This window comes from Anomaloglossus baeobatrachus, chromosome 5 (assembly GCF_048569485.1).
Source record: "Anomaloglossus baeobatrachus isolate aAnoBae1 chromosome 5, aAnoBae1.hap1, whole genome shotgun sequence".
NCBI classification, from domain to species: Eukaryota; Metazoa; Chordata; class Amphibia; order Anura; family Aromobatidae; genus Anomaloglossus; species Anomaloglossus baeobatrachus.
Window position 1 is genome coordinate 370,343,676 of NC_134357.1, and position 288,358 is coordinate 370,632,033.

At 44.3% G+C, this 288,358-nt stretch overlaps 1 protein-coding gene across 2 annotated transcripts; it reads right to left on the reverse strand.

Annotated features, from left to right (window-relative positions):
* Positions 1-24,359: 24,359 nt before the first annotated feature.
* Positions 24,360-237,879, reverse strand: WNK4 (WNK lysine deficient protein kinase 4). 2 transcript variants are annotated; one of them, XM_075349983.1, is made up of 21 exons: positions 236,787-237,878; positions 102,922-103,094; positions 100,303-100,523; positions 99,755-99,912; positions 75,137-75,225; positions 73,956-74,175; positions 72,696-73,053; positions 71,794-71,933; positions 70,980-71,056; positions 70,639-70,780; positions 69,647-69,763; positions 65,720-65,890; positions 65,434-65,488; positions 65,152-65,307; positions 60,318-61,219; positions 40,056-40,113; positions 39,095-39,764; positions 38,015-38,217; positions 35,032-35,126; positions 31,615-31,674; positions 24,360-25,871 (listed from the first exon to the last, which is right to left on the reverse strand). In XM_075349983.1, the coding sequence occupies exons 1-21, from the start codon at positions 237,420-237,422 to the stop codon at positions 25,869-25,871; spliced, it is 4,704 nt and encodes a 1,567-aa protein (XP_075206098.1). In that variant the 5' UTR covers positions 237,423-237,878; the 3' UTR covers positions 24,360-25,868. The 2 variants fall into 2 exon arrangements, with proteins under 2 accessions (XP_075206098.1, XP_075206099.1); XM_075349984.1 differs by lacking the exon at positions 65,152-65,307 and having other exon boundaries at positions 236,787-237,879.
* Positions 237,880-288,358: the final 50,479 nt, after the last annotated feature.

Sequence of the window (288,358 nt, forward strand, 5' to 3'; positions counted from 1 at the left end):
TTTTTATTGTAATTTCTATAATTGTAATTGTATTCCAAGGCAATCTGCTAGTGATAGCTATATAAAACTAAAGTGTACGTGTTATGTTATGCAAAACCAGAGATGAAGAAGTCTTGCAGCCATCATTCCATATAGCCAGTTAAAATTGCTTTTTGTGCAAAGGAACTGTTCTGATTCTCCTGTTTTTGTTCAAATCAAGATTTATTGAAGAAAATGTAGTCAATACAAAACATTCAAAGACATTTTTTATGTGATTACATAAGACTATATTAAAGAAATCCAAGAAAAAGGAAACCGAGTGACATATCTTGTAGGTAAAACCATACATGGATCTCAATATATAAGTAAAAACAGTGATATTGATCTATTTTCAAATTAAAGCATTATCGAAGAGCTAGTAGGAATAGTGAAAAGAAGAAAAAGAATAGAATAGAAACCTTTAAAGGGAAGGTATCGTAAAAAAAAAAAAATAACGGAAAAAAAATGTAAAGTAATAATGGTTAAATGTTTTGTTTAAATATATATTTTTTTTAATTGTGCAAAATATAAAAAAAAAATTAAAAAGTTTGATATTTTCCACTGTTAAACACTAGGGTGAGCTGCTTCTGAAATCCTACTGAATTTCCACTGTATAAAAAGCTCAGATTACAGCCTGCCGTAAAGTGGGCGGAGTCTGCTCTCCTGTGTGTGATGGCAGGCCTCCCCCCTCCTTATCTGAGTGTTTACAACAGATAACAGAGAATGACATGTAGGGACACAATGCACAGCCATTTTCCTGGTGACCAGAAATGTCTAAAGTGTCACCAAGGACAGCAGGAGTATCACACAGGATAGGATTAGATACACGGCTCAGCAGACAGTATCACACAGGAGAGGATTAGATACACAGCTCAGTAGACAGTATCATACAGGAGAGGATTAGATACACGGCTCAGCAGACAGCATCACCCAGGACAGGATTAGATACACGGCTCAGCAGACAGTATCACACAGGATAGGATTAGATACACGGCTCAGCAGACAGTATCACACAGGAGAGGATTAGATACACAGCTCAGCAGACAGAATCACAAAGGATAGGATTAGATACACAGCTAAGCAGACAGTATCACACAGGAGAGGATTAGATACACAGCTCAGCAGACAGCATCACCCAGGACAGGATTAGATACACGGCTCAGCAGACAGTATCACACAGGATAGGATTAGATACATAGCTCAGCAGACAGTATCACACAGGAGAGGATTAGATACACAGCTCAGCAGACAGTATCACACAGGAGAGGATTAGATACACGGCTCAGCAGACAGCATCACCCAGGACAGAATTAGATACACGGCTCAGCAGACAGTATCACACAGGTTAGGATTAGATACACAGCTCAGCAGACAGTATCGCCCAGGAGAGGATTAGATACACAGCTCAGTAGACAGAATCACACAGGATAGGATTAGATACACAGCTCAGCAGACAGTATCACACAGGAGAGGATTAGATACACGGCTCAGCAGACAGTATCACACAGGAGAGGATTAGATACACGGCACAGCAGACAGCATAACCCATGACAGGATTAGATACACGGCTCAGCAGACAGTATCACACAGGATAGGATTAGATACACAGCTCAGCAGACAGAATCACAAAGGATAGGATTAGATACACAGCCCTGCAGACAGTATCACCGGTACACACACAGGTACTCACATGCAGTGGCGCGCGCGTGCACACACACACAATCACCCTTGATGGGGACCTTGTGCCACACACACACGCACACCTTTCACATCATTCCTCCCTGTGACCTCCGGTGGGCGCTCCAGGCAGCTGTGCTGCATGCCATCCTCCCCTGCGTCCGGCCGACATTTCACACATCCGATCGCATACACTCACACATCCGATCGCATACACTCACACATCCGATCGCATACACTCACACACACACACATGATATCGCACATACCTGTACAATCGCGCGCACACACACACACAGCAGCGGCGGGCAGAGCTGGGGGAGCTGCGGCAGCGGGCAGAGCGGGGACTTGGGAGAATGGAGGGAGGGGGGTGTCATTGGAGACGGTAACGGTGGCGGCAGTAGCTGGGGCAGAGCAGGGGCTGAGGAGAACGGAAGGATGGGATGTCATCGGAGACAGTAAGGAGGGGAGGGGAGGCGGCCCGTACTCACACATCCCGGCGATTGACAGGGGTAAAGTGGAGCAAACAGCACACGCTGTGAGCTCCACAATAATGGCGCTGAACTCCTCCCTCTTGTGTTCTGGACAGCCCAGGGGGCGCATCCACGTCACAGCAGACGCCCACTGTAACGTATGACAAGGGGTCGGAGCCCGACTATCAGAGTCTATGCACAGGGGCTGCCATAAAGGAAGGAGTTACTGTCGTTACACACAAGGCAAATCCAGCAGGGCAGCCCCCAGTGCCTCCAGTAAAATAAGAATTACATAAAAACTAAATAAGCTGCGATTTTCATTTTGTATTAGAAATAGTTGATTTCATAATCACTGTTTTTAATACAAAAATAAAAAAACGCGATACCTTCCCTTTAAGAAAGAGGAAAAAGAAAACAGAGCCCTGCATTAGAGGTTCAAGCCTCACTTCTCTCTGTCACCCCATACTAGACACGGTTTACTAACTTGCAATCCACAGTCCAAATTCCACAGATTCTCGGTACATAATCCAGGGGGTCCACACCTTCAGCACCCTTTCTGAAGTGTCTGTTGCCTGTCCTATAAGTTCTTCCTTCCTAAAAATCTCATTAAGTTCTGAAACCAGATCAGATTTAGAAGGTGTCACTACCTGTTTCCACCATCTGGGGATCAGCCTCCTGGCGGCTGCCAGAAAATACCTAAGGATACTCTTCTTGTATTTAGCAATGGAGAACTCACTTAGAGACAAAAGGACAAGCTCAGGGGTAGGCCGAATCCCCATTCCAGAAACTTTGTTAAATAGAACTAATATGTCTCTCCAGAATGCCCTAATAGAGGGGCATTGCCACCAGATATGTATGTACCAGCCTCTTTCTCTCAGACATCTCCAATAGGTGTCCGATGAACCAGGGAACATAGCTTTAATTGTCGTCGGGCATCTATACCACCGTATCAAGATCTTGTAGCTTCTCTCCTGCGTCAGAGCACACATGGAAGAGTGCTTAGTGAACAGTAGAATCTTAGCATGGTCACCCTCAGAAAGGTGTCTCCCCAGATCCTCCCATTTGGTGAAGCAAAGAAGTTGTGAACCTCTAGTAGTCACCGTGTCCAGAAACAGGTTGTACAGCAATCAGACCGGATGGGCAGGAGGGTACCTATCCAAGCAAAGCTGTTCAAAAGCAGTAGGAGGTCTAAAAATATTGTCGCTTGGGGTTAAAGACCTAATATAGCTTTTCACCTGCTCGTATAAAAACCAAGCCCCCGGAGGAACCAGTGCTTCTGGGAAAAGAGATGATAGAGATCTAACCTCTGAGTTGTCTATGTAGTCTTTGACCATGGGATGATCTTGTTTCTTCTTGTGCAATATGGATTGACCAGATGCACCTGCTGGAAACCCCGGGTTTCCGCAAAGTGGAGTGAGCAGACCAGGGATAGTGGTTAGCTTAATCGCCTCCAAATTTCTTCTGACCCACTTAGACAAATTCTGTACCAGAAATGATGGCTCTTGCACGGAATTAGGAATGCTTTCTGGCAACCAAATCTCAGCCAATGGGCCATTGTCTGTCTTGTTATACTCGATATTCACCCAACACTTATCTCCTCTGTTATGGAAGAGATCCAAAATACAGATTCCCAAGGCCGCAAAACTGTAGAGCCGGAAGTCAGGTAAACCTGCCCCTCCATTTAGTCTAGTTCTACGCAAAATCTGATAGGAGGTACGGGATATTTTGTTGGCCCAGACGAATTTATTTATCAGAGTCTTAAGTCTGGAAAAGAAGGAGGCCGGAAGGCAAATGGGAAGAGCCTGAAAAAAGTATAAAAGACGGGGCAAAAGGTCCATCTTGACCGCATTGATCCTGCCAAACCAGGAAAGGTTCAGATTGTTCCATTTTGATATATCCTGTTCAATAGAATGCATCGCCTTGTGGAAGTTCAGATGCGGAAGACTATCCAGGTCCTTAGATATTTTAATACCCAGATAGGTAAGAGATTCCGATGCCCATTTGTATGGTAATGAGCTATGGAGTTGCGACACCAATTGGGGCGGCATAGGTACATTAAGGATTTCAGATTTTTGTGAATTCACCTTGAAATTGCTGAGGCGACCAAAGCCAGAAAACTCCGATATCAGGTTTGGTATGGTGGTGACCGGGGACGTGATAGAAAAGAGCAGGTCATCTGCAAAAAGAGCCAACTTATGCTCCACACCCCTAACACAGTCCTCTGATAGACTGGTTAGATCTGATCACCTCAGCGAGGAACTCCATGGTCAACACATATAACAGTGGCGAGAGTGGACAACCCTGCCTCGTCCCATTACTAATGCAAAAAGGCCAAGACAAGGAACCATTTATTTTAACCTGCGCAGTTGGTGTGGCATATGCTGTGATTCTATTTAACATGTTCTCCCCTAGTCCAATACTTTTAAAGGGGTGGTTCACCCATTTTTTTTATTTTCTGTCGAAGTTCTACTTACAATTCTAGGTATTTTCTCCATTGGCTTGTATTTCCATTTCTGGCACTGAGCGGCGCTATGCTGCACGCTCAGTGCCTGTCACATGACCCCCTGGAGCTGTGGCCGCTGGCATCCTCTGATGTCCCGGCATTTCCGGGCTCTCAAACAAGACGGGTACGTCACAGGATGCCGGCGCCACTCAGATTGAGTGACAGGGCTGTGGGCGGTGACTACCGCACGTCACAGCTCAGCATCGAGGGGAGGATCCGGAGGACGTCAGTGTGGAGCCGGCGTCCTGCAGATGGTGAGACACGGGGCGCCAGTGTGCAGTGCAGGGGGGGGGTCTTCCGCTGAATCCCCCCCTGCACGTAAGTATGTGATCACACTGTCCACCCGCCCGCTCTGCTGCGATGTCAGGAGAGCGGCCGGTGTCGGGCAGTGTGATCATCTGCTCCTCCCAGCAGCAAGACACTGACAGGCATGTCACCGCTGTGCTCTGCCATCTGTCCTGCTGCATGGGACCAACTGTCTGCACTCTGTCACCTGCACCACAAGTCACAGAGTGGAGACAGTTGGTGACAGAGCACCTCTGCCCCCCCCTCTTCTTTCCCCACTCTCTTCTCCCCCCCTCTCTCTCTTCTCCCCCTCTCTCTCTTCTCCCCCCCCTCTCTCTTCTCCCCCCCCTCTCTCTTCTCCCCCCTCTCTCTCTTCTCCCCCCTCTCTCTCTCTTCTCCCCCCTCTCTCTCTTCTCCCCCCCTCGCTCTCTTCTCCCCCCTCGCTCTCTTCCCCCCCTCGCTCTCTTCTCCCCCCCTCGCTCTCTTCTCCCCCCCTCGCTCTCTTCCCCCCCCTCGCTCTCTTCTCCCCCCCTCGCTCTCTTATCCCCCCTCGCTCTCTTCTCCCCCCCTCGCTCTCTTCTCCCCCCGCTCTCTTCTCCCCCCCGCTCGCTCTCTTCTCCCCCCCCCGCTCGCTCTCTTCTCCCCCCCTCTCTCTCTCTCTCTCTCCCCCCTCTCTCTCTTCTCCCCCCTCTCTCTCGTCTCCCCCCCTCTCTCTTCTCCCCCCCTCTCTCTTCTCCCCCTCTCTACTCTCCCCCCCTCGCTCACTTCTCCCCCCCCTCGCTCTCTCTCCCCCCTCGCTCTCTTATCCCCCCCCTCGCTCTCTTATCCCCCCCCTCGCTCTCTTCTCCCCCCGCTCTCTTCTCCCCCCGCTCGCTCTCTTCTCCCCCCCTCTCTCTCTCTTCTCCCCCCTCTCTCTCTTCTCCCCCCTCTCTCTCGTCTCCCCCCCTCTCTCTCTTCTCCCCCCCCTCTCTCCTCTCCCCCCTCTCTCTTCTCCCCCCCCTCCCTCTCCCCCCCTCCCTCTCTCTCCCCCCTCCCTCTCTCTCCCCCCCTCCCTCTCTCTCCCCCCCTCCCTCTCTTCTCCCCCCCTCTCTCTTTTCTCCCCCCCCCCTCTCTCTCTTCTCCCCCCTCTCTTCTCCCCCCTCTCTCTCTTCTCCCCCTCTCTCTCTTCTCCCCCTCTCTCTCTTCTCCCCCCTCTCTCTTCTCCCCCCTCTCTCTTCTCCCCCCCTCTCTCTTCTCCCCCCCTCTCTCTTCTCCCCCCCTCTCTCTCTTCTCCCGCCTCTCTCTTCTCCCCCCCTCTCTCTCTTCTCCCCCCCTCTCTCTCTTCTCCCCCCCTCTCTCTCTTCTCTCCCCCCTCTCTCTCTTCTCCCCCCCCTCTCTCTCTTCTCCCCCCGCTCGCTCTCTTCTCCCCCCCCGCTCTCTTCTCCCCCCCCCCGCTCGCTCTCTTTTCCTCGCTCTCTCCTGGCATGGTCAGTACAGAAATCTCTCTATCGTGGAGGGGTGAGAGGGAGTAATAAACATGGAGTCCCTACTGTGTCTGTGTATTTATTTCTAATAAAGTATTTTTCTCTGTGTGATGTCTTTTTTTTTTTTTTAAATCCTTTGTTGGAGATTCTTAATGGCCAGGTTAAACTTGGCCTGACATTAAGAATCTCGGGCTTTATACCAGCTGGTAAAACATAGCTGGTATTAACCCCTTATTACCCAGCGTGCCACCTGCCACCAGGGCCACTGGAAGAGTTGGATACAGCGCCTGAAGATGGCGCTTCTATGAAAGCGCCATTTTCTGGGGCAGCTGTGGACTGCAATTCGCAGTGGGGGGCCCAGAAAGTTTGGGCACCCTGCACTGTGGATTCCAATCCCCAGCTGCCTAGTTGTACCTGGCTGGACTCAAAAATTTGGTGAAGCCCACATCATTTTTTTTTTTTTAATTATTTCATGAAATTCATGAAAAAAAAGGGCTTCTCTATATTTTTGGTTCCCAGCCGGGTACAACTAGGCAGCTGGGGGTTGGGGGCAGCCCGTAGCTGCCTGCTGTACCTGGCTAGCATACAAAAATATGGCGAAGCCCACGTCATTTTCTTAAAAACGTTTTCAGGGAAAAACCTTTATAAGAAAAAAAAATGCTTCCCTGCATTTCTATTGCCAGTGAAAGTAACACCAAGCAGCGGGGGCTAGCAGCCAGTAGCTGCTTTGGTTACCCTTAGCAATAGAAAATGCAGCGGGAGCCCACAAAAAATGTGATTTTTTTGTTTTTTTATTTTTAATGAATTTTTTTAAAAAAAAAATCGGCATGGGCTTCGCCCATCGAGCACCAGAGCATTTTACTGCTCAATTCATCCCAAGTAATCAGATGACTCCAGTGTCGGCCGATTACTTGTTCTGTGTCCCCCTGCATCCATCGCAGCATGTACGGGCTGTGAGGTCAGCGGAGTGGAGACAGTGACATGCTCTGCTCTGACACATAGTGTGCTGCATGTCACTATCTTTCTCCACTCTGGCACTTGTTGTGCAGGTGACCGGATGCTACATTTAACTGTCTCCACTATGGGACTTGTTGTGCAGGTGAGAGTGTATACAGTTGGAACAATGCAGCAGAAGTCACAGAGTGGGGCAGTTAGTGACATGTATCATCCGGTCACCTGCACAACAAGTCCCAGAGTGGATACAGTGACATGCAGCACACTATGTGTCAGAGCAGAACATGTCACCAACTTGCTCTGCTCTGTCACCTGCGGTGCTGCATGTCACGTTTTTGCCGCGATTTGGTGCCTTTTTTGCTGCGTTTTTGCTCACTGCGTTTTTAATCAGTATACAATGCCATTAAAGATTGTTGATGAAAAAAAAAAAAAGGTCTGATGTCATTTCCTTATTCAAAATGTTCATTGTATGCAGGAGAGCAGACAGCAGCTGCAGAACTACAAGGCTCAGCATCCTCCATTCACTAGTGTATGCAGGAGAGCAGACAGCAGCTGCAGAACTACAAGGCTCAGCATCCTCCATCCAGGACTGTATGCAGTTTTTTACCCAAAAAGAAAAAAAAAATGACATGGGCTTCGCCATATTTTTGTATGCTAGCCGGGTACAGCAGGCAGGTACGGGCTGCCCCCAAACCCCAGCTGCCTATTTGTACCCGGCTGGGAACCAAAAATATAGAGAAGCCCTTTTTTTTTAATTATTTCATGAATTTCATGAAATAATTAAAAAAAAAAATGACGTAAGCTTCGCCTAATTTTAGTGTCCAGCCGGGTACAACTAGGCAGCTGGGGATTGGAATCCACAGTGAAGGGTGCCCAAGCTTTCTGGGCACCCCCACTGCGAATTGCAGTCCGCAGCCACCCCAGAAAATGGCGCTTTCATAGAAGCGCCATCTTCTGGCGCTGTATCCAACTCTTCCAGCTGCCCTGATGCCGGGTGGCTCACTGGGTAATAATGGGGTTAGAGCTAGCTGTATATTATCAGCTAGCCCTAAGCCCGAAATTCATGGTGTCATGCCAATATTAGACATGGCCACCATGAATTTCTAGTAATGATAAAAAAAAAAACACAACACACAGAAAAATATTTTTATTAGAAATAAAACACAACACAATTAGTGACTCCATCTTTATTGAAATAAACCCCCCTCCGCAGTAATCCTGGGTTAGGGTCCCGCGCTGTCCAATCCGGATCCAATATCATCTGATCGGTTTTGCTGGAAGGCAAAGCGATCAGATGATGTATCAGGTTAAACTACGTGAATCACATCACACATCAGCTGATTGTATAAAAGCCGATTATACAATCAGCTGAAGCATCAGTGCTAAAAAAAAAATAAATAAATAAATACTCACGTCTGTGCTGATTACCGGTAGCTCCTGCAGCGGAGTCTGATCCTGGCCCATCACTGCAGGAGCTGCCGGTAATCAGCTGATGAAGTCCCCTGACGGCAGGATCAGCTGATAGCCGGCCGGGCACGAAAAAGCCGGCGACACCACGAGAATCGATCAGCTGATGCGTCAGGTGACTGCATCAGGTGATCCACGGCCAGGTCCTGCAAGCTTCGTACGTGCCCCGGGGAGACTGCACACAGCCAGAGCGGCGGTACCGAGACAGGGGCTGGAAGCAGGCATGGCACCCGGACCCTGCAGACAGGTGAGTATGACATACACACACACATACACACTCACACACACACTGTATATACACACACACACACACACTGTATATACACATACACTGTATATACGCACACACACTGTATACACACACACACACACACTGTATATACGCGCACACATACACATACACTGTATATACGCGCACACACACTTTCTTCCCCTGGCTGTGTAGAGCTGCTGCTGTCTCTGTATGATTGATCTCAGTGCATCCACTGGGAAGAGGCAGGGAGGAGGGTTTGGGTGGGAGCAGAGTGGGTGTATTAGACACAATGGGTGTGTTAGATAAGCCAGACACTGCCCTAGAGCCACAAAGAATTCTGGGGCTTGTAGGAACTGAACACAGGAAGTCAGAGGAGAGATTAACCCCATCAGAGCTGGAGCCAGCAATGACCGTGTGCTGCTAGTGCACAATAAAAGGTAATTTTGCTGAAAAAACATAATAGATGTGTTGAGGGGCACATATTAGCAAGATTTATCAGAAAAAAAAAAAATCAGTTTTGGTAACTGGACAACTTCTTTAAGTGCCAGGAGCATAAACTCCCAGTGCACCCTGTCGAAGGCCTTTTCCGCGTCTATCGACAGGGCGCACATAGGAATCCCCCTCCTCCGGGCCCAATCCATCAGAGAGACCGTCTTTATAATATTATCTCTCGCCTCTCTACCCAAGACGAAGCTCACCTGGTCGTTGTTGATCAGTGCTGGAAGGATGGGTTTCAACCTATTAGCTGTTAGTTTTGCATAGAACTTAATATCTGTGCTTAGGAGAGAAATCGTCCGATAGTTACTGCAGAGAAGAGGGTCTTTCCCAGGTTTATGGATTACAGTAATATGAGCTCTGAGAGCCTGTTGTGGGAACCTACCCCCGGAGGACACAAAATTACACATAGTAAGGAATAATGGGCTCAGCAGCTCCGATAATTCCTTATAATAGCCCGCAGTAAAACCATCTGGGCCAGGACTCTTTCCCTTTTTGGCCTCCTTTATAACTGCGGCCACCTCCTCCAAGGTAAATTCCCTTTCCAAGTCAGACCATACTTCTGCCGGCAGTGACAGAAGTCTGTAGTCGGAGGTAGTCCTCAATTTTCTTTTTTAGCATGTCTGTCGGCAGACTGATTCTCCTATTTTTGATTATTTAGCTACCACTAAATGTACAGTAAGCAGTAGTGATGGATGGACCCGCAAATACTCGGGATCAGCTGGTCGAACCGGGTGTAAAATAAAAAAAACCCTGGTTCTGGCCTAAATTGGTCCCGGATCTCTGGTCGAACACCGGTCACCATGTAAGTCTATGGGGACCAGAATCCGGTGCATTAAAATGGTGGTAGAAGGGATGGGGGATTGAAGCAGGCAAGTTATACTTAGAGTCTCCTGTGCGGCTGTAGCGCTACTTCCGGGGCTGCTCATTAACCTCATACATATGCACTGCTTCCCCTGCCCACCGGCAGTCCTGGCGTCCGTAATTGGTAGCAGTTAGAAAGTGCCTCCAGTCTGTGTGACATATTTTGTGTGTGTGTATATATATATATATATATATATATATATAAAAATATAATATGCCCTTACTGATCACACTTGGGCTAGGCTGCAGGACATCACATATATAATGTAAGGCCCTGCATATAATATATACTGTCCTGGAGCCAGGCACAGGGGCAGTCAGTGTGTGATGCGGTACACTGGCGCCTGCAGTCAGTGTGTGATGTGTATACTAGCGCCTGCAGTCAGTGTGATGCTGTATACTGGTGTTTGCAGTCACTCTCACTGTGAGTTATTGCTGTAGCTTGAACTTTCTCAGAGATCGGCTGACAATAACCGCCCGATCTGACGTGTGCGGAAGCTGAAGCTGGAGCAATAACTCACCACATCTCAGAGCCTCCACAGACACACAGTATCTGTACCTGACCTCCTGCCTGGCCCAGCTGACCTTTTCTCTTCTCTCAGTCTCCAACAAGTAAGCAGCCGTCAGGCCAGCAGATACACCCACAGCATTAGGAGTGGTTGTGTCTGAAGTACTAGGTAGGCCGGGTCGGTACTTGTACGCTTGTAAAGTACAGTGCCAGCAACAGACTACCTGAAACTGCTGCTGGGGGACTGGCCATGGGCCCAATTACATTATGCAGCAGGCGGCTGGCCCCAGTAGGAGAGCAGCTCAGGGGGCACTTGCTTCCCGGGCCAGCCCACCTGTCACGAACCACCGGGGGGGTCACTCAGAAATCCCCCGCGCTGGCTACCAGTACGTCACAATCGGGGGGTAACAAGTGGGGGTCACCCCTCCTTTATACCTCCCGACCGACAGACAGAGCACGTGACGCGCTCTCTAGCGCCCCTCTTATAGTCAGGCCAATTATGGAATTGCCCGACAATAAGCAAGGAGGCCGCTATACTACTTATGCCGATTATTGAAGGGTCCCCGGTGAGAGTAGGGTATATATTCCCCCGACCTCCGCGGGCGGAATATATAAAATCTCCCCGAATCTCACTGGCCTCCCCACAATAATCCTTGGCACAACTCGCTGCCACCAACCGCTTCACGGTAACTATTAGCCGAACACACAGACGTGGGATTCAAGATCGAGATAACAGAACAGCCCAAGATTAATTATATAATTTAATCAGCCTAAAGCACACTAGAAACTACAATATATACAATAGGGAATCTACATAATATACATATGTCAGAGTACAGTTACAGATAAAGCATGGTTTACAAACAGGCATACACAGTTCCAGCAGTTACCTTGTGCGTCTGGCCACAGGGGGGCGCTGTGGACCAGGTTTCCAGGAACTCCCTCACAGGTCTTTCCCAACCAGGCCCCCGAGCAAAAGAACCCTGGAAAATGGCCGAAGTAGGGTTATCAACCTGGGCAAATCCAGGTCCCCTCCTACCTTAGTGACCTCAGAGGGAGCACTGCTCCACCCCTGGCTGGAGTTATGGACAATATCCACAACAGGGGATATGGCCATAACTTGGCCTGGGAGCGTCGTAGGCAGACGCCAACGCTCTCATTGTGACAGTTATGAATTTAGCTACAGAACGAGGGGACTCACGACTTGTCTACTAGTTCCCCATTGGCTGATATCACGTTTGGTGTATTTCCCAATGTCCTACTTCCATAAAAAAGGTGTGCCAGCATCGTCCGCATGCGCAAACACCATTTTTATGGTTGCCATATTTATCGGAAATATGGCTTGCGAGATATGAACCATATTTTACTGGAGTCGTCCTGTCTGGATACTTCCATAGCCTTGCTAATTAGATAGCAGCCCCTACCACAGGGTCACGGCAGGGAGTCATCCTGTGTCCATTGTTCCCACATCATCTAATCTCCATATCACAGGAGATGGCCATGGGATGTGTTGCTAGGATGTGACACCTTCCAAGATGTTGGACATTGAGAACAAGAAGGGAGGGGGCACTGCCAGGGAGTGATGAGAGCGATTATGACTGGCAATCATAATTCCTCTTCATATCCCAGGATTTGCCTCACACCTCCCCCCTTTTGAGGGCGCTAGGGGGCAGCACACTCCGGTGTTCCCCCGTGCGCCCGTCCGCGACCTCTCCTTGTCGGGACAGCCCGTCTGCGTTACCGTGGTCCCGGCCCCTTTTGTGGCGAATGGTGAAGTTGTATTGCTGGAGCGCAAGGCTCCATCGCAGCAATCGCCCATTCGTCCCAGAGACGGTGTGCAACCAGCTGAGGGGATTGTGGTCCGTCTCCACGATGAAGTGGCGCCCGTATAGATAGGGTTGCAGACGCTGCAGGGCCCACACTATGGCCAGGCACTCCTTTTCCATCGTGGAATAGGCCACTTCCCTTGGTAACAGCTTCCTGCTCAGGTACAAGACTGGGTGCTCTTGGCTCGCAGAGTCCACCTGGCTGAGCACCGCACCGAGGCCGAAGTCACTGGCGTCGGTCTGTACTACAAACGGCCGCGTGAAGTCGGCTGCCTGTAGCACAGGCGGGCTGGACAGGGCGTCCTTTAGGGCCCGGAAGGCTGTCTCGCAGTCCATTGTCCAATCGACTGCAGAGGGCAGCTTCTTCTTGGTGAGGTCCGTCAAGGGCTTTGCCAGGCTACTATAGCATGGAACAAACCTCCTATAGTACCCAGCGGTCCCCAAGAAGGACATCACCTGCTTCTTGGTCCTGGGGGTGGGCCAGGACGCAATGGCCTCCACTTTCTCAGGCTCGGGCTTCAGTGTTCTCCCGCCTACCCGGTGACCGAGGTACTGGACCTCGCTCATGGCCAGCTGACACTTTCCCGGCTTGATGGTCAAACCTGCCTGGTGGATCCGCCTGAGCACCTGTGCTAGATGCTCTAGGTGATCTTCCCAGGTGGGACTGAAGACGGCAATGTCATCCAGGTACGCGGCCGCGTACCCTTCAAGTCCCTTGAGCAGGGTGTTGACCATCCGCTGGAAAGTGGCAGGGGCATTCCTCATCCCGAATGGCATCACCGTGGACTCGTACAGTCCAAATGGGGTAATAAAGGCAGAGCGTTCCCTGGCCTTGCAAGTCAGGGGGATCTGCCAATATCCCCGGCTCAGATCCATGATGGTCAGGTACTGAGCCCCGGCCAACTGATCGAGCAGGTCATCGATGCGTGGCATTGGGTACGCATCGGCGACCGTGACAGCATTGAGCCCCCTGTAGTCCACGCAGAACCGAGTGGTTCGGTCCTTCTTAGGGACGAGGACTACAGGCGAGGCCCAAGCGCTGTTGGATGCCTGGATCACCCCCAGCTTCAGCATCTCGTCAATCTCCTGGCGCATGTGTTGCTGCACCTCCAGGGAGACCCGATATGCTGAACGCCGGATCGGGGGATGATCCCCAGTGTCCACGTGATGGACAGCCAAGTTAGTCCTTCCGGGCTGGTTGGTAAACAACCCCCGGAAGGGGTGTAGGGTGGCCCACAGCTGGGACCGTTGGTCTTCCAAGAGCTGGTGGTCAACCTCCACATCCTCAATGGATCCGCCTGCCCTAACCTGGGCTAGCATATCCAAGAGGGTTTCCGCTTCTCCCTCCTCAGGCAGGTTGCACACGGGGAGCGCACACGCCTCCCGCTCATGATGTGCCTTCATCATGTTCACATGGAAGGGCTTCCGCCTTCCACGGGCAGGGTCCAGGGTGACCAGGTACGTCACAGGGTTGAGCTGCTGGTACACGAGGTATGGGCCTTCCCAGGCTGCCTGAAGCTTGTCCTGTGGTACGGGGACCAGTACCCACACCTTTTGACCCACTTGGTAGGTCCTCTCACAAGCGTTCTGGTCGTACCAACGCTTCTGATCGGCCTGGGCTTGAGCCATATTGTCGTGTACCAGTTGCGTCAAGGCCTGCATTTTGTCCCGAAAGCGCATGACATACTCGATAACCGACACTCCAGGGATGGCCAAATCCCCTTCCCAAGCCTCTTTCACCAGAGCCAGGGGGCCCCGCACACGTCGCCCGTACAGGAGCTCAAACGGTGAGAATCCCGTTGAGGCCTGTGGAACCTCCCGGTAAGCAAATAACAGGTGTGGGAGATACCGCTCCCAGTCACGCCCATGGGAGTCGACCAACATCTTAAGCATCTGCTTTAAGGTGCCATTAAACCGCTCGCACAGGCCATTAGTCTGTGGATGGTACGGGCTGGCCACCAGATGTCGCACCTGGACTTGCTTACAGAGGGCCTCCATCAGCTGGGACATGAATTGGGTCCCCCGGTCAGTGAGCATTTCCTGGGGAAAACCCACTCGGGAGAAAATCTCCAGCAAGGCGGTGGCCACCTTGTCAGCCCGAATGGACGACAAGGCCACTGCTTCTGGGTACCGGGTGGCATAGTCCACTACCGTTAGTATGAAGCGTTTCCCGGAGCTGCTGGGGATGGCCAGCGGGCCGACCAGATCCACAGCCACCCTCCTGAAAGGCTCATCGATGATGGGCAGAGATACCAGTGGGGCTTTGGGGAGTGGCCCCGCCTTCCCCACTCTCTGACAGGTTTCACACGAACGGCAGTAGGCAGCCACATCGGCCCCCATTTTTGGCCAGTAGAAATGCTGGTTTAACCTGGCCTTGGTCTTAGCGATCCCTAGGTGTCCGGCCATCGGAATCTCATGTGCGATCCGCAACAACTCCGTCCGGAACGGATAGGGTACCACCAACTGTCGGTCCCTGGGCCACGCCTCCGGTGAACCCTGCTGGACCGTGACCCGGTACAGCCGTCCTTGGTCCCAGACCACTCGCTCCGGGTCCGAGTCCGAGGGAGGCTGTGCCGCCTGCTCCTTAAGAGCTTTCAGGCTGTCGTCAGCTTCTAACGCTGCCTGAAACCCCTGACTAGATGTGGCCAGAATCGACGAGACTGTCACATCTTCAGTCAGTACCCCGGGACCTGTGTCCTGGCCTCCACCTGACTCGGCTGCCACTTGGTCAGAAGGGGAAGAGCTATCGGACCTCCGGGAGGCCCCTTGGCTTCCAGCACTCCCACTGCGGGTGACAGCGGCCACAGCCGCTGCGACCGTGGGTCGTGCCTGCTCCTCCTCCGTTCCTGACCAAGTCGCCGGTTCAGGCAGACCTACCTGGCTTCCTGACACCCCGGTTGTGGGGGAACCCTGCACCGAGATCTTACCTGGGAGCACTTCCGCTCCGGGACCGGCCCCAATCTCACCTGCCTGTTCCCCCCCTGCAGCAACAGAACCCCGCTGTGAAATCTCTGGGGACCCCACATTTGCTGTGGTAGCCCCCACCCCACACACTGGTTCTCCCCCTGCAGCACCCTGCTCTCTGCTTATCCCTGCAGAGGGCAGCAGATCCCAGCTCACTGGCTGATCACTTGTAGAGGCATGGTCACACCTTTCTCTGACCCCCTCCCCTGTCACAGCTGCAGCTGTGTGTGTGTCTATGGTGTCTATGCAAGCAGAAGTATCAGAGTTCACTCCCTCCTCCCTTACATCATTCATAGATAACACATTAACATTGTCCGGAGGCCTGTCAGTACTGGCTGAAGGTTCAGCCCTTGGGGGGGGCCCAAACTGGGAGGTTATCTGCCCCAAATCTGTCCCAAGTAGCACGTTTGCGGGGATCCGATCAGTTACCCCCACCTCTCTCACCCCTCGCCCTGCGCCCCAGTCCACATAAATGTCAGCAACAGGCAGCGCCGGGTCAATGCCTCCAATCCCGGAGACAGCGAGGGTTTTTCCAGGGATCAAGTCTTGGGGGGACACCATCTCAGGCCGCACCAGAGTCACCTCCGAGGCGCTGTCTCGCAGTCCTATGGTCACAGACCGGCCGACGGTGACAGGTTGGAAGCTGTCCAGGGACCTACCACCACCCCCACCCACACAATACACCTTGGGCGGCCCTTGGGACGGGGACGGAGCCGGGGCCTTGGGACGCTGAGGGCACATGGCCTTGAAGTGTCCAGGTAGGTTGCACTGGTGGCACCGTCTTGGTTCTGCCACGGGCCTGGAGAGGGGAGTTGAGGGGGTCACCCCCTGCAGTCTAGGGGCAGGTGGGGCAGTCGCAGAATTCATCTTACCCCCTCTCCAGGTGCTGCTGGTGGCTGCTCTCCTGGCCTCAGGAGCCCGATTGTTGGTGTAGTCATCGGCCAGGGCAGCTGTAGCCGTGGACCCCTTTGGCTTCTGGTCTCGGATGAACTGGCGGAGATCCTCAGGGCAGTTCCACAAGAGTTGCTCTGTGATGACCAAGTCTAGGATCTCTGGTCCGGTGGTAAGCTGCAGGCCTTGGGTCCAGTGGTCGGCAGCTCGGGCAAGTGCCCGCCGGTGGTCAGCCCAGGAGTCCTTTGGTCCCTTCTGCAGGGTCCGGAACTTCTTGCGGTAGGACTCCGGAGTGAGGTTGTACTGTTGGATCAGGGCCCGCTTGATGGTGTCGTAGCCCTGATCTGCCTCAGTAGGCAAGTCCCCAAGGATTTCCAGGGCCTTACCCCTTAAACGGGGGGTCAGGTATTTGGCCCACTGGTCCTTGTCCAGATGGTGCTGCAGGCAAGTCCGTTCAAAAGCAGTCAAGAAAGAGTCCAAGTCTCCATCCTTCTCCAGCACTGGGAAGTCCTCAACACGGACCTTTGGAAGTTTGGTGTTTTGAAGGTCACATGTGGCTGATGAGGGCCGGAGCTGAGCTAGCTGCAGCTGGTAGTCACGGTCTGCCTGTCGCTCTCGCTCTCGCTCTTCACGCGCTGCCTGCCGCTCCGCAGCCTCACGCGCTGCTTGCCGCTCCGCAGCCTCAGCATCACGCGCTGCCTGTCGCTCACGCTCGGCCATGAGTATCTCGTAGGTATCCCGGTCTCCAGCCATAAGCCTGGCCAAGGCAGCTTGAAGGAGGGCCTCTGCACCTCTCAGGCCGGAGGGATTGGCAAGTGATGATCTGCGGCACGCTGCAGAGCCAGGTGATTCACTGTCCATTTCAGAGCGGAGGACTGGCATCTGGCTCGTTGAGGACCCTTGGGCGAGCTCCTCCTCATTTTGTCCAGCAGTGCCAGGTTGTGCGATGTCCTCTGCAGAGCTGTTCTCTGGCGTCGGGCTCCTGGAGGACTCGTGGACAACCTCCTCATCGTCTCTGGCCTGAGCCATTCCTTTGGCTTTGCTCCTGGTGCTCTCAGCCATTCTTGCAGACTTTTGGTCACTGACACAGAACTGACACCTGATGCACCCACACACCTTACAGTATCTGCACTCTGACACTCTAGTGTTGAGCTGGTCTGAAGACCCCAGCAGGCACAGCTGCTGCAGGCAGTCTTTAGTGTCTGGGAGTATGGGTCTCACACTCACACACACTATTATCTCGATCCCACCGCTATGCCACCAATATGTCACGAACCACCGGGGGGGGTCACTCAGAAATCCCCCGCGCTGGCTACCAGTACGTCACAATCGGGGGGTAACAAGTGGGGGTCACCCCTCCTTTATACCTCCCGACCGACAGACAGAGCACGTGACGCGCTCTCTAGCGCCCCTCTTATAGTCAGGCCAATTATGGAATTGCCCGACAATAAGCAAGGAGGCCGCTATACTACTTATGCCGATTATTGAAGGGTCCCCGGTGAGAGTAGGGTATATATTCCCCCGACCTCCGCGGGCGGAATATATAAAATCTCCCCGAATCTCACTGGCCTCCCCACAATAATCCTTGGCACAACTCGCTGCCACCAACCGCTTCACGGTAACTATTAGCCGAACACACAGACGTGGGATTCAAGATCGAGATAACAGAACAGCCCAAGATTAATTATATAATTTAATCAGCCTAAAGCACACTAGAAACTACAATATATACAATAGGGAATCTACAGAATATACATATGTCAGAGTACAGTTACAGATAAAGCATGGTTTACAAACAGGCATACACAGTTCCAGCAGTTACTTTGTGCGTCTGGCCACAGGGGGGCGCTGTGGACCAGGTTTCCAGGAACTCCCTCACAGGTCTTTCCCAACCAGGCCCCCGAGCAAAAGAACCCTGGAAAATGGCCGAAGTAGGGTTATCAACCTGGGCAAATCCAGGTCCCCTCCTACCTTAGTGACCTCAGAGGGAGCACTGCTCCACCCCTGGCTGGAGTTATGGACAATATCCACAACAGGGGATATGGCCATAACTTGGCCTGGGAGCGTCGTAGGCAGACGCCAACGCTCTCATTGTGACAGTTATGAATTTAGCTACAGAACGAGGGGACTCACGACTTGTCTACTAGTTCCCCATTGGCTGATATCACGTTTGGTGTATTTCCCAATGTCCTACTTCCATAAAAAAGGTGTGCCAGCATCGTCCGCATGCGCAAACACCATTTTTATGGTTGCCATATTTATCGGAAATATGGCTTGCGAGATATGAACCATATTTTACTGGAGTCGTCCTGTCTGGATACTTCCATAGCCTTGCTAATTAGATAGCAGCCCCTACCACAGGGTCACGGCAGGGAGTCATCCTGTGTCCATTGTTCCCACATCATCTAATCTCCATATCACAGGAGATGGCCATGGGATGTGTTGCTAGGATGTGACACCTTCCAAGATGTTGGACATTGAGAACAAGAAGGGAGGGGGCACTGCCAGGGAGTGATGAGAGCGATTATGACTGGCAATCATAATTCCTCTTCATATCCCAGGATTTGCCTCACACAATGGTGATATATATGAACACAATGTTCTAAAACCTTTTGACCAAATCCAGTCCTGATTTAGTGTTGCTAGGTGCCACTTTTTTAGATATCTCCAGCTTAGAACAACTCTTAGGGCCACCTTAATATGCTCTTTCCCCCTGATAGGGATTCTGCGCTCTCAGTGCCCTAAAGGACTGATCTCATCTATGTACACCTACTTACTATCTATAGAGAATGAATCTCAGCCACTGGCAGTCAGGGGGAAATGGGAGCGGCTAGTCCCGAACATACAAGAGGAGGACTGGGAGGAAATTCTGGAGTCTCCAACTAAGGTCCCACCCTCAATAATAAAATGATTCAATTATATATTGTACATCAGGCATACTTAACCCCATTGAAACTGTTTAGAATGTGTCATCGGGTAGCACCGGATTCTACGTGGTGCCAAGGAGAGGACGCTGACTTCATCCATAAGAACTGGGGGTGCCCGAAGATTGTTTCATTCTGGAGAGTGGTCATCTCAGTCCTGTTCTCCCTAGCCCTTTTTCCCATACCCCTAGACCCACTACTCTGTTCGAAGTCATGGATGAAGGGACATGGTCACATCACCACAAGATTTTCTATGTGGTTCTCTGTGCACTACGGTGGATGGGCAGTCCGCCCCCCTACGGTGCGAGTGTGGATAGAGTTGGTGAACGCAATGCTTTCCTACGAGCGGACTGTTGCCACAGGGTAATGCATCTCCTGGAGGTGTGATACTCATCCTGGATTCTAAGGACTCCTGTGTTGGTAAAAGCCACTAACAACACACCAGCACCATCAGGTACACAACAACACACCAGCACCAGGCTGGGAGACTGCCTAGCAACAGATGATAGGGATGGGCACTCATTGGTTAAATGGGGGCATCCAATCTGTGGGGGGGAGACCCAGCAGGGGGAGGGAACAGTGGTGTGGTAGATGGGAGCTGGCATTAATTGAGTTAGTTAAGTCTGTGACAGGAAAGAGTCGAGTCTGAAGTGAGGTGTGAGAGGAACAAGAGGTTGAAGGGAGTTCTGTGGGACCCGCAGTCTGGACGATGTGAGGACTGGGTTCCGGCCTGGCCACCGGTGTCGGGTGGACCAAAAGAGCAGTCAGAGAGAAGCAGAGGACAAAAGAGCAGTGGGGGGCAGGAGAGGCCAGTTGGTCTGGTGGCGCGGCAGCCACAGAGCTGGCAGGGCCCGAAGCTGCTTGAGTACCTGTGTGAAGCCTGGGGCTGGTAACTGGAGCTCAGCCCAGGTTCTGTCTGTTAACCGCTGGTGAAGCTAAAGGTGCAGGAAGGGTTCATCTCACACGGTACCGGCACGGCAGTGTGTGAAGAAGGGATTCCGTGGAGTCCACCTTGGTAGAAGACAGTACTGGGCGGCTGTACCTTTTGCCGTGAGTAAAGTGTCATCAACCGCAGCACTTGTGTGGACTGAATCATTGCCGGCACACTGCACCGAAACACCAGCTCCAAACTCTACTAACACCATCATCACCTGCTGGGGAAAAGCCCTACTTGCGAAGGGCCTAAATCAGAGCTGCACATTCCATCAGCCCCAGCAGAACTCTGCAGCTGCGGCCCCCAAATCTGGCCGCATACCGCAAGTGGCGTAGTCACTATAATCCCCTTTTTATTTTCATTCCCCTCTTATTTTCTGACAGACCCCCAGGGTCCGGGACCGGGCACCGGCCACAACCACAACACGACTATCCCCCTGGGTGTCGCACATGCCCGGGACCGAGTACCCCAAGCTCTGGGGGCGGGTCACAATGCTTCCCTACGAGCGGAATGTGTACCTGAATAGAGGATGCCCCAACAAGTTCACTAAGGTATAAGAAATGTGGAACTCCTCCCCCTTGACATTGACTAATTAGGTGTGGTGATCTTTGTGTCCCCTAACTGAGCTAAGCATGGGGATGCTCGCGGATTGAGGTTGACTTAGAAAACTAGGGCTGGCACCCGTTGGCAGAAATGTTTAATCACTGTTTGTTTTTGTTCTTTTTGTAAGTTCTGTATACCACAGGTACAGCAGCTAAACGGTTATAGTCTCATTGTGTATTGTCCTGGAAGCTCCGAGATACACATTGAATGGGCTCATCAGATTGGTTTAATGGAAGCTTTTGTACACGCATACCATATGTCTTTGTGCTGGATCTGTAAATTTCTTTGTTGTTTAATAAACGTGTAAAAAAAATAATATCACTCTTAGCTGCATTTACTGTAGGGCAAGCTTCTGGAGTAGGGTTAGTGTATTAGAGGCCTGTATGCAGGGCCGCCATCAAGGCATAACAACCATGACTGGTGTAGCGGGGGGCCTGGCCGGGCCTGGGTTACTTCCTTAGATTTGTTAAGCCCCAGGCCGGGCCCCAGTCACTGCGGCAACAGAGGGGCCCAGCGGTGTCGCTTCGGCCAGTACAACACATGGCTAAGTTTGCAGGCGAAGCGCTTTAGAGGCATCGCATGCAAATTAGCCATGTGCTATAGGCAGGGTCAGTAGAGCAGTGCAGGGCGCTGGTGAGTCATCCCGCGGCCCAGCGTGCAGCAGTGTGATGAGGTCGCACATCAAGCTGACATGCATCGCTGCTCAGAGAGGACACTGTGTGACGTGGAAGCCGGAGAGGGTGAGTAAAATGGTTTTATTTTTCCTTTTTGCAGCACACAAATATGCCAGGAGGTGCCCAGAAAGGGGACATACTGTATATACCAGGAGAAGAACCACATAATCCTCACCCTGATTCTCCTTCCTCCCATCATGGCGAGTCTAAGGTGATTTGGACTCCGCTGAACTCTTTATCTTTCCATTTATGGCTTGTTCTGGCTACTCAACATACACGATTCAAGAGGCACATGAGGAGATGGTGTGCGGTGATACCCAAATATTTGAGCAACCACAGTCAGAAGAAGACGATGGTGGGACACAGAGGAGGATGATGATGAGACAGTTGCCAGCATGTCACATGAAATCTAGAAGTCATGAGGAGGAACAGAGTGCGGAAGTGGAAGACGAGGTGGTGTAGAATGAAGTCACTGACCCAACATGTCGAGGTGGCATGCAGAGAGAGGACAGCAACTGAGAGGGGAGGGATCCACAGCACCACAACAGTCAGCAAGAAGCTGAAAAAGAAGGCAGACAACTGTTCCCGAGTGGACGTGCTGCTGATGTCGCACAGGTCAAGATAGTTGGGTATGTGAAATTGTGCCCACTGCATGAGCACAACAGAAACGAATACCACATATGTCACACACTGGCCCATGGGCCAAATCTGTCTCGCAGGCCGATTTTATTTGGCCAACGATGCTTTCTGTATGGAGGGCTTTGTGGAGCCCATTATTCTGTATGGAGAGCTATGTACAGCCCATTTTTCTGTATGGAGGACTATGTGGAGCCCATTATTCTGTATAGATGACTATGTGGAGCACATTATTCTGTATGGAGAGCTATGTGGGGCACATTATTTTGTATGAAGGGCTATGTGGGGCCCATTATTCTGTATGGATGACTATGTGGGGCCCATTATTCTGTATGGAGGGCTATGTGGGGCCCATTATTCTGTATGGTGGACTATTTAGGGCACATTATTCTGTGTGGAGGACTGTGTAGGGCATATTATTCTATATAGAGGACTATGTGCGGCACATTATTCTGTATGGAGGACTATATAGGGCACATTATTTTGTATGGAGCGCTATGTGGGGCCCATTATTCTGTATGTAGGGCTATGTGGGGCACATTATTCTGTATGGAGGACTATGTGGGGTATATTATTCTATATGGAGGACTATATAGGGCACATTATTCTGTATGGAGGACTATGTAGGGCACATTATTCTGTGTGGAGGACTATGTGGGGCCCATTATTCTGTATTGAGGACTATGTAGGGTACATTATTCTGTGTGGAGGACTATGTAGGGCACATAATTCTGTATGGAGGACTATGTGGGGGGGGGGGTCCATTATTCTGTATGGAGGGCTATGTTGGGTCTACAATTAGGTTGGCCTGTGACTTCATCCAATTTGTTAATTTTGGCCCTCTGTGTATATGAGTTTGACATCCCTACCCAATACTATGTCATCTACTGTAGTCATATGTGACAGGGAAATATGGTGAGTGATTGGCCCAGCTACTAAGGTTATGTCCAGGCATTTTTTGGCAGAATTGTTAATGAGTTTGATGCAAATTAAAACCGGATTTTACAGTTCCAGCAAAAGCGATGAGATTTCATAAAGCCAATGCACTCGACTGTTTATTTTGTCTGACTGAAATGGGCAACTGCTGCGTTTTTGCAAGAACACTAAAGCTGTGCACAAAGTGCATTTTTATCGCGTTTTTGGATGTGTGTTTTAGTGCAGTTTTGGCACAAAGCATTAAGCAAATCCTTATGTCAGCAATGTCAATGAAAAACATGAAGTGTTGATTTTTTTTTTCCTTGCAGATTCGGTGCAGAAAAGAATTTGCAGCATGTCAATTCTTTCAGCACTTTTACCTGTGGTTTTCACCATTTGAAAGCAATAAAAAAACGCAGAAAAAAAGTGTCAAAAACGCACGTTTTTGCACTACATGTTTCTGCTGAGAGATGCAGAAATGGTGTAGAACTTTCTGCAACCAAATACCCAATGTGTGCACATAGCCTTAGTGTGAATATAGCCAAAGGGGTGGAGCAGGCAGTTTTTCACTTTAGTTAAACTTGGCTTAGAAATGTTATTATACAGGAAATAATGTTTCCTAAGTTTTGTCCATTAAAATCCATTTTATTGTTGGTTTTGTATTCTTGATAGTCCATTATAGGGGTGTAATACTCTGACAACATTGTTTTCATCAGCGTTAAGAGTCAGAGAAGTGTCCAGGCGTCTTTCCCATGCTGTTCCCTTTCCATTTCAGTGGTGTTTGCATCTATTTCAGTGATTTCCAAGCCCCCCCCTCAATCCTCCTAGGGGTCTGATGTAGAAATGCTCAAGTTTCCATTGACTTCCATTATGCTTGTTACTAGAAACGAGCACCCGAGAGTTAGAAATTGCTCCTTTCGAGTAACGTGCACCCGAGCATTTTAGTGCTCACCCATCACTATTTATTACTGAATGTCCAAAGAGAAAAATGTATGCTACATTTCTCTCGTAAAACCAAAAAGATATGTGACGTGTATTATGTTATTTTATTGGTGTTTGTGCCACGACTTGGATACAAAGAAACAAATAATGATAACAATGTTGAGCTTTATTACATTATACAGAAAAAACTCCTTTAATTTGGCATCAATAAGACATGATAGGTGCTGGTCATGAGATATTTTGGACTCGGATGGTTATAGAGAAGTAGAGAAATATCACGTCTACTATTAGGTCACCTACAGAAAGAACCCACTTAAAAAAAATCGTGAATAGCTGTTGGCCAACCACTCGTTCAGCCAACAGCTACTCCTCAAGCCCCCTATATATATACATTCACTTTGGCCAAGCTTGCATGTGTTTTAATGGAAGGAGGGGATGAAACTACTTCCAGACACCTCTTTCCTCTGAGGACAGGACAAATTAAGCAGATTCAGGAGACCCCCCCCAAAATCTACTGGTCGTCAATCTTTTTGGATACCTTTTGATTTTCCTCAACATAAGAAGTTCCCAAATGATTATCAGAGCTCAGCTTTCTATTTCTAGCTGTTCTACCCTGGAAATAGGGTCCACATTATCAGACTTTCTGGACTATTGGATGCCAGATCACTTTTTTTTTACTATACACTATATAAAATTATATATTTAACATCTATGTTTCAGCAGAACTTTACCCAGTATCATTTCACATTATATTATACAGCGCTGCCCTCTCGTAGTTAAACGTACCAAGGCCAGCAACCTATTTTCAAGAACATCTCCCACATTTGAGTTCTAAAAGTGACAGACATAGATAAAGGGCTCCTCCAAGACAGGACTTACCGAGATTAAAGCACTTTGCTTTCTTTGTACAATCTTTAGATCCTGTCAGAGGACCACAGTTTAATACAACGTCTCTTATTCACATTCCAAATGTAATATCTACAAGTCTCATTCACATTTTCCACATTCAACCATATCTAAATCTCATATTGTATTGCTATAGCTTTAGAGATAATGCACATTCATTGTTAATTGTGGCTTCAAGCTAAAAGAAACAAAAAAAAAAAAGCCAAATGGCAAAAAGTGTTGGCAGGTGACTTTCCAGATCACATTTCTGAAGAAGTCCAAAGTGCATGGTCATGGAACTCACATTCTAAGAATGGAGAACATCCAACCAAAGCCAACAACATGTCCTAACGCTGTTTCCAGTGGGTTCTCACATTTCAAACAGTTACTTTTATGAGGAACCTTGCTATGTTCTTTTGGAAAAACAGAACAATAAGATGAGACATTCATGAATATCAAATAAAAAAAAAATCTCAACAAGCAGTCACTGAGGCAGCCATAGTCCATGACACCCATATGTTGGGTGTTGACGACCATCAAGGCAAGGTGCAGATCCTTTCACTTCCCAGCTGTTTCTCACAATCCTCCACAGCAATCAATAGGTCTTGTTGGACAAGTCTCAACCATAACATGGCAGAAGACAGCAGCAAAGGTCTGCTTGAGGTAGTCTGTTTTTATCTCCTTGTCTTCAAGTGTGTAGATGATTTGAAGACTTTACTGGAAAAAAAAAGAAAAAGAAAGTAAGTTAAAGTAGGTTTACAAAATGATAAAGTTCTAGTTACGTGATAATCCCAATCCAATGGTGTTTAAGGATATTTTAGGAGTATTTTACTGGGAAAATGCTGTTTTAAAGGGAGCCTGTTATCACATATACAAGTGCAACTCAAAATATTAGAATATCCTCAAAAAATTAATTTATTTCAGTAATTCAATACAAAAAGGAAACACATATATAGAGTCATTACACTCAGAGTGATTTTACCTGTTTATTTCTGTTAATATTGAGGATTATGGCTTATAGCCAATGAAAAACCAAAAGTCATTATCTCAGAAAATTAGACTAAATACCACAAAACACCTGCAAAGGCTTCCTAAGCGGTTAAGTCTGGTTCAGTAGGCTATACAATCATGGGGAAGACTGCTGACTTAACAGACGTCCAGAAGGCAGTCACTGAGACACTCTACAAGGAGGGTAAGCCACATAAGCTCATTGCTAAAAAAGCTGGATGTTCACAGATTGCTGTATCCAACCATATTAATGGTAGGTTGAGTGGAAGAAAAAGTGTGGTAGAAAAAGGTGCACAAGCAACCGGGATTTATTGAGATGCACTTGTACATCTCTTATAGAGAACCTGACAGCTGATATATGCTGCCCAATCCACGGGTAGCATGTATCAGCCAATAGCTGCATGATTTCAGCCACATATATATAATTCTGAAATGCTGTGATGTTTGAGAGAAAAACATAGCTTAAATCCACTGAGAACTAAACCATACAAAAGACTAGTCATAAAGAAGGGTCCATGGTGACTTGTCCCCTCCCACTCCACTGGAGTGACAGGTCTCTCCCTACACGCATGTATAAAAAGAGACCTGTCAGTCACTTACAGCAGGAGGGTAAAAGTCACTGAGGACCCACCTATGTGACAAGTATCCAGTTCAGCTCAGTCCTCGGCAGCTGTTAAGTAATATATTTCTCTGAAATGCTGCAGCATATCAGAGTTAAACAGAGTAAAATTATGCAGTCAGTGTCTGATACATGCTGCCTGTGGATTTAGCAGCATATATCAGCTGTCAGGTGCCCTTTAAACCAACAACATAGCATTATAGAGGATGGCAATAGGTTTCTAAAGAAGATAATCTAAGTACCATCAAGGAAAGAATGCAGTTATAAAGTGGTGAGCACTACTTGTGAAACGTTTGGTGGGTGGTCCTGATTTCATCCAGACCCACATTCCTACAGGCTCAGATATGTCACCCGATGCATGTAGAGCAATGTACTGTCCGCAGCTCCACTCACTGTGCATGTGCTGGAGTGGTTTATATTATTACCTTTTATAATTGAACACATCAACAATACAGCGCTATGATTGACTATGTCTTGATGACAGGGCGTGTCGGAGTGGATGCTCTTGATTCATTAAGAGGTTTACCCCTCTTAATGAATCAGGCAAGGTACATGGTGGCATGCTCCACTATGTGCTCCGCCACAAATCTTACTCTACTTTATGCTGGAGTAAAATTTGTGATGTAGCAAACACCGCTGCTTGCCATGAAGTTTACTAGCGAGAGTTGACACACTCCATCACACATAAATATGATATATTTTACCTGTATCAAAATGGAGGCTACCAGAATGTACCGCATCTTTCTGGACCTAAAGACACTTCTGAAGAAACGCGCACAACTGGACAGCGACATAATTTTTTTTATCCAAATGCAAAAAGGAGAATCTGATCCCCAAAGGACTCTGGATTACAAACCCAATTCTACATACCTACAATACCCATTATGCACAAAACCTTTGTCACAGGACTTCTGAGAGACTAAGGAACCACCTTTTGCATGTCTTCTACAGCATCAAGAGTAAAATACAGAGGGAATTTGAAACACAAAGGAAGACACTTCCAGAAAGCACAGAGCAAAAAGTACAACAATACTATTACAGACTACGAACCCTTCTGATCCACAACAAGGAAAAGAAGCTACATAGACTGCGCCTCAATTCTGGACTTAATACAAACAGGTGGAGAACAAAGCCAAAACCTGCCAACTTGGACAACCACTCCATTCAAGACACAAAAGCATCTGTGTTATCAATCTCTCGGATTATAAACCCAACAAAGTGGAACTTGCTGTGCTTTCTAGGGGACTCTCATTTTGTCCTACTAAAGCTCTAGACAAAACTGAACTCTGCAGCAACATGGAAGATTACTTCAGGAGACTACGTCTCAGGGAATATTTTAACGATGCAGATGTTTCAGAATCCACCCAGACTGAAGGAAGACGGATCTTGACAACCAGGAAAAGGTCAGATTGGACACCTCCACCAGGACTCAACCCTCATTTGGATAACTATATAGACACTTTCAGACATTTGGTAAAATCCACTATCCTAGACACACACAGGAGGCAACCATCCAACATCAGTGCCCAGGAGAGAAGGGCCATAAAATCTTTGAAAACCAACAAAGAAATCATCATTAAATCTGCAGACAAGGGGGTTGCAATAGTCATGATGAACAAATCAGACTACATGAATGAAGCACACAGACAACTGAAGGACACACGCTACTATAAAAAAATGTATATAAACAAAGCAAGATCGGGTACTGCAGAGCAGATCTGCCGGGCAGTGGAGCCGTACTCACAGGTTTTATGGTTCAGCTGTTCCAGGAATGCACGTGCGCCTGTGTGGATAGTGCCTTGCAGAGTAGTGCTCAGCGAGCAGCATGAAAAGAATTCAGAGATCCAGCATATAGAAGAACGAGGCGGCAGCTCACTGTGTCAGTTACACGAAACTTTTTATTCTGCGGTCAGGACTTGACAAAGCGCTATACAGCGCGAAACAGGCTGTCGTCCGCTCCTCGCCCCTGCACTCCTCTCTCCCCCCTCACTGCTCCTGTATATGTCTGCAACCGCAGAATAAAAAGTTTCGTGTAACTGACAGAGTGAGCTGCCGCCTCCTTCTATATGCTGCTACTATAAAAAGTCTGACCCTACACAGGACTATTACAAGGAACTTAACAAGTTGGTCTCTTGTCTGCCTGACATATCCTCAACAGCTGATGAACTGATACCGGTAAGTCCAAGAATAGGCACATTCTACATGCTTCCCAAAATTCACAAATCTGGAAACCCAGGAAGACCCATCATTTCATGTGTGGGCACCCTCACTGAACAAGTCTCTGGATGGGTAGAGGGTATCCTTAAACCCTTGGTAAGGGATACAACCAGCTACATCCAGGACACTACTGACCTATTGAAAAAACTATCAGCAATAGGTCCTCTACCAGAGGGAACCATCCTTGCCACCATGGATGTGGAATCCTTGTACTCGAATATTCCACACCAGGATGGATTGAATGCCTGCAAAGTCTTCATGGAAAATACAGGAATTGATGCTGATTCTGTGGTAAAGCTTACAAAATTCATCCTCACCCATAATTACTTTGCATTTGACAATAACATATATCTACAGGAGACTGGGACTGAAATGGGAAGCAAAATGGCACCACAATATGCAAATATTTTCATGGCCAAGCTTGAGAGTGACTTTTTATCCTTTTGTCCTATCAGGCCTCTGGCCTACTACCATTACATTGACGATATTTTAATCATCTGGACAGAGTCTGAGGAACAGCTGAAGACCTTCCATGAACACTTTAATCAGTTTCATCCCACCATTAACCTAACACTCAACTACTCCTGCACTGAAATCAACTTCTTGGACACCATCATTAAACTGTGGAACAATGAAATAGACACATCCCTGTGCAAGAAGCCAATTGACCGTCCAACATACCTGAAATGGGACAGTTTTCATCCAAAACACATAAAAACTCTATTGTATACAGCCAGGCTATCAGGTACAATCGGATATGTTCTAACAGTACAGATAGAGACAATCAACTTGAGGGCCTCAGAAAGACCTTTTTGAATCAAGGCTACCACCCAAGAACAATTGAAAACCAGATTACAAGAGCCACCAGAATATCAAGAAACCATCTCCTACATTATAAAACTAAAGAAGAAAACAACCGGGTCCCTCTTGTAATCACCTACAATCCACATCTGGAGGTGTTAAGAGGAGCTACACGGAAACTACAACCATTACTGCAAAAAGATGCCCGGTTAAAATCTATTTTTCCAGACCCCCCACTTCTGTGTTTTAGACAGCCCCCAAATCTAAGAAGCATCATTGTCAGAAGCTCCCTGTCCTCTCCAACAACAGGAACACTTCCCTGCAACCAGAAAAAATGTAAGACCTGTCCATTTATACTGACAACGGGCAAAATAAAGATTCCCAGATCACATCAGGACTACAAGATCCCAGGTACCTTCAGCTGCACCACAACTAATGTGGTGTACTTAATTATATGTACCAAATGTCCAACTGGGGATCTGTATGTAGGGGAGACAGGACAACAGCTCAGGACAAGGATGAATTCTCACCGCCACACTATTAGAGAAAAAAGGATGGATCTACCTGTGGCCAAACATTTTTGTAACCCAGACCACAGCATCATGGACATGAAATTGCTGGTATTGAAAGGTAACTTCAAGTCCCAGAGAGACAGGAGAGTCTGGGAGTACAAACTTATGATGACCTTTGACCCATTCAGAGCAGGAATGAATGTGTCTCATGGATTCATGTCTTTTTACATCAATTAAGAGATGTGCTCCTCAGAGCATCTGGGGGCATCACAGCCCTGGACCAGACTCTAATCAGAGGACAATAAAACTTTCACAATGAACTGCAGCAATATTTTTGGCCACAACAGTTTGTCCTCTTGCCATAGTGATAGTTCTGCTTCACATAACTTGTTTTATTTACTGCCCCATTCTATGTCCTGTTGTGTATAAATATGTGACTCTTCAGATTTTGAGTTATATTGAGCCTGAAGAAGAGACCTGAGTAGTCTCGACAGTTTGCTATTATTACCATCTTTTCAGTTAGCCATTAAAAGGTATCAACCACTGAGGACTTCAGTTCTTTTAAACATTTTTTTATCTCTACTGGCTAACACGGTACAAAGATATATTTTACCTGTATCAAAAGGGTAGTTCTAGTAATATACTGATTAAGCAAGACCTACCTTAAAAGGAACTTGTCATCTCCAGGATAAAACCATGCCTGACTGCCTTACTGGAATCATGGCTACAGGGAGAAAATCAAGTTATATTCTCCCTGTAGCCACTCACTTCCAGTCATTGTGTACAAGGAGCAGATACAGTCAATAGTCAATATAGAATGAGCACACTGTAATGATTTATCAGCATACTGATTTACAGTCTTCCCTGCAGTGTATGTTTACAAAGCAGGCTGTCAATCAATGTAGTGGGAAGTAATTACAGTGCATTTACTGTATAGAGAGCAATGACTGTTACAGCTCCCTGCACTACCCCAATGAATGGAAGCAAGCAGCTGCAGGGAGAATATAACTGCATATTCTCCCTGTTTGCCGCAGCAGTCAGACCTGGTTTAAATACTTTTTACCTTCATACTACTATTATGCCTGTGAGTAATTAGCGTTTCTGGAGGTTACAGGTTCCCTTTAAATCATTGTGACTTGTTTGAAAGTTTAGGCTACTGCTGTGTACCATGGCTCCTTCAATTATGGAAATTGGTCAGATCGACTTCTAACATCACAGTGAAATTGGTTTTAGCAGCATTTCCCCTTATCTTTTCTTGACCAAACCTGATATTTAAACAGTTTAAATTTTACTATTAGATTACCTTTACTTTCCCTTTCTCGTCCTGATCACAAGTGTCACTGTGAATTCCCCCAGTAGTCACCTAAAAAAAAATAACGAAAATGGTACAATTATTATTTATGTAGATCAGGTTTAGAAATCAATATAAAAGAAACACAAGGCCAGGAAGAATCCTACTGCAGCTCTGCAAGGAAACGTTGGAACCTCAGAGGAAATACAGTATCTGTTCATTTGGAAAGAGAAATCAATATCTGCTTTAGGGGATCACACAGAACATTTTATGTAGCCCTTTACATGTTATTTATGTTCATTCCGTCACACTTATTATTATTATTTATTATTATTATCATTATTATTATTATTATTATTATAGTGCCATTTATTCCATGGCGCTTTACAAGTGCAAAGGGTATACCTAAAAAACTAGTACAACAGTCATGAACATTACAAAACAGACTGGTACAGGAGGAGAGAGGACTCTGCCCGTCAGGGCTCACAGTCTACAGTGAATGGGTGAGGGTTCAGTAGGTGCGGACAGAGCTTGTTGTGCTGTGATGTACTGGACTCAGGGTTATTATAGGTTGTAGGCTTGTTTGAAGAGGTGGGTCTTCAAATTACTTTTGAAGCTTTCCATGGTAGGTGAGAGTCTGATGTGTTGGGGTAGAGCGTTGTAGAGTATGGGGGAGGCACGGGAGAAATCTTGTATGCGATTGTGGAAAGAGGAGTTAAGAGAGGAGTAGAGAAGGAGATCTTGTGGGGATCTGAGGTTGCTTGCAGGTAGGTACCGGGAGACTAGGTCGTAGATGTAAGGAGGAGACAGGTTACGGATGGCTTTTTATGTGTATGTGTATGTGGGAACCCAGTGAAGGGATTGGCAGAGTGGTGAGGCTAGGGAATAGCGAGGGGAGAGGTGGATTAAGCAGGCCGCAGAAATTAGGATAGATTGAAGGGGTGCAAGAGTGTTGGAAGGGAAGCCACAGAGCACAGGTCATGCACTAATGTTTTTGCTGATTCTTGGTTAAAGAAATATGTACATGTACACAAGTTTGGGGGAAAGAAGGTTGCTCTTATTTGTTTTTTTACATTTTTGATCCTGTTCTACTACATACAGTTTTATTTATTTATGGAGAAATTTAAACACAGCCAGTTTTTCACTTTCAATTTTCCATCTCCACATTTACCGCTTAATTTTATCCTTTTAATTTTTGCCCTTTCATTTTTGTGTTCCTCTATTTCTTTCAAGAACAATAGCTTTTTTTTTACTTTTCAGTAGGCATAGCAATTTAAGGACTTTCTTTTTACAGGAACAGTTGTAAATTTGAATTATGCCATTCATTTTTCCATACAATGAACTGAAAAGCAGGGAAAAAAATGCTATTTCACGTTTGATCTGTTGAGTCTTGTTTTTCATGGCATTCATATGGTAAAATTGACCAGCCAACATGATTGTTCAGGTCAGTATGAAAATAGTGATGACAAACGTATACTGTATATACAGTATATATATTTTTATTATTATTTTTGTGGCTTAAAAAAAATCCAAAATTGTAGAAAAAAAAATTGTGTTTTGTTGCCTTTTTCTACGACTCAAAACGTTTTTTTAAATTTTTCTAGCAACGGAACTGTGTATAGACTTGTTTAGATTGAAAAAGAACAATTTTATGTTTTTTCCTCTCCTTTCAATGTGTACTATATGAGTTAATTGCTTATAATTTTTTTGAAATATCAAACTTTTTGTGGCCACAGAAATACCAAATATGGTTATTTTTATAATTTTTTTGTTACTTTTACAATGGAAAAAGAGAAGTAGAATTTTATTTAGATTTTTTTAAATAGATTTTAAAACATTTTACTTTATTTTTGGGGTTATACATTGAGTTGCTGCAGTCATCGTTCACTATAGAGTGAACATGCTGCCTATAATCACTTTCCAAACACATTGATTGACAGCCTGGTATGCAGTGTGAGTGCAGCAAGTGTGTGCAGAGCTGACCGCCAAACAATGTGCAGGGGAGTGATTACACCACTATCACTGTATGATGGAATGGTGAATGTAGCAGCTATCTACACCGTCCCAATGACTGGAAGCAAGCGGCTGCAGGGAGAATGTAACTCCATTTTCTGCCTGTAGCTGCTGATCCAGTAAGTCTGCCAATTAACAATATATCTACAGGTAAATACCGTTTTTCAAGGTTACAGGTGTAAGAATGGTGGTCTGTTGCTGTCACGTTCCTGCCCATGAAGACACCAATCAAATTGTGTAGTGTAATGTGAATAATATCTTGCGTCTTTGTAAGTATTGTGTCCCGTGGATTGTAATGTAATATGATGTGTTGCAATGTGTTCTCGTGTAATGTATAGTGTAGCCTGTGATATGTAGTGCTGATACTGTAGTGTGTTATGTAATGTACAGCAAGTTTATGTGTGGTTGTTAGGCTTTACAGTCAGTAACAGTTAAGTGATCCTTGAGTGTTGACCAAGACAGAGTGAGAACAATGTCGAGACTACAGACCGACCCTCCAAAGGAGGGGCCCAAGCAAATAGGAGCCATAGGACAGGACTCTACTGGCCAGGCCCATAACCATCAAGGTAATGGGTTAATACTAACTAGCATGTGAACAAAATTGTCTTTCCCTAGCAGATTCTTTGCAAGCATCTGAGAGCATAAGACACTGCTGGCATCAGTGGCTACCCCTTACCCCCTCCTCTACAAGGAGAAGAGATGTAGATACAAAAGCACTGGGAATGCAAGGCTCTACTCTTTCACTAGTAACAAATCCCTTGAACCTCTCCTCTACTAGGAGACTGGACATGGAACCGCTAGAAGGGAAAGATACCATTACAAGTTGGACTGACGCGTTAGGCTGAGTTGAGTTGGGACTCACAGGATCAGTAAGATCAGAAACGACTCAGTGGGAACTGGGAATGTGTCTGATATGCCTTGTACTGTTGAAACATGCCGGAAGATTTGTGCCCACCATCTGGAATATGAAGTTGTTGGTGAAACAAATTGTCGAGTAAAGTACCATTGTTTGAAACTAAATGGTGGTCTCCTTGTGGAAACAAGTTGTCATTTGGTCCTGGCCAGCCGATGTCAGCGGCAACATGTGGCCTACATGGGCAAACTATCCACACTACACAAGTCCACACACCCAGCCAGGACCAGTCCTTTTGTGTAGCGTGTTGGGGCATCTGGATTGAATTCCTCACTCCCGACCACCGTCCCACGACACCCTACACTGCTTCCCTTTTTAGGCAGCAATGACAAACAAATTTCATATAAAATGTAATAGAAATCTCAGAGCATTACTAAAAGGGTATGACTACTAGATCTATTATGTTTCTTTTATAGACACTTGATTAAAGCTGATTGCACGATCCAGCTAAAAGAGATGACGCAGATATTTTTCATCAGTTATAAAACAATGATGAAACTCACCATTCTCATTACATCCCCGGAAAATGTGATCCCTTTGCTTGGACGCTGATCCTGCGATCCCGTACTGCTTCCTCCAAGTGAATTCTTCCTAATTCCTGTTTATATGATATATAATAATAGCTATTATTTACTGGATAAAAAAAACTACAAAAGCGTTCAAACAAGTGGTAGTATATCGTTAAAGAGTAACCGTTGTTTACATTTTAATTTCATAAATCAATAGTAAACATAAAAATAAGCAACTTTGTAATATATGTTATTAGAAAAATCTGCTTCTTTCTCCTCCTCGTGTCTCGCTGTACTAAGGCTAGTAAGACGTAGTACAGCATATTCTCTACTAGGTGGCAGCAGAGTAGTGAAGGAGAGACAAAGAAATACTGTAACGGAAAGGCAGCTGAAGTACAGCAGAGTAACTTCAGCAGGCAGTTAACAGGTAAGCCACCAGGGGGCAATAGAGTAGTCAAACAGTCAGGGTCTAGCCAGGAAAGTCGAGTCACAGCAAAGGGACGATCAATTTCAAGTCAGAAAACAGAACAGAGTCGGAAGCCGGGAGATCAGGTATGCAGAGAGAAACACAAACTACAGACAGGAGAGGAAAGTCAGGGATTGGGACAGGCAGACGAACGGGGGAGGGTCAAAGTCAGGACACAGTAGCAGGGAGGCAGGACAGATCAAGAACACAATACAAGCTGCAAGGTAGAAATATCACTGGCACTGACCTATAGGTAGAAAGGCAATATATAGTGTCCTGGGATCCAGAACGAGTGAAGAGAAGTCAGCCCCTGACATGACAAGGCCAGAGCTGGGTGTAACCAGCAGCAGGGAAAAGCTGTCCTGGATCATGACACCTGGTCTGATCATTCATTCTCAGTTCATGGACAAAATGTATATTCAATCAAAACAGATTTCCCCATTACTGAGATAACAGTTGGTGCTTTCAACATTCTATGAAGAAAGGAGGAGCTAGGCACACATTCTGCTGCAAGTGCTTCTGAAACGACTGTTACAGTCCTCCATAGAATGTTACGAGCACCAACTGTCACCTATCTCAGTAATGGGAAAGTCTGCAGTCACTGAAGACAAACTGAACCCATGAATTGAGAATTTTGGGAACGAATGATCAGTGCAGGAGAAGTAAGAAGTAGATTTGTCTAATAAGATATATTACAAAGTGAAAATTCATGGGCACTTTTGATTTACGGAAAATAAATAAATAAAACGATTACTTTTTAGTTGATTGCATGTATCACAACCAAAAACATAATGTACTTTTTAATATTGTACCGTATTTTTCCGCTTTATAAGACGCACCTGATTATAAGACGCACCCCCAAATTTGGTGAAGGAATAGAGAATGTTTTAATAAATGGGGTACGTCTTATAATGCCAGTATCCATCTAACAAATCATATAGGGTATATGTCCCTCATAGCCCCCCATCTTAAAATTAGCCCGCTTAATCTGGATATGGCCACCTTATATTGAATATAGCACCCTTGTGCTGGCACACATCCCCCAGTGATGCCACATGTCCTCTATGGCTGGCACTTGTCCTCTCTGGCTGGCAAACGGCCCCTATGGCTAGCACACGGCCCCCTGTGGCTGGCGCACAGCCCCCAGTGATGCCACATGTCCCCTATGGCTGGCACACGTCACCTATGGCTGGCACACGGCCCCTATGGCTGGCACACGGCCCTTATGGCTGGCACACGGCCCCAGTGATGCCACATGTCCCCTATGGCTGGCACACGTCCCCTATGGCTGGCACATGGCCCCTATGGCTGGCACACGGCCCCTATGGCTGGCACATGGCCCCTGTGGCTGGCACACAGCCCCCAGTGATGCCACACGTCCCCTATGGCTGGCACACGTCCACTATGGCTGGCACATGTCCCCTATGGCTGGCACACGGCCCCTATGGCTGGCACATGGCCCCTGTGGCTGGCACACAGCCCCCTGTGGCTGGCACACAGCCCCCAGTGATGCCACATGTCCCCTATTGCTGGCACTTGTCCTCTATGGCTGGCACACGGCCCCTATGGCTGTCACATGGCCCCTATGGCTGGCACACGGCCCCCTGGGGCTGACACACGGCCCCCAGTGATGCCACATGTCCCCTATTGCTGGCACACGTCCTCTATGGCTGGCACATGGCCCCCTTTGGCTGGCACACAGCCCACTGTGGCTGGCACATGGCCCACTGTGGCTGGCACACAGCCCACTGTGGCTGGCACACATTACCCTGTGTTAGATATCGCCCCCATGCTGCTGCTTTTAGTAAAACAAACTCTTTCCTTACCTTCTCCAGCACTGTCCTGCCTCGTGTCTCCCTCAGTGGGGTTGAGCTCCTCCTGTCTCCTGCACTTCCTATTTCCTGGTTCTCAGTGCGGTCATGTGATCGGCATGGCAGAGAGATATCTCTGCGTGCCTGATCTCAGCACCAGGAGGGAGACCGGGGAGACATGCAGGAGGAGGTAAGGAAAGAGTTTTTTATTTTACTATGGGCAGCAGCATGGGGGCCATAGCTAATACAGGGGGGCATGTGCGATCAAAGGGAGCACAGGCAGATATAATATGCGCCGCTCCCCCAGCTCATCACCACGGTGTGGTTTCAGCACCACAGTGATGGACAGCGGCTGTGCATATTATATGAGCGGGAGCAGGAGATCTAACGCTGCCTACCACAGCTTTCACCTGCCTCTACCAGCCTCCCTCAGCCTCCAGCACCGCTCCAGAGCGGCCCCCACCTCCTCTGGACCCTGCAGTATATAATCCGTATATTCGGATTATAAGACGCACCCCCTACTTTCCCCCAAAATTTAGGGGAACAAAAGTGCGTCTTATAAAGCGAAAAATACGGTAATTTTGAGTAGGGAAAACTGTAATTTTTACATATATGTAGGACAGCCTCAAAAATAGCATACGCATTGTAAGTAAATGTATGGGCGTATTATTAAAAGGTATAAAAGAGACTATAAACTTACCAGTTGCTGGGAGGAGTTCTAATCTCTGCAAACTGTTTCTTCTTGATGGGTTGAAGCTCCCCTTGGAGAGGCGCCTTTGTCGGCTGGAGAGCATGGCTGCCGGAGAGACAATCCCTGGCGGAGGCACTTTTCCCATCCTATAATACAGCTCCTCAATCTCTTTCTTCTGCAGCGCTTGTAATAGTTGCACTTCGGACATGTGTCTACAAGACACAGATACAAGGATGTCAGATTTATGTATACTTTGTTTTCATGTTCATTATGAACCATAGATGATTTGTGCTAAGTACATGTACACCGTTTAGATATATTGCTAAGTAGTGAAATACAATGCAGCATACTTTATATCTCCTAATTCTGACCCAACATCTTATCCGTAACTGGCTCTGCCACCATATACCTCCACATTGCCATGAAAACCCAAGGCAAAGCCTCAAGTTGTAGACCAAAGAAAAGTCTTGGATGAACAAATAAATACCGTACTTAGAGAACCCATAGAAGACTCCAGTCCATACAATTCATCTCCCTAATCTTTATTGTGCTCCCCTAAGCCCTTGCATCACAATCAATAGGACAATTCAATGTTACTATTATTTCTGGATGCTACTAGGATTACTTTATATCACACCTGAAATATGGAAACCATACAATTTCTATACAAACTTTAATACATTACACTATTTATGAAGCTTGTTAAGTTTAGGAAAAATTTGGGCCCTGATTCATCAGTCTCATTTTGTAAGTGATTTTTCTTCTGTCTTGTGGTATTCGTTGCTATTCTTCAAAATGGAATTCGGAGATTGATGAATTTTGCACACAATCAATGATTCTCTTTTGTGTTATCTTTTAGAGCAAAAACTGCTTTAAAATGTAGCACGATAGTTTTCCAGAGTAAAATTAATTTCATGCCAATAGGCTTGTAGTTGTAGACCACCACATTCATGATTGCGATACAGGAACCCAGCCCTAACAGATAGTATTAGTATTTCTTATGGTAGCAGTAAGCACCATTGTCCGCATGGTCTATGTACAAGAGCACACAATGTGTCCACCTATGATTTGCTTTTCTATGAAACTTACTTCTGTCTTAGCTGCTGAAGCTCCTCAAAGATCTCTTCATCTTCACTCTCGGTGTCATCACTGCTGAGGTAGGTGATGCCTCTCGTGTAGTGAAGCCACACCTGAACTGTCGAGATCTGCTGAGGTGTCTTCTCTGTGTTCTCTTCCTCACTAGAAGACCTGGAGTCAGCATCCTTCCCATCACATACTATTACTTTAGTATTGTCCACAGCATTTTCTCCATTGGTAATACTGCCATGTTGAATAAGGCCTTCACTGACGGAGTTATCGTGGCAGCCATCTTGGTTAATAGTATTGTTGTTGAGGACAGAAGCACAGACCTCTACTTTAGCCACATCATTACTCACTGGGGTATAGCCTTCCTTGTCATCACAAGGATCCCCCAAATCCTGGCTGCAGGTGTCAGATTCTGAGCAGCTGAGTGGCTTGTCCCATGTAACAGTGTCCATGTTAACATTGGGAGTAAGGCTCTCAGGCTCAGAGAAGTTACCCTCTGTCTCTTCATCTGTGCTGAAGTCAGTATCGGAAGAAGCGGTCTCGTACAGCTCAGGTGTAGTGTCGGATGTCTGAGACACCTCAGGACTGCTGCTGAGGCTCCATGCCGAGTCATTATCAGTAGGCTCTTTCGTGGTCGTTACTTGAAATCTTCCAACAACTTTCGGCTTGGCCTCTGTGAATTGACCCAAAAAAAGATGATGTTCAACGATAGAAATCATTTTTTGGTACTGTAAATTGCTGGGATTTACTGGAATTGTTTACATGCCCATCCTCTAATATAGAAAAGGGTGGGATTCAAGGGTAATATCCCTGTAATAAAAGATACATAGCTGTAGTGCTGTAGAACTGTATGGAATGTTAAATATATGTGTGTGTATGACTATTTTTGTTGTGTCCTGTTACCCAACTGATGTATTGAAGATCTAATAATACAAAAGGTGAGATAGGAATAACTTCAATTTACCATTAGGGATGGCACTTGGTTGGAGAGTCAGTGAAGGAACCGGTGAAGGAGGTTGTACCTTAAAAAAAATAAATGGAATAAAATTAAATGTGGAAGTCTTCAGGTATATAATACATTTAAATAGATAAAAAACGTAATAGAAAAGATATATGAAATATATTCACATTTTTCCAAGTTCTTGTGTTTCTCAATCTGACCCGAAGATATCACGACATTCACGTGTCCTAATGACAACTCGACAAGTTAAAAGGATTGTCCGGTGAAAACAAATGATCACCTATTTACGGAATAGGTGAAAGTCTTGTTGAGCGGTGGAGACTGAACTGAGTGTCGTGCCCGGCTTTTATCAGAATGAATGGCGTGGTGGTTAGACGTCTGTCTTCCATTTTGTAATGGTGATAAAAGTTCCCCATTGGGGACACAAGTTCCATAATCTGCTAATCGGTGCATATCCCAGCAGTGCAACACCCAGCGATCAGAAAGTTATCCCCTATCCTTCGGGTAGGTGATAGCTTGTTGTCACTGGACAACCCTGTTAAAGAGGTTAGCCCATGAGCAATATTTCATTACCTATAGGACTGATGATAATAGCTGAGGACTGTACTCAGCTTAGTCCATTAGTCCCATGGCCAATGAATGTAATGGTATTGCTCCTTACTATTCAAATGGAGACATAAGACTCCTGTTCTCTCAGTTGGTGATGTCCAAGTGGTGGTACTCCCACCAGCTGTACTGGACCCACCCCTTCACATAAGACATTTATATTTGAATATACCCTAAACTAAAACCTGATTATAGAGGGTTCTGTTGCATAGGCCTGGTCTCCTGTCTAACGCATAGATAGTGCTCGCATGTGAGATTTCTACCCCTTAACCAAATCTCCAAATCCCATCCTGATAATAAATGAGGGTCCTGAACCGGAAACCTTTATCAATTAATTTAATGGGGGTTTTTTTAACTGCACAATTTCTAGTTTCAACAAAATAAACCCCATAGTTGTAACCCATAAAAACTGTTGTTTCCACCTTGGCCTACAGCTATAATGGTCATTAAAGAGAATCTGTCAGCAGGTTTTTGCTACCTCATCTGAGAACAGCATAATGTAGGCAAAGAGATCCTGAATGCAACAATATATCACTTAGATTACTGGATGCAGCCGTTCTGACACAATCAAAATTTCTAGATTTAACCATGTAGCAGAGCTGAGAGAGCTGTCCCCGCCCACACCAGGCTCTCTATAGAGATTGTACATGGACAGTGAGGGGGCGTGCCGGACTACCCTAAGCGTTACATTGTTGTCTGAGCGATGATAAGTCTTGCTGGTTAAACAAAAATAGCAACAGATCGGAACCTTGACAAGACAGGCAGCCATAAATTCTCTGTGTTAACCCTTGCAGCATGCTGTCTTCAGTTTACATAGCAAAAACCTACTGACAGATTCCCTTTAATGGTGTAATATAATGGTGTAAGCCCATTTCAAGAAGGTTCCATATTTTTACCCATGGAAGGAAGAGCCTCGATAACCCCACTAGAAATATTGAACACCTAACCTAACATGTCCAAAATAGAGGTATTGGAATTGCTGATCAAATTATTGTCGCCATCTATGGAGCTGGTGGCATATTGCTAAATACTGACTAATAGTAGTAACTGCAATATTAAAATATGATCAAGGAAATGCTGCAATATTAAAACGGATCTGCACTATAAATTCACTATCAAAATGACATACATGATTAAGCAGATCTCTTATACCTAATGACATACCTTATTAAATAGATATCTTATACCTGATGAGGCTGGTAAACTTACTTTGAAAATCCATGTCAGAATAGCTGTATGGGCCTAATATTAAAAAAGCATTTTATAAATCAAGCTAGAGCTTTAATAATTGGTTGGGAAACATTCAGATAGGAATATAGAGATTGGGAAACAGTTACATAGGAATATATAGTTGGGATACACTCACATAGGAACATACAGGCATTCAGACTTGGAATTTCAAAGTAAGCACACCAGCCTCATCTGAACTAAGAGATCTAATTAAAAATGTATGCCGTTTGTATTGTAAAATCTGGTGGCAAATCGACTTTAAATGATACTCTCTTATACCTGATGAGGCTGGTAAACTTACTTTGAATATCCATGTCAGAATGGCTGTATGGTTCTGGTATAAAAAAAAGCATTTTATAAATCCAGCTAGAGCTTTTAATAATTGGTTGGGAAACATTTAGATAAGAATATACAGTCATTCTGATGTGTAATTTCAAAGTAAGTACACCAGCCTCATCTGAACTGAGATCTAATTAATAATGTATGTCGTTTGTATTGTAAAATCTGGTGGCAGATCGACTTTAAATAAAAATTACATATTTTTGGTTGCACATAATGTAATAAATCAACACAATGTTCGGGTTTAGCACTGACACTTAGGCGGGCTTTGCACAGTACGACATCGACAGCGACGCCGGATGTGCGTCACTATCGATTTGACCCCACCAACATCGTAGCTGCGATGTCATAGTGCGCAAAGCTGGCCTTAGAAGCAATTCCACCTATGTTTCCTCTGTGAGGCCTTGAGCTATAGTAGTAATACAGAGACGGGATGATTAGATGACACCTCTTCTATCTAATCCTGTGTGATGACAGCTCTTCATATTTCCACCCGATACTGCTTTATACACTACTATAATAAGCATCCCAGGCGACCAGCATATTATGAGACAGTGTCATCATCGTCATTATCCCATGCACTTTGCCATCTTTCTGAAGACAGCCGGTACAGTATAGCTGATGACTGCATTACAGACCGTCATATCATATAGGTACCATAATTAATAAGGCGGGTGGCAAAGAGATATCAGAGGCTTGAAATAACATCAAATATTACAGAGGTACGTGACAACTTTAGTGGTTTTGCACTCCGGAACATCAAGCTAAGCCTCAATTCACACAGACACATAAGCATGATGATAACTGCAATGTAAGCGGCCAATATCCAACTTCTTCCTGACAACAATTCTGCATTTCATAAGAGCAGCACAGCAGCCCTGTGCAAGTAAGTGCTGCAAAGATTACAAGGAAAAAGCCATGCAATCGTCAGACTTATATTCTCCCAAGGAATTAAAAGGAACCTAATAGCAGGTTTTTGCTATGTAATCTTAGAGCAGCATGTGGTAGGGGTTGAGATTATGATTCCAGATAAGTGTCACTTACTGGGCTGCGTGTTGAAGTTTCAGGAAAATCAGTGTTTTATCAGCAGGAAATTATCACTACAGGACTAGGTGCCTCTGCTATGTGTAACCCCGCCTCCACCATTGGTTAGCTGCTTTATGTCAATGTACATTGCATAACCAATAATGTGGGCGGGGTTATACAGAGCTCAGCATTTCAGCGCACTGGTAGATCTGCAGCAGATAAAAAGTAATTGTATCAAAAGGGCAACAAATAATTCAGCAAGTGACACATCACTGGAATCAGGATTTCAACCTCTACATTATGCTGCTCTCAGATTACATAGCAAAAATCTGGTGACAGATTTGTTTAAGTGGTCTTATACATAGAGATAGCAGGGTAGCGGTAAAAAGGATAAAATGGTCATCTAAGCAAGGTGGACATATAAATAAGCACTGAGATTATGTAAATTGGTAATCCTTGGAATGTGCTACTATGGGCTTTGTCGCCTCCACCAAGTAAAGTGATCATTGCTTTTCCTGAATTTAATGTATTACTGTGGGATGCCACTTTAGGTAATAATTAGTGATGAACAAACACTACCATGCTCGGGTACACGGCTCTCATAAAGAGTAGTTGGTGCTCGGATGAGCGCAATTCGAGTATAATGGAGGTCAATGAGTATAATGGACCTGAGTATAATGGAGGTCAATGGGGAACTCAAGCATTTTTCCAGAAGATTTCCCTGAAATATGCTCAAATTCCCCATTAATGTGCATTATACTCAGGTACTTGAGTCATCCCCCCATCCGAGAATCCAACTGCTCGTTACGAGTACCGCTCATCACTAGTAATAATACCTGACATTTGCCTTTACTTGAGAAAATTCTGTCTGTTTCTGATATCCTCTTGTTTTTTTAGAAACTAAGAAACCTTTTATTCAAGTTTTAATTTTGGATAAAGTTTTTAATAAACTTTGTAAAATTTAAAAGTATTTCTGAAATTAGTTATTTTCTGTTCATTCATCATTTCACTAAAAAATTCCACATGAAGTATGTAGGGTATATTAACTATTTAAACAGGTATTCATTTAAGAGGTTTTCCACTACTAATGTGACACCTTTTATTTGTCCTAACTATTCCTTACTAACACTTTCCAAATATACTTGTGCTACCTATTTTGATCCGGTAAGCTGATCTCTTTGCAGAGCCTACATTCCCATACTGATGTTCTGGCTTTGATCTTTCCGATCATGAGACCAGAATTGGATAAATTGAGCAGAACACGTCAATGGTGGGGGCATGGCTGCTTCTCTGTGAGTGACAGCAGTCTGGTTCACGCATGCCGTGCTTTCATGTGACAAGAGCTGTGATGGTCCAATCATTAGATAGTATATCAGATCGCATGATCTGCACATTGCAGTGCTCGCCACATGAAAGCACGCATTGTAAATCAGGCTGAGAGGAGCGTGAAGTGTGATCTAAGCATACGTGCCCAGACTGCTGATATCACAGAGAGGTAGCCATGTCCCCACCAGTGATGTGCCCTGCTCAATTTATCCAATTCTGGTCTCCAGACCGAAGCATCAACATAGGAATATAGGAGATCAGCGTACAGAAACAGAGTAGGTAGCAGCAGTATATTAGTAAAGTGTCAGGTAAGAATAGTTAGGACAAATGAAAGTAGGTTACATTAGTAGTAGAGAACTTCTTTAAGTACATAAATATTAATAAATAATAGTTTCTTTATGTGCTGATTCTTGGAAAAATGGGTCAAAATACATTAATGTTGGACAAAAGACACTATGTGGTCAAAAGTAGGTGGACACCAGAATATCAAATCATGAGCACTATAAAGCTTTTCTATTTTAGAATCTTTCAATTATCATACCATTTTTCTAAACTTTTTGTATTGTATGTAGGGACATTTTTTTACTTAAAGCTCCACTCCACCATTTTTTTTAAGTACTGCAATGGTACCTCTAATCTAAGGACCGTAGCCATACACTTATTCACACCTACCGGCATCTTCACCTTTTATCGGTGTCTCTCCGGTCCTGTTGCACCATCTTGTGACTGCCGTAAGTCAGAAGTTACATCACAAGCTCTCAAAACAAGTCTAGGAGAGCCAGTACATAGATCTAATAGACTTGCAATGAAGAGTGACCTCTGGCACGTGCCAAGAAACACTGGAGCAGTTGGCAGGTCACAAATCGTTGGAGACCAACTGGGGTTGTGTTGATAGAAGATGAAGACACTGGCACGTAAGTTTAAGAATAGGATCAGAGAACTTAGATTAGAAGCACCACTCCAGCGTGATTAAAAACAAAACAAAACGCTGGAATGGTGCTTTAATCAGGAATAAATTTCCTTAACTGTTGTAACAAATTTGGAAACACACGTGACATTGTCCTAACTGGATCCAGGGGCAGTGTATTTGAAAGGGATGTTCTCAAGTTTGAAAGTTATTCCCTATCTGAAGGATAGGGAATAACTTTCTGATTGCTGGGGGTCAGACCACTGTTGCCCCTATTGATCCAGAGAACTAGGGTCCCACTGAATGGAGCAGGCATCTATCATATTCCCTGCCTTAGGAGCACCACAGATCAGTTGAGCGCAGTACTTGGCAATCTCCCATGCTCCAAATAAAAATGAATGGCGTGGTAGTGTGCATGATTGACTTTCACTCCATTCACCTGGAGCTTTTGCGATATCGGTTGGGGTTATGGTGATCGGGCCAGCAGCAATCAGAAGGTTATTCCCTATTCTGTGAATAGGGGATGATTTTTAAACTTGAGAACACCCCTTTAGGTCTGGCCCTTCAACTTGGGATATGTCCACAGTATATTGTGCATGTATTTTGAAGTAAAAAAATTGATTCAAATACTCTTTGAATATTTTTGGATCCATTTCGAAATCATGTAACAAAACTGCATGAGAACGTACCCTTAGATATCTGTCTGAATGCTCCTGTAGTTGATGCTTCCGAATTTCCCCTAACCCTACCCAAGTTCTCAGTGAGGAAAGGGGAAGATATGGTCACCTTTATCTTTTCTAGGAATAAAACAATACAACTTGCAGGGTCTTTCTTTCTCCAACATCTGCCATCGTAAAGACTCTGGATATTCACATGAGATGGTCATACAAAGTTCTTACTATTTGTATGGGCTCCTCAATATCACTCCATTTTCTCATTGTACATGACGTGATAGTGGCTGCTCGGCCATGGAGACCCAATCCATGATGTGATATAATGAGTGTCCTCTTCACGGTTGAACTGTTGGTGCTCTTGCAGCTTTTGTAGCTTGGACATTAAACTATATAACCTGGAAAGTTGGCATCCTAAGCACCAAGATGAAGGTCACGTCTGTGTTCAGTACAACCCATTCTGCTCCTAACATTTGTCTATGGAGACTGCACGGTTGCATATTAGATATCTGTCCATTGGCTTTGAGGTCAAAATGATATCCACTTACTTTTGGCCACATAATTTTTGCTAGAAATAAAATTAAAAAGTCCAATTTACACAGGACAGTAATGAGTCAAATGAGCAATTAGAAAGTTTAATCCTCACCATTGCCCAGCAAAAATATACAATGATGAAATGAGTTATATGTGGCCATAAACATTATCTGCAGCACATCTCCATGGAATGTGCTGCCGACGATAAAGTCACTATATGGGGACGATTGTATACATGCTGTCAATGGCTTTCATGGAAGAAAACAAGTCTATTTTCAATCGGTGCTTAATGGGCAAATTATCTGTCCGTGTATATGGGCCTAATGTAACAAATGCCCACCCCAGACCCCCATTAGCTCTATTCTGAATGCAAGACAAACATCACAATCAACTTTGTTCTAGATTTTATTCAGAAAATGATTTCTGTAAAAAGTAAAAACAATTGTAAGATGAGATTGTCCAATATGTGTCACAATGGCATTAAATTGAATGTAAATGCTAATAAGTAGCAAACTCCCATGTCACATATATGATGAGTGGGCGCCCACATCTATACAAAAGAACATCAGGAAGAACAAGCAGTACATTAAGATAACTGCCCACTAAGTCCTTTTATCTTCTCTGGGTCCCCCCAAGTACATTTTGGTCCTTGGCTTAGAAAGGGTTAAGCAGCTGCCAATTCCCAATTTTCCTTGTACCCTTCACTACTAGTGCCCACTTATCATTGAGCAACAAGGAGATGCTTATCAGACACACATAAATGGGCTATCCCTGCCCCTCAGAGCTTACAATCTAAAGCGTGACAACAGTTTAAGTTCAAGATCCAAACTGATCATATCTTAAGGAATAATATTAGCACTGATTTTTGTTGGTGCTGTAATATATTTAAAACCATATTAAAATGTAAGAAATATTTTTGACAACATGATATAGAAAGATATACCGTATATCAGGAAAAATCTGCATAGGAGGCCAAACCATGCAAGGCTCTGTTCACACTAGCACTTACATACTCAATGGTTATCATTTTCATCCATTGCCTTATTGATTTTAATGAGATTTTTCTCACAATAAATATCCTTTTTTGAATATTATGGCTATTATTGTGACCAGAATAATCTAATATTCTGTTCTTTTCACCATTAAAATCAATTTAGGAAAATAGTCGAAGAGTCTTTCTGTTAAGATGTGTTATGTAATCCATTCTGATCCATTAAAAACAGAAGCATGAGGCCAGTGTGAATACAGCCTAAACCTACAGGTCCAACGTGCAAACATGAACAAGGTGCATAACGCTCAGAAGGTAAGATGGGACCAGGTTGGCTCACACACTATAAGTGGACCTACTCAAGGGCCAATTTCCAAAGTGCTTTTTAACAACCATCCCTTGTACCCTGTAGAACAGAACCATATTGTGGGCTTTAAGCTGGCTATATGGAGAGAGAAGACAATGGGGAGTCCAGCTGCAGTTCACAAAACCCAAAGAAATGATCCCTCCAGACCTAGGACTTCCTCTAAAAGTCTATATAACCCAGTAGAGCAGCCCCTATGGTATGTAAACCTGTGAAAATGAAGCCAAGGGGGTTTATAATATATATAAAGTGCAGTTAGAGTACAACCAACTTGCATATTTTACTCCAACAGTTGTCCTACTATTTTAAGCTGCCATTGTATTGATGCCCTGGAATAGAGATATGCAGAACACAGACCTGTAGATTGATTATATGTGGTAATTACTCTATATTTTACTTCCACTTATGATTTGATATATATTGATTTATATATTTATACACTTATTCCAGCAAAGAACACAACTATTTCACCAGATCACAATGATTTATATTAAAGCATCTTTGGCCCATTAAATATATCTACTAAATGCGGACATGAATTCACAAAGTTCACTACATTTTGCTAGTAAAGCTACAGCTGTCTACTTAGGGCTATGACGTGACTCAGGCTCAGTTCCCCAGACTCAGTAGCATATTCTAGCCATAAAAAAGGAATATATATATATATATATATATATATATATATATATATATATTTATATATATATGTATCCTCATAGATCCATGTGACGTCATTAGGAAGGGAAAAAAACATCATATTCACCATGGATCAGGTAAAAGCAGAAGCAATGACACCAATGAGAACAGAAGATACTGTGTGGGTGGGATGTATTGTCCCACCCACACAGTATCTTCTTCAATCGCAATGAGATATTCCCTTTATACTGTATACAACATCCACTTGTATCAATCCAAATAAATATGAATGAAGGTATATTGCCTGTACAATAACATTTCTTAAAAGAAACCTGATAGCTTGATTGCCTTAACCAACCATGAATCAACAAAAAAGAACCAGAGCCGCACTACCGGATGACATACAACCAGCCACCGACAAAAAAAAGTCCTGCTGTTTATGCACTTCCACTTACGGTCGTGCTCACCCTCTGAAAGATCAGTAATCCAAAAGCTAATCGAGAAGAATGAGGAGGCACTTACCGATATTAAAACTTCTTACTTTATGGAAGACTCATAAAAAACAAGTAAAACTGGACAGCAGTTATGCGGGAAGTTGCAGAAGACATCTGGATGACTGCCGTTTCGCGCTTCCCAGCTCTTCTACTAGTCCTTAGGACCAATAAAGCGACAAGTTTTAATGTCGGTACGTGTCCGCTCATTCTTTCATCTGGAATGTCTTTTGGATTACTGATTGCCAACCATAAATCAGAGTCTATATGATTTTATTTTTGTCTTTTAGAGAGTTTTGACACACAAGGCCACGTGCACGTTGAGTATTTGGAGTTTTTTACCTCATTATATGTAGCCAAAAACAGGAGTGTAACAGTTAGAGGAAAAGTATAATAGAAACACGTCACCACTTCTGTATTTATCGCCCACTCCTGGTTTTGGCTTACAAATACTGAGGTAAAAAACTCACCAAATACTCAACGTGTGCACATGGTCTTAGGCTCTTACATTTTAGTTCCTGTGTCTGGTGTTTTGGACTCTCGATGCATATTTGTACTCACTAAAATAAGACCTACTTAAGGGGTTTTCTATTTGTAGACTTGTTATTTATTTGTATGTACATCTTGTTCATTTTAACACTGTTGTGTTTCTCAGCTGAACATTCTGTGCCGATTAATTTCTGAGTACATTTTATAGCCGTCAGAGCTGTTTTTCTCAAAGCCATAAATCCCTCCATGAATAATTATTCTACTTGATAGCATTAGGGTTGTGGTGTATAATAGTAGTGGTAGTGTTATAATTATCTGTAGACATCTCTACTACTTACTGCTTTACTGATGAGTTCATCATATATACTGTATGCAGCAAGCTCCCAATCGCCACCTAGAGGTGGATAAAGGCAGGAGGAATTTTATCTTTTAACTGTGTGGGCCTCATTTATCAAAACTGTTTAACAGGAGGATCGTTTTTATTGCCAATAATCAGAGGACAGCTTTAATTACTTAAACTACACTGGAAAAACTAAAGCTGAGGTCTGACTAGTTGCCATGGCTCACAAAGTCACTTTCAGTGTTAGACAGTTTTGAAAAACAAGGATATATTTCTTTTTTCGTAACTAAAAGGCTTTGCTGAAAAAAAAACTAGCTCTGATCACTAAAGACAAAGAAACAAAATGATGTTCAAATATGAGCATTGCTTAAAGGGTTTGTTCACTACTAGTAAAACCCCTTCTGATTCCACATTACCCCCAGGTAAAATAATAAAGCCTATACTCACCTCCTGTATCGGTGCCATTCCAGTGGTGACCAGGCTTGCTGTGCCAGGGCTCACGTGCGGTTGTGACATCATGCAAACCCCATGTCCTATCAGCATGGGTTTCTGTCTCCCCACCTTTGGATCAAACGAGCTATCAACAGGAAGTGAGCAGCAGCCAAAGCACTCACTTCCTGTTGATTAAATTTTTTGGTATGAAGGCAGGGATACAGAAACCAGTGTTGATTGGACACGGAGCTCATGTGATGTTACCACCCAGCGTGATCCCCGGCACCGCAAGCCCGTTCAACGCAGGCATGGTACCGGTATGGGAGGTGAGTATAGGCTTTATTATTTTACCTGGGAGAAACAAGTGGAATCAGAAAGGGTTGTCCTAGTGGACAAAACCTTTAAAGTCTAACCACCGTTTCAATTTCTATCTCATAAATCAATAGTACACATGAAAATAAGCAATTTTGTAATATATCTTATCAGACAAATTTGCTTCTTGTCTCTGCCAGAATTGATCAGTTATTATCAAAATTCTCAATTCTGGGGTAAAATCTGTATTCAGTGAAGCCTTTCCCTTTACTGAGATAGTAGATTGCATTTGTTACTGATGAGATTCTATAACGATCAGAGGAGGAGCTAGAGGCAGAGGGAGGAGCGAGAAGCAGACAGAGGAGCTAGAGGCATAGCTCCCCCCCCTCTTCTGTCTGCATAGAATCTCACTACCTAAAAAAAGACAAAATAATCTAGCACCAAAATTCCAGGACTCTATTCCAGGGAAAATAAAGAAGTACAACAAGCACTAACTGGCCACCTGGAACAAGTGGTGCTCAGCCTTGAATAGCCGATATAGCCAGGCTATGTACAAAAGAAATAGGTGGCAGTCACGTGTCCATAAAAGTCCTTTATTTCATTTGCTTAAAACCATGGATGCAGGAGTAACAGATGGTGCTGTGGACAACAGCATCCATGTGCGAAACGGCCATTGTCCAAAGCACCACCCATGTCTTCCTTCATCTATGGTGTAAAGTAAATGAAATAAAGGACTTTTATGAAACGTGAGCGCCACCTATTTCTTTGCAAATGGCCAAATATTCACTAACACCACTATCAAAATGGTTTTCTGGGTATTTAAAAGTAACAAAAATTAGTATTAAATAATATTATAATATTTGGTAACCTAATATAGTGTAATGCTTTTATTTTTTCTTGACTGGCTGTGGGCTGTACTGGTTTTCACTGATCAGATCTAACTGGAGTATGATGTCTAACAGGCAATGTGCATTGCAAGCATCATTCATACATTAGCTCAAATTCAAAATGAAGAAAATTGTCTCCGTAGTGCCACTTACACTGCTCACAAAAAGGGACATTTCAGGATGGTCCTAAAATGCCCTCTAACCTTTTCAGGTGATCTTAATGTGACGTTCTCTTAGCTTGAATGCACATTCAATGTCCAACTATTCAATGTTTCAGTACTTTTTGCACAACGTGCTGTTCACTACCAAGGAGCTTAATGGCAAAATTCATAACATGTTTGATCCATGAATTGCTCAATAAATTTCGGGTTTCAATTAGAATTGGTATTTAAACAGTCCTCCTCATCATGCTGTTCACGTTTTGACATCATAAGACCAAGATGACACCTGACAATCAACAGTGACTCGCCATTGTGAGGCTTCATGCAGGATGTTCACTGGTGGATGTGACCATTGAGCTTAGAGTCTCACAGAGTGTCATCCAGCAGGTGCAATAGAGATAGAAAGAGACTGGAAGAGTCACAGGCATAGAAGGGGACGTCCTTTGGCTACATCCTACACTGATAACCGCTTCATTGTGAATAATGCCCCTCGGAACTGGATGATGAATGCCACACAACTCCAGGCATATTTAAGAGAAGTGAGAGGCACCCAAGTGTCACATCAGACTATTCAAAGCCATTTACATCAGCGTGGTCTGCATGCAAGATGACCTACAAGGGTACCTGACCACACCACCAGTCACAGGTATCATAGTCTTGCTAGACGAGGGACCAGTGGGGCCTCAGTGCTGTTCATTCTATGAAATTCATGCTGAGCAGAAATGATGGCCACCAACTGTGTTGGGAGACGTCAAGGAGAGCTCTATGCATCAGCCACTGTTGAACCCTGATTAGCCTTCTGTGGTTGTGGTGCTAGAGTGCAATGTCTAGTCAATACAGAACTGCCCTACACTATGTGAATGGTACAGTGACAAGCCCCCACTACTTAAATAACATAATTAATCCAGTCACTGTGCACCTGCATGAACAATGCAGGTCTAGTTTAATCTTTATGGACTACAATGCTCCAGCTCAAGGAGGTCTCATCATAAGGAATGGATGCTGGAGACTGAGGTACCTCAAATGGAGTGACTTGCAGTTTCTACAGCCCTCAATCCCATAGAAAACCTATGGGATGAGCTCAGTTGCTGTGTAGAAGCTTGTAACTCCACACCCCAGAACTTCAATGATCTGAGGGCTGCCCTTCAAGAACAATGGGATGCCATGTCTCAGCAGCTAATAACTTTGCTTGTGAACAGCATGAGACGTTATTCTCAAGCTGTAATTGATGCTCAAGGACACATGACAAGTTATTGAGACATTGACTTTTTTTGGGGGGAGGCCCCAAATATTCCTATTTTTTTGCGCAGTGTATACTTACGTACCTTGTAAGTCAATGTCTATTCCATTAAGCAGAATTTAAATATAGCTAGACATATTGGCAAAACCAGACACCAGTTTGTATACAGCTGTTTTGGTATCTCTTAAAGACATCTCAACAAGCCAACACTGTTGACTTTAAGGTGTGTGCTCTGGAAATGATAGAGTTAAAGCATACCACACTCTGAATACAATAACTGTAATTGGGCTCACTGACCTAGTTATTAGGTTGTTATTAGCTATTTCTTTCCAGATCACTCAGCTCAGAGGGAACAAAGCCAGCTAACATATATTGAGAGGAGAAGTAATTCTGATACAGCTGTTCACAAATGGAACAACACCAGACAACCTATACTGAGAGGAGACAGAATTCTGATACATGTTTTCCCAGATGGAATGTCAGGCAACCTATACTGAGAAAAAATGGAATTCTGTTACAGCTGTTCACAGATGGAACAATGGCAGCGAACCTATACTGAGAGGAGACCGAATTTTGGTTCACCTGTTCACAGATGGAATAACGCCAGCCAACCTATACTGATAGGAGACTGAATTCTGATGCAGCTGTTCACAGATGAAACAATGCCAGCCAACCTATACTGATAGGAGACTGAATTCTGATACAGCTGCTCACAGATGGAACAAATCCAAGCCAATGTACACTGAGAGGAGAAAGAATTCTGATTCAGCTGTTCACATATGGAACAACGCCAGCCAACCTATACTGAGTGGGAATGGAAATCTTATACAGCTGTTCACAGATGGAACAACTCCAGCCAACTTATACTGAGAGGAGATGGAATTCTATACAGCCATTCACAGATATAATGCCAGCCAACCTATACTGAGAGGAGACGGAATTCTGATACAGCTGTTCACAGATGTAATGCCAGCCAACCTATACTGAGAGGAGACGGAATTCTGATACAGCTGTTCACAGATATAATGCCAGCCAACCTATACTGAGAGGAGACGGAATTCTGATATAGCTGTTCACAGATATAATGCCAGCCAACCTATACTGAGAGGAGACGGAATTCTGATATAGCTGTTCACAGATATAATGCCAGCCAACCTATACTGAGAGGAGACGGAATTCTGATATAGCTGTTCACAGATATAATGCCAGCCAAACTATACTGAGAGGAGACAGAATTCTGATACAGCTGTTCACAGATGGAACAACGCCAGCCAACCTATACTGAGAGGAGAGGGAATTCTATACAGCCGTTCACAGATATAATGCCAGCCAACCTATACTGAGAGGAGATGGAATTCTGATACAGCTGTTCACAGATGTAATGCCAGCCAACCTATACTGAGAGGAGACGGAATTCTGATATAGCTGTTCACAGATGGAACAACGCCAGCCAACCTATACTGAGAGGAGATGGAATACTATACAGCCGTTCACAGATATAATGCCAGCCAACCTATACTGAGAGGAGATGGAATTCTGATACAGCTGTTCACAGATGGAACAACGCCAGCCAAACTCTACTGAGAGGAGATGAAATTCTGAAACAGCTGTTCACAGATATAATGCCAGCCAACCTATACTGAGAGGAGACGGAATTCTGAAACAGCTGTTCACAGATGTAATGCCAGCCAACCTTTCATTAGAGGAGACGGAATTCTGATATAGCTGTTCACAGATGGAACAACGCCAGTCAACCTATACTGAGAGGAGAGGGAATTCTATACAGCCGTTCACAGATATAATGCCAGCCAACCTATACTGAGAGGAGACGGAATTCTGATACAGCTGTTCACAGATGGAATAACGCCAGCCAACCTATACTGAGAGGAGAGGGAATTCTATACAGCCTTTCACAGATGTAATGCCAGCCAACCTATACTGAGAGGAGACGGAATTCTGATACAGCTGTTCACAGATGGAACAACACCAGCCAACCTATACTGAGAGGAGACGGAATTCTGATACAGCTGTTCACAGATGGAACAATGCCAGCCAACCTCTACCGAGAGGCGATGGAATTCTGATACAGCTGTTCACAGATGTAATGCCAGCCAACCTATACTGAGAGGAGACGGAATTCTGATATAGCTGTTCACAGATGGGTTTAACTGTTATCCCTAAATATAAATATTTTTTTATGGCTTACAGGGTAAGTACTTGTTTTTAGCACTAAAAAGACCGTTTTCTTTTTCCTGGATCAGAGTTACGGTAATTTGCATTATCTTGAACTAATAATAATTGTTTTATACTACATAACTTTAAATTTAATTGCACAGAATAGCCATAGAGAATCTAGTTGATAATCCAACTAATTTAACGAGTCTCAGAAATAATTATTATTGGTTTGGTAAAACAAAGAAGTGAAATGTAAAACAGCCTTTTTACTTTTATTAACCCAGTATAATCTATGATTTAGGGGACTCACAGATGCCTCATACTGGGAGCTTTATTATTATGTACACTGTAACAAGGATTTGTACTGAAAGATTAAGAGGCCAGGCACCAAGCCAGAGTTCAGAGAGTAATCAAGGCAATGGCATTTCTTAAATCTCCCAACGTTAATGCATTTTAGAATCCTTAAATATGACCCCATAGTAACAATAAATTAAAATATTTGTACAAATTGTGTCCCATAAGACGTAAAGAATTAACGATTTATTAATCTGAATCCTAATCCTATATAGTAGACTGTATATTAATAGAGCACTGAACTAAAAAAAAAAAATAGCATATAGTCAGCTATTAATTAAATTATTATTAAAATTACTTTTTTGCTTCTCAAAAGCAGGGATGAAAATTTATGGATGCAAGTGTGTATCTATAAAAATACAAAAAATACATATGGATTTTTTTGTAATTAAAATATTATAGTTGAAAAATATTTTATATGATTAAATTATATTATGTAACATATAGTATTTAGTTACATTATTTTTATATATATTGATATATCTTTTTATATATAGATTCTGTACAGTAAGATATGTAACTAACGGGCAGTGTTGGCATTTAAAATATATTCTATGATAAAAGCTGTTTTATTTTATTAATATATAACTATAATGGTTCATTAAAAAAACTGAACTACTCACTTTTTATTACGGATTTTTTTATATATATTAAACTACAGTGAAAAAAATGGGAATTTATATAGAACATCCCATAAGCAGTTCCCTTTGTAATTAGGTTTCAAGTTTTGCATAAAAAAAGTATACTACGTTCATAGGGTCCTGTCAAAAAAGAACACCTTGCTGCGGCTGACGGGCTCTCATAAATTGGCTAATTTATGCACTACAGTCCTTCATTTTTAAAAGTCTATTCCATAGTCCAAATTTTATGTGTTTAATCTCACATAGATCTTGGCGCTTACAGAGGCTGCTGTATTCTTTTATTTGTATATTATGCAGTCATAGCAGCTTGTACCTGTTCACACCTGCTTTATTCTCTTTGGAGGTGCTGGTCAGTTTTGTGTTTTGTTTTTATAGTAAGCTCATAGATGCAGACACTTTCATTCTTTTGCTGAGACCTCACTACAATGTATTGCTATTGTGATCAATAAAGTTTTATAACACTTGTAATAAAAACATTGAGTTGATCTGTTACGTATCACCAAGTCAAAAGTGGACATTGTTTTTTGCTTTTATTTTATTCCTGTTGTTCCCTTAACTAATATGGTTTTTGTTATTTTCTTTTTATCCAAGATATGGTTCCAGAGTCTTTTTAGTTTCTATTAACTTTTATGGTCTTTGCTTATATTTTAATTATGCAGAGCCGCCTCGAGACACGCCCACAGAGAATCATATGAGCCCCGCCCTATTGGTAATAAACATAAAAATTAATGCTACATAAAAGGGATCGTATCCAGGAGTGGGCACAGAGAGAAGAGGGCCCCTGTTGAAAAACAATATGTGGGTCCTTTGCAGTCCAATAGCGCATCTTAGTGCACAATTGAACTTGCCTTGAAGGTGGTAGTTGTCCCCTTACCTCTTGGGCCCCTTTGCGGCTTCACAGATTGTACCGATGGCATGGTATGTCTGTAACTGATCATATCTCTGGAACCGAATGACCAATGTTTTTTTAAAAAAAGAACAAATTATTTAGAGGAGCCTCAAGAATTGCAAACACTTGTGACTTGACTTTGTGACAGGTCCTCTTTAACCCTTGTCTGGTACCATGAAAAAAAATCTCTAGTTGTACCAATCTGAATGGGGTCACATTGACCTCATAGTACCAGACAGGGATTATTTGGTAAGTCTTACAAACCCCTGGTACATTATACAACTAATTTTGTGGTATTATTTAATGGGGTTCTTCAGTTTTTATTTATTTGAACAGATGATTTAGACAGAACAGAAGTATACATAAATCGTGTCCAAAGAGCTGTTACTGGCCCATGCCCTAAGTGAAAGAGGGGGGTCTCAGGCCTTATAGCTGGTTGTCATTAGCTATGATCAGAAATTTTGCCTCTCAATAGGGTAAGATAGGAAAAGTCATTGCCATCTCATATTTTAATGGTATATTTTGGACCCTCACCAATTCTGAGAATGATGTGGTTGCTGCACTTATTCATCACTGTAGCCTCCTTACCGGTTTTCTTTCTCTTTGCGGCTGGCCCCATTTAATTCAACAGAGCTGTATCTTGCTGTTCCCCTGTTGACAGTCTCAGAGGTCAAAACCCACTGATTTTAAAGTAATCTTATATTTTAGTGTATTTAATAAGATATTACTACCCTTCTTATTTAATTTCTTAAGGACTGATTATGAGATGAACGAATGAACTAATTATCGAAGACTGAACCCTTTTCTGACAACTCTACTGTGCCTAATAATTTGAAACAGTGCATTTTGAGGGTTTTTTGAATTTTGAAGATTATACTCTTATCATTGGGAGGTTTCTCCAATAAAATTCGATGTATACTCTAATGGGTGATGACTTTTATTAGACTGACTGTCATTTGCACCGACCATTTAGGTCAGAGAAAAATATAATTTGCATAATAATTTGGAACATGGTGTAGATAGGCTGTCGACATTGTATGTTTATTTGTTACCTAGTATGCAAATCGCATTGTCTTGGCCATATTGTTTTTGGTTTAACAAGTTGCATGTCCATGTCTTATTCTTAAATAAAAATTAAGATATAAATAGCTTCTATAAATTGTACTAAAAAACGTCTGCAGCTGATAGAATAATATTCCCTCACAAAATCCATACTTTCACCATAACTTAGGCTAACAATCTTTGGAATGACAGGTCTTGCATGCGCAATGGCTAACTCTCTCTGACTTACTATATGAGGCTGTCAGATCGTAATAATAATAATAAAAAAAAAATCCTACAACATTGCATAAAGGCTACACCTATATTTTGTCTGTTGAGTCTCGATGGACTGGAACGCTTTAGAGAATTTCTCCTATCATCCTGACAAACTATGAACTAATTTCTCCCAATGATTTCAGCACTGGGAATACCATCTTGTCAAATAAAGTAAAGCATACATAATAATATAATAATATTATAAAAAAAGTAGAAGACACATAAAAAAACTTAGACAATTAAAAAAGCAGCAGCAAAGTTTCCTAAAAAAAAAAAGTAAATACCCTGTGAATTTATCTCTTCCTTTCCTTGGCATAAGGAATCAGTTATGGAAAGAGAAGATTAAGGAAAGTAAACAGCATTAAAAGCAAAATAATAATTGGGAGAGATGTTTTGTAGAGTATAAAGGTAGTTTTAAGAATTCCCTTATTATTATATAAGCAAATCTCTCCTAAGACAACGTTTTCTTGAAGGTATCTTGCCTGGGATCATACACATAGGTATCAGCGCCAGGAATTGGCACCTACGTTTATTGTGGCTATTAGCCTAAAACAGAATATTACACATAACACATAAAATAGAATTTGTGAAGATAAAGGTTTAGTCCCTGCTAGTTCCAAATGAAACCAATATCACTGATATATCTAAGGAGTTGGTACTTTATACACTTATAATGCAGTAATATCACTCACTGATATTCTGATACTAAATGATATAGTTAAATATAATTGATGACCCACCTAATGTAAGTGAGTCACATTAACAGTCGCCATCATATTAGATTTTGGCACAATTTTCAAAAATACCACTCATTCTGCAATATACTGTATATATGCTGAAAGATCCCTATATTTACACAGATAACCGTCAACCACACGGCTCTGTTTTGGTTAGACTCTAAAGCTGGTGTCACACATAACGACGACGACAACGACGTCGCTGCAACGTCACCATATTCTGTGACGTTGCAGCGACCTCAACAGCGACATCGCTGTGTGTGACACATAACAACGATCAGACCCCTGCTGCGAAATCGTTGCTCGCACCTGAATGCTCCAGGTCATTTTTTGATCGCTGCTATCCCGCTGCGCCATGCTGATAAGCTGATAATCCTTGTGTTTGACACAGCAGCAGCGACGCTACGCTACGTCTGAAACCACACAACGACCGTCGACGTCGCTATGATCGCTGCTCCGTCGCTGCTTTTTAGAACATGTTTGACAGCTTACTAACGATCATCTATGGTCGCTGCTACGTCACAGAATATGGTGACGTTGCAGCGACGTCGTTGTCGTCGTCGGTATGTGTGACACCAGCTTAAGCGTCTAAGAATTAGTGTAGACCTTTCATTTAAAGTGCATTTATTTTTGATTAAAGGGTTCACTCAGAATTTTTTAAATGGCCAGAAAGCAGGGGATATGTGCAAACAGAAAACTTCTTGTCACTCCATTGCCACAGTCAGTTTTAATTAGCTGCACTGCTATCACTATGTTTTGACCACCATCATATGACCACTGCAGCCAATCACTAGCGTAAACCTCGGTTTAGTAATGACAACCTGGTTCAGGCATTGGTTGCAGTGGCGGTATACAAGATGTCAAAGTATCATCCCAAATGCAAGTAGAAACACCGGCGTGGCAGTACTGGAGCAGAGAGTGATTTTCCCTTTACACTGTATTTTATGTTATCACATTCCCTGCTGTCGGGACATTTTTTAATTTTTTGTTTGGCCGTGATTAGCTCACAACAGTACTTACAGTAAACTCATGGTTGGAGCACCATAATCATCAGTTCTCTTTGGTTTATTTAGAGAATCTAGCAGGAATTTATCCCTTTAATAAAGCTGTTGAATGAACCACGTCCCAACAAGACAATTTACATCACCTCACACATTAAAAGCTAATGCTTACAGGTTTGTTCATGGTCTGTCCCACCACACATCCAGTAGCTTCTGAAACCTGATTTCCAGTAGGAGAAGAAGACACCTCGTTGAAGCCCCCTAACCCTGGCTGGAGCTCAGGCAAGTCTTTGACAATCCCAGGAGAAGGTGGCACTTCCTGCTGCTGGGTTGGTTGTTGTAGGTATCCTGGCATGCTTGTAGATGGCACTTGCTGAGGAAACATTCCACTGTGTGGCACATAATCTTGGGGTGCAAAGGGCTGTGAGAAATTGCCACCCACATTAGAAAAAGTTTGGCCTGGCATATTTTGAATATACATCCCACTGGTATGAGGGGAACCAGGGTATACATAAGGGCACTGACCACGAAAATCTTTGACTGGACTTTGAGGTTGAGAGTAACTTGAGGGATACATCAGAGGAGTGTGGAGATGTCCGGACATTGGCTGAGGAAAGGCAGGAGGCATCCCTTGAGGTTGTGTTGTAGCAGTTGATGCTACTGGTAACAAGGTTTGAGCCATACTCATAGCCAGAGATAAGACATTGGCTAAGGAAAACATAGGTGCTGTTGCAGACCACTGGGTGGCTGGTGGAACATTAGATGCTAAAGCATTAGTCATAGTCTGTGGCACAATACCACTATTCAGCATGTGTTGCAAGGCATTTCCATGATTGACAGAAGAATTCATCATGTTAGGAAATAAGGGATTTTGGGAGCTCATATGTTCTGCTGAAGATGAAGGCATCAAGTGTTGGGGTACAGTTGAAAAGTAGTTACCACTATGCATGGTGCTATAAGTTGCTGGTGGAAAAGTGTGGGAAGATGGCATGGAATAGCTGGTAGAGAAAGGTACAGCAGGACTGGATGTTGTTTCAAAAGAAGGCCAGGTTCTGCTAGCCGACATTGGAGAACCTGAAAAGTAAACAGACAGGCATTGTAAATACATTTTTAAGGAACTTGAATTGGCAAAGCTAATGTACACAGTAACTTCTGGAATCAACAGATATTAAAATAACATTTTGTGACTTTCCAGTTTCAACCAAAAGATCTTCAACCTAGGATATAAATTGTATAATTTCATGCATAATCCATGAATGGATAGGAAGTAATTGCCCCCATTGAACCAAGAATCTTCCTCTACAAGATCAGCAATTCCACTTCTCGCTGCTTCTGCCTTAAGGTAAAATATCAATTAACAGATACGTATATTTTGAAATGCATAAAAATGTAAGATTTGTGTAATCCAGATGTGAAAGATCTTGGAAGAATGAAATTGAGATTACAGTACATAACAATAACCCATTGTAGTAACAATTTTGGGAATGCCCTTTTCTGTCCTAGAATGACTGTGCCCAATTGCGTAAAGCAAGGTCCATTAAGACATGTTTGGATCAGTTTGATGTGAAAGAACATGACTGCCTGCACATAGTCCTGACCTCAACTCCGCCAAACACCTTTGACATAAAAAAGAACGGAGATTGTGAGCCCGGTCCTCTCACCCAAAATCAGTGTCTGACCTCACAAATGATCTTTTATATGAATGGGCAAAAATTCCCACAGTAACCCTCCAATATCTTGAAGAAAGCCTTCCCAGAAGAATGTAATCTCTTATAGATGCAAAGGGAGAATTAAATTCATATTTATGTCTATGAATTTGTAAAAGGATATAATAAAAGCTTCTATAGGTGTAACATGTAGATGTCTCAATACTTTAGCCTATAAGTCTATATAGTGTATTTGGCAACATAAGTAAAAAAAGGGAAAATATCTAATAAATGGTGCACCACAACTAAAGTATATACAGAAGAGACACACTGGTAGTTATAGGCCACCATACATATTAAGGAAAAGTACTGTGAACTCTCACAAGACTGAGGATGTTCAGTGACCATAATATGGTAAGTTTCAAAATAACATTCTATAGAAAATTTCAAAGGTAAAATGCAAAAACCATGAACTTTAGGAACGCTTAATTGTACACACTGGGACTGTGTCATGGTAACTGGGGATACAGAGCATAACTGGGGCATGTTTAAGGATATACTACTAGAATCCTGTAAAAAACGTATACCTTCTGATAATAAAATATCCAGAAATAACCACTAAGAAACCACTATGGATATATATGACAGTACAAAGTATAATAAGGCAAAAACAAAGAGCATTAAAAATCTTGAAGGCCGAGAATACACAAACAGCATTTCAGGAGTATAAAAATCTCAATAGGAAATGTAAAAAAGAAATCAAGCTAGCAAGATAGCTACTGAAACACAAATTGCCACCAACCTTAAAATAAACCCCCCAAAAATAAATAAATACATCAATGCCAAAAAGAAAAGATAAGAGATAATAACAGGATAATTATAGACGACAAAGAAAAAGCTGAGATTTTAAACAGGCACTTTTCATCCATGTTTACCAAAAAACTGACTGCTCCAGCTATCATTCAACAAGGCAAAAATCAAAGTTCCCCCCTCAATAAAACTAATTTAACAAACAAAGTAAAGAAGTACACCTGCGTTTGAGCAAATTAAACATTGACAAATCCCCCGGGGCCAGATGGCATTCATTCACGGATAATGAGGGAATTGAGCTCAGTAGTTGATAGACTGCTGTATCTGATCTTCTTAAACTCTTGTGACAGGGTTGGTTCCACAGGATTTGAGGATGGCTGATGTGGTGCTGGATATTTAAGAAAGGTAAGAAGGTATGTCCAGGCAACTACCATCTGGTAAGTCTGACATCAGTAGCATGCAAAGTTTTTGAGGGCATTTTAAGAGATGACATGCAAAAATATATTGCAGAAAATAATATAATAACTGATATCCAGCATGGATTCATGACCAACATATTGTGTTTCTCTGAAGAGGTAAGTGCAAATCTGAATATTAGTAATGCAGCTGATATGATTTATTTGGACTTTGAAATGGCACATAATACTGTACCAAATAAAAGCTTTATAATCAAGATCCAGAAGCAAGGAGAAGGGGAAACTATAGGCAGATGGGTAAGGAATTGGCTAAAAGATAGGAAACAAAGAGTTGTCATAAATGGTACATTCTCTAAATTGGATATAGTGAGCAGTGGGGTGCCGCAGGGACCGATTGTTTTTAATCTACTATTAATGATTTGTGGTTGTGATTGAGAGTAAAGTGTCAGTCTTTGCTGATGATACCAAACTATGAAGGATATTAAAACCTGACCTTGATAGTACAATATAACAAAATGATCTGGATAAGATGTCAGAATGGGCAGACACTTGGCAAATGAGATTTAATATCGATAAATGTACAGTAATGCACCTAAGATGGAGTAATCCTATTGCTGCATATACATTAAATAGAAGTAAACTCGGGACTACAGAACAGGAGAGGGACTTGGGGATTCTGGTTACAAGTAAGTTGAGCAGCAGCACTCAATGTCAAGCAGCAGCTGCAAAAGCAAACAAGATTCTAGGGTGTATGAAAAGAGAGATTAGATCCTGTGATCCCAATGTATTGTTACCCCTCTATAAATCAATTGTAAGGCCACATCTGGAATATGGGATCCAGTTTTGGGCTCTACATTTTAAAAAGGATATTCAGACGTTAGAGTCAGTTCAAAAGCAGGAAGCTAGATTATTGCAAGGAATGGAAGGCCTCCCATATGATGAGAGGTTGGAAAAGTTGGGCTTGTTTAGCTGAGAAAAAAAACGTCTAAAGCTGGTGTCACACACAGCGACAACGACAACGACGTCGCTGCTACGTCACCATTTTCTGTGACGTTGCAGCGACGTCCCATCGCTGTCGCTGTGTGTGACATCCAGCAACGACCTGGCCCCTGCTGTGAGGTCGCCGGTCGTTGCTGAATGTCCAGCTTCATTTTTTGGTCGTCACTCTCCCTCTGTGACACACACATCACTGTGTGTGACAGCGAGAGAGCGACGAAATGAAGCGAGCAGGAGCTGCACTGGCAGCTGCGATAAGCTGTAACCAGCGTAAACATCGGGTAACCAAGGGAAGACCTTTCCCTGGTTACCCGATATTTACCTTCGTTACCAGCCTCCGCTCTTGCTGCCAGTGCCGGCTCCTGCTCTGTGCACATGTGGCTGCAGTACGCATCGGGTAATTATCCCGATGTATACTGTAGCAAGGAGAGCAAGGAGCCAGCGCTAAGCAGTGCGCGCGGCTCCCTGCTCTCTGCACTGTGACATGTAGCTGCAGCACACATCGGGTTAATTAACCTGATGTGTACTGTAGCTAGGAGAGCAAGGAGCCAGCGCTAAGCGCGGCTCCCTGCTCTCTGCACATGTAGCACAGCGACGTTATGATCGCTTCTTCTGCTGTGTTTGACAGCTAAGCAGCGATCATAACAGCGACTTACAAGGTCGCTGTTACGTCACCGAAAATGGTGACGTAACAGCGACGTCGTTGTCGCTGTCGCTTTGTGTGAACCCAGCTTAAGAGGAGATCTCATTTATATGTATAAATACATGTGTGGTCAATATAAAGGACTGGCACATGACTTATTCCTTCCAAAGACCATACTAAGGACCAGGGAGCACTCATTACGAGTGGAAGAAAGACAATTCCGGCAGCTTAATCGGAAAGAGTTTTTTACAGTTATAGCAGTCAGACTGTGGAATGCCCTACCACAAGAGGTAATAATGGCAGATGCTATAACAGCTTTTTAAAAAGGGCTGGATGATTTCCTCAGTACACACAAAAGATCTAATAGGTGGAGGACGGTTAAATTTAATGGACCTAGGTCTTTTTTTAAGCCTATGTAACTATAACATTATTAAATTGTTGTACAAGGAGTAGATATAAGTGATTTCCATTATTTAACTGCAATTAAGGAATTACCTATGGTCATAGTAGGAGGAAGAGATTTCGTTCTAAGATCTGGTGCGCCCGTAAGAGGTCCAGCTGGACCAAACACATCATTGTCTAGAACAGGACTGCTCTGGTAGACCTGGCCAGGGGAACCAATTCCTTTGCTGGGACTTGTACATACTAAATCTAGAAAAAAAAGTAAAGCTTTATGTATTGGAGACATTATTTGTAATTCTTAAACTTAAATCTTGGTGACAGAAAATAAAGGAAGTCACTCATACCTGTAAGAATACTATTATTTCAGGTACTTACCACTGAGCGAAGAAGAAGAAAAGGATCGTGACAACTCTTGAAGTTGAAGATCAGCCTGTGGGAAAATATTGAGATGACATATTGGCAATTTTTTCCACATTTGTCACTTTCGGTCCTTGTATAACTAACGACCATCATACTCTTTACACCAGTTAATATATTGCTTTTGATTTCAGTTGAATCTATCTAATTGATTTTAGTTATTATGGTTATATCATCTTATAGGTTTGAGAAAATTAATTATTTTTAAAATGATTGATAACTAATTACATGGAGTCAACTATACCTGCAAATTAGGCAGAGAGGCAGTGCATGGACTAGTTGTAAGCTTATCAATGTCATCTTCTCGGTCTCCATTAGCCTCTTTTTTCAGAAGAGTTTCCACACGGTGGATGATGTCCTTAATCCTATTGGTGAAGCTCTCTCTTTCCGACTGCATAATAAACTCATTGTTTACCTGGAGAAGAATAAAAGAACACAAAGAAACTTAACTCTATGTTTTTACTTTAGCTCTTTGTACACTATAAACGTTTAAATGGATCTCTGCTGAAAAAGCAAAAGCTTATAACTGGTCTTAAATACACCTATTGTTGTATGTACAATATTAAACCTATTAGAGCAATAATTTAAAGTTGTTATCCAGGACTATTTTATTTTTTTAAGTACAGGCCTAAATATTAACAGGCAAGTAATTACTAACTATCAGCCTGTTCTATCCAGCGCCGACTCAGAGCAGTCACTGACCACTGATCACTGATCACTTCCCGCGATTCAGCTGCACTATGTCAACAGAGTAGCTCTTTCTCTTCCGGGCTGCTTTGTAGATGGAGTGTGACTGCTGATGTCATGCTGCTTGAGAGCATTCTCCCTGCAGGGAGCTGGCTGTCAATCCACATAATGTCGGCAGTCATGGGCCATCAACAGACCTGAGAGAAAGAGAAGCCGCTGATCTGTTGATGAGAATTCAGCAGAAGTCGTTGAATTATTGGCAGGAGTGGCCTGTGACCACTCTGTGCCGGCAAAGATCGGCGCCGGGAAGAACAAGCTGATAATTAGGAACTACTTGCCTGTTAGTTCTTAGGCGCATACACTTACAGCAACAGGAGGGCAGCACTTTTAATGTGCCTAGCCCAAAGGATTTAATGCACTGATGGGATACAGCAAAGCCCCCAATAAATATGGAGGCATCACAAGTGCAAAACACTAATGAAGCAACCACTCACAAACAACCAATACATGGAGGTGGTGATTGCTGGATGATAAAATTGCACATAAATGGCTTGTATAGGGCGCCAATCACACATGTAGGTGCACAGTGTCTGGCTAGAAGCCTATTAGTTACGCCCATACTATTAGACTAGGCGGGCTGCCCAGCACTATATAAGTTCACTACATAGGAACGAAGACCCCAGATTACAAGGCCTACTAAATTATATTCCTCTTTTTGTTGCTTTTTTCTTAGGCACAAAGTAAAAGAAATAGCTTTAGATAACCCCTTTAAGTTGTAAAACTTCTCTTATTTTTGTAAGTAGAGAACTTCTATCTATAGACAGCCATTTTACAGGGTTCAATACTATTGTAGTGCAAAATTGTCTTGTATTTCAACTTATCTGGCATTGTTGGCTTAAAGTGTGCCTCCAATTTTAAGCATCTTTACATAAATCATTGCACAAAAATAACAGTCTACCATAAATCCCAAAAATGCCTCTGTCTCCACCTATCTGAGTTCTCTGGTCTTAACCTCTTCCCCCTGCACTGATCACACAAACTAAAAGCACTGGTAAATCCATCTTCAGAAAGGCAGAAATGAACATGAATTATAAGCTTTACTAAAAGGGCCAGTTATAGTTACTGCCATAGAAGTCTATAGAGAGAAGAGGGCGAGAGATAGAGGCAGAGACACACGCAGAGATGGTACTGCTATCATGTATGTGAGAGAGTGTGGTAGGTGAGCCGGATCTTGGCCTCTCTCTTTTTGTGTAGTGTCTCAACAGTTTTGCAAAAAGTATCATACAGCAGTTTTAATTATTTCTGTAAATCAGCATCTGGAGTGTGATAGTAAAACATTGTCTAAACATTAGGGCTATACATAAGGGTGTCACTATTCAACCCATGTATTATTGTAAGAATGTGTTTAGAAAGTGTTGTCAGATTACTTCCAGTGTAGCTGCATAGCTGCAGTTTTGGAACATGCCATAGAGATCATTTAGGAGCAAAGGCTGACATTTACCCTAAGAGTGTAATCGAGACAAACAAGATATGCCGGTACTTGAAAACTATTTATTTCACTAGTGCGTACAAGCTGCCGAAATCTTCAGCTGCAAGATACTAACAACAAGCTTGGTCTTCTATGGCCATAGCTTAAAAAAATATTTTTATCCAGGGTTTGTATATTCAGGTAGCTCTTCTGCTACCATAAAACAAGGCAAGGCTGCATGATGACATCTAGGTCTGTTTTTCTTAAAGAGGCAATTCTGCTATTTCATTTGTGGGGTAAAATAAAGATGGACTGATTGTCAGAAGGAATTTTTTTAAATTTAAAATGTTTTTTAGAATTTTTTTTCAAAATTGGATTTTTGCCTTTCATGTTGATAAAGAAGCCAACCCTTCTGGGGTCTATGCTGCCTGCTTTTAAGAAAGGTTATACCGTAAATCTACAGAGAAGGCAATCCTTATTTATAAAGTTTCTAAATTCTCTATTAAGTTCACAGTACCTATTAGATTCAACAAGTGTTTATAGGCAATACATACAAAGCAGAGATCACAATGATTCATCACTATCTGGTTACTGAGATTTGCCGACCATTTATTAATCCTTAGGGTTCATGCGCACATTGCGTCATTGCATGCATTTACGCTGCGTATTGCACTGCAGCGTAAATACATGCGTCCTGCATCCCCTGCACAATCTATGAAGATTGTGCATGAGACGTGCGCACATTGCTTTTATGAATGCAGCGATTTGGGTGCTAAAATTTTGACCCAAATCTGTGCGTTCATAAAATGAGCATGTCAATTATTCCGTGCGCTTTGGATGCAGCTACCACTCTGTCTATGGTGGGGGCAGCAGCCATAGCGCATGCAATCGGCTTCTTTTGTACATAAAAACTGCATCCATTATGCAGTGTTTCTGCAGCGATTTGACGTGCACATGTGGTCAAATCGCTGCAGAATATTCAGCAGTTACATGCGCATGAGCCCTTACTTGGATGAAGAACCCTATTCGGAAAAACATTGAACTCTACGTGTCCAACTCAGTTATTGGTAAGAATATTAAGAATTATAGTTTATGCAGCTCCGTGGGGAGCAAGAAGTATCCTTTCATGTTATAAGTCTGTCTTTAAAATAAAGAATTAAAAAAAAAAAGAATATTAAGAATAAGGATACTAAGTACATTAAGTATATTATAGTATATATATATATATATATATATATATATATATATATATATATATATATATATATATATATATTATGTTAAGAATATTGGTACAAGTAGTGATTTAGAAAAAATATGTAAACTCCTGCACTATAATATTTTTTGTACTTGGCTATGTTCACATCCAGCATTTTGTTTTGGTTTTTTTTGCAGCTTTTTTATGCAAAATTAAAAACTGCTTTTTACAAGACCAGTAAAAGCTAGTGATTTCAGAAATCTCATGTACACAATTGCTTTTTTTCCCCCCTGATTGAATTGAAAAACTGCATCATTTTTTTAAATCTGCAGTACAGTATGTCAATTCTTTCAGTGTTTTTGTAGTCTTTTTATGACTCACAGAAAGTAGAGACAGTGAAAAAATGCAGCAAAAACCACAAGAAACGTTTTTGCAGCTTTTTTTCTGGTAATTTTGCAACATGTACTTTATACAAAGCACAAAAATAATCCACACCAAAAAATGGCAAAGATGCAGCAAAAAACACATGTCAAATCTTTCAGCTTTTTTGCAGTTTTTTTTTCACACGTAGAAAGTAATGAGATAGTCAAAAAATGCTGCAAGAAACACAACAAACATTTTGGTCAATTTTGCAACATTTACTGTAGACAAAGCACAACAATAATCAGTAACAAAAAATGTAAAAAAAAATGCAGCAAAATGTGCGCTTTGAATGCACCCTTTATACTGCCAAGAAAACGCTTCGGCTGCAGAAACAAAAAGGGTAAACTCTGCTTGAGAATATAGTCTTGGGGTTGACCACATGCTTTGTTACTTACCATAACTGCTGCAATGTCCTCTGGGTTATCCCCATCTAGGTCAAACTTGAAAGTGACCATTTTACCATTATAGGTCTGCAGCTGACACTCTACAACACGATCACTTTTATCGGAGATCTGCACAAAAAGAGAAGAAGAAATTGATTGCGAACAGGATAATATTGAATACTGATTCTGCTTAGTACACCACCATATTTTCTCCATCTGAGAAAAACTGGCTAATGGTGCTAATCTGATTCAGATCTGTGTTTGATCAGTGTTTGATCATTGTGGGATCCATTTTTCTCGTGTGTGGAGAAGAATAAAAAACAACTTTCTCCACCTTCTCTTTTTTTGTCAGTCCATGAAAATCATGCCACACTCAGATGTCATCCAAGTGTGCTCGATTTTTTTCTATGGACCCATGGACTTGAATGGCCAGATGCCATCCAATTTTTGGAGGCAAATCTTGCATGCTGTGAGTCTGATCAAAATATCGGACGTGCACTGCCTTATTGAATAACATTGGTCCGAGTGTGATCTGATTTTTGTGGGATAGCAGTCGGACTGAAAAATATGGTCATCTGCACATCAAGCATTCTTATTCATGCAACTTGAGTTTTCCAGTTTGGTATACTACACAATTGTAACTAAATGAGATAATCTTATATAGTAATAGCTTTCCTTAAATTATTTTTGCCATGAAAAAGGTGGATTAATAGAGATACTAGTGCCATTCTTATGCATTATATATCGATCTTCAACTATGGTTGACCACGCATCATGGTAAAAACTTGAGGCTACTGTATCTCGTAGGGAAAGTCAGATTGTTCTTAACAGCTATACCTTGTGAGGAGTCCTTTAGGCTTTAGGCGTAAAGCATTGAAATGAAATGCTTTCAAGGTTTTTCACTTCAAAAATACGGCTTGCACTAATTTTATAAATCCCTTGAAATACTTGTCTGTCTTACAAATACACAGTGAGCTTCAGTTAGCCTTTAGGTGAATGCTTACATTGATTATACGCAGTCTTGACCTTGCTTTACGTCGCAGTAGTTTAGCAGGTGTCCTCTTCACAGGGGACTTGACACTCCTTTCTACAGGAGAGAGGCCTTCACAGCCATCACTTTGCCCTGAGGCCACGTCGGATGCATAGCTGGAAAGATATTTTAACATGTTGTATGGTATGATATTAAGGAAGTGGAAGAGAGACATTTCTCATTACCAAAGATCATAGCAAGTTGGAAGATAGTTTAGGACACCCCATGCAAGCAAGAGAAAATCTTGACTGGTAAATTACTTTCGAGACAACCTCATATTCAAGTGAATTTTCTTTTTTTTTAATTTTTACTCACCTATCCACTGGAGAGGAAATATCACTAGGTAGTCCAAGAGGAGAAGTTAGGTCTGAATTAACACTTACAGCAATACTCTGAGAAAAGAAGACAGTGAAAGACTGACAATAAATATCATAATAAAATAATTTTCTAAAGGCAGACAACACAACATTTAGAAAAATATACAATATTTAAAGTATACATAATTAAAGTGAACCAATCACCAGGATTTTCCTATATAAGCTAAATCCAGTGCTATACTGGCACTATCAAGTTGATTTTATACATACCTTTAGTTGTCAGATTGGATGTATAGTTTCTGAAATACAGGCAAGTAAATTTACAGAAATGTACAGCTTTTTGATTGGTAGCAGCTGCCAAATAGCTAATATGTGGGTCGGGTTTTGCTATCTATTCCAACCCCTGTCTGCCTTCCTAGCCTCTGTAGATGCTAGACTGTATGGGCAGCATTTCTAACACGCCCCTATCATGTGACAGAAATGACTTATACCTGGAAGGAGCCCGTACAGTCTAGCATCTGCAGAGGCCAGACAGCAGACAGGGGTGGGAATAGATAGCAAAACCCCAACCACATATTAGCTATTCGTCAGCTGCTGTCAATCCAAAAGCTGTACATTTCTGTAACTTTACTTGCCTGTATTTCAAAAACTATACAGGAAATCTGACAACTAAAGGTATGTATAGAATCAGCATGATAGTGCCAGTATAGCACTGGCTTTAGTTTATATAGGAAAATCCTGGTGATAGGTTCGCTTTAAATATGTTTTATTACAAAAAAGCTTATAAATCCTAAAGTTATTCTATTACTTACCCCAGGAAAACATATTTCTGGCTGAGTGCCTGGTGGGCTATTAGGATCTTCTTGGGAGGCATCGCTTGCAGGTCTTTGGGACCCATCTGCAGTATCCATAAAGCCAGAAGAACTTAGGTACCCATCTGTCTCACAGTCCGCTGGAAAACAGATATAATTTTACATGAATACTTAGCTAATTAATCTTGAAAGCACAGGAGATGGGATTAAAGACTATACATTTCTCCCATGACACATTATATTTTCTACGTGTTAGAGATTACAACATTTTTGACGACCTCTGAATGTTTCATAAGATCTGCCTCCATAAGATGTCCATACATATTAGACTAACGGTCATGTGAATAGACGATTTAAACCGCAATCTCCAATGTATAATCTAGAAATCCTATAGACATTTTAATTTAGACTCCCAAACCCTTAAATTTTGGCATGAATAACTATACATCCAATTTGTATTGGGCATGCCAACTCTCCCCTGACAGTTGAACAGGGATGAGAAGGACCAGTGGGGTGTCAGATCAGACGAATTAAAGACAAAATGGATATGATTGCATCAGCAGAAGGATTTCTTACCAGATGGAAGGATCATTTCTAGATGTATGTTCCCTCAACCAAGGATCAACAACTATCTAATGTGAGTGACCACCTATACATATTTACCAACTTGACTCACTCTACTAAGACTCATTTCATTTGTAACTTCCATTTGGGATAAATGACAAATGTTGGCTTCTGTATCCAACTAGCTAATTACAATCTCCATCATTTAAACATTTTACACTAGTGAGCAATAACATTCTCCACTACAAGCGTACACTATCATACTATAATCAAATGCAAATACATGTCATTTACTTGAATAATATGCTCAGTATACGCTGCCAAAATATAGAGCTTACATGTAGCAGAAGAGTAACAAGAGTGTCTGAAGTTAAATGGATGATGCTGGTCTGCTTCTGGCTCCTCTGGTTCAGGCAAGAATGTACCACTGCTGATTGACTCAACAGAGTCTGAAGTTGTTGGTAAGGATGTAGGACCAGATGTCACATCGGAAGTAGTAATAGTTGTCGTGCTTTGAGGACCTCTCAGCTGCTCAAGAAGCTTGAGAATGCTTTGCTGCTTCTCCTCTTCTTTCTTCTTCAATTCCTCTTGGGCACGTCTCACCTTCTCTCGCTTCCGTTTTATGGCTAATACCCGGTCTCGGATAGCTTTAGCGACAGTTTTGTAGTCAGCTTCACAAACAAAGTTAAGTACCACCTGGGGAACACATGGAAATATGTCCACTATTAATTGATTCCAACCATCAAATTTTCCATTCATATTATTTTAGATTTTCTTAAATCATGTCACCTATATACAGATAATTTTAAAGAAAAGGTGTGTTAAGGAGCATTTACACCTAAGGTCGAATACTCGTTTAGCCAACAGTTATCTCCCCAAATCTACGATACACGTATTTATTTATTCCAGCTGTTCGTGTGTTTTTAATACATGAGATCAAAACGAACCGGTATTGAAATTCAAAAAGCCTGATTATTATTATTCCGCAACATCCATCTGTGGGGGAAATGTTGTGAGCCCCATACACATTAGATGATCAGCTTCTTTCATGTGTATGGTGGTCTTAAAGGTTTTGCCTGGGAAGAACATATTGATGACTTATCTATAGGATAGGCCATCAATATGAGATATGGAGGTCCAACACCTGTAACTTCAACTGATCAGCTGAAATGTGCTGGTAGTGACCAAATGTACACAATTGGTGTGACTGAAGACCACAGATCTGTACATCGTTCAGTGTCCACAGCCAAGTACTGCAGTTTATCTCCCGTTCACTTGAACTATATACCACTTAAATAATATATGTAACAGTTGGGATTTATCTTTAATAAGTTATGACATAATCAGAAAACATTCTTCCAAACAATAGGAAGTTTGAAGAGTTGACAGCTGCTAAGGGTGAGGCCTCTTAGCAACTGATAACTACAAAATACAAGTATAGTTTAGTACACAAAAGTTATACGACATTGGTGGATGATGTTCTTTGTCCCTACCGCCACTTAAAAAGTGACAAACTATTTATTTTGGAGGGGGATAGGTTTAAACATTCTATTCAATTTCTTTTACAACGTGAAAATGTAGGTTTATTAGATTCTTACCATCTCTTGAGCCACCTCTTCAGCTACATCCTTGTACAGGTCAAAGAGAAACTCAATAGCATTGTTATCTTTGTATTTGCCGTGCAGTTTTTTGGTGTCATCCATCCTCAGCCAAAGCTTTAAGGCTGGTTTAACTCCATCATCCTCCTCAGCCAGTTCAACATGGACTCCAGTGTCCTCCTGAAAGAAGGAGTGTTCAAGCAGGTCCTGGATGGTATATCTGTCAAGGTTGAAAGTCAGTTATTGATTACATCTTGTAAAATGACAATATAACTAAAAGCAGAAATTAGAAAACTCCACATTGCTTATTCTTCTGTTCTAGCTAACTAACTCACTCACTAACTAAATGACTAACTAATCGAGTCTATATCGTCAATAGATGGTGGAAGCCAACACAGCCATGATACATAGATAAGACATAGAAAGCAAAACTTTCCCTTTATGTTTTTGAAAACTTTAGCAGGCCATACACATACACTTGCTAGGCTTCTTACTTCCCCCAAACACATACAGTGTTGGCTAAGCCATGCATGTATGTGTTCTGAATTGGGTCTGAGGTATAAGTCGCTGTCAGACTCTTCCGGTGTTGGCTCACTTCCACCAAGAACAACAGAATTGGAAACAAAAGGAATAATCTTGGAACAAACCTTCCGATTTCATCAACCAACATAATTTAGTGGTTGTCCAAATTCTCTTCCGAGATGTTGCTGAAAAAAGAGTCAGGCATCTTGTATTTCACCACGTCTAACCCTTCTTTCTGTGACATCTTGGAGTAGAATTAGGGCAACCACCCTATTACGTTGGTAGACGAAATTAGCATGTTTGTCCAAGTTTAATCATGGCTACTTTTATCAGCCTAGCACATTTTTGTCACTAGTACTATCCAATTGTTCTCTAGTGTCCCACTTCATGTATGACAATATATAACATAACGTCTATATAAGAGACAAGTATATAGATTCCACTGACATCTGGGGTGGGTTAAGGTGATGCCACATCAGAGCTTTAAAGTGAGAATAAATGTAAATAAACTAATTCGTTGACGTTCACACCAAAGTTGAACCTTTGATTGCATAAGAACAACTCCCTAATTACCTCTCCACACCTCACCCCTAAGTCTGAGCACCTATTGTCCTCTGATCAGGTCAGTATAGTTACTCATGTTTTTGAGGAGAGTTTACCTTTCATTCTTGTTCATGCGTATACAGCCCTCGATGATCTCTTTAAGCTCCGGAACTTTAACTTTATAGAAACTGTCTGGCTTCATGCCCTGAAGACGATGAAAAGAAACATAATGTCAGGTCAGAAAGGTTTCGCCAAGCATACTTCTGTTTCGCCAAGCATACTTCTGTATGGAAAGGCTGAAATAGTAACATGCTGACGACCTGCAGACTGGGCACACAGAATGAGGGTGACCATAAAACAAGGCTGAATGCCAGGAGCTCAGGTTAAACAGAACTTGTTCTCTTCTATATATAACTAAGATTCCCAAAACACCATGTTCTAGGCACTTATAAAGTACTTGTGTATTTTTGTAGCTTAGTATTTTGTACCTATATGATGAAAATACTGTATAAGGTTAGCTAAACTTTTACATATTTTTTTAATGTTATAATCCCTGTTTATTAGTGTTAATCAGTGGTGGTCCTGTGACCCACACCGAATGCTCAAATCAAGAGGAAAAAAAATCTCAGCTTCTCATTGAGCAGAGGAGTTTACGGACCAGTAGACTTTCTATAGAGCTGCCACGCTACTTGTGGATAAACCAAGTGCTTTAAGCACTTGATTGGAGCAATCGGTGGGGATGTAAGGACCCAGGCCTTATCCAGTTAAAGAGGTTGTCCAGTACAGCCCCTTCTTAACAGCTAATATGCCCATCATGAAATAATAAAACAGTTACCTCCCTAACCAGCATAGTTCCTCCGATATCAGTGCTCTGTCTCCCGGCAGACACAGCCACTGATCAGCTGCAGACTTCAATTATAACATAATCTTGAAGGATGCAGCCAATCAATCAGTGGCTGCTGATTGACTGCATCCCAAGGTAAATTTATGTTTTTTATATATTTTGATGTGGATAACATGTTTAACAATACTTAACAGTGGCTATGCCATATTACAAACATTTTTAAACCCAACTAATAAAGCAAAATTAATGCACATGGGCAAATATGCTGTGACTTAAATGCAAAAGTAAATAACCTTAATTTTGCACCATGTTACTAATGTATATAGCTAGACATTTTGGTAACATTATGTGAGCCCACCATCCACTCGGGTCACTACATTGGACAGTGTACCTGTAGAATAGGGGACCTACATCTCCTTTTGTATAGGAAAGGCTTTTTTAAGGGGAGTCTGTAAGCTCAAAAAGACCATTAAAACCAACGACAGGTTTGGTAAGCAGTTAAGTTCACTTTCCCACCTATTTGTTTTCTATCTAACTGTGCCCTCAATTTCCTGATGTTACATGAGCCAGAGAAGGGCAGATATAAATGCAAAGCAAGTAGTGCACCAAGCACCTGGGCTTTGTTTGAACAGTCATCATTTTACTGGAAGAAATAATGCAGCATGCTGAGCTATTTCTTTGAAAGTAAAGGAATCTTCAATCGAGGCTCAGATATAGAGCTGAACAAAGTCTAAACATCCATTTACACTTACACACACAATCTGGTGATCTTAAAGAGGTTGTCTGGGACTTTAATGATGCCCTATCCTCAGGATAGTTATCAATCTCTGATCGGTGGGAGTGCCACACCCGGTACCTCCCTGATCAGCTGTACCAGATGCTCCCGGTAGCTGAAACTACTCAGTTGCGGAGCTGCACAGCTTCATCAAATGTACAGTGGCAGCAGTTGGGTACTGCACATCTGCCCCCTATTGATTAGATTAGGGAACGGATGTACACTAACCAGTCACAGCCACTATACAGCTGATGGAGCCGTGCTGTGCAGCTCCGCAACTGAGTAGTTTCAGCCAGCAGCAGCATCTGGTACAGCTGATCAGTGGGAATGCCGGCTTTTGCACTCCCTTCCATCAGTCATTGATGACCTATCATAAAGATAGGCTATCAGTGTTAAAGACCTGGATAACCCCTTTTATGGTTTCCATTGAGCGATCTGTCATAGATCATTCTGTGCACATAGGCCGCCATTGTCCTAGCCATTGCATGTCCTGTTTGTTTACATAGGACGATGTGCTGCCAAGAATGATGGTCTTATGTACGGCACAAAAGCTCAAATGAGCGTTTATTTCGTATGTCGGGTGATCGGCAACCTATTTACACAGAAAGATTATTGTAAAATGTTTATAATAATCTGTCCGTGTAAATAGACCTTAGGTCTCCTGTCATACAGGTGTACTACGCAGATTCTATCCATCTATGAGCACTGTATGCAGGAAGAACACTGCTACATTATAGAATAAACCTTTCAATTTACTAGGCCTGTTCTCTGTCTTTAGAGACCCTCATTGTGAGTGCAGACCACGGCTCTTAATCCTCTCCACAATCCCCCCCAGCATTTGCCGTAGGAGACTCACATGGGTCTGTGCTGTGTATCACATCGCTAAATGTATATTATCGGCACCGTAACCAAGACGACGCGCGGTAACTGTAGACGTACACAGGACCAATGGAGCTTAAAGCTGGTTTATTGTCCTAATTAATTTAGTGCTGATGTGTTAAACACACAGACAAGCTGCAGAAGCACACAGGGTTTTACATAATGTATAGCACTTATAACACAAACTGACAGGAGGAATCTTAAAGGGATTGTATTGTTAAAATAAATGTTAATCCCTGTAGCTCAATTATTTATCTTCAAGGGTTCTCAAGTAGAAGCTATTTATCTTAAACATTTCTAGAGGGTGTGAATGCGACGTCCAGTTTGTTCCATTTATGATCAGCTGCCTTGTCCTCTATAATGATTACATGCTTTCTCTCACATCTAGCACATGAAATATCAATTGGTATTTTCCCTTAAATAAAATATTGACAATTTGTAAGGGCACTGAACATACAGTTTTCCTTCTTTCAAGGTATGAAGGCTTTGGGGTTTATTTACCAGTTTTTGGCAGAATTCCGTTGTAAAAGTGATTGAAGTGTTGTTGCGCTGCTCGTAGTTTTTGGCATTCCTGTCTTGTTTTTTTTAAAGTGGGTGAAGGGTCATGCTCCTAATTGGAGTACTTTTTTGTGGTGGCTCATGGAAGCCAAGAGATGTGCCACATTCATTAAGGTGTACACGACTCTTAGTGAATTTGGTGCATCTCACTCCAGTGAACCCTTCATCAAGTCTCGGATGAAAAATGACAGTCATGAATCGAGGCCTACATATTTCATTTCAGACATTGAGAAACTGCTCATTCACCTCATTTCAACTGTATTTACTTTGCATAGTCTATGTGATTATATTCTATATGTTATACTGTGTATATACACGTGTCCTCATTATGTGATTTTTGTGCATTTTTGATATTAGGGCTTCAGATGGTGCCACCATGCTCTGTCAACATAGTTGGCAGCAAAAATGTTTAGTTTCTGAGCAGTTAGCTAACAGGATAAGTCAAAGGAAGAGCTTAAGATTGACATGGAAGTGTGCATTGTGAAGCTATGAGATTAATCGGAGAGTCAGAGGGCCTAATATAAAGCTCTGGTGCCATGGAAGCAAATAGTAACCTACAATTAGCCTGTGTAGAGTGTTAAGACTGAGACTTGTCCATCTGAAAAGAAGAAGTCAACTGGAGGCCAGTATTGGCTTGCTTATCGTTGAACCATTGGTGGGTAGAGGCTGAACTGGCTTGTCCATTGTAGAAGAAGGCAATGGATTGGAGGCCGAAGAGACTTTGATGGATGGTTTAGAGAAATGTTGCACGCTGGTCATAGTAACACTCCTTGGGATTCCATTGAGCAAGAGTTATCACTCTTGTGTCGCTTATCATGGAGAATGTTGCTTTAAGAAGCTAGAGCTCTAACTTAGAGATCTATCATCCCTTGAGAGTGGTGGTCATGGTTAGTATGGCTGTGAATAACAGCAAGTTGCAAAACTCAGCACGAGCTGCCACTGAAGCATTGTCGGTTGAGCAAATTCCAAGCCTGGATAAGGTTCTGAGGAGTCTCTGGCCATGTGAGAGACATGAGGATGACAGGAGACAAAGTGGGTTGAAGGGTGATAGAATTATAACCAGGTGGAGTGCTGTGTTAGACATAAGCTAGGGATAAACTATGAACAGCATGTAGCAGAGAATTGGATGCACTAAGGCTTGTAGCATGTGGCCTGGTTGGTGTAGTTCTGTGGTGCCATAGACTCTGCGGCACTGTGGTAAGAGGGTTAAGTTGTGGAAGAGTTCATAGAAATATGATCATAAATGGTAGTGACCCTCTTCCCTACTGAGTGTTGAAAAGTTGAAATGTGAGTATGGTATTACAGTACCACAAGTTCTACAAGGTAAGGTGAAGCAACATGTTACGGGGGGCTGTCTGATAATAAAACCCAAAGGAATATCAGACAGTCAGGGTCCACCGTGCAAAGACTCTGCTGCAGACTATGGCAGAGGATAAGGGGTATATAAGTGTGCCACTGGAAATAGTAATAGTACAAGTGCAGAGTGCAATACCTCTGTTAAACTCACAGAGGAATATAATTAGGAAATAAAGCAATTCCTCCCTTACTTGGAGGGTGTGTGGTATGGTCTCTGTTAATGGTCACAGAGACAAAAGCACTGAGTGTGAAATGGCACCTACCTAGGTCCGTTCCTCTAGCGGTGCCAGGAGACGGACAGCAGCGTAAGCCGCACAAAGCTCCTACCTGTGTTCGCTCCACTAGTGTGCGAGGACACGAACCACTAGATATGTCACCTGCCTGGGTCCGCTCCACTAGTGGTGCAAAAGAGACGGACAGCAGCATAAGCCGCACAAAGCTCCTATCTATGTTCGCTCCCCTAGTGTGCGAGGATACGAACAACTGCCAGACGCAGTATAAGGAACGTTACCCTAGCGGCAACGTCCACCTACGAGTAGAATCACAAGGCCCAGCCGGACCATGTGCCTCAGGCACCTGCCTATGTCCGTTCCACTAAGATGTAAGGATACGGACTGCAGCCGAAGCTATAAGGTATAAGAACGCTACCCTGCCGGTAGCGCTCACCTAGCATAGACAGAGAGATGCCTAGAGGGACGTGCACAAAGCGTCTACTCTCATGCATGAACCAAGAGGACTGAGCGCCAGGCAGCGTGCGTCAGGGTCTTATATAGACTTTGTGCCTCATCCAAGATGGAGAACACCAGAGCCAATCCGCTGCCAGAACGACAGGAATGACGTCACGCTGGCCTATCACCGAGCAAAGCGTCACAAGCACATGACCAGCGACCAATCGGCATAGAAGGTGTCAGAGACATGTGACCACGTGTCACAAGCACATGACCAGCGGCCAATCAGCTTAGAAGGTGTCAGAGACATGTGACCTCGTGTCAGCGATGATGTCACCCGCACATGTGCAATGGCTCCAAGATAGGACTTAGTCTCCAGCGCTTGCACATGTGCAGTAGCAAGAAATCCGAACATAGTCTCCAGTACCACAGCAACCGTAACACAACACTGTCTACAGGTCAATATGGGGTGACACATACCAGAGCATCCTGAGAAGCTAATGGTGACTAGAGGAAAAAAGTTTTACTGCTTTGTTCCAAAGATTGTCGAAGTTATCTTCTGGATTAAATTCCAACCACCAAGTGTTTCTGCCTTACGTGCATTGTTTCTCCATCAAGTGCACGGCTGGAACCTCCCATCTCCCGGGTGTGGGTGGAGGACGGCCTGACTTGGGCTGGGGGGAAGGTGACCAGGGGGGAGGGGGTGGTGATATAGGGGCCATTAGGATATATAAGGTTGAGCTGGGGGAGGGGAAGGATCTTTTAGCCTGCAGCTCCCTAGGGATTGTCCCATTCACCCTCCCTTATGGAATGTTTGCAGGGTCATAGTGGCTGTGGCGGTTGGGGTGGGTCCTCGAAGTTGGTGTAAATTGGATTGGGGGTCCAGGGAGATGTGGATCCCTTTAATTTCTTGGTTTAGTGGGTGGTCTGGTGATTTTGGGGGAACGCCGGCTATGGATTGTCGGCTCCCGTCTGTGGTGGTTTTAACCCTTCCTCCTCCCCTTTTATATTGGTGCTCCCGAGTTGGTGGTTGCAGCTGGGAATAAGTTGGTTCAGGGGGAAGGTAATGTTTGGGTATTGGTAATCACCAGACTTATGGGCTTCGAGGACCACACCCCTATTAATGTTCTTAATGTTCTTTGTTATTTATGTTTTAAATAAAGGCTGCTGTGACCATTTCATCCAGCTTCGTGTCTGTGGTTATTTCGTAGTGGGTAAGTTAATATGGTGGGGAAGAGAGGTGAAGTAGGGGTCACCGGAACTCCACTATGCCAAAGTCATGTGCCGTCATGTGTGAACAAAGAAAAAGGGGCCACCTTTTTAAAAATTATTTTAATAAAAGTACATAGTATCAATTAACTTGGTTTCACAGTTTCTGAATTTCAAGGATGGTGCAATGCCCAAGTATATGCAACAATGCAAATAATATTTATTATTTCTTAGCAGTTCAGTATTTCCATTTGCTTACATATTTCATCATGGACCATCGTACCATCCAGAACCATGATATTGCTCTTTCACCCTGAGTTATAACTCTAGAAATAGTAGAATGGATAAATAAGTATTCATTCTCTAATTTTTTCCATAACTTAAAAACCTGAAAACACATCTTGTCCTGGGCACAAAGGGATTAGGACGGAGGAAACCGTCCAGTCTGTAAATGGGTTGTTATTAAACAAAAACTGGAACATCATAGTGCGAGGTTTAATTTCACTGGAGAAAAAGAAATTGTAGGAAAAAGTAGGAAGAATAGCTCTTCTTTATAATCACGGTAAATGAAGAGTGACTTAGAAGTTTCCGTGCATGAGAAATAGTGAGCCTCAACGTTTCCAGGTTCCTTTATTTGTCACAGTGGTCTTATACAATGGTCTTTATGGTACTGAAAACTCAACTAATTACATTTTTAATTATAGGGTTTATCATGATGATAGTATACAGGATATCTTATATTAGCAGCAACTGAGGGAATAGATAAATATTAAAACGTAACCTTTAATATTACTCGATATAAAACATACACACAAAAGTGTCTCAGTGATCAATCCTGCAAAAGCACAGTGATGAAACTGAGGACAACCATATCACCAACATGACATCATACAACATACAGTAAATCACAGTTGGGACATCAATATAAATGAAACAGTCTCACCTATCAGTGGAGGTCTCAGAATAGGGGGTCGCCCACCTGGTGATCAATGTCCTTGGTTCATCCCAAGGTTATAATTTCTGTCCCTGGAATCAAAACTGAACCCTGTGTGTCCCAAGCTACTGCCCTGACAAGTGTAGTCAACAGATGACCCTCAACTTAGAATAACCTTATCAGTTCCCATAGTGTTTCATCTGCTAGGACTCATCAGGGGAATCTGTACATTGGGTATAGGGTTGAAACAAAGGTATAAAAACCTGCATAGAGACCAAGAAGTTCACTCATGCACTACCAGCCCCAAACTGGGCCTACTAATATACAAGTCAAGATATCATCCCATCCAATAGGGGGGGTTATCAACAATGTCCTACGTGATCAGGTGTAACCAGGTGCATGCCCCATCCTCAAAATTGTGCCCATGCCATCGGTGTCCAGTGTCTCATATCCATGGAGATGGTGTGCTCACCAAGCATGCCGGATAAACCACATGCTCCGCGCTGTATACAATAGTACACAGGGTCGGAAGGGTGTAACCATAGTGAGTGGGAGGTTTCAGTCGCTCTGGGCTCTGAATTAAAGGGGGCATAAAAAGTCCCTTTGGCCCATATTAAAAGACCATTACTATTAAGAATCTATGGTAGTAGGAGGCCACATGGAACATTTAGTTCAGGCCCATGAGCTTCAAGTTGTGCCCATCTAAAGGACACAAATCACCCAAATGACACTTTCGAAATGAAATATGCACATAACACCCGAATCATTAATGTTTTTCTTACATATGGGTACTGCTGAATCATTAAATAGGGCTGTACATGTCCTGGTCTGACTTCTGTAGCAGATAACAGCCCTGAAGAAATCTGTGGTCAGTCAATATGATTCAGTAAGAAATCTAGCTGCCCAATCTTGGCTCACAGTTAAATTGCAAGAAAACTTGGATTGACAAGGCTTAAGACTTCAAAGTCAAATCTCAAGGCAAATGAATAGCCCTATACGCAACGCTAACCTGAAAATCTTATGGAAAAAAAACCCAACACTGTCCTAAAAGAACTTTAATGTACAAGCTATTATATAAACAAGAATAGTCTTGGGGCTAGTGACCTCGAAATTCTATGCACCTTACTTGGCCTCAGATAATTCGGAGAACAGCACAGTCAGTCCAGTCCCTGTAAACAATATTTTTTAGCTCTCTCTATGGTTTGTTTTCTCTGGCAACCTAAAGCTCAGGATGAATGCGCAGCTTGTGCTGCCTCGGTTAATAGAGCGGTTCATGGGTTTTAGAGCAGGAGATCATTGGTGAGTGGGAGGGAGTGTCAAAAGCTGCCTACTTGTTGATGCAGGAAACCATAACAGAGACATGAGTCTACCTACGCCTAACAAAAGTAGTGTAACTCATCCTACACGATAAAGAAAGGAGCCTGTACCTCAATATTACAGTTTCAATGTCCAATATACATTATATTTTTGGAATATACTGTTTTCAGTTTCTATAGAAACTGCATATGTAGCAATTTCCTATTGTATTAGTATTAGTATAGGGTGATATTCCAATAAAGTCATACAATGCCTGTAGAAAACTATGATCCTGATGCACGGTTTTCCCACAACAAGTTAAATTACTTTTGGTAAACATACACAGTCCAATCCAATATGTACAGTAATTGATCTGATTTCTTTGCCATCTACATTTCTATAGCATTCTGCCAGCACTATATGAGACGGAATTTCCCTAATTTCCCAGCATTCATTGTTCCTGCCCTTGTTCCAGCAGCTTTCCTGACCTGAGCTGAGTTCACGGAGATTGGTGCGGAGACAAAGACCAGTCCCACTTTTTGTAATCTGTATAAATGTCTCCGCAGGTGTAGAGTAATTATTACATGTGACAAGTTAGACAAAAGGGAGACACCTAGTAGTCAGCATTTTGGAGTACTTTTTCAGGGTAAGACAAAGGGTGGACCACTGGACATATCATTAGTGCAAACGTACAAGGGCCAATGAGAGTAGAGTAATTACACGTGACAAGTTAGACAAAAGGGAGACACCTTGTGGCGAGCATTTTAGAGTAATTTTTCAGGGTAAGACAAAGGGTGGACATATCATTAGTGCAAACGTACAAGGGCCTATGAGATAAGGGGGCCACTACCACCTCCAAAGCAGGATGAACTAATTTGTTCTTACTCAGGGCCCATCTTCTGTCTGTGTCTGCCAGAGGGTAAGACTTCATCATTTTAAGACCAAGTCATTAACAGATCGATTAATTAGTAAATTATTTAGACAATCTATTAAGAGCAAGTTGTCTGTAATTAGTATGACCATTTACTCCTTAATGCAATGGTTGATTTTCACCAATAAATGTTGCACTTTTTTGACATGATTAATTTTCAAAGATTTGAAGATATATTTCTTTACGGTCATTTCTCAGTCTGTACAATAAAATAACTACATTCATTTTCTAGATGTCCCATCCAATAATATCCGCCATACTGATTTCTACTTTACTCGAACAAGAGAAGAAACACATTTTTCTAGCTCACTTTTGAGGAAAAAAATAGCTTCTCATATGGAATGTAGTTTAGCGCAAATCTGACAAGTTGCTACCGGCTCTTAGGGTTCAGCACTTCTTGGAATCAAATTATGCTGATCTGAGTGACATGATTAGAGGATCTTTAGAACAAGATGTAATAATCATAATTGTCTAAATTATTACAGACTTCATTTATTTGGTTCTTGAGCCTAAGAATCCTTTGTGATTAATGGCTATAGCTCTTGTAATATTTACCGTTTCATCTCTTGACATGCCGCCACTTTTTACGTGAAAAACACCAGCAACGCTATGCTCACACCTGGAACACCAGGACACAAAACACATGCCGTAGGCGCCATAACCGGCCGTTGCTTGGTGATGCCATGTCTATTTCTTGGTCACAGGATTTCACAAGAATGGACATGTAGTTCACGTAAGTCAAGGAGGTAAATCTGTCTTTTATGGAGATACCAAGATTGTATTAATTTGATCTTAAGATCTATGACATATATTCATCATAGGTAGTGTTTGTTGCTTTGATGCGGACTCACATGCCGAGCCTACATGTTTCCCCGCACATGTCGGCTGATTTGACATGTGCCTCTAACAGGCTGTTAACTAATTTAATGCTGCTGTTAGTCTCTAACAGTGAGATTTATCATGTGCAAGCAGAGCAGTGCATCATTCCCTGCTCCAATCAGCAGTCTCGTGACATGATCGCGGGAAGTCGAAGGGTTGTCATGACAGCCAGGTGTCAGCTGAAGATCCCCTGTGTCTGGCCTGATGAACTTACTGTGAACGCCACTATGAGATCAAGATTTCAGTACACAACAGTGCTGATGCACTGCTTTGTATACCACAAGCGATCAGATGATTGCAGCTTCAAGTCAATGTTACATAGGTTGAAAAAAGACCTAGGTCCATCTAGTTCAACCTTCCTCCACCAATTATACATTTGGGAACTAGTAAATACAATGAAAAATATGAACCCCCCAACAAAAGTTCAAATTAGGCTGCTTTCACACTACGTTTTTTTAACATGCGTCATGAACGTTTTTTTGCTGCAAAAGCGGATCCTGCTTTTACAGCAAAAAACGCATGCTAACGCATGTGTTATTTTGGAGGATCCTGTCACTTTAAGTTTATGGGCGGGCATTGGAGTCATGTGATCGGGAGTGAGGGGAATTGAACGTGACAGACTGGGAGCCGGCATCTAACAGCTGTGGAGGCTCGTAACCAAGGTAAGCATCGGGTAACTTGCTTGGATATGCGATATTTACATTGGTTACGAGCGTCTGCAGCTGCTAGGAGCCGGCTCCCTGCACACATTACCAACGTAAACATCGGGTAACTAAGACCGCGGTTACCCAATGTTTACCTTAGTTACAAGCATCCTCCGCTCTCAGGCAGGGGAGAGTGGAGAGAGAGAGGGAGGAAGGGAGAGAGGGAGGGAGGTGGAGAGAGAGGGAGGGAGAGGGAGAGAGGGAGGAGAGAGAGGGACTGATCACCCGAGGCTGGTTTCTGTGCATGCTCAGTAGAGCAAACAGGATCCTGTCTATCAGCATGCCAGCGTTCACATGCGTTTGCATGCTGTTTAGTCAGGATCCAGCAATTTGCAGTATTTGGATGCAGCTCAAAAACACTACAAGTAGCGTTTTTGAAATAAGTTAAAAAACTGCAAGTCCCTGGATCCTCACTATAACGCACGCAAACGCATGTGAACGCATGTTGACGAGAGTCCATTGCAAATGCATTGAAATGAAAACGCATTTGCACTGGATCCGTTTTTGCATTAAAAAAACGTTAATGACGGATGTTAAAAAAACGTAGTGTGAAAGCAGCCTTACTCTGCTTTTGCCACATTGAAAATAAAACAATAAAGAAAATACACATATTTGGTATCAATAAAAACGTGCGCTTTGGGCACAAAAAATAAACTATCACTGAGCCCCGGATCCCGAAAAATAAAAACATTACGGAAAATGCCACCAAAAACTGAGTTAATTTTTACAAATTTGTGATTTTTTTTCACTACTTAAATTGAAAGAGACCTATTCATGTTTGGTATCTACGTACTCGTACTGACCTGGAGAATAATAGTGCCAGGTCAGTTTTACCGTGTAGTGCACATGGTAAATAATGAAAACTTAAAAGACAGTTCTGGAATTGCACTTTTTTTGCACTTTCACGAATATTTTTTTTCCCGTTTTCCTGTACACTATATGGTAAAATGAATAATGTAATTAAAATGTACAAAAATTAAACCCTCATACAGCGGTAAAAAAGTTATGGTTCTCGTAAGAAGCAGAGGAAAAAACGAAAGCGCAGAAATGGAAAATCGCCAAGTCGTGAAGGGGTTAAAGGGTTAAAAAAGAAGAACAAAAAAAACAAGTTACCTCTATTTGAAGGACAGGGGATGACTTGTTGATTGCTGGCAGTCCCATTTTGAATGGATCAGCAATGCACATGCTGGATCTCCTCTCTATTCATTGTCAATGGGTTTGTCCGAAATATCTGAGTACAGGACTCTACTTTCCCCATAATGAATGGCGTGGATGTCAAACATTTATACCTTCCCTCCGTTAAAGAAGGGGCTTGCAGAACCCCATATTCAGGGTTTCAGACCTCCGATAGAGGATAGAACAAACAGAGGGTCCTTTGGATGTAGGGGGATAGGCATAATCCTTTAACACTAGAACTACTGAGGTAGTCATTTTGACTACTTCGCACTATGTAGTTCTAGTACGGTAGGTGTCATGAGTCCAGTAGTTCTAGTGTTAGGCTCTGTGCGCACTAGTGCGTTTTACCCGCGGATTTACCCGCAGATTTGCCGCGGAAATTTCTTGAGAAATGTCTGCAATCTTTGTGCAGACATTTCCCAGCAAATTCTATGAGAAAAAAAAATAGCTGTGCGCACTGTGCGCATTTTTCTCAAGAAATTTCCTTGAGAAGAATTTCTCGAGAAAATTTCTTGAGAAAATGAGCATGTCAATTCTTTTCCGCAGGTACCTGCGGATTTCGGCAGTACAGCCTGCAAAATCCGCAGGGAACCACCCGCGGGAAAATCGCGGCAAATTCGCGGCAAATCCGTGGCAAATTCGCATGCGGATTTGGTGCGGATTTTTTCCGGAGGTCCGGAAATCTTTCACTCCCAGAAGTTTCTCAAGAAATTTTCTTGAGAAACTTCACATTTCTAGTGCGCACATAGCCTGAAGGTAGTCCAACGGCCACAATAAATGCAGTACAGCAGTCTATCTAAGGCGTGATATTTTTAGGGTATTATTCACACTTATTTTCCTCCTCTGATTCACAGACACATTTTAGTGTTGATACTGTAGAATCCTATATTACTTAATTAGCTAAATCCCACCTTTTGGTGAGTTAGACAAATTATCCCCTAGTATGTAAAGAGTTCTTTGTCTCACTAAGATTGATTTAGTTCCAACTTTCTTTCCAATTCTTGCTAATACGTGATAAATTGCTTCAATTTCTGTATGTTCCGCAAAAATCTTGAAATATATGTGGTAGGATATTGCAAAACCTGCAACAGTTCACAGCTGCAGCTTTGGTCCGGTGTCCAGGTGTGCGGCTCACTAGGGACCCATTAAAATCTGATAAAGCAGAGAACGTGGTCTCTGTGCCGAGCTCCTTCTCCCTTTTCATTTATGGTCTATTTATAAATGTTTATCATCTAAACCTGCTTTTCTGTACTGAACTTTCCAAACCTTTTCCTGTAAACATGGCTTTCCAAATATGATTCCTCTGCCTGCGCTCAAAGCTTCTGACAGCTAGAAAAGCCTCCATGCCGTTCACCAGCTACTTGTATGACACAAGGAAGGAGGAAACCAACCAAACTCCATTCCATCGTGAGATAGTACTTCTCATCACTTCTTCAGATAGAAAATAAGTGTAAAAAATGGAAACTATATCCTCTATCGGACTGGTAAATCTGCAAATGTTCAAAAAGGAAAAATAAAAGATCACATCATATATATATATATATATATATATCTATATATATATATATATATATATATATATATATATATATATATATATATAGATATATATATATATATATATATACTCTATTGTACCATGCAGAGATTAGACAACGTGACCAATAATGTCCATGAAGGCACAAATTTCTCAGTTCCGAAAATTTTGGGAAATGGAAGAATTTGGAATAGATTCCATTCAAGCCCTTGGAATATATGTTTTGTTAGTAGTGACACAAAATCGAAAAATGTACTAAAGCCAATGTTAACAACCTGTCACTCCAGCTTCTGCAAAACTATTGTACCTCTCCAAACTTCTAGGAGATGTTAGACCACTGCTAAAGGTATACATTAATATGTGAAAATATATTAAAATGATAATATTGATTTAGTATACTGTATATATATCTATTATACTTTACCAGTTGTTCTGATATGGCCACCAGGTGGCGCTGTTTTATTGCTATACTTCTAGAAGGCTTTTATTTACATTAGAGGAACAATCAATGTGACAACTTCCATTTATCATATATATATACTGTATAGAGATGAGCGGATCTGTAGAAGTTCTTCGGGACACAGACTTGACCCCGGACCCCACATAAGTCAATGGAGACCCCTGCTGTAAAATGGTCTTAGTAAAGGCTAGGGGGATGCAACATGAAGGAAAATAGCAGCAATTGTCTTGCAAACAAATGTGGATAGGAAATAAATAAAAAAAAAAGACATGGGCTCCCTCTTTTTTTTGATAACCAGTGAAGGTAGAGCAGACAACTGCAGGCTGCAAACCTCAGCTGTCAGCTTTACCTTGGCTGGTTATCAAAAACATATGGAACCACAAGCCAGTTTTTAAATTATTTGAATTAGTGTGGGGGGGGCGGGTGTTTATTCACATAAACTATTTTTTCCTTGTTTGTTTTTTTTTTTTTAAATTCTACACTTGCTGGGTTAGTAATGGGGTTGTTTGATATTAGCCTATCCATTACTAACCCCTAGCCTTGATGCCAGCTGTGAATTAACAGCTGACATCAACCCTGAAAGTATTACCCCAATTGCCACCGCTCCAGGGCAATCAAGAACAGCTAGGCAAAATGCCAGAATTGGCACAACGGATGGATGTGCCACTTCTTGGGTGGCTGCGGACTGCTATATTTAGGCTGGGAGGGGCCAAATAACTATGGCAGACAACCCTCAGCTGTCTGCATTACCTTGGCTGGTAATCACAAATAGGAGGGGCCCAGGCCGTTTTTTTAAATTAATTATTGAAATAATTTTAAACATAGGTGTGTGGACCCCTTTATTCTTGATAACCAGCCAAGGTAAAGCAGACAGCAGAGGGTTGCAGCCCGCAGTTATATGCTTTACCTGCGCTGGTTATCAAAAATATATATATTTTTTTTATTGTTCCCAGCAATGTACAGGCATCTTCTGCATGCAATACAGCTTGTTGATTGGCTGAACTGCAGCCTTTCAACAAACTTTATTAGCGTATGAACAGCACCAGAACTCCGAACTAGGCATTTTGTTTTTTAAAATGTTAGTGTTCGAGCTCGAGACCTTAACACCCGGTGGCCGGTACGAACCCCGAACTTTACTTTTCAGGTTTGCTTGTCCCTAATCATGTATATTGTATGGTTGTTTTAAGGGTATGTGCGCACGTTGCTTTTTACCTGCTTTTTACCTGCTTTTTTGCTGCTTTTTCTTCTGCGCTGTTTAATGCCAAAATGGATGTGTTCTTCTATTCAAGCAAAGTCTATGGGAATTTGGGTTTCTTGTTCACACTATGTTGTTCAAAATGCTGCCTTTTTGTGGCAGAACTTTGGTCAAAAACTCAGCTTTGCAGTGCAAAACCCAAATGGCAAAAACAATTGACATGTTGCTTCTTTGAAAAGCTGAGTTTTTGACCAAAGTTCTGCCTCAAAAAGGCAGCATTTTGAACAACATAGTGTGAACAAGAAACCCAAATTCCCATAGACTTTGCTTGAATAGAAGAACACATCCATTTTGGCATTAAACAGCGCAGAAGAAAAAGCAGCAAAAAAGCAGGTAAAAAGCAGGTAAAAAAGCAACGTGCGCACATACCCTAAAGAATATATTATATTTTGGTACAAACCTACAAAACATGAGCAACAAAAATAATAATAATGTTCCCATCAAGTGGTTTAAAGCACAATGTCACATTTAATGAATATATCAAATAAAGTTGCCATAATTTCTTCTTTTGTATCATAATTGCTGATTAAATCTCTGCCAGTGGAAGATTAAAGGATTATCTAAAGACTACTTAGAAATATCCCAATGTTTTTCATTTTTCCCTTGAGTCTAAATTACTTCTTGTTACGGCAAAAGACAAATGTGCTGCCCATTATTCTACGCCCATATTCTTCGGAATCGCAGATTTAAGGCTTACCAGCAACATGAGACTGTACTACAGAGCACTTTCTGTGTCTGTGCCAATTTCAGGAGCAATCAGCATCAGACTGGTCTTCACTGCTCTAAGTGCGGTACCAAGCAGACACGCATCCACATTTTCTCCATACTGCAGGCTATTAAGCTGATTGCATCAAAATATATAGGCTTGAAGTTTCCATTCCATTAATAAGTAATTACAGCCATGCTCCAGGGCTAGTTTGTTTTGGAACGGACAGTGAGTATAAAAACTTGGTGTTTGCCAAAGAAACCCCTTCCATGCCAGGATGGAAAATGAGATAAAGAACAAATGACTCCTTTAAAAAAAAAAATAATCTCGAATATATTGTAATGTTGTCTGTCACTATGAAAAAAACTCTTCTGAACCACTATAATGCCTGAGTAGACAGAAGATCGACTCAACAATTATGGGAAAGACACTGTTTTTGGCATATGTATCCTCCCAATGAAGATGATAAGAAATATTATAGAGCTGGACCACAGTCTCAACCCTCTTGTCACTGAAATGAGACAATTTTAATGACTCTGACAGCGAATATGGTTTGTCAGGGGCTGCTTTTTTCAATTGGCTGACATTGCCCTTGTTTGGTATCAACATAGCATACATGGCCATGTCCTACATATTCTTGTCTCCAGTATTTGAGAAAAAAGTCAAAGACCTAGATAAATACTCCATCTATGACTAACACTATCTACATTCCAGCAAGGCAAAAAGGCAAAGTACAGTATCTTCGATTTATTTTAGCAATTTTGCCAGGAGTAAATTACTTTGAAAAGTCACAACATTTTTGCACAATTCAAGGGTGCTCTAAAATGTTGCAACCTTTGACATTTTCATGACAGTTTCTCCAAGCTCCGTTAAAATGGACAGAGCTGAAGGAAAACTGGGGTATAGCGGGGTCAACACCACTGGTCACTTAATTCGCGGTGAGATGTGGCATTCTTTACAACAGAAATCTTATTTTAGTCATGAACTGGAGTAAGATTTCTGGCCTGGTGCATGGAGGCGCACAACATTCATCAAATGCTCTATATTCATGAATCAGGAGCATCTGACTCCACGACGCTCCCTCACTTTTGGGCGAGGAAATCACATGTCTTGATGAAGTCTCTAGATCAACCGGCAGTCTACTTTTACTGTCAGAACCATGTGCTCAGCTAGCAAATATCCATTAATTTTACAAGGGTTAGGTTTTTAAAATTGATGGCTTACCCTTAGAAGAGGTTATTAAAATTATATCGGCACACCATCAATCATAGCATCAGCATAGTTTACATATCTCTATGGTAAATACACTATTGGTTTTGATGAATTGTCTCTTGTCCTTACTGGATTTGGTACTGCAGCTTTGTCCCAAAAAGCTTCAATACCAAGTATAACTGCTATTCAAAGTATGGACTTGGGTAGAACAGAACCAATATAAAACAATAAATTGACTACAACCTTTTAAAACAGAGTTCGGCTCCCACCAAATTAATATTGATAGCCTATCCTAAGGGGTACTTTACACACTGCGACATCACTAGCGATTGCTAGCGATGTCGAGCGCGTTCGTTAGCTCCCGCCCCCGTCGCTCGTGCTACATTTGGTGCTCGCTGCCGTAGCGAACATTATCACATTGTCTCATGCACATACCTGGGCAGCTACGTCGCTGTGACCGCCGAACAATCCCTCCCTCAAGGAGGAGGTGCGTTTGGCGTCATAGCGACGTCATTGTGGCGTCACTAAGCGGCCGGCCAATAGAAGCGGAGGGGCGGAGATGAGCGGGACGTAACATCCCGCCCACCTTCTTCCTTCCGCATTGCCGGTGGACGCAGGTAAGGAGATGTTCGTCGTTCCCGCAGTGTCACACATAGCGATGTGTGTTGCCGCAGGAACGACGAAGAACATTGTACCGGTGGCTGCAGCGATATTAAGGAAATGAACGACGTGTCAACGATCACCGTTTTGGAACGATTTTGCAATCGTTGCTCATTAGTGTTACATGCTGCGATGTCGCTACCGGCGCCGGATGTGCATCACTAACGACGTGACCCCAATATATCGGTAGCGATGTCGCAGCGTGTAAAGTACCCCTAAGACTATGCCATTATTTTAAAAAACCTGAATCCCCATTTATAGAGATTGTTTATTACTGAATAACCCATTATTATTGAGCTCAGAGAGGTATGTACTCAGTTCTGCATTTCACGCCAGTCTCCTGGGATCAGTATGCGGAGAGCTCATTAATTGGCTGCAGTGCATACATTGTCCTCTCGGAAAAAAACACCAGCTCTTCTGTTCAGATGAAATGTAAATGATTGGCTGCAGCGCTCACATAATGTTCCTGCCCGCTAGTACCAGGAAGGAGGCGGGGGATGCAGTTCTGGGTACAGAGTAACAGCGCCAATCCAGGAGATGAGTATGTTTGTTGTTTTTTGTTTATTTCACTTCTTGGCCCCAATTTTAAGGGCTTGTCCAGTAGTGAACAACCCCTTTAATAATGTGAAGGATAGGACAATAAATGAAAATTAAGCTAGCTTTCATGTGTCATATTCTTCTAAAATGCCGGTTGACAAGGATCCATGCTTGAGAGACAATTGCTATCTGCTCTGCATATTGTATAATCAGTTCCCAGCATGGTCTCATACATTCATTAATGCAAGGTTAATAAAATCAGGCCGTGTGTAATCAGATAATAGTCAGTGCTGCATCTGGCATGGGATGAATGCTGCATGAAAACTGCCTTCGCTCTGCTCCAGTAATCAAACTCATGTGCCTTGATTGTAAAGAAGACATCTGATGGACTCAACATAAATCAATAAAAAGATGGAACTGGAGACCTGGTGGGTATAGGAGGGCCACAAATGATGAGATTACAGGGGTCAGTGGAGGGTGACATATTGCTGGAAGTTATTTTCTATTGAAATTACTTATATAAGTTAAATATGTCCATCATTTACTGCTTCTTGACTATCTTGCCTTTGAAAATGTCTTTGATTTGGTTCAGCCACAACCACAATTTTTCCTGTAAATCAAAAAGGTTATAAAAATAATGGACCACTACTATAAATTAAACCCCCTAATGTAAACTCCTACTGTACTCATACTATACAATAATGGGACCCCTACTGTAAAATAAAACCCCCTAATGTAAACTCCTACTGTTCTACTATCCAATAATGGAACCTCTACTGTAAAATACACCCCTAATGTAATACCCTACTGTAGTTCTACTATCCAATAATGGAACCCCTACTGTAAAATACACCCCTAATGTAAAACCCTACTGTAGTTCTACTATATAATAATGGGACCCCTACTGTAAAATTAAACCCCCAAATGTAACCTCGTACTATACAATAATGGAACCTCTACTGTAAAATACACTCCCAATGTAAACCCCTACTGTACTCCTACTATACAATATTGGGACATCTACTATAAAATAAAATCCCCTAATGTAAACCCCTACTGGACCCCTACTATACAATAATGGAACTCCTACTGTAAAATGGCCCACCCCTACTTTAAATTCCTCTCCACTAATTTAAACCCCTACTGTACTCCTACTATACAATAATGGGACCACTACTGTAAAATAGATGCCCTAATGTAAACCCCTACTCTACTCATAGTATGCAATAATGGGACCCCTCCTGTAAAATTAAACCTCCTAGTGTAAACCCCTACTATACAATAATAGGACCCCTACTGTAAAATAGGCCCCCTAATGGAAACCCCCATGGTACTCCTACTTTTAAAGAATAGGACCCTTATTGTTGTGAAAAAAAGAGCTATACATCTCAGTTTTGACTGGACAACAGGCTGAGCATTCCTGACCCTTTTTTGTCGACTTTAGTGGGGGTGTTGGGAAGAAACATGGTGGTTTGGCTGTTTCTAGCTGACACATTAATGTCTGTATAAGACCTAACTGATTGCTAAGTAATAAAAAAGACGTTGTCATACGACAACCTCTTTAAAGAGGTTGTCCATTACTCGGACAACTCCTTCTTATTCCCCATGTTTTCCCCCATTAAAATAAAAAAGCTTATACTCACTTCCTGGGCTGGCACCATTCTAGCATTCCTAAGCTCACATGGGGTGTTACATCCCGTGAACCCAGACCTAATAACCAGCAGCTTCCCTCTCCCTGCGTTCGTATGAGCAAGGAACAGGAAGTGAGAGCTGTGGATGCCACTCACTTCCTGTTAACTACTTATACGTCCGAAGGTGGGGAGAGGGAAGCGGTTAGTGATTGGGTCAGGGCTCGCGGTATATAACAACCCCATGTGAGCCCAGGAAAGCGAGTGCCGACACCGCTACAAATGCACTGGCACAGGGGGTGAATGTAAGCTTTTTTAGTTTAATGGGGGCAAACATGGGGAATAAGAAGGGGTTGTCCAAGTAGAGGACAACCCATTTAAGTTTCAACATTTATGATCAGCACAATATGTCATCTTTACTTATTTGCTCTGAATATTAAATGTATCAGATCTAGATATTTCTTGTGGTATAGAATTATTAAGTGACAGGAACTCACAGGTTTGTTTTGCTTGATGACTATGGTATTTGCAAAATCAAATCCAACATCAAAATTCAAAGACATAGACAGAAATAGAGGGGAAATAAATTACAGATGCTGTAAAAGTTGTCATCCAACCCATTTACATGGTATATAGATGGTGTACGTTAGGTTAATCAAATGGAATCACAATTTGGATTCTCATCAGTGGACAAAATGCTCCTAGTGCACAGTCCAATCGGACTTAAAATAAATATATATATATATATATATATATATATATATATATATATATATATATATATATTACTTTACAGAGGCCAGAGCTGGCATTAGGCAATCTCATTTGTTTAGATCCATGCTTTAAAAAGTGGAAAACCCCTTTAAATTAAAAATGAATATCGTTGCCCTAATTATTTGGTGGACTTCAGAATTTTCTGCATTATCCTGAAACAATTAGTCTCGTGGAAATTCTGCAAAAAACATAGGGGTTAACCTCTTAGGGATCAGTCCTTTGTTTAGCTAAAGGCCGATTGAAGACATTTTTTGTTTTACTGCAATGGCGGAGGGGGGGGGGAGGCTCCTGCTGCAGCTAGTTGTTTTATAGTGATTCACATGTCAGTGAGGAGGAGTATGGCTGGGCTCTTGAGACACACAGAGAGCATTTTTTAATATATTTTTTTCAATTTTAGGACAAAATAGGATATAGAAGGAGAAGATTAAGGGAGGAAGTGTTGGGATATTTTCAGTGCTTTGCGTTCCTTTATGGGGTTAACCTATGCCTGACCCATGGAATTCCTTGAAATGTGACTTGGTTACTAAATTTAACTTATTGGGTATATTATCTGGGTAAATGTACCGTGACATATCGACTTCTTCCATGTGGCACAGCTAGAATCTCTTACTTTTCATGAAGCCCAGAACACTGTACACCATAGAGGGAACAAACCTTTCTTTCTCCACTTATCTAAAACTCTCATCAAGTCTTAATTACATTTTCCATTAACGGTTTCATTAGACGCATACCGCCCTAGAAATGATGGCCATATAATGTCACTGAAGTCCACGGTACACAGGACATGTCGTGCACTTGCTAATATTGATCCTATAGTAATCAATGTATGTTGCTTGAATACATATACTGTCAATCCTCATGCAATAACTATAGTCATTCGTCACCAAACTGTTAGAGAAGAACTTTCCTGGTCATGTATACAACTATATCAAACATCCTCCATCCTAAGAAAACACTGGTTCCTATAATACTAACAGTATGTATTTACATTGCCCATATATCCTCGCTCTCCCCTGCCACAGGCTGTACATGCAAATTACGTAGATAGTCCACAGGCATCGTCTAAATATTATACAGCTCCAGTCACTGTAATAACATCAATACCAGCAAAAAATTCCTAGCCTTGATTAATGGCCGATGAGAGATATTTTATGGTAGATTTTATTCATTCTAAATTTCGGTCTTAATCTGCCCGAGGATGAGACACATGCCTTAAATAATTTCTTTAATCCTTAGTGTAGTGTGCACTAGATGATCTAGCAATGGGGGAGAAGGAGGAGACGTGACAACTGCTTGGAGCATATCTGTTTCATAAAATAGTTGTCAGCCAAGGTATGTGACAATCCACAGTGAAATCTGCAGATTTTGTTGCGGATTTCATGGCGGATATGGTCTTGCAAAGTGTAAAAGCCTTTACAGTTCTCAACAAAATGCCAATTCTGCCGCACAGGTCAATTTCTGCTGCAGATTCTCCTATTAGCACACATATATATATATATATATATATACATACATATATATATAAATATAGATATATATATACATACATATATATATATATATATATATACACAGTATATATATAAATCAGATTTTGTCGAATCTTATCCATAATGTTGTCACTGTATAGTTAGCAGAGTTTCTACTTATCACTGTATGTAAAAGACACAGTGCACAAATGGGGATTTAGCTGTGAGATCATTCAGGTGGAATAAAAGAGAATTTCCTCACCTCCACGGGATGTGTGAGCCACAGCCACCTAGAAGGTGTACAAACGGCTGCTGTAGATGGTGGGTGACGGGGGTTAAACTCAGCGCTGCCGTGGAATAAGGAATAAAGCATGTGCTAGAAAGTGATTTTATTCAACATGTTTTGGACCATAGTGATTATCCAGCTGAACGCGTTTCCACTCCGAAACGCGTGGAATAAAAGTACTTTGAAGGAAATGCTTTTATTCCTTATTCCACAGCAGCACAGAGTTTAACCCCCATCACCCACCCTTAGCTACCTGCCACTATAATGAGGCGTAAAATATCTGCATATCTAACAGCGGCGGCAGGTTTGAGGCTCATGTATATTATTGTGTTGTGGCTTTATACAACATCCAAACTGTACCTACCTGTAATATTGCAATTAGAGATGAGCGGTTCCATCTAGGCTTGGTTCGCCGGCAGCAAATAAACCTAGCTCCACAGGCTTGAGCTTGACCCAAATCCCGGATCAAGTCAATGATTGGCAGTTTGAGTCTCCACCCACATACAGTCAGCCATAAGCAGATCACTTCCGGAAGAGGGTAGGCGGGCTTTTTCAAACTTTTTTTTTTGGTGCACACTACATCCGATCATGCTGTTGGTACCCCCAGTGTTCGCCAATCAAACACTGCAAGAGGCTTGCTTGCACTGGGCTGAGGACCAAGTGTACCCGAGCACAGTGATGCTTTCACAAGTTTTGCTCACACAACCGATCCACGAACTCGAACCTTGATTTTTAAATTTGGTGTTCGGTTCAAAAACCTAACCTCAGGTTCATCTCTAGCTGCAATAACAGAATTCTATGGAGCTTTGCTGGTTCTCTGCACACCTCCAATTTTATACAAGTAGCTTTTTTCGTCGGCCTAGGGCTCTGTACGGAGCCAGAGAGATCACATGTGCACCTGCTCTGTGCACGAGGCCTGGGGATTAATATTACTGACACATGTCAAATGTATTTCTATAACCATATCAAATATCTAAAATTCTTCTAAAATACCTAAAGGGACAATTGATAATTCTTTCAGTAAGCAGAAAGAGTTTAATAGGGACCGCTTCCAGCAGACCACCGCCACCGTATGCTCTGCTGTGCATAGCCTATAGAAGGTGGTCCAATGCTCAGGTGTCTTACCATTAACTAAAGCCAAAGTTATCAGCAGCAAAACCATGGGGGACAGCGGGGTGCAACAGTAAAGAAAAGTACATCTAACTAACCACCAGGTGCATGGATCACATAGTCTGTGTGTAATGGGAGGAAAAAGAAAAAACATCTAGCTCCCACAATACAGATGAAAAAATGGCTGACTTTATTGTATACGTCACAAAAAATATGAGCAAGTATAGATATGCTGCACGTTTCAGATAAATTATGATCTTTCTTCATGGCATCATGCCATCAGCCATTCTTCATGCCATAATTAATCCGAAACGAGTAGGGTATCTACACACTCTGTCTTGTTCATATTTTTTCGTGGAGTATCCAATAAATCCATGCATTATTTTATTTGGATAGAGGGAGTTGGATGTTTCTTAATTTTTCCGACAGAAAGACACACACCATGAACAATTGATATTTAATGGTTCTCAATTTCAAACAGTTGATGGGGGGGGGCAAAGAATCAACATGGTCAGCATCTGTTAGGGGATTCTGCATTGTGAACTGCTTGGATATGACAACTCTGATTGTATAAATGTTATATATTATGTATACATACATACACATATATGTAACAAAATGCAAAGTATTTCGCTCCCCTACCCTAAACTACGCATAGGAGTAATGGATGTGGATGCCATGGTTGAATATTTGTGATTATCATATAGATATGTTTTAAGGATTAACATTTTGTACTTTGTCCATCGTTACATTTATTGATACATATGTTATACCATTCTTTGAACTATTCACAGCCTATTTTACCACAGCAATTTTACCCTCAAATATTTCTCAAGGATTACGATGTTTTAGAGCAGCTACGTGTGAATATATCTGGTGGTGGATACTCACCGAGGTCACCTTTCGGTATATTTGAGCGGCATTCTGGCATTCAGAATAGGGATATTCAGAGGTGGCCATCTCCAGCATGCACATACCAAAGGCATAGACATCAACTGCTTCATCATACTTCTCTTCATACATCTCTGGGGCCATAAACTCTGGCGTACCTGCAGATATTAAACACGATGTCACATTAGTACTTCAAAAAAATACTTTTATTATAGAATATTAGTTTTTAATTATGCCAATTTACTGCTAACTTGCTGACATTACACATGGCAAGCCCAGGCTGGCAATCTGGAAATATAGGTTTTTGCCAGCAATAATGATATAATTATATAATTTTAGATGATTAGTGTACTTGTCTGGACTATGAATCTTTACCACAATATGGTGTATAATCTGAATACGCCTACAAATAAAGCTCTGAGGTACTAGGTCATCTTCCCTTTGTTCTACCATGGAGTTGGGGTGGTAGAGGTGCCACCACAGCCACCAGTAAGGGTTCACACGTTTTACATTTCTGAATCTTGAAACCTTAGGTATTCATATATTACCTATAACACTCTTCGCAAAAGAAGCACTCTTTAACGTGGCAAGCCCCAGGTCCCCAATTTTCACAAAGCCTGTGGGCCCCGTGATGAAGATGTTGTCACATTTTAGGTCACGATGAATGATGGGAGGACATCGAGTGTGGAGGAAGTGCAAGCCTTTCAGAATTTGACGGCTCCATCTTTGTAAAACCTTTAGTTTCATCTCCTTGAATCTCTTCAAGTATCTAAAATATCAATTGTAAGACAATTTTAGCTAAATTTGAGAAAAAAAAATAATAGCAAATAAGCAATGTCTCTGAGCAAGGAAATGAGTTATGGAGAAGCCACGTAGAATGCGGGAAAGGTCAGTAGACCTCATATTCTCACTGGACTACTCCACTAATAGTCTATTATATATTTAGTATTTACAATGGTCAGACTTTGTGGCTTTTCTAAAAAGGATTACCAAAAAACATGAATAAACATTTGCAGCACTCTTACAACAGGCTATCTACGTATGATTATGGAGGTAAAATAAGGCTCAGCTGCAGTACTATGCATAGTCACCATAGTATGGACATCACTGTGCCAGGTACTGCAGTACAGGTGCCAAGGCATTCCAGCAGGTTCCATTTCTACTGATTGGCAGGAGTCCCAAGATGGTTCAACCACCCCCTTCTTGATCATATGAAGGTTAGCTAATGACTGAAAATTACAGAAAACACTATAGAGAGTGTAGTTTTGACATCATATAAACTGAAAAGGTAAAGCCCCAAATCTGTAGACAGACATACCGTCATGGCTGAAAGTGTTGGCACCCTTGAATTTATTCCAGAAAATGAAATATTTCTCCCAGAAAATTATTTCAATGATACATGTTTTCTCATACATATGTTTATTTCCTTTGTGTGTATTGGAATAACACACAAAAAAAACTGAGAAAAAAGGGCACATGGACATAATTTCATACAAAACCCTCAAAATGGGCTGGACAAAAATGTTGGCACCCATATCTTAATATTTGGTTCCACACATAAACAACTGCAATCAATCGCTTCCTATCTTCTTATATCTCCCAACTAGTATTTTGGCCCACTCTTCTTTTGCAAACTGCTCCAGTTCTCTCATATTTGAAGGGTGCCTCCTCCCAACAACAATTTTTTACGATCTCTCTACAGGTGTTCAGAAATCACCAGCGCTTTAATTTCATCCATTTCTGGGGGCTTCTTGAAATATGTTTGAAATCATTGTCCAGCTGTAAGATCCATGACCTAGGAAGCAAACTGAGCTTTCTGACACTAGGCATTACATTGTGACCCAAAATCCCTTGGTAATCTTCAGATTTCATGATGCATTGCAGACAGGCAAGACACCCAGTGTCAGAGGCAACAAAACATCCCAAAAACACCTTTGAACCTCCACCATATTTGACTGTAGGTGCTGTGTTCTTTTCTTTGTAGAAAATTCCATTTTTGGTAAACAGTAGAATGATGTGTTTTACTAAAAAGCTCGATCTTGATCTCATCTGTCCACAAGACACTTTACCAGAAGGAATTAGACATATTCACGCACATTTTGGCAAACTGCAGTCTAGGTTTTTCATGTCTTTGTGTCAGCAGTGGGTTTTTCCTGGGTCTCCTGCCATAGTGTTTAATTTCATTCAAATGTCGATAGATAGTTTGCGCTGACACTGATGCACTCTGACCCTGCAAGACAGCTTGAATTTCTTTGGAACTTGATTGGGCCTGCTTCTTTACTATATGGACTATTCTGTGTTGCAACCTTTCATTAAATGTTCTCTGTCGTCCACATCTATGGAGATTAGCTAAAGTGCCATGGCTTGTAAACTTCTTGATTATGTTGCGCACCATGGACAAAGGAACATCAGTATGTCTGGAGATTGACTTGATATTGTTGATCTTTCTAGAAATTTTGGTTCTCAAGTCCTCTGACAGTTCTCTTCTTTTCCTGTTCTCCATGCTTAGTGTGGCACACACAGACAAACAAAGCAAATATTGAGTAAACCTCTCCCCTTTTTATCTAGTTTCAGGTGTGATTTTTATATTGCCCACACTTGTTCTTGCCACAGGTGAGTTGAATCAGTATCACATGCTTGAAACACAGTTCTTTACCCACAGTTTTGTAAATGTGCCAACAGTTTTAACAATTTCATTATTGGAGTTTTTTGTGAAATTATTTCCATTATGCCTTTTTTTCTCTGTATTTTTTGGTGTTGTTCCAATATTCGCAAAGGAAATAAACAAGTGTATAACAAAACACGTGTAATTGCAATAATTTTCTGGGAGAATACTTCATTTACTGGAACAATTTCAAGGGTGCCAACACTTTTGGCCATCACTGTATACTTATGAGAAAATTCTGCTACAAATCCTGATGTGTTGGCAGGAAAAATGTTAAGCATTTTTATGTTCCGTATTTTACCCACTCATTAATATTGGTGAAATATGATACAAGAATTGACAGGTGCTTCAGATTTGAAGGAAAAATTAAGCAGAATTTGCATGACACCTGTAGTGTAAAACAGTATATATTTTCTGAACCAAATCTGTGTGGAAAAAAACGCATAAAAAACGCAACATATGCACTTAGCCTAAAGTGTAAAAAAAAACATGATATGCTTACGTCTTGAGTGTCCCAGAAGTCATGAGCTCAGTAACCAGTACTATACATATCTGCCCCTTCACTATGGATTTCCAAGAGTCGTAAAATCGGACAATGTTTGGATGTTGTAGGCCTTTTAGCATCTCGACTTCTTCACTAAACCTCTGGCGTTCTGCTTTCGTCAGCTTTCTGGTCTATAGAAAAGGGAACACAAAAAGTAAAATAAGTCATTGTCATGAATCTACAATGGACTCCTGAACATTTAAAATTTAAAGTGAACCCACCACCAGGATTTTTCTATATAAACTAAAGCCAGTGCTATACTTGTGCTATCATGCTGATTTAATACATATCTTTAGTTGTGAGATCGGATGTATAGTTTCTGAAAAACAGGCAAGTAAAGTTTGTGAAATGCACTGTTATTTGATTGATGGGTGCTGCAGAATAACTAATAGGTGGGTTGGGTTTTGCTAGTTATTCCCACCCCTGTCTGCCTGCCTGTCCTGTCTCTGTTATAACAGGGGGAGGAAGAACAGGAGTAAAGAAACACAGGCAGACAGACAGGGGCGGTAATAACTAGCAAAACCCCACCCACCTATTAGATATTCTGCAGCACCTATCAATCAAGTAACATTGCATTTCAGAATCTTTACTTGCCTGTATTTCAGAAAGTTTACATTCGATCTCACAACTAAAGGTATATATAGATTCAGCATGATATTGCCAATATAGCACTGGCTTTAGGTTATATAGGAAAATCCTGTGGTCGGTCCTCTCTTAAAGAACTAATATGAAAAGTGTAAAGTAATGAAGATGAATCACATTCATTGTACACAAAATCTAAAAAACATGAGAGTTAACCACCAGTCTTTTTATTTTCAGTTGTGTCTACAAGTTACCTTCAGTTTTAAACTTAATAAAACTAATTTACGTAACACCTATGGTGAAATATATGAACATACACTGTGCCAGGACCCCTGCATCTTCCCATTTACATATCCTTATGCTTCCTGCTGCATTTTTCATCTGGATGATATTTCCCACAGATAATTTGTCCTTGTTAATGGTGTAAACAACTTGCAGACATCCCTTTAACACCAAGAGCTGCACATTTGCAATTTGCAACCACTCCACCTCAGTCAGGGAGCCCAGAGACATCTGTCTCCATCATTACCATGCTTAATTGTCTGTAAAGCCAGGCAGGCTTCACTATTTTTAACATACAGCTTTTTACACCTTGTCATGCAAGCATAATTATTCTAGAAAGTCAGATTCTACTGAGAAAGTTTTGTTTACTGGAAAACTTTGAAAAAACTTAGGAGCATGACATAAAACATGTAAAACCTGTCGGAAATATTGTGCTTAAAGGACATCTCATTTTTCAATAGTTCTAGGTGCTATTATGCTGGTGTACTTGGTATGATAATCCATGGCAAAAATGTTTGAGAGGTTTTCCTAATAAAATGCTAGTCAAGAACCCACGAGTAGATCTTCTGGTGCTTTGTTGAACTTCTTCAACCTCTATGCTGGTATTTTATTACACTATATATAGCAAACTTCTCATTCTAAAGTAGATGGAGAAATAAAAAAAAAAGCAATAAGTTGGCCTAACCTTGGGCTCATGATGACGCTTCCCCCTATTACATACTTACCAACTGTCCCAATTTTGGCAGGAAAATCCCGCAAAATGGGCCTAAAAGAGGTGGGGCTCATGCAAACCTCACCCATGAGTAGGAATTTAGTTTGATTATTTAGTTTGATATATTGATTTGACTATTTAAATGTTGGTAAGTTTACCACTGATTAAGACTTAAGAAGGAATATACTTACTGTATACTGTAAGGACATACTGAATAAGATCCTGTGTGTGTAATGTCACATTATCTAAGAGAGTAAAACATATTCTGAAGCACTTGGCTGAAATAAGTAGAGAGATAGTGGCTCAACCTTTAATTTAGCAGACTTTGTCCATGCAGCAAGTATAAAGCCTGCGGCAATTTACATTTAGCAAGCAGAAGTTATCAACCGCTGAAATGAAATTCATCTGTCTAATATTGGAAAATGTTATAAAGTAATTAATATTTTGAGGAATCAATCTTTTTCAGTGGATCCAAAAATAAAACAGTGAAGACTCAATGTTTATCTCCTGGTTCATCAGATTCTTAACCCAAACATGCCCACATCTCTTGATAAGTATTGATATACACTGTTCAGGGATGTCAAACTCAAATACACAGAGGACCAAAGTTAAAAACTTGAACAAAGTCCTGGGCCAACTTATTTTCGGGCCCCATATTGTCCTTCATACAGAATAATGGACCCCACATAATCCTCCATATGGAATAAATGGTCCCACATTGTCCTCCAAACAGATTAATGGGCCCCACATAGTCCTCCATACACAATAATGTACCACACACAGTCCTCATAAAGATTAATGGGCACCACATAGTCCTCCATACAGAATAATTGGCCCCACATAGTTCTCCATACAGCATAATGTACCGCACATATCCCTTCATTCAGAATAATGGTCCCACATAGTTCTCCATATAGAATTATGGGCCCCATTTAGTCCTCCATGCAGAATATTGGGCCCCACATAGCCCTACATACTGAATATTGGGCCCCACATAGTCCTCTATACAGAATAATGGCCACACATAGTCCCCCTTGCAGAATAATTGCCCCACTTAGCTCTCCGTACAGAATAATGAGCCCCACTTTGCCCTATAAACAGAATAATGGGCCCCACGTAGCCCTCCATACAGAATAATGTGCCCCACATAGCCCTCCATACAGAATAATGGACCCCACATAGCCCTCCATACAGAATAATAGGCCCCACGTAGCCCTCCATACAGAATAATGTGCCCCACATAGCCCTCCATACAGAATAATGTGCTCCACATAGTCCTCCATACAGAATAATGTGCCCCACATAGTCCTCCATACAGAATAATGTGCTCCACATAGTCCTCCATACAGAATAATGTGCCCCACATAGCCCTCCATACAGAATAATGGCGCCCCCCTTAGCCCTCTATACAGAATAATTGGCCCCACATAATCCTCCATACAGAATAATGTGCCCCACATAGCCCTCCATACAGAATAATGGACCCCACATAGTCCTCCATACAGAATAATGAGCCCCACATAGCCCTCCATACAGAATAATGTGCTTCACATAGCCCTCCATATAGAATAATGTGCTTCACATAGCCCTCCATATAGAATAATGTGCTTCACATAGCCCTCCATACATAATAATGGGCCCCACATAGTCCTCCATATAGAATAATGGGCCCCACATAGTCCTCCATACAGAATAATGGTCCCACATGGTACTCCATACAGAATAATGGGCCCCACATAGTCCTCTATATAGAATAATGGTCCCACATGGTACTCCATACAGAATAATGGGCCCCACATAGTCCTCTATACAGAATAATGGGCCCCACATAGCCCTACATACAAAATAATGGCGCCACATAGCCCTCCATACAGAATAATGGGCCCCACATAGCCCTACATACAAAATAATGGCGCCACATAGTCCTCCATACAGAATAATGGAACCCACATAGCCCTACATACAAAATAATGGGTACCTGTCATTGTGTGCCAAATAAAATCAGACTGCGGGCCAGAGTTTAAAATATGTGATTTACAGTATATCTTCTGAGGAAGGAAAAAAAAATAACAGTACAGCACACTAGAAAAGTCTTGAAAATTGAGAGTGACTACATCATGTACAAAGAGTAAGTATAGGCACAGACATGTTCATAGAGGAGTAAAGCCCTTCCTTGCAGGGTTGCACCCTTATGTCATAAATTCTGTCAATCCATGTTTGGTATAACCAAACCATTATAATCTGTCACAATCAGCTGTGATCGTGTGATGGATGTATATATGGCCTCCTGACTATGATATGTTGGGTGAGAGTCTGGAAGGCTCCATACATATTAGACTGTTGGACGATCCTGCTGATATCGGGGACTTGGCCGACTTTGGGCCTCTAGTGTCTTCTAGGCCAGCTAATCCCTGGCCTTAATTTGACAAAAAAAGGAATTGGGCACTGGCATGATGGGAAGCTGCATTTTTATTTCTCAGTTTTGACAAAGGCAAAGATGACAAATGTACAAATTACTTCAGTGAATGGGGTAAAACACATTTTATATATAAATAATTAAATATTAATAATTAAATAATTGTTTCTGCATGGTCTGTTAGATAGGCTGCTAATTACAGCCGCCTCTCAACTGAGCCTGAAATGTGACAATATTGGCATTTTTACATTGAAGCGCATATATATATATATATATATATATATATATATATATATATATATATATATATGCGCTTCAATGTAAAAATGCCAATATTGTCACATTTCAGGCTCAGTTAAGAGGCGGCTGTAATTAGCAGCCTATCTAACAGAAACAATTATTTTCACGTGTACCTTTTATAAAGAAGCTGATGGCCAGAAGAGCAATTTTTATTACATTACTGAGTTTCCAAAGATTACAGTTTATAATTCTGTAAAATAATTAGCACATAAAGAAGAAGATAATGATAGATCAGGACTGCTACAAAGATTAAACTTGCAGGTAGTTGGTGACATAAATGCTCATAAATCACAGCTGAGCATATCATAATTCTGAGTTATGAAGGCAGGAAAACAGCTAATTATACAGCGCTAAACGTTGAAGATGATGTTGGCAAAGAGTTTGATCGTACAATAAAGAATAATGAAGAATACTAATATAGTATCATAGGATTTACAAGATTTTCAAGTTATTCCACACAACCTCACTTTCTCAGATTAAAGTATGGTCCACACCCCTTATAACAACAGTAATATTCTAAATGTTCTTATCTTACACACAATAAGAGGCAAAACGTCACCTGTTCAACACATAAAGTGCCACATGGAACCATAAGTGGCTCAAAGCTGGGGCAACCAAAGTGTTTTTCTTGGTTCCTTTTGATACTGAAGGATCTATTAGTAGCCAACATGTTATTAAGATAAGTGATGATGAGTAGATCAGGTTGCTATAATGTTATACACAATATAGTCTTAGGTGAATGGAAAACCTACGCATATGTTTGATGATATCCCAAATATCCCAAGATATTTTAATTACTATAATACTGAGGTGGGGTGCAGGAGGGCTCAGCCCTTTTTTACCCTTCTCCTTCCAATACTTTGGAGGAAAAAGATTGTCATGGCCTTCAGGGCTATAAACATCCAAGGTCATGGTGTAACGCCTGCCTGGATCCACAGACTCAGATGGGCTGTAAAGGGGAGGCTAGAGGGAAGCCACTCACCAAGCAGGACCCCCAGAACCCTTAAACCCTTTAACCCCTCTACAGGGATTTGGAATTACACAGGGCCCTGGAGATCCCTACCTGTGGAAGGCTGCAGTCCGATGAGAGTAGTAGTCAGGCAGGGTCAAACCAGGAATAGCGGAACAGGGACAGAATCGGCAGGCAATGACATAGTCAGCAAACGTAGCAGAGGTCAAATCCGGATCGGGCAGCAAGGTACATAAACAGCAGGCAGAAGGGTAGTCAGAAAACACACAGAAGTCAGCACACAGGAATAACCAAACAGAATAGGACGTAACAGGAGCCAGGAAAATCAGAACTATCTCTGGCAGTGGTCATGTGACAGGAGGGGAAATAAGAAGGGTGTGATGTCTTCCCATTGGCTGTAGCTGAATGCTGGCAAGTTCAGCTGGAAGACATATGCCACCCACAGTCAGCCAGTGGTACTGCAGATCCCAAGCTAAGCCAGCCCAGTGGATGATCGGAGCCTGCGCCCACCGCTGGCATCGACTCCTCTCCCATCACCATCCACGGCAGGAACCCGGCGTCGCCTGGCGATCGGAGCAGAAGTCGCTGGAGCAGACTCCGGCGGTGACGTAACACATGGACATCCAAGGATAACTTTATTGGTTTACACCATTTATAGGGTGGAAAGATGAGGACAACCTGATTGAGGCTTTTTCTCTTCATGGTCCATATAGTGGCCATTTGGTGTGCCTATATGGTGCTGTCACTCTTGGGTGGGACAGTGTTGAACATTACCGTATGTCTAGTCAATGTCTAATTTTTGAAGATACAAAGAAATACTTTCTCTCTTCCAGGAGATCACGCTGGTTCTAAAAAAAAACACTACATAAAAATCTGGCTGTGAAAAAGTATTTTTGGACTCTGAGGTCTAGTGAAGAGTAAAACAAAAATGTGCCAGCATGAAATATAAAACAGACAGAATTGTGTTGGATGCAGTTGGTCAATTTTCATAGGTCAAAATAGCAACAAAACAACTGTTCTGCGCTGTACTTTGTTGGAATGTTTTTCCTTTATACGCTGCCAAAGGCACTATAAAACAATATACTAAAATTTCCACTAAGCTCACTTTCTAATTTTCACATTTGATTCACAAATCACATAATTGTTAAAATTATCAACACATGTCATCAAGGAAAAATGAAATCCATGGATTCTGTAGAGTAGGGGCGGACATACCATTGGGGCAAACTACAAGGCTGCACGGGGGCTCAAGAGGTAAGGAGGCAACTTCTGCCCCCAAGACAGGTGGAATTGTACATTATGATGAACTAGTGGACTGAAAAGGACCCGTATATTGATCTTGCACAGGGGCTCTCTTCTGTCTGTCTTCACTCCTGGTCTAGAGCTCTATTTAATGGAACGTTCTAGTAGATTCTATATAAAGATGAAAAAAATAGTATGCTTCCTTATAAATTCAAAGGCATATGGAGCATAACCCCCTAATATTTTGGCTTTTTTTTGTAATAAATGCCTAATATGACTCTTTATGGAGTAGTAATATGGTCACATACATGGAAGGAAAGGAAAATATTTAGCTCACCCCTAATGTCCGTCTAGTACGATCCAGCCGCTGCTAGGCTTAGAACACACGTGAGAAGAACAATTGCTAGCCGGATAGGTTTCTTTAGATAAAATCCTAATTTTAATTAAAATTTATTTAAAATGGAAACATTCAGATGTGGATCGCATCATGTAGAGTGTAATCATGTAGAGTGTCATGTAATCATGTAAAAGTAGTGTAGAGAGCACCAGACGCGTTTCGAACAGCTTGCGTTCTTAAACAGCTGAATGTTTCCGTTTTAAAAAAAATGTAATCAAAATTTGGATTTTATCTAAAGAAACCTATCCGGAAGCTAGATCAATTATTCTCACAGGCATGATCCCTAATACAAGCGAAAATCATATAGTCGCCACTAACCTGATAGTATATAAAACTGGAGGACGTTGCTTAACCTAGTCCACCAGTTACACCTTGAAGTCAAAACTCACAGATGTGTGTTTAGCGTGAATATGAGCTCATTTGGTCACCATATGTTATCTAACTACTTCTTGTTTCCTGCCAACATCATGTCTAATTTAATGTGATTGTACCCTTTGATAAACAATAGTGTGAAAACGACAATGCAACATCTCATTATTGTATAAAACCATGAAACTAATCTGAAACATTACCGGATTAGATAGATTTTGGAACATATCAAGTATCAGCATGCTAATAATACAAAATCAGCTTCAGATTGAACATATTTAGAAGGAGAAAGCAAATAAAGGTTGCGATGTCTCTCAATAGCTATATGCAACTTACCAACTTATATAGTGAATTGGAAAAAAAAAATAAAATATATATATATATATATATATATATATATATAAAACAATCATTCTTTTTCAGAATTTATCCTCCCCAATTCCCTTTGTCAATTGTCCAGTGCAATGAGGTAAGTTGCGACAAACGGTCTCTGTCAGCAGTACGCAATGAAAGTTTCCAATGCCTTATTACACAACTCAACTACACAGGACGCATTGTGACTATGTCCAAAACTATTGGAATACCCTGTTCTTTTGGAAAAAGGTATCAAGAGGCACATAGGTGACAGCCAGGAGCCATTCTAGCTGCCAGTAGTCATCCAATGAAATCTTGTTTTGGGTACATCATTCCACTCTCACCGGTTCAATACATCATTTTCCATCAAAATTCCTGCCAAATCCTATGGCCCAGTGCTGGAAGGAATAAAGGACTATACATTCTTGCCAAAATGCTTGAGCAATTTAAAGGGAACCTGTCAACATGTTTTATATTGTCTTTTTAATGAATAGTGCAAGTGTTGTATAAGAATAATGTGAAAATTGTCAGATACTCTAATTGACCCATAAAATACCATATACTAAATAATGATTTATTGTGATCTCATTTCCATTTATGATCTATGGGTGTATTATCGTTCACAATTTTTCTTTATTTTCATGTGGACGAAAGGAAAATAACAGAAACTAGGAGTTATTGGGTTTGAGTTGTTCATCCCATCTAGAAAAAAATTAAGGTTGAAAATAAGTATAAAGGAAAGATGGTTTATCACTGATAGTACTTCAAACATGGGGATATACGCAAGACAACAATAAATGTCATAAAAATAATTGACAATATGTCAAAAAGTCCACCTCCCAGGTAGCCATTCCTGATATCAAAAGTCTACCCAGTATGATATACCCTCCCTCAAACACCCTTTTTTTTATATATATATATATATATATATCTTTTCTGCTGCGGGCTATACAGATATACAGCGTAGATTTCAATAGATGGATTGTCACTGTTTCCCCAGGCATCTCTTTATGCTATTGCGGCCATTACCGTGGGAAATATTTACACTTAAATATCGTCGTGGAAAGGCATCTAAAGATAACTGGATGTAATTATATGATGGGGTGTAATTGGGAGGCTGTTAGAGCCTACTGTGTACGTGGGAGGGCTGAGAAGGCCATCATACTGTGCGGGGGACTATGCCAAAAATCATTCTGTGTGGGGGACATCATACTGTGGGTATAGGTTGGTTGTTGGGGTCATCATACTGAGTAAGGACATAATACTGTAGGAATGGAGACTAGGATTATCATACTTTGTATATGGGATGGCTGAGAAGGAGAAAAGAAAAAAATCAGCTCACCTGTCACCCAATACTGCTAGATCCATGGGGTGCACGAGATCCGCTGGTCAGTCCTAACCAGCATTCAATGAGCAACAGAAGGAGGAAAGATTGGATCCAGCACCAATTCCCGATCAGATAAAAAAAATCATTTTCTTTATTGATTCACTTTAAAAAATCACATGAAGACCGCTGGTGGAAACTTGAAGTCAGAGGTAGCCTTTACGGGTTTTGGGCTTCATAATAAAAACAAAAAAGAGTCCTTAATCATAAGTGGGTATAAATAATCACTTATGATTAAGGACTCTTTTTTGTTTTTATTATGAAGTCCGAAACATGTAAAGGCGACCTCTGACTTGAACTTTCCACCAGCGGGCTTCATGTGATTTTTTTAAAGTGAATCAATAAAGAAAATTATTTTTTTTTATCTAATCGGGAATTGGGGCTGGATCCAATCTTTCCTCCTTCTGTTGCTCACGGCTGAGAAGGCCATCATAATGTGCGGCGGACTGTGTGGAATATCATATTGTGTGGGGGACATCATACTGTGTGTCTGGGTTAGCTGTTGGCACCATTATACTTAGTAGGGGCATAATTCTGTAGGGAGAGAGACTGGGAGCATCATACTGTGTATGTGGGAGGGCTGAGAAGGCCATCATACTGGGTGGGTGACTGTGTGGAAAATCATATTGCGTGGGGGGCATCACACTCTGGGTAAGGGTTGGCTGTTGGTGCTATCATAGTGTGTAGAGGCATAATATTGTAGGGAGGGAGACTGGGGGCAGCATTCTGTGCATGTGGGAGGGCAGAGAAGGCCATCATACTGGGTGGGGGACTGTGCGGGACATCATAATGTGTGAGGGACATCCTACTGTGTGTATGGGTTGGCTGTTGGGGTCATCAAACTGAGTAGGGGCACAATACTGTAGGGAAGGAGACTTGGGGCAGCATACTATGTTAGGAGCTGTTAAACAAGTAAAAAAGATGAATTACAGGAGCATTATGATTTATAAACTTTATAAAAAGCAGTAAATTATATGTTTTTAAGTCACTGTTACAGGTAAGAACACATATTACAATAAGCCTTTTTATAACATGTACTAACAGCAGCGAGTCAACAGACTCAATTGTGCTCAATATTAAGCAATACAATTAAAAACATTACAAAATATTATTATTATTATTATACTAGCATTACTATGGAGCAGAATTTATTTCATTCTATTGGTTCTGCCCTCCACAGCAGCCAAAGTCTCTCTTGTGGCCCCTTGGGAATATTAATTGCACAGCACTTGCCTATAGTATACATGGACATCCACAAAGCTGTACAGTCAAATCTTTAGTAATAAACTTGGTCAGCAAATTAATAATTTTGCAACTCTCACGGGCCAGCACCCACATATTGCTTTTATTACTATTCAAATTATCTGGTTATAGGACATACAATCAGACAGCTTGACTGGGGGTACACAGCTTCCATAGGAATTTGTTTTAGTTTCCCTAATGTTAGGTATCCATTTGAATAGAAATAATTTTTGGATGGGATGGGAGTAGTTGTAAATAAAAAAAAATAGATGTAAAATTATTCTTCTCGATAGTTGGGAGACAGATAAACAGTCATCCTACATCAAATACTAAACTAGTTGTCTAAGGATACTGTTAGTGCAACGTAAAACTCATGCAATATATGGAAAGCGGATGTTAATTACTATGAAACTTGTAATCTCCAAGAGAAAAAGCATAGCCTGTTCCAAATGGTCACTGTCACATAGTAAACAATGTAACTGTGATCTATTCATTGGCACCAAAGTGAGAACATTGTGTCTCCTCGGTAAAAAGCAAAGTAGTGTTGTGCCACGACCCACACCTTTGCCAGAGACCATTAGGAGCCTATGAGAGTCCCAAGGGGTTGGCGAAGATGGCAAAGATGAAAAAGGATAACAATACAGTGCTGTAGCTAATCTTCAGGATTATGAAACTATGAGGAAAATGAAGCCATACCGTACAACGACTTTGCAAAATATAATCAGCAATGCATCTGGATGCCATTTCTTTTCCTTATTGAAAACAATTGTATAGTGTATTTTTTAATTAAAGGATAGGTAATTCTGAGTTCTGAGAGACAAAAATATTGTATGAAACCGCTACTATGACTATATCCAACAAGGATTTTTAACACATTTTGTATCCAAATATTACTGTATTTATATAAGTATACATTTTTTTAAATAGTCCACACTGAGTCTAGATCTTAATCACTAACAAATAGTTGCATTCTAAAATGCTAAGATAGTAGATAAGAACCCAACATTAAGAGATAAGGGTGCTTTACACGCTGCGACATCGCTACCAATATATCGTCGGGGTCACGTAGTTAGTGACGCACATCCGGCGCCGGTAGCGACATCGCAGCATGTGACACCAAGGAGCGACGATCAACGATCGCAAAATCGTCCAAAAACGGTGATCATTGACACGTCGCTCCTTTCCTTAGTATCGTTGCTGCTGCAGGTACGATGTTGTTTGTCGTTCCTGCGGCAGCACACATCGCTGTGTGTGACACCGCAGGAACAACAAACATCTCCTTACCTGCGTCCGCCGGCAATGCGGAAGGAAGGAGGTGGGCGGGATGTTACGTCCCGCTCATCTCCGCCCCTCCGCTTCTATTGGCCGGCCGCTTAGTGACGTCGCAGTGATGTCGCTATGACGCCGAACGCACCTCCCCCTTGAGAGAGGGATTGTTCGGTGGTCACAGCGACGTCGCTGACAAGGTATGTGCGTGTGACGCTGCCGTAGCGATAATGTTCGCTACGGCAGCGATCAACACATATCGCACATACGACGGGGGCGGGTGCTATCGCTCGTGACATCGCTAGCAATAGCTAGCGATGTCGCAGCGTGTAAAACACCCTATGCACCTTGATGTTGGCTGTTGGGCTCACATAAAACTGGCCTTTTTTATACGCTAAGTATACAAATTGTTATATGTTTTTTCTTAGCAGAAATGCATGTTAATTTTCCTTTATATTCATTGTTAACATCTCTTTATTTGTTAATATATCTCATGCTCAGTATGCAGCTATTCACCTTGCATATTAGGAAGTGCCGTCAGTCTTTTTCCTTAAATCTAAATCACTGTCCGAGACAAGCTCTATGCCTAGCTACCAGCTTTACTGTCCATCAAGCAAAACAGGACCAGGTTTCCATGTAGCAGTTATTGTGTATTGTGAGACTGTGACCGGGGTTATCTATGACGGCCGGTATGTCTCGCCCCGGTTGTGCTCACTCCATGATAGAAAGTAAATCCACTCTAGGGTTAATGCTGTTTCCCTACAGGCTGAAGGAAGGGTTAAATGGAAACAGGAACGAGGGGCAGGTGTGCCGGGTGTGAGGGAGTGATCACAACTCTTGTGTTCTCTGCTGGAGGGACATGTATATGGCTGTGGATTTTTGTTTGGACATTAAACACCGTGTGCTGTGAACCTTGATGCCTGGATCTCGTGTCTTCTGCTGCGCAGCCGACCGCGCTACCTCACATATGGTGGAGAATCGGCGGGCATGCCAGCCCGGTGAGGTGTAACTTCCTTTTCTGGTGATCCGGTAGCACATGTCCTGGATTCAAGCAGCTATACTACGGCCCAAACCCAGCGACGCCATGGAGGACATACTAAGGCATTTGGCTCAGGCTAATGCACAACAACAAGAGGCTAATGCACAGCAACAACAGGTGAATACCCACCTGCTCCAGACGTTGGAGCAACAGCAGCAACAGCACCAGCAATCCTTGAAATTGCAGGAAAAAAGGCACCAAGAACAGATGGTTCTCCTGGCCAAGTCAATCCGTGCCGGACCGGCAGCAACAACCCCGGGACCGGGTGACGACAGCAGCGTCCGGAAAGCGGTGAGACAAGCGTTGCAAAAGATGACCCCGGGGGATGATGTGGAAGCGTTCCTGGCAGTGTTTGAGCGGGTGGCCGAGCGGGAAAAGCTGCCGACCCCCCAGTGGGCTGAGGTATTGTCGCCCTATCTGACAGGGGAACCCCAAAAAGCGTACCTGGACCTCGGTACCGAGGACGCCATTGACTATGTGACCCTGAAAGCCGAAATACTGGCTCGGTTGGGGGTGAATACCTATGTACGGGCTCAGCGGGTTAATCAGTGGTTCTATGAGGAAGCCAAACCCGTACGCTCCCAGGCCTATGACTTATTACATCTTGTAAAAAAGTGGTTGCAGCCTGACACTCTGAGCCCGGCGCAAATGGTGGAAAGGGTAGTAGTGGATCGTTTTGTGCGCACTTTACCCGTCACCGTTCAACGGTGGGTAGGACAGGGTGACCCGAGTACCCTGGACCAATTAGTGTCCCTGGTAGAGCGGCATGTGGCTACGCAGGACTTGATATGGGACACTGAGACTTTGCGTACCGCCCGTCGGTCCGGCCCCTCCAAGCCTAGGGCCAAGGACCCACCACCGACACCGGTACAGGAGTCCGCTACCATCCCGGCTGAGGCCGCGCCCGCCGTTCCTGAGGTCCGGAAGGCCATGTACCCTAAACGACAACTTGTCAAGGGGGTTTCCTTCCCTATTAGATGTTGGCGGTGCCAGCGGGTGGGACATATGGAAGCCCAGTGTCCCCTGACCACGGAGCCCATGGATTGTGGAGTTACCCGGCGGGGTTCAATGTATGCTCAGGTGGTGTGTACCGCTGACCTGGTTCCCCCAGAGACTGAGCCCCACTTGTGCCAAATACAGGTGAATGGATGTCCGGTTACAGGATTGTTGGATTCCGGAAGCTTAGTGACCCTTGTGCGATCCACCTTGAGGGCTAAAGTAAAGGCCACAGGACGTACCGTGGGGGTGGTTTGCATACATGGGGACCGCCGAGACTATCCCACGGGGATTGTCACCATCACAGCACCTTGCGGTCAGGTGCAACATGAGGTGGGACTGCTTAACACTCTTCCTTATGACGTGATCCTAGGACGGGATCTGCCCTATTTTTGGACTTTATGGAAGGGAACCCCTAGGTCCCCTCCGATATTGGTCAGTCCGGGGCCTGAGCCCTACAATCCTGAATCCGGGACACCTGCCGTAGGGGTCCCCATGATAGGGACAGAATGTGAACCCGATAGGTCGCCCCTAGAGGTATTGGCAGGAGAGGCTGAGACGGTCGAGCCCATCCCGGACTTGGAGGCATCCCCGGATGCGTTTGGGACAGCCCAACTTCAGGACCCTACGTTGATACATGCCCGGAATAGGGTGTTAGTAATTGACGGGGTGGCCCAGCTGCCCGGTGCCCAGGTAAGGTACCCCCATTTCGCTCTTAAACAGGATTTACTCTACCGGGTAGATGAAATACGGGGCGTGGGGGTGGAGCAGTTGGTGGTGCCCCAGCCGTATCGCCGGCGGGTCCTCGACTTGGCTCATAAACATCTGATGAGTGGCCACCTAGGGGTCAAGAAAACGCAGGAGCGAATATTGCAAAGGTTCTATTGGCCCGGGGTCTTTGGGGAGGTAAAACGGTTCTGCGAAACCTGCCCGGAGTGTCAGCTTACCGCACCACTGGCCCACTTTCGCAGTCCGTTGGTGCCGTTACCCATTATAGAAGTCCCTTTTGAACGGATAGGGATGGATCTGGTGGGGCCCCTCGTAAAGTCTGCTCGAGGGCACCAACACATCCTAGTGATCGTTGACTATGCCACCCGGTATCCAGAGGCGATACCTCTCAGACATACTGCGGCGAAGCTTATAGCTCGGGAGTTGTTTTCTGTGTTCTGCCGGGTGGGGTTGCCCAAGGAGATCCTTACGGATCAGGGGACCCCATTCATGTCTAAAGTGACCAAAGAACTATGCCGGCTACTCCAGATCAAGCAGTTGCGTACGTCTGTGTATCATCCTCAGACGGATGGGTTAGTAGAACGATTCAATAAAACCCTGAAAACCATGCTAAAAAGGGTGATCTCCAAAGACGGGAAAGACTGGGATATGATGCTTCCCTATTTGATGTTTGCCATCCGAGAGGTGCCACAGGCATCCACGGGGTTTTCGCCTTTTGAATTGTTATACGGGCGACATCCCCGGGGATTGTTGGACCTGGCAAAGGAAACATGGGAGCAAGAGCCCACCCCCCATAAAAGTGTGATTGAACACATTTTAGGAATGCAGAACCGCATAAGCGCGGTCATGCCAATTGTGAAGGAGCATTTACAGGAGGCTCAGGCCGCGCAAAGCGGCCGCTACAATAGACAAGCCACCGTGCGGACCTTTAAACCCGGGGATCGGGTGTTGGTATTAATCCCCACGGCGGAGAGTAAATTCCTGGCTCAGTGGCAAGGCCCCTACGAGATAAAGGAAAAAGTCGGGGTGGTCAACTATAAAGTATTGCAGCCCGGTAGGCGGAAACCTGAACAAATATACCATGTCAACCTATTAAAACCGTGGCAGGAATGGGAAAGCCTGATGGTTGAGTTTCCCCCATCTCCCTCCTCTTCGGGTCGTCCACTCCCGGCTTCAGCGACCTCCGGAGAGGACGAACCGGAAGTAAGGATCGGAGAAGCCCTCACCAAGCAACAGAGGCGAGAGGCCAGACGGCTGGTTCAGCAGAACCCCGATGTCTTCTCCGAGTTGCCGGGTAGGACCAGTCTAATACGACATGACATTGTCACCGAGCCCCACCTGAAGGTACGCCTGAAGTCATACCGCGTGCCGGAGGCTCGAAGACAAGCCATATCAGAAGAAGTGAAGACAATGCTACGCCTGGGGGTCATCGAAAAATCCCGGAGTGAATGGGCTAGTCCGATTGTCCTAATACCAAAACCCGATGGCTCCTTAAGGTTCTGCAATGACTTCCGGAGATTGAACGAAATATCCAAGTTCGATCTCTACCCCATGCCTCGGGTGGATGAGCTGATTGATAGGCTGGGACAGGCGCGATATTTTACCACGCTCGACCTGACCAAGGGGTACTGGCAGGTGCCACTGACGGAGTCCGCCAAGGAGAAAACCGCTTTTGTTACGCCGGAGGGTCTCTTCCACTATGTTGTCTTGCCTTTTGGGTTACATGGCGCTCCGGCCACGTTCCAGAGGTTGATGGACTTGGTGCTGGAACCCCACCAGGCGTATGCATCAGCGTACCTTGATGACATCATTATTTATAGCTCCGATTGGCAGACCCACTTGGAACAGGTACAAGCGGTGGTGGACGCGCTTCAAACAGCCGGATTGACAGCCAATCCCAAGAAATGTGCGTTGGGACTCACGGAAGCCCGCTACTTGGGCTACGTGATAGGCCAAGGAGTGATTAAGCCCCAAATTAACAAGGTTGAGGCGATCCAGAAGTGGCCTAGACCCCTGACCACGAAGCAGGTTAGGGCCTTCCTGGGTATCGTGGGGTACTACAGGAGGTTTGTAAGGGATTTTGCGGGACTATCAGCCCCCTTGACGGACCTTCTCAAAGGCAAGAAGTCCGTCATGGTGCGCTGGACTCCGCAGGCCGAGGACTCCTTCCGGGCCCTGAAGGGGGTCTTGTGCGGACAGCCCGTTCTTGTACACCCTGATTTCCGGAAGGAGTTCATAGTACAGACTGACGCCTCTGAGGTCGGCCTGGGGGCAGTGTTGTCTCAGGTGGTTCAGGGGGAGGAACACCCCGTCACCTTCTTAAGTAGGAAGCTCACCCCTCCCGAGCGGAATTATAGCGTAGTGGAGAAGGAGTGCCTGGCGATCAAGTGGGCCTTGGAGTCCCTACGCTATTACCTGCTGGGACGGCAGTTTCGCTTGGTGACGGATCACTCTCCACTGGTCTGGATGAGGTCCGCCAAGGAACGGAATGCCCGGGTTACCCGGTGGTTCCTTTCTCTGCAGAACTTCCGGTTTACGGTTGAACACCGGGCCGGTAGGTTGCAGGGCAACGCCGATGCCTTGTCCCGCGGCCCGTGTTTGATGGCGGGAGTTCAACCCCGCTCGCTTGAACTGAGGGGGGGGTGTGTGAGACTGTGACCGGGGTTATCTATGACGGCCGGTATGTCTCGCCCCGGTTGTGCTCACTCCATGATAGAAAGTAAATCCACTCTAGGGTTAATGCTGTTTCCCTACAGGCTGAAGGAAGGGTTAAATGGAAACAGGAACGAGGGGCAGGTGTGCCGGGTGTGAGGGAGTGATCACAACTCTTGTGTTCTCTGCTGGAGGGACATGTATATGGCTGTGGATTTTTGTTTGGACATTAAACACCGTGTGCTGTGAACCTTGATGCCTGGATCTCGTGTCTTCTGCTGCGCAGCCGACCGCGCTACCTCACAGTATCTTTTTATCAAATACACAAAACACAAGTCTTTTTCTTCATAACTATACCAACTTGAATATATATATATATATATATATATATATATATATATATATATATATATATATATAAAATGATCCAGCTCAATAGGTGAAAAGGCATTCCAAGACTTTAAAGGAACTTTTGACCTGTAACCTGGGCACCACTTATGCGACCTTCTGACATGCATCTATAGCACACTGAAAGATCATATTTACCTCAATTTATCCTTTAAATGAACATATATTTAACAATAGTGTAAATTGTCTCTCCAGGAAAGGATACAAACTCTAGCGCAGCGCGATATTTGTAAATGGTGATCCAATAAACTAACGTGTGATACTACCGGTAGCTGAGCTGAAATCTTTGATTTACAAACTGAAGCCAACCAGAACATAGAGAATTAAGAGCAGAACTTTATGTACTCACATAAGGTTGTATCCGGGCACATGGTATGAGTGTGACACAGCTTGGTCAGTCTCCAGTTAATACTAAATGTGTACAAAGTGCCTTCAGAACAAAATGCATATACGTAGAGCAAATTTTGGATTGCTCTCACTTTTAATACATCAGTAAATACATTTTCTCTCTAAGCCTTACCTCAACCCTAAGTCAACAGCCAAGGGGCATGCAGGGATATACAGTACTGATAAATATTGGACGATCTGATCCTAAGCATTATATTGTTATAGATTACTCATTAAATTCTGCTATAGATGGAAAGATCTCTACTCTGCCCACTGTGAAGAATGGACAGCATGAAGGTTTATCAATTTAAATGGATGTATTGAGACTCCTCTGTGTGAAACCGCTAAATGAAAGGAAATAATGATTTGGGGATTAACTTAGAGAAAGGGGAACTTCATTTGTTAAACCGTTAAATGAAAAATATATACCTATGTGTAAATAATTTAGGACTTCAAAGTCTGAAAAAGGCCACCATACAAATTTGATTAAAGTTTACCAAAACAGTCGATTTCAGCTTGACCGGCCAACCACAAGAAGTGCACATTTAGCCGATCCTAAACAATAGGCAATTAGAATTTCAACTGCCAGTCATTCTGTTTTCTCCTCCTTCTCTGATGATAACACATGAACATTCGTCCGATAGCTACGGTATCTCATGGGTATGTTCAGTTTAACTTCCCATTGAAAGTTTACTCAACTGTCTACTATATCAACCATGTATAGAAAATCACTTTGACATTTGTGAATATTAATTTTAATTCTATCTTCTATATCAATGAAATTGTTGTTGTTTTTTTCTAGTTGGACTGTATTATTATTGGTAATCTTTCTGTTTTGTCCTGGATCTTCTGAAATGTAGTCAATCCTCTAAGGCTAGTGTCCTTTTCTAGTTTCACAAAATATAACTGAAGGAAACAAATTTCTTAATCTCCAAATATGATTTGTGATTAAACAGGGCTGATTTAAGACACGAGAGAGGAGTTATCTGAAGAACATAAATATACGGTAAGCGATTGGCTTCTGTAACAACAGAGATTTTTTATTGGCATGAAAAGCTTTTATATCTCATGAGACACAGTCATGGCATTATGTGCCTGGAGAAAATAGTGAACCCAAAATATAAAATTCATATGTACACTGCCAAGAACATGGAATAGACAAATTCAATTAGATAAAATTATGAAAATGTAATATTTGAGTTCTAGCAGGAAATGCTATAAAGAAACATTTGTCCTCTTTAATTTCATGCATCTCCAGCACTGATGCACCAATGGTCTTTACTTGTCTCCACCAATCTAAATAGCAGATCAGTTGACCTGCAATGTTGGATTTTATTGGTCATGGGTCAAAAATAAAAAGTCTTTGTGCCTAGTAACATCTCATCAGTAGAAGTCAATCCTAGGTCACAGAACAGAATAAAAATTGATCAATGATTTTTTGTTTTAAGTAATGGAAATATCCAGGTCATAGCTTTTAGAGATTATTAAATTTTTTGGAAGGTGTTTGTCTGAAAACTCTACTGCACTGTTCTGATGATAGAGATGAATGGACTGAGGAGAAAACTAAGAAAAAAAAAGGAATCATAACTAGAGATGACGATCAGGGTCAGAAATTATTTAGTCATCAAATAAAGGGTTGAAACGATCCATAGACTTTATATTTAAGGGGTTGTCCACTACTAGGACAACCGTTTCTCATTTTCCATGTGTGCTGCCATAAAAATAAATAAGTCTATACTCACCTCCGATGCAGCTGCAGTTCCTGCGATATTGGAACTCACGTTCCTGGTTCGCACCTGACATTGTTATGACATGCGAGCTCCACGACCAATCAGTATCGACTTCCTTCTCTCAGCCTATGGTTAAGTAATTAACAAGAAGTGACAGCTGGAGCGCTCACTTTGTGTTAATTACTTAACCATATGAAGGCTGGAGAGAAGAAAGCTGGCAGTGATTGGTGTCAGGGCTCACGTGTCATAACAATGTCATGTGGGACCAGAGAACATGAGTACCGACATCGCTGGAACCGCACCGGCACCGGAGGTATTAGCTTTTTAATTTTTAGGGGGCACACATTGGGAAAGAAAAGGGGTTGTCCAAGTAGTTGACAACGCCTTTAACTACTCTGCAGTAGTGACCACATCTTTGTAAAACTGATAGGGAAGGCTTTTTGTAAATACCTTGTATTGCCAATTCAGCCTCTGAGTGGTGCTATCGCGGTCCGCTCTTCCCCATCGTGTGACCCTTGGGCTCCATGACCTCTGGTATCTGGTGATGTCACGTCCACTTTCAGTAGACCTGACATCTCCGAGGCCGACCCCAGTCTTCCTGAGTGACAGGGCTGTGGGCGGTGTTTTACTGCTCGTCACAGCCCAGGCTCACAGCCCAGCATCTCGTGTGCGCTCTACTTCACTGCAGAGCGCCGCAAGCAGGTGACAGGCTGGGCTATGACAAGCGGTGAAACACCGCCTACAGCCCAGTCACTCAAGAAGACTGGGGCTGGCCGCAGTAACGTAAGTCACGAAGCCCGGGGGGGGGGGTCACGCGATGGGGAAGAGCGGACTGCGATCGATAGGCTCAGAGGCTGAATTGGCAACACAAGGTATTTACAAAAAAAAACCCTTATCGGTTTTACAAAGATGTGGTCACAACTGCAGAGTACTGAAGTTTAATGTCAGCTCCATTCAGCAATTTCAGCAACAGTGAGTGACTGTCTAATGTGTATTGAGGCCTACCAACAACGGTCTCTAGGGATAGAAGTATCAGGCATGTGGTATTCATCTACCAATCTTTTCGCTTTTCCTGAGAAAAAACGTCTCCAGAGGTGTCCGGTACTTTTCTTTTTTTGATGTGTATAGTGGAGCTGGATGATTATCTTTTGGCCAAACAAGTACTGATCTGACAGCTATTTAATGTGTCTGGGATGTAATTTTCTATGATTTTCTATGATTAAATGATTCAAAGAGCTAAGAAAAAATGTTCAACCATGTAGTATAGGCACCACGAATAAACGTGGAGACAGATGTGCGCAGGAAGAATTTGACAATATACACTTATATTACCGCAACAATGTAAAAAAGAAAACAAAGAAGGATCTGTGCACACGTAGAGCCAGTATCAGTGTTGCAAAATGGTTCCTACAAGTGGAAAGAGAACCTTTTGTGTGAGATTTCAACGTGAGCTGTAATTAGTGGATATTTCATGTTTTACTGTTCTACACACGGATTTAATTAAACCTTGAAGGTGATTTTGCCATGTGAGCGATTCTGGCATCAGACGTTGAAGCTTGCAATTGGAAAGGGCGAGACCCAAAACCGTCCTTTTTTGTCTACTGCAAGAATCCCAAGTAGGAATTGTCAGTTTACATTAATGGGGTTGTAGGAGGTAAAACTGATGCCTTCCCTCACCTGAGGCAAAATGATGAAAAAAGTCTCCTACAAGTAAATGTTTGGAACTGTTTAGAGTAGATAAAGATAACTAAGGAAAATAGCTGGTGGCAGAAGATAAGAAACACTCTGCCCGGCTCATCTGACAGCATTGTGGCACGTCGCGAAGTGAAGGATTACGTTTGATCTTTCATTTTCTACATTTATTACACGCAAGAAATATTCCTGCGTGAGTAGAAAAGAGCAAAGGAAAATCAAAATGGCATGAAGACAAATAGAATAAGAAATTACATGCTTTACAATGCATTGTAAAGGGCAAATTTATAAGTGGATAAAAGAATATTTTGTCAGAGTAAAAAAGGATCAAAATGCTTTTGAGGTGAAAATAATACAAAATCTGGCAATAAGGTTGTAAAGGACTGGGTTTTAGAGAGTGGATTATAAATTTATTCTATACAGGACTCGTGTTCACCTCAAACCCAACCCATATGCATTGCCGAGAGGACGTCATTGCTCTGAACAGACCGGAGTGGTGTAATTGTTGCAAGGGACGTCATCTCCATCAATAAAGGCTGGATTATAAAAAACAGTAGGAGCGCAGAGGTTGGGCCAGGCACACAGATTGAATCCAGGGTGGCTATTCACATACAACGTGTTAAAGGGAACCTGTGAGGTCCCCTAGGCCCTCCAACTCAGCAGCATTCATCACTAAATACCCAAATTCCCTGCCTAACGAGCTCTATAATGCTATTTATGTTACCGCAGCTCCTGTAAATCTTGCGTATGCATGCGACTCATTTTTGCAGCGTCAGAGGCACACTGCGCATGATAGGAAGTGAAGAAGCTGCTCTTCCGATCAGGTGCTGTGCGCCTCTCTGAAGCCAGGACGCATGCACTCGGCTTCTCAGAGGCTCTGACGCTGCCGAAATGAGTCACGTGCATGCACAAGATTTACAGGAACTGTGGTGATGCCGGCTCGTGGAAATCATGTTATCACACCTACAGGGGCGTGATAACATGGAAAGAGGGCCAACTAGTCTGGGGAACTAATACCCCATCAACTAGTCAAGAAACTGATTAGCATAGGAACAGGGCACTTTATAAATGCTTTTTTTAAACATTGGTTTTAGTATATAGTATTATACAGAGCTGGTTAGGCAGGGAATTTTGGAATACATATGTGAATGCTGCTGGGTTGGCGGGCATAGGAGATCTGACAGGTTCTCTTTAAAGATTTTTATTTTTGTGGGGGGGGGATAAAAAAACATTTTAAATGCTGATTGCAGTCCCAAAATGGGAGTGGAAGCCATTTATAACAAGGCAACCAGATGACAGGTTCCCTTTAACAGTAAATGCCATATGAGAATATGCATCACCCTTGGTACTGAAGGACTCCAGGGCATATACTATCATGAGATCTGGAATCCTAATCCCATCACCCAAACCACCAAACCTAAAATATGGTATCTATATAGACCCTTATATGCAGTACTAAAGTCAATCAAATTCGCTGATATCGGAGGGATCGGTCAAAAAGTCATGTATGGAACCCTCAAGAGATTATTTCGGGAGGGAACATACGGTAATTGAGTTTTGAATTTACAACTGCCCATCCTTTTTTACCCTTGAGACCAGCTGCCCCCAAAGAATCTGGCCACAAAAGACAAGATTACTTGGCCGAGTTGAGTGTTAATGTGTATTGAGGAAGCAGGGAAAATAGATCTATCAGCTGAACTATTTTGTGCCCCAAAGCTCTCCAATGTGTATGACGGCCTTATGACTAATTTCCAAATGCATCATATCCTTAAAAGACTAATTTTGGCTCACACAGATTGCATGTTAGAAGAATTTATATGCAGTTAGCGGAATCAGATAGATTTTGTTCTGATTGAGGAACAAAAGGATGAAACAACCAAAAATAAATATGCAAAAACTGAACCAAAATAAACATGCTCTGCAGGAGACCTCCTCACACCCAGAGCAGAACGTTCTGAAGGTGGAAAACAGAACATTAGGAGCTATACAAGATCCATACATGAGGAGTCATGTAGGCTCTGCTCTAAATCACATTTATAGGATGGATCTGTCACATTTATACATTAGTACTAACAACAGGAACTAAACTTCACACCCAACATTAATCATGTCTTCCAAATGTAGATGTAGAGCTATCAATATATGGGATGATGTGAAAATAATGTTACTACAGCACAATTATGCTTGATTAAAGATTGACTACACCCCGCTCGTATTAAAAACTCTTCTAAGGTCTTATCAACTTATGGCCATGTGGTGCCACTTTTTTTTTACCACATTTGTGATGCAAAGTTAAAGCTTATCTGACCTTTCACACAAACGTTTCGGACAATCATGGTCTTGCTGCTCTTATCCCCCATTACTGTTAGTGTACATATTAGACCACGGATCCACTTGCGTTTTGCACAGATGAGGGCAATCCGATAAAACATCAAATAGTATTTATACCAGTATATATATATATATATATATATATATATATATATATATATATATATATCAGCAAGAGTAATGAATCACAGCATGCTGCGTTTGTCACCGGGTCTCGGCTCACACGCACCAATACAAGTCTATGGGAGCGTGTGAAACATAGCACTGCACTCGCATGTCGTCCGACCGCAGTGCGATGTAAGCAGAGACAGGCCAGGAAGGAGATGAGGACAAGTGCTCCCTCCCTCTTCTCCGCAGTTGTGATCCGATCGCAAGATCGGGTCACAATCACATGAACCTCGGCGGGTCATTAGCATATTGCTTCCGATGCTCTTGTGTCAAGAGCTATACGCAAGTGGAGCCGAGGCCTTAGTCTGATATGCGTCTGATAATAGTCTTGTATGCCCAAGAAATATTAAACTCTTTAAGTAGGTGGCTTCTCTTAATCAGCATTTTGCCCCCACTATAGGTGTTGGCAATTGTTTTACTATTATTTTCTGCCCTCTGCTTCCATCTCTCAGCACTCACTGATTTTAAAGGGAATCTGTCAGCAGTTTTTTGCTATCTAAGCTGAAGCCAGCATGCTGCAATGGTTAACACAGACAATTCAGGCATGCCTGCCTTGTCACAGTCCCATCTTTTATTTATTTAATATGTTTGTTTAAGGAGCAGGAGCCTTATCATTATAGGACTGCCAAGTTATGCTTACAGTCCAGCATGCCCCCTGCTGTGATTTACACATCACTGTCAATGTAAATCTCCATAGAGAACCTGGTGTGGGTGGCGACAGCTCTCAGCTCTGCTACATGGCTAAATCTAAAAATTCTGATTTAAACGGAATCTGTCAGAAGGTTTTTGCTATGTAATCTGAAGCCAGCATGCTGCAAGAGTTACCACAGAGAATTCAGGCATGCCTGACTTGTCACAGTCCAATCTTTTGTTTTTTTGCTATGTTTGTTTAGGCAGCAGGACACTTATCATTGCAGGACTTCAAAGTCACGCTTATAGTCAGGCACGCCCCCTGCTATGATTGAATGACTGACACCTCACTGTCAATGTACAATGTCTATAGACAGCCTGGTGTGGGTGGGGACTGCTCTCAGCTCTGCTACATGGCTAAATCTAAAAACTTTGATTGTGTCAGTACTGCTGCAGCCAGTAATCTAAGTGATACATCGTTGGATTCAGAGTCTCTTTGCCTACATCATGCTGCTCTCAGATGAAGTACCAAAAACTGGCTGACAAATTCCCTTTAATAAGTACTGTACAATCCTTCTTTTCCCCCATAAAGGAGTTGCTCCTGGGTTTCTCCATAGATTACAGATGATCCTAAATGAAGGACACCCCTTCAGTTATGACTGAGGGAACATTTTAGCAATAACTTAATGGTTCTATTAGTCATCACTGTTTTTGCAGTAATTTCTTACTATTTTCAGAATTATTATTTTAATAATTTAACGTAAAGCAATAAATAAAAAAAACATGAAATTATTAAAACCACAACAAAGAATCCCAACAACGGATATTACAGTTCTATGACTTTCTAACTCAGAGATATACTGTACTATCCGCAACACAAAGAAAACAAGCAAACAGCATCATTCCTGTTAAACAGGTATTAAAGAAACTATCAAGAATTTCCAAGAATGGGTCTGTGAAAATTGATTATTTTTACAGAATACTAGGAAAATAAAACAGTTTACAACATGATTTGTCCATCGACTAAAACTGATGTAAGCGCACATTGCTTCTGTATGTATGACAAGCTGTACACCTGTAATTGAGGCTTTTGTTAAAAATGTTCTTGAGCTGGTATTATCCGAAACATGCTCATATTCAATGAAGACTTGGGAACATCGCGAGGCTCAAGGTACATTGGGTCTCAGCCATATGATTATGGAATAAATCAAACAAAACTGTTACATAAAACTATCCATAAGGCACTACGTCAAAAAGTGTCCTTCTGGTCTCCATTTGGATAGGCCAGCAATGCTAGAGTAGTGGCCAACCTCTTTAATTAAAGGCCTCGTTACACGCAACGATATCACTAACGAGATGTCGTTGGGGTCATGGAATTCGTGACGCACATCCGGCCTCGTTAGCGACATTGTTGCGTATGACACGTACGATCGACCGCTAACGATGCAAAATACTCACCAAATCGTTGCTTATTGACACGTCATCCATTTCACAAATATTGTTGCTGGTGCTGGACGCAGGTTGTTCGTCGTTCCTGAGGCAACACACATCGCTACGTGTGACATCCCAGGGAATACGAACAGCACGCGTCCTCCAGCAACGAGGTGAGCCTGACTTTCATGCGGCTGCTCTCCGCCCCTCCGCTTCGATTGGACGCCTGCCGTGTGACGTCGCTGTGACGCCGCACGAACTGCCCCCTTAGAAAAGAGGCTGTTCACTGGCCACAGCGACGTCGCTAGGAAGGTAAGTATGTGTGACGGGTACTAGTGATTTTGTACGCCACGGGCAGCGATTTGCCCGTGACGCACAAACGACGGAGGCGGGTGCAGTCACGAGCGACATCGCTAGCGATTTCGCTGCGTGTAAGGCCCCCTTTATGCTATATTCATCATGATCATGGTATATCCAATAATAGAAAAGTAGATAAAAATCAACATAACTTCTTCAGTTCAAGTATATGTTAAGTAATTATTTGCCAATAACGTCGAGAGACCTAAAACTTGTGATAGTATTACTGCTTTTATAATCTGCAATTTTTGAGACTAGCTGAGATGTTAAAGGGGCTGCTCAATACTTTGATATTGTCATCAATATACAGTTAGGTCCAGAAATATTTGGACAGTGACACAATTTTCGCGACTTGGGCTCTGCATGCCACCACATTGGATTTGAAATGAAACCTCTACAACTGAATTCAAGTGCAGATTGTAACGTTTAATTTGAAGGTTTGAACAAAAATATCTGATAGAAATTGTAGGAATTGTACACATTTCTTTACAAACACTCCACATTTTAGGAGGTCAAAAGTAATTGGACAAATAAACCAAACCCAAACAAAATATTTTTATTTTCAATATTTTGTTGCGAATCCTTTGGAGGCAATCACTGCCTTAAGTCTGGAACCCATGGACATCACCAAACGCTGGGTTTCCTCCTTCTTAATGCTTTGCCAGGCCTTTACAGCCGCAGCCTTCAGGTCTTACTTGTTTGTGGGTCTTTCCGTCTTAAGTCTGGATTTGAGCAAGTGAAATGCATGCTCAATTGGGTTAAGATCTGGTGATTGACTTGGCCATTGCAGAATGTTCCACTTTTTTGCACTCATGAACTCCTGGGTAGCTTTGGCTGTATGCTTGGGGTCATTGTCCATCTGTACTATGAAGCGCCGTCCGATTAACTTTGCGGCATTTGGCTGAATCTGGGCTGAAAGTATATCCCGGTACACTTCAGAATTCATCCGGCTACTCTTGTCTGCTGTTATGTCATCAATAAACACAAGTGACCCAGTGCCATTGAAAGCCATGCATGCCCATGCCATCACGTTGCCTCCACCATGTTTTACAGAGGATGTGGTGTGCCTTGGATCATGTGCCGTTCCCTTTCTTCTCCAAACTTTTTTCTTCCCATTATTCTGGTACAGGTTGATCTTTGTCTCATCTGTCCATAGAATACTTTTCCAGAACTGAGCTGGCTTCATGAGGTGTTTTCCAGCAAATTTAACTCTGGCCTGTCTATTTTTGGAATTGATGAATGGTTTGCATCTAGATGTGAACCCTTTGTATTTACTTTCATGGAGTCTTCTCTTTACTGTTGACTTAGAGACAGATACACCTACTTCACTGAGAGTGTTCTGGACTTCAGTTGATGTTGTGAACGGGTTCTTCTTCACCAAAGAAAGTATGCGGCGATCATCCACCACTGTTGTCATCCGTGGACGCCCAGGCCTTTTTGAGTTCCCAAGCTCACCAGTCAATTCCTTTTTTCTCAGAATGTACCCGACTGTTGATTTTGCTACTCCAAGCATGTCTGCTATCTCTCTGATGGATTTTTTCTTTTTTTTTCAGCCTCTGGATGTTCTGCTTCACCTCAATTGAGAGTTCCTCAGACCGCATGTTGTCTGGTCACAGCAACAGCTTCCAAATGCAAAACCACACACCTGTAATCAACCCCAGACCTTTTAACTACTTCATTGATTACAGGTTAACGAGGGAGACGCCTTCAGAGTTAATTGCAGCCCTTAGAGTCCCTTGTCCAATTACTTTTGGTCCCTTGAAAAAGAGGAGGCTATGCATTACAGAGCTATGATTCCTAAACCCTTTCTCCGATTTGGATGTGAAAACTCTCATATTGCAGCTGGGAGTGTGCACTTTCATCCCATATTATATATATAATTGTATTTCTGAACATGTTTTTGTAAACAGCTAAAATAACAAAACTTGTGTCACTGTCCAAATATTTCTGGCCCTGACTGTATGTTATCACTATCACATCTGTGGAGGTCTGACACCCAGCACCCCCACGATCAGCTGTCATCAGCTCTAGTGGGATTTGGATATAAACAGTCACATGAATGGGACGAAACGCTGGCTCACCAGGAGCTCAGGTGCACAGACCCGAGTGCGGCATCGCCAACAGCTCAGAAGAAAGCAGCATCCTCGAGTTCATAAAATGATAGAAGAACTTTGTTTTTCAAATAATAAAATCCAACTTATGGATATACAAGGTATTCTTACGCGTTTCAATATAAACACTGTTGCATTCAGTTGCCACAGGGATTTTGGACACTTTTATGGGGTCTTATAAATATTGACCGCAAAAGACATTGAAGGGGAAATTAAAGCATTAAGAGAAAGAAAAATCCAGCGCAGTTCCTCAGGATGAATTAAAATCCAGTTTATTGGTAACAACCTTTAAAAATATTTTTCCGGTAAACAGCAGGTGTAAAAATGACCATACAGTTATAACATGGGACTACGCGTTTCGACGTGCTGTCTTATTCATGTTCCCTGTTTTTCTTTTTCTTATGAAATTAAAGCATGTCCTGGCACATTGACTGACATGCGTCGCTGCAAAGATAGCTGACATGCTTACAGCCGCTGCTCACTGTATACTGAGTAGTGCCAGAGGCTGCTGGGAGGAATAAAGTCAATTTCCTCCCAGTAGCCGGACTTTCAGTGAGGTGGCCACACAGCTTTAACAACCTGTAAATTAGCCCCATATCTGCAGGCTAATAGCATTTGGTGACATGAAAGGTTCCCTTTAATATAATATAATCAATTAAATTCTAAGCATTATGTGCTAATCTAGATTCTGCTTGACCTTCCTATTGTACATCAGCAGAATTAAGCCTTGTCTCTTCGGGTGCTTTAGCACTCTGATTACTCCAGTTTACGTAACACTTTAAATAACAAACAATGCAGAACCTGATTCCATTTTTCGCAAGGTTGTTACAACTGCAGGGATTTTGTGTGACATAAGGCGATAGCACATGATACCGCAGACGCATAGCAAAAACGTGAACTTCTTCTGTAGTATCACTTTTTTAATAATATAGTACCACAAAGAGTGGATACACCTAAAACAACACATCCACTCTTTCCTATAAGCAGGTCTGAAACCATTCATAAATCCGGCCTAGCTAATTACAAGAGCAATTATATGTACATTCTGCATTTTAATCCGAGTGTTATATAACGTATGTATCCATGTGACTGCAATATAGCCAGAAATATGAACACGTTCCCTCTACATAATGATAGAGGTTTACTAAAACAAGCAAAACGTGCCGGAAGCCATAGTAATTATACAGTATTTGGCTTCCAAATCAGTTGGCAGAATACTACCGGTTGGGAGAAATGAGCTACCTAGCTTTAAAGGGGTTGCCCCATCTGATCTATGTAGCAATGGCTGCAGGGGTCTTAGGGGACCTATATGGGCAAATAAACTGCAGTTGTCCTAATGGGGTACCATCTATAAAAATATTAAAAAACAAAATAAACTGCAGCATTGAAGCTCTGACTGTCCTCCTCACCTCTATTTACAAATGACAGAATACCACTGCAGCCAATCACTGCCTGCAGTGGTCAAGTGCTGTATTATTTGTGGAATAGAGTTTTTAATTTCTTGACAGCATTTCTTTCATTGGCATGAATGCCCATACACATATTTTTTGATCATTTCAGTTTCGGGAAAGGGACACATTTTCTAGAAAACTTTCATCCATGAAACCATTATGTTTACATGCTACGTTGATCATGTATTTTTTTGTTTTTCATGTAATTATGTGATTTTTTTTTATTAAAACATATAATAAGCCATATTGATATAAATCAGAAAGGTCCTTCCAATTATTATAATGAAACCTTTTTAATAAAAGTCTTATGTTAAGTGATGCTTCAACATAAGGCTGAATTGAAGAGTTAATGAGCCCTCTGGTCATTTGAAGATTAACCTGCATTCTCCCCTAATTACTTATATCACATAGCATGACCGCCGAGGTTCGGTAATCTCACTTAACCAACATTAAGGATTTTGTACTTGACTGATTCTTAGTTATATTACATAGATGATAGGAAACACTTAAACCTAATGGCTAATAATATAACAACTTGGAAGTATCTTTACAGATATGTGCAAAGAAGGCATGTTATACATACGAGTGAAGATGTTTTCTTATTTTCCTTGGATTTCAATTACCAATAATTCCATTAATTAATTTTTGAGTTAACATTTTTGAGTTAAAGGGGTGGTTCACTACTTAGCTTTACTAGCCACATCTATTTATATTTCAGAAACAAGGCTTTTCTCAAACTTGGGTTGGCAATAGTGCTTCTGAGTAGCGCTATTGCGATCCGCTCATCCCCATCACGTGACCCTTGGGCTCTGTGACCTCTGAGATCCGGTGATGTCACGTCAACTTCCAATTGACCCGACATCACCGAGGTGGGACCCAGTCTCCGTGAGATACTGGGCTGTGGATGGAGATTCACCGATTGTCACAGCCAAGCATCTTGTGCGCTCCCTCCTTCGCTGCAGAGTGGGAAAAGTGTATATGATAGTGTCAATATTCAGTGGAAAAAAGTGTATAGAAAAGGGGGAATATTTAAGAACATATGAGAGATGAGATATTAGCATCTATAAAATGTCATAAAGGGTTATGCTAACTGGTAATGTTATACCGACTTAGGATCCAGTGAAAAAGATTTGCGTGTAGTAGTTGGAGAATGGAGCCATAATACAGTGGTCAATGGAACTCTGCTATACGAGGAACCAGTAGATCCACTGAAGCCTGTAGGTGCCCTTCTACGCTGCATCCAACGTGGAATGTGTTAATATGACTAAGTATATAAAGTATTATAGGAATTAGCGTATTTATTTGTTATCTGTATTAATAGATTAGAATCTGGCAGGTATAATATGAGCTGAGAGCAAACAGTTTAGTCTAATGTTCACATCTGGTCTAAACGTTTCCAGTTTTGATGGAAGCAGTAAACCTAAAATGAGAAACAACAGGGCTCCATGGACCTCAAGTAGTATAAGAAATTTGTTGATGTACATAATTTTTCCCGAAAAAAAGGAATGGAACTACGAAGCAAAGATGTGAACCAGGTTGAAGAGGTTGTCCTCAGCATAGGTCAACGATCTAAGATCGGGTGGGGTCTGACAACCGTGTACACTATTTAGTGACTGCTGCCTGGTACTACAGATCAGCTCCTACTCGTTAAACATAGCTGATTTGCAGAACCCGCCAGCAACCCCTAAATAGTGTACAACATTGCAATGTCCCACTCTATACACCGCCGAAGCTAAAAACACCTAATCATGGGATTGCCGGGTGTCAGTACTCCCAAAACATACTGATGAACTATGGGAAGGATAGGTGAATGCTGTAAGAGTACTGGAAAACCCCTCTAAAAGTATGTTACAAATGTTCTCAAGGATGACTTTACACAATATAATAGCAGGGTAAGTATCAATGGTTAATTTCATGTCAATAGTACTTGTTTGACTCCTAGTATCTTAACAGGGTGCTCATACTTGTTTCTTGCCATGTCAAGAAATGCCTCTTATGTAAGAAACACTAAACGCTGCACTGCTATAATCTACTTTGCAAAATCAGACTTAAAGTTAAGCTCAGGATATGCAGATTAGAGCGACAGTCTGCATAACTGCACGACAGCCCAAAATATTGTCCAGAAGGCTGAAATCAGCCTGGAATACTACCGGTGGCGCAGTAATCCGTGTCATCCAGAGAAATAAAGACTCATTATACATCATATCAATGTCCCCGCAGCTCAGATTGTATATGTAATATCTAGCAGGGTCTCTGGGTTACAAAGCAAATGCAATTAGGGAATTCTACATTTTTAGATGGGGGGGTCATATGTTTAGGAACAGATACAGTTCACACGACAGTTTAAAAAAATCATATTTGACGCAGATAAAATTGACTTTATGGGCATTCGTTCTTATATATCAGCAGTACAAAAATTATAAACCCAAACATAAAAAAAAAATATGAAACCTTTGTTAAGAATTACAATGTACACTGACAAGCAAAAGGGTAACAATGTTTTCAACTTTTATACTTTCAGGCTGCATATTTCACCATTCTCTACAGCTTTGAATGTGAGACTACCATCATTTTATAGACAATCATCTTGGCCATCTTATACATAAATGGATTTGCAACTATTTAGCATATGAGTAGTTATGCAGATTCTTGTCATGTCACTGCATTGTTACTGCTTTGCTCCTAAAAATCGAAGTTTTAATTTTTAATCCTTCTGGACATGCTCAACCATTCCAAAATTGTACAATGTGTGTAGCACAGTACTTGCATGGATGTTAGTTATCTTACTATTATGAAGCATACGAGTCGCCTCCACTGCCGTGTTTGTTGCACGATAACTGATAGACTTTGTGATGGGGCAACTTGTTGACGCTGATATTTTCCCTGACCATCCACCTCTTGGCTTTTCAATAGATGGATGGACTTCATTTCGTATTCTTCCAACTGTCATGGCACTCACATGATGCAGCTTGGCAATTTTCTTGGCCGAGAGACCGCTATCGATGAGGTGGTGATGATGCAGTTCCTCTTTTCTTGGGAAATCTTCTTCATGACTGCTCCTCAATTCTAAACAATGACTTTTCAGTTAGGAATCAATCTAGTAACACACTGAACTATTACAGAATGAGGTGAGAACAGGTTGTAATTTGTAGTATACAGGAAGAAAAAGATTTTTCCATCACCAGAAGCAAAACAGTAACAATGCGGTGACATGACAAGAATCTGCAAAACTAATCATATGCTAAATAGTTGCAAGTCAAATTTATGTATGAGATAGCTGAAATGATTGTCTATAAAATGATGGTCATCTCTCCCTCCAAGCTGTAGTTGATGATGAAATATAAAGCCCGAAAGTCAAAAGTTCAAACCATTGTTACCCTTTTGTCCATCAGTGTATATATAAAAAGCAAATGCTATAAAGTTGATATATATGGGATCTGATTTTTTTTTTGCGTACCTATGGAATTGAATAGACAAGTCTATGGAGAATAATAATGCAAGCTGCAATTTGTTCATGAGGACATTAGGTTCGTGTGGAAAAATTGTCCCTTGACCACCCTATTGAGTAACATTGGTCTGAGTGCTGTGCGTGTGAAGTCAGTTATTTCCATAGGCAGCACTCGGGCTTGAAAAAATGGTCAAGTGAACATAGCCTTATGGAGGATAATAAATAAATAGCCTATTGATTTCTATGGTAACTGTACAATACTGTATTTGGTCTGTGATGGCGATGCAGTGGAATTGAACACTTATTGCTGAGTTACCCCACCGATGGCTGGAAGAATAAGATATGGGACACTCTCTCCTCACCTTACATAAACAACTTCTTTAAAATATTTTGGCTGAAAATACTTCTCTTCCAATACTACATATAGAAAAGGGACAATAAATCTTTATAACTGCTCGTCAAGAAATTCTTTACTATGCAAAAATGTTGCACACTGATCTGAACATATTCCATATCAAGAAAACTTTTGTTTTGGAGAGAGGACACTCAGAGGTGGGGTGGGGGGAGGTCGGGAGGGGGGTTGGGATTCGAGGAGATACATTATCTGTAATTTTGTAGTTTAACATAATCATAATGTATTGTATTATATGATTATTGATTATCTGTTTTTGTTATTAAAAACTAATAAAAAGAAGGTTAAAAAAAAGAATAACTTTTGTGGTTCAGTGTAAGCAAAAACATTACAGGGAAGCACCCAACCCCAAGATCAGTGCCTAAAAACCAAATTGTAATACAAGAAAGTATTTATAACACATACATTGTATCTGATAACACTGCTATGTACATTCCTTCCACACAGGGGCGATCTGATCATTCAGATATTATTCTAGGGCTCAGGACAGCCCCCAAGCACCCTTTATGTTTCTTAATGTTTAGGTGTGGAGCCTGCAAATAAATTAAATTGATCCTTGATTCTCAAATCTAAGTTATTTGATAAAACTATTTCGATCATAACAATAGCTATGTACTTAGTACAGGGTCCATGATCTCTACTACAAAGGGACTTTATTACTCCCTTTGCAATTATGTCTAATTTAATCTTATTTTTAGATTATACATTTGCATGTATAATATGCAAATCTAATAATTAAGATCACAGGTCTCACAAATGTTCCATCATCCCTCTTGTTCTATTACACAGGTCTGCAAGTTTAAAATTGTTTGAAAAAAGGTCATTTTAATGTACTTTCAATCGCTGAAATCAGTAAAAATCTAAAACCAATCCATCATGTACAGTTTATATTCACAAACACTGACTACATTGGTTTTTCTTGCACCATACTTTGACCCCCTTGCGTGACCTATGGTGGATGATTTTGGTGTCATTAGATTGTTTAGAAATAGCGATGGGCGGACCCGTCTATAAATGTATCACGACAGATGCACATAGTGTCTGTTCTTGGAAGCAGTCAGCTGCCACACTGCCAGTCAGGGTGGGGGTGCATCTGACTACAACCAATCACAGACGCCGGTGGGCGGGGAAAGCAGTGCATATGCATGAAGGAAAATGAGTGGCCCCTGAAGTGAATGAGCGGCCAGGAAGCAGTTATAGCCTTGGTAAGTACAACCTGCTTGCTTCTTTTCCCCTTTTCCTTTCTACCACCATTTTAAATCACCGGATTCTGGTTCCCAAAAACTTATATGGGGACTGGCAACTGGCCAGATAACCTGGATCAATTCCAGGCCAGAAGTGGATTTTTTTTAAAAAATCTGGTTAGGTCCACTGGTCATGGTTATCTGCAAGTTCACCCATCACTAGTTAGAAATTATTGAATGTTGTACTGCGATTGGCTGCTGTGTGCAGTGAAGATTAGATACTTCTACCTCCCATCAGCAATTCTCTCTGTGCCTCATAGTCCAGAATTACCTGTCCCTGCACCTCCGGAGAAACACCTGATTCAGAAGACTCAAAACACAAAGACAAGAATTCTGATGAAGACTTTCATGCTAGTCCCAATGAGCCATAGCTTTTTTCACAGCTCGAGTTAAATGATTTAGTCAGGAACTTGGACCTTCCTGAACATTCTGCAGAACTTTTAGGCTCTAGACTAAAGGAAAAGAGCCTGCTAGCTCCTAGTACCTGCTTTTCAGAGAAAATTAATACCTTCCATACTTTTCTCAAGACAGTGCTCTATTGTATTGCAGTGATGTGCCTGTGCTGAAGGAAAAAATTATAATTGAGAACATTGTGAACGAATCTCTATATTAACTCATCCAAAAAAAAGTCTGAAGACTGTGCTACTGCACAATGGCAGAAAGTATGCTTCAGTACCTGTAGGGCATTCTGTGCACTTGAAGGAAAGCTATGAGAATCTAGATTTTCTCAAGAAAACTAATGAGGATCAAGGATGCTTAATATGTGGGGGTTTGAAAGTTATTTCTTTTCTCCCGGGGCAGCTAGGAGGTTACACAAACTACCCATCATTTTTGTGTTACTGGGACAGCTGGGATAGGACTCATCACTGGACCCCAAAAAAGTTGGCCAACGAGAACATCTTTGAAACTTTAACTCAAGAACATAGTTGCAGAAAGTTTAGTCGATCCCGCTAAACGTCTCCTGCTACCCCTCCACATTAAACTTGGATTGATGGAGCAGGTTGTGAAAGCTCTATAGAAAGAAGGAGAGAGTTTTAACTGCCCGTATACCAAGTTCCATAGACTGTCCGAAGCAATTTTGTGGCTCCTGTGGAAACTCATGAAGGACAACGTGTTCGAAACAAAAATGAAACAACGAAAGATCCCATCATCAGATCTTTCTTTGTTGATCTATCACTGTATTACTAGAATACCGCTATCCCATCTATCTTTGTACTTCTTTCCTCTATACTTGCATACACATCCAGTGGAATGAATGCTTTGATATTTGAGATGGGTCTGTGTCCAACACGTCCCGGTTCTATCCCTAGAATTAGACCTGTATGCTGCTATTAGTAGTGGCTCTGGATATATATAGCATTGGGGTTTGGACAGGGCAGCATTGTAGTCTAAATGCAGCACAGCTCAGGAGGCTAGGATATTTCTGTAGAATATAACTGCTTTTTTGGTCTACACTGGTCATATCATACAGATATTACGGTTACACTTGTCACTGCACATTGCTTATACACTGTGTGACTGAATAATATGCAGGACAATGCAGCCCATAACTGACCACTGATAAACTGTAAGGCTGGTTTCACACTACGTCTTTTTAACATCCGTTGAAAACGTTTTTTTAACGGAAGTACGGATCCTGTGCAAATCCGTTTTGTGTTTAATGCATTTTCAATGGACTCGCGTCCACTTCCGTTTGCATTCGTTTGCGTCCGTTAGACGCAGGATCCGTCATTTTGCGTTAATTTAACATGTTTCAAAAACGCAACATGTAGCGTTTTTTGGCTTTGTCAAATTAACGTATGTCACAGGATCCTTGACATTGCGCCGCGAGCTGCAATGCATGTCAATGAGTGCTGGATCCTGCCTACCAAAAGTCGTTCAGTTGCGTTATAACAGGATCCTGATTCTGTACTGAGCATGCCCGGGACAGGGTGGGTCTCTCTCTCTCTCTCTCTCTCTCTCTCTCTCTCTCTCTCTCTCTCTCTCTCTCTCAGCCCGGCTCTGCTATGTCCACGCAGCCCGGCTCTGCTATGTGCACGCAGCCCGGCTCTGCTATGTGCACGCAGCCCGGCTCTGCTATGTGCACGCAGCCCGGCTCTGCTATGTCCACGCAGCCCGGCTCTGCTATGTGCACGCAGCCCGGCTCTGCTATGTGCACGCAGCCCGGCTCTGCTATGTGCACGCAGCCCGGCTCTGCTATGTGCACGCAGCCCGGCTCTGCTATGTGCACGCAGCCCGGCTCTGCTATGTGCACGCAGCCCGGCTCTGCTATGTCCACGCAGCCCGGCTCTGCTATGTCCACGCAGCCCGGCTCTGCTATGTCCACGCAGCCCGGCTCTGCTATGTCCACGCAGCCCGGCTCTGCTATGTCCACGCAGCCCGGCTCCTAGCAGCTGTAGACACTCGTAACCAAGGTAAATATCGGGTATACAAGGCCGATGTTTACCTTGGTTACCAGCGTCTGCAGCTGTCAGAAGCCTCCTCGCAGTCTAGCTCCCCTCAATCCCGATCACATGACTCCTTTGCCCGCCCCTAACATCCAGTGCAGGATCCTGCAAAATAACATATGCGTTTGCATACGTTATTTGCTGTAAAAGCAGGATCCGTACTTCCGCTAAAAAAACGTTTTCAGCGGATGTTAAAAAGACGTAGTGTGAAACTAGCCTAAGTGGTGTCCATCAGGCTACATCTCACCTGTTAATCTGCCTATAATTTGGATTATATTGGTGTTTTTGTTTTTTAACTTTGGTTCAATATCCTGTTGTCCTTGGAACTATTGAATATGGGAAAAAAAAGCTCATCCAATGTTTTTCAATGATTAACCTTTTTATGTATCTCTAAATTCTGACAACGACTTGTAACATTCCTCGCACAGTCATTCTTATATTTATAAGGCACGATCAGCCTCAGTTAAAGCTTAAAAAGTGTAACTCTAGCAACAGTAACTTATAAAGTTCTAAAACATGTTTGGAGTTTATGTGATTAGTTTGTCCAATCTTTCTTAATGGGAATCTGTCAGCCAGATTTTGCTATCCCATCTGAGAGTAGCATAATGTAGAGACGGAGACCCTGATTCCAGCAATGTGTCACTTACTTTACTGGGTGCTAGAGTTTTGATTAACATTTTTTTTTATCTGATGCATATGGAAGACTTAACATTGGCAAAATTCTTTCTACAAAACTTGGTACTACTTGATGGAATTCCAACACTCCATGGAGTTTCGAGATCTAGCCCTTCTGAACTCCTAATGTTACTTGCAAGTCTTATCCAATAACAGAGCTCTTCTTCCCACCCTACATACCTTTTTTACTCCTCTTCTCTTCTTTTCTTCCTTTTCTTTCTTTTCCTGACTGTTAAGTAATAAGTGTGACTGAGGGTTAGGAGAATTTCTTCTATCGAGTCATGGATCCTTCCTGCACTTCTAATTTTACAGGTTAACGCAACCTTTCTTAAACATGTCATCTGCATCTTATCTATTGATAGTATAGTTTTAATAATGTATATGCTTAATTACTTTAATACTGTTGGTAATAAGAACGTTTAACCCTGATAGTTGTGTTCTTTGTATAAATAAAACATTTACAAAAATACCTGTTTTCTCTGCTCCTGATCTAGCAGTTCTTTGAATTCTAAGCTCTGCATATCACCGCCCATACCAACTCTGATTGGCTGCTTTGTGTGTACGCTGTACATAAGCAGAAAACAGCCAATCAGTGGTGTAGGTGTGGTTGGACTACATGACAGTGTGACGCCCTGGGCAAGCCAGGGGTCACAGGTCACAACATCACACGCACCCCACATTCCCTGCAGGTACATCAAGCTAACCCAAAATCCTTGTTGCCTTCTCCAGGGGCTGATGTCCACACCAGGGGGTCGGCCAGGCGGTTGGCTCCGCCCACCGAGGAGTTCACAGCCCTGGAGGCGGGAAAACCAGGCAGATGAGTGAGGGAAGTGAAAGTAGAAGGAAGTGAAGTGGTAGAGGAGCTTAGGAGAGAAGCTGAAGTAAAGTGAAAAGAAACAGTTTGTGAAGCCTGAAGTTGGTCCGGGTGTGTGCCCCGGACTGTGACAGCAAGGTCAGCAGACGGCGGTGATAGTCTGCAGGGGGACTGCTCGGAGGTTGCTGGAAGGACCGCGGACGGGTGGTGACCCGGCGGTACCGGAGCAGTATACGAAGAACAGTCAGCACCAGGGCAGGGGCCTCTCGGATCCCGGCAAGGCTAGGAGTCGCCATAATTTGCCAAATCCGTCAGTGAAGGGGACGTCTGTCTCCTAACAACCAAGTCCCGAAGGCAACAGCCCGACCGTGAAGGGGCGACACCGCCACCGCCAGGGCACCAGTTTTTCAGGGCCAGCGCCTGCGGGCAAGAGTAGAGCTTCTTCGGCCCAGCTTGAAGCCGAGGAGTGGGTAACTGGTGGGGACCCATCGCTACTAAAGAGACTTTCATAGGTGCAGGGAAGAGACCGTCACCGCTAACTGCAGGGAACATCAGCACCGTGAACCATCCGAGGGACCCGTCCAACCAGCCGTTTGTTTACCGAGAACTGTGTCGTGTTTACTGGCTGAGTGAGTACCTCCGTGCCGTGCGGCACAGCGCTGCCCCTGCACCTCCACAGGCCCCAGACCCGCCTGTCCACCATCCCAATCCCATCACCGGGCCCCGGGAGCACCACAACCCCTACCCACGGAGGGCACATCAACAACTGGCTGCTCCATACCATCACTCCCGGGCTCCCCATACAGAGCAGCGGTGGTGTTAACAAATCACAACCGTGGGTGGCGTCACGGACAACAAACTATCCCAAAACACCAATTCCCCTTTTCACTCACGGGCGAGGAGCGCCGCTCGAGTCCCCGGGATCCGGCCCATCGCTCGAGCCACCGAGCAGCGGCAGGCCGCAGCAGCCGCGGCAGCCGGACCCGAGCAGTGGGAGAGCGCGGCGTCCCCTCCTCCGCCCGCGACAACTTGGCGCCACGAACAGGATCTTACCGCTCTGCCGTTGGGTAGAGGTGCGCCTTGTGACCGCCGGAGGTATCCGGCTGAAAAATTTCAGAAGTCGCCATCTTTGGCGCGAAAAATTCCCGCTCGAGCGTCTTCTCGAGTAGCAGAGGCGCGAAGGCCAAATCCCCGCCCCAATAGAGGAGGGGCCGGAAAGAAGCTAATTGGGACGCGATGGCGGCTGGCTGCATGTGAACGCATCTATAGAAGCAGGGACGCCAGGACACTGCGGCCATTGACTGGTTCCTGGAAGGGGCCGCTGCTAAAGATGCTGAGTCCGACCAACAACACCGTGGTCCCCGCTCTTGACCCCGCAGCGTGGGTGGAAGTCCGGACCGTCCAGCTAAGCAGCCGTCTGCAGGTCAAGCTGCAGCTCCTCATGGAGGAGTGGGAGGCCGACATGGCGGAAGTGGTGGCGGCCATACGGAGACGCGAGGTGGAGGGAGTCTTGGAAGGGAGGGTAGGTGACCCACGCCCCTGTACCCCTAGTGGGTCGGTCATCGCGGCTGAGGAACCCGGTCCATACCCGCTCGCCCTGCTACCTCCCCCGCTACCCGTGTTGGCTGCTGCCCCGCCACTAGGCCCGCTACCACCACCATCGGTAGCGGTACCCTGCCAATCCGCCCCGGCGGACCGATCTGCAGCAGAAGCTCGTGACCGCCCTGATCCGCTTCCATGGAAGAAGCCGAAGGCTGAGGCCGTCAGCAAAGATGCACCGGAGGCACGGCGGGGATGCAGCTGCCAGGAGGCAGAGCAGGCCATGTCACAGCGGGGTCCCTCATTACTGAAGGTGCCGGTCGTAGCCGACACGGAGGGACTCTGGCTGGGTCCGTCCCCCGCACACGCTGAACCGGAGCAAACAGAAAGTGCTCCCGGCTGGGAGCGGTGGCAACAGCAGCTGCGCAGGGAGATCGATGCCCGAGAGGGGTGTAGAGCGGATGTGCATGCCCGCATGTATATGGAAGAAGATCGCCTGCAGCGAGCTACCATTGGGGTCCAGAGCGGTGCACCATGTGAAGGTGGCACTAGAGCCCCACGAGTGAGAATGGACTGTTGAGCCGCAAAAGGCAGCGGAGCACCGTTGCACCGTCCCCGTTGGGACCACTACTGTGTTTGTTTGAAAAATGATGATAAGCAAAATGATTACCGAAAAGTCATCTGATTCTACCGTGATTGGAAACCGGCCGTTGCCGGCACCGTTGTCCCCGTGGGGACTGTTTGAAAAGTTTGCATGAGGAACTGCTCATGGACAAGCCCGTGAACTTGCAGGGCAACCACAAACGTTAAGTGGCTTGTGAATAAAAAAATATGTTGTGCAGCTACCGTAACCGCCTCCGGAGAGGCAGGTTGGAGGGAGGGCCCGCAGTGGAGCAGGCTGGGGCCCAGCCACCACAGGGACCGGTGGCTACCCTCTGGAGGGGAAGGACAGATCCCGCTCGGGTAACTTGTGCTGGACTGGGGTCAAGGGATGCTGCCTGGGTTTTAGGGGCAGCATCAGGGCCAGGTTACTTGGGTGGGAGAGAGCGGCAGCCGCAACCGTTTAATGTTACCGTTTGCAACGTTAAAGAACTGAACCTCCCGATGTGGGATGAGGCCATAAATTGTAAATATGTTACCGTTTTTCTATTTTCACAGAAAACAAAAAGGAAAATAAAACCGGTGTTGGACGGGCAGCCCGAGGACGGTCTGCGTTTTGCTAAGGGGGAATGTGACGCCCTGGGCAAGCCAGGGGTCACAGGTCACAACATCACACGCACCCCACATTCCCTGCAGGTACATCAAGCTAAAATCCTTGTTGCCTTCCTCCAGGGGCTGATGTCCACACCAGGGGGTCGGCCAGGCGGTTGGCTCCGTCCACCGAGGAGTTCACAGCCCTGGAGGCGGGAAAACCATGCAGATGAGTGAGGGAAGTGAAAGTAGAAGGAAGTGAAGTGGTAGAGGAGCTTAGGAGAGAAGCTGAAGTAAAGTGAAAAGAAACAGTTTGTGAAGCCTGAAGTTGGTCCGGGTGTGTGCTCCGGACTGTGACAGCAAGGTCAGCAGACGGCGGTGATAGTCTGCAGGGGGACTGCTTGGAGGTTGCTGGAAGGACCGCGGACGGGTGGTGACCCGGCGGTACCGGAGCAGTATATGAAGAACAGTCAGCACCAGGGCAGGGGCCTCTCGGATCCCGGCAAGGCTAGGAGTCGCCATAATTTGCCAAATCCGTCAGTGAAGGGGGACGTCTGTCTCCTAACAACCAAGTCCCGATTGAAGGCAACAGCCCGACCGTGAAGGGGAGACACCGCCACTGCCAGGGCACCAGTTTCCCAGGGCCAGCGCCTGCGGGCAAGAGTAGAGCTCCTTCGGCCCAGCTTGAAGCCGAGGAGTGGGTAACCGGTGGGGACCCATCGCTACCAAAGAGACTTTCATAGGTGCAGGGAAGAGACCGTCACCGCTAACTGCAGGGAACATCAGCACCGTGAACCGTCCGAGGGACCCGTCCAACCAGCCGTTTGTTTACCGAGAACTGTGTCGTGTTTACTGGCTGAGTGAGTACCTCCGTGCCGTGCGGCACAGCGCTGCCCCTGCGCCCCTGCACCTCCACAGGCCCCAGACCCGCCTGTCCACCATCCCAATCCCATCACCGGGCCCCGGGAGCACCACAACCCCTACCCACGGAGGGCACATCAACAACTGGCTGCTCCATACCATCACTCCCGGGCTCCCCATACAGAGCAGCGGTGGTGTTAACAAATCACCACAACCGTGGGTGGCGTCACGGACAATAAACTATCCCAAAACACCAATTCCCCTTTTCACTCACGGGCGAGGAGCGCCGCTCGAGTCCCCGGGATCCAGCCCATCGCTCGAGCCACCGAGCAGCAGCAGGCCGCAGCAGCCGCTGCAGCCAGACCCGAGCAGTGGGAGAGCGCGGCGTCCCCTCCTCCGCTCGCGACAACAGCAGGTTTCCCAGTCCTCAAGTGATAATCTCTTGCTGATAAAACAGTGATTTTATGAAATCTTCAGCAAACAGACCAGTAAGTGACATATTGCTGAACTCATGGTCTCTGTCTCTACAGTATGCTGCTCTCAGATTAGGTAACAAAAAGCTGGTGACAGATTCCCTTTAACACTAGAAGTCCCAGAAATTTCGAGCTCCCCCCTGAAGTCCCAAAAGAGGGTCAAATGACCTTATACAATAAACTGAATAGAACTAACTAGAAACTAAATGGCTAAACTCAATGGAAAACAATGACCTCCTGTGGTGCGACAGTAATGGTCTTAATTACAGAACAAAAGACGGTGATTATAGGATGTTAACTAAAATCCTTCAGGTCATTCGACCCATCTCTGGGTTCCAAAGGTAGAAATGTTAAATGACCCCTCTCTGGGACTTCAAGTGCTAAGTAGTCATTGATAACTCCAGATAAAGTATATTTACATAAAAGCGAAAGGAGGGTTCCATAGAAATTTAACAAATCGAGTTGTACCCCAAAATGCCAATTTCTAATAGCATTGGTGTTATTACCAGAACTTACATTTTTACCAGCAATCCTAATTACCGTAACTAGCGCACCCTGGTCAATCAGACACCTCAGTAGCTTGTGGCTGCCTGACCAGGGTCCTGTGTATATTCTCCTCCCTGAGAGCATCCTTGGTGCCTCTTCTACCAACATGGCCAAAGGGACGGGGTCCTGCAAATCATTTTGCTCAACTCTATTATTGACCAGGGTAAATAAGATGGTTATCCTCATCAGAACAGTATCTGTGAGTGAAAATGCCTCTCGTGGCATCATTTAGGCTCCCAACTGGCACGAATCTTTGGCTTTTTTTCCTCACACTAATTGTAGGGAAGGGTGCCTTGTGTAGGTTCACACAGGATTAGACTGAGGTGGGGCTTGTTTTCGTGTGGGTGTCATAGCACATGCATTGGCTGTATATTCTTGGCCTACCTTTGAAATGCATTTAAAGGCCCCGTCACACTAAGCAACATCGCTAGCAACATCGCTGGTAACGAACAACTTTTGTGACGTTGCTAGCGATGTTGCTGTGTGTGACATCCAGCAACAACCTGGCCCCTGCTGTGAGGTCGTTGGTTGTTGCTGAATGTTCTGGGCCATTTTTTAGTTGTTGCTGTCCTGCTGTGAAGCACAGATCGCTGTGTGTGACAGCGAGACAGCAACAACTAAATGTGCAGTGAGCAGGGAGCCAGCTTCTGCTGAGGCTGGTAACTAATGTAAACATCGGGTAACCAAGAAGCCCTGTCCTTGGTTACCCGATATTTACCTTTGATACCAGCCTCCTCCGCTCTCACTGCCTGTGCTGCCGGCTCCTGCTGTGTGCACATGTAGCTAGCTGCAGGACACATCAGGTTAATTAACCTGATGTGTGCTGTAGCTAGGAGAGCAAGGAGCCAGCACTAAGCAGTGTGCGCTGCTCCCTGCTCTGTGCACATTTAGCTGCAGCACACATCGGGTTAATTAACCTGATGTGTGCTGTAACTAGGAGACTGGGGGCTGGTCACTGGTTGCTGGTGAGCTCACCAGCAACTCGTGTAGCCACGCTCCAGCGATCCCTGCCAGGTCAGGTTGCTGGTGGGATCGCTGGAGCGTCGCAGTGTGACATCTCACCAGCAACCTCCTAGCAACTTACCAGCGATCCCTATCGTTGTTGGGATCGCTGGTAAGTTGCTTAGTGTGACTGGACCTTTAGGGATGCCCTTCACTACAGGGACCCTTCCCCAGTTGCACAACCTGTATAAGATAATATCACTCATCTTATGTAAAGAAATAAATTAACTAGTATTGTTAAGGGTGTATCTAATCCACCCACGGGCACAAGCAATGTTATAAAAATAATATATAGTGTGTTATTACAAGTGGATCCTTGCTGGTGATAACATACAGTGTATGACTTGTCAAAGCCTGGAAGATTCGGATAACTCCCTTAAGCACATGATGTAAAACTACTGTGTAATATAATATATGCTCTGCTGAGCCGCAAATACCTGAACATGCACTGCCCAATTATCACCCAGATCAGGATGACCCAGCAAAGTCTGGATGAATTGTATGGCTCACATAATCGCGCAATTATTAACCTCTTCATTGTACTAGTGCCACGTGCGATTTTACATAAAGACAACTATAGGGCTGAGGAGTCCTGGATGTATAATAGAAGGATTCATTGGCATGGTGCAAGCTGGAAGCAGAACTATATTTGAGTACCATATAAAAAGGGCATAAATTAATTTAATGGCTGCTTTAGATGCACGGCCAGGTTCTGTCTAAGCCAGTGTTTCTCAACTCCAGCCCTCAAGACCCACCAACAGATCATGTTTTCAGGTTTTCCTCAATATTAGACAGGGAATAATTCCATCACCTGTGCAACATTAATGAAATCCTAAAAACCTGATTGAGGAAAACCTGAAAACATGATCTGTTGGTGGGTCTTGAGGGCTGGAGTTGAGAAACACTGGGCTAAGCTATTCCATGATGAGGACTGCTCTTTTCACTGTGTTTTATCTAGTAAATTATGTACGTAAAAAAATGAGAGAATATGGGACAAAATACTGTGTCATGATCAAAGGGGTTGTCCCAACTTAGCAAGTTATCAGTTATGATAGGTAGTAACCTGCTCATCAATGGTGGTCTCGTTCACCGATCCCAAAACTGGGGTTCTTAAGTGACCCGTTAGAAGAAATGGCCATGTATGTGCAACTCTCCATTCATTGTCTGCTGAAAATAGTAGAGTACAGCACTCAATTATTTCCGGAAGTCACAGAAACAATGCTATGGTAGTCAAAATGATACAAGAAAGAATTGAAGCAACAGCACTCACCATTTGTGTCCAAGTGTCCTTTATTGTAGATTCCTAAATTCACCAGATGACGGGGTGCATGGAAGGGGGAGCGGGGAATGTCCGGACGACGGCGATTTCGTGCGTGTGAAGCCTGTTCAGGACCTGTTGAAGCGCGGCTTGACACATGAGAAATGGCTGACGTTCACCGCTCCGCCTTCTCTGCACCCAGTCATCTGGTGAATTTATGGATCTGCAATAAAGGACACTTGGACACAAATGGTGAGTGCTGCTGCTTCGATTCTTTTTTTGTATCATTTTGAGTACCTACTTTGAACAGCGCACCTCTTCAATAATCCTATTTTCCATGCATTCGAATCATTGCTGCTTAGTGGAGTTGATGGTAAAGTGGTTGGTGCTGGACCTCTACAATGTTGCTAGGGCTATGGTAGTCATCAGTTCCTTCAGATGTAAAACTTAACCGCCCCATTCTTGGGAGGTCGCACAGCCCCTTTAATAAAAACTGCAACATCTTCATTATAAAGACTGAAGAACTCAAGATAAATACAGTATATCACGAAAGTGAGTACACCCTTTACATTTTTGCATGAGTGCTGCCGGCTGTGGGAGCTACAGTTCATTGAGTGAACCATGAATGCTAACATGTACTATGACATACTGAAGCTGAGTATGATCCCACTCCCTTCATATCCCAACATGATAATGACCTCAAACACACCTCCAAAACAACCACAACCTTGGTAAAGAAACTGAGGGTGAAGGTGCTGGACTGGCCAAGCATGGATGGATGGATGGTTTAGCATAGATGCTATGTGTTTTTTACATGTTTTTAATCATGTACATAATACAGTTTTCTAGTAATAATTATTTAGTTATTGCTTAATTTAAGCTGAATGCTTTTTTCTCCTAGTGTCTGGACTGGCCAAGCATGTCTCCAGAGCTAAACCCTGTTGAGTATCTGTGGGGCATCCTCAAACGGAAGGTGAAGGAGCACAAGGTCTCTAACATCCACCAGCTCCATGATGTCACCATGGAGGATGGAAGAGGATTCTAGTGGCTCCTGGGAAGCTATAGTGAACTCCATGCCCAAGAGAGTTAAGGCAGTTTTGAAAATAATGGTGGCCTCACAAAATATTGGCATTTTGGGTACAATTTGGCCATTTCTTTTTCACTTAGGCATGTACTCACTTTTGTTGCACACAGATTTTAATGGCTGTTTGTTGAATTACTTAGCGGGTACACCAAATTTATACTGTTATAAAGGCTGGGCTGTACACTGATTACTTTACACTGTATCAAAATGTTATTCATATCTTCAGTGTTGTCCCATGAAATAATATAACACATTTAAAAAAAAAATGTGAAGGGTTTACACACTTTGGGGATATACTGTATATGCCAGTAAATTTAATAGCAATACTTGGACATGTTTGTGAATCGGTAGTGTATATAATAAGGATATGTCATAAGTCTCGGTCCTAGGAATGCCTCCTTAATCCTATGAAAGTGTAAAAGCAAGCAGGGGATTTGGAGCATGGTATGAGAAAATCGTGGATGGATCTATCTTATATATTATACTCACAGAGGTGCCTGCAGTTTGCCGATGGAAAAAGAGCACATAAACCCCATCCCGAACCTGTATAAATCCACATTTCCTATCCGTCACTATTTAGTGGTCAAGATCCAGCAAATTTACATTAGAATGTTTTAGAACATTAGAATATTAGAATCTAGAGACATGGGAGATTTTCCTTTCACACAGTTAAGTTATGAAGCTATGTCCATGTGTAACCTGACCAAGCAGGGCAACAAATGGAACTAAGCTCTGTCTTATCACCAGCGAAGCAACCTTACACCCTCTACACAGAACTGGATCCGTTCTATAAATACCAAGTTACTGCTAAGAGCAGATCAGCCATCAAGACCTCGCACAACTAATAGAAAAAGATGGACAGGTGTTACATTTCCATTGAAATATGTAAATTATAGCTGTAAAATGCAAGTTAGAAAGGAAGTTTCATCCTAGTAAATTGTGATTTGTGGTCAACTATTAGGATTAACTAGTATACGAGATGAATGTGACATGATGATATATGACCTATTAAGTTATCTTTAAAGGGGTTGTCCACTATATTAAAAAAAAACTTTACAAAGAGCATAGATCATTAGAAAAGAAAGAGGTAATGGCTACTCTTGGAGATCCAGCCAGTCTGAAGGTCTCTGGCTGGACCATAAGTGATGACGTTCTGACCTCCACTCCATAATTTCCAAGTTTGCCTCAAATATTTCATTATTATTCTGATAATAAAAAAAGCACCACTTGGGTTTTAAGCAATATTTCAGATAAAATATACTTCGTCAGGCATATCAGGTCTTGTCACTTAAGAGCTTGACCTAAAGGCATTAAGAGTCCATAGACTAATGGTCAGGAGATTGGTGTTTGGGACATTGTCACTTCTAGTCCAGGAGGAGACCAACGGAGCAGCAGAGCTTAAGAGATGACAACTTCCAGTCATAAGCAATAGTTCTTTCTGATCTTTATAATTGTTATCTTCTGTTATATTTCCGAAAGTAGGGGGCAACTTAACTAGTGACCTCAGCAATGTTCTATATTTCAGCCTTTAGGCTTCATACACATTTCAGAGTTAGGTGAACAGCGCTTCTATGGACTCAAATGGAATCCCTTTGGCTCTGGACCAAGGAGCCCTAGGCACGCCACGTGCCGCTGTATGATGCCTTCATGCCACACTGAATTATGCTGATTTTTTGCCAACTCTATATTATCCTAAGTAATATTTTCTGCTGCCATACTATTTCGCTTCTGTTTGCCCCTGGTTATGGCCACTGGTTGTCTAAAAATGCTACAGGCTATTCCACAATAAACGTCACCAGACAACCATGGATTCAAGATAATTCAAGGTGAAATTAGAATTATTTCATTTATTGTTTTCAAGAGAAACAATACATTAATTAATAAGTAACTCTAGAGAACAATGTCTTTACTTCTTGTTAAGCATTAGGGTTTTTTTTTTTAAATGGCTAATTAATTATTCTTATACAGTAGTTATGGGAACCAGTACCAAAATTGATGATCTCAATGTGCAATGGCTAAACTCCTGACAGGCTAACAAGTAGTGCTAAATAAGAAGGTAAATCACTGCACTCTCTTCAAAGTAAAAAGTCCAAATTTATTGCATATCTCTTAAAAGACATCCATGAGTAGGGGACCGCAGTCACAGAGGGAGGGGGAAATGGCAGGAATGCAAACAGACGATGGACGTTTTGCGCTGATGTGGGCTTCCACGGGTCTGTACAGGTTTTTTCCGGTGTTTCTGTTTATTTCTTTTCACTTGCAGATTAGTAGTGGGGGTTTCATAGACCCTCCCCATTACTAATCTAGGGCTTAATGGCAGTTGTGGGCTGTTATTTACCCCTTATTACCCAATTGCCACCGCACCAGGGCAATCGGGATGAGCCAGGTAAAGTGCCAGGATTATCACATCTAATAGCAAAATAGCTAACAAGTATTGCCAAATAAGAAGGTAAATCACTTCACTCTATTCAAAGTAAAAAGTCCAAATTTATTGCATATCTCTTAAAAGACATCCCTGAGTAGGGGACTACAGTCTCAGGGGGAGGGGGAAAGGGCAGGAGTGCAAACAGACAATGGGCGATTCACGCTGATGAGCGCTTCCACGGGTCTGTACAGGTTTTTTTGGGTGTTTGTTTTCATTTCTTTTTACTTACAGATTAGTAATGGGGGTTCTCATAGACCCTCCCCATTAATAATCTAGGGCTTAATGGCAGCTGTGGGCTGTTATTGACCCCTTATTACCCGATGGCCACCGCACCAGGGCAATCGGGATGAGTCAGGTAAAGTGCCAGGGTTGTCACATCTAATGGATGCGACAATACTGCGCAGCTGCAGGCTGCTATTTTTAGGCTGCGGGACCCCAATAAGTATGGGTCTCCCCAGCCTAAGAATACCAGCCCCCAGCTGTCTGGCTTTATCATGGCTGGTTATCAAAATGGGGGGTGGCACATGTCATTTTTTTAATATTATTTATTTAAATAATTTAAAAAAAAAGCCACATGAGGTTCCTCTAATTTTAAAATACAGCCAAGTTAAATGCACGGCTGGGGGCTGCAGCCTGTAGCCGTATGCTTTATCTGTGCTGGATATCATAATAGGGAGGAGACCCTATGCCAATTTATTTATTTATTAATTTTTATACCCCAAAAGTGGCACGCAGACAGGGTCTATGATTGCAAGCAATCAGACACACTGTTACACAGGCTGTAGGTGCGTCTGACTGCAACCAATCACAGATGTCAGGACTATTGGTGGGCGGTGGTAACAGTGAAAATGCATGAAGGTAAATGAGCGGCCCCGGAACGAGAGTGAGCGGCCCGAAAGCAATTACAGCTTGGTTGGAGAATCGGTAAGTATAGCGTGCTTGCACTAATCCTCCTATCCCTTCTACTACCATTTTTAAGCGCCGGATTCTGGTCCCCATAGACGTATATGTGAACCAGCGTCTGGCCAGATATCCAGGATCAATTCCAGGCCAGAATCAATTTTTTTTTTAAAGTCCAGTTAGTCACACCGATCCTGGATATCTGCAAGTTTGCCCATCACTACTAACAAGGCTTCCCCCCAACAAACCATTCCCCTCTTACAATCTTGGTCTCTTTTTATGTTACATGTCGGCCTTTGGTTATCCTTAGGCATCAAACCCCAAGTACAACTGCTACCTCTGCACCCCAAATAGCGGCACTGCTGCCAATGTGTAGTCTATTCTTAAATATCTAAATCTATATGTCAACCACAGTAATCGAGAGCTTTGGTTCCACCCATGAAAGTTACAGAGTTAAGTTTGAACACACACGGTCCTGTGTATTTAGCTGAAAGAAGTGACAGAACAAGCCGCGAGCCATTTACTAACGTTAAATACCAGTAAATGTGATCGTTCAAGCAAAATGAAGGCTCACAGCAAAGTATAACAAGGAGCTCTGTGACACCAATTCATAGGCTGGTCTACTGAATTTATATGTAAGAGGATAGATTTAACCTACTGTATATAAAGCCTGTTTTGGAACTACAACTCTCAGAATACACGAACAATGAAAATAAGTTGAAATTGCTAAATTATAAGTCTATGTAATGTATAGAAGAAAAGTGGAAAGGGCTCTCATGCCAACTAAAATAAAAAAACCTGGGTAAATAGATGACATAGAAGATGGTAGTCAAGTGGCTGGAGGAATCACTTCAGCTACGTAGATGAACAAGTGCTTGGTAGCTCGTCATAAGTCACCCGCAACTTTTAACTCCTTAGCGTACTTTGAGGATGGGTAAAATTTATCTATCCCATTATTTAACAGTGGACAAAAATTGCTATTGATCCTGACCCTTGGAACCCAAGCACGTCATGTAGGAGACTCCACATGTGGACACAGTTGTCGAAAAGAATCACTGGACAACTACTTTAAAGAAGAAGTATGAGTTAAGGCATTAATGTAAAACCAGATTACGACAGCTCTGGGCACCCAGGCTGAAATGCTCTATATACTAACCGATAAACCAGAGCTAAGTGGAGAGAAAACTAATCTGCTCCACTGATTACATCAAAAACGGGCTTTAGGGGCCACTGGGTTTATGGGATCTCACACACGCCAAGTCCTTAGACAACCGCCCAACCATATAACATATACAGTATATGGTTAACAGGGTTCCGATTTTTCAGCAACTACATGAACCATAGGAACCTGTAGACTGGATATGACACATTGACTGCTATGGGAGAATGTTCTAGGCATGGTCTGTAATCTGTACAGAGGTCAATGTGCAGGGAAGGTGAGGGTGTGAGCTTTGACTGTAACCGATTGTGAATGGAGAACCGGTAACTGTAATACTGCCTGTGATGATAATGAGACTATGGTAAGTGTCTATACAGAACAAGAAGTGCCAGCCTATAACAATGCTCAGTGATCATAGTGAAAACTGCAAGATTTCAGGATATTTTGTTTTCAAATATGAAAATATAAGGAAAAATAAAAGAAAAACAACTTTATGAACAATTCCCAAAAAAAGTTTATCATGAAAAAATAAAGTAAAAGTTATTTTTTGATAACACATTCCCTTAAGAGTTTAAAGTGTTATTCCTATCTTCAATAACCTATCTCAATATGTAGTTGGGGTAATAATAAGAATATTAACAAATACCTCCAATTACAAATGTAGTATAGTTTTCTTAGTCCCTTACCTCATGTGCAGGCATGGCACTAGCTTAGATATCCATGGTTACAACGACTAGCAGTAACTAATGTCCCTATATACACAGCTGTAACCTTGAATACCTAAGCTGCAATGCCCTGCACATGAGGTAAGTGACATAGCTTTTCAGAAGAACTATACTACATTTCTAATTTGAGGTATTTGCTAATTTTCTTATTATTACACCTACTACAACTTGGGATACGATCTTGGAGATGGGAATACCCCTTTAACTACATTGATACAGTTTCACGATTCCTCTGTGCAGAGCATCTCGCACACTATGAGAGGCTCTGCTGTGTTTACCTGGTGTAGTGAGCTGTCAGTGTAGATTGACAGCGCAGGCTTCCATTCTGGTTCTGGGAGGTGCTGGGTAGCTCAGGTGTTCCATCTTCCCTGTCACTGAGCAATCTCTCCCAGAACCCTGCCAGTTGTACATTCTGGTATTGTGAGTAGTGCTGTTAACTTTTTTTCTGTGTTCTGATCCTTATTGCCTGACCCCGGACTGTTGTTTGAGTTCCCTTCCTGTTCTTGACGCGACCTCCTGGTATTTTAACCTCGGACCATTACCTGACCACGTCTTAGTTTACTTCCTGTATCCATATGTACCTTTCTGGGATCCTGACCCTGGATTGTGACCTGACTATGCCTCTGTTTTCTCCTGGAATCCATTACATGTCCTCCTGTTACCAGACCCCAGCTTTCCTGACTACTCTTCTGTTCATACTACCCGTAAGTAATAACATATAGATTATTTCACGTGATCCATTATGCTTATTATTAGCCATCGATGGTTGATGCCACTGCTTGGCTAGTCGCACAATTACAGTACTATAAATAGTATTTGACAGGTTCAGGAAAACTGTGTACAAAACATGAGCGAGATGACATATCTGGGCACATCACTGACTAAACACACAGAAAAAAAGAAAATTCATGTTTACCAAGTGTTTTACTTAATTCCATATTTTCCAAGATTGGAAATCCAAGTCCTAGTAATATCTGAATTTCTATTCCATTACCCTGCCACTTACATGGGCTCCGGTACACCTCACAAGACCTGCCTAATGATACCTGGCCTTAGAAAACAGTACAGTAAATCAATAGGCCTCAGTTTCTCAGTCTGATTCCAAGAAATGTTTGGCTCATTCCATGGCGGCTCCCCTAGAGGCACTGCCATTTAAGGGGGCTTTGCATTAACAAGATCTCCCCATAACTAAAACCAGCCTTGGGCATTACAAAAATATAAGAGGCGGTGGTTAGGGGGAGGACGGCAGCACAACAGTGTATGCTTTTCCCGACAAGTAGGTACAGATGGTGTAGAGAAAAGTGTTTATATGAGAGATGGGTGCAACAAGACGCTACACACAGGGCTCTCTTATAAGGAGATGAGAAGAAGGGGAGAATGTGAGCTCTACTTCACATACAATGCACATGATTGAAGTTGCCATGATTTTGAAAACTTTTAACACTTCATTTTTATATACGGTATCTGTAGCACACCAAGAAAGAGCACCTTACAGTTCAATAACAGCAATCACCGTACTGCGGGAGGCGCCTATTGTTCTGGAAAATTACTATGTGACCTACATACGGTATATATCTGCTGGATCCAGCCCGTATTTACTAAACACGTCTTGACTTAGGTGAATGTAACCAAAGGATGAGGACACGGTAACGTGCGGTACTTGCGTCAAACGCATACACAAACACTAGCAGAACGTTAAGCGTTGTATGATTTGCATCTTCTTAATTACAAATAGAAGACATGAGAACGAAGAAATTGCTGTCAAAGTGTATCCTGTAATGGAATAGAAAGAAATTACACTTACCAGAAGCAGCAATTTACATAGACAGTGAGTTACCGTATATTTGTATATACTAGTAATTCAACAAATTCGGTCCTTCTATATCACTATATTTTATATAACTGTATATCTTTGATCAATCTGCCCTTGGGCATATGATCCTTTAAGAGGCTCAGGTTTAGAGGTGAGGCCTATAATCCTTAACTTACACAACAGAATGAAGGCACAAATCTTGGCGGTTACACCTCAGAGTTATGGCACAGAGCTTGGTGGTTATACAGCAGAGCTGAGGCACAGAGCTTGGGGTTTGCATAGCAGAGCTGAGGCACAGAGCTTGGTGGTTATACAGCAGAGCTGAGGCACAGAGCTTGGTGGTTATACAGCAGAGCTGAGGCACAGAGCTTGGTGGTTATACAGCAGAGCTGAGGCACAGAGCTTGGTGGTTATACAGCAGAGCTGAGGCACAGAGCTTGGTGGTTATACAGCAGAGCTGAGGCACTGAGCTTGGTGGTTATACAGCAGAGCTGAGGCACAGAGCTTGGTGGTTATACAGCAGAGCTGAGGCACAGACCTTGGTGGTTATACACAGAGCTGAGGCACAGAGCTTAGTGGTTATACAGCAGAGCTGAGGCACAGAGCTTGGTGGCTATACAGCAGAGTTGAGGCACAGAGCTAAATGGTTACATAGTAAAGTTGAGGCACAGAGTGGGGCGGTTATATACCAGAGTTGAGGTACAGAGCTTGGCGGATATACAGCAGAGCTGAGACTTAGCTTAATGGTTATCTAGCAAAGTTGAGGCACAGAGCTTGGTGGTTACGCAGCAGAGCTGAGATGCAGAGATTGATGGTTACACAGCAGAGCTGAGATGCAGAGATTGATGGTTACACAGCAGAGCTGAGATGCAGAGATTGATGGTTACACAGCAGAGTTGAGACACAAGGCTTAATGGTTATATAGCAAAGTTGAGGTACAGAGCTAAATGGTTACAGAGCAAATTTGAGGCACAGAGCTTGGCAGCTTTGTAGCAGAGTTGAGAGAGAGCTTAATGATTACCTAGCAAAATTGAGGCACAGAGCTTGGCAGTTACACAGCAGAGCTGAGATGCAGAGATTGATGGTTACACAGCAGAGTTGAGGCACAGAGCTTGTCAGTACAGAGCAGAGTTGAGGCACAGAGCTTGTCAGTTACACAGCAGAGTTGAGGCACAGAGCTTGATGGTTACACAGTAGATTTGAATCATAGAGTTTGGTACTTAGCCAGAATAGTTGAGGCACAGAGCTTGTCAGTTACATAGCAGAGTTGAGGCACAGAGCTTGTCAGTTACATAGCAGAGTTGAGGCACAGAGCTTGTCAGTTACATAGCAGAGTTGAGGCACAGAGCTTGTCAGTTACATAGCAGAGTTGAGGCACAGAGCTTGTCAGTTACATAGCAGAGTTGAGGCACAGAGCTTGTCAGTTACATAGCAGAGTTGAGGCACAGAGCTTGTCAGTTACATAGCAGAGTTGAGGCACAGAGCTTGTCAGTTACATAGCAGAGTTGAGGCACAGAGCTTGGTGGTCTCCAGCAGCAATAGGAACATTCTGTAACACAGTTCATAATGTAAGACACAGCAGGTGGTTGTAAGGCTTAGCATGCTGACTCTATCCATGTCTTGGGCACTCTCTTAAGTCAAGATGGAATTGATCAGCATTCAGCTGCAATATTCACTCACTGTAGTAATGCCAATAACATCAGCAGTCCAAAGCAAGTTCATGGTGTAGGCGGTCATCTGAAACCATCCCATTTTATCTTATGGTCAACACTCTTCTTAGTATGATCAACTCTAACTGTGGATCCTTGGCACTGTTCTAACTTAGCCTCGGTGTGCCATACTTTGTCCAATACACTCACTAGCCCACTTTATCATTGTTTGGATGTTTGATCATGAGGCGTGCAAAGATGCCTTCTAAATATCCTTGCCCATTCTTAGAACAATATCCTTATGGCACATATAAGCTAAAATAAGCCAACCAGCAGCCTAATAAAGCAGTATGAGTGGCTGTTGGTGCCCCTCCTTGGTGCACAACGCCCAGGTCACATGTCCACCAGCCACTTTAACAATGCCGCTGTCTATAGTTGATGTGTCATTTGTCTGCAGATAACTATTACTGTATAATGTAACTTAGATCACCAGTGGTGTTCTACTATACCTGGACTCCATAGAGTCCTGTAAGTCTCCAAATATAGGTGCCACAGGAAGGAAACATAACATAAACATCTACTCACTGATCAGCCACTCACACTCAGGGTCTTCCTAGAAGAGAACAGTGGTGTAGGAGCAGCGGTGGACTACGTCTCGTAAGGTTTTTGGGAACTCAGGTTAGGAAGGGAGCAAGGTTGGTCTACATACAAATAGGTGCTTATTATATCCATTCTAAAGCCTGTATGGACTTCTATACTTAAATAAACGTCTTCCTCCCTCTACGTGGCCATGGTCCCCAAGGACCATGTTTGGGACTGAACTGTATTGTAAATCATATTATAAAGTTGGAGAACATTTAATGCTCTGTCCTAAACCTTCAGGATCATTTTCATTAGGTCAGATAGTATAATATAGAGCCATTTTCAACATTTGCATGATAATTGCATCTTCCAAAATATGCTTTATATACCTGTAACCCAAAATAGGTCTCCAAGGAGAATTTCTTTTTATGAACAATTGTTTTCTGTCACCACAATTCACCCTCCAAACAGTTTATATGATCTCTGAAAGATCGTCATCCACAGCTTTACTCATGCAATCTGTTGCTCCCTGAATGAAAAAAATCATAGTTTTAATACATGTGCAAATGAGGCTTAAGTGCTCTTGGCATATCAAAGCACTTCCCATGCCTCTGCCTTCCCTTATTTATTACTTGCCAAGACACAGCTTCTTCTACTTGACTGTCAGCTTATATGTTATGTAGTCAAGCCAGTGAGCTGTCAGTCAAGTATAGAAAGTTGAGGCTGGGATCAGTGACATAACTAGAGTCCAATGAGCTCTGGTGCAGAATTTGGACCTGAGCCCCCACCTGCATATTTATCAGATGTATTAACTATTGCAGAATTCCAGATCCTGTGAAGACATACTCTCTCATGTAACAATGTTCCCCATCCTGTAATAATGTCCCTGATTCTGGAGTCTTTCTGTAATAATGTTCCCTGGCCTTGCCCTTTCCTCTGACAATGTTCCCCAACCTTGGCCTTTTCCTGGTATAATGTCTCCATCCTGGGCCTCTTCCTAGTATTATGTCTCCTTTTTCTTGTGTAATGTCCTCCATCCTGGTATCCTTCCTGATATAAATATCTCCCTTTCCTGGTATAATGTTCTACTGAGCCCCTACCTGGTATAATGTCTTCCTTTCCTTGTATAATGTCCCCCATCTTGATCCCTTCCTGTGACAATGCCCCCCATCCTTGGCCTTTTCCTGGTATAATGTCTCCATCCTGGGCCTCTTCCTAGTGTTATGCCTCCCTTTCCTTGTATAATGTTCTCCATCCTGGGCTCCTTCCTGATATAAATTTCTCCCTTTTCTGGTATAATATTCTACTGAGCCCCTTCCTGATATGATGTCTTCCTTTCCCAGTATAATGTCACCCATCTTGGCCCCTTCCTGTGACAATGTCCCCCATCCTTAACCTCTTCCTTGTATAATGTTTCCATTCTGGGCTCCTTCCTAGTGTAATGTCTCCCTTTCCTGGTAGAATATCCTCCATCCTGAGCTCCTTCCTAATATAAATGTCTCTCTTTCCTGGTATAATGTTCTCCATCCTGAGCCCCTTCCTGGTATAATCTCTCCAATTTTGGTATAATGTCATCCATCCAGAACGACTTCCTGGTATAATGGCTCCCTTTCCTGTTATAACATCTCCCATCCTGGTCCTCTTCCAGTAATACTTGGCCCCCATCCTGGCATAACAATCCCCATCCTGGCCTTCTTCCAGTAATATTAATGCCCCCTCATCCTAGGTCCCTTCCAGTAGTATATGTCCTCTATCCTGGTATAATGAACCCCATTCTAGGCTCCTTCCAGTAATATATCTCCACCATCCTGGTATAATATATCCCATCCTGGGCTTCTTCCTTTAATAATGTCCCTGTTCTGTAGTTCTTCTCCAACAAACATTTTTATAAAAAAAATGATTCTACTCACTGTCCAACGCTTCCATGAAGTAAATCGTCCTTTTCTGTAGCCGACGCTGAAGCCGGCAGCTGACTTCAGCGCGCAAGTGACAGGTAGCGCATGACATCACTGAAATGTACCGTGAGTGACTTGCACGCCGTCAGCTGTTGGCTACTGATAAGTCAGCAACATGTACTGCTGTGCAGTGACATGGTGGGTCGCTGCGCCACAATACATTTCAGCTGAATCTGAATCCTGATATAGCTGCAGGCGCTGGCGGGCCCCCTGCCGCATGGGCCTTTTTGTTTAGCCTCTGGCTGGGAGCGGAACAGGGCAGAGGTGTGGGAAGTGCTTTTTACATGCCCAGAGCAATTAATCCCATTCCCATATGAATTCAGCTTTTTTTCAGACAGCGAGTAACAAATTGCATGAGTAAAGGTGGATGACATTACCTTTCAGAGAGCAACACAACCATATAAACCGTTTGGGGGGTGGCGGTGGGTTTGTGAATCTTTCTGAATCTCTTTGAAATATATATATGTAATGTGCCTTTAAAAGGTTAATCATCTAAAAAGAGAACCGCCATCACTCAGCCTGGGCAGTCATCTGTATACATGGGGAATCAGTAAGGGTCTGTTTACTCCCCTTTGCACCATGGATACGTAATGCAGCGCGGAGCATCTTGGTGCGTCTGTCTGGGTGACTCATGCTGCAAAGTGACATTTGTATAGACAGACTCAATCACACATACAGAGGGCTCAGTGTGCAGAAAGTCTACATTACACCTCTGTGCGTCTGCACACACTCAGCCCAGTCACTCCACATGCTCTGCAGTCCTTGGTGTCATTGTTTGCACGGCTCTGTGCATTCTATATACATGTATAGAAGTATGTGTGTGAAGACAAGTTTACAGACGGTGGCATTAATGCATATTTGATGATGGAGGTTAGTGAAAATATAGCAAAAATCGAAAATGTCATCATTCCAATAACGTTCATCTGTGACTCAGCTCTTCTGTGTCATCATGTTTAGTGACATTTGTCTGTGTACACATCCTATCAGACTAAAAAAAGCCTTTTACCAGAGCAACCTCATACCTACAGAGCATTATTCCTAAGGAGCAACATGCATTTTGTACACCACGATACTCCCTCAATGATACAATGGAAGAACCCTCCTGCAATCCCATGTCAGAGAGAAGAGTATCGCACCTTAAGATCAATTCCGTCTTACTTAAATGGCCCCTGTGAAGAAGAAGAGTCTTTAGTATGTCCATATGCCTATGAAAACGCTATTTGAGAAAACCTGAGCTGATAACTCATAGTAACATAGCTTGTAAGGCGGAAGGAAGACCTTATGTCCATCTAGTTCAGCCTATTTTAGTGCCGCTGTTCTCCAGTGTTGAACCTATGGAAGGTAAAACCCACAGAATAGGAGCCAATTTTCTTCATAGGGAAAAATATTCTTTCCCGACTCCTATTCTGGGTCAACTATCTACCTGTAAGATTATACTATTCATAACCTTCTATACTGTTGCTTTCAAGAAAAGCATCCATTCCTCTCTTAAATTCATTCAGTAAGTTGGCCATCACCACTTCCCCAGGAAGAGAATACCAGAGCCTCACTGCTCTTACCGTCTCATGCTTATTGTTGTAATGCTCGCCAAACATTTTTTAGTGATAATAAGACCAAATTTTTACATGAGCATTCATCTGTACTTTTTTTTGCCAGAGACGTTGGTAGGTTTTCTTTTTTACGTGGGGAAAAAATGCCGAAGTTTGCACTTAGAGTGGGTTATCCAGAACTTTGCTTATTTTTCCTAATGAGGCTAAGAACTATCTGACTGTTCTGCTTGGCGCCGATTCCTACCGGCTCAGAGCGGTCATGGATTGCTCCTGCCGGCAATTCTGGTGTTTCTTGTGACCTCAAATCAACAGAGCAGCTCTTTATCTTCCGCTCTGCTCTGTTGACAAGGCATCACTGCCAACGTTATGCTGATTGACAACCGGCTCCCTGCAGAGGTAGTGGAGAGACGGCTGTCAATCAGCATGACATTGGCAGTGACAACTGGTCAACAGCGCAGAGCGGAAGAGAAGAGGCTGCTCTGTCAATGTGATATCACCAGAAGCCACAGAATCGCCAGCTGGGGTTCTCCATGACTGCTCTGAGCTGGCAACAATCGGCGCAGAACAGGTAGGTAGTTAATAATTACCTGCCTGTAAGTTCTTAGCCCCATAGTGAAACATATGCAAAGCCACAAATAACCCCTTTACAGCTACTTTGCTTAGCACCCTGTTGCAGGCAGAGTCACTTGATTGCACTTCCCCAGGCATCCAGCTCCCTGGGCACATTTCCTGTGCCTAGCCAGCTACCATATTTATGCCCCATTTTAGCAACAAATGCTACTTTATTAGCATTAGTATGTACTTCCAAAGTGCCAGTTCAGTATGATTGGGGCTTTATTCACAATGGCTTCTGTGTTAAATGGAGCAATTGTCTAGATTCTATGGTCAAATCCTAACCAACCCAGTTGACTTTACCGGCAGCCGGTAGTTCACCTACACCAACTTAAGTCAACTCTAATGCTATGTAGCAATGATCTGTTGAAATAACATATATCTGTATATTTATACCAGTCTTTTCTATTTCATACCTTATTTAATCTTTTACTTCAATGCCATTCCAAACACTGATTAGTCAGAATCAACTCCATTAAAGATTGAAATCATAGGAAAGCTTCACATAATATTCATATTTTCCAACCTTATAGTCCAATACCAGGCTACTTCCCATAAATGAATGTGCTATGTTACCAATAACAAGAACCAGACATAGTAAGAACGTTATACTTCTCCATGGGATGAAGCCAAGATTATATTAGGCAATGTAAACAAATATTACCTAGAATGCTAACATATGCAACAAATACTTTATAGCTGTAGAAATTCAGATGCTCCCGTCGGCACATTCTCACACCAACAGTCTCAATTATAAGAGGACAAATGGACACGGTCTAAGAACGAAGAGGAGCCTTATATATAAGAATTTACAGACTTAGTCATTAATATATCTAACTGAAAGTATAGTGAAATATGCACCCAATGTCCATTAAACCAAAGACCAGTCATCATGTGCAGAATGGAAAGGAGGTCTACATGGCTACTTTTTATACTATTTGGAACATCATTGGTGCCCATATTTTTTTACTTGAAGCATACAGTTTTCCCACCACCAAATTGAACTAAACACAACTTGATAAAGTAATATCTGGAAGAGACAAAAGGCACAGATGGTGTCTTATTCCAGTGGAACCAGAATAAAGAGATAAGAAACACTCACCTCTTGGAGTTGTAAGGGTCACAACTACCGATAAAGTATAGTATAAGACCACTTTGGCTGCTGCAGACCCAGCTGATACATCAGTGGTTTTTGATTCCTGATGAAGGAGACAGATTCTAAAACGCGTTGAAAAATAAAAATCACAAAGAATTTACCTCCAGAGTCACCTCCTGTTTATCTCCACCGCAGCGCGGGTTAACCCTTTCCTCTATCCTGTTTTTATCGATAAACACAACTTGAAGGATAATTAGGTCAAACCCGCAGGAGTAAAGTATTTTGTATTCTGCCGTTGGAACTTGGAGGGAATCTATAAATCTTTATGTCATTTTTTTGGGGCATCGTAATGGCATATGACACTTGGAAGGTTTTGTCTGCAAACTGGGCCAAGTGCTCAAAAATGTAAAGTGAGTGATGGCATTAGATGTATCTCAGTTGAATCTCCCAATTATGGTGGCACAGTTTGACTGTTCAATGTGTATTTGAGCTTTCCATGTTTCCCGATGGCAGATATTGTGGGAGAGAAGGATTGGGTGGCAAGTTGAAGTTTACGGTGGCTTAATTACCTTATCGTACTGAGAAGAGATGGCTACTCAGCATGTATGGGAGGCTGGAAAAGGTAGTGCATTTTGCGTTTCTAGCCTTGCGTTTTATGACACTGTCAGTTTCTTTGTACAATAAATGTATCCTTTATAACCTTGTTTTTAAAGACATCCCATTCTAATAGGCTTGAGGACAGCCTCATTTAGTTATGTTCTCTAATAGATATGGCTAAATTATGTGATCTAAAAGATTTTTACCTTGGTGCAAATTGAAAATTTGTTTTACGATCAATGAGAAGCAGTACAACTATACCTCGTAAAAGCACAAGCTGTGCAAAACAGCCCGTCGTCCGACATCTTAGCCTCCCTCACCTCCCCGCCTTTGTACTCGTATTACCACATGTAAGAGCACCGCCACTAAGAATAAATGTACTGTGCCTCCTACTCCGGTGAGTGCTGCCTTTCTGTCTAACCTTGTTGCATTTATACCTTAAAGCCCCACTCCAGAGTTTTGTTTTCAGCCCTGGAATGATGCTTCAAATCTAAGTCTCCTGCCCGCTGTGTTATACTCACCTGCCGTCATTGTATTTCGTTATCACCGCCGTTATTTGTGACCTACCAGCAGCTCCAGTGTGTAGCGCGCAGGTCACTTTTCAATACAACTCTACGAGAGCCTCATTCCGCCTCTCATAGACTTGTATTGAAAGCTTGTGATGTATCTTCTGGCTTCCAGATAGTCAGAGGTTTCGGGCACAAGATGGCGCTGTGGGACTGGAGAGGCGACATAAAAGGAAGAAAATGCTGGAGGATAAGTATCAGACAGGATACTTAGATATAAAGGCCCACCCCAGAGCTGAAACCCACCCCTTCCCCACTGGAGTGGGGCTTTAAGACAGCCTGGTGTGGAAGAAAAAGCATTGCAGTACTACGCAAGAACAAAATCTAAAGCCATTCCAGTGTGCTTAGTATTCTTGTACTTCATGGGTTAACTTTTCTAGGTTACAGTTCTTCCAGTTTTTGTGAGTTGCAAAAAGATAAAAGAAAATGGGCATAGTGCGCGGCATCACAGAATTTACGCATTCCTACACTTTCATAAACAAACCGAGTGTTATGCTGGCATGAAAAGCAGTTTGATTACATGACCAAAAAGCTAGGAGTCAGCTGGTAATATTTTGCCAATTTTCCTTCATTGGGATTATTTTGTAAATGATAAGAACCTGTTTCTGCTGAGTTACAAGTCTGTTTCTAGCACAAACAACTTAGAGTGAGTATTATACAACCGCTATCCAACAAGCGCAGCAATACATCTGTAGTCACATATTCTTGTTGGACTGGATTCACGGATGGAGTTTCCATTAAGCACATACAGTTTCGGACTTAGAGGGCTAAGGGCCTATCAGTAACATTATTTCTGGTGGCCCACTTTACAGCTTCAGGCAAATATTATCTGACCCTTGTGCGCCATTTTCCAGGCAACTGTCACGCTCCCCGGGTCCCGGCGCCGTCTGTCACTCATCGCTCCGGTTCCTGGTTCTTCTGCCTGCGGCTGCCCTCCTCACTCTTCCTCCTCTGCGTCCCCCATGCCTCCTGCCCGCCGGTCCCGGCGTCGCCCTGCGACCCAGAACACTCTGTCTGGTCCCCCTGCATCTCCTGCACCGCTTCCTGCTCTGGTCTCCGGCACACGAGGCTCGCGCACGCGCTCACTCACCTCTTCTTAAAGGGCCAGCGTCCCGGAAACAGGATATGGTCAATTACAGGTACAGGGTATATTAGGACTTCCTTTCCATGTGGGCGGTGCCTGATCAACGTGTTCCCTAAGCTAGGTGTTCAGGTCCCTTTGTGCCTTGCTTCCGTTTAACTCTGTCTCTCCCGCAGAACCCGTCCTGCCACCTTAACCTAGTCCTGACTGCTGATTCCCCAGGAAGTCTTCCGGTCACCGTCTGCTGAGGATCCCGCCATCTACCGTCAGCCTGAATCCGTCACCGATCCCCGACTTCTCCTAGGAACACCAGCCTTCATGTCTCGCTGGATCCGGACCCCGTCTGCGGTTCCTACCTGGCACCTGAATCCTGTTCCAGTCATCCGTCCGGCCTCCGATGCTTGTTGGACTCAGAGACATTCCCGTACAAGATCCCTGAAGGACTCTGTTCCCGTACCCCCTAGTGTTCCGACTACCGTACATCTAGGCCCTCTGGTGGGGTGATCGGACAGTCCCTGTATAGGGGTTAGCTCCGGGTTGCCTCACTGGAGGAGTCCGGTGCACGGACGTTACAGCAACAAATTTTCCATACATTTATATGGAAACTTAGCCGTGCAGTGCCATTCTTCACTGAAGTATATGGATGAGGCAGTGGGGTGGAATGGTGGACCATCGTCCACCTCATAAGTAAGGATCCCAGAGGTGGCATTTAATCCTCATTTGATGACCCTTGGTCATACTGCCTCACCTGTGTATTGTGAATCACGTGTGCTGTCCATGTAGTGCTGATGTTGGAGAGTGGCTGGAGTCCACTCCTGCACAAGCGGTCCACCAGGGAATTCATCTTCTCCCCTGTGGGCCAGTCCAAGTTAAGATACCTGCTCCTGATGGTAAGATCTAGATTATAATCCACATAGTTGCGATGATCGAAAACAACAAGCAACAATGCAACAAATACTAGGATAAGCCCTGATACAGTTCAGTGAATGTCTTCACCACAGCCATCAGCGTTGGTCCCATCAGTCAGCCACTAAACTCCTACATGAAATAGCACCGCAGATATTCTAACAGTACAGCGACACCATGTCACTAATTATGCTTTTATTTGGTTGTTTTGAGTCATCCCATTTCATATAATATACCCGATACTCACGTTGTATCTTTTAGCTCTAATGGAAGCTCTTTTTGGATTAATGCTGAACACTGGTTGACCCTTATTAAAAGTTATTTGGTGCAAAAGGGTGATCTTAGTCTTTTTTTACCCAAGGACAAAGTAGATGAGCAAGAAAGACTTGCGCCCCTGGTTCTGGGGGGCACTAACTTTTACTTCCACAAAGGAGAAAAGTTAATCTTTGTCCCTGGCATAGAGACGCCTGACTACCCCACTATACAACCAGTACTATGCTTGAAAAATACTTTGTTGTCGAAACGTTGCTGTATTGTATGACCTTTATGGATTAAAAATATGGACGAATCTTCACCCACTGGGATGCTGTCTACTTTATTTATATGGTACACCACTACACAAGTCACAGCATTGTCATTCAACAGCCAAGATATATTTTAGCAGCAGTGTAGGTTACTGTAGAGACACCTCAGTTTTTGGAGTAAAGTAACATAAGTAACATTTTCTTACTAGTAATGCATCCTATTAGGGACAAATGCACCCTATTAATACAGGTTATTCTCTCCCCTAAACCGTTTAGTCACTATTTGCTGCTTAAATTTATTTCGTACAGATAGCATTTCTCTGTCACTGAGGGATCAGGTTACATACTAAATCCAGATGATTAATGAGTGTAGCTGCTATAATGGCTTCATGCAAGGCACACAGAAGATGAGATATGTACCGCTCATTGGGGATGCGGCAAGCGGGATTGGAGCCACTGGACCACAGGGGGGGACCCAGGCTTACCCAGACATGGGAGGGGCTTAACTAATTGCTTACTGGGTATTCACCAGATCCTCTGATGATGAGGATGGGCTTAGCTGATGGTAGATGTCAGGTGCCACTCCCAGGGCAGTGTCCGGGACTGTGGCTGCTGATCCCCAGGGTAGAGGATGCAGGGATCGGTTCAGTCTCTGGTGCAGGTAGGTCGGCTGATACAGACTGCTGAGCTACTGCAGGCATGTACGAAGGGTATGGCAGGTGCTGACAGGTACAGCTGGTACTAGGAAACACGGTTAGCAAGAACCAGTACAGAATACGGGCACAGAAGGCATGCGACCTGACAACTTGCAAGCAAACAAAGTAACTAAATATGTTGCTCAGGCACCTCCCCAGTCACTTCTGGGTAATGGTCTGCTGGCCCTTAAAGAGGGAAGGTGTGAGCACCCTAATCGTGCTCCAGGGAGACCTGTATGCATGAGCAGGCCCCGAAGCAGGAGGCAGCAGGGGAGCACATGGACAGCCATGAAGAGGCAAGGGAGCATGCACTGTGGATGCGGCAGTGGGTATGTCGCCGCCCCTGCTAAAGGGGAGATGCAGAACAGTGCAGGGATGCCGGCATTACAAGATATCTCACTTCCCTATGTCCCTATAGTACATTGTAAAACATAGCAGCAGCCTTGAGGATATTATATAGACGTACTGAACAGCACAGCTGTGAATCCTGCCCTGAGTGTGATAAAACACTTACTAGTAAGTATCAGCATCATCTCACTAGCTTCCTCCTCTACCTTTCCCCATCTATAGACTTTTATCGGCAGCTTGTGACCTGATCTCTCAGTGAAGCTGAAAAGCTGTTTTGCTGTGGAGACGATCTCAATCAGTGAACAGAAAGTGTATGAGCAGCTTAGAAAGATGAGTTTAAAATTGGGGAAGAAAGATGAATGATGAATGAAGAAAGGGAGATTTTTCTGTAAGAAGATACATGAGAAAGTTTCTTATCACCGCATGTACTGGCGTATAAGACGACTTTTTACCCCCTTAAAATAATGGCTACAGTGGGGGGTCGTCTTATACGCCGGATATAGGGGGGGGGGTGTATATATATATGTACACTGCAGCGTCCAGGGGAGGTGGGGGCAGCAGCTCTGGAGCACAGGGGAACGCTGCGGGCTGCAGCCTTTGATCTCCTGCACCCGCTCATATAATATGCACAGCCGCTGTCCATCTCCAATGGTGCTGAAATCGCACGCAGTGAGGGGCTGGGGCAGCGGTGCATATTATATGAGCCTGCGTCCCAGTGTGATCGCACATGCCCACCCCTGTGTTAGATTTGGCCCCCAGGCTGCTGCTCATTCTAAAATAAAAAAGCTTCAGGCTGTGTGCACACGTTGCGTTTTTTACCGCGGAAACGCTGCGTTTTGAACCGCAGCGTTTCAGTGGCAAATTGCATGCGTTCAGCTTTCCCAGCAAAGTGTATGGGAAAGCTGAAAAATCAGTGCACATGCTGCGTTTCTTTCCGCAGCGTTTTGGATGCCAAAAATCGGTGCGGAAAGAAAAGCAGCATGTCACTTATTTTGTGCGTTGTGGCTGCGTTCTCTCCCCCATTGAAATCAATGATGTGGGGTCAGAACGCAGCTACACCGCATGGACCTGCTTTTTTGTTGCGGTCCGCGGCCTTTGTCGGCACGCCAGAACGCAGGCACTTACCTGGAAGTGAGGTCAAGAGGCTTCCTGTTGACCTCACTTCCTGGCAAAGCCCCCGGTGTCGCCAAAGTGCCCGCCCCGACCCCCGACCCCCCTCCCGAAAATCCAACATGGCCGCGCGCACAGTAGCGCACCGGCCGCCCTGCTCCTATGATTTCTGTCGCATGTGCAATAACACATGCGACAGAAAAATGCACCCAGGCCCTGCCCGTTCACCACCTATTCCCCCCCGGTGTCATACATACCTGTCCGGTCGCAGCGCTGATCCCCCGCGGCCCCCTCCTCCTTCACAGCAGACGCCGGCCGGTCACATGTGCAGAGCAGCTGACAGCCAGCACTGTGTTCAGAGAGCTGTGCTGGCTGCTCGGCACTCTGCAGCTGTGACCCGGGGAGAGTGGGTGCAGATTTTTGCACCCACTCTCCTCAAATGGAGGGTCTGCCCTCCTAGAAAATGGGGGATACGTTCCCTGAACGTGCCCCCATATTCTAGAAGGTCCAGAGCCGACGTGGGACATCCATATGGATTTCTGCGGACCCATTTTTTTTATTAAATTGGAGAACAAGGGAATGATTTGGGGAGTGTTTTTTCTAATAAAAAATTTTTTGTTGTCTTTTTTTGCTTTTGTTTACTGTCAATTAGTTATGTCGGGTGTCTGATAGACGCCGTGACATCACTAATTGCTGGGCTTGATGCCAGGTGACATTACACATCTGGTATCAACCCCATTTATTACCCCGTTAGCCAACGCACCAGGGCGCGGGATGAGTTGGGGCGAAGCGCCAGGATTGGCGCATCTAATGGATGCGCCACTTCTGGGGCGGCTGCGGCCTGCTATTTTTAGGCTGGGAAGAATCCAATAACCATGGCTCTTCCCACCCTGAGAATACCAGACCCCAGCTGTCAGCTTCACCTTGGCTGGTGATCTAATTTGGGGGGACGTTATTTTTTTTTTTTATTCTTTATTTATAAATAAAAAAAAAACATGGGGAGCCCTCCAAATTGATCACCAGCCAAGATGAAGCTGCCAGCTGTGGTTTGCAGGCTACAGCTGTCTGCTTTACCCTGACTGGCTATCAAAAATAGGGGGGACCCCACGCCATTTTTTTATTTTTTTTTTATTGGATAAATACTAAGCTAGGCACCCTTTAGTGCCACATGAAAGGTACTAAAGGTGCCAGCTTAGAATATGCAGGCGGGGGTGGGACGTTCTATATATTTGACATCCCTTCATCCATTGACGCTTTTTAGGCTCTGTGTCCACAATCAGGGTTTGCAGCGTTATGGGCGCTGAGTGTTTTCCCTGCGTCCATAACGCTGTGTTGTGCAGTAGAAGCACAGTGGAAGGATTTTTGGAGATCCCATGCCCACTGTGCTTCTTTTCTCCGCAGCATAAACTGACCGGTGGCGTGGCTTCCCGAGCCTCAGCATGTCAATTTATGCTGCGGAGACGAGAGTGTTCTCTGCAGGTAGCATAGAGCTCCACAGCAGCCTGAACCCAAATCGTGGGCATGGGCAGCTGCAGGAAGGCTGACACTGTGTACTAGACGCCGTGTCGCTGGATCATGGCCACATAGCCTTAGGCCCCTTTCACACGTCAGTGATTCTGGTACGTTTGTGCTTTTTTTTAAACGTACCAGGATCACTGACATACGCAGACCCATTATAATGAATGGGTCTGCTCACACATCAGTGATTTTTCACTGCATGTGTCTCCGTGCGGCGTACCCGCGTGTGCGTGATTGCCGCACGGAGACATGTCCATTTTTTTCTGGCATCACTGATGTTCCACGGACCACGCAGTGGTGTGATCCGTAAAACACGTGCCAGAAAAAAACGTGCTTTTAAAATAAAAATCATTTTAACTCACCCGGCGTCCAGCGATGTCCTCTGCAGCCCGTGCAGCTTGCTGCTTCTGAGCCGGCTCATTATTGTCGCGCATATTCATGATGCACGACACAGCCGACCCGGAAGCAGCTGCTGCGGGGGTCAGCGCCGGCCGGATGCTGCGTCGCGGGAGCGATCAGCACCATGGAGAGCGGGAGCGGGCATAGGTGAGTTAATCTCTAAGTGCAATCACGGGCCACGGAGAACGGAGCCCGGATTGCACTTAGACAACCCATGTGTGCCGTGATTCACGGCACACGGAGGGACATGTGCGTGTTTTACACGCCAGTGAAAAACGTCAGTGTTTTTCACTGACGTGTGAAGCGGGCCTAAAAGTGAGAATATTGTTGCTACAGCAACATTTTGGGTGAAGTAGCTGTGGATTCAAAATGCTTAATATACTCCTGAATAAAATCCTTGATGGGTGCAGATTCCAAAATGGGGTCACTTGTGGGGGTTTTCTGACGTATAGGTACCTAAGGGGCTTGGTGCGCGAAGTTTATTTCAACTTTTCCAAAATTCAAATGGTGCTCCTTCCATTCCAAGCCCTCCCATTTATCCAAACAGAATGTGGAGAAGGAAATGACATCACAGGTTTTTTTTTCCAAAGGTCTGTGTTCAACCAACTTTATTATCACTGACAAGTCTTAAAAAACGCACCTAAAAAAACGCATGACAAAACGCATGAAAAACGCATGGAAAACGCATGAAAAACGCATGCGTTTTCGATGTGTTGTTTCTCAAAAAGCATTGTTTACAATTCTCCCCTCTGCCAGAGGGTGCGTTTTTTTCCCGCGCGGAAAAAAAGCAACGTGTGCACATACCCTCACTTACCCCTGCAGCGTTTCTCCCTGTGTCCCTGCTTCCACTGTGATCAGGCAGGCAGAGAGCTCAGGCTGCTGTGCCGATCACATGACCGCACTGAGAACCAGGAAGTGGAAGAACAGAAGCACGGAGCAGACAGGAGGGAGCTCAGCGCTGGAGGAGGTAAGGAAAGAGGGTTTTATTTTACTATGGGCAGCAGCCTAGGGGCCATATCTGACACAGGGGGACTTGTGCGATCTATAGGGGCCATGGGCAGCACTATGGGGGCGATATCTGACACAGGGGGACTTGTGCGATCTATAGGGGCCATGGGCAGCACTATGGGGGCGATATCTGACACAGGGGGACTTGTGCGATCTATAGGGGCCATGGGCAGCACTATGGGGGCGATATCTGACACAGGGGGACTTGTGCGATCTATATAGGGGCCATGGGCAGCACTATGGGGGCGATATCTAACACAGGGGGACTTGTGCGATCTCTGTGCAGGCCCCACAGAGCAGCAGAGTTGTGTGTATTTGTCTGTATGTAGCAGAGTTGTATGTGTTTGTCTGTATGTAGCAGAGTTGTATGTGTTTGTCTGTATGTAGCAGAGTTGTATGTGTTTGTCTGTATGTAGCAGAGTTGTGTGTGTTTGTCTGTATGTAGCAGAGTTGTATGTGTTTGTCTGTATGTAGCAGAGTTGTATGTGTTTGTCTGTATGTAGCAGAGTTGTGTGTGTTTGTCTGTATGTAGCAGAGTTGTATGTGTTTGTCTGTATGTAGCAGAGTTGTATGTGTTTGTCTGTATGTAGCAGAGTTGTGTGTGTTTGTCTGTATGTAGCAGAGTTGTGTGTGTTTGTCTGTATGTAGCAGAGTTGTATGTGTTTGTCTGTATGTAGCAGAGTTGTATGTGTTTGTCTGTATGTAGCAGAGTTGTATGTGTTTGTCTGTATGTAGCAGAGTTGTATGTGTTTGTCTGTATGTAGCAGAGTTGTATGTGTTTGTCTGTATGTAGCAGAGTTGTGTGTGTTTGTCTGTATGTAGCAGAGTTGTGTGTGTTTATCTGTTTGTAGCAGAGTTGTGTGTGTTTGTCTGTTTGTAGCAGAGTTGTGTGTGTTTGTCTGTATGTAGCAGAGTTGTGTGTGTTTGTCTGTTTGTAGCAGAGTTGTGTGTGTTTGTCTGTTTGTAGCAGAGTTGTGTGTGTCTGTTTGTAGCAGAGTGTAGTACCATTGTTTCAGTCCAGTTGTGGCTTTATACAGCAGGGAGGAGCATTCCTTGCTGTACTAAGTGAACATTGGAGCGATTGATCTGTCAATGGCCCTTTAAAAACATATTGTACGGCTCTCGCGGAATTAAAATTAACATGTTGCAATCAAAGAAGACTTTTTTTCATTTGGGAGCGGGGTAGTCTTATACAGTGAGTATATCCCAAATTCTATATTTTTAGGGCAGAAGTTGGGGGTCGTCTTATACGCCGGCATATACGGTATTCATTATTATTATTTATTATGGAGCCATTTATTCCGTGGCGCTTATGATGTACTCTTATCTGAATTAACGGTCATATCAGTATATAGGTGCAACACATAAGAGGAGTCTGGTCACTTCTGTGGAAAATATCCTGGATGGTTCTCTATGGATTATCATCATTGATGGCAACTTTCTTGACAGATAAGGTTGAAAACTCAAGTCCTGGCTTTAGCGGCGGCATCGTCACTAATGACAAAGGTTCTGCGTGAGGATAACAGTCATTGTCTCGAGGATGGACGGACGCTTGGCAGTCTTTGATGAGAGTTAATAAAGTGCTGGAAAATGAAGAGGTGAAGTAACGTTCATTGTTTTGGGAGTTCAGATAGAATAAGACTCTGACGGAGAAATCGATAATTTTTCTTACAAAAAAAGTCTTGTTTTTCCTGGGCTGTCAGTCAGGATCCGGAGACTCCTGCAGAAGCGGCTTTCAGTGTCACTGAACTGTCCCCGAGTCTAAAGTCACATTAGCAAGTGACGATGGCTTGAGCCGTAACCATGGAGATAACACATTAGCCCAAGTAATGGGGACAGGGCTACAGATGCATTTGATGTCAGCGTATAAATGTCACCTTGAAACAATCCCTTTATTTTGTCAGCAGACCCTTTATTTAGACTATAACTAAAGCTGCGGCAGTGGGTAAGAAATTAAAGATTTTATTTTCGGTCAAAGCATCCGGCCAATTACAGTTATTGATCTGATCCTTTATACATATTATAAGCTCCGGGTATTACACAGTTCCTAAAAGGATTAACCATTCACATGGAAACATAGGCTACTTATAGCGCTCGTACTTAAAGAAAATCTGTCACAAGACAGATCTCTTTATCTTACGGGATCTATTGAATATCCTAATAACAGTCTGTGGGTGCTGCAATTGCTATCTACTATACAGCTCCCTATACGCCTTTCACTGGGGGCGTAAAAAGCATCCTTCTTGTCACTGGCACAGCGTCTCAGCATTATTCTTGTAAACGAGTCATTGAGCAGATCACACGATTCCTGGTGTTGTCCAATGTCCACCTATGAGGGCATTATTTTATTTTTTTACTTAAATGCGTGTAATAGTAACTAAAAAATATTTTTGTAATTGGGTTTTATTAAAAAATGTCCACTCTTTGCCTTCTATAGCCTCTGTCTTGCACTGTCTATAGTAGATAAGGCCGCTTTACACGCTGCGACATCGCTCAAGCGATCTCGTTGGGGTCACGGAATTGGTGACGCACATCCGGCCGCATTAGCGATGCCGTTGCGTGTGACACCTTTGAGCAATTTTGCATCGTTGCAAAAACGTGCAAAATCGCTCATCGGTGACATGGGGGTCCATTCTCAAATATCGTTACTGCAGCAATAACGAAGTTGTTCCTCGTTCCTGCGGCAGCACACATCGCTACGTGTGACACCGCAGGAATGAGGAACCTCACCTTACCTGCGTCCCGCCCGCAATGCGGAAGGAAGGAGGTGGGCGGGATGTTCGTCCCGCTCATCTCCGCCCCTCCGCTTCTATTGGGCGGCGGTTCAGTGACGCTGAACGAACCTCCCCCTTAGAAAGGAGGCGGTTCGCCAGTCACAGCGACGTCGCAGGGCAGGTAAGTAGTGTGACGGGTCTGGGCGATGTTGTGAGCCACGGGCAGTGATTTGCCCATGTCGCACAACAGATAGGGGCGGGTACCCACGCTAGCGATATCGGTCACGATATCGCAGCGTGTAAAGCGGCCTATAGAGTTACCTGAGAATCAGTCAGTCAGTCCGCGATGATGGTCTGGCCAAGAGTTTGTAATTCTGACTTGTCTGAGCTCCTCTCAGCTGAGTTATGGCTATAAACCAAAAGTTGAAGGTGCAAGGAAGCAAAAGAGCCTGTAAACCCCGAACTGTCCAAATAATTTAATGAAACCCAATTGCAAAAATGATTTTTAACTACAAATACAATCATTTAAGCAAAAGAAATTGTCCCTAAAATGTTGTCAAGCCCTTAAAGGAAATCTGTCAGCAGGGTTTTGCTCTGAAATCCGAAGACAGCATGATAAGGTGGTTAACACAGATATTTTAGCAATGTGTCTCTTTTCACGCTGTTTGCAATTATTTACCTGCAATGTATGTTTTAGCTTTACCAGATTATCATTGCCAGACTAGGTCAGCTAGAGGTCAGCTAGTCCGGCACACCCTCTTCTGTGATTAGCAGCTCACTGTCTATAGACATTGTATATACAGAGCCTGGTGTGCGCAGCTTTCTCAGCTTTGCTACATCATAAATCTAAAAATTCTGATTCTGTCAAAATGGCTGCATCCAGTAATCTCAGTTATACATTGTTGGATTCAGGACCTCTTTGCCTACATCATGCTGCACTCAGATGAGGTAGCAAAAACCTGCTGACAGATTCCCTTTAACAGGAGAAATATACTATATTTCTATTTGGAGATATTTCCTAATACTATTATAATACCTACTACATATTGGGTGAGATAGGATTGTGGAGATGGGAATAACATTTTAAGCTCTGTGGATCATGTAATTCCAGCCATATGTGTCTGTATACAGTATATATACAGTACAGACCAAAAGTTTGGACACACCTTCTCATGTGGATAACTTAGGACACGTCATGCACCCATGCTTCAGAAGAAGGAAGACCAAAATCGCTGAAAGAGGCGGTGCCGGCACCGGACAACGGAGACGCCCATCTGACCGTTAGGTAAGTATTATAAAGTGTTTTTTATTTTCTACACTGTGGCCTGGGCTCTTATATACAGCATGTTAGAATGCTGTATATAAGAGCCCATTGGTGGTGGCTGCAGCTTATAGGCCAAAAACCTAGTGACAGGTTCCTTTTAAGTGTTCCCTTTATTTTTTTGAGCAGAATATATCTATATATATAATTGCCTTATTCTGTCTGTCTGTCTGTCTTGCTCCAAAATTGTGTCCTTACGGTGACACAAAGCTGATTGGCCGCTGGGCTTGCCATGGCCCCGCCCCCCCCGCACGGATTGGCCGCTCGCCCAGGCTCCGCCCGCACACGGATTGGCTGGCCCCTCGCCCAGGCTCCGCCCCCCACACGGATTGGCCTCTCGCCCCGGCACCCTGCATGCATTGGCAACTCGGCCACGCCCCGCCCCCCTCACGCAATGCACGCTCGCTCTGGCTCCGGCCCCCGCACGCATTCCCCGAACCGACACGGAGCCACGACTCCCAGGTGAGTACTGTACCCCCGGGAGCCCACATCAGCGTACGCCGCCAACCCAGCCGACACATACCCTCGCATTGCTGGGGTTGCCGCCGTATGCTGGTGTGGGCTCCCATGCGAGCGGGGGACGGGATACGCTGGTAACCATGGTAGCATAGTTACCAGCGCATCAAGGTCCTGCAGCGGCGGAACACACACACACACACACACATAACACACACACACACATCAGATCACATTCACTCTCACACACACATCACATCGCATCCACACACTCACAACATCCTGGGATATCGCTTGCTTCTCGGCGGCGATACTGTGGTGTGACCTTCCAGGACCTGCCGGAGGATCACATGGCCAGAAGCATGTGGTATCTCCGGATGTTGTGAGTGTGAGCGCGTATGTGCGATATCGTCAGTGTGTGTGTGAGTGTATGCGATCGGATGTGTGTGAGTGTGTTCTGATGTGTGAGTGTGTGTGAGTGTATGCGATCGGATCTGTGAGTGTCGGCAGAGGAGCACGGCGTGCTGGGGGAGGCTGGGAGGAGAGAGGCTGATCCTGGGGAAGGCTGGGAGGGGGAGGCTGATGCTGGGGGAGGCTGGGAGGAGAGAGGCTGATGCTGGGGTAGGCTGATGCTGGGGTAGGCTGATGCTGGGGGAGGCTGGGAGGGTGTAGGCTGATGCTGGGGTAGGCTGATGCTGGGGGAGGCTGGGAGGGTGTAGGCTGATGCTGGGGGAGGCTGGGAGGAGAGAGGCTGATGCTGGAGGAGGCTGGGAGGAGAGAGGCTGATGCTGGGGGAGGCTGGGAGGAGAGAGGCTGATGCTGGGGGAGGCTGGGAGGAGAGAGGCTGATGCTGGGGGAGGCTGGGAGGAGAGAGGCTGATGCTGGGGGAGGCTGGGAGGCGAGAGGCTGATGCTGGGGGAGGCTGGGAGGGTGAGGCTGATGCTGGGGGAGGCTGGGAGGGGGGAGGCTGAGAGAAGAGAGGCTGATGCTGGGGGAGGCTGAGGCTGGGAGGAGAGAGGCTGATGCTGGGGACAGAGAGGCTGATGCTGGGGACAGAGAGGCTGATGCTGGGAGGAGAGAGACTGATGCTGGGAGGAGAGAGGCTGATGCTGGGAGGAGAGAGGCTGATGCTGGAAGGAGAGAGGCTAATGCTGGGGGCAGAGAGGCTGATGCTGGTGCAGCATGGGGGATGGAGCACGATGGGGAGTGCGCAGCATGGGGGATGGAACACGTTTGGGAATGCGCAGCATGGCGGATGGAGCACGTTTGGGAGTGCGCAGCATGGCGGATGGAGCACGTTTGGGAGTGCGCAGCATGGCGGATGGAGCACGTTTGGGAGTGCGCAGCATGGCGGATGGAGCACGTTTGGGAGTGCGCAGCATGGCGGATGGAGCACGTTTGGGAGTGCGCAGCATGGCGGATGGACCACGTTTGGGAGTGCACAGCATAGCGGATGGAGCACGTTTGGGAGTGCGCAGCATGGCGGATGGAGCACATTTGGGAGTGCGCAGCATGGCAGATGGAGCACGATGGGGGGTGCGCAGCATGGGGGATGGAGCACGATGGGAGGTGCACACCTCCCCCCAACACACACACACAACACACCACACACACACTGGGAACCACAAACACCGCCCTACACAGACGCCCACACACACAGACAACGCTGCACACACACAACACACAAACACCGCGGCATACATAAATATACGCACATACCACGCAACACACACACATTGCACAAAACATACCTCCCCCCAAAACACACCACACCCACACAAACCGCGCAACACACACACACACAACGCTACACACACAGTGCTCCACAAACAACGCAACACACATACAACAACGCTCTCACCCCCCGCCACACCCAGACAACACCCAGAACATGTACAGCGCACTACACAAACACTTGGTAACTACAGACAACAACATCTATATATATATATATATATATATATAACAAAAATCATACATTAACTACACAATACGTAAATTCTAGAATACCCGATACGTAGAATTGGGCCACCTTCTAGTATTTATATATATATATATATGCATATATATAGTGTATACGCGCACGCATACACACACACACACATATATACATATATATACCGTATGCATTGAAGCAATGAGTATATATATATATATATATATATATATATATATATACAGTATATATATTCACTACTACAATATTTAAAAATAACATTCTGTAATGAGTAAACTGTTTTGCCGGCTGTTGTGCTTTTCTTTCCAGACATATTGCACGAGACTTATCAAATGATGATTGGGGATTTGACTTGAGGCCCAAAATGAAACATACTCCACTGCCGGTACCAAGATCCAAGATAAGCTGGCATCTCCGTACATATGGCTGATTTTTTCATATTACTCATTTCCCAGTCATAGCTATCACTTCACGACTGTGATATTAAAAAGAATTTATAATACACCAATAACAATATTATTTTTTAGATGGCAGTTTTGTTATTCTGATCAGTTGCCATTACTACAGGGGTCACAGCAATTACAACTGCAACTGGGCCCTGAGGCCTAATGGTTCCACATGCCACACTTCACTATATCATGGCTGTAGCCCACCCGCACAACCTAATAATTCTTGTGTGATTGACCTTTTCAACACTCTAATTCAGTCCTATAGGGATTCTGACTTTAAACTGTTCATTACCCTAGTGCACCAGGCCGGTGGGCATTAACTATTTCACTACTTAAAACTAAGGATGTTAGAATAAACCCCTTCACTACACTAAATCCCCAGATTTGTTACTTTTAAAGGGTTTATACCAAGATATAAAGATATCACCTGTCTTTTGGATAGAGAATAACTTTGTGGTCAATGAGGGTCTGACCACTGGGATCCCCATAATCCCGAGAACGTGGATTTGAAGAGACCTAATTTAATGAAGTGCATTGAGCATACCCACCTCCACTTCATCCATTACTATGTCAGTGCTGGAGATAGCTGAGCATTGTACTTGGCTTTTTCCAGCAGCCCCATAGAGAATGAATGAATTGGAGGTGGGTATGATCGATCTGCGCTTCATTCAGATGAGCCTCATTCTCTGGATCAGGCAAGTCCATGGTACTTATGATGGCCGACAGGAGATTGTAGCACATTTATTCCCATAAGTCTTTAGCAAAGGGCGCAGTGATTACACTGAAAAGGAAGATTTTCTATGCACCATAGATAATATGATGAGTGGAGCTCGTATAATAATTCTACCATTTGGGGAAGTTAGCTGCAATGAAGGCAAACACCTGCGTCACATCACTCATTGCGTGTGTCCATGTAGGTCTGTGCTCAGTTCTTACAACACTTTTCTGTACTTTTGCACTTTTCCCCGTTGCTCCCTATTGGTATACTGTGTGTTGACCCCGTCATAAATTAAGTAGCATCCTAACACCCCAGCTCTGCTTACTCCAGAGTAGCCAAGTGCTCAGCCAGCCCGCTCACTTGGTACAGCATATCCAGGAAATATGATTTGGGAACAGGTCCAGTAATGATGCGTAAATGTGCAGTCATCCAGTCTCTTCTATGTGCAGACTGGGAAGATCTTCTTCAGACTCTCTGAAGACCTGAAGACACTTATGAAGTGTCAGGACACCTGTTGTATCTCATATGTGCAGGATCGATCACAGAAGAGACCTTGCTTCTATTTCACGGAAAGTAACCAGAGACAACTAGTGGCACAGCTTAGAGCTGTACCAGTCTCAGATATTAAAAAAAAGTCCCCCTCACTTCAGTCTCAGTCAGACACTGACAGGAAAGGGCCCCTGAGAAAGAACAGTATATGGGCCCCTTGCAGTCAAATAGTTCTCTATATGACCAAAGCTGCATTCTGCTTTGGAGGTGAAAGTGAGCCCTCTTACCTCTGGGGCCTTATGCGGCTGCACAAGTTACATCGATGATATGTTTGCCCCTACCTCACTTATCCATTTTCCACTTTGCTACAACATCTGTATAGACTATAGAAGTGAATTATGTATTGTCTGATCAGATAGCTTGGTCTGGTAAAACCTCTTGAGATGATCATCAAAAGTTTAGAGAACCATCACAGAAGATGGCCAGTATACATTATTTCTGGTGAAACATAAAGTCTGTCAGTGAAAATCTGGCCTGAATGAGGGGACGGTCTTTGGAGAAGTTTTATTGTGTTTTATATCAGTGACATTATATATTATTATTGCACCTTCACAAGACCAACATAGCAAACAAACAACACAGCAGTGGTTTTATGTGCCAGAAAGCTAATAGGGCGACCCAGACATTGGTGTGTAGAGAAATGCAATAGATGGATAGTGATCCACTTCTCTGGTGCTGCTGTCTGCCGTGCATAGATTCTGATTTCAATCTAGCAGGAGATTGACGGTCATGTGTTAGATTTTTTTTAACAAAGATGGTAATGGTGATTGAAGTAACGTCCATGGGCACAACGCGTTTCCAAACAAAACAGGCTCCTCATTACCATCTTCGTTGAGAAAGTCACATGGCACAAAGGCACATGCAATGGTTGAGTAGTGGCAAATAAAGAAGAAAGGAGACCACAGCTGAGAAAGCATGATCTTCAAGTAGTGCCCCAGACACAGAATTGCCTCACCCACAGAATCGTCCCCAGGCAGAAGGGTCTAGGGAACAAACCTCTAGCAGGAGGGCCCCAGAATAGACATGGGGCCACTGAAAGGGAGAGTGACTATCATGAATTTGTATGTAGTGCTAGGCTGGGTTGTGCCTGGACTCACAGGACCAGTAAGAATGGAAACAATCCAGAGGGAACTTTAAGTGTGTAGATGCTTTGTACAACTGAAATGTGCTGGACGTTATGCACCCACTTTCTTGTGTATGTAGTTGATGAAGAGAAACCGTTAAAGTTGTGTTGTTTGAACTGAGTTGGTGGTCTCCTTGTCGGTATGAGTTGTCAAGTGGTCCTGGGCAGCTGAAACCAACAACATGATGCAACCTACATGGGTGTACTGTGTGTCGTCCAGGGCTATGGGGTACTCGGTTCCGGGTGGTGTTTAACTGGGGAATGTCTCTTTGGTGGCCGTTGCCCGGTTCCGTGCCCTGGGTGCTTTTTAAAAGGGGAATATTTACAGGGGATTTGGATAAAGTTCACACCTGACGCCACTTGCGGTTTTGCAGCTATGGGGATGGCGCTGCCGCTGCACAGTTTTCCCTACTGGGGCTGGTGTTAGAGGCAGCCTGGATGTTAGGCCCTCCGCAAGAAGAGTCAGGCCCCAGAGGATAGGTGATGCATATGGGTGTTGAAAGAAGGTAGGCCACACAAGGGGTTGCAGTGTAACTGGTTCCTTTACTCACAGTAAGCTGGAAACTGGTCACCCAAGGCCGACTTGTCTCAACCGCAGGTCCCCTTAGTCCCAGTACCGGTTTAGTGACCTGGTGGCTTCTTTACCCTGCACCTGTCTTTGGTTGGGGGGCCCCGCGGCTTGGAGCTGCTGTGAGTCCCCTCCTGGTAGTTTCTTAACAGCAGTCCGTATGAAGCGTGAACCCTCTGGGGTTGGAGTCTCTAGTCCTGTCCTCGGTTCTCCCATTGCTACTGTGTCCCGAACTTCAAGGTCAGCAAGGTCCTTGATGGTCCTCTCACTGTGCAGATTTTATCAGGTCTGCCTGGAGCGTTTGCCTGACCTAGGATTCTGTACCCCATTGGTGTGTAGTTCCGGGAGCACTCCACCGTACTCCACCGGCAACTAATCGCCTGGGCCCTCAGGCCACCGTTACACTCTTGACAGTCCTTCCTCTCTCCCTGTTACCGACTCACTGACTGTCTGTTCACTGTCTGCCCCTCCCACCTGATCATCTAATGGACTGGATTGGCTCCACCTCTAAGCAGCTATACATTGGTCCAACCCTAGCCTGGTACCAGTCTAATGGGGATTTGAGGAAAACAGGGATTATCTGGAGTGTTTGGTTGTTAGCGGCACTGGTCTTCTGGTTTCCTAGGGGGTAGGCACTGCATCCTGGTGGGGATGCAGTACCTTGCAGCTCCCTGATGGCTTCAGGGGTGCTACATACTGGTCATACAATGAAAGTCCACACACCCACCCAGGCCCACGTCTTCCATGTAGTGTGTTGGGAATTAACATCTTGCACACAACTACCACTCCGCGGCACTCTACACATCCAAAACATGACCGTCAATGTCCCGCTTGATTTAAACCAGACTCATTGAACTAGAAACCGCAAAGCCAGAGGATTTTCTCATTCTCCATCTATTGGATTTCTCTGCACATTATATTCTCAAATGATCACCGGTAGTAGCAGTCTGTTCATTCAAAGTGTTTATAGCATGTTGTGCAAAAAGTTAGTGAAATTATCTGTGTCTTATTGTTACGCTCTAGGCCAGAGGTCCCCAATCTTTCTGACCTTGAAAGCCACATTCTGCTCTGAGAGAAGGTTGTGAGCCACATCCAGCTCCCGCCCCTCACAGTAGTGACAACGAGAGCTCCCATTACTAGGATACTGACAGCAAAAGCTTTTCCACAGAAATTACATTGGGGCAGTATTCCAAGAACCAGGGTTTTCCTACCCCCATTCCGATCTGCTCTTCTGTGCGGGGGTACACACAAATGTCCCCATCTAGAGAACTGCTCTTCATAGACCTGGTGCTCACGTACCAAACTGGCAGAAAGCCGCAAGCCACATATTTCAGGCCCGCGAGCCACATGTGACTTCCATTCTACATATTGAGCACAAAGCTTGGGCACATAAGGCATCACCTAGAGCAGGGGTGGTCTAGGTAATGCCTTATGTGCCCGGAGGTATTGTTGTCTTTTATGGATTGGAGACCCTAGACATTGGAGCATAAGTACATGCGCATCATTTTTAGCCTTCATGTTCCCTGATGTATACAAAAAATATGCGATCTATAATAGAAATACTGCAATAGGCTATGTGCCGTAAATATTTCCTGTAGGATTTCTCAGAAAACACTGTGGCATAATATGACTTGCAGTGATTTGTGACTTAATGCTAGAGGGATATAACTGGAAAAAGTATATATAGGAAATAAAGCTCAGTCTTTAGTCTATTCTGTTTACATGAACATGAAGCATAATTTATGTGGATGAAAGCAAACCCTCCACATTACCAAGAAACACCGACCATATGTCAGTGCAACTGTACATCTGTGTTCCAGCACATACTCACCCTATACGCCAGCATGCTGGGAGTTGCGTAACAGCTGGACAGCCACAGTTGGAGATCATAGCTAAAAACAGTTCTAGGGCTCATGTTTTCCTAGCTGTAAGGCAATGCTCACATTATTTTAAGGATTCATAATAATTAATAAAAAAATGAGATTAATTAAATAATGACTAGTGCCAATTTGTGCAATAACACATTTATAGAATATTTAAAACCTTTTATGAGCATTTGTCAATTATACACAAGACGGGTGACAAATTTCTGTTTGCTGTGGCCTGCACCACTTGATCATCCACGATCATAGAAACCGAACCCCAGTAATTATTTATGAGCTATCTAATAGATTGGTGATAAATGCCGAATTTGGGACAAACCCTTTAGCATTAGGATTAGACCAATGTATTGAAACCTTTTAGTTAAAGGGTTATCTCAAAGATCCTATCCCAATATGTAGTAGGTGTAATAATAATAATAATAATATTAGCAAATACCTCCAGTTAGAAATGTTGTATAGTATTCCTGATATAGCCATGTTTCTTACTTCGTGCAGTGCATTGCAGGATCTAAGGTATCCATGGTTACAAATACTAGAAACTAACTAACCATTGATACCTAAGGTCCTGCAATGCACTGCACATGAGGTAAGAATCAATGAATCAGTAGAACTATACTAAATTTCTAATTGGGATATTTGCTAATATTATTTTTACATCTACTACATATTGGGATAGGATCTTTGAAATGGGAATAACCTTTTAAATTTCCATTTTCCTAAATAAGATCTTATTCATATATTTGTTTTTTGTGTATTTTTATAAGTCAGCTTTTCATCAGTGATTTCAATAGTTTTTTTTATGTGTGATATTTTCTAAAGCTCCTATCCTATTAAACAAACATGAAGATCGGACAGCAAAAGGATGCAACTAGGATATCATCTGAGTTTTTCACGGACGTATACATTGGAAAGATTGATCTGTGACTTAGATCAAAAATAAACACTTGGTCCAGATATAACTTGATAGTCAGATAGAACTTGAACACTAGTTTATCATTTTAAATTACAGAACTCTAAACGTCTGAATGACCCATAAGGCTAAATTTACAAGATCGTATGAAAATCTGTATTGTTGTCCGATTTTATCATCCTTATTGCATCCATTTATATACATGGATAGATACACGGATGCCTCTGCTCTTTGCCAGTCATTGCACTGGCTGCCCATATATCACAGGATCCAATTCAAACTGCTTGTTCTCACCCACAAAGCTCTCCACAATGCGGCACCCCCTACCTCTCCGCCCTTGTCTCTGTCTATCACCACACCCGTTCTCTACGCTCTGCAAATGACTTTCGACTAACATCCACACTAATTCAAACCTCCCACTCCCGAATCCAAGACTTCTTCCGAGCTGCACCAATCCTCTGGAACGCTCTACCCCAAGAAACTAGGACGAATCACAACTTACTCAGCTTCAGACGCACCCTAAAACCCTGTATCTATTTTTGTGCACCCATTGAAATGTATGGATGTGTCTCACCCGAAAAAAATGGATGTGACTAACCACTGCCACAGTCTACGTGGAAAACTATGTGGAAAAAATTGTGAACTACCACACAGATTAACATTGATCCTTGCACTGTCCATTTGTGGTCCACTGTCCATATGGCAGCAGACAGACTGAAAAATTGTTCATGTGAATGTATTCTTAAGGCCCATTTACACAGCGACATCGCTAGCAATGTCGCTGCCAATCGCACCCACGCCCATCGTTTGTGCGACACGGGCAAATTGCTGCCCGTGGCGCACAATATCGTTAGTCCCCGTCACACATACTTACCTGCCTAGCGACATCGCTGTGACCGGCGCACTGCCTCTTTTCTAAGGGGGCGGTTCGTGCGGCATCACAGCGACGTCACACGGCATGCGGCCAATAGAAGCAGATGGGCGGAGAGCAGCCGAAGGAAAGACACGCCCACCTCATTGCCAGAGGATGCAGGAACGGTGTTGTTCGTCGATCCTGGGGTTTCACACGTAGCGGTGTGCTGCCTCAGGAACGACGAACAACCTGCGTCCACAAAGACCAACGATATTATGAAAATGAACGACGTGTCAACGTTCAACGATTAGGTGAGTATTTTTGATCGTTAACACTCGCTTGTAGGTGTTAAACGCAACGACGTCGCTAACGAGGCCGGATGTGCGTCACGAATTTCGTGACCTCAATGACATCTCGTTAGTGATGTCGTTGCGTGTAAATGGGCCTTTAGGCTTAAAAAATGCAAGGGCGGACATACAAGGGGCCCAAGAAGTAAAGGGGACCACTACCACCTCCAAAGCTGCCAACAGCTTCTGACAAAGGCACATAAAGAAATGCATAATGATGAGTTACCGGACTGTAAAGGGCCCATATATTGTTCAGGGGCCCTCTTCTGTCTGGGTCTGCCCCTGTAGAAATGTATGAATATGCTATAGAGATAACTCCAATCAGAGGTAGTGAATGGCTTTTCTAAGAAATCTGGAAGTATTTAGTAAAATCAATGTACTAAGATTGTTTTTATAAATTCCTGAAGATAAAATATCAGCTATATTGCTACATCCCATCCTGCCATAATTAACGAGACCTACTTCTTCTCATGGATGATGTTTTTTCTCCTTCTATATTCATAATGGTCTTATGAGAGGATCTTGTGAGAAAGGAATAAAGGCTGGATTTTCTCTCGAGGAGTTACCACACACAACCAGTTTAATAAAGCTGGGTCCCACTAGGCACATTTTAAACCTTCGACCTCCGCTACTTCAGTTTACCCTTGACATGAATGGCTCTCTGTGTGAGCAGAAGCTGATTATACTATTCATATTCACAAATCTTTACTAAGTAATTAACTATGCCATACCAAGCTCCCTGCTGTACCCATATGGACGATTTAACCCATCCAAGGCCAGATGGTGTTCAGTTTACACAAGCTATAATAACAAAACTTCTTGCTGACAGCGAGGCCTGAAAACTGAGCAATTCATTTTTACTTGTACTCATACTCTTGATTTTCTTAGCTTAGTCATGGTTGAACCTTCCACTCCATTGCAGCTTTTAGGTGACGCCTACGGACTAGAGACCAATAGACTGTGTGACAGACACGCACAAAGAAACATTCATCACTGTGATATCGGTCCGGTCTGCTATTCTATACGCTTTTAGGTTTTTACTAGCTCACGTGGTAGAATACAAACACTTCAATAAATGTGAAGAACAGAATTTAATTAAAGCTTGATCAATAGTGTGAATACTGTTCTCCATATCTTGTACATAATTTGAACATAATGATAGCGTTATTATCACTTATCACTAGAAAAAAGCCCACCAGCAATAGCAGAAATCCAATTTAGCCGATCAGCTATAGCAGTACTTCAATTTCGCCCACCAGCTACAGCAGAACTCCTACTTAGCTCACCAGCTATAGCAGAACTCCAAGTTAGCCCACCAGTTATAGCAGAACTGCAACGAAGCCCATCAGCTTATAGGAGAACTTCAACTTAGCCCACCAACTTATAGGAGAACTCCAACTTAGCCCACCAGCTACAGCAGAACTCCAACTTAGCCCACCAGCTATAGCAGAACTCCAACTTAGCCCACCAGATATACTGGTTATAGAAGAACTGCAACTTAGCCCTTCAGCTTATAGGAGAACTTCAACTTAGCCCACCAGTTATAGCAGAACTCCAACTTAGCCCACAAGCTATAGCAGAACTCCAACTTAGCCCACCAGCTATACCGGTTATAGAAGAACTGCAACTTAGCCCTTCAGCTTATAGGAGAACTTCAACTTAGCCCACCAGTTATAGCAGAACTCCAACTTAGCCCACCAGCTATAGCAGAATTCCAACTTATCCCACCAGCTATAGTAGAACTCCAACTTAGCCCACCAACTATAGCAGAACTCCAACGTTCAGCTGTGCTGTCAGGACATGCTGGCAGGGGAAGTTTGGCAACATTTAAAGGAACATACATAAATTACACAGAATAGGAAAAAAATATAAGGTAAAATGGACAGACCAAATAGACCACTTTTACTTTTCCTGGCCAAAAATGTAGCTAGTATTGAGGTTGACCATGTCATAATAATAGTGCTCCTAGAGATAGCGGCTCAGTCTAGGATGACAGGTCTATTCTTCACAAGTCTTAACATAATATAACTCACCCAAGGATTCTGAAAAAGATATAGGATCAACTGAGCACCCAAGTGCAGATGGTTAGTGGTGCGGTGGTGTTTTTCGGTACCAAAATCGACCATGGGATCCCTCATCTTTAGGTTCAAATCTGTTTCGACCTTTAATCTTGTAGACTGTGAGCCCTGGTGAGCAGGGTCCTCTCTCCTCCTGTACCAGTCTGTGCCTTGTATTGTTCATGATTACTGTATTAGTTTTTATTATGTATACTTCTTTTCACATGTAAAGTGCCATGGAATACATTTAACAATAATAATAATAATAATAATAATTTGTTTTTTCTTGCTATGCTCCAAAATTATTTTAAAAAATGCATCAATATTCAAACATGAAATTCTATGCCAATGGAGGAATATCTTATTGAAGGAATCCAGCTGGTGTATAGTAATATACCTGGATGTAATGCTCCCTCATTAAAATGTAAGCAAATTAGGTCTGGTCGAAAAAGAGAAAAACTATCTCAAATTAGTAAAACTATACACAACTGGTTTGGGATTCTTGCCCCTTGTGAGTACAGAGTGGGGTATTAACTATCTCAAATTAGTAAAACTATACACAACTGGTTTGGGATTCTTGCCCCTTGTGAGTACAGAGTGGGGTATTAGTTATCTAATTGAGATGCTTTTGATGCAGCTCTGGGGGTGTCATAGTTTTCTCTGAAGAGTTCTTCTTGTGTATGGAGACTAAGGCGGGCTTTACACGCTGCGACATCGCTAGCATCGGCTAGCGATGTCCAGCGCGATAGCACACGCCCCCCATCGTACATGCGATATATAGTGTTTGCGCTGTAGCGAACATTATCGTTACGGCAGCTTCACACGCACATACCTGGTCAGCGACGTCGCTGTGACTGCTGAACAATCCTTCCTTCAAGGGGGAGGTGCGTTCGGCGTCACAGCGACGTCACTGCGATGTCACCAAACGGCTGCCCAATAGCAGAGGAGGGGTGGAGATGAGCGGGACATAACATCCTGCCCACCTCCTTCCTTCCGCATAGCTAATGGACGCAGGTTAGGAGATGTTTGTCGTTCCTGCGGCTTCACACACAGCGATGTGTGGTGCTGCAGGAACGACAAACAACATCGTATCTGCAGCAGGAGCGACATTATGAAAATGAACGAAGTGACCCAAATCAGCGATTTTTGTCACTTTTGCGCTCGTTCATCGTTGCACCTAGGCTTTACACATTGCGATGTCGTTACCGGCGCTGGATGTGCGTCACTAACGATGTGACCCCGACGATATATCAGTAGCGATGTCGCAGCGTGTAAAGCCAGCCTAAAAGGCCCCCATACAATTTAGATAGGACGAATGATCATTCAGCCAACAGCTATCTCTCCAGCCTACCCCATATACAGAACCGCTAGTTTTGGCGGAGTACACCTGTGTTTTTTCTATGAAGAACCATTGCAGAATCCTTGGGCAGGGGTTTATTGCCACACTGAAAAAAAGTATCTTTTGTTGAAATGATAACGTCAGGATCCTCTTTTCTCAACATAATTGGTTGAGGAGAGTCAAAAGACCCACCATACATATTAGATGGCCTGTTGATACTGCCGAAATTGGAAATTCAAACGACTTTTATATAATGTGTGTGAAGATTTTTACTTACAGGTAATGATTAAAATTAAAAAAAGGCTGATGGCTTTGCTGTTTGTCACGTCCAACATCAGTACATTAAGCCAAATAGTATAAACAGGTGAACATGTATACATAATAATATATGGGGTATGTATTTATTAATTTTCCATTGCTTTTATAGCACCTATGTTTTCTGCAGACTGTCACCATTCATGTTGTTTCTGGTCCACAATCAAGCTTCCTTATCACTGACATACATAATAAGGAGAATTTCACAGAAAGCCAATTAACCAGTATCCAGAAAGTGAGTTAATCAGTACCTGGAGAAACCCCACGGCACCACAGGGAAAACACACAAACTCAATGCAGAGGTTGTCCAGGTAGGCCTGGAACCGAGGACCCCACTAGTGCAAGGTCACCATATGGCCATCCACTCTATTGGGTGCACACAACTATTCATTAATAATTCCTAAAGATATATAAACATTTTTAGCATTTATGTTATCAGTAGTCATATAGGGGGATTATTTACGGAATTGCACAATGCGTAACATGAGCTGAGCACAAACCACATTTTACTGCCATTTTATGTCTCATGTCAGATTTTTATCTGGCTCCTTCAGGGCAAATAAAAGTGTTAGTATTTCCCAAGCATTTCACTTTTGATGTTTATTAAGAAAAACAAGAACAATTTGACATCGAAAGGTAACCATGGTGACTAAAACCCCTTTGCTTTGCCAAACCACGGCCTGCCTGAACATGTTTTTGTATAAACCTTGAAATAAAAATATATTTTTACTAAAATCCCGTATATAGCCAACTTTGTGCTTGAGGTTTGAAGAGCAATTCATAGTGTAAATTACTGGAATAGGCCAAGATCCGTTCCACATCTTATACTGTAATCTGGAGCACAAAATTGATTATTTTACATTTAGTTTTCCAGCGGAAAATAAACAAAATGATCCCAGACACCTTTGAGGATATAACGGGAATATTTTTTATTTTTTGGGTGGGGATAAATCATGTACATGAGACACTTAATAAAATTAGGTTGGGGGGGGGGGGGTAACATTTCATTAAAATATATATACTGTCTGTCTAAAGGCTGCTTTACACCAGACAATCTATCGTGCGATAGATCGTCGGGGTCACGGTTTTTGTGACGCACATCCGGCATCGCTGGCGATGCAGGCCTGTGTGACACCTCCTAGCGACGCAGTATCGCTCACAAATCGTGAGTCGTGTACTGCTCGCTAGGTTCCATAATATCGTTTAATTTAGTTGTTCATCGTTTCCGGGGTAGCACACGTCGCTCCGTTTGATACCCCGGGAACGATGAACAGCAGCTCACCTGCGTCACGCGGCCGCCGCCGGCTATGTGGAGGAAGGAGGTGGGCGGGATGTTTACGTCCCGCTCATCTCCGCCCCTCCGCTTCCATTGGCCGGCGGCCGTGTGACGTCGCTGTGACGCCGAACGTCCCTCCCACTCCAGGAAGTGGACATTCGCCGCCCACAGCATGGTCGCACGAGAGGTAAGTATGTGTGACGGGGGTTACTGACTTTGTGCGACACGGGCAGCGATTTGCACGTGACGCAAAAAGGACGGGGGCGGGTACGATTGATTGTGAAATTGCACAATCGGTCGTACCGTGTAAAGCAGCCTTAAGGCCTGGAAAATACAAGAAATTAAAATATTGCTCTGCTCCTGGGTCGAATGGCATGGTCATGCTTAATTTTATATTGTTCACCTGTACAATGGGGGCATAAGTACAGCCAATACCTTCCCCTGTCCAGATAAGGAAAAGCTACATTACCGTGCGTCAATCTGATGAGCCCCCACAGGATTTTTCCCCAATCAATGTCCATACACACTGTGATTAAAGAAATTTTGCTACCTCAACTGAGAGGAGCATAATGTAAGAAAAGAAACCCTGATACATATGATGTATCACTTAGTTTACTGGTTACAGCAGTTGTAACACAGAGTTCTTAGTTGTAGTATGTACCAGAGCTTACCTGTGTACATTGTATACTGACAGTGAGTTGCTTATCAGAGGAGCGGGCGTGGTCAGAAGACTTGGCACAAGGCAGCTAGTCCAATGATAATGTCCTAGTGATAAAACCTTAATTAGGCTATGTACACACGATCCAGACACGCTGCATCCTGGCATGTCTTCTCATGCGGATATATGTTGTCTGCAGGAGACCGCAGCTGCCTGTGCCCATGATCAGGGTTCGGGTCGCTGCAGTCTTTCTCTCTGTTTTTTCTGTGAAGAACACTCGCAGCAATAAATTGACATGCTGTGGCTCAGAAAACCGTACCGCATGTCAGTTTACGCTGAGGGAAAAACAAGCACAGTGGGTACGGGATTTCTCGAAATCTCATCCACTGTGCTTTTACTGTACAGCACAGTGTTTTAAACGCAGCGAAAACGCTCTGCGTCCAAACATTGTGAACCCTGATCACACAGCCTTATAAGCAAGCAACAGCATACAGCTTAATAAATGACTCATGCCTGAAATCTGTGTTTCAGCCCTTATATCCTGTTTTCTTCAGATTACATAGTGAAAACCTGGTAACACATTCCCTTTAAATATGTTTTCCAGAGATACATGCCATTCCCTTTTCTTTTTACTACACTTTCAAGTAACATTTTAGAGTAAGTTGTCTTATGTGTAAAGATGAGGCAGAACACATATTACCATACAATAACGGTCCTGATTCTCAACATATGAATCATTTAGGGTGATTCTGGTGCCTTACATGTACCTGCTTTCCCTTCTGCAGATATTATCTCTAATTTGCAATTGATCTCCGACCTAGTGGGTGTACATCTCAGCGGAGGACATATCATTGGTGCAGCCTGGCGGCCGCAGAGGGGCCCAAGAGGTTGGGGGCCCATTACCACCTCCAGAGCAGGCAGAATTGTGCATTTTCCTGTGCTTTTGGGCTGCGAAGGGACCATATTGTGCTTTTGCACAGGGGGCCTTTTCTGTCTGTGTCCTCCAGTGGTACATCTATGTACAAATGAAGAGAGATAGCTACTCTTCATTCCGTAAGTACACAGGTAGTAACAGCAGAGGCCTGAATGAGCAGTACTGAGCAGTATAGCTGTGAAGTCAGCTCTGGCATAATCTCATATACTTCCTAGAAAGCTTTAGAATGATTTATTTTCTGCATTGCTTGTTTTTACTCTTCTCTGCTACCGACCACCCTGTGACACTGTAATCACACACCTCCCTGTGCTGGCACCACATCTTGTATTGAGTAAGGCAGACTACAGCTCTTTTTCAGATTGATTAATTAGTGAGTGAGGGAAGGGGAAAAGTGGCTTATAAATGGAGAAAGAAGCAAAATTCTCAGATTAGAGGAATCTGTCAGCAGGATTTCACCCCCTCCCCCCAATTATTTATATGTGAAAGTAAACTCCACCACTGTAAGTAAAGGTCTTTATGTAAAGCAGGTGAAGCAATTGTCAGTCAAGAAGGAGGCGCCAGGGCTAAGCAAGGAATAGAGCTGGAGTGACAGAAGCTTCAGATCTATAAATAATTCTTCAGCCTCATTTGCATATCAATTTAAAGGGAACCTGTCACCACTTTTTTGCACGATAAGCTGCGGCCACCACCAGTGGGCTGTTATATACAGAATTCTAACATGCTGTATATAAGAGCCCAGGCCGCTGTGAGAACATAAAAAACACTTTATAATACTTACCTAATGGTCGCGCTGCAGTGGATGAGGGCCTAATGGGCGTCTCCGTTGTCCGTTGCCAGAGCCGCCTCTTTCAGCCATCTTCGTCCTCCTTCTGTAGCCGCGGTGCATGACGGATCCGACGTCATCTACACTTGCCGGCATTCCAGTCCTGAGCAGGTGCACTTTGATGTGTCCTGAGCAGGGCAGATCAAAGTATTGTAGTGCACCTGCGCAGGACCGGCGAGTGTGTATGACGTAGCCGCGTCATGCACACAGGCTTCAGAAAGAGGACGAAGATGGCCGAAAGGGGAGGCGCCGGCACCAGACAACGGAGACGCCCATTAGGCCCTCATCCACCGCAGAGCGTAAGTTAGGTAAGTATTATAAAGTGTTTTTTATGTTGTCACAGCGGCCTGGGCTCTTATATACAGCATGTTAGAATGCTGTATATAAGAGCCCGGTGGTGGTGGCCGCAGCTTATAGTGGTGACAGGTTCCCTTTAAACTCTGATTTCTCAATAACGGAGGAATGGACTAGCCATGTAAAGGTATTAGTCGACTTGTCTTTGCAATAGCTACTGCTGATAGATTCCCTTTAAGGTGAATAGCGCCCGAAATCCATAATGGAGTGAAAGACTCAGCTGTCTAAGGTGTAGGGTAAATTTTACAAGCCCTTGGTTGCATCATTACAAATTGTGCTTATTATCTACTTGGTTCTAAATAACATTGATCAGAAGAAATTACAATGCTAATCTAAATGAATGAGCAAGCGTTCCAATTTCACGCCGCGTCTGCTTCACTGTTTATTAAACAGTCTTCTGGACACTCAGATTCTTGCACTTTGCTTATTCTCTCTATGGGCATAAGTCCAAGAAATGTGACAGTTTATGGACAGCGAGGTGGTATAATGCTATGTTGTAATAACAATACCACGCATTCTTGTGCTGAGAAGAGAATGCAGTGTTATTTCATACGTCATTCTTAAAACGGAACAGTGTGGAGTCTTTGCTAGACATAAGCTTCCTCCACTATATAGGGGTGATGGATATACATTATAAATAAAATGCAATAAGGACCACAAGATTTATCTCTCCCAGGAAGAACTTTTACACCTTATATACAATCATATTATCTCTTCCTTTAGCCTCAGAACTTGAGGAACTTGAAGGAGGTGTCTTTATTGTATATATGCATATGACGTCAATTATAACATTATTACAATATAACGCTGGAAGGTGCAAGGAAGAATTTCTATAAGAATAACAATCTGCAGAATAATAGCCAAAGCAATCAAATAAATGTTTGCAAAGAGATACTATGTTCTACAATACCGAGACTTTTTTCAGACTCATACTTCCTAACCTTTCAGGTCAAGTTTTCAGAAAGACTCCATCAGAGGCAGGATTACAATGACTGATAACACTTCTATGCACAGCTAATAAAAGGATGCAGAAATCAAAATCTGAAAATATTTTGTTAAAGCTGACCCCTCTCCCCCTCCCGCCACAATTATATTTGCACATGCTCAATAGATGCTTCAATAAAAGCATCTAACATCAGAGTCTGTTCGTTGTGGCTAATGTACATGTGTACAAGAGGACTTTAGAGCCAAAACAGTGATCATTGCGAAACTTGCAAGACACAGATTGTGTTATGAAAACTACCCCCATAAAATTACATTTCACACAAACCTGATTTAAACAATTGATCATTTTGTGATTAAGGAGTCTACAAACAGCAATTCTTCTATAATCAGCTATTTCTTTAGGAACCTGCCGCAGTGTGATGAGGTCACAGAGTGATGATCTCATCACACTGCTGCACGCTGGGCAACTGGATGATGTGCCACTGCCCTGCTCTGCCCACTGACCTTGCCTGCAGCACATGACTAATTTGCACGTGATGCCTCTGAAGCGCTTCGCCTGCAACTTAGTGATGTGTTATAGTGGCCGAAGTGACACTGTTGGGCTCCTCTGTTGCGGCTGTGACTGGGGCTCAGTAAAAAGGGGGCCTGTGCCTGGGGCTTAATAAAGCTAAGCAATTACCCCCGGGCACGGCCGGGCACCCCTCTTCACCGGGCCCCATACACCAGTCATGGCTGTGGAATGGCATGGGAACGTTTAACAGATTCATTATAACTAATGTGATGCACAGTGAAATTAAGCAAAATAGCATCATTATATTAAGTCAGGACATGACAGGGTTAAAAGCAACAAGGGAAAACAGAAAGAGCTGAAAGTAAGAAGGAAATGCATGGCTTCTAGAATGAAGCTTATGATGCTGCTTACGTAAAGAAAATTCTTCTTCTTGATACATAACTTACATTTGATAAATTGCTTTAGGTTCCAAGAAGGAGCTTTTATTTTAGATTTATTAGGTCTTAAAAAAGAAAAGGTCTTGTTCATCCACTGGAGCGTTCCAGCCAAAGATTTGGCACAGATGAGAAATTGGATTATGGATCATTACAAGTGATGAGGACACTATTAGATAATGGTACATGGCACTAGTGCAATAGGAAATATAGCTTCCTGGAGATTGCGTTCTTCTACACCTCTCCACAGCTGTCAAGGTTCACATGGACAGTGTCACCCCTGCTTCCGGCATATACACACAATTTGAGAATAACTGATACATTAAACAGACTTCAATGAGTGCCAATAACTGCGCTCTCTGCAAATCTCAGCCAACAGAAATGTAATACTGACAAGGGAAAGTTTATACACACACAAAAACCACAAAGCCAGGCATCATCAGACCGAAAAGTGAACATTTCCAAGGATCCACTGCGAGATTGCAAGATCTTTTGAGAAGTGATTATTAAAGTGCTAATCTTCAGACGTGAAGTGGTAAAAAATAGTTAAAGAAGGTATTTTTTGACATCCCTTTCCCACTCTAGTCCTGATGGCCTCCCTAAAGTAGCCATTCACATTAGTTGAGTATTGACTGGTTCCAAATTTCAGCCACATGGACTGACAATCAGATGTATGTTCTTCTTCTATCTAATAAGGAGTATTGCAAAGAGAACTGAAGTCAAGAACTGTGCTGCTGAAGAGGTCAAGTAGCCAAATGCTTTGATGTCAGAAGGTGTTTTATTTCACGCATTTCGAAGTGCTTCCTCTGGAAAACCACTCGTGGCTACTTTCCTGAGGAAGGAGTGAGGAGCACTCCGAAACATATAGACTAAACCTCTTTCTGACATCCACATCAAAGCATTTGGCTACGTGACTTCTCTTCAGCACCACATTCTTGAGACCACATTGACTTCAGTTCCCTTTGCATGTATCCAGCCTATGGCTATTGGCAACTGCAGCAGCTGATTCCAGCCTCATATCATGGTGGTCTGAGACACAACCACACCAGGTGAGAAACTTCCCTGTCATGCATCCACTGTACATTCACAGATAAGATCCTATTCTTTGAGCTTATTTATCCTCAGTTGTTTTCGTTAGAAAGGAGTGGGCACGTTGAATTTCTACATGCCTGATCCTTTTGCTCTCACAGGAGATAAGCAAGTATCTGAAGTCTGCTTATTCCTCTCTTGTATAAGATGAGCCATTATGTGTATGGAGGTATGGGAAGGAATAGTTTTCTGCCTACAGCTATCTGAAATGTATGGCCAATGTGAGGCTGCACTCACTGAATGTACTGGGGAATACTTGCTTGGCTGCTAGATTAAGGCACCCAGGAATGGTTTTCTATTTAAACAGTCCCGTTGATTTATTCACACACATAAACCAGCACTACAGCAACATAACCAAGGCCTTCTTGCGGCTTCAAAGTAACAGAAACAGGTTATATGACACAGTCTGTTTCACCTGTGAGCACACCTGCAAGGCTTCGGATACAACCCCGCAGCAGTATTCCAGTGGAGGTATAGCACTGTCCATTCACTGACCTCGGTCAGTATACAACCCCCTTTTGTGAGGTTTCCTTTCTGGAGCTTGAGCAAGGCTCCAAAGGACACTTAGGAATACTGCCTCACTGGGATCACCAACCAGGAACTGTGGCTTGCTCCAGACACTGACTCCTGCCAGTCCAGATCCTCAGAAGGACTTAAGCTTTCTAAGCTTAGAGCTACTATAGGCTGCAAACATACCTGGCTTCCTAGCCAGTGTGTCTACAGGGAAGTCTGCAGCCAGCTTTAAACACACATGGTCTGCACACAGGGTGACTCCAGGAAGTAAACTGCTTCCAAGCACACAGAGACCATGTGACCAAACAACCATTCTCCTATATCAGACTAGACATACCCATGGGTGGAGGCATGGAATAGCCAGAGCCGCCCAGCATTCTGACAATTCTTACACTTGGCCCATAATACATTTAACAAGACTTGTAGAATTACAAGTCCCATAGCAAACATTTCAGGTTTTATATTGCAGAGGACCTCCTCCACTGTGTTACATAGCGACCATTTACAATATAGGTGGTCACACCATCTTTACACTACTTTACCTAAAATGTTGTATCCATTACATAATGTTCCAAGACTTTCTTATTATTGGTCAGGTCATATAATTTTGGTCAGTTATCTAGTAATCGACTTCTCTATGTAGGTCATCCTGCTGGAAAATAAGGGAAGTTGGAAACTTGACGGACGTTAAAAAAAACCCACTTAGACATCGTATCTCATATTTTAGATTCCCACAGTCTTCACTGTAATTAGGATCAGTTGTTCTTGTTCTCACTCTACATTTTTTATTAAATAGTGTGATTTCTTTGTAGCACTAATATTAGTATTGGACTTTTTGCCATAAAAATAACAGAAAGTTTCAGTTCTTTAATCAATATTTCCCAGCTATCCTGCTATTCTCCCACATGCTGCAGGAAAGTCTATACGTTCCACGCGGTGCACCCCTCTCTCGTTTCTAATTTCTCTCCCCGGTTGCATTCAATATCATAGTCCTTTGGTATCAGCTTCATATTTTCCCACTGTATTTTACAGAGGATCCTGCTACATCTTGTATATAAAAGCCATGGATATCTTTTTGTCTGATTTCTGTTGTAGGGGGTCAAACAGTTTTGTTTATTTGATCCCACACAGGGCACACAGTATTATGAGGTGGGCTTGCAAATAACAAAACCTGATATTTTTTATTTTACAATTTGCTAAGATTTTCTTTCTTAAAGCATGTGAAAGTGATAATTGGATATTTTACACCTATATTCTTTTCAATCTCAGGCACACCTGGATGGAAGGATCGTGATGAGTTCTCGTAAAGGTGGGTGCTAGTTCTATGAAAGTGTGCTACCTCAAATGTATGGGTTCTAGAAATACTGATGCTAAACTATTTAGTTTAATACCGTATTTTTCGGACTATAAGACGCACCGGACTATAAGACGCACCCTGGTTTTAGAGGAGGAAAATGGGAAAATAAAACTTTAAGCAAAAAATGTGGTCATGACACACTGTTATAGGGCGAGGATCTGCTGCTGACACTGTTATGGGGGTAATGTCCCCAAATTCTTTACTAAGGTACCCCATCCTGGTAATGATCCTCCTGCCTTGTATATGATCCTGCTATAAACCCCCATCCATCCTGTTCACATACCCCCCCCCATCCAGCCTGTTCACATGCCCCCCCATCCAGCCTGTTCACATGCCCCCCCCATCCAGCCTGTTCACATGCCCCCCCCATCCAGCCTGTTCACATGCCCCCCCATCCAGCCTGTTCACATGCCCCCCCCCATCCAGCCTGTTCACATGCCCCCCCCATCCAGCCTGTTCACATGCCCCCCCCATCCAGCCTGTTCACATGCCCCCCCCATCCAGCCTGTTCACATGCCCCCCCATCCAGCCTGTTCACATGCCCCCCCATCCAGCCTGTTCACATGCCCCCCCATCCAGCCTGTTCACATGCCCCCCCATCCAGCCTGTTCACATACCCCCCCATCCAGCCTGTTCACATGCCCCCCCCATCCAGCCTGTTCACATGCCCCCCCATCCAGCCTGTTTACATGCCCCCCCATCCAGCCTGTTTACATGCCCCCCATCCAGCCTGTTCACATGCCCCCCCCATCCAGCCTGTTCACATGCCCCCCCATCCAGCCTGTTCACATGCCCCCCCATCCAGCCTGTTCACATGCCCCCCCCCATCCAGCCTGTTCACATGCCCCCCCCATCCAGCCTGTTCACATGCCCCCCCCATCCAGCCTGTTCACATGCCCCCCCCATCCAGCCTGTTCACATGCCCCCCCATCCAGCCTGTTCACATACCCCCCCATCCTGCCTGCTCATATACTCCCATCGTGCTCATATACCATCCTGGTATATGGCCTGTATCCTATAGCACAGAGAAAAAAATAAACGTTTATACTCACCTTTTCCTCACTCCCTGCAGCACCGATCATCTTCCTCTCTGGCACGCTGATCTGTGTGTGTGGAGCCGTTCCCCTGCAACATCGCGATGTCTTCCTGTCTGTGCCGATCAGCTGACCAGCCCGGCACAGATCAGCTGACCGGCACAGATCAGCTGACCGGCACAGATCAGCTGACCGGCACAGATCAGCTGACCGGCACAGATCAGCTGACCGGCACAGATCAGCTGACCGGCACAGACAGGAAGTCATCGCGTGCAGCAGGGGGGCGGCTCCACACACGGGGACGGGTGAGTGTACTGATTCACTGCACCCCGCGCTGGTAATGAATACAGCCGCACATGATCACTCCAGGCTGTAATTGCCAGGGGTGATCATGCCGGCTCTTTACTATGCGCGCGTCCCCGCTCATCCTTCCGCCCACCTGTCAGTGCCGGCTTCAGCGCTGAGAGATGGGCGGGAGGATGGGCGTGCATATGTAATGAGCGGGCCCACGTGGTCACGAGCAGGCGCTGCTGCTGCCTGCTCGTGCCCCCGATGACCCGCAGCACCCTCATTCCCAGCCGCAGCCCTATAGTCAGACCATAAGACGCACCCCCAACTTTCCCCCAACATTTGGGGGAAAAAAAGTGCGTCTTATGGTCCGAAAAATACGGTAATTGTCTTCTAGAACTCTTCTTCTCAACACTTCTAGGCAATCTAAGAGTGATGAATTTATATCTAAGTACCCCAAGGCTGTGATCATAAATGTAAGCATCTATTAAGCTTGAGAGGACAGTTTGGAAAGCTCCAAGAGACATGGCATGTACCCATTATCCATATCACACGTTAAGAAGAAAGCTTCCAAATAATCGGGCAAAAAGTTCAAGGACTTTTCAGGGATTTTATAAAATTGTGAAAAGTGAAGAAATGTTACAAAGCATTACTTACACCTTGAATTCCTTACAGCTCCAATGCGGTACTGGACTGATACATCCTGTTCACCGGTCACCTAACTACTGTATGGCACATGATAACTGAGGCCAGTGACTGGTTGCAGTAGCACTTCTAGTACCACTGAGAACCACTGGCATAGTCGAGACAAGGGATAAGTAGCCTTCATTATTTTCAAAAAATTTCTACTCTCTGACCACATTTTAAAAACCATCTTGAAAAACCCTTCAAGGCACATAATAACTATTAGTCATGTGTTCAAATGTGACAAGCCTAGTTTAAAAATGAGCTGTATTATTAGAAATTCTCTAATGTACATGTACTACCTGAATTTTGGGTAATAATATGAGTAATTGAGGTAATGACGAAGGAAAACTTTAGTAACCTAAAATATTCTACAACTGCAGTGCCTAAACCTTTAGACCAGTTCTTCTAAATGGAGCCTGTGACCTCAGATCATATCTATTTACACATGCATTTCGTAGGTATGGAGAACAACTGGAAATGTAATATCCAAGTGCCTTTTTTAGGAAATGTATTACTGTTTGTGAAAACGATCTATTCACATGATGGTCATATTTGGCAAAATCTTTAGAGTGGAAATCTCTAGTGTATAAGTGAATGCTTACTATGTTTTTTAGGCGGGGGTCACACAGGCGTATAGCATCCTACATTAGAGAATCGGATGCAATATGCTAATGGTACTGAGAGCGTGAGCGGACTGTCCTTCCCCTTGATCAGATTCTCTCACATACCAGAATCAGAGCATAGGTGAGGAGAAGGTGGAGAAATTGATTTCTCTATCTTCTCCATTGACAATGATATTCTCTGATGTCATCATTACAGTCCAATGAATCACATGCATCCATAGACTTGAATAGGTGCCGCATCCGATATACGTTGCCAGTCGCAGCATGCAGCAATTTTTTTCTGATGCCGAATTGGAATGAGAAAAAAAATGCCAGCCAGCATTGTCCCATAGTATAACATTGGACCGAGTATTATCCGATAAATATTGGACAGTTCTTGTCTGAGTTATACGCAATGTGAGCGAGCGCTACATGTGAAAATCTAGCTTTCTGCAATTAAAAACGCCACAAAATATGGAAATTGGAAACATTATAAAAAAATGGCTGTCATAATGAAAGTATTTTTCTAGAAACGCAGCGCCGGAAGACTTCAACACTAACAATGGCGTCGCCATGACTTTATGATGGATTGTCCCTACTTGCTTGACAGAGCAATGCCAATGAAATTTGTAAACTTGGCAACAGCTTCCTGTAAAAAGTAAAACAGACACTCCATGGTGGATCGAAAAACAGTCTTTATAATTGTTACTGGAGTCTGCAGCCTTCTATAAACTGCCAGGAATCTGGACAGTGAAATTTGAGTTTATAAGAACAAGGCTGATCACAAGGATCTGCAAAGGCAAGCTGCATACTGATCCTCTGTAAAACTGATACTTCACAAGTTTATAAAACCTAGTATGCCTTTTTCTTTAGGCCTCTATAACACGTCTGTGTTTCCAGTACAGGTGAGGTCCATTTTCACAGGTACCGGAGACACGGACACAAGTAGACCCTTTAAAATCAATGGGTCTGCGCACATGTCCATGTTTTGACATTTACCATGTGGAGTAGACGCGTGCCCGTGTGCTCCATGTGGCAATATGTCCGGTTTTCTCCAGTAGCACGGGTGTCACACAGACCGCACACTGATGTAATCCGTGTGACATCAGTGTGACAGGTACCGGAGAAAACACGTGTCTTTGAAATAAAATGACTTTCTATATTAACCTGTCTCCAGTGCTGCTGTTGCTTCCAGGCTTGCTCATTATGCTCATGCAAATTCCCTGCTCCGCGGACCCGGAAGTAGCACCGACGGAGACAGCAGCGCCGGAGACAGGTGAGTAAAAAAAAAATCTGCTCTCCTTGTGCTATTGTAACGGGGTGCCAGGGGCGCCTCTGGGCTTGTATTCGTGGCCCCTTCTGTCAGGCTTACCCCTGGCTCCGCCGTCACTATCGGGACGGGAGATGTCTTGGTGGGGCAGAGTGTGGTGGTGCAGATGTCGTCCGACGTATAAACACTCTCCAGGCATGGTTCGATGCAAATAAAAGACATTCTTTATTTCACAACTCTTTCCAAAAACCGGCAGTTATAGATGACTTCACGTTCTTTTCTTAGCTGGGGAAAGCCTGCCCTGACGTCTCCTCCAGTGGGGATGTGCCCAGCTACTCTACTTCACCTGGCTCCCACTTATGGCTACCCACAGCCCGAACCCACACCGGGACTGCTTCGCACTATGAGGTTCCGCCCGCTCCTTTTCTCTCCGGCTTCCCTGTTCTTCCAGCTCCCTTCTTTCTTTCTTTCTGCCCACTCAGCTCCACACTCTGGCCCTGGCTGTTTCTTCTCTCCCGTCCCGGACACAACTGCCTTCAGCACACACTTCCTTTCCCCCTAAGCTGCCGGCTCCTCCTCTCTCCTGTACAGTTTCTATGGGGACAGCATTAACCACTTCAGAGAAAACCTGTGCTTCCTTGTAAGGGGTCTGCCCACCCCTTACATACCTCCCCTCTTTAAGCCTAAGCCTCCCGGCAAGGCACAAATCTAAAATCACATTTTAAAACTAAACAAAGTCATTTTAATGAAACTGCGAACATGTTCACCTGAGGGCACCCGCAAGGGCACACCAGTCCAGCGCCCGGAGTTCCTCCTGGAAGCTCCCGGTCTTAGTTGTGCCCGGAGGCCGTCGGCAGGCACTCCCGGTCTTAGTGGAGTTTCTGCCCGGAGGCTTTTGCAGCACTCCCGGTCTTAGACGTTAGCTGGCAGGAACACAACTCGGCAAAAATCTTCTTAACGACGCGGAGGGAGCCCCTGGCTCAGTCCAGCATCAGGCTCTCTTCCGGGCTCAGCAACTTGAACGGTTACAAACAACACACCTTCTTCCGGCTCAAAACAACGCCGGTGTTGAACAAAAACAGGCCCGCCATCTTCCGGCCTTGAAAAGTCACTCCGGATGATATGCACGTTGCCATTCGGCTCGTTGGGCCTGCACGTACTCCGACAGGGACTGTCCGGGCAACCGGCGCAGCCTCCGGAAGGGCTTGTAGTTGGCGGGTTGCTCCAACGTCTCGGGTGGGAGAGTTCAGCTAGCACCGGTCTTTGCTGCGACCGCCGCCGGTATTGGCATTCCTCCCACTCGATTTCCTGTTGCCACTGTGCGGCCTCTTGTGTAGTGGGCCGCTTCGGTCCTCCTGGCACAGCCGGTAGGTTAAGGGTGGGTCCTTCCGCAGCCGCAGTCTGCTTCGGGCGTCCTCTGCCCAGGCTAGTCGCTACTAGTGCGGCTACCGAAGCTTGCTGTCTTCCTGGAGTCTCCATCTTGCTCGGAGTCAGCGTTTCTGGTAATGGCGTCGGGGTCAGTGGAGATGCTGGAGGAAGTGGAGGCGGGCTTACTTTTCCCGCTCTTGGGTATACTCCACCCCCAGTCTCACACATCAGGTCGACCCCTACGCGGCGGTTCTTCTTTTTCTCTGGAACACCGCCCACTTCACATATCTTCCTTCGTGCCCTGGGACCGGCACCTCCCCTCTTTGGGCGGAGTACTCCGAACTTCTTTTTCGGCACCGGCCAGCCCCAGGCTCTTCTTTTGGCGCCAATTCTGCGCGCGCTTTCTGTGTCTTCACAGACAACGGCCATCTTGCCGCCATCTTGTGCCCGGTCCAACGCCTTAGGCACTTCTTCCTCTTCCCACCATGGGATCGGGACTCTTTTCCAATAATCTGGATCCAATGTCCTCGGCATCACTTGATCTCCTTCTTCTTGGAGCGGGACCCCTTGCATATGATCCGGATCCTGCCGACTACGCCACATGTAACGGGGTGCCAGGGGCGCCTCTGGGCTTGTAGTCGTGGCCCCTTCTGTCAGGCTTACCCCTGGCTCCGCCGTCACTATCGGGACGGGAGATGTCTTGGTGGGGCAGAGTGTGGTGGTGCAGATGTCGTCCGACGTATAAACACTCTCCAGGCATGGTTCGATGCAAATAAAAGACATTCTTTATTTCACAACTCTTTCCAAAAACCGGCAGTTATAGATGACTTCACGTTCTTTTCTTAGCTGGGGAAAGCCTGCCCTGACGTCTCCTCCAGTGGGGATGTGCCCGGCTACTCTACTTCACCTGGCTCCCACTTATGGCTACCCACAGCCCGGACCCACACCGGGACTGCTTCGCACTATGAGGTTCCGCCCGCTCCTTTTCTCTCCGGCTTCCCTGTTCTTCCAGCTCCCTTCTTTCTTTCTTTCTTTCTGCCCACTCAGCTCCACACTCTGGCCCTGGCTGTTTCTTCTCTCCCGTCCCGGACACAACTGCCTTCAGCACACACTTCCTTTCCCCCTAAGCTGCCGGCTCCTCCTCTCTCCTGTACAGTTTCTATGGGGACAGCATTAACCACTTCAGAGAAAACCTGTGCTTCCTTGTAAGGGGTCTGCCCACCCCTTACACTATCATGGAGAGCACACGGAGAACACACGTTTGCCCAAATCACAGCCCACGGATGGCCATACGCACCTTCAACATGATCTGTGCAAAATGTGTGTTTTGCACGGCTGTCAGAGACCTTCCAGGGGAATATACTGCCTTGGGCTGAGTCTTTTGGTTAAAAAGCTCCCTGAACAATGTACTGATCACTAAATGAAACCTTCACCAATAAGATGTAATTTGTGGAGAAGCTCAAGAGCAAGTGTTTCCTACAGCGCCACTAAAGGATAAATTGAGCACTACACAATTCTTCTTTAAATAATGGGTAACGTATAATGCGAGGAGGCATGCACGAGGAGTCCTCCAAGACCAGAGACCCGCTTTAGTCCTGCCTTCTAATTGCTGAACTGGGGAGGGTCTTGAATAGGCTTTTTTTTTTAAAACCAGACAACTCCTAAAAGAAATTCTATAATACAGGTGATCATAGCAGAGAATGCAAACAGACATCACAAATGTGTTATAAAAATAATATACATGGGTAAATCTATGAACAAATGATACTATTACAGACAATTCCAATGTGGCTTCTGTATTTAGAGCTCCATTCTCCTCTACTATGAAGGATGGAAGAATTTAACCGTGACATTGAAAACTAATTTTAACTCGTGTGATTAGACCATTAATCTAAAGTAAATTGGCCCCGGGGGATTGAACAATAACAGCTTTTATGTATTTTTACAATATTTTGCTTCTCTCATCAAGTTGGCTTTAAGGACACTCACATGACAGTGTGGTTTTGGGAGGTTTAATGATATAAACAAATTAAAGTTTTTATGCCACAAACAGCATAAAATACCAGTTGAACACTAGCATGATAATTTGAGAGATATTAGATCATTGAGAAACGGACCGTCCTGACCATAATCAGTATACTGCACTGCTGAAAAATTTACAAAAGGCTATATCCACCTTTACAACCTAGTTATGATGTTCCTTATACATCGCATAATGAAGAATGAAGCACATGTGCGAAAAATCTTGACTAAAACTAACCTCCTGTGTCAAGTCTCCATGCAGACCTACTGATACCGCATCCTGCTATTGCCTTCTATCTGGCCTCTACTTTTTTGCTGTGACATGTAGTAGCGGAAATATATGACTGCCGGATATGACTACACAGGGTTTGTTTGTTGTCTGTTACCATGGATACACGTAGGCTTGCACAGGAGAAGAAACAAAATAATCGCTACTTTGTAAACAAGGCAAATTGCAACGTTGCTTTAGTTTTTTCTAGATACATTGGAGCAGTGAAATGTTATCTAACCCCTAAGGCCTAAGCCACACGGTGAGAAAAACGGTGCGAGTGGAGTGCGATAAAACATCGCATTCCACTCGGACCAATATTAGCCTGTGTGTCAGCGAACATGAGCGATTATTTTCTCAGCCCTAATCGGACCGAGAAAACAATCGCAGCATGCTGAGATTGTAATGCGATACTCTTCTCTCGCACCCATTCAAGTCTATAGGGCGAGAGAAAAATTGCACTGCACTCGCGATACACCGGTGTACTGCGAGTGCAGAGCGAGAATGGCAATAGCCGGCTACAGAGGAAAGAGGGAGATAAATCCCTCCCCTCCTCAGTGCCGGTCCACCCCGCATAGCTGAGGTCCGCTCGCACAGTCGGACCTCAGTCGCAGGGATACTCGCATGATACTTAGCTCTGCTGTGCTGCCAGCGTGAGCCGAGTGTCATGCGAGGATCGCACTAGTGCCCCGTGTGGCCCAGGCCTAAGAAGTAGAAAGTAATCCGATCTTTATTTCTAGCCAATTCATGTAAAAATATAACCATTTTTCTGCATCCAATTGCCTGCCAGTGTGTTACAGGGGCGCGACTGGGACTACTAAAAGAAAGAAAACTGCCAAACACATATGCGCAGACCTCTTTATTATGCCATATTGTGCCCAACATCAGTAGCACAATTAGTAGTATATTGATATTCCATAATTTAATGTGTTTATCCCTTATTCACACGTTCGTGTTTCAAACAGACAGTTGTTTTATTAAAGAACATTAGAATGGGTGAGTTTGGTCAGCAAAATGGACCAAAATAGAACGTCTTCAATTTGGTTTTCTTTTGTGGAGGCCTTTTCTTTGTTATAAAAAAAGAATATTTTTTTAACATTTTTTATTAGAACATGTGGCTGTCTATACACAGTTTATCCTAATTCAATAAATATTCCAATATGTTTTGGTACTAAGATACCTTGTAAGACGGGAATGTCACACAGAGATTTTCACAAACTTCACAGACTGTCATGGAGGCACCGGGTTCTGTTCAGACTACAGATTCTCACAGTCTGTCCGATAACTCCTCTGGTGTCTGTGATCTACACTGGCAGACTCAAGCGTTGACCTGCTGAGTGCTAATTCAGAGGCAGGCTAGCAGCAGTTAATCTCTGCTAGTCTACTTGTTAGTCTCCTTTTGATCACCTGCTGTGGGACAGCCAATCACATCTGCTCTCCTCCTATATATGCTGGCTGGATCCTTCCACTTATGCCACCTACAGTTTACCTTAGTTGGTCTGGGAAGGTGTGGTAATAAAGATTATCTGGTGTGATACTTGTTGCAGTGTGTGGTTATGTATTTTACCCTTGTTGCCTTTTTTTCTACCCTTTTGCTCTTACTTTTCTCCTAGGTTTCTCTTTGTCTATTCCTGTATGTGTACAGTGTGTCAGAGTTTTGGTTTTCCATTGTCTGTCCTTATCTATTTACCATCCCACTCCTGCACTGTCCCTCCCTGGGGAAAGGAGGTATTAGAGTAGTATTTCTAATGAGTATAGTAAGGCATGGGACCCTGGCGTCTCCACCATTAGGAGTAATCCAGAAGTGAGGGATAGCCTAGGGTCCCCTAACATAAGGGGCAGCATAGGAGCCCTCTGTTTCTCGCTACCCAAAGTAACATTGTGACGGGGAAGTCAGAGGGATATTTACCAGGACTCAAATGACTCATCACAAAAGTTGTGTGAGTTATAATATCCTGGCTCCACATATGTTTTACTTGAACAATCATGTACACCAAAGTTAAAGGGCACGTGTCAGCAGAAAATAATATCATTTAAAATTTCAACAATGTAATTTTCTCTTGACATATGCCCTTTAACCTTTTAACAGGTTTTAAGTTACACACATTTTTTTTAAAGAATTTTGCTATGATTATTTTAAAACATTTCCAATGTCAATAACTATACAGGATATCTGAAACATCGTGTTCTGTAGAGATAACTTTCAGTAGTCATCTCATTATAAGCACAGACAAGAGTAACACTTATGTAGATGAAACAGGATCCATCGTTCATGATAGGTGATGTCACAGCTCACCTCCTCCCCCTCACTGTATACAGATAATTGAGAATGCACAGAAAACTCTTCTATATGTCAATGAAGCTTCTCCGGTGTTTTCTTTCTTGTGGTACATGTATATGGTCTAAATCTCATTTCTGTGCAAGTTGGTAGCCCTCAAATTCATTTATAAAAAATAAAATAAAAAAAATCCAAACAGAAAACAACCCCCCCCCACAGATTAAAAAAATGATTGTGACTTCATTATGTAAAAAAATATGGGTAATTAATTCCCTTTAAGTGTTCACCTAATACACAACGTACTTGTATTTACAGGAAAATTGGGACATTTCCAGAAAAAAGTATTTCCAAGGATGAATTATTAGAACATGTGGTGTCCTTGAAAATCATGGATGGAGTTAGTGAAGTAATATTTCACCCATGTATTGTAAACAGAGTGCTACAAGGCTTGAATTAAATCTTCACGACAAGAGAAGACAATTAATTCTGTTTCTCGCAAGCTCCTCTACCACCACCGTACACTGAATAATTATGTTATTTTCGGTAGGAGAAAACAGCCAAGGCTGAGATGTCATTTTGCTGCTGTTGGATTTGACATGCAAGAGTTAACAAAGTAATACAACCCCGTAATTATTTGTAAGCAAAAACAAAAATGGTTTCCTGCAAAACTGGGTAAGAAGATTTCCATATACAGAGAGCATTCTGTACTTCTACACAAATGTTCTAATGACTTAAAGGCTTTATCCACTTTAGAAAATCCTTTTTGTTAAAAGAGTTATTATAAGCTGATCAAAGAGTGTCTGCTGCAGGGGCCACAGTGATTTGCTGTAATCTGGAACCATGTTTGCAGCTCCCCTATAGCACCTCCGCAGGCCAAAGGAAGCATTACATAGATCTCATTAGAATCAATGGGCGGTATCATAAACATCCTCGGTCCTCCACATTGGGAGATGTTCTTTCGAGTTGTTTTCTTCTCCAACTAAAAGATGAGGACTTCTCTCTCTAAACTCATTATTTTATACATATGGCTGAGTGAATATACAGGGAACAAAAATATACATTTTAGAGTGCCCTTTTTTTGTGGCCAGCCTAAAGGCTGCTTTACACACAACGAGATCGCTAGCGATGTGACACGCCCAGATCGTTGTTACGATTTGCAGAGATCGCACATAGGTCATTTAGTAGCGGTCACACGTAACGATCGCACAAACGACGCTACATCGTTCAGCGATATATTGTTTGACCAAGGCGGTCGTGTGAATGTTGTTAGTCGTTGGTAGGGTATCAAACGTAGCAACATGTCTGCTGCGTTCCAAACGACAGACAATATTTTGAAACTGAACGACGTGTCAACGATCGACGATTTTCACCCTATTTGCGATTGTTCGGAGTCGCTCGTAGGTGTCACACGCAACAACCTCGCTAACGATGACGGAAGTGCGTCACGGAAACTGTGACCCCGATGACATATCGTCAGATAAATCGTAGCATGTAAAGCGGCCTTTAGGCACACCTGTGCAATATTAATGCTGTCTAACCAGCATCTTGATATGCCACACATGTGAGGTGAATGAATTATCTTGGCAAATCTCGGCTCACTAACACAGATTTATACAAATTTTTGAACAATATTTGAGAGAAACGGTCTTTTGTGTACATAGAAAACATCTGAGATCTTTGAGTTCAGCTCATGAAAAATGGGAGAAAAAAATAAGTGTTGAGTTTATATTTTTGTTCAGTGTAAAGCATGTCAAATTGCGTTTATGCATTAACTATACTATATTATAGAGTATGTATATATATATACAGTTAGGTCCAGAAATATTTGGACAGTGACACAATTTTCGCGAGTTGGGCTCTGCATGCCACCACATTGGATTTGAAATGAAACCTCTACAACAGAATTCAAGTGCAGATTGTAACGTTTAATTTGAAGGTTTGAACAAAAATATCTGATAGAAATTGTAGGAATTGTACACATTTCTTTACAAACACTCCACATTTTAGGAGGTCAAAAGTAATTGGACAAATAAACCAAACCCAAACAAAATATTTTTATTTTCAATATTTTGTTGCGAATCCTTTGGAGGCAATCACTGCCTTAAGTCTGGAACCCATGGACATCACCAAACGCTGGGTTTCCTCCTTCTTAATGCTTTGCCAGGCCTTTACAGCCGCAGCCTTCAGGTCTTGCTTGTTTGTGGGTCTTTCCGTCTTAAGTCTGGATTTGAGCAAGTGAAATGCATGCTCAATTCGGTTAAGATCTGGTGATTGACTTGGCCATTGCAGAAGGTTCCACTTTTTTGCACTCATGAACTCCTGGGTAGCTTTGGCTGTATGCTTGGGGTCATTGTCCATCTGTACTATGAAGCGCCGTCCGATCAACTTTGCGGCATTTGGCTGAATCTGGGCTGAAAGTATATCCCGGTACACTTCAGAATTAATCCGGCTACTCTTGTCTGCTGTTATGTCATCAATAAACACAAGTGACCCAGTGCCATTGAAAGCCATGCATGCCCATGCCATCAAGTTGCCTCCACCATGTTTTACAGAGGATGTGGTGTGCCTTGGATCATGTGCCGTTCCCTTTCTTCTCCAAACTTTTTTCTTCCCATCATTCTGGTACAGGTTGATCTTTGTCTCATCTGTCCATAGAATACTTTTCCAGAACTGAGCTGGCTTCATGAGGTGTTTTTCAGCAAATTTAACTCTGGCCTGTCTATTTTTGGAATTGATGAATGGTTTGCATCTAGATGTGAACCCTTTGTATTTACTTTCATGGAGTCTTCTCTTTACTGTTGACTTAGAGACAGATACACCTACTTCACTGAGAGTGTTCTGGACTTCAGTTGATGTTGTGAACGGGTTCTTCTTCACCAAAGAAAGTATGCGGCGATCATCCACCACTGTTGTCATCCGTGGACGCCCAGGCCTTTTTGAGTTCCCAAGCTCACCAGTCAATTCCTTTTTTCTCAGAATGTACCCGACTGTTGATTTTGCTACTCCAAGCATGTCTGCTATCTCTCTGATGGATTTTTCTTTTTTTTCAGCCTCAGGATGTTCTGCTTCACCTCAATTGAGAGTTCCTTAGACCGCATGTTGTCTGGTCACAGCAACAGCTTCCAAATGCAAAACCACACACCTGTAATCAACCCCAGACCTTTTAACTACTTCATTGATTACAGGTTAACGAGGGAGACGCCTTCAGAGTTAATTGCAGCCCTTAGAGTCCCTTGTCCAATTACTTTTGGTCCCTTGAAAAAGAGGAGGCTATGCATTACAGAGCTATGATTCCTAAACCCTTTCTCCGATTTGGATGTGAAAACTCTCATATTGCAGCTGGGAGTGTGCACTTTCAGCCCATATTATATATATAATTCTATTTCTGAACATGTTTTTGTAAACAGCTAAAATAACAAAACTTGTGTCACTGTCCAAATATTTCTGGACCTAACTGTATATATACTAGCTATACTATATAGGCTTCAAATATGTCTTATACTATTCAGCAAGGGTTGATGAATAGGAATAGAGACATTCAGATATAAGGCTGATTTACACAGTAATATTTACAGTCTTTGTTCCTTCCGGATAGTTTACCAAAAATGGCAATGAATATATTACGAGAAGAAAAATTAGAAAAAAACCTCAGAATGTTCAAGATCTGTTCTCATTTTGGAAAATGATTGAGATGCCACAGTGCCCTCATAAGTGATTATCACTGTGCCCCGCTGATTTCTAGCTGTGAAAGAAAAATTCCTGTTTTGCTATGGTCCAATTGTCAATAATTGGTGTATAGAAGTGCTCCTGCAGTTCTAACCAATGTGCGTTCCTTCTCCGGGTGAGGGCCACCAGACTAATGGAGAGTCAGATCTAACCCAATGGCTGGAGAATTTCTTCTACAAAACAACAAACTGCAATTTTGGACACGTCATATTGTGTCCTCAAGTGTGAAAAGTAATAATAACAATCTTTATATAGTACTTTACATACAGTACATCAGCAACACTGTCCCCATTAAGGCTCACAATCTAAATTTCCTATCTGTATGTCTTTGGAGTGTGGAAGTTGGAGAACATGAAGGAAACCCACACAAACACAGGGAGAACATACAAACTCCTTGCAGATGTTGTCCTTGGTGGGATTTGAACTCAGGACCCCAGCGCTGCAAGACAGCAATGCTGACCACTGAGCCACTGTGCCACCTGCTAATGTCCAGAATCCCTTATAATCACAAAACAAAGCTGTAGACACTTTGCATGGACAAGAGTGTGGCGCCCTGGACTAGCCAGGTCGTCACAGGTACTGCAACACACACCCCCACCCCGAGACAGGCACATCAGCCAGACACAAAATCCTTGTTGCCTCCCTCCAGGGGCTGATGTCCACACCAGGTGGGGTGGAGCCAGGCGGTTGGCCCCACCCACTGAGGAGTTCACAGTCCTGGAGGCGGGAAAAGGAAATCAGTTAGGGAAGTGAAAGTCAGTAGGAGTGAGTAGGAGTCAGGAGAAGAGTGAAGGGTAGTGGAGGAGTAAACTGACCGTGTCCGGGTGTGTGGCCCGGGCACTAAGAGCAAGGTTGGCAGATGGTGGTGGCCGTCTGCAGGAGAGGCAGATCAACGCGGAACCGTATGACCGGGGACGGGCGGTGGCGCGCCGGTACCGAACCGGGGAGCGAAGTGAAGCCAGCACACTCAGGCAGGGCCTGCGGACCCCGACTAGGCTTGGAGCCGCCATTAGAGGTCAAATCCGTCAGTGACCGGAACCCCAGGGGTTTCCTAACAGCCAAGACCCGATTGAAGGCAACCATCCGACCAGCAAAAGGAAATACAGTAACCGCCACAGCTAGAGTTCCAAGGGCCAGAGCCTGCGGGCAAAAGGGCTCCTCTGGCACATATAGACGCTGGGGAGCGGGTTACCGGTGGGAATCCATCGGGACCGAACATACACACAGGTGCAGGGAAAGGCAGCCACCACCAACCGTCCGGGAGAAACTACAGCAGCCGGCTGCGGGACCCGTCCATCCAGCCGTTTGGTTTACCAGAGACTTTGCGTACATTTATGGCTGAGTGAGTACAACCGTGCCATCCGGCACCGCGCTGCGTAGTCCAAGCGACCCTGCACCTTCCCGACCTGCCTCCCTGTCACCTCACCGGGCCCCGGGACCACCAACCCCTACCCACGGAGGGGGGAGAACAACATCCCAGCTGCTCCCTGCCATCGCTCCCGGGATCCCCGTCATCAGCAGCGGTGGTGCCCAACCTCACCACAACCTGTGGGTGGCGTCACGGACCAAATTCCCAAACCAAACTACCCCCTTTCACTAACGGGCGAGGAGCGCCGCTCGAGTCCCCGGATCCGGCCCACCACTCGAGCCACCGAGCAGCCATCGCAGCAGCGCCGGACCCGAGCGTTAGCGAGCGCAGCGGCGGCGGTGCCCTCCCCACCCGCGACAAGAGCAACCTGTTCTGAATTCTTTCAGGTGCAGCATCACTCTTGTCAATGAGCTGGTACTGCAGGTGGACCAATCACTAGTCACACAATCATGGCATACCCGCTATAAATGCTATTAATTAATAAAGTACATCTCCAATTCTAAAATAAAATATATTATAAATATATATATATATATATATATATATATATATATAGTGCAGGATTGTGCAACTAACTAGTGGTATACTCTGTACTTTAGGAGACAGAGTCCTCCCAATGGGACTACTACTGATCTACTGATCCTGAGAACTGGGCTCTGAAGTGACCAGTTTGATCCTAGTGCCGACCATCTACAGATAATGGATGGACCATTGTCTCTTATGGATGGCATCCATAGCTCCATTCCAATAACTCACTTCAGAGTCCATTTCTCGTGGCCAGCGATCGCCAAGTTATGAAGAATTATACCGATCACATACAGTTATGTGGTCAACAATATTTTTGTTCATGATAGAAACCCTATTCAGAAGCAGACACAGACTGAAGAGGGACCCTGTGCAAGAACAGTATTTGGGCCTCTTTATGTGACTAGGATAGACTATAACTATGACAGATGATACTGGAGGTAGAAGTGGTTTGCTCCAATAGGATGTCCATCATTGACCCTAAAAAGTAAGGCAGATAAGACACAACAAGGGATTGAGATGCTAAAGTGGTAACTAACAACATATATCCCACACTGAAGGAAATGTGAAAAGATATAACCCATGACGCTGCATAGCAGAGGACACTTTTGGATACACTACTTGGATGACATTGACAGACCTTTCAGTCAGTAGGCTCCACAGTGATGAAACACTGATGGTAAAAACTGACCTACCTACAAACACTGATGAGATTGGATCCAAAATACTGATGAATATCATCCCATTTTTTTGTGTATGAGAAAAATGTGAATTGTTTTAGGATAGCAGCCTACAGCTTATAGGAAAACTGTCTGTGTCTGCTGCCAGATCCATCACTAAAGCAAAGAACTTGAGTGTCCTGCAGCCACCGATCTCCGGGAGCAAAGAATTCACATTATAATATGTTATTTGGCTTAGGTCAAACTTCCATCATGATCTGTTTGGTCTACAGAACATTAAAGAGACATTTTGTATTGTCGTATTTTATATTGTTTACCTGCAGTTCGGCTAATTGTTTCAGGAAGGACAGAAGCCATAAATCTATGATTTAGAGAAGGTGAAGAGCTTTGTATCCATGACTATCTAGAATATTACCAGCTCAGACTACTTACTAGTCAGACTGATGTCTGTGATCCCTATTCTTGTGACTGGGAAAAGTCATATGGCGTCCCGAGACAAGTGCTACATATGACGGATTTTAGGAAAGGTTATGGAGTTAGCGTAGGAGGATACATAGATGACATCAATGATGAAAACACAATATTCATTCTTAGTATATATGTACCACCATGTTTTTTACTTCTCTGTCACAGTAAAATATCTGAACATTGGAAAAAAATGTCATCTTGTAATAGTAAATCATTGTCTGTAATCCACATCACATGGTATCACAGTTTAAGCAAAGTGAGGTCACTATTACAAACAAGAGCCATGAGGTTCCTTTAAGGATCCAGGCGCATTCCACAAGGCTGATAGAACAGCGGCATACCACTGGCTGAGACGCCTCAGGCACTTCATGAGCTACGTGAAGGAAAGTCAGCCAACCTACACAAGGTCAGAAAAGCCATTGGAACAGGAAAGAAAGTCACAGGGACCACACAGTTAGGATATAGCACATAAGAAGGCTGAAATAATCTATAATTAGAGAAACAAGCGTATCTAATCTATTATTACTGACATATAGAATAACAACGCAACAGTGAAATAGAGAAGACATGACACTCATTAAAGTGAAGATTATAATACGGTAGGAAATAGGCAAAATTATTAAATATAATATCATACTGGAATTTGTCAATGCAGTCCCAGTAGAGTCTAAAAACCTGCAGGCACTGGCAGACACAGACAGAAGAAGAGGGCCCCTGGGCCAGAAGGGTATATAGCCCCTGTTCAGTCCAATAGCTCATCGTAATGAAGAATTCCATCTGCTGTGGAGGTAGAATGGGCCTCCTTACCTCTTGGCCCCTGGGAAAGAACAGTAAATGGGACCTTTGCAGCCCAAAAACTCATCGTAATGCACAATTCAACCTGCTTTGGAGGTAGAATTGGCCCCCTGACCTCTTGGCCCCTGGGCAAGAACAATATATGGGCTCTTGCAGCCCAATAACTCATCGTAATGCACAATTCCACTTGCTTTGGAGGTAGAATAGGCCCCGTCACCTCTTGGCCCCTGTTTGACTGCAAAAGTGCTATGTCTGCACCGGCTGCAGGACTATCTAAACCCACTGCACTTGTAGACATATCATCAAGAGCAGGCTAAATGTACTTCACGAGGAGCTCGCTGTTTGCCGTACAGGGTACTGTAAATGCAGGTTACAGCAATTCTAGGGAATGTGAAAGACTCTACCTCCCTGCAGGTTACTAGGTGAATGCCTCAATAGCTAAAGGGGTCATTCCAATAACAGTAGAAACGCTAAACGTGTAAAGCCAGTTTCTAACTTTACTGGCGAAACAACAAATACAGGTTGTCTTCCAATATTCTGTAGATTGCATCCAATTTATAGAATACAGGCTGATATAAGAACTCACTAAAGGGAGGTATAAAAACTATACTTGGGAATTGCTAATTAAAGAAAAAATATAGTTGTGGCCCAAATACTTTTTTCCTATATTTTATGTGTTGGATACTTGTTTGCATTTTAGTTTTGTTACTGCATGCCTGCAGTTCAGGAACGCACTGTTCCCCTGTCCGCTAGCTTTCTGCCTGCCGAGGAGTGGGTGATTGACAGTTTAGACCAGCAGCATGGTTGTGCCGCTAGGAAGCAGAGGTAACTTTGCCTCTGCAGCATCAAAGCAGCACAGGGTCACTTTAATCCAGCGCTTACAAGCCCGATAGAAAAGAACTTGTAGGCTCCGAGACCCTTGCCTAAGTGCCTAAGTGGCTGGTCACCACTGATAGACTGCAGAGGTGGTTAGTAACCTAGGCAATGAGCAGTATATATATTATCTTTATATATATATATATATATATATATATATATATATATATATATATATATATATATATATATATATATATATATATATACTGTATATATATGTATAGATCTATCAGTATATATAATATATAAACTTAAAAAAAAAGACCGGCCACCACTGATAGAATGCAGAGGTGGTTGGTAACATATGCAATGAGCACCGTATTAATATATATAAACAAAGACTCCATTCATGAGAATGGTGAGGTTTGTTAATATCATTTCAAGTTTTAATAACAAGAACTTTAAAGTGTTATTCTCATTATATTAAGTGGGAAAAATTGTAAAGTGTTTTCAGTCACCATTTTCTTCAGTGACGTCTACCTGCACATTTAGCTCCATTGTCTAATGGGAGACTGAAGTTATCTAAAATTCTGATCTTAGATTATATGTGTCATAAAGCAAAGGAAAAACAATCTAGATTATAATAATCATGGAAAGGAATGTACTTAAATGGTATTCCAGGCTACTCTATTACGGTAGCTATACAGTGTTTGGGTCCCATTGCATCACCAGAGTGGGGGGCTTTCTATGGCTGCCAGACTGTGGCCAGGAGAAGTCTAATGGGGTGACTGGTTGCCCCTGTACCCAGCCACTCCATTCTGTCCATGGCACTGGTAGTCTTGCACGTGGATATCTTCATATTTTTGCTGCCAGAGACACCACCTGTTATAGCAATAGATGAGGATCCACTCAATCTATCAATTATCACCCGTAGCTTATAGTTTATGTAGAACAGAATAACTCTTTAATGAGTATAAACAATTAATTAACTAATTGACTAAAAGAGTACTATGATAAGGAGTTACTTTAGAAAAAAAAAGTTCAAAAGGAGGCTCAATAAAAGTCAGTATTTAACAGAACAAAAGATACCGTAATTAAAGGGATTGTCTATGGCGGTAATAACGATGATCTATTTTTGGGTAGGCCACCAATATGAGATAGTCAGGGTCTGATGGTTGGCACCACCACCAATACACATCTAGTCACTGGTGATGCTGACAACAATCAATGGGGTCCCAATGGAGGTTAGATGCCCACAGATCTGACACTGATGAGATATCCTGAGGAGTGGTCAAGAATGTCAATGAAGCAGACAAACACTAATATTTTTCCAGGTGAAAAAACTGTTCTCAAACTAAGTAAAGTGGTAAAATAAAGGAAAGACATGAAAACTTAAAAATAAATATTAAGAATAAAATTTTAAAATAAATAATAATAATAATAATAATAACTATTATTATTATTATTATTATTATTACTATTATTATATTGATAGAGAAACATGAGATAAAAAAAGAAAGACAGATAAGAAAGCCAGGTTAGAAAAGTGTCAGGTATGGACCCTACCTAGAAAAGTCTCATCCATCCCTCGACAAGAGCTTTACTTTCAGATCTCAAGTCATTCTTCAAGGTAGCCATGTATGTAGTTCATTAATGCATGGTTGAGTATCACACAAAGGGCTCAACACTACAGTAAGGTCATTGATAAGTATTTTACTTTATGTGTTATAACAAAAGTCAACATATTTTCTAGATGAATAAGACATATTCCCTTGCGGTGAAGAAGGTCCTGTCCTTTGCATAAATGCTATCCATAATTAGTGGGTGTTTTCGGTCTGTGTTGCATAGAATATATCAGGTTGTATCACGCAATGTGTTACCTATCCTAGGGGCCTGAGACCAGAGGGGCCACATGGCTGTATAAGACCTAATGAAAGAAGCTTCCTTCTCTGCTTCAAGCCGTGGGATAAACTGACTTAGTCAATAGAGATTTCAGGCAATCAGATCATGTCCGAGGTTTATCCAGAGCGCCAGTATGTAGCGAGCGTCTATTTATATCTGTGTTTGTGTGTATCTATGAGGACGGTGAGATGTTCGGCCTGGGGAGATCTGCAGCATGACACAAGGATTTGTGAGAGGGGTTAGTGAGTGTCAGGCATTAGATTCCAATGGTGGCAGATTTCAGCCCACCCTTCCAAAACATATTTAGCAGCTCTATGATCACAATTAATGACGTATTAGGTCTTATAACCTAATTGATGCCATTAAATCAGTCGCCAGAGTATTACATGAGCTACTCTGGAAATGCACATAGCATTTACTTACTAACAATATCTAATAAAGGTTTTCACTTTTGGGCTATTTGAAGGATGTCATGGCAAGGGGATCTCCAAACTCCCAGTCTTTTTGCTGAGTTTTTGGATCATATTCTCCAAATTCTTCTCAAAACTCTAAAATCCTGAAAAACTTGGAAGTTTCTGTTCAGTTTCTGCTCCGAAAACACAGCAAAAGGACTCAGTGTGCACATACTCTAAGGTTGCACTAAATTGCCTGAAAAGTATCAGTCATCCTAGCTGATTTGTCAGAGCGATGGTGGAGTTGCATCTTAGAGTAGTTTAGGATTAGGTCACCTCTATCTACCGACAGATGTGCCATTCCAGATAGCAGGCCATGGTTAAGCTGCTGATCTTTACATTTTGCTCCTATTTTAATCTTAAAGTCATAGACAGTGGTGATAAGCGAGCATTACCATGCATGGTACTTGTAGCGAGCAGTTGGATACTCAGACAGGCTCGGCTGATGTACCAAGTACAATGGAAGTCAATGGGGAATGCAAAAATTTTTCAGGAAGATCTTTGGGAAAAATGTTTGAGTTTCCCATTGACTTCCAACATGCTTGGTACACGAGTCAAGCCTGTCCGAGCGTCCAACTGCTCATTATGAGCACTGAGCACCCAAGCATGGTATTGTTCGCTCATCAATAACCGTTACGTGTACTGAGCACTCAAACATGGTAATACTCGCTCATCACTAACTGTTACAAGTCCTGTGTACCTGAGCATGGAAGTGCTCGCTCATCACTAACCGTTACAACTAATGAGCACCCGAGCATGGTAGTGCTCATTCATCACTAACCATTATGAGTACCGAGCACCCAAGCATGGTAGTAATTGCTCATCACTAACCATTATGCTCACCCGAAAATGGTAGTGTTAACTCATCACTAACTGTTATGAGTACCGAGCACTCAAGCATGGTAGTGCTCACTCATCACTAACCGTTACCAGTACTGAGCACCCGAGCATGGTAGTGCTCACTAATCGTTACAAGTAGCGGGCACCCAAGCATGGTAGTGCTGGCTCATGACTAACCGTTATGAGTAGCAAGCACCCAAGCATGGTAGTGCTCGCTCATCAATAACCGTTACAAGTAACTAGCACCCAAGCATGGTAGTGCTTGGTCATCACTAACCGTTACGAGTAACTAGCACCCAAGCATGGTAGTCCTCGCTCATCACTAATAGATAGTTGTCAAAGTTTACATCATGATAGGCGCAAACCTCAACTGTTGTATGAATTCAATATGTTCTGTAGCTTTGAATCATTAAAATACCACAATAAAATTCTTGGGATGGTGCATTTCCTCAATAAATTTGCTTTATTTTGTTAATTTCTGAGTATAAAATTAAAATCATTTTCCAATTACATACATGTGTATAACAGGGTCACAATATTCTATTTCACACTGGACTAGCTCCTATACCACTGTTTATATGTTGAAATAGCTGCACAAACATATTAATGGCATGTATCCTGCCTACATCACTAGCGTTGGTAATTTCCCCTCCTTCCGGGTAAACCCCTGTGCTACAGCTGGCTCCCAACCCTCCCTCCCCACAGCTTGCAGTAGCGCTGTGCGTGCAGTGGTTCCTGGCGAGGTTGGAAGCCCAAGTTCAAGTTTGTAGTAAGGCGCAGCTATAACTAACCTGTACAAAGTTCAATGCGGTTGTACCGTCCTTGGTCCCGACGCGCGTTTCCCACTTCTTCAGGGGACGTGTGCCTATAGTGTTGTGAGCTGTATCATTATATACGGGTGCTTTTAATGAATGATTTCCGTCACCTGTATAGTGACGTCTGTGGGATTTCCCTTTATGACGCGTGATCCCTGCTTGCGTGATCGCTCCTGCCATCTGGGGAGCCGATTCTGACAGTACGGCGAACTTGGCGCGCATGCGCGTTTTCGGTCTCCATGGTAGCAATACCGTGGTGGTTGACACGCAGCGTGCGCTCCATATGCCGGAAATCTGAATCGGCACGCTGGCCCGGAAGTAGGATGATCACGCGTCATAAAGGGAAATCCCACAGACGTCACTATACAGGTGACGGAAATCATTCATTAAAAGCACCCGTATATAATGATACAGCTCACAACACTATAGGCACACGTCCCCTGAAGAAGTGGGAAACGCGCGTTGGGACCAAGGACGGCACAACCGCATTGAACTTTGTACAGGTTAGTTATAGCTGCGCCTTACTACAAACTTGAACTTGGGCTTCCAACGTCGCCAGGAACCACTGCACGCACAGCGCTACTGCAAGCTGTGGGGAGGGAGGGTTGGGAGCCGGCTGTAGCACAGGGGTTTACCCGGAAGGAGGGGAAAATTACCAACGCTAGTGATGTAGGCAGGATACATGCCATTAATATGTTTGTGCAGCTATTTCAACTTATAAACAGTGGTATAGGAGCTAGTCCAGTGTGAAATAGAATATTGTGACCCTGTTATACACATGTATGTAATTGGAAAATGATTTTAATTTTATACTCAGAAATTAATAAAATAAAGCAAATTTATTGAGGAAATGCACCATCCCAAGTTTTTTATTGTGGTATTTTCATGTATCAGGTGTGACTCCTACGTGATGTAGGTTTAAGATAAGGACAAATGATGCAAGCTTTGAATCATTACAGGATATAGTGGCTGGTAATAATAGCCTTGAAATGTATAAATGCAGCAAAGTGTTCCCAGTAAATCACTTTTAACTATTAGACATTAAGATGATGATCCCTCTTCAGAGTTTTGCACACAAAGTGTCCGTCTGGTGTTGATAGTTATCTGCACACTTCAGAGAGCTCTCGTGTTTAAACTTACAATGTGTCTGTGTAAGAAAATTCTATGTCCCATGAAATATAACGGAACCCATTGTTCAATAGGGAGGGGTAAGGATATCAACAAAGAGAACCTGTCGCTGTTAAACACCTGAGCCTATCAATACAATATGAGTGTCCAAACGAAGCACAACGCCTTGTATCTTAATAAAAATGATACTGTTAGCATGAAGTGTACATGGGTAATATGAAGGCGGGAATGTGCACTGAACCTATTGGCTCCGCCAAAGGTCCACCAAATGCGTCATATGAATAAAAGAGAATTTGGGGTAAACACGGCAACTGATTAAAACACTAAAGGTAAAATTTTCAATAGCATTATGTCCCCTCCAAGGTGCATAGTTTGGAAACTCATTTTGTGTTGATAAAAGAAGACATTAGTATGATACCCTCACATACAATAGAAGAACAACCACTGAGAAGCAACTTACAGTGCCAAACACAAGGGCTAAACCCCCCCCCCCACTTCTTGGTTCTTAGGGTTGACGTGATTCCAACCAGCCACTCAGGGGTTCAAAAAAGGATCAAATGCCAATTATGGTTTTGTGTCTGAATCCTTAAAACGTACATACCATTTGATATACAACATATTCTACAGAGCCGTGAAGTGCTAACTTGCTGGAGATAAAGCCAATTCTGTTGCTTGTATCTGTGGAAGACCTGGACATCTTCAGTGCCTAAGCACAATTGGTGACAGCCATTCAGGCAGCCATGTGGTGTAATAACGTGACTACTGCTATCTTTATCATTTGGACATGGAGATTCTTGTGTAAAATATTAAAAGTGAACATGTCATCAAATTCAAGTTGCCTGGACCATGGCCATAATCAATCGGGAACTGGCTACAACTCTTGAAGGATGTTTAAGAAGGTTATGGCCCAAAGTTGTCAAAACCGATGAAACTCACACTGGTATTGACGAGGGGGCATGCTGGAGTCAGAGGCGTCCGATTCATTAAGAGGTGTAAGCCGCTTATTGAATAAGGCATGTCTGAAAAGGTTTGTTTGCCTTCGTGCACCTCGCATAGGCACAATGCAGTTTTGTCATGGATTAGATGAGCGTCACCACCACGTCCTGTCTCTCCACAGGGTCACCAATTTTGGTGGATCTAGTTGAAACTTGGGTGAAAACGACAAAAGTTGCAAAACTTTTGGAAACTTTTGCACCTTTATGTCCTAATTGTGTAATTGATCTGCCAGAATTGTGGAAGACTTGAGCCAAAAAATTGTGAGTTTTCAAAGCATTTTATGTTAACATGCTCGCTTAATCACTTTAATGAATTGGAGCCTATGTGTCTAGGCTGAACCAGTCTAATACTGGTCCCTGGCCAGCTTCTTCCTGCCTGCTCCAGATGACGGTTGTGGATAAACATGGCACTTCAGTGTGGTAGGTGCTCATGTAGGATCCAGTCTCGTATGTAGCAACTTGGCCATTAAATAGTTGAATAAACTGGTATTTTATGGTGTAAGCTTGACCAGATACAGCACAGACGTTTCGGTATAACATAGACCTTCATTAGTGTACATTGTAGACGGTCTGCTCAGCTTGTGAGTGAAAGTAGCACTTGTGTAGATCATGGTGTCCACCACTGAAGTGCGGACACTGTAATCTACACCAGCGCTTCTTGCACTCACAAGCTGAGCAGACCGTCTTCACTGCACACTGATGAAGGTCTATGTCTATGTAAAACATGCTCAGCTGTAATTGCACAGCCTATGTCGTGAATTTGATAATATTTTCCCTATAAACCCTACACAGAGGGTTGATATGCAGATACGTATGCTTCTCCCAGCACATACTTACAGCTTCTAGTATTTCCCAGTTTCATCCATAACGTGGACAACCTCTTTAAATACGCGTCTCCTGTGAGTAGGCATCATTATCATGTCTTCTGTTCCTCGTTACATAAAACACATACTGAAGGGCATTTGAAGTCATATGTCAGCCACAGTCAACAACCCTAAAATTCTTCTTCCAGGCATCTGCATATTCTTTTGCCATGTTCTACGTGCAGCTGAGATCACTTAGATTATCTGCTAAATGAAGAACATAACCGGCACCTGATGCCCTGGCTCTAGAAATCAAACAGATGTCTACAGGCACAATATCCAGTGATTAAGGGAAGTGGTCAGTGACATCTACAGCTCTGCCTGACAACTAAGCTTGTTCCCTGGAGCAGACACATGGCACCCTCAAAGCAAAACAGCTTGTCAAGAATTAAGTTTTCTTGCTCAAGCCAGCCCGTGGCTTATATTGTGCGTCTCCTACAACTACAAAGAATACAAGACAAGTCCCGCAGAACAGTCACAGCCAAATATTGCCTAATTGTGACCATACATTTTTGATAGAAGTAGATGGTTGAACAACTACTGACCAAATGATCTTTCAGGGGCGGACATATAATTGATGCAATCTGTGCGGCCCACGTTAGGTGGAATTGTGCATTATGATGAGCTCTTGGGATACAAAGGGCCCATATATTGTTCTGTTTGTGGCCTCTAGATCATATGATGCATAATTCCGACAGAGCCATACACATTATAGTCCATATTGGCCATCTCCAGCTGTTCCAGTTGGCCAGTCATGTTCAATTGTTGATCGCAAGCAAAGACTGTTGGATGAACTTTTCTAACAATGCCGAATGCATTTCAAGCCTGGAGTGTCATCGATCACTAAAATATCCATTTACTATTAAGTTTTACGTGACTAATTTCCGTCAGAGTTGAAATCGACCAAATTCCAGTTTCCAGCCAATTTAAAGGAGTTTTCCAAGAACACATTTTTTTCTCCCTATAGGCTTCCACAGGTTAAAAATAACAAATAGAGGTTTACGCACCAACCCTTGCTCCAAAGGTGGCTCTGTGCCGCCACTCCCAATGTTTATAGGCTGCAGCAGTAATGTGATCACATGGCAAACAGAGACAGAGCAGGACTTTAGTACAAAAACAGTGTTTGGGCCCTTTGCCGGTTAAATAGCTCTGTTAATGGCAGAAGCTGTGTGCTACTTTGGAGGTGGAAGTGGGCCACCATACCTCTAAAGGCCCTGTCACACACAGAGATAAATCTTTGGCAGATCTGTGGTTGCAGTGAAATCATGGACATATTGTTCCATTTGTACACAGCCACAAACCTGGCACTGATTGTCCACAATTTCACTGCAACCACAGATCTGCCGCAGATTTATCTCTGTGTGTGACAGGGCCTTTAGGCCCCTGCAAAGGATACACTATTGATATGTCCACCCTTCCCTACAGAATGTGACCGCTAGAGTCAATCACTGTGCTAAGAGGTGATGACGAGGGAAGTTATTATGAGGATGCGGAGCCTAATGATTGGCTGCAGTGGTCACGTGCGCTGTACTTGTTACATCACGGCCTCAGCCTCATGAATGTTCAGAAGCAGCAGAGAGCCAGATAGGGAGCAGAGGCAGGAAATATACCCTTTCTTTGTTATTTTTAACCTGTGGAAGTATATGGGTAAAAAAAAATTGTTGTTGGCAAACTCCCTTAACAATGTCATAGTTGAGATATTTTATAAAATATTTTAATGATGAAAATCTGTTAAGTTCCGATGGTTTATATGTCTTTATCAGACGTGTTGCACTACCATGGCACGTGCCCGGAGCGTGCACGGTATATATCTTACACATGGCAGCACTGACAGGCCTATATATAGTGTGTAATAGAGCTCGTCCTGCAATGCCTGCATGGTGACCTGTTTTTAGAAAATGGCAATAGGAACCATCACTCTCTGTCGATCAGGCCAGACACGTACTGGAAATATTGAAATAAATGTTCTAACATATTTAGTACAGAAAAGTTGCGGAGAACAAGGCTGAGCTCTACCTGGGGGAAGTTCGTATGACGAGTGGTGTCTGGGGGAACATGGCGCATGCTACACTGTAATTATATACTGGCGTGCAGGCTGGGAAATATTCCCTAATGTGCTATATTTCTTTTTAGGGGTTCACTCACACTAGAGTAGAGAATCGGATGGATTATGCAAATAACGTTCGGCTCAAACTCTGCTCCAAACGTGAGCCAAGTGTCATTTTACTGTGATCCCATTCTCTCGAGGATTGGATCACAGATGAGAAGAAGGGGGAGAATTTAATTCCTCCATCTTCTCCATTGTCCGTCTCTGCAAATATCGGACTGTACTTGGATGACATCCGACTGCAGTCCGATGTTTCACATGCACCCATAGACTTGTATGGGTTTGCACCGTCTAATACACACTGCCAATTGCAGCATGTAGCCGATTCGGCTTGAAACAAAAAGCGCTGATCGGCACTGTCCCCATAGTATAACACTGGGCCGAGTGCTATTCGATAAAACATTAGTGTCTGAGTTATATGCTAGTTATACACTAGTGTGAGCGAGCCCTTGATCTGTTGAGCCCAGTCTTAGCTGCAGGTCACTGAGTGGAATCCATGAATCCATGATGGACACCTGACATCAGTGTATGAGTTTCCTGGCAGAAATGAACTGATAGGTATAATGAATGGCAAATCACTTGTACCCGGCATTCAGCTTAGAACAGATGAGGCTTATGTTCATTTTTATATAGTGATATGATTTTCCATATGGATATACTAGGGCCTAGGCTATCATGAAGGCTTTTTCCAACTGTGACTCACTAAAGAGTTTTCTGTCCAGACGTCAACCTCTCTGGCACCAGAGACTATCCTGTTGCTATGTGCAATGTCTGCTGCCCCACATACCATGCATATTGGGCATTGCATACCTTATTGCCGGCCCCTAAACTGTACGTGTGATGCTGCCCAGTGCCCCCATTACTAAGTCTGCTGCCTCCACAGCCACTTGCCCCATTGAGGAAGATTTGAAATGTAATGTAATAATTTGCTCCCCCAGTCCTGCAGAAATTGGGTGGTGACTAGAGATGAGCAGACCCGTGTATGTTCGGGTTCTCTGGGTTCTACTAGACCTTAGTTAAAAGTTTGTTTTGGGACCCGGACTTGACCTGAACTTGTTCCCGGACCCTGAATCCCATATAAGTCAATAGTGACCATACTAATGAGCTCAACTTGAATAAGGAGTATAATGGAGTCAATGATTGGGTAGTTCAGCTCTCTGCCCACATACATCCAGCCTTATACAGAGCATTTCTGTGTTGGTTTGTTGGTTTTTTTGACACCCAGTATCTGAAAACCTTGTCTTTACCCCCAGTGCGAGCCATTCAGAGACTACAAGTGGCTGTCACCGGGCCGAGCACCGACAGTACCCGAGCACTCCATTGAGTGGTTACCATACGACAGCACCTGAACTCGGAGACAGACTTGTTTTAAAAGACCATCTTTGGGTTCAAGCCCCGGACACCCAGTGTTCGGTACAACCCCCAACCTTTACAGTTAGTGTTCGCTCATCCTTAGTGGTGAGTGAGCAATGAACATAGTAATATTGTATATACAGCCTCAGGATACCAATACAATTGTGTCCACGTGTTTGAAATACCACCGCGCCATTGATATTTCCACTGCAAATTTTAGAATAATTTTATTCTACGGATAGCATATCTTGATCTTGGCCCTGGGACTAGCACCAATCTGTCACAACTTATGTAGTATGCTCTCTACAAATTGGGGTACCCCATTTTTTTAGACTAAAGAACATCTATCCTATCCCCATAGAAAGCGATTGAAATCCAATACTGGACACATTTTTATGTCTGCACAATACTATAATTAATACCAAGGTGAAAGTTAGCTCTTAAATTTGAGCTGGAAGCCTTTGTGTTTGCAGAGCATTGACTTCATTGTGCAGGCAAGTAATAAAAGTGATTGCGGATGAATCTAGTGATTTTCTGTTGAATCAGAGAGTACAGCGTGCACCTCCACAGCCAGACAATTACACTTAGTTATGCTACGGCTGTACTGTACCTACTGAGCGCAAATATTGCTTCTTTAGTATATGAAAAGCAATGTGAGTGGGGGTCTTCTGTCACCTGAAAGGAGGGACTTCCGCTATATGGGGAGAGTGCAGTAAAGGGTACTGCGATATAGAGGGGATTCTTAAAAGCCATGAAATAGAGAATAGAGGAATTAGAAATTGGAAGAGAGTTCTCCCAGGAATGGATTTTACATTGGGACCATTGATCTATGTCTATCCTGTGCACGCTTCACGTTTTTCACCTGTTTTCACGATGTACTCGTAATGGTCAAATATTCACATTCAAACACATGGTGCAAACATAAGCCCTGCTATACTACATCACATACAGCTTGTGTGAGTCACGTTGCATGAATTTGTGGTCAATGGAAATGTTACATTTTGTCATGTCAAGTAACAATGGGTAAGTCCAACAGTGGGACAACTTTTTTTCTTTTACTTAAAGCGTGCATTTTTAGGTAAAAATCATTAATTGAATTAGGTTTGAATAAGAATGTTGCCCCCTTTGCCTTCTGTAGCCTCAGTGTTAGGGTACGGTTCCACTTGCGCATAGAGTTCGATGCAAGAGCATTGGAAGCGATATGCTAATGACCCTCTACTGCGAGTGTGAGCCAAGGGTAATGCGACTGTGATCTGATCTTGTTATCGGATCACAGCTGTGGAGAAGAGGGGGGAGCACTTTTTCCCCATCTCCTCTGCTGCCTGTCTCTGTGTATATCGTACTGCAATCGGATTACATGTGAGTTAAGTGCGATGTTTCACAAGCTCCCATAGACTTGTATGGGTGCATGTGAGCTGAGACAAGCTGCCAAACGCAGCATGCTGCGATTAATTTCTCAGGCCGCTATGGCATGAGAAATCAATCGCAGATGGACACTGCCCTATAGTTCTGCACTGGTGCAAGTGCAATCTGATGTTTTACTGCACTCGTCTGTGCAAAACGCAAGTGGAATTGAGACCTTAGGGCTCACTCACAAGTTTATAACTCAGAAGAGTGCTAACCGATATTTTGTCGGATAGTACTCAACCCAGTATTATACCATGGGGCAGTGCCGATCAGTGTTTTTTTTTCTCATACCGTTTTGGCATGAGAAAAAAAATCACAACATGCTGTGAAGTGGCACACAACGATTGAAGTCTATGGGTGCATGGAAATTATGGCACTGCACTCAGATGACATGTCAGTGCAGTCCCATGGTTTCCACAGACTCATACAATGGAGAAGTTGGAAAGATTTTGTTTTCCATCTTCTCATTTATGATTATCTCCCTTAAAGAATCGGATCACCTTAAAGGGAACCTCCACTTTTTTTGCCTATAAGCTGCGGCCACCACCACCGGGCTCTTATACAGTGCCTACTAGTAGTATTCAACCCCCTGCAGATTTAGCAGGTTTACACATTCGGAATTAACTTGACATTATGACATTTGGACTGTAGATCAGCCTGGAAGTGTGAAATGCACTGCAGCAAAAAAGAATGTTATTTGTTTTTTTGTTTTTTTTAAATTGTGAAACGTTTATTCAGAGGGTCATTTATTATTCAACCCCTCAAACCACAAGAATTCTGTTTGGTTCCCCTAAAGTATTAAGTATTTCAGGCACAAAGAACAATGAGCTTCACATGTTTGGATTAATTATCTCTTTTTCCAGCCTTTTCTGACTAACTAAGACCCTCCCCAAACTTGTGAACAGCACTCATACATGGTCAACATGGGAAAGACAAAGGAGCATTCCAAGGCCATCAGAGACAAGATCGCGGAGGGTCACAAGGCTGGCAAGGGGTACAAAACCCTTTCCAAGGAGTTGGGCCTACCTGTCTCCACTGTTGGGAGCATCATCCAGAAGTGGAAGGCTTATGGAACTACTGTTAGCCTTCCATGGCCTGGACAGCCTTTGAAAGTTTCCTCCCGTGCCGAGGCCAGGCTTGTCCGAAGAGTCAAGGCTAACCCAAGGACAACAAGGAAGGAGCTCCGGGAAGATCTCATGGCAGTGGGGACATTGGTTTCAGTCAATACCATAAGTAACGTACTCCACCGCAATGGTCTCCGTTCCAGACGAGCCCGTAAGGTACCTTTACTTTCAAAGCGTCATGTCAAGGCTCGTCTACAGTTTGCTCATGATCACTTGGAGGATTCTGAGACAGACTGGTTCAAGGTTCTCTGGTCTGATGAGACCAAGATCGAGATCTTTGGTGCCAACCACACACGTGACGTTTGGAGACTGGATGGCACTGCATACGACCCCAAGAATACCATCCCTACAGTCAAGCATGGTGGTGGCAGCATCATGCTGTGGGGCTGTTTCTCAGCCAAGGGGCCTGGCCATCTGGTCCGCATCCATGGGAAGATGGATAGCACGGCCTACCTGGAGATTTTGGCCAAGAACCTTCGCTCCTCCATCAAGGATCTTAAGATGGGTCATCATTTCATCTTCCAACAAGACAACGACCCAAAGCACACAGCCAAGAAAACCAAGGCCTGGTTCAAGAGGGAAAAAATCAAGGTGTTGCAGTGGCCTAGTCAGTCTCCTGACCTTAACCCAATTGAAAACTTGTGGAAGGAGCTCAAGATTAAAGTCCACGAGACACCCAAAGAACCTAGATAACTTGGAGAAGATCTGCATGGAGGAGTGGGCCAAGATAACTCCAGAGACCTGTGCCGGCCTGATCAGGTCTTATAATAAAAGACGATTATTAGCTGTTATTGCAAACAAGGGTTATTCCACAAAATATTAAACCTAGGGGTTGAATAATAATTGACCCACACTTTTATGTTGAAAATTTATTAAAATTTAACTGAGCAACATAACTTGTTGGTTTGTAAGATTTATGCATCTGTTAATAAATCCTGCTCTTGTTTGAAGTTTGCAGGCTCTAACTTATTTGCATCTTATCAAACCTGCTAAATCTGCAGGGGGTTGAATACTACTTGTAGGCACTGTATATAGCATTCTAGCATGCTGTATATAAGAGCCCAGGCCGCTGTGAGAACATAAAGAACACTTTATAATACTTACCTAATAGTGTGGGCCTTATGGGCATCTCCGTTGTCCGGTGCCGGCGCCGCCTCTTTCGGACATCTTCATCCTCTTCCTGAAGCATGTGTGCATGACGCGTCTACGTCAAACACACTCGCCAATCCTGCGCAGGCGCACTACAATGCTCAGGACCTGAATGCCGGCGAATGTGGATGACGTCGGACGCGTCATGCACCGTGGCTAGAGAAGAAGGAGGACGAAGATGGCCAAAAGAGGCGGCGCCAGCACCGGAGAACGGAGACGCCCATATGGTCAACCGAGCGACTGTCAGGTAAGTATTATAAAGTGTTTTTTATGTTATCACAGCGGCCTGGGCTCTTATATACAGCATGTTAGAATGCTGTATATAAGAGCCCGGTGGTGGTGGCCGCAGCTTATAGCCAAAAAAGTGGTGACAGGGTTATTCCCATCTCCAAGATCCTATCCCAATATGAAGTAGATGTAAAGGAGGAGTCACACTTATGAGTGACTCCCGCAAGTCTCTCATCGTGTCACCAGGCACTGTCTGCTGCTCTCCAGACAAGAGCGGGTCATCATCATGCTTTTCTATGCAGCTGACCCGCTCCCGTACATAGAGCAGCAGGCAGTGCCGGGTGACATGATGCAAGACTCGCGTGAGTTATCCAGGAGTCACTTGCATGTGTGACCCCGGCCTAATAATAATATTAGCAAATACTTCCAATTAGATATGTAGTATAGTTCTCTTGATATAGCCATGTCTCTTACCTCATGTGTAGGGCATTGCAGCTCAGGTATCCATGGTTATGACCTCTTATATAGTGACTGTTAGTTGATTGTGGACGTATCCTGGATACCTAACCTGCAATGCCCTGCACATGAGGTTAGAGACATGGGTAATCAGGAGAACTACACTACATTTCTAATTGGAGGTGTTTGATATTATTATTATTAATATTATTATTATTTACACCTTCTACATATTGGGATAGGATCTTGCAGATGGAAAAAACCCTATAAGCTGATTCGATTCTTTCAGGGAGAGAATCATATCACAGTTGAGAAGATGGAGAACAAAATTTCTCCAACTTCTCCATTCTACATATTGGGATAGTTTTTTTAAGATTGGAATAACCCTTTAAGCTGACACTGATTAAATTTGGATCAGAGTTTGATCGGAGTGTCATTATCATAATTGTTCCGATTATCCCTCATGAGAGAACTTACCCTAGTGTGATTGCAGACTTACACTGTCTATTGCAGAATAGATTAACTGAGAATCCATCAGTGAGCTCACTCTGATTAATTGGTGGGAGATATTCTAAAGCGGGCTTTACACGCTACGAGATCGCTACAGCGATCTCGTTGGGGTTGGGGTCACGGATTTTGTGACACACATCCGGCCACTGTAGCGATCTCGTTGTGTGTGACTCCTAGGAGCGATTTTGGATTGTTGCAAAAACGTCCAAAATCGCTCCTCGTTGACATGGGGGTCCATTCTCAAATATCGCTGCTGTCGCGTGGGCGAAGTTGATCCTCGTCCCTGCGGCAGCACACATCGCTACGTGTGACGCCGCAGGAACGAGGAACCTCTCCTTACCTGCCACACGCCAGCAATGAGGAAGGAAGAAGGTGGGCGGGATGTTCGTCCCGCTCATCTCCGCCCCTCTGCTTTGATAGGCCAGCCGCTTAGTGACATCGCGGTGACGTCGCTGTGATGCCGAACATCCCTCCCCCTTGAGGGAGGGATTGTTCGGCAGTCACAGCGACGCCGCCGACCAGGTAAGTGCGTGTGACGCTGCCATAGTCATAATGTTCGCTGCGGCAGCGATCACCAAATATCGGCATAACGATAGGGGCGGGTGCTATCACGCTCGCCATCGCTAGCATCGGCTAGCGATGTCGAAGAGTGTAAAGCCCGCTTAACTCTTTTGTCTGTCTTTTTTTAGCTCCTCTCAGCTAATTTTTGACTACAGACAACAAAGTTGAGTGAGCAAAGACACAAAGAGCCTGTATAGGACAAAAATAAATCTAAATTTTTGAGGATACTGAATTGCAAAAATGATATTTATCCCAAAATACATTTATTTAACCAAAAAAAGGCCTCAGCTGGGAACAACCCATGACGTCCAACTGTGACATCAATAGTTTAGCAGCTACACCAGGAATCAGTTGTACACATTGGCTAAAGATTCTTCATGTAACATGCCATATTGCGACGCACAGCAGAAGACAATGTGAAGCATGGGTCAGATATCTCCTCAAGGCAGAACACAAGGAACTGGGAGTTTTATAACTAATAATAACAGAAAACAATGAGACATAATCATAAGAAATGCCATAATAAATGCTAACTATGTAAGCTGATAAAACATTGACTTCTATGTGCAGCACTGTGATATTACAGGGAAGATTACTGATAATGAGTGTCATCATTTCCAGGATAGCAGAATGTGAAATGCCTGTCACTTCTACACGTTCCTTTTTTTTTTAGCAATATACTATATATTGGATCTCCACACAGGTGAGGTCATCCTGGAGCTTTGTGTCCTTGCAAATGTAGACTGAACAGAGATAAAAATCGTCATAACTGAATTATTCATATCATCCTGGCACCACTCAGAATTATTCCCGGCACTGACACTGCCCATCACCCATTCAACAAAAGCTACACAGTCTCTGAGTTCCTAAACTATTCCGGTAGATGAGATACAGGCAGATGTGCTCTGCTGCATCATCATCATTCTACCTCTACTCATATTTATGTTATGCTTTTAGGTATTTATACAATATTGAACAATTATGTTGCAACATTTAGCCTACATGCTACTTTAATCTAATATACTGAGTTCAGATCCCTTGCATAGTATAAGCGTTAGTTCACATTTGATGCAGATTCTTTAGGGTTGTTTTTATAACCACAAGGAGGGAGGCCGAAAAGAAGGATAAGTAGAGATGAAAGGTTTTTTAAACTCTTTCTGGATCCTTTCCCAGAGGTTTATCAGAGGTTCAGTCACAAAGACACAAATGTTTGTGCCTATGGATTCTGGTCCTTGAGGCTGAAGGCTGGAACTCTACAAGGTGTTTGGATTTGGATGCAGCCACCAGTAATGGACTGGAATGTGTTTCCAAGTTTTGGTGGTTTGCTTCAGTGGTGGAAGCAGGTGCTGCCAACCCAAGTCATGGTGGCACTGGTTGTCCCTATGGCTTAAAAAGATTGTACCTATCCACAGCTATATGTAAAAATGTAATCAAAATGTATCAATCTCAGAAACACTTGTTGATTTATATACATGCAAATACACTTCTATATGAACACAAAGTACTGATGGTAGTATTAGAAAGGTAGAGCATATTACAACCCCCATTATACTGATTCATAGCCAGAGCTATCCTAAGGGCCGCTTTAAACGCTACGAGATCGCTAAAACGATGTCGTTGGGGTCATGGAATTTGTGACGCACATCCGGCCGCATTAGCGATGTCGTTGTGTGTGACACCTATGAGCGATTTTGAATCGTTGCAAAAACGTTCAAAATCGCTAATCGGTGACATGGGGGTCCATTCTCAATTATCGTTACTGCTGCAGGTACAATGTTGTTCGTCGTTCCTGCGGCAGCACACATCGCTATGTGTGACACCGCAGGAACAAGGAACCTCACCTTACCTGCGTCCGCCGGCAATGCGGAAGGAAGAAGGTGGGCGGGATGTTACGTCCCGCTCATCTCTGCCCCTCCGCTTCTATTGGCTGGCCGCTTAGTGACGTTGCGGTGATGCTGAACGCACCTCCCCCTTGAAGGAGGGATTGTTCGGCGGCCACAGCGATGTCGCTGACAAGATATGTGCGTGTGACGCTGCCGTAGAGATAATGTTCGTTACGGCAGTGATCACCACATATCGGCCGTACGACGAGGGCGGGTGCTATCGCACTCGAGATCGCCAGCAAATGCTTGCGATGTTGCAGCGTGTAAAGCGGCCCTAAGGCTATGTGCCCACGGGACAACATACCAGCGGATTTTTCTGCGAAAAACCTGCGGATTTATTTCTAGATAAATCCGAAGGTTCTAGCAAGCACAGACACTCCCCATTTTATCCTATGGGATTAGGGGAGTGCTGTATCAATGTTGCGGTATGCGTGGCTGCGGAATATGCCGCAGTCGCATGTAACTGAATGTCAACTATTCATGCGGAAATATCTGCGGAATTCCCGCTCCTCCACTATGGAGATACAGGGCTGGAATTCCGCAGGTATTCTGCACGAAATCGGCACTGTTTCCGCAGGTTTACCGCAACAATTCCGCAGATATACCGCAGCAATGGATAGCTGCGGATTCCAGGGAGCAGCTGCGGGAAACCTGCGGAAATATCCACCTGTACATTATCCCGTGGGCACATAGCCTAAAGGGATCCTGATACTTTTACATATATAACTAGTGATATGCCTGTATATATGCGCTGTCCCCCAATAAAAAAATATACCCTTTCTTTAAAGATTTGTTGGGCCAGTTATGAGAAATCTAGTGTAGAAGCCAAATGCAAAGGGCATTATAGATCAGGTCAAGTGCTTTGACACGCCCCCAGTGCACTTCCTGACTGATTTGCATATGGTTTGTATGCTCAATTTCTCATGACTGGCACATAGTATCTCTACAAATATGGGATAATTTTTATCAGGAAACAAGTGCCCATACAACCATATCACTACTTCCATATGTGAAAATATGTTGGCAACATCCCTTTAAATATTAGGGCATATCTTTATTTTACAAACACAGTTTGTTTCTGTTTTTTTATTAAAGACACTAGCAAATGCTCCAGCGGGAGCTTATTCATTACAGGTGGAAGTAAAGTCCATACCACCTCTACTCTCAGCTGAACAAGCTCTTTTGGAGAGATCATATATATTAAGTGTAATAAATATATGCTTAGTTATGTTCTTTTCCTTATAGTGGTGTCTTATTGCAATATATTACCTTACTTGTCATAGGGTTTATATTCAGCAGATCATGTTCATCTAGACATTTACTCAAAGTTAACATGACAGGTAACAGGCAGGACTACATTGAAAGTGTTATATAGTAACATGTCAGGTACAGAACAGCTTAGGGGCAACAGAGAAAGTGGACTAAGTAACAATTACATTTGCTCTGTTTATATAACGACTTGAGAGGAAACATAATATTCTGGAAAGTTTTTACATGATTCCTCAATGAAGGGGGTGGCACACTGTTTAGAGGACCTGAGGCCAGATTATTGTCTTACCTGAAGTTCACACCAAGCAACTTCTACTGTGGTTTCTGTATCCAGACCCTTGTACACCGTTTTAAAAGATCCTCTTCCAATCTCAATGTTAAACTTCAAGTATCTCCCATCTGGTGAGGTGGCCACAGCTTTGGTCTCATTCTCATCAATCTCTTCTTGTTCTCTTCTGTTTTCTGTCACTACTGGTTTGGGAGCAGGAACAGAAGGTCTTTCAGTTCTGTTGGCCTCATCCTCAGACTCGGAGCTGATGTCCACAATACTGGCCAACGTTCCTGAAGATGGCAGAACATCTATCAGGGTGTTTTGTGATGGGAGACTGAGTGTAGCAGTAGCGACATCAGGTATAGAGTCCACTTTCTCTTCCAAGGTTGATGGTTCCTCTGGTGACCATGAGGAGAAAGAAGTCCCTGGTGGGTCATAACCCAGTAGCTCTAACTGAGCAGAACTTCTCCTGTTAAATTGGTAAGAGTTCCTTCTAGGCTCCTTGCCTGAAAGTCTTCTTCTCCTCAAGGCTGCAAGAGTAGAGAGGTCGGCAGGATCTTCAGGTAGAACCGAACCAAATGAGATACCACATCCTGCTAAATCCACTTCTGTCTGAGACATGGCTTGAGTTGAAGGTACTTCAACGCCAAACATATCCCCTCTTTCCACCTAAAAACGAATTTGGCTTACCAAGAATATGACTTAGTAGCCATTCCGTGACCTGTAGGTCCTAGAAAACCTAACTACTTGGGGATCTCTGAATCCACTTAGCACAAGGCTTTGGCACTCTTATGGCACATAATCACTAAATAGGTCAAGATTCAAGTATTAGAAACCCAGGCTAGATATGTCACACAAGGAATGTCCCCACTTGTGCAAAATGCTGTGCAAAGCAGGACTTTAAACTGCTAAATCAGCAGCTGATCTTCATCTTCGTAGCCAGAGGTCTGAGGAATACAGAAGAAATCAGCAGTTCTGAAGATGCAACAAGGTGTCACTTGCTAAGGATGAGCGTGGAGATCTTCACCTGGGATCTTCTCTGTGCAATTCCTGAAGTCACTGCTAGTGGCAGCTTCAGCCGGGGAAAGAAGGAGAATCTGATCTACTTTCATGTGACTGCAGTGTGTACAGTGTGGATAGAGCCAGCCTTCTCACAGCCAAGGAAACCTCCTCCTCCAGCCAGCTCCTCCTCTGCAACAGCTACACCTTGTCTAGCACTGAGCCTCCTTCCTGCAGCCCCTTCCCCCAGACACCCATGCTTTGTGGAGACCCTCAGCAGAACTCATCCCTACAATACAGGTTCTTCCTCAGTGACCCATGCATGAAACACATGGTGAGAGACCCTGGTACCTCTGAAGGATCAGAGCTGTCATTTCAGACATACAGATCTAGGAAGCTATTACACATGAATGGAGAAAAGGAAAGCTACCCTATACGAAGCAGGATCTATTCAAAGCTGCGGATTCCAGTTATGAAAAACGCAGGCAAAACTGCTGAAAGAATTACCATGCTGCAGATTATTTACTGCACCGCATCTGCAAGGAAAAAAAACCTCATCATGTGCACTGCACTTCAGGATTCTCATTGACTTTGCTGGCATACGGATTTGCTTGAAGTTTTGTGATTAAACTGCATTAAAAACGCATAAAAAAAACCCAAGATAAAAACAAACCGTGTGCACACAGCCTTAGGGTAAGTTCACACAGTGCGATTTTCGGGTGCGTTTTTGGCCTCAAAACTGCATGACTGCTTCCCCAGCAAAGTCTATGAGTTTTCATTTTTGCTGTCCGCACACAACTTTTTTTTTAAGCTGCGTTTTTTAGCTTAAAAAAAAAAATGGACATGTCAATTCTTTCCTGCGTTTTTCTGCGTTTTTCCCCCATGCAATGCATTGGAAAAACGCAGAATAACGCAGAGATCAAAAACGCAGCAAAACACAGCCAGAAATGCACCAAATCACGGCAAAAACGCATGCGTTTTTGCCGCTTTTTTTTGCCGCGGGAGCGTTTTTGTGCATTTTTAACGGCCAAAAACGCACAAAAACGCAGCGTCAAAAAAGCGCAGCGTGTGCACATAGCCTTACCAAGTTTTCTTTTAAAGGACAAAGATTCAGTTTGCTGCCCTAATCCTGTATCCAAACACTTTGACCAATGCAGTGAGCACCTTATGACCCTGGTTTGGGACATGTATAGATTCATTCTAGAACTCAAATTTACACTTCAAGCTAACCACAAAGTGGCATACCGCTAACAGTGGCAGACCACATGGCCACTATGGGGCTCGTGAGTTGGGGAGGGCAGTGTCAACATCGGTCCCTCTGCCTGGCGTTGATGCCGATGCAGTTGAAAGCAATGATGGAACAGAGAGCTGTCAGCGACCTCCTCCATTATGCTTCCTATGTGTCTGAGCTCTGACCCAATATACTGTTTGCAGGGCTATGTGGGGGCCTATTACACAGTTTGGAGGGCTATGTGGGGAGCCAATATACTGCTTGAATGGCAATGTGAGGGGCCATTATATTGTTTGGAGGGCCAATGGAGGCCATTATACAGTGTGGAGAATTGTGTGGGGTTTATCATACTGTGTGGCGTGTTGTGTCGGGCCATCATACTGTGTTGAGGAGTAGGGGGCTTTATACTCTATGGAGGGCTATCATACTGTATGAAGAGCCAGCATACTGTGTGGAGGGCTGTGTGGGTCCATCATATTGCATGGAGGGACTGTGTTGGGGGCCATCATACTGTGTGTGAGGGCTGTTTGGGCCATCATACTGTGTGTAGGGGACTGTGAGGGCCTTCATACTGTCTGTAGAGGACTGTGGGTGCCATCACATTGTGTGTGGGTGACTATGAAGGACATCATACTGTGTTGGAGTCACTGTGGGGAACATCATACTATGTTGGGGTCACCGTGGAGGTATTATACTTTGCAAGGGATAGTACTCTAGAGTCATCCTTCTGAGTGTGTGGGAAAATTCACTGTGGATGTATCCTTTTGTGTTCAGGGGGTACTTTTGTTGCCATTTGCCTTTATGGGGGCCATGAAAGGGCAATCTTAGTTACATGGGAACAGTAAAGGGCTTCAATAAGAATCATTACTTTGTAATGCTTGTAAAATTGTGAGATATACTCTTTTGTGACCCTTACGAATATTACATTTTCTTTTTGGAGACCCCAAATAGGACTTCTGCTATGGGGCCTCATTATTTCTATGCATGCCCATACCATATAACCTTGTAGGGAATGGCACAAGAATGAATATCATTTGTTTACATTTCAAATATGTTCTTTCATTATTCCCAAAAGGAACTTCATTGCCATTTGCAAATAAGGATACTCAGTGCACCATTGGCATGGCTAAGTGCATCACTGCATCATTCCTCCCAATTACTTAGCACCTCCTTCTATGTTTATTGACAGTGCTAATTTGCCAGATTAAGCACTATCTGAAGTTAAAGGGGTTGTCTACTACTAGAACAACCGCTCCTGATTGCACGTTTCCCCCAGGTAAAATAAAAAAGCCTATACTCACCTCCCATTCCGGCGCAGTTCCAGAGGTGACTTGCCTCGCGTTCCCAGGGTTCACATGACGTTGTGAGCCCCGAGTCGAGTCCAATCACCTCTCATACCAGCGCTGTTCCAGTGGTCCCATGGCTTGCGTTTCCAGGGCTCACATGACATTGTGATGTCATGCAAACCCTGTGTCCAATCAGTGCCCTTTTCTGTCTCCCCGCCTTTGGACACAGGAGCAATCAAGAAATGAGAGGCAGCTGCAGTACTCACTTCTTGTTCATTAACTCACACAATCCAGCAGTGATTGGATGTGTAGTTCATGTGACAATGTGATTCCCTGGCAAAACCAGGTAGTCACAAATAGGCCCCCGCATTACACCGTTCCCTCACTAGGAAACACACAGCCAACCAGAAACCCTAGTCACCACCCCCTTAGGGAAAGATAGACACACCAGTGGGCGTGACCAGGAGGTTGGGACACACCCACCCAGGGGTCTAGATAGCCCGGGGCGGGAAAACAAGCAGTTAAGATCAGATTAGTCTGAAGTTCAGTTTGGAGAGGAGTGTGGGCTGGAACAAAGTGTAGCTCCAGCAGGAAAGTTCAAGTTGAACGGTACCAGGGTTGGAGCCCTGTTGCCACTGGCTAGGAGGCAGACGGTGGTCTCCGTCAGCAGGAGACGGGAAGTTGGCTCGGCAGAACCGGGGTGGACCGGGACAGGGTTGTAGCCCGCCGGTACCGACATGGGGAACCGACCCGGAAACCGTAGCACAAAGGGGGCTACTCAGACCCTGAAGCCAGAACCCGGAACCAAGCGGACTAGTTAATTCACCGATTGAGGCCAGGACTAGAGGTCCTGTCCCACCCAAAGTCCCTCATAGAAGACAACAGCCCACCGATAGGGATAAGAGGTCACCGCCAAGGCCCATAGATCCCACGGGCCAGCGTCTGCAGGCACGGCTCCTTAGGCCACATCCAGCCGGGAGCGGACTCCTGAGTTTCACACTAGGAAAGTCCACCATACACAAGCAGTGCAGAGGAAAAGGATAGAGACCACCAGCCGAGTGGGGGACCCGAATGCAACCGGCCGCGGCACCAGCCACCATCACCTTGGTTTACCAGAGACTTGTGTGGTTTATTAACAGTGAGTACACCAACACTCCCTGCGGTCGCTATTCCCTGCACCGAGCCACCGGGTCCCGGGGCCACCATCCCTGCCCACGGAGGGGTTAACAACTTGCTGCACAACATCTCCCCTGGGGGCCCCATAACAGCAGCGGTGGTGTCCCACCTCACCACACACGGTGGGTGGCTGCACTGCTAGAACGGCGCCAGTATAGGAGGTGAGTATGGGCTTTTTTATTTTACCTGGGTGAAACGTGTGTAGTAATAAGTGCTTGTTCTAGTAGTGGACAACCTCTTTAAAACTCAGGCTTGCTTGCACTGTCCCTGTGCTGAAGTGAGAGCAAATATTATTCTCTCATCGATGCTGGCATCTCTTGTTTCACTGCTACACCCCAAAGTAGATGTGTAAAGTCATGTGTGCCCATACTCTTTCACTGGGACAGTGCACAAAAGACAAAGGTTTACTTTCAGACAACCCTGACTCTGGGCCATCACTGTCAATCAAGATAGGAGGCGGCAGCATACAAAATAAGATGATGGCATGGTGCACCGAGCAGTTAAGCCACAGCAAGGGAGAGTACTGTAATTTGCTTATTCCATAAATATTTTTTAGGAAAATGAAAGAACAGATTTGAAGACTAAAATAATGATGTTTATTGTTCCTCTATCCACTACAAGGGTATGTGGTTAGTTCAAAGTGTAAATTTGGGGGTGACAGAGTCCCCTTAAAGGACTTTTCCCTATTCACCGACAGGGATATATGTATGATTGCTGGAACTCCCTACAATCCCAAAAACCTGGGGTTCCAAAGTCAATTGTGAAATGCAGTGGTATTATGCAGGCATGAGACCCGCTTCATTCACTTCAATAGGACTGTCAGAACAACTGTCATCATCAATCCTATAGAAGTGAATGGAGGTATAGCTATGCATATGTACTACCATTTAATTCATACAAGAAATTTAGGAATTGTCGTATTCTAGATTTGTGGTGTTGCAGTGGTCTAATTCTTAGGGATTATACATTTACCACCTGGCAGTTATCACTCTGTACATAGTGAATGGCGGCTGTAACCATGCCCCCAGCGCTGACTGACAGCCTTCTCAGTATTGCATCAGTGCAGAGTCGGCTGTCAGTCAGTGCAGGGGGTGTGGTCACAGCCTCCACTCCACTATGTACAAAGCAGTGACTGAAACCTACTGTGCCCCAATGACTGAAAGCCCAAGGTTATCAGGGGGAATAAAGATCATTTCCACCTATCAGCAGGGTTCTCAGTGCGGCGGTCACACAGCATCAGAATTAAAACCTGCAGATTAACCCCATATTTGTAGGTTAATAGCATTTTTTTTTACATTACAGGTTCCCAATTACACTGTCATTTTACTGCAAGTATTCTTTACAATGTCACAAGAGAGTTATAGAATATAGTACGACCAGACTGACTTACACCTGTCCTAAAATGACCGATCAATCACTTTCATGAATACATGACATAATATTTCCCTTTGTAACTACTCGTCATACAATACAAAGAGAAGCCATAGCTGCGTTAATGTCCCTGAACATAGCATCTTTTATTCATGAATATAGAGCACTTTACCGGCATAAGTGCGTGATTATGGAGCACAGCACGCTGATGTCTCTGTGTGACATACAATGCATATAACCGTTTGAGAATAGCAGTAGTAGAGTACCAGCTTGAAATGGAATTTGCATTGGACTTACTTGGAATAATACACATCTCCAGTGTGGCCAGAACTATAACGGATAGGACCAAGTAACATACATCTATTTGTGAAATGAGAACACAAATTTCTAAACTGCGTTCATTTGTAAAAATAAAATAATTGCTCGGAATAAGTTAGGGCTGCTTTACATGCTTCAATTTCTCGTGCGATCACAAGTGCGATCGCACCTGCCCCCATCGTTTGTGCGGCACGGGCAATTTCTTGCTCGTGTCGCACAAAGTCGTAAACCCCCGTAACACTACTTACCTTCCAAACGACCTCGCTGTGGGCGGTGAACATCCACTTCCTGAAGGGGGCGGGACGTTCGGCGACACAGCGATGTCACACAGCGGCCGGCCAATAGAAGCGGAGGGGCGGAGATGAGTGGTACGTAAACATCCCGCCCACCTCCTTCCTTCCGTATTGCCGGCAGCCGCAGGTAAGCTGCAGTTCATCGTTCCCGGGGTGTCACACGGAGCGATGTGTGCTGCCTCGGGAACGATGAACAACCGGAGCACAAGAAGGACGTTCGATTTTTTGAAAATGAGCGACGTGTCAACGAGCAACGATAAGGTGAGTATTTTTGCTCGTTCACTGCTCATTTGTGTTACACGCTAGGATATCTCAAACGAGGCCGGATGTGCGTCACTAACGACGTGACCCCGACGACATATCGTTTGATATATCGTAGCGTGTAAAGCCCACTTTAGACATCTAAAATGTACAAACAAATAAGCAAAAAAGTGGTAAGTAAAGGCTACTTTACACACTGCGATATCGGTCCCGATATCGCTAGTGTGGGTACCCGCCCCCATCTGTTGCGCGACACGGGCATATCGCTGCCCGTGCCGCACAACATCGCCCAGAGCCGTCACACATACTTACCTGTCCGGCGACGTCGCTGTGACGGGCGAACCGCCTCCTTTCTAAGGGGGCGGTCCGTGCGGCGTCACAGCGACGTCACTGAAACGTCACTGAACCGCCGCCCAATAGCAGCGGAGGGGCGGAGATGAGCGGGACGTAACATCCCGCCCACCTCCTTCCTTCCTCATAGCGGCCGGGAGGCAGGTAGGGAGAGCTTCCTCGCTCCTGCGGCGTCACACGCAGCGATGTGTGCTGCCGCAGGAACGAGGAACAACCTCGTTACTGCTGCAGTAACGATAATTGAGAATGGACCCCCGTGTCGCCGATTAGCGATTTTGCACGGTTTTGCAACGATGCAAAATCGCTTAGCGGTGTCACACGCAACGGCATCGCTAATGCGGCCGGATGTGCGTCACAAAATCCGTGACCCCAACGACTCCGCATTAGCGATGTCGCAGCGTGTATAGCCCGCTTAAGCATATATGTACACCACCAAAACCTCTAAACATACATGTAAATCGTAATATTACTTTCCATCAGAGGCATAACCAGAAAAGACTTGGTCACATAGCAAACATTGGAGTCCAAGCGCCACCCCTTTCCCCTACACACTTTCTTGCCAAGTTGTATCACATAAAATAACCATGGCAAATAGAATAATGGCAGGCTTTGTGCAGCACACAGTAATAGTACCCATTTGGTTTTTTTCATAGTGTCCTCCCTGAATGGAACACAGTAATAGTTCCCCACACAGGGATTATGCCTCTTTGGTACCCCCTTACAATAATAATGTCCCCTTAGTGTTCTCACATAAGAGTTACCTACACACTCATTATGATGGCTACTTAGTTCCTCCCACACAGTACGATTCCCCCCCAAGTGTTCCCACACAGTATAATGCCCCAGCAGGGCCCCCACTTAGTATGATGCCCCTTCAATGCACCCCATATAGTATGATGACTTATTAGTGCTTCCACAAAGTATGCTGCCCCTTTTGTGTCCCCCACATAGTATAATCCCCACTGTGTTCCCTCTAAGTATAATTACTCCTTTTTGCTCCCTGCACAATGTAATCCGCACTTCATCCCAATCAGCACCCCCTACACAGTATCAGTATCCTGTCAGTGCCCCCGCATAGAATGAAGCCCGATTAAAAATATAAACAAACACACGCCCACACACACACTTAGACATGTCTCTTAAAATAATAACAATAATACTGTACTCACCTAGTCTTGTTTCAGTGTTGAATCTTGGGCTTCATTCGGCCTGTAAAGCTGAGGGTTCAGTGTGGGCAGGAATAATAATACCATTGCGACACACTTGGGGGCTGTGGTGTGGGCAAAGAGTACATGGTGAAGCAGAGAATGAACGGCTCCCTGCTCCTGGAATCTGAGGATACAGATACAATTGAAAGTGGTTGTGGGACCCCTACACTGCAGGCCCCATAGTAGCTACGCAGTGTGCTTCTGTGACGCCCCTGGACTATCAGGTCGTCACAGGGTATTGCACAATCTACCCTCCCGTGCAGTATCCACCTCCCTCTTTGTTATGGGTCCCTAACCAAATGGTGTTGCCTACAACAGCAAATCAAATCCTAGATACACCCTGCACCACACCCACCAGGCACACCAGTGGACGGCTTGAGTGGAATAGAGTCGCCCACCCGGGAAGGGGGTCAGGGAGGGGAGGTGAGGAGTGTAGTCAGTAGGTAGTTAGTTAGTTGGTGGTGAGAGAGCAGCCCTCAAGCAGAGAGGAGTTCTGAGGAGGTAGGGAGCGGTGACTCCCGTAAGACAGCTGTCTAGGTTGCAGACGGTGATCTGGGCCTAGGGAAGTCGGACCCCTGGTCACAGGGGATCGTGGCAAGGGGCTCGGATCTGTCGAGCAAGACAGCCGGCCGCCTTGCACCATCACCGGTCCGGGACCGAGGCATGACGGGGTATGTGGCTGCAGGCAACCTGATAATTTACCCGTGGAGAACGGAGCCTTCAAGATTTGTTCCCAACCGCTCCAGAATCGGGGCACTTGCCCAATGAGGGGGATAGGACTTTCCATCTAAAACGGTCCAGAAAATCCCAAGTGTGAGCCCTGAGAGCAAGCTCCCACACTTAGCCATAGTGGGAAGCAGGACCCGGCAAGTTTCACACTACCGGGACCAGCAGAGAAGTAAACTTAATGCCAGGAGGCAGGTCACGGATCACCAGGCAGCACCATTGGGGACAGGACCCGAACTAGCTCCCCTCTGCAGCAGCGGTGTCCAGAGACTTCGTTTACCCGATTTTCAGTGTCTGCTTAATGGACTGAGTGAGTACAAGAGTGATCCCTGCATCCCACGGCCTTACCCCCACACTGAGTCCCTGGGCATTCCCCCCTACCCGTGGAGGGTTACAACACCTGGCTGCCCCCCGTCTTCACGCCGGGTACTCCCCAACGGCTGCGGCGGTATTCACCCCAGTTACCGCGCACCACGGGTGGCGTCATGAACTCTATAATCCCTTGTAAATACCCCCTTCATTTGAGTGGCTGCACGACCCCCGGGTCCGGAGACCCTTGAGCCACTGAGAACCCGGATCCGAGCAGCTCGGCTGCTTCCACGGGGGAGGCACACTTCCATTGCTCGCCTTATAAAGCTGGCATCTAGTTCCAACAGACAGGGGGCATCTGCTAACATTGTCATAGGTAGAGTGTCTGCTCGGCTATACCCTGAGGGCTGACTTCAGGGAGAACAAATAATTGGATGACTATGAATCAACTTCTAGATTACATTAAAAATAAAACTGCGGTGCATTAAAAAAAATGCTAAGTGCGACCCCCCCCTTACTTTGCTATCACACGACTACTAAAGTCAGCCTTCTGCATCAATATTTGTAAGCCAAAGGCAGCAATGGCAAATTCCACAGGTTAAAAAAATGCACCAAAAACTGCATGTGTGATTTTGGGTGTAGTTATATGTGTCAAATTTGTAAATTACAGTTAAGTGAAAATACTCCTCTTAGCACTTTTACGGAGTATTTTAGTCAAAGAGGAGTACATAACTTGCACTAACTCATATTTATAACATATAGAGATACATAATACCATATTATCAACTTGCTATTGATGTAGGAAAACCTAACCTTATTGGTGCAGTGTGAAGCCCCACAAGTGCAGTGTCGGTGCATTACCTTCAGGGACTCCACTCGGCTGGATCTTGTCACAGGTAGGAGATCTTCTATTTAGGATTGTCGTGACGCCACTCTCAGAATTGCGGTCAGTGGGGACCGCCACTGCAGATTAAGGGATGCCTGGGGCTGATGGTGGGTGCAGTCAGTTGTAATCGCCTCCTGAGAGTGAGGCAAGCCCCAGGGCCCTGTGTAGGTGTGTAGAACCACAAGGCGCAGAATAACTCCACACAAGCAGAATGTCTTTCAGGGGTTTTACTCACAGAAGGTGGCAGGGTGAGTAACCCGGGCGTAGCTGGGATGAACCAGGCTGGAACCAGGTGTCCTTCAGGCTGACTGATGAGGGTGACTACTGACTCGCCTTCCTTAGCCCTTTGCGTTTTGGGGTAACCCCGACTTTTAGTCCCTATGGGGGTCACCCAGGGAAGTTGCTGAAGCCTCTCTCCCCTTCGTTTTGGCCCGTTTGCTTGTAGCCTGGACCAGGACACTCCGGCTGCTTGCCTCCTGTGAACTATGGGCCCTAACTGTGGCGACGTGGCTGCGGACTCTGTAGTGTGGTCTTGGGGGTATGAAGTGCCCCCTCATGCAGGTTTGGCAAGGAAAGGTGGATCTATCCCTGCACTGGGACCTGCTACCCGTTTGGGCCTGGTAACTCCCTAGCAGTCTCCTTACTTCCCACTCCGTTGCTCTCTCTTTAGCTGAAGATGGATTTCGGGTAGCACTACTAGGTGACCGTTCTCCCCCGTCGGTAGTCACTGCGCGGACGCTGTTAGACTGCCACAGCCCCAGGGGTCTGCTCCTGACGTCTGCTCTCCCTGGACTGCTGCACTAAACTGACTCACTACTCCTCCTCTCCTGTTCTTGCCTACGCCACCTAGCAACCAGGCTCTCTACCACACCCCTTGAGTGGAGATGGAGGCTTCGCCCCCTCCACTACTCAAGTAGAGGTGAAGGCTTTGCCCCCTCCTGGGATCCCCAGGGGTCCTCTCAAAGGTACATGTGTGAGACCTGATCACTATGCGCCTGTGTAGTCACACCTCGGTCAGCCTTCTGGATTACCTGTATTGTACTGTCCCCAGCATGGGTGCAGTACTCAGTGGTGCCTGACCAGGTCAGGGGCGCCACATTCCCCCTTAGTTATCACCAGCACGTCCTCGGGCTGCAAGACAACATTTTAAAATGCATAAAACATTAAAACATGGTAAAACTTTTAAAACCACCAGGTACCATACATCACCACCCTCCACCCACAAGTCCGTTAACCCACCCAAAACCCTTTCAGGAGGCAGGTCACCGGTTTCTTTTGGTAACCAGGTCTGGGCCATCCACTTCCCCAGACCTTTCCTCCAGTCTTCCTCTCCCGTTGGCCGCGCCTTCAGCCACTTCTGGCAGGATGTGGAGGCGGCTTTCATGGTCTAGTGGTCTTCAGGGCATACCTGGCCTGGTGAAGCCGCGCCTTCAGCCACTTCTGGCAGGATCCAGAGGCGGCCTTCACAGTTGGTGCTGACCAGGTACCCTCTTTGTGGTGGAGAGCCAGGCCCCATAAACAGGCATGCTCCCTGGTTGCAGGCGAGCCAAGGCCCCATAAACGGACGTGCTCCCTGGTTGCAGGTGAGCCAAGCCTCTAAACAGGCTGGCTCTGGTGGTGGTACCTCTGGGGTAACTATTTACACTGCGAGAGTTTGTGGCTATAGCCAGTTCATAGCCTTAAGGTTCATGGGTTTCTCACATTAGTTCATGTGGGCACATTTCTTAAACATTAACGTTGCAAAACTTTTCAAAACTTTAACTTGCTATACTTCTTTCTTCACTTTACGCAGATTCCTCCTCACCAGGGCTTGGGCCTGTAGGGCTGCGGCACCTGTTGCTTTCTCCATCTCTGTCTTTTCTTTCTTCTTCTGTATCTGTTTCTTTTTCTGTTGAGACAGCAGGTTCACTGTAAGGATTGCTGGAACATGGTGTAACATCCAGTGCATACCATCCTCGTTCTCCTTGGTGCATGGTGAATTCCACTGAATCTCCTGTCCGTAGGTTTCTTCCTGGATGTCCTCTAGGCAAATGGGCTCTAACGTCTCTTCTGTTAACAAAGATGCCTTCCTTCATACCAGGAGCTACTATGAAGCCATATCCTGATTTCAAGCTGAAGTCTTCTACTACACCACGACAGAGTGGGCCTCTGACCTGGGATTTAGCTCTCCTTAAAGACCGTTTCTCTTCCAAGTCTCTGGCCGTCACTTCATCTTTCTTCTCTGGAGATTGCTGTGCAGGGGAAGGGGAAAACTTTGTTCTGCTGCGGCGCCATGTCTTGCGGGCTGGATTCTGCTGGGTTGCTACTTCACTGCTTGCAGGCTCCCAGGTGATGTATCTGGACAGATCTTCCTCAGCGGAGGGTGTCGGGCTCTCTTCATCCCAGCGGGAATATGGCAACATCTCTGGCTCTGGGACTGGTGCTGCATCCACTGCTGATGGCTCTGGGGTCAGCTTCTCAGCTTTCTGGCCTCCTCTCCCCCTTAGTTCTTCTGAGCACTCCTGTTGTGGCAGCGCTGGGGATGGGTGTTCATCAGCAGGCCCGGGCGGGGGACTCTTTGGCGTGGTTGCTGCAGGAGTCGCCTTGGGGGTGTGCGGAGGGAGCAGATACCGGTCCACCATCTCCTGTGGGAACTGGGCCTCTAGATCAGCCTTCAGCTTCCAGTATGCGGGGTCCTCTCCTATCAGGGACTTCCTAGCAGGGACTTCCTTAGACTGGGGAGCGGTGTCTGCTCTGGCCTTGCAGGCCGGGGTAAACAGTGGTACATTCTTGTCTTGGCGGGCCGCGCCCTGCATGGCGGCGGCCTGAATCAGCGTCGCTGTCGCAGTCTCACTCAGGGTCGCAGCTGGAGTCTTAGCGGGCATCGCTACCGTGGCCGGTTCTTGGCGGGCCGGGCAGGGCATCGCTGCGGCGGCCTGAATTGGCGTCGCAGCTGCGATGGGATCTGTGCAGGCTGGGCTGGGCGTCGCTGCAGCGATCTGGGCTTGGCGGGCCGCACCTGACGTGGCTGCGGCCTGGTTCAGCACCTCACTTGCGGCGCGGACGAGCGTCGCTGCTGCGGTGGGGTCTTGGCGGGCCGGGCCTAGCATGGCGGCGGCCTGGGTCAGCGTCACACCTGCGGCGTGGATGAGGGTCGCGGCGGCAGCCGGATCTTTGCGGGCCGGGCAGGGCATCTCTGCGGCGGCCTGGGCTTGGCGGGCCGCACCTGGCGTGGCTGCGGCCTGGTTCAGCGTCGCCGCGCCGGGCGCCTCTTCAGGGACCGCGGGCGTGGCAGCAGGGGTCGGGGCATTCGCGCTGGCAGGGGCAACACTGGACTCACCCATCGGTGGTATCATCGGGGTCTGAGTCGTCCGGTCTGGCACTCGTCGCGTGGCTCTCCCCTCGTAGGCCTGAACCGCCGCAGCCATCTCCAGAAGCTCCGTGCGTCCCTCTCTGATCTGCCTTACAACCCTGGCCTCCAGTTGGTCGCATAGCTGGGCAAGCTCCCGACACCACCAGGCAGCGGAGCCTGGCTCTGGGTCTCTGTGTTCAGACGCCATTTCCTCTAACAGCAGACTTCTGGCTCCCTTTCTGTCCCGACGTCTCTGAACGCCTCCGCTCTCATCACTTGCGAGGACAGGACTCTGCAGGGGATCTCTGGGTAGCCACACCTCTTCGTGGGCGGTAACTTCTCCCAGCGCGGGCTGCTGTTGTTTTTCAGCGCGCTTTTCATGGTGGCAATATGGCGGCGCTTCCAATTTTTCAAGCGGACCGCCCAGGCACATGGTCACCTGTCTGAACAGGTCTAGTCCTTATCCTGTTCGTGACGCCAGATGTGAAGCCCCACAAGTGCAGTGTCGGTGCATTACCTTCAGGGACTCCACTCGGCTGGATCTTGTCACAGGTAGGAGATCTTCTATTTAGGATTGTCGTGACGCCACTCTCAGAATTGCGGTCAGTGGGGACCGCCACTGCAGATTAAGGGATGCCTGGGGCTGATGGTGGGTGCAGTCAGTTGTAATCGCCTCCTGAGAGTGAGGCAAGCCCCAGGGCCCTGTGTAGGTGTGTAGAACCACAAGGCGCATAATAACTCCACACAAGCAGAATGTCTTTCAGGGGTTTTACTCACAGAAGGTGGCAGGGTGAGTAACCCGGGCGTAGCTGGGATGAACCAGGCTGGAACCAGGTGTCCTTCAGGCTGACTGATGAGGGTGACTACCGACTCGCCTTCCTTAGCCCTTTGCGTTTTGGGGTAACCCCGACTTTTAGTCCCTATGGGGGTCACCCAGGGAAGTTGCTGAAGCCTCTCTCCCCTTCGTTTTGGCCCGTTTGCTTGTAGCCTGGACCAGGACACTCCGGCTGCTTGCCTCCTGTGAACTATGGGCCCTAACTGTGGCGACGTGGCTGCGGACTCTGTAGTGTGGTCTTGGGGGTATGAAGTGCCCCCTCATGCAGGTTTGGCAAGGAAAGGTGGATCTATCCCTGCACTGGGACCTGCTACCCGTTTGGGCCTGGTAACTCCCTAGCAGTCTCCTTACTTCCCACTCCGTTGCTCTCTCTTTAGCTGAAGATGGATTTCGGGTAGCACTACTAGGTGACCGTTCTCCCCCGTCGGTAGTCACTGCGCGGACGCTGTTAGACTGCCACAGCCCCAGGGGTCTGCTCCTGACGTCTGCTCTCCCTGGACTGCTGCACTAAACTGACTCACTACTCCTCCTCTCCTGTTCTTGCCTACGCCACCTAGCAACCAGGCTCTCTACCACACCCCTTGAGTGGAGATGGAGGCTTCGCCCCCTCCACTCCTCAAGTGGAGGTGAAGGCTTTGCCCCCTCCTGGGATCCCCAGGGGTCCTCTCAAAGGTACATGTGTGAGACCTGATCACTATGCGCCTGTGTAGTCACACCTCGGTCAGCCTTCTGGATTACCTGTATTGTACTGTCCCCAGCATGGGTGCAGTACTCAGTGGTGCCTGACCAGGTCAGGGGCGCCACAGCAGCATCTAGAAAAGGCTATACTGCAAAAACGAAGAAAATATCTTCTGTTCTTATCCTAAAGGGGTGGTCTACTAGTTGGCAACGTCTTCTTAACAGCCCTGGCTGGGTTGCAGGAAAAGTGAACTTGATAGAACTTAGCTTCCCGTCTGGTGCCGTTCTTCCAGTCTAAGGGCTCATACGCATGTACCTGCTGAATATTCTGCAGCGATTTGACAGCACATGTGAGCGTCAAATCGCTGCAGAAACACTGCGTAATGAATGCAGTATTTTTGTTAAAAAAAGCCAATTGTATGCGCTATGGATGCTGCCCCCACCATAGACAGAGTGGGAGCTGCATCCATAGTGCACGGAATAATTGACATGTTAATTTTATGAACGCACGGATTTGGGTCAAAATTTTAACACCCAAATCGCTGCGTTCATAAAAGCATCGTGCGCACGTATCATGCACAATCTACATAGATTATGCAGGGGACGCAGGACGCATGCATTTACGATGCAGTGCTATACGCAGCGTAAATGCATGTAAGTACGCAACCTACGCATGAACCCTAAGTCTTGTATACTGACATAAACAATGTAATTTGACCACTGCAGCCAATCAGCGGCAATTGATCAACTGCAGCCTTCACTATTTTGTTGTAACGGAAAAATTTCTATGGAATGGTGAAGACTGCAGCCAATCAGGGGCCACTCATTGGCTACAGTGGTCAGGTGACCTTGTTTGTGTCAGGGTACCGGCGATAAGTACAGGAGACCTGTTTACAATATAGCTCGTCTACTCATTAATAAAACTTTTCTCTACCATGACGGTGGAGCTCAGAACTTTTCCATTGACCATAATGTAGCTGCGTTCTCATCTGCTCACAATACAATCTTATCTATAATTTACAGCCATCAATGACACCTGTAGAAGCATTACTGTGACCTCTGGCTGCAATGGAGCACCGGTTACATAAATCTAAATAGTTTTTATTTTCTTCATCATTTGCATGGATTTTGCAAGGCCGAGTCAGTTATGAAATAGTCCACTAGGAGACGGACTGGCCAGGTAATTTAGAGATTTACACTATTAGAGCGGCTCGTATTAATAGCACTCCATCTGTTGGTGTTCTGGGATATGTGCAGGTTGATATACAGTACAGTATATATAGCAAACAGTCTAAAAGGTTTCCATCATCAAAATACCAAACAAATGACAATTAGTGTGTGATGTTTGTATTCCAGACAACTTGGAGAGAATAGAATAGTGTTAATTACGAGAAATTCAAGTAGTCCAATAATTTTTGCTCCAATATAAGCTGAGGCAAATAGAAATTGGCAGACTACAGATGAATAACTGTCTTTGCGCAACTTTAGACTAATGCTGTTGGAGACCCCGTACTCACCTCCCATTCTGGCGCCGTTCCAGCACTGTCGGTAATCACATTTCCTGGCTCACATGACATTGTGACATCTTGCGAGCCCCAGGACCACTCACCGCTGACTTCTCTTGGCACAACTTTGGACCAAATAAGTAAATCAACAGGAAGTGACTCTGTGGTTGCCACTTACTTCCTGTTGATTGCTCGTTTGGTCCAAAGGCGTGGTGAGAGAAGCCAGCGGTGATTGGTCACGGGGCACGCAAGATGTCACTATGTCATGTGAGCCCCAAACCGCAATTACCAACAGCGCTGAAACGGCACCAGATCGAGATGTGTGTACTGAGTCTTAGTTTTATAAACTGCGCTGTCAGGACCCGTAGAAGCGCGACCATCCATGTGAAATGGCAGCTGTCGTCCTTCTGCTCTCCGCATCCTCCCCTTCATCATTGTTCTGCTTTTATCAGATGAAATAAAGGACTGACTTTTCAAGATGTCGGGTGAGTGCTGACCTTTCTTCCTTGGCCTTCTGCATTTTATGGTATTTATCTGCTTGGTTACAGCACCCCATAACTCTTGCCTCTCCTCTCAGCTTCCCGGCTATGCTGTCTTAGTGGCCACAGTGTGTGTTAGTAGTGCCGGACACTTCGTTTTTTCTTTAGTATCTGCTTTGAGCTGTGATCTTGGTTTTAGCTGGGGGAAACAAGTGGAATCAGAAAGGTTTGCCCTAGTAGTGGACATGCAGCTAGCATCCTCCCACCAGTTTAGAGTGAATTTCAAAATTGAGAGAAAGAGTCTGCAGAGGGGAGAATTAGTGAAAATGCAGGATATAAGTTGTATTTTGCCCAGAAATAGTGTTATTCCTCATGTAAACCCTCAGTACAGTTCAATCTGAAAATATGTGTGAAAGTACAGTTATCTTTTAAGACAGGGAATCCATCGAGCGCTCAGAGAACTTCCATTCAATTATTAGGCTACATTACCACAATTATTGTTTGCTTCATTTTGGGTGCAATGTGTTTCGCTACTTCCAAAGCCCTGCATTGTACTGTACAAGCACAGTGGATGGGATTTATAGAAAACTGCTGACTGTGGTTCCTTTTTCCGCAGCGTAAAGTTTCCAAACCACAGCATGTCAATTTATTCTTGCAGATACGTGAGTGGTCTCAGCGGGGAAAACACAGCAAAGGTCCACAACGCCCAGAACCCTGATAGTGGGACGGACCGTTGTGTTCTCCTGTTGACAACACCCGCCTCTTCCCAAGAGAAGACATGCTACGTCCAGAATGCAATGTCTACGGATCGTGTGTACGTACCCTTACAGTAGATGAACAAACCGAAGTGTTGCCTAATGGCTAGGTTAAAGAAGCATTTGCTTTGGTCGCTGTACTTTGGAATTGTAATGCCAACATGCAATGCACTGATTGTACTAGGTTTAGTCATCAAAATAATGAAAACAGTGACATGAAGCAGCAGAAAAATCAGTGTTTGCTCTGACAGAATAGTGAAGACTGCAGCCGATCAGAGGCCACTCATTGGCTACATTGTCAGGTGACATTATGTCAGGATACCGGCGTTCAGAGGGGTAGACCTGCTCTCTGTGCAGGGCGTTTATCACCATAAACCCTAAGGTATTAAACTACTATTAGCAGGTCTTGATATCTGGGCAGCATGGTGTCTAGCACAAGGACAACATCTGCAAGGAGTTTGCATATTCTCCCCGTGTTTGCGCGGGTTTCCTCCGGGTTCTCCGGTTTCCTCCCACACTCCAAAGACATTCCTGATAAGGAATATAGATTGTGAGCCCCAATGGGAACAGTGATGATAATGTCTTTCTAGTGCCGCAGAATGTGATGGCACTGTATAAAGAAACATAATTGAATGTGGCCATAATGTTTGGGAATTTGTCAAGACTGGCATTTCCTACCAAATTTAGTAAGAAGCACGTTATGTATTTGTTTCTGAAGTTCACTTTGCACAGAAATTTCAAATTAATTTCAATCTGTCAGCAGGATTTTGCCATGTAATATGAGGACAGCCTGATATAGGGGTTAAAACACTGAGTTCAGCGATGTTTCATTTATTAGGCTGTGCGCTGTTTTTTCCATATGATGAAGGTTTTATCACCAGGAGATTATCACTACCCTGACTACAGGGCTCATGAGCAGTTGTCTGACCATACCCCTTTTTTTATTAGCAGTTCACTGTCAATAGACAATGTGTACAAAGAGCTGTGGTGTGGGCGGGGTTAGCTTTCTGAGCTCTGCTACTTGATACATCTAAAGCGGGCTTTACACGCTACAATATTGCTAGCGATATCAAGCATGTAAGTACCCGCCCCCGTCATGCAAGCGAAATCGTGTGATCGCTGCCGCAGTGAACATTATCGCTACAGCAGTGTCACACGCACTTACCTGGTCGGCGGCGTCGCTGTGACTGGCGAACAATCCCTCCCTCAAGGGGGAGGGACGTTCGGCATCACAGCGACGTCACCGCGACGTCACTAAGCGGCCGGCCAATCAAAGCGGAAGGGCGGAGCTGAGCGTGATGTAAACTTCCCGCCCACCTCTTCCGTCCTCATTGCGGCCGGCGGCAGGTAAGGAGACGTTCCTCGCTCCTGTGGTGTCACACACAGCAATGTGTGCTGCCGCAGAAGCGACAAACCACAAAGAAAAACAACCTTTACCGATTTTTGAGTTTGGGACGACCTCTCCATGGTGAACGATTTTCACCATTTTTGAGGTCGCTTAAGGTTGCTGGTACGTGTCACACGCTGCGATATCGTTAATGATACCGGATGTGCGTCACTAACAACGTGACCCCGACGATAAAACATTAACGATATCGTAGCGTGTAAAGCCCCCTTTAGAACTCTAATTGTGTCACAACTACTGCACCCAGTAAACTAAGTGATATATCATTGGAAACAGGGTCTCTTTTCCTAAATTATGCTGCTTTCGGATGAGGTAGCAAAAACAGAATCCCATAAGTACAGTATACTATAAGTGATTGGGCTTCAAATACAGTGTAAAATATTTGCATTCTGAACATGCTACAGATTTTTAAAATATTGCAATGGTTGACATCTATGATAAATTTTGGAGCAGATTGCTAGGTATTTCACACTTATTGTGGCCTTAAATTTTATTAGCTGTATAGACATCAACTTAAAGGGAACCTGTCACCTGCAAAAAAGTTATGTAATGGCAGAGGTAAATCTGCAGGTAAATGACATTTAAGTCATGTCTGGCTGCGTTACTGGAGCAGTGGCTACAGGGAGAAAATAAAGTTATATTATCCCTGCAGCTGCTTGCTTTCAGTTATCAGGATATGGCAGGGATCTGTAAAAGTCATTATTGACTATACAGTGAGAGTGCTGTAATCAATACCTGGAGCATTGATTGACAGCCTGCTCTGTTCATCAAGGCTTTCTGATTGGAAAATAAGCCAGCTATACTAGATTTAAACGCTATTTACCTGCATATTACCACTATATCTCAAGCTACAAAGCTTTTCCCTTTAAATACTGTGCACATGTAATGTACTTATAGAGTCAGTTAAATAATCAGATGAAAAGTGCGTTTCTTGGAATAAAGATTGTGATAAATCAGTTGATAGACTTTGACTAATCAGATGTATCAGTGACATATCTAAGTGATGGGAACAGAATGTATAAAAATTCTTGGAAACAAATTTACTCTACCGTCTGATACACTAAGAATATATTAGGGAACTGCAGACGTCAACAAATCTCGTACATTATGTGATTAAAGACACTTCCTATAATCAGAAGAAGCAAAAAACTTCTAATTCACTGTGCTTGTGTAAAGAACCATCAGGAGACACAGGCTGATTCTTTCCAGATATAGCTGGTTTTTTTTACAGCAATAACTGAAGTATCGACAGGATAAAAATGGTTAAAAATGGTAGTCTGTACTCTGAAGCCCATCAAAAGGACATGGTTCTATATTCCCAGTGCACAGTATGGAGCCCGTCTAAGGGCGGCGTCACACACTACGATATATCGGGCGATATGTCGTCGGGGTCACAGACTCCGTGACGCACATCCAGCATCGTTAGATATATCGTAGCGTGTGAACGACTGTGAACGAACAAAAATACTCACCTTATCGTTGCTCATTGACACGTCGTTAGTGACACACATCCAGCATCGTTAGATACAGTTAGGTCCAGAAATACAGTTAGGTCCAGAAATATTTGGACAGTGACACAAGTTTTGTTATTTTAGCTGTTTACAAAAACATGTTCAGAAATACAATTATATATATAATATGGGCTGAAAGTGCACACTCCCAGCTGCAATATGAGAGTTTTCACATCCAAATCGGAGAAAGGGTTTAGGAATCATAGCTCTGTAATGCATAGCCTCCTCTTTTTCAAGGGACCAAAAGTAATTGGACAAGAAACTCTAAGGGCTGCAATTAACTCTGAAGGCGTCTCCCTCGTTAACCTGTAATCAATGAAGTAGTTAAAAGGTCTGGGGTTGATTACAGGTGTGTGGTTTTGCATTTGGAAGCTGTTGCTGTGACCAGACAACATGCGGTCTAAGGAACTCTCAATTGAGGTGAAGCAGAACATCCTGAGGCTGAAAAAAAAGAACAAATCCATCAGAGAGATAGCAGACATGCTTGGAGTAGCAAAATCAACAGTCGGGTACATTCTGAGAAAAAAGGAATTGACTGTTGAGCTTGGGAACTCAAAAAAGCCTGGGCGTCCACGGATGACAACAGTGGTGGATGATCGCCGCATACTTTCTTTGGTGAAGAAGAACCCGTTCACAACATCAACTGAAGTCCAGAACACTCTCAGTGAAGAAGGTGTATCTGTCTCTAAGTCAACAGTAAAGAGAAGACTCCATGAAAGTAAATACAAAGGGTTCACATTTAGATGCAAACCATTAATCAATTCCAAAAATAGACAGGCCAGAGTTAAATTTGCTGAAAAACACCTCATGAAGCCAGCTCAGTTCTGGAAAAGTATTCTATGGACAGATGAGACAAAGATCAACCTGTACCAGAATGATGGGAAGAAAAAGGTTTGGAGAAGAAAGGGAACGGCACATGATCCAAGGCACACCACATCCTCTGTAAAACATGGTGGAGGCAACTTGATGGCATGGGCATGCATGGCTTTCAATAGCACTGGGTCACTTGTGTTTATTGATGACATAACAGCAGACAAGAATAGCCGGATGAATTCTGAAGTGTACCGGGAAATACTTTCAGCCCAGATTCAGCCAAATGCCGCAAAGTTGATCGGACGGCGCTTTATAGTACAGATGGACAATGACCCCAAGCATACAGCCAAAGCTACCCAGGAGTTCATGAGTGCAAAAAAGTGGAACATTCTGCAATGGCCAAGTCAATCACCAGATCTTAACCCAATTGAGCATGCATTTCACTTGCTCAAATCCAGACTTAAGACGGAAAGACCCACAAACAAGCAAGACCTGAAGGCTGCGGCTGTAAAGGCCTGGCAAAGCATTAAGAAGGAGGAAACCCAGCGTTTGGTGATGTCCATGGGTTCCAGACTTAAGGCAGTGATTGCCTCCAAAGGTTTCGCAACAAAATATTGAAAATAAAAATATTTTGTTTGGATTTGGTTTATTTGTCCAATTACTTTTGACCTCCTAAAATGTGGAGTGTTTGTAAAGAAATGTGTACAATTCCTACAATTTCTATCAGATATTTTTGTTCAAAGCTTCAAATTAAACGTTACAATCTGCACTTGAATTCTGTTGTAGAGGTTTCATTTCAAATCCAATGTGGTGGCATGCAGAGCCCAACTCGCGAAAATTGTGTCACTGTCCAAATATTTCTGGACCTAACTGTATTTGGACAGTGACACAATTTTCGCGAGTTGGGCTCTGCATGCCACCACATTTGATTTGAAATGAAACCTCTACAACAGAATTCAAGTGCAGATTGTAACGTTTAATTTGATGGTTTGAACAAAAATATCTCCACATTTTAGGAGGTCAAAAGTAATTGGACAAATAAACCAAACCCAAACAAAATATTTTTATTTTCAATATTTTGTTGCGAATCCTTTGGAGGCAATCACTGCCTTAAGTCTGGAACCCATGGACATCACCAAACGCTGGGTTTCCTCCTTCTTAATGCTTTGCCAGGCCTTTACAGCCGCAGCCTTCAGGTCTTGCTTGTTTGTGGGTCTTTCCGTCTTAAGTCTGGATTTGAGAAAGTGAAATGCATGCTCAATTGGGTTAAGATCTGGGGATTGACTTGGCCATTGCAGAATGTTCCACTTTTTTGCACTCATGAACTCCTGGGTAGCTTTGGCTACAAGCGCTGTCCGATCAACTTTGCGGCATTTGGCTGAATCTGGGCTGAAAGTATATCCCGGTACACTTCAGAATTCATCCGGCTACTCTTGTCTGCTGTTATGTCATCAATAAACACAAGTGACCCAGTGCCATTGAAAGCCATGCATGCCCATGCCATCACGGTGCCTCCACCATGTTTTACAGAGGATGTGGTGTGCCTTGGATCATGTGCCGTTCCCTTTCTTCTCCAAACTTTCTTCTTCCCATCATTCTGGTACAGGTTGATCTTGGTCTCATTTGTCCATAGAATACTTTTCCAGAACTGAGCTGGCTTCATGAGGTGTTTTCCAGCAAATTTAACTCTGGCCTGTCTATTTTTGGAATTGATGAATGGTTTGCATCTAGATGTGAACCCTTTGTATTTACTTTCATGGAGTCTTCTTTTTACTGTTGACTTAGAGACAGATACACCTACTTCACTGAGAGTGTTCTGGACTTCAGTTGATGTTGTGAACGGGTTCTTCTTCACCAAAGAAAGTATGCGGCGATCATCCACCACTGTTGTCATCCGTGGACGCCCAGGCCTTTTTGAGTTCCCAAGCTCACCAGTCAATTCCTTTTTTCTCAGAATGTACCCGACTGTTGATTTTGCTACTCCAAGCATGTCTGCTATCTCTCTGATGGATTTTTTCTTTTTTTTCAGCCTCAGGATGTTCTGCTTCACCTCAATTGAGAGTTCCTTAGACCGCATGTTGTCTGGTCACAGCAACAGCTTCCAAATGCAAAACCACACACCTGTAATCAACCCCAGACCTTTTAACTACTTCATTGATTACAGGTTAACGAGGGAGATGCCTTCAGAGTTAATTGCAGCCCTTAGAGTCCCTTGTCCAATTACTTTTGGTCCCTTGAAAAAGAGGAGGCTATGCATTACAGAGCTATGATTCCTAAACCCTTTCTCCGATTTGGATGTGAAAACTTTCATATTGCAGCTGGGAGTGTGCACTCTCAGCCCATATTATATATATAATTGTATTTCTGAACATGTTTTTGTAAACAGCTAAAATAACAAAACTTGTGTCACTGTCCAAATATTTCTGGACCTAACTGTATATCGTAGCGTGTGACAGCTACGAAGGACTGTGAACGAGCAAAAATACTCACCTTATCGTTGCTTGTTGACACATCGTTCATTTCCATAAAGTCGCCGGTTGTTCGTCGTTCCCTAGGCAGGACACATCGCTCCGTGTGACACCCTGGGAACGACGAACACAGCTTACCTGCGTCCCGCCGGCAATGCGGAAGGAAAAAGGTGGGCGGGATGTTACGTCCCGCTCATCTCCGCCCCTCCGCTTCTATTGGGCGGCCGCTGTGTGACTTCGCTGTGACGCCGAATGTCCCTCCCCCTTCAGGAAGAGGATGTTCGGCGCCCACAGAGAGGTGGTTCGGGAGGTAAGTACGTGTGATGGGGTAAACGACTTTGTGCGCCACGGGCAACAAATTGCCAGTGTGAATTTGGTGTGCCCGCTAAATATCAAATAGCCATTAATATCAAAACCGCTGGCAACAAAAGTAAGTACACCTCTAAGTTAAAATGGTCAAATTGTGCCCAATCAGCCATTTTCCCTCCCTGGTGTCATGTGACTCATTATTATTACAAGGTGTCAGGTGTGAATGAGGAGCAGATGGTAAATTTGGTGTTATCTCTCACACATTCTCTTATACTGGTCACTGATAGTTCATCATGGAACCTCATGGGCAAGAATTCTGTGAGGATCTGAAAAAAAGAATTGTTGCTCTACATAAAGATGTCCTAGGTTATAAGAAGATTGCTAACACTCTGAAACTGAGCTACAGCACAGTGTCCAAGACCATACAGTGGTTTAACAAGATAGATTCCATTCAGAACAGGCCTCACCATGGTCGACCAAAGATGTTGAGTATATGTGCTCAGCGTTATAACCAGAGGTGTTTTTTCAAGATAGATGTATGAATGCTGCCAACATTGCTGCAGAGGTTAAAGGAGTGGAGGGTCAGCCTGTCTGTACTCAGACTATACACTGCACACTGCATCAAATTGGTCTGCATGGCTGTTGTCCCAGAAGGAAACCTCTTCTAAAGATAAAGCACAAGAAATACTGCAAACAGTTTTCTGAAGACAAGCAAACTAAGGACATGAAATAGTGAAACCATGTCCTGTGGTCTGATGAGACCAAGTTGAACTTATTTTGTGCATATGATGTCAAGCGTTTGTGGCAGCAACCAGGTGAGGAGTACAAAGATGGTGGTGGGAGTGTCATGGTTTGGGGCTGCATGATTTCTGCTGGCTGTGGAGAGCTACAGGTCATTGAGGGAACCATGAATGACAACATATACCATGACATACTGAAGCAGAGCATAATCCCCTCCCTCCTCTCTTCTTCATTGAATTGGTCGGTGGCTGACCCCCACCTTGCTATGCACCCCAATTTGGGATGTATTCCACCTGTCTAGATTTTGGCGGTTGGTGACTGTTCACATTCAGTCATCAGGCTTTGTCCACAGGCTATTTACTTCATGCAGCATTTGCTTGGACCTGTCCCGCCCACAGCCATGACTCAGTCATGGGTACGGGATTGAAATAGACCAGGTGAGTGCTGCTGAGAGCAGTTCTACTATTCATATGTGAGGCCGTATGGCACATTTTATAAAAATATTTTAGTGTAGGACTGCCCCAAATGAGATTTGCCGTGACGTGGCGGGGTGGCTCAAGAAATTGCAATTTTTTGCCAAAAATCTCAAAATTTTTATAATAAGTACAGTTTGGAATTTTTAGTGCTGAAGTGCACATTTGGTGCTGGCTTTTTGTTTTTTTTTTCTGAGATAATGACTTTTGGGTTTTCATTGGCTGTAAGCCATAATCATCAACATTAACAGAAATAAACACTTGAAATAGATCACTCAGTGTGTAATGACTCTATATAATATATGCATTTCCCTTTCTGTATTGAATTACTGAAATAAATTAACTGTTTGATAATACTCTAATTCATTATAATACACTTGTAACATTTTAATTTTTTTCTTTACACATTGCTTTAATTCCTGTGAAGCACATAAAGTAATGGGTTAATAAACTACTTGAATGAGATTTTGAGCACTTTGAGGGGTGCAGTTTTCAAAATGGTGTCACTTTTGTTTTTTTTCTGTCACATAGGACCCTCAAAGTAATTTCAAATATGATGTGGGGTTAAGTGCCATTCTGACATTATGAAAGCATTATGATATAGGATTTTGGTTTGAATATGTATTTAAAGGCATTATCGTTAGGAAACCAGACATTTTATTTCAATTCAAGCACTGGTGATTAGTGATGAGCAAGCACTACCATGCGAGGGTGCTTGGTACTTCTAATGAGCAGTTGGATGTTCGGATGGGCGCGACTTGAGTACCCAAGTATATTGATAGTCAATGTGGAACTTAACCATTTTTCCTGAAGATTTCCCCGAAAAAGTTCCCCATTGACTTCCATTATACTCTGGTACTCGAGTTGCGCTCATCCGATCATTCAACTGCTCATTACGTGTACCGAGCACCTGAGCGTTGTAGTGCTCGCTCATCACTAGTTACGAGTACCGAGCACCTGAGCGTGGTAGTGCTCGTGTCGCGGGCGGGGAGGACGCCGCTGCGCTGCGCTCGCTAACGCTCGGGTCCGGCGCTGCTGCGACGGCTGCTGGGTGGCTCGAGCGGTGGGCCGGATCCGGGGACTTGAGCGGCGCTCCTCGCCCGTGAGTGAAAGGGGGTAGTTTGGTTTGGGGATTTGGTCCGTGACGCCACCCACGGGTTGTGGTGAGGTTGGGCACCACTGCTGCTGGAGATGGGGATCCTGGGAGCGATGGTAGGGTGCAGATAGGATGTCATCCCCTCCGTGGGTAGGGGTTGGTGGTCCCGGGGCCCGGTGAGGTGACGGGGAGGCAGGGTCGGGAAGGTGCAGGGTCGCTTGGACTGCGCAGCGCGGTGACGGACGGCACGGTAGTACTCACTCAGCTACAAATGTACGCAAAGTCTCTGGTAAACCAAACGGCTGGATGGACGGGTCCCGCAGCCGGCTGCTGTGGCTTCTCCCGGACGGTTGGTGGTGGCTACCTTTCCTTGCACCTGTGTGTATGTTCAGTCCCGATGGATTCCCACCGGTAACCTGCTCCCCAGCGTGTATATATTCCGGAGGAGCCCTTTTGCCTGCAGGCTCTAGCCCTTGGAACTCTAGCTGTGGCGGTAGCTGTATTTCCTTTTGCTGGTTGGATGATTGCCTTCAATCGGGTCTTGGCTGTTAGGAAACCCTTGGGGTTCCGGTCACTGACAGATTTGACCTCTAATGGCGGCTCCAAGCCTGGTCGGGGTTCGCAGGCCCTGCCTGTGTGTGCTGGCTTCACTTCGCTCCCCGGTTCGGTACCGGCGGGCCACTGCCCGTCCCTGGTCCTACGGTTCCGCGTTGATCTGCCTCTCTTGCAGATGGCCACCACCGTCTGCCAACCTTGCTCTTAGTGCCCGGGCCACACACCCGGACACGGTCAGATTGCTCCTCCACTACTCCTTCACTCCTCTCTCCTTCACTTCCCTAACTCATCTGTCTTCCTTTTCCCGCCTCCAGGACTGTGAACTCCTCAGTGGGTGGGGCCAACCGCCTGGCTCCACCTCACCTGGTGTGGACATCAGCCCCTGGAGGGAGGCAACAAGGATTTTGTGTCTGGCTGATGTGCCTATCTCGGGGTGGGGGTGTGTGTTGCAGTACCTGTGACGACCTGGCTAGTCCAGGGCGCCACATCCGAGCACCTGAGCGTGGTAGTGCTCGCTCATCACTACAGGAGATCAAATCATATGTAATATAAATGGCCAATAAACAAAAGCAATGTCTGGTGTGACAAGCCTGCCGTATCCCCAGTCTGATCCTTAGTCCAACATGAGTCTCACTCACTGTATGGTAATGATGAGAGGTAGAAATCAAAAATGGGCTTATTATCACCACGTTTTTTATCTTTATTAAATGGAGCTCCCTTCACTTTATGGATTCATCACATACGATATTAATGGCTGTAATGTCTACCTGAGGCCCTCACTGTTTTAGAGCTTTGAATCATTGATAATAAATCATAAAACCGATGACAAAATGGAGTTTACAGGAAAAAATGTTGGGAAACATTCTTTCTTGTATAATGACATGTATATGAGGCAAATGAAAAAAGAGAAAAAAACAAAAATGCCACCTCCACCCCTAAGGCTATGTTCACACATAGTTCACAAGTTCAGTTCTTGCTTGTACTCTCGCCTTCCTTTCTGTTAGGCTGGAAACACATCTATGCGAGTAAAATCGGTCCGACTGGGCTGAAAAAAACTCGGCTGATTTTAGTTCACGTTAGGTCCGAGTGCAATGCAAGTGCGATGCTTTTTCTGAATAAATTAATGATTTTACTAGCGTGTGTAATGCGTGTGTAATGCGTGTGTAATGCGTATTTTTTACTATGTCATCTGCCATTCAGCTCTGCTACATGGCCGCTAACAGCAGACACAGACAGCCATGTAGCAGAGCTGAATGGCAGATTACAGCAGACACAGACAGAGTCGCACGATCAGAATGAACTCGGGTTAACTTCACCCGACTTCATTGTCATGCTGCGGCTCTGTCTGTGTCGCATCCTGATTAGTGGTCACCCGTGAAGGACTCACCGGTGACCGTTAAAATCCTGAGTAACTCAATTGAGCAGCCCTCTCTCATATACTCACCGATCCCCGATCTCTGGCGCGACGCTGCACAGCATTCACACTGCTCCGGCGGCTTTTACTATTTTGAAAAAGCCGGCCGCTCATTAAACAATCTCGTATTCCCTGCTTTCCCCGCCCACAGGCGCCTATGATTGGTTGCAGTGAGACACGCCCCCACGCTGAGTGACAGGTGTCTCACTGCACCCAATCACAGCAGCCGGTGGGTGTGTCTATACTGTGCAGTGAAATAAATAATTAAATAATTTAAAAAACCGGCGTGCGGTCCCCCCCAATTTTAATACCAGCCAGATAAAGCCATACGGCTGAAGGCTGGTATTCTCAGGATGGGGAGCTCCACGTTATGGGGAGCCCCCAGCCTAACAATATCAGTCAGCAGCCGCACAGAATTGCCGCATACATTAGATGCAACAGTTCTGGGACTGTACCCGGCTCTTCCTGATTTGCCCTGGTCCGTTGGCAAATCGGGATAATAAGGAGTTAATGGCAGCCCATAGCTGCCACTAAATCCTAGATTAATCATGTCAGGCGTCTATGAGACACCTTCCATGATTAATCTTTAAGTTACAGTAAATAAACACACACACCTGAAAAAATCATTTATTAGAAATAAAAAACACTAACAAATTCCCTGGTTCACCAATTTAATAAGCCCCAAAAAGCCCTTCATGTCCGGCATAATCCACGGACCTCCAGCATCGCATCCAGCTCTGCTGCATGAAGGTGACCGGAGCTGCAGAAGACACCGCCGCTCCTTTCAGCTCCACGCAGCAACTGAAGACAGCTGCGCGATCAGCTGAGCTGTCACTGAGGTTACTCGCGGCCACCGCTGGATCCAGTGGTGGCCGCGGGTAACCTCAGTGACAGCTCAGCTGATCGCGCTACTCTCCTCAGTTGCTGCGTGGAGCTGACAGGAGCGGCGGTGTCTTCTGCAGCTCCGGTCACCTCCATGTAGCAGAGCTGGAAGCGACGCTGGACCATCCTGGATTACGCCGGACATGGAGGGCTTTTTCGGGCTTATAAAATTGGTGAACCAGGGAATTTGTTAGTGTTTTTTATTTCTAATAAATTATTTTTTCAGGTGTGTGTGTTTATTTACTGTAACTTACAGATTAATCATGGAGGGTATCTCGTGGAGACGCCTGACATGATTAATCTAGGATTTAGTGGCAGCTATGGGCTGCCATTAACTCCTTATTACCCCGATTTGCCAACGCACCAGGGCAAATCGGGAAGAGCCGGGTACAGTCCCAGACCTGTCGCATCTAATGTATGCGGCAATTCTGGGCGGCTGCTGACTGATATTGTTAGGCTGGGGGGCTCCCGATAACGTGGAGCTCCCCATCCTGAGAATACCAGCCTTCAGCCGTATGGCTTTATCTGACTTGTATTAAAATTGGGGGGACCGCACGCCATTTTTTAAATTATTTATTTATTTATTTTACTGCACAGCATAGACACGCCCACCGGCTGCTGTGATTGGTTGCAGTGAGACAGCTGTCACTCAGCGTGGGGGCGTGTCTCACTGCAACCAATCATAGGCGCCGGTGGGCGGGTAAAGCAGGGAATACGAGATTGTTTAATGAGCGGCGGGCTTTTTCAAAAGAGGAGAAGCCGCCGGAGCAGTGTGAACGCCGTGCAGAGCCGCGCCGGTGATCGGTGAGTATGAGAGAGGGGGGGAGAGGGATAGACCGACATGGACAGAGAGTGAGGGACAGAGATAGTGACCGACAGAGAGAGAATAGAGACCGAGAGGGAGAGACCGACTGACAGAGAATAGTGATTGACAGACATTGTGAGACATCACTCGTTTCCAGTGTTTTAGGAAACATGCGAGAAATGTATTTAGAAAATCGGATGACGCTAGGATGGTGTGAGTGCCGTCCCGTGACATCCGATTTTTTACACGCTCCCATAGACTTGCATTGGAGATACTCGCAGTAGAAACTCGCAAAAAAGCAGCATGCTGCGATTTTTTTCTCAGTCCGATTTGGACTGAGAAAAAAATCGCAGATGAGAGCTGAATCATTCACTAACATGTGTCCGATTCCAATGCGAGATTTTCTCGCATTGCTCTACTGCGAGAAACTCGCAAGTGAGAAACCGCCCTTACGATTCGTCTTTGCAGAGCATCTCGCACACATTATCAAGTTTGTCTAGCTTGCATTACATAAAGAGAATGAAGCTTTAGTGCAGGTTTACATTCACTGAAGATCTGTGGTTAGTTTCCCAAGATTTCTGGAATTACCTCCCTCTTGACATCCTTTCAAACGTATGTGTAAGGCTGCTTTCACACTATGTTTTTTTAACATGCGTCCTGAACGTTTAATTAATGCAAAAATGGATCCAGTGCAAATGCGGTTTTATTTCAATGCATTTGCAATGGACTCGCGGCAACATGCGTCAACATGCGTTTGCGTGCGTTATAGTGAGGATCCAGCGACTTGCAGTTTTTTAACTTTTTTCAAAAACGCTACTTGTAGCGTTTTTGAGCTGTGTCCAAATACTGCAAATTGCTGGATCCTGATTAAACAGCACACAAACGCATGTGAACGCTGGCATGCTGATAGACAGGATCCTGTTTGGCCAGAAACCAACCTGGCGTGATAACAGTCTCTCTCACAGTCAGTCAGTCTCTCTCTCTCTCTCTCTTTCCCCTCTCTATTCTCTCCTCTCTCCTCTCCCTCTCTCCTCTCCTCTCTCTCTCCACTCTTCTCTCTCTCCTCTCTTCTCTCTCTCATCTCTTTGCCTCTCTCCTCTCCCCTCCTCTCTCATCTCCCTCTCTCCTCTCACTCTCTTCTTCCACTCTCTCTCTCTCTTTTCTCTCTTCTCTCTGCTCTCTCTCCTCTTGCTCTCCTCTCTTCTCTCTGCTCTCTTCTCTGTCCTCTCTTCTCCTCTCTGCTCTCTCCTATCTCCTCTATTCTCCTCTCTTCTCTCTCCTCTCTTCTCCTCTCTCCTTTCTTCTCTCTCCTCTCTCTCCTCTCCTCTCTCTCCTCTCTTCTCGTCTCTCCTCTCCTCTCTTCTCTTTCCTCTGTTCTCCTCCTCTCCTCTCATTTATTTTCCTCTCTTCTCTCTCTCTCTCTCCTCTCTTTTCCTCTCTGCTCTCTCCTCTCTGCTCTGCTCTCTCCTCCTCTCTCCTCTCTTCTCTCTCCTCCTCTCTCCTCTCTTCTCTCTTCTCCTCTCCCTCCTCTCTTCTCTCTTCTCCTCTCTTCTCCTCACTCCTCCTCTCCTTTCTTCTCTCTTCTCTCTCTTCTCCTCCTCCCCTCTCTTTTCCTCTCTTTTCCTCTCTCCTTTCTCTTTTGCCCCCAGCTGCGACTGAAATTCCAGTCTGTCACGTTCAGTTCCTCTCACTCTCGATCACATGACTCCAATGCCCGCCCATGAACTTCAAGTGACAGGATCCAGTAAAATAACACATGCGTTTTTCTTTGCAAAAACAGGATCCGCTTTTGCAGCAAAAAACCCTTCATGAGGCATGTTAAAAAAACGTAGTGTGAAAGCAGCCTGGGTGTACCTGTGGTGCCCTGGACAAGCCAGGTCGTCACAGGTACTACACCAACACACCCCACACCCCGGCTAGGCACACCTAGGTCAAACACAAATCCGTGTTGCCTTCCTCCAGGGGCTGATGTCCACACCAGGGGGTGGGCCAGGCGGTTGGCCCCGCCCACCGAGGAGTTCACAGTCCTGGAGGCGGGAAAAGTAGGCAGATCAGTTTTGAAGTTAGAGAAGTGAAGTGGTAGAGGAGCAGCCTGACGGTGTCCGGGTGTGTGGCCCGGGCACATACAGCAAGGTTGGCAGACGATGGTGACCGTCTGCAGGAGAGGCTGATTGGAGTGAACCGTAAGGACCGGGGACGGGCGGTGGCCCGCCGGTACCGGATCAGGGAGTGAAGAAAAGCCAGCACCATTCGGCAGGGCCTACGGACCCCGACCAGGCTAGGAGTCGCCGTAAAAACTGGTCAAATCCGTTAGCGAAGGGAACCTCCGGGGTCACAACTTCACCACAACCGTGGGTGGCGTCACGGACAATATCCCCAAACCACACACCAACCCCCCTTTCACTCACGGGCGAGGAACGCCGCTCGAGTCCCCGGGATCCGGCCCACCGCACGAGCCACCACCGAGCAGCAGCAGCCGGACCCGAGCAGTGGGTGAGCTCAGCATCCCCTCCTCCGCCCGCGACAACTTGGCATCACGAACAGGATCTTACCGCTCTGTCGTCTGGTAGAGGTGCGCCTTGTGACCGCCGGAGGTGTCCGGCTGAAAATTTGGAGAAGCCGCCATTTTGGTTGCGAAAAGTCCCCGCTCGAGCGTCTTCCCGAGTAGTGGAGGCGCGAAAGCTGAAACCCCGCCCCGATAGAGGAGGAGCCGGGAAAAGACTAAGGGGGACAGAAACAAGATGTCTGCGCCCGACGGAGCCGCTGGAGGAGTGGTGGTTGCAGCCGCATGTGACTAGCGCTGCAGCGTGCAGGGACGCCAGGACTCTGCTGAAACACGTTCCTGGATCCAGAAGCAAGATGTGCCAGGAGCTCCCGGCCCAAGTCCACTTCATGCTGGCGAAGTGGACGTCGGAGATGAAGGGCCTGGCCGCAACCGTTCGGGCATCCGAAGTGGAGGTGGTCTCAGAGGAGCGGGGTAAGCGACCCACGCCCCTGTGTCCCCGAGGGATCGGTCGATACGGCCGAGGGGCCCGGCCTGCTGCCGTCCACCACGCTACCTCTCTCACTGCCCGTGCCCGCGGCCGACACCCCGACCAACCCGTTACCCCTGCCACCGGTAGCGGAGCCCGCAGCGTCTGTGGGAGAGGGCCCAGACTTGCGCCCCCGGGCCCTACCTTTACCACCGCCCTGGCACCCGTCCCAGCTTTCAGCCCAGCCGCGACGGAGAGGACGACGGCCCTGGCAGCCCTCCCAGCCGCAACGGAGGCGACCCTCGCCCAGAAGCCAGCACCGCGAGTCCCGCTGACCGCTCCCAGACACCCGGCCTCGGCTGAGGCATGGCGGGGATGCAGCTGCCAGGAGGCAGAGCAGGCCATGTCACAGCGGGGTCCCTCATTACCGAAGGTAGCGGTCGTAGCCGGCACAGGGGGACTCCGGCTGGGCCCATCCCCCACCCTGCCTGAACCGGAGCAAGCAGAAAGTGCTCCGCATCGGGAGCGGCAGCAAAGGCAGCTGTGCCGCGGGATTGCTGATTAAGAAAGAAAAGTTAGAGCATGGTAGCGGTTCCCAGTTACCTTGCTGTCGGTCCCCATTGGGACTCTGCTGACGTTCCAGATGGCCCTCAAGGCTAAGGAGTCCGGTTGGAGGAGCAGTCGTACCCGCATAATCGGCAGCTGAAAATGGAGTCCTGTGGGACGGTGTCACCCCTGCGTGAGGGTGGCGTTGGGGGCTCGTGCTGTTCGATGGTGGACTGTGGGAAAGCTGCAGGAGGAAGCTGTACCGGAGCCAGGTGTTGTGGATGGCCCCTGGGACCCAGCTGACAGTCCCCGTTGGGACCCTACGGCAAGTCTCCGTCGGGACCCTACAGTTTTGTTTGTGGTAGCCCGTTGGCTATGAAGCACTGTTGTCCCCGTAGAGACTGTCTGCAACCGTTGCGTAAGGAACTGCTTACGGACAAGCCCGAGAACTTGCAGGGCAACCACAAACTTAGTGGAATGTAAATAAAAATGTGTTGGCTTGATACCGTTACCGCCTCCGGAGAGGCTGATTTGGGAGGATGGGCCTTGAGGAAAGGGATGGCCCAAGCCCGCCACTACCGTAACCGGTGGCGATCCTCCGGTGGTTCAGGGGTCCCCATGGACACGGGTCCCCTGAAAGAGACAGAACCCGCTCGGTCAACTTGGTGCTGGACTGGGGGCAAGGGGTGCTGCCCGCATCTTAGGGGCAGCATCAGGGCCAGGTTGTTTGGGTGGGAGAAGAGCGGAAGCCGTACCGTTGAAAAATGTTTGTGATGTTTTTACATGTCTTTTACCGTTTTCTACTCTTTTGCAGTTGACAAAAATAAAACCGGTGATGGACGGGCAGCCCGCGGATGGTCTGCAGTTTACTAAGGGGGAATGTGGCGCCCTGGACAAGCCAGATCGTCACATGTACTACACCAACACACCCCACACCCCGGCTAGGCACACCTAGGTTAAACACAAATCCTTGTTGCCTTCCTCCAGGGGCTGATGTCCACACCAGGGGGTGGGCCAGGCGGTTGGCCCCACCCACCGAGGAGTTCCCAGTTCTGGAGGCGGGAAAAGTAGGCAGATCAGTTTTGGAGTTAGAGAAGTGAAGTGGTAGAGGAGCAGCCTGAAGGTGTCCGGGTGTGTGGCCCGGGCACATACAGCAAGGTTGGCAGACGGTGGTGACCATCTGCAGGAGAGGCCGATTGGAGTGAACCGTAAGGACCGTGGATGGGCGGTGGCCCGCCGGTACCGTATCGGGGAGTGAAGAAAAGCCAGCACCATTTTGCAGGGCCTACGGACCCCGACCAGGCTAGGAGTCACCGTAAAACTGGTCAAATCCGTTAGCGAAGGGAACCTCCGGGGTTTCCCAGCAGTCAAGACCCGATTGAAGTCAACAGCTCACACCGTAAAGGGAAACACAGTCACCGCCAAGGCTACAGTTCCCAGGGCCAGAGCCTGCGGGGAAAAGGGGCTCCTTCAGCATCCATCCAAGCTGGGGAGCGGGTTACCGGTGGGAAGCCATTGGAACCGTAAACACAACACAGGTGCAGGGAAAGGCAGTCACCATCAACCTACCGGGAGGAGAACAACCGCAGCCGTCTGTGGGACCTGTCCATCCAGCCGTTTGTTTGACCAGAGACTCCGTGTAAATTACTGGCTGAGTGAGTACCACCGTGCCGTGCGGCACAGCGCTGCCCCCGCGACGCTGCACCTCACCAGGCCCCGTAACCCGCCTGTCATCCCTAACCCTCACTCGGGCCCGGGACAACCAACCCCCCCTACCCACGGAGGGGAGAACCAACATCCGAGCTGCTCCCTGTCATCGCTCCCGGGATCCCCGTCCAGAGCAGCGGTGGTGTCACAACTTCACCACAACCGTGGGTGGCGTCACGGACAATATCCCCAAACCACACACCAATCCCCTTTCACTCACGGGCGAGAAACGCCGCTCGAGTCCCCGGGATCCGGCCCACCGCTTGAGCCACCACCGAGCAGCAGCAGCCGGACCCGAGCAGTGGGTGAGTGCAGCGTCCCCTCCTCTGCCCGCGACATACCAAGAAGATTTGATGCTGTTTTGAAGGCAAAACGCGGTCATGGTAAATATTAATTTGATTTAGATTTGTCTTTTGTTCACTTTGCATTTTGTTAACGTACAAACAAACTAAAAACACTTCTGTTATTGAAAGCATTCTTACTGTGCATCATTTGAAACCAGTTTGAATTTGTCCTGTTAGAGTTTGTTTAAGTTATGGAGGAATGATATGTAATTGCCTTTTTGTCATGCCTCAGAATTGATCTAGCTGCCTCCTGTGCTTTGGTTCATTTCACTCTCCATTGAACCATAGTCACGTTTGGTTGCTGTCTGGGTCCTGAACTATTAGTCTCTGTTCTTCCCACATTTGGTATTCATTGCCTTTCTGCCAACAAGTGTTTCCTATTATGTAATTTGGTTTGCCTAATCACCTAATGGGTGCAACTATTTATAGCCTCCACGGGCTTCCTAAAGTGGTTCCAATGTGGAAATACAGCCTGTTGTTTTTTGTGTTTCTCCTGGTTTATAATTTACCTTTGATTTACCTAATTTTACTCTGCAGCTTCCCCCAGTTTGTTAAGGAGCTATGTGGAGCCCTTAATAATCAATTATGGAGCTATTATTCCGAGTGGTTATCTGAGTTATCCCGTTAGGCCTAAGCCACACGGCATGAAAATTGGTGCAAGTGGAGTGAGATAAAAAACAGCATTGCACTCGGACCAATATTAGCCTATGTGTCAGCACCCATGAGCGATTATCTTCTCAACCCTAATCGGACCGAGAAAACAATCGCAGCATGCTGCGACTGTAATACGATCCAGGTTTCTCTCTCACCCATTCAAGTCTATGTGGTGAGAGAAAAATCGCACTGCACTCGCGGTACACCGGTGTACCGCGAGTGCAGGGCGAGAATAGCAATAGCCTGCTACGGAGGAGAGAGAGAGATAAATCCCTCCCTCCCCTCCTCCGTGCTGGCCTGCCCCTCCGCAGCATCGGCCCGCCCATCCTCAGTGCCAGCCCGCCCCCCACAGCTGAGGTCCGCTCGCACGATTGGACCTCAGTAGCAGGGAGACTCGCATGACAGTTGGCTCTGCTGTACTGCCAGCGTAAGCCAAGTGTCATGCGAGGAGATCGCAGTAATCCCCATGTGACCCCGCCCTTAGGGTTGTTTCAATCTGCGCAGGGACCTTTAGGGACTTTGTAGCTGGGACTTCTAGTCCAGTGTTCCCCAACTCCAGTCCTCAAGGCCCACCAGCAGTGCATGTTTTCAGGGTTTCCTTAGCATTGCACAAGTGTTGTAATCATCACCTGCACAGGTTATTAAATAATCAACTGTGCAATTGTTGTGGGCAGAGGGATAGACCGTGGCAAGGTGGGAGGGCTGCTCGAGATGCTCGGATCCGGGGCCGTTGCGGTGGCTCAAGGGGAAGCCGGATCCGGGCCCGAGCACCCATCTGTCGCCCGCAAGTGAAAAAGGGGGATATATATATATAGGGGAGGTTTGTCAGTGATGCCACCCGTGGTGTGCGGTGATTGTTGGTGACACCGCTGCTGCCGCTGGAGGTGATGCCCAGGACCGATGGAGTGGGGCAGCTGGATGTTATCCCCTCCACGGGTAGGGGAGGTGTTGTCCCGGGGCCCCAATACAGGTGGGATGGTGCTACGGAGCGTAATTTGCAGGGTTGGTCCGGGTGGTGTTGGTGTACTCACAGTTCTAAAATAACTTGACACAGAGTCCAGATAGTAAACCAAACTGCCGGCAACCAGTAGCCTACCGTAGGGGTGTGCTCGGGTCCCACACCCTGGTACGGCAGAACAGGGGCCCTTCCTCCTGCACTCTATGTTTAAGTCCTTGGTCTAAACTACTACGCTTGAAACGGATGAAGTCCACTCCCGGTGTGTTTGTCTGTGGGAGCTTTGGCCCACGAGAACTGACCCATGGGATCTTAGCAGGCAATTGCGGAGCCCTATCCCCCTCGTTAGGCTTCCATCTTGCTCTATCTGGGCCTCCTGTGGGACGAAACTTGAAATCTTGTCCCCGGCTGGTCAATTGGTGAGGTTTTTGAAACCGTTCCTCGCCCTAGGGTCCAGGTCCCCTGTCTGTGCTCGGCCTCCAGACCGGATATCCGCTGTCGGTACCGGAGGGCTATTACCCTGCCCCGGGCCACTTAAGGTTTCTCCGTCACCTGTGGCCCTGTCTACTGACTGCCACCTAGTCACTTGTCCAATCCTCTGGTAGTCCAGGAGCTCCAACTCCTGGCTACCCTGTTCACCGGCTCCTCAACTCCAACCGTCACTTTCCACTGTAACTCTCCGACTGACTCTCTCTCACTGACTGAAACTCGCCCCTCCTATAACACCTCAGAACCCCTAGGTGGGAGTTGCCATCCGCTTGGCCCCGCCCACTGGTGTGTCCCTGTTGTCATGGTGGGTGACTAGGGTTTGCTGGCTGTCGTTATAATGGGGGTTGTGATGGTGACTCAAGGAGGAGGGAATCCTACACCTAGAAGAGTGGTGCAGTCATCTGTGACACCCTGATTTTGTCAGGGCGTCACACAATACTAAGGAAACCGTGAAAAAATGCACTGTTTGTGGTCCTTGAGGACTGGAGTTGGGGGAACACTGCTCTAGTCTATACAAGATCAGGGTGGTTCAGGTGTAGCAGGTTTAAGTAAAACCTTATTTTACATTACCTACCACGTTTGCACTAACACTTTTTAAGGGTATTTTTCTTTAGTGTCATATTACATACACATTTTTATCATGTTTTTCCAAGTCATACAGGGAAACCTATTGGAAAAAAAATCTGAAAAAAACCTTCATATGTAAAGTATTAAGAACAAACAAAACAGTGCCACAGACTCCCAAAACACCATTAAAATGGCATAAAACCAAATCATTTTCCTATGTAGAGTGTTAAGATTTGAATATAGTTTTGTAAGCAATATTTGTGCAGCATTTTGACCCCAAAAATTAACATTCATCACTCAGCATAAAAAATTTAGTATTTTTCACAAAAATGTTGTTGCTCATAGACATTAGAGTGGAGTTTAGGCTACTTTACACGCTGCGATATCGGTCCCGATATCGCAAGCGTGGGTACCCGCCCCCATCTGTTGTGCGACACGGGCAAATCGCTGCCCGTGCCGCACAACATCGCTCAGACCCGTCACACATACTTACCTGCCCGGCGACGTCGCTGTGACCCTTTCTAAGGGGGCGGTCCGTGCGGCGTCACAGCGACGTCACTGAGCGGCCGCCCAATAGAAGCGGAGGGGCGGAGATGAGTGGCCGGAACATCCCGCCCACCTGCTTCCTTCCTCATAGCGGCCGGGAGGCAGGTAAGGAGAGGTTCCTCGTTCCTGCGGTGTCACACATAGCGATGTGTGCTGCCGCAGGAGCGACGAACTACATCGTTACTGCTGCAGTAACGATAATCGAGAATGGACCCCCATGTCACCGATGAGCGATTTTGCACGTTTTTGCAACGATGCAAAATCGCTCATCAGTGTCACACGCAGCAACATCGCTAATGCGGCCGGATGTGCGTCACAAATTCCGTGACCCCAACGACTCCGCATTAGCGATGTCGCAGCGTGTAAAGCCCCCTTTTGCCAAACCTGTAGAGTTTGACAGGATTGAGACACTCTCCTGGAGCCTTCCAACGGGGGAGAAAATGGGATGGGATGGGAGAAAAGAAGTATTGGGCAAATTGAATTATAATTTGTCATCCTACTTTTTGCAGGAGAGAGGTCATACATACCCCATTGAAAACACATGTCCCGAACCAAGTTTGTAAATGGAATGGGGGTTCAGGAGGATCAGAGTTTGGTTGAATGAAAGTGAATTGAATATTAATACTGAACATTTATCTGTATTCTTTTCCAGTTCTATTTTTTCCCTCATACTAAAAATCATGACGTGTTCTCTTTTTTTTCTAGAAGTCCAGACTACTATTTGTCATGTGCTCAGTTTTTATCAGGAAGGCTGAAGCTTCAATGCACATTGTAACCATATCATAAATCATATTGACACATTGGGCAATTCGTTTGTATTGCTCAATACCAGTATTCCAAAGACAAGGTATCATCAGAAACCCATATGATCCTTGTGGTGGAGGGGGTGGGGAGGAATGTCACCGGACCTGTTTTGATTCATGAATTTTTGTAAAGATCAAGAGATGACATGTTTACCAACAATGTCTGTTTTGTGTACTAACAAATTTGTTTTTGCTCAGCACATACGGTAGTAGTCCTTGAAGCATTGTGTATAATATTAATTACTTTGTGTTAGTTTAGATGTTCCCATAAAAAAAATGCTGCATAGGCAGAAAGTAGCAGGTACAGGTGAAACCTATATTGTGTGCACAATTATTAGACACGTGAGTATTTTGATGTGATCACGATTTTATGTAGATTTTCCAATTCCAAGCTTTATAAACGTCAATACTTAAGGCCCCGTTACACGCAACGACATCGCTAACGAGATGTCGTTGGGGTCACGGAATTCGTGATGCACATCCAGCCTCGTTAGCGACGTCATTGCGTGTGACACCTACGAACGACCGCTAAGGATCAAAAATACTCACCTTATCGTTGATCGTTGACATGTCGTTCTAATCCCAAATATCGTTGATGGTGCTGGATGCAGGTTGTTCGTCGTTCCTGAGGCAGCACACATCGCTACGTGTGACTACCCGGGAACGACGAACAACACCTTACCTGCGTCCTTCGGCAATGAGGTGGGCGTCATTTTCTTTTAGCTGCTCTCCGCCCCTCCGCTTCTATTGGACGGCTGTCGTGTGACATCGCTATGACACCACACGAACCGCCCCCTTAGAATGGAGGCGGTTCGCCGGCCACAACGATGTCGCTAGGCAGGTAAGTTCGTGTGACGGGGACTAACGATATTGTACGCCACGGGCAGCGATTTGCCGTGACGCACAAACGACGGGGGCGAGTGCTTTCATGAGCGACATCGCAAGCAGATCAGGTGATGTGTATTTGTGTAATGTTGGAGGGTCGAGCCTGAGGATACAACACTCTTTATAAAGATGTGCAGAATTATTAAGCAGCATAGGTGAATTGGACCAAAAAAGAGATTTAACTGACTCTGGAAAGTCAAAAATTGTTAGACGTCCTACACAGGGATGAAGCTTTCCTGACATTGCTAAGATATTAGGGCTAAATCACAGAACCATCAAAAGTTTTGTTGCAACTGGTCAGCAGAGTTGTAAAAAACATGTTGAGAAATAAAAGATGCCCATTAACAGCCAAAAATGTGAAAATTATCAGAGATAAAGTGACATGGAAACCATTATCCTCCAGTGCTGTCATCTTCCAGAACTGTAACCTACCTGGAGGGCCTAGACGTACAAGGAGTTCAGTGCTCAGGCAAATGGCCAAGGTAAGGAAGACTGAAACCCGACCACCATCGAAAAAGACACAGAAGGGGAAACGTCAAACCTGGGCCAAGAAATATCTAAAGACAGATTGTTGAAAGATTTTATAGCCTAGTGAGATGAATGACTCTTCATGGACCTGATGAATTTGCCCGCTGCTGATCAGTAACAAGCACAGACTTCCACTTCGACTCTGATGCCAGATGTGTGTAGGTTGGGTACTGCTATGGGTTGGTATTAAAGATAAGCTAGTTGGTGCTTTTCCGGTTGAAAATGGATTTGAAATATACTCCCAAACCTACTGCCAGTTTTTAATAGACTCTTTCTTCAAGCAGCAGTAGAGGATACAATCTGCCTCTTTTGAGGAAACCATATTTATGCAGGACAATTATCCATTGAATACATTGAAGTCTCAACTGCTTGGCTGCCAGTAAAGGCCTTAAAGGTGAAAGAATACTGACATGGCTCTTTTCTCACCTGACCTGAACCCTATCGAGAACTTATGGGCCCTTCTTAAGCAGAAGATTTAGTGTCAGGGGGGCTGTGATTGGTGCTACCCAAAAAGTTGATCAACAGATTAAGAAACTGACAGCCTCCATGGATGGAGCTTATGACTGCTACTGAAAATAAGGGCGGCTATATTGGTCACTCATATAGTTTTTTTTTATGTATATTAGTATATTTTGAGCTTTATGGCCATTATTATCACGTTTTTCATGTAGGTAGATACATAATAATTTACCTTCTAAAATAATCAGGTTTATTAACCTTTTGGACTGACAGCGCTATAGTTGTTCAATAATAAAATTAATAATCCAAAATACAAATTGCCTTATTGTGCACACAGTGTATTTCCATAATTTCCGTAAACTTGCTTAGCGTAATGCGGGCGTCACACGAGACGAGCTATTGTGCGATGCATCGTCGGGGTCGCGGTTTTCGTGACGCACATCCGGCATCGTTTGCGACGTCGTTTCGTGTGACACCTCGGAACGACGCTGAATCTGTCACAAATCGTGAGTCGTGTACACGTCGCTTATTTTTTAAAAATCGTTTATTTTTCATGGCGCCGGTTGTTCATCGTACCCGGGGCAGCACACATCGCTCTGTGTGACACCCCGGGAACGATGAACACAGCTTAGCTGCGTCCCGCGGCACCCGCCGGCTATGTGGAAGGAAGGAGGTGGGCGAGATGTTTACATCCTGCTCATCTACGCCCCTCCGCTTCTATTGGCCGGTGGCTGTGTGACGTTGCTGTGACGCCGAACGTCCCTCCCCCTTCAGCAGGTAAGTACATGTGACGGTGGTTTAACGACTTTGTGCAACACGGGCAGCGATTTACCCGTGACGCACAAACGACGAGGGCGGGTACGATCGCTCGTGCAATCGCACGATAGATCGTACCGTGTGACGCCCGCATAAGAGCCAACTCTGCATTCAGACTCCATGGATGAGCAGCTGAGGGCCTCTTTACATGGTTGGACCCGATGGTGTGGAGGTAAGTACTTAGGTAAATTATTTTAAATACCCCATACACATTAAGGTTGGCCAAACCAGACACTTTTAATGAAACTGGCTGACCATCTAATGTGTACGGGGCTATCCCAACAAATGATCTGAGGGGAGGGGGTGACGTATCTTTATTTTTTCTCCTGAAAGATACTATAAGCAACTGGTAAACTTATCTGTCAGCTGCTTACTCTGCTCTCACCATAGGGAACATAGGGAACACATGAAGGTTTCTCCATGCGTTTCTGTGTATACAGTAGTCAGTAATGGCGTAACTAGAGTTTGATGGGCCCCAGTGCAAAGTTTGGACCTGGGCCCCCCTCAGCACCCAGGTGTCCCATGATCTAAAATCCCTTTTTCTATCAGCACCCAGCTTTCCTATGTTCTGATATCCATCTTGTCTTCGGCACCCAGCTTCTTCATGCTCTGCTATACATCATTCCCTCAGCACCCAGCTTTCCCATAACAGAGCATGGGAAAGCTGGGTGCTGAGAGACGTATAGCAGAGCATGGGAAAGTTGGGAGCTGAGGGAAAGAGCCTTTTTCCCTCGGCACAAAACTTTCCCATCCCATGCTTTTATCTTTGCTCCCCTCATATATAGTTCTACAAATACTATAATGGCCCCCACATAGCCTTCCATATAGTATAAAGGGTCCCACATAACCCTTCATATATTAGAATGCACTCCCATAGTCCTCCATGTATTATAATACATTTTCCATAGTCTTCTATGTATTATAATACATTTTCCATAGTCTTCCATGTATAAAGTAGCCCTCATAGCCCTACAATTATTATAATGCAACTCCCATAGTCCTCCATGGATTATAATTCATCCCATAGTTCTCCAAATATTATAATGCACCTCATTGTACTCCATATATTATACTGCACCACATAGTCCTCCATATATTATAATGCATCCCCATAGTACTTCATTTTTTTTAATGCACCCCCATAGTCCATAACACGCTATGAAGAAAAAGACATGGATTGCACACCCCAAAAAATACAATGATCTAAAGCCGCTAGGCAAAAAATTAAATAGAACATGAGGTTCTTTTGTTACCATTCTGATCAGATTGTATTAAGCCCACTGCCACGTCATGGCAAACCTCTTGAGTGGGTTCCTATACTAAACCTTTTAGTGTGGCACTGTGCACTAACCACTGCCACAGCGACATAGCGCCAGCAGGGCAGGCGACCTGGTGCCTCACAGCGCCCATGCTGCAAGGCGAAGCCCCCAAGGCTCCAGGCTGCGCCGCCCCACCGACACGACTCCACCACAACAGCGGCCACCACACAGCACCAGCACACAGTGAGAGGAGCTGCGCACTCGCTTTAGATCATTGTGTTTTTTGGGATGTGCGATCCATGTCTTTTTCTTCATAGTGTGTTATACAACATTCTATCCCCCTCTTTATTTTGCTTGGATCTGCACTCCCCCCATTTGGCACAGGTGATTTTAATCAGCAGGAGACAGCAAGAGGGGTCAGCCCTTTTTTGCTCCCAGTTCACATATGGGAGCCAGTGGGAGGTGAGTGCATAGCTCCTCTCACTGTGTGCTGGTGCTGTGTGGTGGCCGCTGTTGTGGTGGTGTCGTGTCGGTGGGTTGGCGCAGCCTGGAGCCTTGGGGGCTTCGCCTTGCAGCATGGGCGCTGTGAGGCACCTGGTCGCCTGCCCTGCTGGCGCTTTGTCGCTGCAGTGGTGGTTAGTGCACAGTGCCGCACTAAAAGGTTTAGTATAGGGACCCACTCAAGAGGTTTGCCGTGACGTGGCAGTGGGCTTAATACAATCTGATCAGAATGGTAACAAAAGAACCTTATGTTCTATTTAATTTTTTGCCTAGTGGCTTTAGATTATTGTATTTTTTGGGATGTGCGATCCATGTCTTTTTCTTCATAGTGTGTTACTCCCATAGTCCATGTACAGTTAGGTCCAGAAATATTTGGACAGTGACACAAGTTTTGTTATTTTAGCTGTTTACAAAAACATGTTCAGAAATACAATTATATATATAATATGGGCTGAAAGTGCACACTCCCAGCTGCAATATGAGAGTTTTCACATCCAAATCGGAGAAAGGGTTTAGGAATCATAGCTCTGTAATGCATAGCCTCCTCTTTTTCAAGGGACCAAAAGTAATTGGACAAGGGACTCTAAGGGCTGCAATTATCTCTGAAGGCGTCTCCCTTGTTAACCTGTAATCAATGAAGTAGTTAAAAGGTCTGGGGTTGGTTACAGGTGTGTGGTTTTGCATTTGGAAGCTGTTGCTGTGACCAGACAACATGCGGTCTAAGGAACTCTCAATTGAGGTAAAGCAGAACATCCTGAGGCTGAAAAAAAAGAAAAAATCCATCAGAGAGATAGCAGACATGCTTGGAGTAGCAAAATCAACAGTCGGGTACATTCTGAGAAAAAAGGAATTGACTGGTGAGCTTGGGAACTCAAAAAGGCCTGGGCGTCCACGGATGACAACAGTGGTGGATGATCGCCGCACACTTTCTTTGGTGAAGAAGAACCCATTCACAACATCAACTGAAGTCCAGAACACTCTCAGTGAAGTAGGTGTATCTGTCTCTAAGTCAACAGTAAAGAGAAGACTCCATGAAAGTAAATACAAAGGGTTCACATCTAGATGCAAACCATTCATCAATTCCAAAAATAGACAGGCCAGAGTTAAATTTGCTGAAAAACACCTCATGAAGCCAGCTCAGTTCTGGAAAAGTATTCTATGGACAGATGAGACAAAGATCAACCTGTACCAGAATGATGGGAAGAAAAAAGTTTGGAGAAGAAAGGGAACGGCACATGATCCAAGGCACACCACATCCTCTGTAAAACATGGTGGAGGCAACGTGATGGCATGGGCATGCATGGCTTTCAATGGCACTGGGTTACTTGTGTTTATTGATGACATAACAGCAGACAAGAGTAGCCGGATGAATTCTGAAGTGTACCGGGATATACTTTCAGCCCAGATTCAGCCAAATGCCGCAAAGTTGATCGGACGGCGCTTCATAGTACAGATGGACAATGACCCCAAGCATACAGCCAAAGCTACCCAGGAGTTCATGAGTGCAAAAAAGTGGAACATTCTGCAATGGCCAAGTCAATCACCAGATCTTAACCCAATTGAGCATGCATTTCACTTGCTCAAATCCAGACTTAAGACGGAAAGACCCACAAACAAGCAAGACCTGAAGGCTGCGGCTGTAAAGGCCTGGCAAAGCATTAAGAAGGAGGAAACCCAGCGTTTGGTGATGTCCATGGGTTCCAGACTTAAGGCAGTGATTGCCTCCAAAGGATTCGCAACAAAATATTGAAAATAAAAATATTTTGTTTGGGTTTGGTTTATTTGTCCAATTACTTTTGACCTCCTAAAATGTGGAGTGTTTGTAAAGAAATGTGTACAATTCCTACAATTTCTATCAGATATTTTTGTTCAAACCTTCAAATTAAACGTTACAATCTGCACTTGAATTCTGTTGTAGAGGTTTCATTTCAAATCCAATGTGGTGGCATGCAGAGCCCAACTCGCGAAAATTGTGTCACTGTCCAAATATTTCTGGACCTAACTGTATAAGGTAACCCCCATAGTCCTCCATATATTATAATGCAGTCCCCATAGTCCTATATGTATTATAATTCAGCCCCATAGATCTTCATATTGTATTATGCAGCCTCATAGTCCTTCATATATATTGCACCCCTATAGTCCATGTATAAGGTGTCCCTCATATTGTATTATGCAGTCCCATAGACCTCCATGTATAATGCAGCCTCATAGACCTCTATGTATAATGCAGCCCTGTAGACTTCTATGTATAATGCAGCTCCATAGACCTCCATATATCGTGCAGTCTCATAGGCCCCTGGTCACCGTTTACTCACTGATTTAAAAAAACAAACAAACAACAAGTCCACACCTCTCCTTGTTTCACCGCTGCTCCGTCCTCACCTCTCCCCTTCCCCCGCTGCTCTGATCAGAACGTTCTCCCAACCTTTCCTGTGTGCTCTGCAGTCTCAACACAGCAGTAACAAAGAAGTGACATCACCGTGCTCGGCTGCACTGTGATGTCGAGTGCAGGCACGGAGGAGAATGATGAAGCAAGGAGCAGAGCGTGCCTCTCGATGCTTCATCATTACTGTGTGCGATGACGGGCGAGAGGGGCCCTCTGCCACTGACACCGGGCCCCCCTGACTCATGGGCCATATAGCGGCCGCGTGGTCTACCACAGAACAGTGCAACTCCTTTCTAACAGAGAGAAGACGGCTGCTTATCTGCAGGGTGGGCGCCGGGCCCATAACAAATGAACAAAAGATTGGACTGTGACAAAACAAGCATGCCTGAACTCTCTGTGTTAACCCTTGCAGCATGCCGGCTTCAGCTTACATATCAATAACCTGTTGACAGATTCCACTTAAGTGCACTTGACACAGGACTTTCTGCAGGGTGATATGTGATATTTCCTCTAAATTCTGCAGTTTTTTGAAAATGCAGGTAAATCTTAATACAGTGGGAAAAAAAATATATAGTCAGCCACCAGTTGTGCAACTTCTCCCACTTAAAAAGATGAGAGAGGCCTGTAATTGACATCATAGGTAGACCACAACAATGAGAGACAAAATGAGAAAACAAATCCAGAAAATCAGCTTGTCTGATTTGGCAAGATTTTTTTTGCAAATTATGGTCTAAAATAAGTATTTGGTCAATAACAAAAGTTCACCTCAATATTTTGTTATATATCATTTGTTGGCAATGAAAAAGGTCAAACGTTTTCTGTAAGTTTTCATAAGGTTGGCACACACTGTTGGTGGTATGTTGGCCCATTCCTCCATGCAGATCTGCTCTGGAGCCGTGATGTTTTGGGCCTGTCATTGGACAACACGGACTTTCAACTCCCTCCAAAGGTTTTCTATGGGGTTGAGATCTGGAGACTGGCTAGGCCACTCCAGGACCTTCATATTCTTCTTACAGTCACTCTTTCATTGCCCTGGCGGTGTGCTTTAGATCATTATCATGCTGAAAGGCCGAGCCACATTTCATCTTCAATGCCCTTGCTGATGGAAAGAGGTTTGCTCTCATAATCTCACAATACATGGCCCCATTCATTCTTTCATGTACATGGATCAGTCGTCATGGTCCCTTTGCAGAGAAACAGCCTAAAAGCATGATGTTGCCACCCGCATGCTTCACAGTAGGTATGGTGTTCTTTAGATGCAACTAAGCATTCTGTCTCCCCCAAATACGACGAGTTGTGTTTCTACCAAACAGTTCTACTTTGGTTTCATCAGACAATTTGACATTCTCCCAATACTCTTTTGTATACTCCAAATGCTCTCTAGCAAACTTCAGACGGGCCTGGACATGTACTGGCTTAAGCGGGGGAATACATCTGGCACTGCCGGATCTGAGTCACTGGCGGCGTAGTGTATTACTGATAGTATCCTTTATTATGGTGGTCCCAGCTCTATGCAGGTCATTCACTAGGTATGGTTCTGGGATTTTTGCTCACCATTCCTGTGATCATTTTGACCCTACGGGGTGATATCTTGCATTGAGCCCCAGATTGAGGGAGATTATCAGTGGTCTTGTATTTCTTTCATTTTCTTATTATTGCTCCCACAGTTGATTTCATCACACCAAGCTGCTTGCCTATTGCAGATTCAAGTCTTCCCAGCCTGGTGCAGGGCTACAATTCTGTTTCTGGTGTCCTTCGACAGCTCTTTGGTCTTCACCATGATTGAGTTTGGAGTGTGACTGTTTGAGGTTGTGGACAGGTGTCTTTTATACTGATAACAAGTTCAAACAGGTGCCATTACTACAGGTAATGAGTGGAGGAGAGAGAAACCTCTTAAAGAAGAAGTTACAGGTCTATGAGAGCCAGAAATCTTACATGTTTTTAAATGACTAAATACTTATTTTCCACCATAATTTGCAAAAAAAAAAAAAAAAATCCTTGCCAAATCAAACAAGGTGATTTTCTGGATTTGTTTTCTCATTTTGTCTCTCATAGTTGTGGTCTACCTATGATATCAATTACAGACCTCTCTCATTTTTTTAAGTGGGAAAACTTATACAATTGGTGGTTGACTAAATACTTTTTCTCCCCACTGTATATATATATCACTGCAAGTCCATATATATATACAGTATGTACGGAAAGTATTCAGACCCCTTTACATTTTTCACTCTTTGTTTCATTGTAGCCATTTAGTAAATTCAAAAAAAATTATTTTTTTCTCATTAATGTACACTCTGCACCCCATCTTGACAGAACAAAACAGAATTGTAGAAATTTCTACATGTTTATTACACAAGAAAACTGAAATATCCCATGGTCATAAGTATTCAGACCCTTTGCTCAGTATTGAGTAGAAGCACCCTTTTGAGCTAGCACAGCCATGAGTCTTCTTAGGAAAGATGCAACAAATTTTTCACACCTGGATTTGGGGATCCTCTGCCATTCTTCCTTTCAGATCCTCTCCAGTTCTGTCAGGTTGGATGGTGAACGTTGTAGGACAGCCATTTTAAGGTCTCTTTAGAGATGCTCAATTGGGTCTAGGTCAGGGCACTGGTTGGGCCAGTCAAGAATGGTCACAGAGTTGTTCTGAAGCCACTCCTTTGTTATTTTAGCTGTATGCTTACAATCAATGTCTTGTTCGAAGGTGAAACTTCGGCCAAGTCTGAGGTCAAGAACACTCTGGAAGAGGTTTTCTTCCAGGATATCTCTGTACTTGGCCGCATTCAACTTTCCTTCAATTGCAACCAGTCGTCCTGTCCCTGCAGCTGAAAAACACCCCCATAGCATGATACTGCCACCACCATCTTTCACTGTTGGGATTGTATTGGGGAGGTGATGAGCAGTGCCTGGTTTTCTCCACACATACTGCTTAGAATTATCACCAAAAAGTTCTGGCTTTGTCTCATCAGACCAGAGAATCTTATTTCTCATAGCCTGGGAGTCCTTCATGTGTTTTTTGGAAACTCTATGTGGGCTTTCATATGTCTTGCCCTGAGGAGAGACTTCCATCTAGCCACTCTGCCAGAAAGGTCAGACTGGTGGAGGGCTGCAGTGATAGTTGACTTTTGCAACATTCTCCCATCTCCCTATTGCATCTCTGGAGCTCAGCCACAGTGATCTTGGGGTTATTGTTTACCTCTCTCACCAAGGCTCTTCTCCCACGATTGCTCAGTTTGGCTGGACGGTCAGGTCTAGGAAGACCTTTGGTGGTCCCAAACTTCTTCTTCTTTAAGGATTATGTAGGCCACTGTGCTCTTAGGAACATTGAGTACTGCAGAATTTTTTTTGTAACCTTGGCCAGATCTGTGCCTTGCCACAATTCTGTCTCTGAGCTCCTTGGGCAGTTCCTTTGACCTCATGATTCGTTTTTGGGTGTGCCTTTCCAAATAAAGTCCTATCAGTTTAGTTAAACACAACTGGACTCCAATAAAGGAGTAGATCCATCTCAAGGATGATCACAAGGAAATGGACAGCATGTGACTTAAATATGAGTGTCTGAGCAAAGGGTCTGAATACTTATGACCATGTGATAGCTCAGTGTTTCTTGTTTACAAAATTTACAAAAATGTGTACATTTCTGTTTTTTTCTGTCAAGCTGGGGTGCAGAGTGTACATTAATGAGAAAAAAGTGAACTCTTTCAGATTTACCAAATGGCTGCAAGGAATCAAAGAGTGAAAAATTTAAAGGGGTCTGAATACTTTCCATACCCACTACATATATATATATATATATATATATATATATATATATATATATATATATATATATATATAGTACATATATATACAGTATATATATATATACAGTACAGACCAAAACACACACACATACAGTATATATATATACAGTACAGACCAAAAGTTTGGACACACCTTCTCATTCAAAGAGCTTTCTTTATTTTCATGACTCTGAAAATTGTAGATTTACATTGTAGGCATCAAAACTATGAATTAACACATGTGGAATGAAATACTTAACAAAAAATTGTGAAACAACTGAAAATTTGTCTTATATTCTAGGTTCTTCAAAGTAGCCACCTTTTGCTTTGATTACTGCTTGGCACACTCTTGGCATTCTCTTGATGAGCTTCAAGAGGTAGTTACCGTAAATGGGTTTCACTTCACAGGTGTGCCCTGTCAGGTTTAATAAGTGGGATTTCTTGCCTTATAAATGGGGTTGGGACCATCAGTTGTGTTGGGCAGAAGTCTGGTGGATACACAGCTGATAGTCCTACTGAATAGACTGTTAGAATTTGTATTATGGCAAGAAAAAAGCAGCTAACTAAAGAAAAATGAGTGGCATCATTACTTTAAGAAATGAAGGTCAGTCAGTCCGAAAAATTGGGAAAACTTTGAAAGTGTTCCCAAGTGCAGTGGAAAAAAGCATCAAATGCTACAAAGAAACTGGCTCACATGAGGACCGCCCCAGGAAAGGAAGACCAAGAGTCACCTCTGCTGCGGAGGATAAGTTTATCTGAGTCACCAGCCTCAGAAATTGCAGGTTAACAGCAGCTCAGATTAGAGACCAGGTCAGTTCTAGCAGCAGACACATCTCTAGAACAACTGTTGAGGGGGCTTTACACGCAGCGACATCGCTAGCAATGTCGCTCGTGAAAGCACCCGTCCCCGCCGTTTGT

Excerpts from the sequence above, each read along its gene's own strand:
- WNK4 (XM_075349983.1), bottom strand. The coding sequence starts at position 237,422 with ATGTTTGGCGTTGAAGTACCTTCAACTCAAGCCATGTCTCAGACAGAA. Across the intron at positions 73,054-73,955 it reads AAGAGGTGGCTCAAGAGATG|GTGGTACTTAACTTTGTTTG; the intron begins GTAAGAATCTAA and ends TGTGTTCCCCAG. Across the intron at positions 38,218-39,094 it reads CTTCAGCAGCTAAGACAGAA|ACACATGTCCGAAGTGCAAC; the intron begins GTAAGTTTCATA and ends TGTGTCTTGTAG.